General features: G+C 39.2%; 4 protein-coding genes and 1 long non-coding RNA gene across 22 annotated transcripts; 3 read left to right on the forward strand and 2 right to left on the reverse strand.

The window, feature by feature from the left end:
• The first annotated feature begins 63594 nt into the window (after window positions 1–63594).
• Window positions 63595–179751, forward strand: LOC105476058 (ring finger protein 19A, RBR E3 ubiquitin protein ligase). 10 transcript variants are annotated; one of them, XM_071067949.1, is made up of 13 exons: window positions 63595–63767; window positions 86017–86783; window positions 99128–99336; window positions 104251–104395; window positions 105354–105516; window positions 109555–109669; window positions 110178–110339; window positions 112616–112829; window positions 114392–114535; window positions 115152–115291; window positions 143198–143353; window positions 150816–150912; window positions 179612–179732. In XM_071067949.1, exons 2-13 carry the CDS (start codon window positions 86110–86112, stop codon window positions 179616–179618), a joined length of 2226 nt encoding a protein of 741 aa, XP_070924050.1. In that variant the 5' UTR covers window positions 63595–63767; window positions 86017–86109; the 3' UTR covers window positions 179619–179732. The 10 variants fall into 10 exon arrangements, 9 of the variants coding, with proteins under 9 accessions (XP_070924050.1, XP_070924051.1, XP_011729993.1 ...); XM_071067950.1 differs by lacking the exon at window positions 150816–150912 and having other exon boundaries at window positions 63598–63767; window positions 179612–179751; XR_011606853.1 differs by lacking the exons at window positions 143198–143353; window positions 150816–150912; window positions 179612–179732 and adding exons at window positions 136061–136171; window positions 139162–139314 and having other exon boundaries at window positions 63603–63767.
• LOC105476063 (sperm associated antigen 1) lies at window positions 130911–209848 on the reverse strand. 6 transcript variants are annotated; one of them, XM_011731696.2, is made up of 19 exons: window positions 209725–209848; window positions 205470–205611; window positions 200545–200704; window positions 188868–188993; window positions 183752–183813; window positions 183123–183229; window positions 182432–182537; window positions 179597–179727; window positions 175299–175405; window positions 174401–174560; window positions 159506–159862; window positions 159016–159115; window positions 152446–152598; window positions 147458–147624; window positions 141908–142040; window positions 139971–140097; window positions 134089–134253; window positions 132716–133087; window positions 130911–132599 (listed from the first exon to the last, which is right to left on the reverse strand). In XM_011731696.2, exons 2-19 carry the CDS (start codon window positions 205607–205609, stop codon window positions 132468–132470), a joined length of 2805 nt encoding a protein of 934 aa, XP_011729998.2. In that variant the 5' UTR covers window positions 205610–205611; window positions 209725–209848; the 3' UTR covers window positions 130911–132467. The 6 variants fall into 6 exon arrangements, with proteins under 6 accessions (XP_011729998.2, XP_011729995.2, XP_011729997.2 ...); XM_011731693.2 differs by lacking the exon at window positions 209725–209848 and adding an exon at window positions 209227–209357; XM_011731695.2 differs by lacking the exon at window positions 209725–209848 and adding an exon at window positions 209055–209191.
• Window positions 209849–214128: 4280 nt separating this feature from the next.
• LOC105476059 (RNA polymerase II, I and III subunit K) lies at window positions 214129–217895 on the reverse strand. Of its 4 annotated transcripts, none has more exons than XM_024790956.2 (4): window positions 217763–217895; window positions 216568–216637; window positions 216058–216150; window positions 214129–214858 (listed from the first exon to the last, which is right to left on the reverse strand). In XM_024790956.2, exons 2-4 carry the CDS (start codon window positions 216626–216628, stop codon window positions 214836–214838), a joined length of 177 nt encoding a protein of 58 aa, XP_024646724.1. In that variant the 5' UTR covers window positions 216629–216637; window positions 217763–217895; the 3' UTR covers window positions 214129–214835. The 4 variants fall into 4 exon arrangements, with proteins under 4 accessions (XP_024646724.1, XP_024646725.1, XP_024646723.1 ...); XM_024790957.2 differs by lacking the exon at window positions 217763–217895 and adding an exon at window positions 217275–217395; XM_024790955.2 differs by lacking the exon at window positions 217763–217895 and adding an exon at window positions 217271–217345.
• LOC112425588 (uncharacterized) lies at window positions 217394–218593 on the forward strand. Its single transcript, XR_003016704.2, has 2 exons — window positions 217394–217489; window positions 217841–218593. It is a non-coding gene; the product is annotated as an uncharacterized lncRNA (long non-coding RNA).
• A 4328-nt stretch (window positions 218594–222921) lies between these two features.
• LOC139355620 (F-box protein 43) lies at window positions 222922–235400 on the forward strand. The gene is given in 6 exon segments (XM_071067482.1): window positions 222922–223990; window positions 223993–224034; window positions 226914–228399; window positions 231433–231535; window positions 234433–234636; window positions 234743–235400. Coding segments are annotated over 6 exon segments (2124 nt in total). The 5' UTR covers window positions 222922–223950; the 3' UTR covers window positions 234992–235400.
• The last annotated feature ends 8393 nt before the right edge of the window (window positions 235401–243793 follow it).

Below are 243793 nucleotides of genomic sequence, written 5' to 3' on the forward strand. Positions count from 1 at the left end.
GTGCCTGGCACATAGTAGCCACTCGACAGATGCTAATAGCGTGAATGAGAAAACAATGCTGCTTGAAGGGTGTCAGCATTGATTGAGTACCTCCTTTGTGACAAGCACCATGCAGGTGGCTTGCACCCACATTTCATTCACTTCTCACAACACAGCTGGGCAGTTACTCTTATTCTTCATCTTTCAGATGAGGAAACAGGCTCATGGAGTTAAGTGCATCACCCAAGGTCACGGTCACACAGGTGGTGAACAGGAACCAGGAGTCAAGCTCAATTGCTCTTTCCCATTCTATGTCTTTTGCCTCCTGCCTTAAAGTAACACATGAAAGAAGTCAGCAGCTTAGAAGGCTTGCTGATCCTTACACGTACTGGGCAAATTTCAAAAGCTGTTTCCTATTTGGAATGGTAAATCTTACTTTTGGGTGGTCCTGGCAGAATGAGATTATGGAGACAGTAACTGCCTTGATTTTCTGTGATCTGTCCTAGAAATGGCGATATGGAGCAGGGAAAGGAAGGCAACTAGGGGGTATGCTAGGCCAGGGTTCAAATCCTAGTTCTACCACTTACCAGCTGTGTGACTCTGGCAAGGTATTCAATAGCTCTGTATCCCTTATAGATGGACAATAATATTTACTGGATGGGAGAGTGAAGAGTAAATCAGAAATTTCAAGGAAAGTAGCTGGCACACAGTGAATGCTTTATAAAAGGTAGTGTTTTGATTTATTTATTTTTATTTTAGAGACAGAATCTCACTCCATCACTCAGGCTGGAGTGCGATAGCTTGGTCTTGACTCACTGCAACCTCCGCCTCCCAGATTCAAGCGATCCTCCTGCCTCAACCTCCTGAGTAGCTGGGACTATAGGCGTGTGCCACCATACACAGCTCTTTTTTGTATTTTCAGTAGACAGAGGGTTTCATCATGTTGGCCAGACTGGTCTTGAACTCCTGACTTCATGATCTGCACCCCTCGGCCTCCCACAGTGTTGGGATTACAGGCATGAGCCACTGTGCCTGGCCAAAGGTAGTGTTTTTAATAGGAGGGGGCCCATGAGGTGCTGTGTTCCTCTGTCAGTGGCCCCATCTGACCCCCTCTAGCCTTACCAGACCCAGGGCATGTGGCACAGCTCTATCCCTTCATGCCAGGGTTCCCTCTGTCTGGAGAGGGAATCTTTATCTACCCAAGGGACAAAATCCTCCATAAGACACCCTCCCTGAAGTCCTTTAACCACTTTAACCCTGCTGCATGGGTTGTTTGTTGTTAGTTTGGTAGTTGGTTGATTGGTTGGTATAAGAAGGATCTTGAACTCTTGGCACAGACCAGGGGTCCACAAACTAGAACCTACAGGCCACGTTCATCCCTCCCCCGGTTTTGTGTGATTCATGAAGTAAGACTGGCATTTACATTTTTGAAAAAAATCAAAGGAAGAATATTATTTCATGACACACAAAAAACTGTATGAAATTCAAACTTCAGTGTCCATAAATAAAGTTTTACTGGAACACAACTGTGCTCATTTATTTACATAGTGTCTATGGCTGCTTTCCTGTTACAATGGCCATGCTGAGTAGTTGCAACAGAGACCGTATGGCCCGCCAGCCTAAAATAGTTCCCATCTGGCCCTTCACGGAATAAGTTTGCCAGCTCCTGGTATAAGCAAATCAAATCAGAAGCCTCATCACTTAGAAATACTCAACCAGGCCGGGTGTGGTGGCTCATGCCTGTAATCCCAGCACTTTGGGAGGCTGAGACGGGCAGATCACGAGGTCAGGAGATTGAGACAATCCTGGCTAACACAGTGAAACCCCGTCTCTACTAAAAATACAAAAAATTAGTGGGGCGTAGTGGCAGGCGCCTGTAATCCCAGCTACTCAGGAGTCTGAGGCAGCAGAATTGCTTGAACCTGGGAGGAGGAGGTTGCAGTGAGCTGAGATAGCGCCACTGCACTCCAGCCTGGGTGACAGAGTGAGACTCCATCTTAAAAAAAAAAAAAAAGAAATACTCAACCAAACCCCTGCCCTTCCCCTTCTTCACTCTATTCCCAAATGTAGTCCCAGGTTGGAAATTCTTTTAATTAACAAACTGCCAATACTTCCTAGAAAGTTTGCAGGTGCACAGTGGTCTCCACACTTTCATTTTATTTGATGTAATCACACCTTATCCCAGCATGGAAGAGGAAGTAAGGAGAAGGTGGAACCAGGCGAGGAGGGGGAAAGAAAGAGCCAAAGAAGGCTGGGCACAGTGGCTCACGCCTGTGATCCCAACACTTTGGGAGGCTGAGGCAGGAGGATCACTTGAGGTCAGGAGTTCAAGACCAGTCTCGATAACATGGTGAAACCCCATCTCTACTAAAAATACATTAGCTGGGCATGGTGGCGAGTGCTGTAATCCCAGCTATTCAGGAGGCTGAGGCAGGAGAATAGCTTGAACCTGGGAGGCAGAGGTTGCAGTGAGCCAAGATTGTGTCACTGCACTACAGCCTGAGCAACAGAGGAGATTCAGTCTCCAAAAAAAAAAAAAAAAAAAAAAGAGCCAAAGAAGAGAACAAGGGAGGCAGTGAAAAGGCTAAGGCTAAGCAAAGTCATAAAGAAGTTTGTTCCAGACAAGAGAATCCATCAAAAGCCAGAAAGGGAAACATTTAACAGAAATTTATAAATACTCCTGCTTTTTCTGCAACTGACATAAGCACATCATCTCCTCCTCAAGAAAGCTTTAACAGTTTTGACAAGATGGCAGCAAGAGGCAATAACGCCAGCTAGGGAAGAGGATTGATCAAGCAACTATTGTTGAAAAAGTTTAATATTTACTCAGCTTAGGAACTAACCAGTTGACAGGGATGAACTCAAAACCTTGGCAAGATTTGACTGTCCTGGCAAACAACGCTGTGGAGCTAGAATTATCTAAAAGAAGTCATTGAATCCCTTAAAAAAGAAGGAAACAGCAATTCTTTTAGCATTACAATTGTAATGTTGAAAGACTATAAAAATCAACAAGGACAGCCCTGGTAGAAAAAAGACAAGGACATTATTTAAAGATTTTTAAAAGCCTGCATCTTCACTTGATTAACATGTCTTATTTGATTAATAGAAAGACAAGCCCTTGTGATGTTAATACCAGAGAAGAACCGCAAAACCTTGGTACCTAAGGACCTCATAGCAAGATTTCAAAGCTCAGAAATAGGGATTGCTAAAAGACCAGAAGAAGCCTAGCAAAGCATTTCTCCATTTTAAGACAGCAGAGATGAAGACGCCAAGAGCACAAGTGTTTGCCAAAGGCAAGTCCCATTGGGCTTTGATACACAGGGGAGACTGAATCCAAACAGGACTCACGGGGGGAAGAAAAATCTCATTTCCCGAGATAAAAGAGAAAAATCACAGAAGCAAAAAGCAAAGCAGTACAAGCAAAAAGAAGAGTAAAGCCAGGCACAGTGGCTCACACCTGTAATCCCAGCACTTTGGGAGCCTGAGGTGAGCAGATCACTTGAGGCCAGGAGCTCAAGACCAGTCTGGCCAACATGGTGAAACTCTGTCTGTAATAAAAATACAAAAAAAAAAAAAAAAAAAAAAATTAGCTAGGCATGGTGGTACGTGCCTGTAATGCCAGCTACTTGGGAGGCTGAGGCATGAGAATTGCTTGAACCCAGGAGGTGGAGGTTGCAGTGAGCCGAGATCACGCCACTGCACTCTAGCCTGGGCGACAGAGTGAGATCCTGTCTCCAAAAACAAACAAACAAACAAAACAAGCCAACAAACAAAAAGAGTAAAGCACTTGTAACACTGTCTACACTCTGGTCCATTTAGTATTGGCTTATGCTTTTGGCTCTCCCGATTCAGAGGTTCTACATTTCACATTTGCAAGTCTACTCACAATCTGAGAAGGATATCCCAGTGGTTTATTGTCAGTGACTAACTGCCACAAATCAAATAACAAAAGGGGCAAAAGGAAACAATTAAAAGAAATCATTCTAATCAGTACTCCTCAAAACTGTCAAGACCACCAAAAACAAAGCAAGTCTGAGAAACAATCACAGCCAAGAGGAGTCTAAGGAGACATGATGATGAAATGTAATGTGGGATCTTGGATGGGATCCTGGGACAGGAAAAAGGTACTAGGTAAACACTAAGGAGATCCGAATAAAACATTGACCTTGGTTAATAAAAATGTATCAATATTGATTAATTGTGACAAATCTACCATTACTAATTATTACTAATTAGTAATTTAATTATTACTAATATGAGATGCTAATATAGGGGAAACTGGAAGAGCAGAGGGTGGTAATATAAGAGCTGTGTACTAACTTTATAGCTTTTCCGTAAATTTAAAACTATTCCAAAGAGAGAGGGGGAAATGGGGAGATAATTGTCAAAGTTGTAGCTCTGTGGGACAAACAGGTCTACAGCTCTAATGTACAGCATGAAGACTGGAGTTAATAATATTGTATTGCATACTGGAAATTTAGAGTAGATTTCAGGTGCTTTTACCACCACCACCACCAAAAACAAGATAAGTATGTAAGGAGATGGATATGTTAGTCTGTTTGACTGTAGTAATCATTTCACTATGCATATGTATATCAAAATATCATGTCATATACTTTAAATATGTGCAATAAAAATCAAGAATTTTTTTAATTAAAAAACTTAAATGAAAAAATTATTTACTCAGTGAACATTTCACGAGTGCCTACACATCCATCAACCACGGTGCCAGTAGTCTTACTTGAAATCTGGAGTTTCGGTGAGTTTGCCTGTCAAAACTAGCCAGTGTCTCACTACAGATAGGGCTATGGGAACAAAGTGTCCCCTTGACCTTGCAATGGCCTAGGTCAGTGTTTTCCAAAGTGAAACTTAGATTTCACAGTTGTTAATTTAAAAGAAACTGAGATTTCACAGTTGTTAATTTAAAAGAAAACAAAAAGAAACAAAAAAACAGAGGGAGATCTTTGATTTTAAAAAAATTTAGAAAAATTTGATTAAAACAAATTAAACATACATCTTTACTACTGCACCTCTCAGAGCCCTTATTATGCTTTTGCACATTGCAACTACATTGAACTGTACAATGTAGCATTTCCCAAATTTATTTGATTATAAAATTCACTCATTGCAGAATACCCCTTGGGACTAGCTTCCCCCAAAGATCCTTTGGAAACCACTAATTTAAGCAGCCTGAAAAGAGGACTAGGATGCTCAGCGAAAAGCCTGATACAGTAAAGTGAAAAGAAACACAATGAAAACAATCTAATTAGCCATTACTGATTTTTAACTGGTTGCCTCAGAGATCTCAAAAACAAGAAATTTCGTCAAACTAATTTCTGAAAATTTCTCATATGATGCCCACAGCCTGGAACAAGAGCCAAATGGACTGTGTATCTTGTTATATGTAACTGGATGGGGAAGCTATTAACATTAGGTTCAGTTGAAGTCTTCAGTTGCTAGACAAAAGGCATTTGTATCTCAGCCTTTTGAAAAGTTACACAAATTTGGGGGTGGACAACGAATATTTGGTTGAGATTAGTTAATGTGGCGATGAATAAATCCTCCTTATCCTGAAGAACAAAGACAATTCAGTTTGCAAATAACTGCAGACACCCAAATGTATCTTACACAGCTGGAATATTTAGAACCCATATATGATAAATTGTATATTTTCTTCCTTTCCCCATGCAACTTTCTCAAGTCTAAACTGCATTTTAATTTAATCAGTTTGGGCAGTTGTGTCTCTTCAGCTGCAATTACAATAAAAATAGGCTCAGACCAGGCAGGGTTCTTTTGCAAATTTGTTTCAAAATATAGCAGATGATAGGGATAAAATTTGAATCTTGACAACACAGCTTTGTTATGGGACACAGTAATAGCATTTTTATTATCCTGTGACTGCTTTTAGCACAGTCCTTGAAGAATTGAAAAATTATTACTTGGGATGCATTTTAAAGTAGCAGAAAAATAATTGTTGAGGAAACAGAAGAACGAAGACAGCAGAATAGAGTACGGAATCAGAACTTAGCAGAAAAAGCACAGGCTTTTTGGAGTGTGACAGATGTTGGTTTGAATCCAAATCCTTCCCTTCAAAGCTGAGTAATCTTGGGCAAGTCACTTTTGGAAACTCAGCTTTCTCATCAGTAAAACCGGGATAATCTCATCTCCTTTGCAAGGCCATTATAAGTAATAGAGTTAATGTATGCAAAGTGTGCCTTTAACAGTACCAGACACAGATAACATAGTTCTAGTACTAACAGAATACTAGTATATCTCAGTAAATGGTTATTATAATAAGAAAGTACCATCACCCATCTTAAACAGCAGAGTTTGTTTGGCAAGGATACAAGAAAATATTGGAATACAAACACAAAATAACCAAAAGTCAGGTTAAAAAAGAAATGCAGGCCAACTAAAGTGAAGGCTGTATGGAAAGAACAACTTTATTTGTATCAGAAGAGTTTTTTGGAAGGGAGGCAAGACTAGTAAACTTTTGGCTATTTGACAAAATTGAACTCAGTTACAGTGGTTCTGCTTCAGTCAAGTTTGTCAGATGGGCTAACCTGTAATCTCCAGAGCAAAGTCTCCTAAAACTAGTACATTCCTAGACTAAAGCAAGAAAACTATTGAATCTTCAATGATGATACAATGAAAGTGAACCGAGGAAATGTTTCCCAAAGTACATTCTGGGTGTTATTCAGAAAAAAAAATTATGGGATTGTATAATGTAAGAGCTGTTGGGTTAAACAAAGTTAAACCAGTTTCTAGGCTTTTTTCCTAACGTAATGCATATACTTGATAAAAATGTAGGGAAGAACATAGGATAAGATTTCTGTTCACTTCAGCTTCTATCCTCCAGTTCTTCAAAGAATCAGCAATTCTTACTAGTTTCTTGTATATCCTTCCAGGACCATTGCATGTATACATGAAGAGACCTCAAAAAGTTTATGAAAAAAAATGAAATTAAAAGATAAAAATAAAAATGTAAACTTTATTTCACAGAATAAGCTCTATCAAGGTCTAGATACTTTTGTAAGTGATGATTCCAACCATTTAGTTCATCTTTAGAGAACTGAGAGTCCTGGGAATAACCATGTCATGTAGTTTCATATATATATATACACACACAAAACTTTCTATATATATAAAGTTTTATATGCCTTTTATAGTGTTTGTTTTTTTTTTTTTTTTTAGATTAGGAAACAAAAAGAAGTCAGAAGGAGCCAAATCAGGACTGTAAGGTGGATGCTTAATGATTTTCCATGGAAACCCTCACAAAATTGCCCTTGTTTGATCAGGGGAACTAACAGGAGCATTGTCATGATGAAGAAGGACTCTCTGGTGAAGCTTTCCTAGGCATTTTTCTGCTAAAGCTTTGGCTAACTTTCTCAAAACACTCTCATAATAAGCAGATGTTATCATTCTTTGGCCCTCCAGAAAGCTGATCAGCAAAATGCCTTGTGCATCCCCAAAAAGCTGTTCCCATGACCTTTGCTCTTAATCAGTCCCTTTTTGCTTTGACTGGACCACTTACACCTCTTGGTAGCCATTGCTTTGATTATGCTTTCTCTTCAGGATTGTAGTGGTGAAACCATGTTCCATCTCTTGCTACAATTTTTCAAAGAAATGCTTCAGGATATTGATCCCACTTGTTTAAAATTTCCACGGAACCTCTGCTCTTGTCTGCAGTTGATCTGGCTCAATGGTTTTAGCACTCACGAAGGGGAAAATTTGTTCAACTGTAATTTCTCAGTCAGAATTGTGTAAGTGGAACCAGTTGAGATGTGTATGGTGTTGGCTATCATTTCTGCTGTTACTCATCGGTCCTCTTCAATTAGAGCATGGACAAGATGGTTAATTTTTCTCTCAAAAATTGATGTGGATGGTCTGCCATTGTTATATCTAGCACATCATCTTGTCTTTTCTTAAAATGAGTTATCCATTTGTAAACTACAAATTTCTTTGGAACATTGTTCCCATAAACTTTTCATAAAACATCAGTGGTTTCACCATTCTTCCACACAAACTTCACCCTAAATTTCATGTCTGTTCTTGCTTCTATTTTAGCAGAATTCATGTTGCTCTAAAAGGGGTTCTATTCAAACTAATATTGTATCCTTCCTACTGCCTCAAACTAGATTCTGTTCAGACATGTTATAAAGAGTTAGTGCAAGTTAATTTTGGTACAAAATTGTTTTAAATCTATGCACAGTTTTTTTCATAATACACATTTTCCAAGAACTTTTTGAAGATCCTTCATATAAACATTTTAGTTCATCAATGTATAGCTAAATATGGATAAATACATTACAAAAAGGTAGCAAACTATACATACTTCTGCATTTTCCTTTGTTCACTAAATGTATCTTGGGAAAATTTCAGTTCATTTAGATCAGTGATTCTCTCAGTTGGATACATTAAATATAACAAAAAAATATATTAGTGGTTCTCAACCTGGGATAATTAGTCTACAGATTTTTTAATTGTCACAACTGGGAGGGTGACAGAGCAGGTTGCTACTGGTAACTAGTGGGCAGAATTTAGCAGCATCCCAAACTCCCTACCCACTAAATACCCTTTTAAAAATGGGTAGAGTTTAGGGATGCTTCAAAATATCCTACAATGCACAGGACAGCCCCCACAACAAAGATTTATTAGGCCCCAAATGGCACTGTTAAGAAACCCTGATTTCTGTCTAGTCATTTTTAAATGACTATCCAGTCATTTCACTGTTATAGATTAATCACAATTTATACAACCAGTATAATATTGGTGGTCATTTAGGTTACTTCAAGTCCTTTACCAGGAAAAAAAGAAAAGTTGAAATAAATACCCTTGTGCAAATGCAAGATATCTGTAAGTGGAATGGGGAGGGGGTGTCAAACTGTGTGTGCAGTGTGCATTTTTATCTTTTATAAATAGTGTCAGTTGTCCTCCAAAGACAATATAGCAATTTACACTGCCTTCAATAATGCATGCAAATTCCTGTTTCCTGATATCCTACCCCAAACTGTGTAGTAACATATTTTTTGATATTTGCCAATCTGATTGGTGAAAATAGTGTTGTCTAAATTTGCACTTACTTAATTATAAGCAAAGTTGAACTTTTAAAGCTATTTGTTACTTTTATCAACTATCCGATTAATTTTATTTGACACTGGACTTCTCAGAGCCTTTAATATGTTTGTCTATATATGGCACTCCAAGAGATGGCATTCAGCATTTCCCAGTCTTTTATCTTTGTGATCTAATTTTTTTCATAGGTCATTTTAAGTAAATATGGTTCTGTAAAACAGTCTTTGAGAATTACTGAATATAAGACATTAGGATGAGATTGATGTATAGAAAGAATTTATACAATTTCAGTGAATGTGTAACAGTGACTTATCAATTATTTGGTGCACTTTTAGGAGATAGGGACACTGCTAACCCATGGTTGCAAGTAAGAGCAATCAAGCTTGAATATTAGAGACCTCTAACACTCCTTTACCAAATGTATTAATCAAGATTATTTTCCTTGCGGGTGAATTAAATTCATGGGAACAATTAAAACTGATTTATTTTTTAAAAAAGAACTTATTCGCTCATAAAAATAAACTTTGGGAAGGGCTTCTATGCAGCTGTGCCTCAAGTAAAACAGGTGCCAAGAACTCGAACTCTGTGAGTTTTCTCTCTTGACCCTTCAGTTTTATTCTCTCAACTGGGCCACCAATTAGCTGCCTACATCTGGTGTTTCACTGTTTCACCGCCAGAGAGAGACTGAAACACTCGCTCTCATACCCAGGTTCAGAAGTACCGGGAAAGAGCTGGATTATTGCCTATCCCTGTGCCAAACAGCAGTGCCAAGACCAATAGCCATGAGAAGACCGAGTACTCATTAGTGTCACATGATAGGAGTAGAAGGAGTTTCGCCCAGAAAAAAGACAAAGGGAGGTCTCTCTCACCAACACATGACATGACATTCTTTGCTTCCATGTTAACAAGAGACCAAGAAACATCCTTACAGAACATAGTCATCGTGAACCAAGTGGCACTTGGCAAATAAATTTAAAAGAATTTAACATCTAGTGTCCTTGTGCAGTTTACACAGACTTGCCAATGTTTAAAGCCACATTAGACACTGGAGAAAAGCTCTCAATTGACTGGATTTGGATAGGTGAAGAAATAAATATCAGAAGGATTGGCAGCTGTAGTTCTGGGACGGAATATAGATTCATCAGCTTAGTAAGATATTCACATTCAAACAGCTACAATGGTATCGAATGAGGAAACTGGGTTACTCAGTAACATTGTATGAACATTTCAAATCTTATTAGTTTTCTGTTTGCTGCTATAACAAATTACCATAAACATAGCATCTTAAACAATACAAATGTATTATCTTACAGTTCTGGAGGTCCAAAATGGGTCTTACTGGGTGGAAATCAAGGTGTTGGCAGGCCTGCATTCTCTTCTGGAAGCTCTAGGAAAGGATGTATTTCCTTGCCTTTTCCAGCTCCTAGAGGTCGCTCACATTCCTTGGTTCATGGTCCCCTTCTCCAGCTTCAAAACCAACAACAGTAGGTCCAGTCCTCACATCCTATCACTCTGACCTCACTGCTGTTGTCATATCTCTTTCTTTCTGACTTGTCTTCTGCCTCCCCCTTTCACCTTTAAGGACCCTTGTGATTACACTGAGCCCACATGGAGTATCCGGTATAATTTCCCAATCTTAGGGTCAGCCGATTAGCAACCTTTGTTTGATCTTCTATCTTAATATTCCTTTGCCACATACGTACCACATTCACTGATTCTGGGCATTAGGACATGTGCTTTCCTGGGAGAGGCATTATTCTGCCTACCACAAATTAAGAACTTGGGAGACAGGCATGACAGCACACATCTGTAGTCCCAGCTACTTGGGAGGCTGGGGCAGAAGGATTGCTTCAAGTCCAGCCTGGGCAAGACAGTGAGACCCTATCTCTAAAAAAACATTTAGAAGAAGAGGAAGAGGAAGAGGAAGAGGAAGAGGAAGAAGAAGAAGAAGAAGAAGAAGAAGAAGAAGAAGAAGAAGAAGAAGAAGAAGAAGAAGAAGAAGAAGAAGAAGAGGCAGCAGCAGCAACAGCAGCAGCAGGAGAAGGAGAGAAGAAGAAGAAGGGGAGGAGGAGGAGGAGGAAGATTACCACCTGTAATCCTAGCACTTCAGCAGGCCAAGGTGAATGGATCACTTGAAGTCAAGAGTTTGAGACCAGCCTGGCCAACATTGCAAAACCCCATCTCACTAAAAATACAAAAATTAGCTGGGCATGATGGTTCACGCTTGTAATCCCAGCTACTTCAGTGGCTGAGGCATGAGAATGACTTGAATCCGGTGGGGCAGAGGATGCTGTGAGCTGAGATGGCACCATTGCACCCAAGCCTGGGTGACAAAGTGAGACTGTCTCAAAGAAAAAAGGACTTAAAGACAGTATCACTATTTTCTCCTGAACTATCAAAGGACAGCTGGCATTTGAAATACTGATTATCAATTTTACTAAATACTCCAAATGTATAAGGTGAATGTCCAAAATGTAAATGTTTAAAATGTTCAGGGGACCCAGCTTACATGGACGTGGAAAGGTACATCTCTCTGTACACTAACTCCTAAGAGGCAAGGAGTTTGATTTCTTAAAAATTCAGGTTAACATTTTTCAAACTGGTCACTTATTTTTTAATAATTCAGGAAATTTTCACATTGCTGAATTTCCATTATATTCTCTGATCAATAGTAGCAATCATATATACAACATAAATCATAGCATCCAATAGAATGCAGACATTAAAATTTGAAAAATAAAATACCCATAACGTAAAACCAGAGGGCAAAAGTTCTTATAAACTATATTAAAATTATTAAAGAATTGTCCTTTTCTTAGTGGATATGGGAAGTTTCTTCATAATACTGCTGACATTATTCCCTCTTTTTCTGAATGCAGACCTTATGCTTAAAGCTGTCTAGATATGTAAAGACAATATTGATAGAGTTTCCTGCAGATACAACATGAAATGAGAAAAATAAATTAGTTCACCCATGACCCCATTAAAAACTTGTCTATCTAAGAGTATGAGGAAAGATGTATCATCATACCCTGTTAGTGGAAGTATACATTGGTATAATCTTTTTGGAGGGCAATTTGGCATATCTATAAAAATATTTCTAGATACATATCTTTCAACTGTATAGTTATGCTGCCGGAAATCTATCCTATAGAAAAGCACAAACACATGAGAATATATGTACTATAATATTTGTTGTAGCATTATTTATAATCGCAGGAAAAATAGAGATAATCATCCACAGATGAATGGTTAAATTATGTGCACCAATTTCTTGGAATATTATATTTTTAACTAGAGATAGAGTTATAATGGACAAATTATAATGAAACCTGTAAAGAATTACAGTGGAGGCTGGGCGAGGTGGCTTACGCCTGTATCCCAGCACTTTGGGAGGCTGAGGCGGGCAGATCACCTGAGGTCAGGAGTTTGAGACCAGCCTGACCAACATGGTGAAACCCTGTCTCTACTAAAAATACAAAAATTAGCTGTGCGTGGTGGTGTGCACCTGTAGTCCCAGACTTGTGAAGCTGAGGCGAAAGAATAGCTTGAACCTGAGAGGCGGAGGTTTCAGTGAGCCGAGATCACAACACTGTACTTCAACCTTGGCAACAGAGTGAGACTCCATCTCAGAAAGAAAGAAAAAAAAGAAAGAAAAGAAAGAAAGAAAGAAAGAAAGAAAGAAAGAAAGAAAGAAAGAAAGAAAGAAAGAAAGAAAGAAAGAAAGAAAGAAAGAAAGAAAGAAAGAAAGAAAGAAAGAAAGAAAGAAAGAAAGAAAGAAAGAAAGAAAGAAAGAAAGAAAGAAAGAAAGAAAGAAAAGAAAAAGAGAGAGAGAGAGAAGGAAAGAAGGAAGGAAGGAAGGAAGGAAGGAAGGAAGGAAGGAAGGAAGGAAGGAAGGAAGGAAGGAAAGAAAAAAGGAATTATAGTGGAAATTCAGTGGATTAAAAGAAGTTAGACCCAATTTTAAAATGTGCAAAGGATTTAATAGATATTTCTTCAAAGAAGATATTCAAATGGCCAATAAACACATGAAAAAATGCTCAATGTTACTAGTCATTAGAGAAATTTAAATCAAAACCTCAAGGAGATACTACTTCACACCAAGTAGGATGGCTAAAATAAGAAAGACGAATAGTAACAAGTGTTAATCAGCATGTGGAGAGAATGGAATCCTCATTCATTGCTGGTGGGAACGTAAAATAATTCAGCCATTACTAATGAGTCCAGATTTCTAGTTTCTTTGGGGACAATGAAAATGTTTTAAAATTAGATTGTAATGATAGTTGCAGAACTCTGTGAAAACACTAAAAACCACTGAATTGTGCACTTTAAGAAGATGCATTTTGTGGCATGTAAATTGGTTTTTTTGACTGTTGTTGTTTTTTGAGACGGAGTTTCACTCTTGTTGCCCAGGCTGGAGTACAATGACGCGATCTCAGCTCACAGCAACCTCCACCTCCTGGGTTCAAGCGATTCTCCTACCTCAGCCTCCCAAGTAGCTGAGATTACAGGCATGAGCCACCATGCCTGGCTAATTTTGTATTTTTAGTAGACACAGGGTTTTTCCATGTAGGTCAGGCTGGTCTCGAACTCCCAACCTCAGGTGATCCGCCCGCCTCTGCCTCCCAGAGTGCTGAGATTACAGGCATGAGCCACCGCGCCTGGCCCTGTGGCTTGTAAATTGTATCTCAATAAACGTGTTATACCAAGAAAGAGTTCAGAGAATCACGTGGTGGATCTGCCCCAAGGTCATTAAGTAAAACCAAGCCCTTCAATAATAATTTACACTTACTGAGTGCTTATTAAGGACCATACTTTCTCTAAGTATTTTATATGTATTAACTCATTTGATCCTTACAAGACACTATAAGATAAGTATCCTTGTCACCATGTATAAAGAAACTGGTGTGCCCATGATCACATAATAGTAAATGGCAGAATTGTGATCTGAACTCAGGCTATATAACTCCCAGCTTGTATGTTTGAACCACTCACTATTTGTTCTCTTAACCACTACACTATACCATACAGATTCTTTGAACATATGGTGTCCATTACTAGAACACAGCAATCTGGAAACCCAATTAAATACTACAAGGTATTTTAAGCAAAGAATTATGGTGCAAAAGGAACTTGATAGTTTACTTTTAAATAGCTGTATATTTTGGCAGACCTAAACATTATAACCAAGAAGAGTCAGCCTACTGTCAAAGCCTGGTTTGCCAAAATATGAGAAGTGATAAAACAGAACAAGACATCACAGATTAAAGCCCCATCCTACCCAAGTCCAATAAACATTCGTTTGTCTGTTGTATGCCCTTTCAAAATTTTATCCATAAGCAAAACAATGCAACCAGAAAAGACCAGATATTACACATGCCATAACATTGACTTCTGTAGGATAAACAGTGATTTGACATCAAGAAGAAATATAAATATCTTCATCATCTACTTTGATGTGTATGCCATTAGAATTCCTATGTCATTTTCTAAAAATTTACCTTTTTGTTGTTGTTGTTGTTACTAGTGCCATTAAGCTAATCTGGTGGGGAAAATTGAAGTATGTATGACAGGTTAGAGAAGATTTCAAAAGCATTTCTTTCCTTCACAAAATTAAAGGCAACAAGTATCTGTTAAACAGATGGCAGAAGGATAAGGTGGTAACAATTAGTGCCTTATAACAGAAGTGACATTTCTTTGCTCTTTTGTTTTAAAATTAAACTACAGGGTCCTGCTTGACTGACATTCAAAAACCCAATGTTTTGTGATTTATTGGCTACACAAAGTATATATTTTCAAAAAATGATGTTGATGTTGACTCTAAAATTTTCCTACATACAAGGACACATTCTCATCTCTCTCACCCTGTGGCAAGATTTTCATGGGATAAGAGGGCAGGGAATTGGAGTAAAAATTCATCAGGGAGAGCTAGGTTAATTGGCTTGGAGGTGTACCTGAATTAGAATTCCAACTGCAAACAACAGTCATTACAATCTTAGTCCTGAACAAAGTGTGTGTCTGTCAGAGATGTGGAAAAGAAGAAAAGTTGAAACTAGCTGGTCATTGATCTCTCCTCACTGTCATCCATGTCTCACTTACCCCAGCCCCAGGCCTCATTTCTACCACGCTGCCTTCTGATGCCTTCCTACACCTGTTCTATACTCCACTACCTCTGAGTGTTGGTGCATGTTGCCCACATTCCTGGAGACACCTTCCTTTTTCTGCTGAACCCTGCCTCCCTCTCCATCACCACTCCCAACATATATATTCTAGGCCTTTTCTTTAACTCTCCACCAAACCTGCTTAATTCCAGGATATTTCCATTAATTGTCTTTCATTCATTTGATAATCTTATTCAACTAGCATCCACTCATTTAAAGGAAAAACTACATGCCAAAGCAACCTTTAAATGACTGTTGATTTTCTCCAAGCACTTTTGTAATTATAATAGTGATTGTGTATATTTATACCATAACTCTGCCTCCCTCTCTGTTCTGTTACTCAATGGGACTTGCCTGATCTTTGTACTTTAAGCACTCTGAACTCAGGCATACAACTGATACTCAGTAAATTCTTGTTAACCTACTGAGAGACTGAGCTGCTGCCAAGAATGACTATTCTAGCTACAGTCCATGGTAATGTCCTTTTTCTCACATTTCTGAGCCACATGAATCCAACTGACTTTTGGCTCATCCTCCCCTCTCCTTCAACCTCCTCACCAAAACAGATATGGAATATTTATCTCCAAGAAGTAACCACATATCCCATTCAATTTTGGCCAAAAGCAGGAATCCTCAGACCCTAAATTCTAGTGCATTGCCTAAAAGGCTGCTTATTAACTGTGAGCTGAAATGACATTTCAGAATGGTGGACAAGGAGACAGGATTTGAGTCCCAGTGGTGCTACAGATCAGCTATGACATCCTGAACAAGTCATAACTTCTTGGAGGTTTAAGGTCTTCATCTGTAATACGGAAATGCTGGTGCCTTCAGAAGTCTCTTGTGAGGATGAAATAAGGGACTGTATAAGAAAGTGCATTGAGGTGGGCAGATCACCTGAGGTTAGGAGTTCAAGACCAGCCTGGCTAACATGGTGAAACCCCGTCTCTACTAAAAATACAAAAATTAGCTGGGAGTGGTGGTGAGTGCCTGTAATCCCAGCTACTCGGGAGGCTGAGGCAGGAGAATCACTTCAACCTGAGAGGTGGAGGTTGCAGTGAGCCAAGACTGCACCACTGCCCTTCAGCCTGGGCAACAGAGCGAGACTGTCTAGAAGAAGAAAAAAAAAAACCTACAAAAGCTTACAAAAAAGTATTGAGGAGCCTCTTCTGCCTTTCTATGTTTCACTTATCACTTTGCAAAAATTGCCAAAGAGCCTTCCTAAAACTAATTCCACATCAATGACTCAGACCTTTAATCTTTGCCTTTTGACACTACAATTTTAAATCAAACTTTACAAAAGAAAATAATCACTGACTTTCTATGCAATCAGTCACACCTCAATCCCCTGCAATCTGGCTTCTGTTCTCAGAGTTTAATGAAGCTGTATCCTGAAAGATCACCTGTGAACTCCATTTGCCAAGTCCAAGGACTTTTTTCTCAACAGCCTACTGGTCATAGGAGGCATTTTTCTCTCTCCACTTCTGTAATATAATAATAGTGTAATCTTTCTGCCACTTCTCAGGCCCACTTCCTCATCACCCTTTGCCTACACTCCTTCCTCCTTCCACCTTGTAACTGTGGTATTCTCTGATCTTCTCACCTCCATTCTCCTCTTGCATGCCCCACTACCCCTCATGGTCTCACTGACCCTCACAACTTCAGTGACCAGTTTCTAAGCAGAATGACCCTCATGTTTAGCTCAGTCTCCATCTCTCCCCAGGTCTGCTGGGTACTCCCACATATATGGGTTAGCATCAGCTTGACTGTGTCATGCCTAACACAAACCTTATTTTTTTCCCCTAAATGGCTCTTCTTCCTGCTTTCTCCCTCCCTTAACTCCCATATATAGTTAGTTACCCAACTCCAGTAGCTCTCTTTTGCAACATCTTGTCCAAGTCCTTGTGACTTCATGGAGAACTGTAGTAATAGCCCGGCATCTATCTTGCATCCCTAGTGAGCTTTCCTTATTGATAAAAAGGGGAGAATACAAGTTTTGATTTGTTGTTTAGTTACACAATAGCTTTTACAATTATAAAAAAATTTTCTTTCCTTCTTTTTTTTTTTTGGAAACGGAGTCTCACTCTGTCATCCAGGCTGGAGTGCAGTGGCACGATCCCAGGTCACTGCAACCTGCACCTCCCTGATTCAAGTGATTCTCATGCCTCAGCCTCCCAAGTAGCTGGGACTACAAGCACCTACCACCACGCCCGGCTAATACAAATATATATATATATATATATATATATATATATATATATATATATATATATATATATATATATATATTTTTTTTAGATGGAGTTTCACTCTTGTTACCTAGGCTAGAGTACAATGGCATGATCTGCCTCCTAGGTTCAAGTGATTCTCCTGCCTCAGCCTCACAAGTAGCTGGGATTACAGGCATGTGCCACCATGCCCAGCTAATTTTGTATTTTTAGTAGAGAGAGGGTTTCTCCATGTTGGTTAGGCTGGTCTTGAACTCCCAACCTCAGGTAATCCGCCCACCTTGGCCTCCCAAAGTGCTGGGATTACAGACATGACCCACTGTGCCCGGCATGCCTGGCTGATTTTTTTATTTTTGGTAGAGGGGAGGTTTCGCCATGTTGTTCAGGCTGGTCTCAAACTCCTGACCTCAAGTGATCTGACCACCTCACCTCCCAAAGTGCTAGGGTTACAGGCATGAGCCACCACACCAGGTCAAAAATTTTTCTTTATTGTTTTCTTCTTCTTTTCTTTCTTTTCTTTTTTTTTTCTTTCTTTCTTTCTTTCTTTCTTTCTTTCTTTCTTTCTTTCTTTCTTTCTTTCTTTCTTTCTTTCTTTCTCTTTCTTTCTTTCTCTCTCTCTCTCTCTCTCTCTATATATATATATAATTATTATTATTTATTTATTTATTTATTTCTGGAGATAAGGTCTCAATCTCAGCCTGGAGTGCCGCGGCATGACCATAGCTCACTGCAACCTCGAACTCCTGGGCTCAAGCAATCCTCCCACCTCAGTCTCCCAAGTAGCTGGGACCACAGGTGTGCACCACAACACTGGGTTAACTTTTTAATTTTTTGTATAGAGACAGGGTCTCACTCTGTTTCCCAGGCTGGTCTCAAACTTCTGGTCTCAAGCAATCCTCCTGTCTCAACCTCCCAAAGCACTGAAATTACGGGCATGAGCCACCTGGCTTGGCCCTTTATGGAAATTTTTTCGAAGTAACACATTTCTGCTAACCTTTTTGTATATATTGTCTTAGAAGGAAGGTTTGAGTTTATTATTCTTATTTGGTAGTACAAAGACACAGTAAAAGATTATATAATAAATGTTCTTCAGATCAACAAACTGGGAATGATATGGTTTCCCAAAAATATTACTGGCACAGTTTTTCCAACTTTGCAAACTTCTGCCCTATCTGAATTGGTCCTTGCCTCAACATGAGGTTCCAGATGCCCAGGACTTGCAGATGGGATCTACTTTAGTTCTAAGGGCCTAGGAATCCAGTACCTTCCTTGACAACTGATGCGTAGCCTCCCATCCTACCCCTCCTACCCTAATGCCCCTGCCTCATGAATACACCAACCCCAGTGAATCCTTTCTTAATTTTCTGCTGTGCACAACCTGATTTTCTCTGCTGCATTGCTGGAACACTTTTCTGTCACCAATGCCAAGCCCTTGCCTTCTGCCCTGCGAGGTTCATGCCTGTAGTTCCACTCAGGTACTAGAGCCTATGATGCCCCCTAAAAGTACATGATGTTTCCATATGGTCGTTCTGAATCTGTCTTTTGAAGCTATTCATATTTTAACATTTGTCTTTCTTATAACCCTAAAAGACAAATCATAAGACTTTCTTTTTATTACTAAATCATGTGTCCAACAGATGATATAATCCTATCTCTATTCCCCTCAACCCCGATGCCCCACACTGACTTCAGAATGCCATGGCATTCTTCTGGGGAAGTCCAGGCCACAACTTACAGCCCTGCTTGAGCCAAGGAGAGGCTTCCTCTCACAGCTATAGTATTTGGTCCTGTGCACCCTGCCTTTTCTCCTCTCCCTTGGGGGTCAAGGGAGAAGCTTGACCCCCACCTGCACCTCAGAATCAACTCCAAGACTCTACCATCTGCCGCTCCCTTCTCTCCTTACAGCTGCTTCGTCTGTTCCCCCAGAGTGCAGAGAATGTTCCCAAGCTCAGTAAACAGACTCAGCTCTGGTACATTCACTCCCCAGCCTTTTACAGTCTCTAATCACAGTTGCACTTTGCCTAAAGTCACACAACAAAATCTTGGCCAAAAAATGCCAAGATACTCCAATCTCTAATTCACGTGTTGCCAGGAGTTCTTTCTAGCAAGCTGAGTCTGTTGAATTGACTGAGGACGGCTGTCTCTCTGTGATGTTCATTCTTAGATTATTGCTCCCTCACAGTCAACACCCTTGTGCTAGCTTTTTATTTAAAATTGCAGGCATAGTGGCTAAAGACCACCAACAACATTGAGACATAATTTATTACCCAGGACCAAAGGGGGCTCATAGAAAGGGAGTATGAAAAATCAGGAAGAGGCCAGGTGAGGTGGCTCACGCCTGTAATCCCGGTACTTTGGGAGAGCGAGGCAGGTGGATCACCTGAGGTCAGGAGTTCAAGACCAGCTTGGCCAACATGGCGAAACCCTGTCTTTACTAAAACTACAAAATTAGTCAGGTATAGTGGCAGGTGCTTGTAATCCTAGTTACTTGGGAGGCTGAGGCAGGAGAATCACCTGAACCCGGGAGGCAGAGGTTGCAGTGAGCTGAGATTGTGTCACTGAACTCCAGCCTGGGCAACAAGAGTGAAACGCCATCTCAAAAAAAAAAGAAAAGAAAAGAAATCAGGAAGAGGCAAGGCCTGTGGATAGACTTGCCCCCACTTCAAGAACCGTCTGCGTCAGAACAGACAATCACAACAGCTCAAACTAGGACAGCGACAGGATGAATCTCTTTCCATACTAATTCACAAAGATGCTTATGCCCCAGTTACCATTTAAAACATTTTCTTATTTTGGGGGGGCTTTGAGGTCTATGACCTAGTTTTTAGTTTACCTTTTCTACCTAGGCTACCGCCTCCACATTCAAAAGGACAAAGCCGTTCTATTTTATTCCAGGTAGAAGTGGTCTTTCAGGACTACTCCTGAATGAGAATCCGGAGCAGTGGAAAGATTTCTCCTTTCCTGCCCCCCAACTCCCCTCCCTAACCCTCCTCACACAGCCTCTAGCCCCTACTGACTGGCCTGGAATTCTCCTATCAGCTCATCATCCTGAAGCATAATCAAATGGTTTTAGCACTAAGTTAAAATGGAAATATCACAAAAAGAAATACACACTTTCTTTCCTTCCTTCCTTCCTTCCTTCCTTCCTTCCTTCCTTCCTTCCTTCCTTCCTTCCTTCCTTCCTTCTTTCTTCCCTCCCTCCCTTCCTCCCTACCTTCCCTTTTAGAGATAGGGTCTCACTCTGTTGCCCAGGCTGGTATCAAACTCCTGGGCTCAGGCATTCTACCTGCCTTGGCCTCCCAATATGCTGGGATTACAGGCGTGAGCCACCATGGCCCACATTAAGTCTGATTGGTCATTCGTATTTTGATAAAAAGTAGTTGATTGTTTCTCTTTTTCACCTTCCACAAAGCAGTTGTTGAGAAAGAAAAAAATGAGTCTCAGACAATGAGGAGGATATAAAGGTCATGGAAAAATGTAAGAGTCCAGCTGCCTACATCGCAATCTAGCCAAAAGCAGGGTCATAACTCTTCCTATTTCCATTTCTGCCATATTCCCTCTGCCTCATGTGGTATCTAAGGGACAAACAGCTCACCATTCCCATCACTACCTGAGAAATGAGAGAAATAAAAAGTAGATGGATCACAAATCGGGAGCCAAAGCGTGCAAAAAGAGATCAAATCAATGGTTTGGGGAGGTTTCTATTCCTCGAGTGTAGCTATATTTTATTATTAGTCAATGATCAATGCAAGTTTATGACTTCAGTGATCTTTACTGTCAGAGATACAAGAACCCATTGGTGCACAGCAAAAACATCCAATTCCTAGAGCAAGGATAAACTGTTGCCTGCACTTATGGAAACATGAACACTTTTTTCTTCTTCTAATTTTTTTTTTTTTTTTGAGACGGAGTTTCACTTTTGTTGCCCAGGCTGGAGTGCAATGGAGTGATCTCGGCTCACTGCAACCTCCGCCTCCCGGAATTCAGGCGATTCTCCTGCCTCAGCTTTCCTGAGTAGCTGGGATTACAGGCATGCACCACTACGCCCGGCTAATTTTTGTATTTTTAGCAGAGACGGGGTTTCTCTATCTTGGTCAGGCTCGTCTCAAACTTTAGACCTCAGATAATCTGCCCGCCTTGGCCTCCCAAAGTGCTGGGATTACAGGTGTGAGCCACCGCGCCCGGCTCTCTTCTTCTTTTTCTAGAAACAGAGTCTCTGTTGCCCAGGCTGGAGTGCAGTGGTGCAATTATAGCTCACTGCAGCCTTGAACTCCTGGTCTCAAGTGATCCTCCCGCCTCAGCCTCCCAAAGCACTGGGATTACAGACATGAGCCGCTGCACCCAGCCATGAATACCCTTTAGTAAGCATTTACTCGAGAAACCTAAGGAGGTTTTGCACTGAAGATTTTGAGAGAATCTGAGCACAGATGGTTTCCTGGAGTCGAGAGGCCCAAGTGCAGCCTCAAGATGGGAAAAAGCCCTTTTTCTTACATACAAAATAAACCTAGTACCATTTTTTCACCTCATCTGTTGGAAGCATCAGGAGCATATCTTGGAACACTAGCAGTCAGCAGTGTGCTGAAGACCAACAACTCTGACATCGCTACTTTCGTTATGACTTGCTACTTGACCTTGAGCAATGACTCAGCCTCTCTGTGCCTCAGCTTCCTCATCCATAAAACAGAAGGATAATGCAGTATCTACCTCACAGGGCTGTTTGAAGGATCAAATGAGTTCTATGTGGAAAGTCCTTAGAGCAGTGCCTGTGCTCTACAAGTATTTGCTATTTGCTTTAACACTGTTTGGAAGGACATCACTGTCCATGGTGATCTTGAGGGCCCTTGGAGCAGCTTCCCAAACAGTGGATATTGATGAAGGGAATGAGAACAGGAGAGAGAAATAGGCCAGGTGCTGCCAACAGGCAGGTGTGTGAGCACTTCCATCTCCTCATCTGCTCCCTAGAGAATTCCCAGAAATAGCCCAGGAAGAAGTGTTCTTTACTTGGTCAGGGGCAGGAGGTTGATGGAGTGGCAGAACTACAAGCACAGGACCTTCCAGGCACAAATGCTGTTTCGTGATTTGACTTGTATGTTTAGACTAGAGAGGCAGAATTGCACAATGGGAACCAACACACCTTGGTGGTTACGAGCAAGGGCTCTGGAGTCAGACTGTCCGGGGTCAAATTCCACCTCTACCATGGCATCAAAGCTAATCTAATGGTGTAACTAGAATCCGGCTGATATAGTTTGGATATCTGTCCCCCGACATCTCATGTAGAAATGTAATCCCCAGTATTAGAGATGGGGCCTGGTGCGAGGTGATTGGATCATGAGGGCTGATTTCTCACGAATGGTTTAGCGTACAGAACTATAAGCCAATGAAACTTCTTTTCGTTGTAAATTACCCAGTTTCAGATATTCCTTTACAGCACTCCAAGAATGGCCTAACACACCTTCTTGTAAAAGCCCAAAGTTGGACTGGAATTGGTTTTCTAAGTTTTACTGAGTTCCCACAGAAGACCAAACCCATGTTTGGGTAACCTAAAGGACTGCAGCTAGCCCAGTTAGCATCTAAGTGTCACCAGGAAAAGGCTTCCTTTTCTGAGACTGAGAAAGTTCAGGCAGGACTCCACTCCCAATTCGTACCCTTGCCTGGGAGCCCTGTGCTGGGCATAACCTTAACACATATACCCAGAGCACAGTAATTAACATACTTATTATTTTAGTCTTGAAGAAAAAACTTGGAGGAAAAATGTCATTTAATTTAAAAATTACAAAGTCCGTGAGTTTTATAGAAATTTTGCCACTTGGCTGGGCACGGTGGCTCACACCTGTAATCCCAGCACTTTGGGAGGCCAAGGCGGGCAGATCACGAGGTCAGGAGATCAAGACCATCCTGGTTAACATGGTGAAACCCCGTCTCTACTAAAAATACAAAAAATTAGCCAGGCGTGATGGTGGGCACCTGTAGTCCCAGCTACTCGGGAGGCTGAGGCAGGAGAAGGGTGTGAACCCGGGAGGCGGAGCTTGCAGTGAGCTGAGATAGTGCCCTTGCACTCCAGCCTGGGGGACAGAGCAAGACTCCGTCTCAAAAAAAAAAAAAAAAAAGAAAAAAGAAAAAGAAAAAAGAAATTTTTGCCACCACTCAAGACCAGGGAGACTTAATTCTAGAAGCTCTGGCCATTCTTACTCTCTTAAGAGAATTAGGATCCTAGCAGAGAACAAAATGTATTATGGTTCTCAGCAGAAAGTGTTAATGCTTTGCTAAACAGAGACTGGAATTAAAAAATAGTGGTTACTCTCACTAGTCCTATATGAGGCTTAAAAGAATAGTAGTAAAACAAATTTTTCCCATAACTTCTTTAAGCAAAATATCCTAAGAGCAATTTGAGGCAGCCGAACAATAAATTATCTCTTTGGTTTTACAACAGGAAAAATAGATACATCAAAATACCTTCTACATGTAATTTCAATACAGCTGCAAGTTATAATTAAGTCAGTAGTAAAAGATGTGAAAGTCAGACCAGGTGTGGTGGCTCATGCCTGTAATCCCAGCACTTTGGGAGGCTGAGGCAGGTGGATCATGAGGTCAGGAGTTCAAGACCAGCCTGGCCAAAATAGTGAAACCCCGCCTCTACTAAAAATACAAAAATTAGCTGAGTGTGGTGGCACACTCCTGTAGTCCCAGCTACTCGGGAGGCTGAGGCAGGAGAATCATTTGAACCCAAAAGGCAGAGGTTGCAGTGACCCAAGACCGCACCATTGCACTGCAGCCTGTGTGACAGGGAGAGACTCCATCTCAAAAAAAAAAAAAAAAAAAAAAGTCTTAGAATAGAAATTATTTAAAATTTTATGAATAAAAATTTTAAAATAGTTGCCATCAGTTGTGTATATTTTTCTGAAATGTGTTCTCCAGTGATTTGGTATGTTTCTGTCAAGAATGCTTGCTCAGTAGGGATGATGGCTCACACCTGTATTCCCAGGACTTTGGGAGGCTGAGGTGGGAGGAGGATTGCTTGAGCTCGGGAGTTTAAGACCAGCCTGGGCAGCACGGTGAAACCCCATCTGTAAAAAAAAAAATACAAAAATTAGACGGGTGTGGTGGCGTGTGCCTGCAATCCCAGCTGCTTTCCAGGCTGAGGCAGGAGGAGCAGGGGAGGCAGAGGTTGCAAAGAGCAGAGATCACGTCACTGCACTCCAGCCTAGGTGACAGAGTGAGATCCTGTCTCAAAAAACAAACAAACAAAAAACAATTAAGAATGCTTGCCCAAGACACAGGACTACTTTCCTTGGCAGTTATAAAGCGATGACTACTGGCTGAGGCAGGATACAGGGGTTTTAGTTTGTACCCAGCCACCAACCGGCTGTACTGCCTGGAATGATCTTCTTCCATTCTCCGTCTGGCAAACTCCTACTTATCTTTTAAGAATCAGCTCAAATGCTGCCTCCTCTGAGAAACCTTCAAGGACTACCCCCAGGAAAGTCTCTGGGTTCTCATACATTTTGCTCATATCTCTTTTATAGTATTTTTGCTGTTTCATAATTTTGGTTTTCCTATATGCTTTTCTAACCAAAACATAACTTTCTTGAAGACAGGCAATGTCGTCTAGTATGTTTACTTCCTTGGCACCTAGGACACTAGTTGACTTAATGAATGATTAAATAAATGAAGGAGCTTTATGACCCTAGGCAATTCACATAACTTCTCTGGTACTGCACTTTCTTCGTTTGTAAAACGAAGGTATCTGTATTAGTTAGGGTTCTTCAGAGAAACAGGATCAAGAGAGAGTAAGATAGAGATACAGAGAGAGAGATTTATTATGGGAATTGGCTCACATGATTATGGAGGCTGAGAAGTCTCTGAGAAGTCTCATCATCTGCCATCTGCAAGCTGGAGAACCAGGAAAGCCAGTGGCGGTATTCAGTCCTAATCTGAAGGCCTGAGGCCTGGGGGTGAGCAGGTGGGGTTCTGCTAGAGTCCCAAGAGCCAGAAGCTCCAGTGTCTGAGGGTAGGAGAAGACGGATATCCCAGCTCAAGAAAAGAAAGGGATAATTTGCCTTCCCTCTGTTTTTTGTTCTATTCAAGCCCTCAGTGGATTGGATGATGTCCACTCACATCAGTGAGGATGGATCTTCTTTATTCACTCTATCAATTCAAATGCTAATCTCTTCTGAAAACACGATCATGGACACACCCAGAAATAACATTTTTACCAGGTATCTGGGCATCCCTTTGCCCAGTCAAGGTGACACATAAAATTAGCCATCACAGCATCAGTCTAGTTTTTCCAAGTCCTGGCCAGCTCAAATGCTCATGGAATGCATAATATTCAGTTACAAATATTCCATCTAGGCCTCTCCAGGGGTAGGGCAGACAGAATTGCCTTTGGAGTTCTGCCATCTCCCCTTTGTACCCTCTCCACTTACCTGATTCCCCTTCATGTCCTGGTTAGGAGTCTTTTCCATAGACGCTTGCACTCAGTTACTTGACAATAGTGTCAAGGTTATGAGCACAGAGCCTGGAGACAGACTGAGTTCAAATACTGGCTCTAGCACTTATTAGCTATATGACCTTGAGTATGTGACCTTGAGAGTTATTTAATCTCTTAATTTTCTAATTTTAAAATAGAGGTGATATTAATAAAAATACCCACCTCATAGAACTGTTTAACATAGACTCTGATCAAAAAGAATGGATGTCAGCCTTAAACAACTAGCAGTCTCTACTAGACACAGGAGTCCTACCACCTTGCCTCCCTCCAGTGCTGAGTCTGTTGCAGTTGTTGACTCTTATTTTTGAGAATGGGTAAAATAAAGGCTTAGTAGAAATGCATGCACACACACCCTAGATATTTTAAATAAGGCAGAGGGAGTGGGGCAATTCAGGTAATAAGTCTAGGCCCTTAAAGGCTCACCTCAAGGTGGATGCTTAAACTTGGTTGATTTTACTTAGACAATGAATATTAGGATTAGGGCTGTAGAATTCACTCTCCTGGTTCGTGAACAGAATATATGTCTCCTTGTTTTCAGAGAGTAATACTATATGTCTTCCCAAGTTTTATATTTCTTTTATTATACCTATTATTATATATTATTTTTAATAATGCCTAATATTAGAATAACACTTTATTTTCCTGTATTTCATAAGCTTCTTACAAGCTTGTGAAGTGAGTAGAACAGATATTATCTGCCCCATTAAAAGAGCAATTACTAATTTATTTTATTTGGGAGTGTCTAACACATAAATATTTTGACAATTCTTTGGAAACTTACATAGATATTTATGAACCAGGAACATTCTCTGAGAAGGTAAGAGGGTAACTTAGATTTTATTCATCAATGTACTGGAATCTAACTGTAAATCTTGGATAACTTTAGAGTCTAAGTATAATAACATATTAATAGATGTGTAGCTTAGGAAGGGTTGCTGCTGCAAATAATATATTACTTCACTTACTCCAAAAATATAAGGTAAGTGGCTTTTGTGATTGACAGAGTAAAGTAGAAATAGAAACATAGCAAATACATAGATTAGGTATAAATTGACATAGCAACATCCCTGTGAGACGCAAAGCTATGAGGAGCTAAATAGACCATGGCTCCTACATAGAAATGAGTATGGTTATTTGGTCACAGATTCCAATTCCACTTGACTTTGCAGAATATATGGTGCAGAATGAATAATCTTTACTCTGGCAATTCACCATTATATTCCCAAATTATACTCACAATCTTCTCTCGTTGTTCATTGTATTAATGTAGCCGTGACCTTATGAATTTGTGGAATAGATATTAACATATAATAGCTGAATCTTCTGCTTTGAATTCGAGATAAGTATTCATTTGCTGGTAATCTTATTTAATAAGCCCAGAGTAAATGAATTGTATCAATTCATCACTAAATGCAATTCTTGTAAGGCTTTATTTCTGAGAGCAAGTAAGGAAACACTATTTGTTTATTGAAGAGAATGATGGAATCACATTTTGGCAAAATTATGGGGAGTAAGCAGATGGGAAATGGGAGAAAAGCCACATGGGTAATAAAAATCATGAGTTTTCACCACATAACTAAAATATAAAGGAAAATTCTCCTGGGAACCCCATAGGCCACTTGATTCAACAACAGTGATTTATTTTCCATTCAGCAAAGGTTCTACACTTTGGGGGCAGAGGGAGTCTTATGACATATGGTTGTCAGCACCAGCTGTGACAGGGAAAAAGGGCTGTTGATAGAATAATCCTGACCCAGATAATGAGATCCTTAGCTGGCTGCATCTAATAGTTTCACAGGACATCTTAGGATGGAAGTCAGCCAAGAAAGCCATCTTCGTTTGCCCTTTAATTTGGCACACACAGTGGACACTTATTTCTCTAAAAAATAAATTATTTTAAAAAAATTTAGCCGGGCACGGTGGCTCACGCCTGTAATCCCGGCACTTTGGGAGGCTGAGGCGAGTGGATCACAAGGTCAGTAGTTCAAGATCAGCCTGACCAACATGGTGAAATCCTGTCTCTACTAAAAATGCAAAAATTAGCTGGGCGTGGTGGCGCACACCTGTCATCCCAGCTACTCAGGGGGTTGAGGCAGGAGAATTGCTTGAACCCAGGAGGCAGAGGTTGCAGTGAGCCAAGATCGCACCCTGCACTCCTGCAGTCCAGCCTGGGCTACAGAGCGAGACTCTGTATCTATATATCTATATCTATCTCTATCTATCTAGCTAGCTAGCTAGCTATATATTTTAATGGGGTCATTTCACTTAATAAAACAGCCTATATCTCAAACTAGGTACAAAGCTTTAAAAGTACTACCTATCTTCCTGGCTTATTTCATTCCATCTTTCATCTTTCATTCATCCTTGTCCTTGTGATGTCACACTGGGTGTTACGTCACAACTACTGAGGGTGGAAGGACTGATCAATAACTAGAGCAATTTGGGATGTGAATGCAGAAGGGAAATGGCTACTAAAGAACTCTGAGACCCAGTGTGGTGGCTCATGCCTGTAATCCCAGCACTTTGGGAGGCTGAGGTGGGAGGACCTCTTGAGCCCAGGAGTTCAAGACCAACCTGGGAAACACAGTGAGACCTTTATCTCTACAGAAATTTTTTTTTAATTAGCTGGGCACAGTGGTGCATGCCTATGAGCCCAGCTACTTGGGAGGCTGAGGTGGGAGAATTGTTTGAGCCCAGGAAGTTTAGGCTGCAGTGAGTCGTCATCACACCACTGCATTCTAGCCTGGGCAACAGAGCAAGACCCTGTCTCAAAGCAAGCAAACAAACAAACACACAGACAGACAGACAGACAGACAGACAAATAAAATGAATTCTGGAGCTTCATCTGGTTTGCCGGACTAGGACTGAGCAGTAGCAAGCCACAAATGTTTTCTAATTAGGAGTAGGGCATGATCAGATCAAAAAGTCACAGTAGTGATCATATGGAGGACAGACTGGAAGAGAAAGACAATGGACTTCACACTATCACTTGGAAAGTTATAGAAATACATTAAGGAGAGAAGTACAAAAGACTAAGACAGTGGCTTTGGGGATAGAATGAAGAAAACAGTCAACAGTCATCAGGTCTGGTCCATTCTCTCCCTGAAATTTCTTTACCAATTTAGTCAAGTGTCTCAATAATGTCCTTTATGGCATTTTGTTTTCCTCCAGTCCAGGATCTTGTCCAGGGTCACATATTGTGTTTAATTGTTGTGTCTCTTTAGTCTCCTTTAATCTGAAGCAGTTCATCAGCTTTTCATTATCTTTCATGACACTGGCATGTTTGAAAAGTACAGGTCAGTTATTTCATAGGTTGTTTCTTAATTTTTGTTTGTCTGATGTTTTCTCAAGATTTGACTTGGGTTATGCATTTCCAGTGGGAATACCACATAAGCAATGCTATGTCCTTCTGACGGTCACATCTGGAGACCACATGATGTCCACCTGCTCTTCATTTGTTATGTTAATCTTGATTATCTGGTCAGGATATTGTCTGGTTTTCCCACTGTATAGTTACTATTTTCCTTCTTGTTACCAATTTGTGATTAGTGGGAAAATACTTTAAGACTACAGAAATATTCTGCTCTTCAACAAACTTTCTTGCCTAGATTAGCATTCTCTGATGATTCTTGTCCAGATCAATCTTTACCATGATGTTTGCAAAATTGCAATTTTCCAAATCTTCCATACTGTACACCAGAACTTCCATTTTTAACCAGACACATTACTACCTGAAATAAAGGACCACATACCACAGTTTGGTCATGTTTTATTAACTAAATCCTAACAAGTGTTCTGTGGGACTTTCAAGAAGTCTTCTTAAAAGTGCAGGGGTGAGAAGTGTCTTCCTCCTCATTCCTAGGAAGAACATGGTGTAAGAAGAGAAAAGAGCAAAATATTAGGGCCCCGAGTGACACTGAAAGTTGCTGGGTAACTTAAAAAAAAAAAAGAATAACCCATGTAGAAGTCTGGAAAATCAAACATCAGAACTGAGTGGTGCCTCCAGAATCAAGGGAAGGAAGATGTTTAAGGAGAGTAGAATAAACAGTTCAAATATCATAAGGAGGTCAAATGAAATAAGGACTGAAAAGTCTCTATTGAATTCAGCCATTTGGAGGTCTTTGATAGCATAATAAGAGGAATTTTATTAAAGCAGATGGGAAACCTGGACTGCAGCAAATTAAGGATCAAACAAAAAACAAAATATTAGCATTAAGTTTAGGTGATTCTTCCACAAAATTTGCTTCAAAAGAAAAGGAACAGGATCAGGCAAAAACTAACCCTCAGACTTTATATTGAAAGGAAAGACACTATCTTGTTCCATCTTGACTTTCCAATCAAGATGTATGCTTGCATGTAGTAAACAATGAATAAATATTAGCTGAATACAAACTAGACAGAAAAAGGCTCCTCCCTTAGAGAACTCACACTCAAGTAAGTAAATAAATAAATGGGGTAGGATGCATGGTTGAGGGTTTTTTTCAAGATAAAAGATACTAGTTTTTCAAGTTTATGATATTATGCATACAGCTCTCTGAGTTTTGACAAACAAATGCGGTCATAGAGCAGCCATGACAAATTATTGATTATTTATATCACCCTCACCCCCCAAATTCCCTCATGTCCCTCACCCACACCCTCCAGTGGGACTATGGCATGGCAACCACTGATCTAATTTCTGTCCCCATAGTTTTGACTGTTTCAGAATGTCATGCAAATGGCATTCAAACAGGAGTCTATTTGTTTACTAGGTAATCAAACCAGAGCCATTTGCATCTGGTTTATTTCATTTAGTATGATGCTTTTAATATTCATCCATGTTGTTGCTTGTGTAGTTCATTCCTTTTGATTAGTGAGTGCTATCACGATTTGTCTGTTTCTCAGTTGATGGATGTTTGAGTTGCTTCCAGTTTTGGCCAATTATAAATAAAAATGCTATAAACCTTTGCATACAGGTCTTTGTGTGGGCGTACATCTTCATTTCTCTTGGTCCTTGGGAGAGGGCTACTGAGTATAAATTAACTTTTTAAGAAAACTGCCAAACTTTTCCCAAGTGATTATACCATTTTGCATGCCAACAGTGTATGACTTCCTGTTGCTTTGCATCTTCCTTGGAACTTGATATCATCAGTTTTTAAAAGTTTGGCTGTTTTAATGCATGTACAGTGATATCTTACTGTGGTTTTAATTTCCATTTCCTACTGCATTTGCACTCTGTTAATTATGTTGAGTATCTCTTCATGTGTTTGTCATTTGTACCTCTTGGTGAATTCAAATCTGTTGCTCATTTTAATTTTTGGGTTGTCTGTTTTCTTATTATTGAGTTGTGAAAGTCTTTACATACTCTGAATTGAAATCCTTTATCAGATAGGTGTTTTTCAAACATTTTCTCCAAGTCTGTGGCTTGCCTTTCCATTTTCTTAACAACGTTTTTTGAAAAGTAGATGTTTAAATTTTTGATGAAATCCAATTTATCAAGTTTTTGTGGTTCATACTTTTGTGTTCTATCTCAGAAATCTTTGTCTAATTCAAGGTCCTATGTTTTCTTCTAAACAGTTCATAGTTTAGATTTTAGGTCTATAATCCATTTTGAGTTAGGTTTTGTATGTGGAGAGAATAAGAGATTTGAACATACCATTAGAGAAAAAAAGTGATTGAAGATGTATAATATAAAAAATTACAAGAATCAAAAGCAGATTGGAACAGGAGTTCATGAGGGCACAAATGAATCCCTTTTCCCACTAAAACAAAAAGAAAAGAAACTAAAGCAAAATTTGTAAGTGGGTGGGGTTGGGGGTGTTAAATGGGATCACCTCTTGGTCCCCATTTTCTCTGGAAGGAGACAAGATTATCTGATAAAAGAAGGGAGACAAGGCTAGAGAACAGTAGGTTGGAGAAGAGTAACTAAGATCTGGCATAGATACCATGGAGAATGGGGAAGAGAGGTAACCAGTAACAAAAAAAAAGGGAAGCTAAATGATCATAAGGGCCCAGGTGAGCCTGGGAACCTTGAAATTGCAATTGCTTTTGTTAGGCAATTGTCCTTGGTTGTATTGCTAAACATGATCAGCATACGAGCAATGAGGCCAATGCGGGAGAGGCTTGGCAGAGGACAAGGGAGTGAATTCACTGAGACTGATGAGAAGTGACACTCCTGTTTAGACAGAAGAGGAAATTACTCCAGGAGAAACAGATAGGAGGAGACTGTAAGAAGTGGCTGCAGGAATGAGAGGTCTACGTGAGGCTGCAGAGCAAACTCCAAATCCAGTGGTTATTCTGTGCTTTTCTCCTCATGGGATCAAATTACATATTTGATCTATACCTCAGTTAGGATGCATTTGGCTGCAAGTAAAAAAAATTTGGTTTAACCAGATAAAAGTGACGTAAGCAACACAGGTTTGTTTAGGTTTGTTTTTTCTCCATTTTGTTTCTCTTCCATAACAAGAAGCCTGGAAGTAGGAAGCTCTGGGAATGGTGAAATAAGTGGCATGATAGTGTCAGGACTCTGGGGCAATCTCTCTGCTATTGGCCTGGTTTGCTCTCATAATTACAAAATGGCCACCAGAACACCAAGCCTTACATCTTTTCATGGCCATATTCCTTACTCTTTGTTTTTTGTTTTTTGTTTTTTGTTTTTGGCATTTTAAGACATTTTTATTGTGGACAGTTTAAAGCATAAAGAAAAGTGACAAAATAGCAAAGTGAACCCCATGTACTCATCACTCCACTTTAACATTGATCAACTATGAGCAAACGTGCTTATCTTCCACCATCACCCACATCCTTCCTCCTGGGTTATTCTGGCCATTCCATGCTGGAACTCATCCTTGACTTCTTTCCCTGGTCCCACACATCCAATCCATCAGCACGTTCCACTGTTTTTGTTTTGTTTTGTTTATCTCCAAAATATACCCTGACTGTGTTCTTTCCCCACTAGATTTCTCTCTGTTCCCATTGGTTGGTATACAACCTCCCACTAGTAACTTTGACTGGCTTAAAAATTAATTAATTAATTAAATAATTTCAGCCTTAGGCCTTCCATTTACCTGACTTCTTTGATGTTAGTCGACAGTCACATGTTAGATAATGCCACTAAAGTGTCTTCATATGCTGAACTTGGATCTTTTGTGTTTAAGCTAAGAAATGGACATTTGAGGTAGGTAGACAGAGCTACCTGGTAGGCAACAGGTTGATTTCAAATATATTTCCATCTTTCTCTGTCTCAGTGTTTTGACAATTATTTGAATAGTTATTGCATTTTACCTTCATTTTACTAAAAGTATAAAATATAAAATGAAAGTATTAATAATGGGAATTAGAAGCATTGGTCTTATAAACAATTGTGACAGTCAGAAAGATGGGAATCCTCAGCCTCCTCAGATGCTTTTTTAGACATAAACTGGTTAATTTTTGTTCAGTTGTAATGGAAAAACACAAAATTGATAATATGAGTAAAATGCTAGAACCATGTTGCCAAAGGTTATGCCTAAAGTTTCATATAGATATACACAATTGTTTATACTCTGGAATAAAATCCTCCTTGTAACATATAATTCTATTGTTCAGCTTTGACACATCTGATTTAAATCCACATTTTAACAAAGTCGAGTATGAAAAGGGGACCGTCTTCCTTTCTTTATATTCAAAATTCTCCAATCCTGTGATTTTGTTGAATCAACTTATCTCATTCCTTCCCAATACCCACACCAATCCTTTTACTCTTAACAGAAATCTAATATTGCTGTTCCTCTTATGTTTACCTCTGACATTTCCTCTCCTTGCTGAACTGCAGCTCTCCCCTCTCAGCCCTTTTTGTTGTAGTCATACTCTTTTTCCTTATCCCTACATTGTTGGCCATACGTCTCAATTATTTTTCTTCCCAGAGTGATTCTAAATGCCTTTAGGCAAAGGGATTAGAAATATAGTCAACATAAAGGAGAGTTAGAAATTAAAATAACTCATCTGTTGATGACTGCCCTCTGTTTCTTAGTATGTTATTGCATGTAGATTATTTCTTGCTCATCCTCTCTAGGCCATAAGAACTATTCCTCTGCTCATCACAGCTGTGACTGTTCTGTTGTAAGCACTAAATGTAACTCTAGTGAACAGTGCACACAGAAGACCTAAATTCCAACCTAATATTGGTCTTTCACATAATAAACATCGCAAAATCTTACTCATTTACATGTAGTAGCGAGAAAACTCTGAAGTTGTAAAAAGTCTGAATTAGAGACTTTAAAAAACTAAATTATTCAAAAACAAGCAATGGGGAAAGGATTCCCTGTTTAATAAATGGTATTGGGAAAACTGGCTAGCCATATGCAAAAAACTGAAATTGAACTCCTTCCTTACACCTTACACAAAAATTAACTCAAGATGGATTAAAGACTTAAATGTAAGACCTAAAACCATAAAAACCCTAGAAGGAAACCTAGACAATACCATTCAGGACATAGGCATGGGCAAAGACTTCGTGACTAAAACACCGAAAGCATTGACAACAAAAGCCAAAATTGACAAATGAGATCTAATTAAACTAAAGAGCTTCTGCACAGCAAAATAAACTATCATCAGAGGGAACAGGCAAGTCACAGAATGGGAGAAAATTTTTGCAATCTATCCATCTGACAAAGGGCTAATATCCAGAATCTACAAGGAACTTCAACAAATTTACAAGTAAAAAACAAACAACCCCATCAAAAAGTGGGCAAAGGATATGAACAGACACTTCTCAAAAGAAGACATTTATATGGCCAAAAAACATGAAAAAAAGCTCATCATCACTGGTCGTTAGAGAAATGTAAATCAAAACCACAATGAGATACCATCTCACGTCAATTAGAATGGCAATCATTAAAAATGTCAGGAAACAACAGATGTTCAAGAGGATGTGGAGAAATAGGAACACTTTTACACTGTTAGTGGGACTGTAAATTAGTTCAACCATTGTGGAAGACAGTGTGGCGATTCCTCAAGGATCTAGAACCAGAAATACCATTTGACCCAGCAATCCTATTACTGGATATATACCCAAAGGATTATAAATCATTCTACTCTAAAGACACATGCACACATACGTTTATTGCAGCACTACTCAAAATAGAAAAGACTTGGAACCAACCCAAATGCCCATCAATTATATACTGGATAAAGAAAATGTGGCACATATATACCATGTGATACTATGCACCCATAAAAAAAGGATGAGTTCATGTCCTTTGCAGGGGCATGGATGAAGCTGGAAACCATCATTCCCAGCAAACTAACACAGAAAGAGAAAACAAACACCGCATGTTCTCACTTATAAGTGGCAGTTGAACAATGAGAACACATGGACACAGGGAAGGGAACATCACACACTGGGGCCTGTCGGGGGGTTGGGGGTGGGGGGAGGGATAGCATTAGGAAAAATACCTAATGTAGACGACAGGTTGATGGGTGCCACAAACCACTATGGCACGTGTATACCTATGTAACAAACCTGCACGTCTTACATGTGTATCCCAGAACTTAAAGTAAAATAATAATTTTTTTAAAACCCTAAATCATTGTATTCCTTTTGGAAACATATAGTAACATGAACTAGTAAGAAGGGGTTTCTAAGTAGAAGCTCTAGTTGCCTACTTTAGTGATGGAATAACACTTTGGGTAGTTAGTTGTATCTATTTACATATAAATAGCAAATGCATCTATCTCCTCTGCTTTTAAGTAGGCTAACATCCTAACCACCACAACCACACAATCACAGTCTCACTTAGGGGACTAATTTGCCTACTTCAGATAGCAGTAAAAGTTATTCCTTCCAAGAATGGTTTCGTTAGCGATTTACATTTTACATTATTTTAATCTCTATAGAGTTATATGCCTGACAAATTTAGAAAGGGTTAGAAAAGGATACACTGAATTAAAATGGTATATATGATTTCAACTGCAAGGGACAGATTCAAACATTGCCTTAGGCTGTGGTGACCCTCAATTTATCATAAATAATTAGGCAGTCATTTTGTTATATCATAATATGTATGGGTCTTGAGGTTAGAGAAACAAATCAAGATTACACTGAAAGTTTGTACGGAGAATTTGCAGGCTTTGATAACCCTAAGATACAGCACTTAACTAATGCCCTACCTCCACCTCCCAAATTTATTTTAAGGATAGGAAAAAGGGAGAGTAAGTGCCATTCAAACCCCATTAAGATTTAGAGTAAGACCACTTTAGTTTTTACCTGGTGCACATGACACTGTGACCCTGAACAAGTCACATAACCTCTCTAAGCCTGTTTTCTAGCTACAAAATGATATCACCAACCTCAGAACATTATTATTATTAATTGTTATTATTTTGAGACAGGCTCTTGCTCTGTTGCTCAGCCTGGAGGGCAGTGGTGCGATCACAGCTCACTGCAGCCTCAACCTTTTGGGCTTAAGTGATTCTTAGCCTTAGCCTCCTGAGTAGCTAGGACTACAGGCATGTGCCACCACACCAGGTTTTGTTTTGTTTTGTTTTGTTTCTTTTTAAGAGATAGGGTTTCATCACATTGGCCAGGCTGGTCTTGGACTCCTGAGCTCAAGTGATCCTCCTGTCTCGGCCTCCCAAAGTGCTGGAATTACAGGCATGAGTCACCGCACCTGGCCAGAACATTATTTTGATTATTAAGTTTAACCATGCGAAAGAAAATGTTTTGTAAACTGTTTAGTACCATTCAAACGCTAGAATAAAAATGGAGAAACATTTACTTTGTATTTTGTTGTTTTTTAAATAGAACTTTTCTGGTTTTGGCTTAGAGGAAATGTTTTCTCTAATACCTGGCACCTTTTGAAAAACTACTAATAAACTCTTTCACCTGTGGTTGGCTTGTAATTATTTCATACTTCTGTGAAGGGAAGAAAGTATGATAGAAAGTAGTGATTTTAGACAAATTCTCAAATCACCCCTACATTCCTGAAGAATTTTTGATCAGGAAAGCATCCCTGTGTAGATGAAATGTGGAGTTTAAATTGATTTGATTTTACAAAACATCAAAAACGTTTAGTTATGTTGTTAAAAATTAAATCTCCACTATGTTTTGTTTGAACAAGAATTAGTTTTATAGTCGGGTGCGGTGGCTTACGCCTGTAATCCCAGCACTTTGGGAGGCCAAGGTTAGGGGGACCACTTAAGGCCAGGAGTTCAAGACCAGCCTGGCCAAAATGGAGAAGCCTCATCTCTACTTAAAATACAAAAAGTAGCTGCGGTGGTAGTGGGTGCCTGTAGTCCCAGCTACTTGGGAGACCGAGGCAGGAGAATTGCTTGAACCCGGAAGGTGGAGGTTGCAGTGAGCTGAGATCGTGTTACTGCACTCCAACCCCGGGCGACAGAGTGATATTCTGTCTCAAAAAAACAAACCAAACCACAAGACTAGTTTTACAGGGATAATTTAGTAGTAGAGTCTTGAGAAATGACAGAAAAGAGTTGAAGGGAAGAATTGTCTTTAACATTTTTGTAGTTTTACATAAATAAAGACCAAAATAGCAATTATTTACTAGATTAGATAATCTAACTCCAGATACTGATAGGTAATATCACCAATGAACAATTTGTTTATTGTTAGTAGGACTTTAAGTGCTAAATAAAGAGCAAAAAAGAAGAGGAAAAGTAAATATGTAATAACACATTATTATCACAGCTCAGAAATTCAGAAATTCCACTCAGGTCAAAATGCCAGTCATGTCACCCCTGCCAAAATCTCCTTGGAGAGACTATCTGCCTGCAGACTGGAAGGACATTCCTTAAATAATAGGGGCTGTGCTCTGCTCTCTGACCAGCTAATTTGACTAGGGGCAGTCACTTGGCCCAAACTGAGTAAATCATATTCTGAGAGACACAGAAGCTGAAGTGGATGGTGTTGACACTAAAGATGCAAGGTCATAAAGAGTTGTTGTCAAAACTGGCAGCATGGTAGCCCAAAGCCATATGCAAGCCAGTGTTATAAGGGAAAAGAAACTTAAAAAACTTACAGAGATGCAGAATAACTAGTTTGCAAAAAGGAAAATGGAGCAGATGTGAAACAAGGACAAAGAGACTGGAAAACCAAGCAAAAGGAGGAATAGAAAGAGGGAGAGAATCTGTCTGATCACACATGCTTTCTTCAGTTGGGTTCTGTATAATACCTTAAAATAAATCTCCTTCCCTTTACTTGTGCTGGCTCCAGTATGTTTTGATTCCTCAGAACCAGAGGTTACTTTAGTAAGATATGCACCAACTGGACTAGAGCCAAAAGTAAAAAAGTAAACAAGAAATGCATCTGAATAGCCAAATTGCATTTTCAAAATACTATATACGAAAGCTCTTGTGATACTAAAAATCTTTTATTACTTTTTAAATTTGTATAACAACTGTATTGAGATTTAACTTACGTCCTATAAAATTCATCCTTGTTTCATTGTTTGTTTACTTTTAATTTTTTAATTCCATCAAGCTTCCAGATCTAGTGTCCAAGTCTATGAGTAGCTTTATTAACAGAGACAACAGCCAGGAGAAGCAAGCACACTACAGCAATAAAAAAATGACAGTTGACAGCCTAGCAGCAAAGGAGGAAACAGAAAAACTATAAATAGGAGTACAATAATTCCAACGAAGAAAAAAAAAAAAGCAATCTGGGGCCATTTAGAGTGCTTTCGTTAGGCTCTTTTGGTTCCGAGGAATAGCTCAAGTTACATCTAATATTAGGGGAAGGAGTTGTAAGGAATGAAGAAAACAGGGATCTCAGCCCCAAAAGGCCTCGTGGGAACCCAGGAGAGGCCAAATCACCAAGCCTCTGGAAGAACAGGAGCTTCGAGAGCCAGAAGCCTCATGAAGACTGGAGCCAGGACGTCATCAGGAATCCAAGGTTACCCCAGGACTTCAGCATCGGGAGTTCACCTCAGCGATGAGTTATTTTTGTGAATCTGCTCTCCCTTGCCTCTGTGCTTGTCAGTGTCGTTGAGTTTCTGGGCTTGCCCCTAACTGACTTCCTCGTCCTTTCTTTGGAATTTGCAAACTGGCAGCTCCTGACCTATTTCAGCCTGCAGACTCATTGTGTTTGGCCAGCATGACGCCTTTGCATTGTTAAGAATCCCGAAGTCTCTGGGCGTGGCATGTGCTTGGCAGTCCCGGAATCTTTACGTGCGGGATCACCTTCGCCGCGCCCTCTTCTCTCCTTGGCACTGCCTGCCTGACTGCCGAGGGCGTCTGAGTGTGAGACCCATGCCCTGCATTTCTTCTCTACCCCACAGCTTCTGCTCATCGTAATATCCGGTTTCTTATCAGTTTTGCTTGTTCTAGCCCATGGACTCTCTCTGTACGGTATATCCCTTTAGCTCCCATTGCTAACCAGTCATTCAAATTCTCCAAAGGGAGACTCTGGACCATCCCACCCATTTTTGGCTAAACTTGTCCCATTCGTTCATAATATAGAAAGCGTCCAGCCTATAGGATAGCTCTTTGCCCAATCAGCTGTGGCTGAGGGGCAGCCTGGCCCACTAAGACCAGAGCACTGCTGTCTAGGGCTGGCGCCTCCACAGGGACTGTGGGCAGAGCAGTTACCTTTAGAAAGCACCTAGGAACAGGCAGCCACCGTCACTGTCCAGTGCACTGGGTAAGAGTGACCCAACTCTTCAAACCCTAAAAAGCTCCAAAGAATCAGGCTCCATCTAGCCTCCCAAGATAATTAAAGTCTGTGACAGTAACATGAAATATTTAAGAAAAGGTTAAGTTGTGTTCAGTTTCTTCTATTTAAGGAAGCAGTGATGTGTATAGAAGACTTTGGAGTAATTTCCATTAAAAATTATTAAAGTAAAAATAATAAAAGGTATTTAATATGTATTCATATTTGGGACAGCTTGGGTTTCTTTTTTCTCAATTTAATCTCATTTTCCTTTGAAATAGAAACTAGGAAGTTGTTGAGTACATATCTCTGAACATTTTCTAATCTTGGCTCTGCCATTTACCAGCTAGCAAAGCAAATTCTTTTGTAATACAGTGCCTCAATTTCCTCATCGATAAAATGAGGATAATAATAGTACATCTTTCACAGGGTTGGCACTTTAAATTAGAAAAATCCAAATTAAACATTTAGGATGGGTACCTGGTTTACATTAAGTGTTAAAAATTGTTAACTATTATTATTATTGCTGCTGTTGTTGTTTTGTTGTTCTTACATAAATAAATAGGGGAGCTACGTACTAACATATTAGTAGAGTTTTTATAATGGTTGACAATAGTTGAGGTTTTCCTATTTGTACATACATAATTACTTTTCCTTGACACAGTGTTCTAGCTCTGTCATAAAAATTGTGTATTGCATTTCCAATTAAAACAAATTACTTCAATCGGATTGCTTAACTGTATAACAACAGGGTATTGTTTGGGGAGATCTGAGCTTATTTTAACCCTATTGCTGGTCTATCTATCCATTAGCTTATCTTGGTGCCTAGACTGAAAGGCAACCTTCAGAGCAGGCCCCAGTGCAGACAGTTGTCAGTTTGAAGGTAAACACCTTTGAAATACAACAAAGGCTATAGCTGATGTCAAAGGACTTATCTAAAGTCCGTCTCTTTGGAGTCTCTGGCCAGTTCTAGGATGACTTCCTGCCTGGAAACAAGACAGGAAAGTGCTGAATGGGCGCACGCCAATGGGGCTGGGTCTTGAAAGGAGTGGAACCTGATGAAACCATTAGAATCAACAAGGGAGCTTTAGAAAACATACCAATGCTGGTCCCATCTTAGACCAATAAAATTCTGGAGCTCAGAGGTGGGGCACAGAAAAGGGAGAAGGCGAGCAGTCATATTTTTTAAAGCTCCCCAGATGCTTATAATCTGTAGCCAGGGCTCAGAACCCCAGTGTTCTAGGGCTTCAACTAATTTGCCTCTGCTACTGAGCACTACTCAGAAGAGAGGCTAGCAGGTAAGAACAGAGGAAAGGAGAAAAGAAGACATTGCCCAAGAACTTGGTCATCATATCAGCCTTGTCAGCAGTTTACCAAGCCTTACCCTCGCCTCAGCAATGTGTGGAAACTGAGCAGAGGGTGAAAAGAAGATTATGATTAATATTGCCTGCCTTCACAGAGCTTTCAAAACAGTTGAAGAGTCAAAATTAGCACACAAGAAATGGTGGCAGATTGTGTGGCTTTAATCATAGCATTATGTTGTGGCTATGATTAAAAGAACATGCTCTGAGAGTTTGGCGAAGGGCAAGGTGAAAGTCAAGATGGAGGAGGTGGAACCTCCTGAAGATGAGAAGGATTTGGGCACAAAGGGAGCACGAGGAAGTGCATTACAAGCACAGTGAACAGAATGAGCAAAATCAAGAAAAGGCATGATGTGGGCACAAACAGCGACAGACCAGTCCAACTAGGATGGAGGGTGTTTATTGGGCAGTAGTAGTAAATACACTAGGATAATTTAAGTAGAGCGGAACCAAATTTAGAAGACTGGGGTACTAGTACTAGCCTGAATAATTTAAACATCATGCATTAGGGAACAGGGAGTCATTATGGGGTCATAAATAAAGATAGACAATGTGTTTCGGGTTTTTGTTGTTATTGTTTACAGACAGGGTCTCACTCTATTGCCCAGGCTGGAGTGCAGTGGTATAATCATAGCTGGCTACACCATTGAACTCCTGGGCTCAAGTGATCCTCCCACTTCAGCCTCCTAAGTAGCTAGGACTACAGGAGACACCATCATGCCCAGCTATTGTTTTAAAAAAATTTTTAGAGATGGGCTCTTGTTATGTTGCCCAGGCAACACACAGAAAAGTAAAAGGAACCAGAAAAATATGATGCATAATCTCTAAACACAGGTAAATGTGCTTTGACATATTTCTTTCTGATTTTAATATACTTTTATATAGTACTGATCTCACTGTATAAGCAATTTTAAATCTTGCCTCTAATATAATAGTGTGAACATTTTCTTATGTCATTAATAGCTTTAAGCTTTGTTTTTGTAGCTCTGTGACCTTCCTTGGTATAGATGCACTGTGATTTACTTATAAGACAACAGCTGTCTTAGTCCACTTTGTGCTGCTATAATATAATACCTCAGACTGAGTAATTGTTAAAGAGTAGAAGTGTATTTGGCTCATGGTTCTGGATCTGGGAAGTCCAAGGTTGAGTGGGCACATCTGATGAGGGCCATCTTGCTACATCATTACATGGCAGAAAGCATCACATGGGACAAGAGGAAGAGCAAGGCAGGACCAAGCATACTTTTGTGACAAACCCACTCCCATGTTAACCCACTCCACTTATGAGGGAAGAGCCTAGGTTTGTTCTTTTTTTTTTTTTCCCATACCAGAAATAGTAAGAAGGAACAAATTTTAAGAGTTAGCAATATATTGAGGGTGAAAAAGAGAACAGTTAAAGTTGTCATGTTCTTGGCAAATGTAAATAAGACAAAGCAAAAAGAGAACCCATAAACAAAATGAAAGATTAAACAGCAATATAGGAAAAACTTGAAACATGTATGATAGAAAAGAGGCTAATTTCTGTAAAATATAAACAGCAAGTACCAATCAACAATGGTCAACAACCTAATATGAAAATGGGCAAAGGATATGAACAAATGGTTCTAGAAAAGGAAATACAAATGGGTTTTAAAGAAGAAAAAAGATAATCAACTTCACTCACAATTGATAATGAGATAATATTTTAACAGATTTGCAAAGACCAAAATGTTTAATAATACACTTTGTTAAAGAGGATGTTGGAAAATAGGCAATGCATACATTGCTGATAAGACCAGTTGTCTTATCAATGTGATTTATGTGATCACTTGTAGGATAATTGGACAATAGATATTGTATTAGTCTGTTTTCACACTGCTATAAAGAACTTCCCTGAAACTGAGTAATTTATAAAGGAAAAAGGTTTAATTGACTCACAGTTCTGCATGGCTGAGAAGACCTCAGGAAACTTACAATCATGGTGGAAGGAGAAGCAGGCACCTTCTTCACAAGGTGGCAGGAGAGAAAGAAGTGCAAACAGGGGAAATACTAGACACTTATAAAATCATCAGATCATGTGAGAATGAACTCATTATCACGAGAAGAACATGGAGGAAACTTCTCCCATGACCCAATCACTTCCCACCACATCCCTTCCTCGACACTTGGTGGTTATGGGGATTACAATTCGAGATGAGATTTGGATGGGGACACAGAGCCAAACCCAGTCAGATATCAATATGGAAAGTGGACACATCCTTTAACCCAGCAATTCCACTTTTAGGAATTTATCCTACAGATAATTCACAATATGTGTAAAATAATATATAACCCAGATAATTCTTGCAAGTGTGTTTGTAGGAGCATAATATTGGAAACAACATAAGGTATACGAATAGGAAATTATTTAGGTAATATATGGTATATCTGTAAAGTTAAATATCAGGCAGCCATTAAAAAGAACAGTGTGGGTTTGTAGGTACTGATATATTAATAGAAATTCTCCAAGATATATTGTTGAGTAAAAAAGCAGGGTACAAAGGTTAGTACTGTGTAAGAGAGGTAGATAGGGCTGGGGAGGATACATATAGATTTATTTGTATGTGCACAGACTTGCTTTTGGTCAATACATATGAAACTGATAATAGTCATCTGGAGGAGAGGCACTGAAGAGGTAGAAATTAAAGAATAGAATTTAAAAAGAGACTTTCACTCTACCCTTTTATTCCTTTCAAATTTTGCGCCATACATCTGGTTTTTGTTTTGTTTTGTTTATTGAGACAGGGTCTCTCTCTGTGACCCAGGCTGGACTGCACTGGCACAATCATGACTCACTGCAGCTTTGACATCCTGGGCTCAAGCAGTCCTCCTGCCTCAGCCTCCCGAGTAGCTGGGACTACTGGTGCACGCCACCATGCCCAGCTACTTTTTAAAAATATTTTGTAGAGATGGAGTTTCACCACTTTGTCCAGGCTGGTCCCAAACTCCTGGGCTCAAGCAATCCTCCCACCTTGGCCTACCAAAGTACTGGGATTACAGGCATGAGCCACCATACCTGGCCTATATCTGTTTTTCTATTCTAAATAAGATGTCTTGAAAGGAGTTGTACTGGGAAAATCTCAAGAGGATGATAGCTTTTCTACATTATGTGAAATCAAGGTTCAAAAGGACAGCCACTTGGATTCTCTCCAAACTGTGATTCAGATACAGCTGTGTCAAGTGTTCTTCCCTTTAAGCCCAAGATGATTAGGCTGTGAATGTTGTCTTTCTTATTGAATTGCCCAGCACCTGAACCATATGGGATGTGCTTAATAAATATGTTAGATAGTAGATTAGGATTCTAACCTAAAGAGTAGAAAAGTGGAGAAGCCATAGACAGAAATGGACAGATCAATGTGAAAGGAAGATTCAGAGACAAAAAGCATTTAGAAGTGAAAAGAAGATTCCCTGCAAACATGTTACAAGGGAGTCAGATTTCAGAAAGACCAGCTCAGAGCCTTGGAGCCAGTCTGCACTTTTTGCATTAATGCTATATACACAGCAGGAGTCTCAAGAGGGTTATGGAGAGAGATGAAGTTGGAGAGGTGGGCAGGGCCAAGTTTTCATAGGCCTTAGAAGCCATGGGAAGGAGAGAGAAGGAGAGAAGTTAGAAACTGAAAGGACAAACATATTGTTCAGACTTCTTTGGCTTCAAGAGATGGACAGCTAAATAAAATAGGTAATTTATTGCCTTGGGTAACTGGAAAGTCCAGAGACTCAACAATATTATCAGGATATTCTTTCTCTTTCTCCAACCCTCCCTAACACCCACTTTTCTGTGTTGGCTTTATTCTCTTGCAGACTCTTTACACGTGTTGGCTTCTGGTAACTCCAGCTTTGCAATTAACACATAAGTGTCCCCAGCAGTTCCTAATAGGTCCGGTAAAAATCTCATCACTAACTCATATCGGACAACTGTGTCACATGCCCATCCCTAAAATAGTCACTATGCCAAACACTGGTAAGCCAGGCAAAGATCATAACCCTTACAGGGCATGACTTTAATATTATGAACCAAGAGTGAGGGAGGGATGGGTCCCCAAATAAATCAGGATGCTGTTTCCAAACACAAAGATGCTGAACAGTTGAAAATAATAAAAATAATAACAGTCCACTACGGGAAAAAACAAGATCAAATGACAGTTGTTCCCTTCCTTAACAAAAATTGGAAAGAGCCTTTGGAGGGAGAAAAAGTTAAGATGCTAGAGAAGGTTGGGGAGATTGTGGGGGCAAACTGGAAGAAATGGAAGGGATGATGTTTGGATGGAAACGTTGTCGGTAGAGAATAATTATGAACTCTAAGAGCTAAGAAGGATCCTGGCAGCCCTCTAATCCAACTTCCCCCACCTCTCCTATAAGCCTCCTCCCACTGCCTCCCTCACAAAAAAACAAATTAGGATCCCTTACATGACCATTTAAACTCTACTTGAACATATTCAGTAATAGATAGTTCATGATTTTGGAAAGTATTTAATTTTTTTTCATTTGTGCAAACGTATGGGATGCATGAGAAAATATTTAATTTTATTGTCGTATGGGTCTGATTCTTTAAAATGTCTGCTTTTCATTGACTGAAATCTAGTACTCAGTTTGCCCTCTGGATTAACAAACCATGAGGCTACTCCTTCTTTCATCAGACGATCCTTTAAGTGTTGGAAGACACTTCATTTCTGCTCCAGTCTTTTCTCTCTTAGCCAAGTACAACCAGTTCTTTTGACCACATATCAGGTGACATGGTTTCCAGACTTCTCTTAACCTAGTTGTCTGTCTTTGGATTCATGCTAGTTTGCATGTGTCTCTCTTTAAAATGTGCTTAAATATAAGCCTCCAGATGAGGCCTGGCAATTGCTGAGTTCAGTGGGGCCACTGACTTCCTTTATCTGGATACTATACATACTTTGCTAATGCAACCTAATATTCACTGTTCTTTTTTTGTTTTGTTTTGTTTTGTTTTTTATCAGCACTGTATCACAACTCACTCATTTTGAGCTTATGACCATTAAAATCCCCAAGTCTTTCTTTTTCTTCACGAATGGCTGGCAAGTCAGGCCTTTTGTAATTATGTAGGTGGTATTTTTTGAGCCAAAAGAAGAGAACGTCCTAATGTGTGTGTTTGTGTACGTGTAGGTGTGCATATGTGCATGTGTGAGATGAACTTTGACCTGTGGTTTCAAATCAGCCACTGCCAACCTTTGCACCCACTTTTGCTTTGTGCCAGCAGTTCTGGATGAATGAACGCTTTGGTGTCTGTAAGCTGCACCACCCCTCTCCCTCTCCTATATTAAATTAAAGGGTAGTAGCCAGGACAGCTCTGGAGGCACCTGGAATTAGTCATATCTGGCCTATGCTTTGGAGAAGAGTCATCACCGTATAGCCAAACTGATAAACCTTCTGCCCAAGTCCCAGATTCCTAGATCCACCCCCATATCCTTAGTGAAACTGAAACCCTTCGTACTCTAACTGTGTCGTCTGGGGGTCCTGATTCCCTTATGACCTCTTCACCTGGTTTATAGAAGACCCTTTGCACAAGGCTATAACCTGCTTCCTCTCTTCTTGATCTAAGATTTGCACAACCACTTGCTGTCTTAAAACGTTAAAGCAGGCCAGGCACAGTGTCTCACTCCTGTAATGTCAGCACTTTGGGAGGCCAAGAGGGGTTGGATCACGAGGTCAGGAGTTCGAGACCAGCCTGACCAACATGGTGAAACCCTGTATCTACTAAAAATGCAAAAATTAGCTGGGTGTGGTGGCACGTGCCTGTAATCCCAGCTACACAGGGAGCTGAGGCAGGAGAATCGCTTGAACCCAGGAGGTAGAGGTTGCAGTGAGCCAAGATTGTGCCACTGCACTCCAGCCTGGGCAACAGAGTGAGACTCTGTCTCAAAAACAAACAAAAAACAAAAACATTAATGCCTGGAAGTCCTCTCCTGCTTTCTGTCCCAGGCCCCTTAGACTAGATCCTGTGCATGTAGACAGACCACACAATGAACTAAAGTTCACCTTGTCTCTTGGATTTGATAATTTCCACTACTGACCTCTCCCTGGCAGAAGCTAGATCTTTTCACTCAATGAGTCTCAGCCCCAACACTGCCACGAGGTCCTAAGTACCTTGAGGCTCTGGGAAAGTGCCAATTATGATAATTAAGGAGAACGGGCAACTGGGACACTGAGGGTGTGGCAGAAGGTAGAGTCTTCCCTGACTCAAAGAAAGGGAGGTGCATTGTGCGAGGAGTGGGTGGAGAGTGGGGGGATGTAGATACCACCTGCCCTTTCATCTCGCCTCCCATAATGCATGCATGCAAGAGCAAAGACAGCTACTCTTATAAAAGAACTGAGTTCTCAGACTCATCATAATGCGAGACTCTTAACTCAAACACTTGAAGAGCCTACCTGTTTGCTAGGATTTATTTCTCAGTTTTCTCACAAATCTCTGCAATAGCTGTCAGATTGTGTCAAGAGCAATAAAGAAATTATATATTTGTGCTTCTTGCTCACATATTCTGAGTCCCTGGAGAAGAAATGGTGCCTCGAAGAACAATGGTGAAGCAGAACCATCCATGATGCTCTCATCACCTTTCCAAACTTGTTTTGTGTGATGCCCTTTTTGTGTTATTTTCAAAAGAGGAACCAGATGTTTTCCTAAAGGGAAATTTCTAACACCCTCTTTCTGAAAAATAAGACACTGGAACTGAGGGACCATACACTCAGGATTTCCCAGGTTATGACCACAATAAAATCATAGATGACATCACCTATAGGAGAGAGTTTTTCAAGAACTGATGCAGTAAGTAGCATATAAGAAGTAATTGTGGCCGGCCACAGTGGCTCACGCCTGTAATCCCAGCACTTTGGGAGGCCGAGGTGGGCACATCACTTGAATCAAGAGTTTGAGATCAGCCTGGCCAACATGGTGAAACCCTATCTCTACTAAAAATACAAAAATTAGCTGGGCATGGTGGCACACGCCTGTAATCCCAGCTACTCAGGAGGCTGAGGCATGAGAATCACTTGAACCCAGGAGGCAGAGGTTGCAGTGAGCCAAGATTATGCCTGTGCACTCCAGCCTGGGTGACAGAGTGAGAATCTGTCTAAAAAAAAAAAAAAAAAAAAAAGAAGAAGAAGAAGTAATTGCTAAATTTTATGAGAATTCCTAGATATTCAAACACTCTTCCTTACCAATCCAAAATTAGTAAGCCAGAAAATGAGAATAATTTTTCTTTACATTTGTTAGCACGGCTAAGATTAAAAACTGAAAAACCAAATCAGAGATGTGTGGGACTTTTTTCATAGCAAAATAAAAAGTACCTGGAAGACAATCCACATAAAATCATTTCAAGAGAAGTAATGCTGACACATCTGCTGAGGAACTGTTAATCAGAATGTTTAGACCAGATCCAAGGATGTCAACCCATTGGCTCCTCTGCTGATTATTTTGGGACAGAACCAAATTTCAAAAGGAAAAGAAATATAAGATAACACTCAAAGAAACCATGCCAATTCTGAGTTTGAAAATATTAGCAAATATGCTCAGCACTTCTTTCATCAAAGACAGTCGAAATACAGTTTTGTGTTTGATACAGACTGTTTAAAGGGTTTAAGATAAGTATCACTTACTTCAGAATAAAAAAATATTTAGGCCTATAAGGAGTAAGGTCTTGGAAGCAGGAAGAAGGGAATGAATTCGAGAGCTCATGGGAAGGAAATAAGAGAAACTTGAAGGGAAGACAGGGAGAGATGGCATGGGACAAAGGTGGTAAGGGGGTCAAGAGCTTTCCCCTTTATTGAATGTTATCAGTAAAGCAGGAAAAGGGGAGGGGCTACCTCAGTTTCCCTCGCTAAACTGCAAGATCTGTTAGGGCAGGGACCGGCTCTGTTCTGCCCCTACTGTAATGCCCTCTGCCCAGCACAGTATATAGCATATTTTTGATTCTCAATTAGAATTTGCTAAATAAAAGGAATGAAAGAATGTGAGCATGAGGGACTTAGAAGAATGGAAAATGCTGGGAATCGCTGTGTTAGGAACTGTGCTCTGGAATCAACAAGAGATGAATAATGAGGTTACTAAACTGAGGTTAGGTGGTATGCATTTAAAGAGAATTGAATCAGCACTTTTCTGAAGTTCAGAAGAAAGAACAGAAAGAGCAGGCAGATGGGAATTGGCATGACCAGCAGAGTGGAATGGAAACAGGGTAAGAGAGTTTTGTATGCATGTGAGGGTGATGAAAGCCAGGCTGGAAATGAGGTCAAGGGTGGAGACAGACTGAAAACAGCAATAGACTGACAAGGTCGTGAGATTATAGGCACTTCTGAAGGCTTTAGGCAAAGAGCATAAAACACCAAAATAGCAGATAGCATAAAGCTTTGTAGCACATAGATTTGTAATAGGATAAGTGTCCAACTCAAATATATACCCTGAATTCTGTGAGTGTTCAGACATGGACTGTGTCTGATGTCTTTTCTCTAGTAGCTCAGTTTGTTAATTAAGTAAATTTTAAAAAGAGGAGAGAAGGAAGAAAATGAGTTAAAGTCTTGCTTGACATGTGTTTTATCTATTGAAATGAGCTTAGATTTTATGGATATAAATGTGTGTGTGTATGTGTGTGTAATACATATTCACACACAAATACATATACCATCCATAAACATCCACAAATATTTTCTGCAATATTGGGGTTGATAACAATGACTAGAAAATCGGTCCGTTAAGTTGTGTTCAATCTTCCGTACTGTAGGATGGGGCCAAGATATGGTAAATATAGGCTGGGCTTGAGGACTCAGGGGTAGACTAGAGGTGTGGTGCTACAGAGGGCAGAGAACTAGATCCAAATTCCTGGGTATACATAAAGTTGAAATGTCTTGTTCAGAGGTCACTTACTGAAAAGGGAGGACCTAGAGGTGACAAGGTATGGTCTCAACAGCATCAGAGACCATGAAACTGGCCAGGTTAAACAGAGGGGCAAATTAGCAAAACACCATATAGGCAGATCCAGAATTACTTTGTAATTTTATAATTTATAAATTTGCACAGTTACATTGTAACTACTTTTTGGAAGACTCAGAAACAAAACCCTCTGCAAAAACCCTTCAGGCTCTTAAGTTCTCTGCCTTCAGTATCAAACACGTTTCTTCTTCTAGGATTTTCTATTAAAAATCGATGCTTTTAAGCTGGGCGCAGTGGCTCATGCCTATAATCCCAGCACTTTGAGAGGCCAGGGCAGGTGGATCACCCAAGGTCAGGAGTTCAAGACCAGCCTGACCAACATGGTGAAACCCCATCTCTACTAAAAATACAAAAAATTAGCCAGGTGTGGTGGTAGGCACCTGTAATTCCAGCTACTCGAGAGGCTGAGGCAGGAGAATGGGTTGAACCTGGGAGGCGGAGGTTGCAGTAAGCCGAGGTCGTGCCATTGCACTCCAGCCTGGGTGACAGAGTCAGACTCTGTTAAGAGAAAAAAAAGAGAGAAAGAGAGACAGAGACAGAGAGAGAGAGAGAGAGAGAGAAAGAAAGGAGGGAGGGAGGGAGGGAGGAAAAATGAGGAAGGAAAGAAGGAAGGAAGGAAGGAAGGAAGGAAGGAAGGAAGGAAGGAAGGAAGGAAGGAAGGAAGGAAGGAAAAAGAGAAAGAGAAAGAAAGATCAATGCTTTTAATCAATTTTCCTATCATCTCTTGTCAAAATGTCTTGTCATGAGGTTCTGTTTATTTGTTTTGAATTTTCTTGAAGCAAACATGTAGATTCATATTTAGGTTTCTCAGGTTGGAAATTCTTCGTTTGTGAAAAATCAATGCAAAGATATGTTAGAAGCCTAGTTAAAAGAAAACAGTGATTCATTACTAGATGCTGGTAAAGTGGGAATAGGGTTTGGACAGAGGAGAGAATGAAAGGAACTTCCACTCTCCTCCAGATTTCCTTAGCTTTTAAAATGTAGTATTTCAAGGGAATCTATTGTTTGTTTTAAAGGAAAACAAAAATTCCACATTTGTTTTCCTGTTGGTTCTATAAATCAGTAAATATTAAGGTGGAAACAAAAGAAATAGTTCTTTGTGATTAATCATCTACTTTAGTCATCCAAACTCTTGAACTTGATTGTGTTGCAGATTGTACTTCTGAAAATAGTCTCAAGTATTGTTTCTATACCCCAAAATGCTTGCCACTAAATTATTCCTCTTCTATTCAACACTGAAATACACAGAAGATCATTTGAAAGAGCTCATGTGATCTATGGAACTAACTTTATAAATCTAGATTGGGCTTCCTCCTCTAAAAAATAAATTATGGTAGCAACTTCAGTGTGTGGGAATTTTATTTGACCAAAGTCATCTCAAAATCACAGCTCTGTAGTAACTGTTCAGTTTTTCCCTCATGTCCTTGGGATACATTGTACAAAGTTTTGCTTTTATCACAGGATACTAAACCCTTAGAAACAATTTGAAATTGAATACAGATCTCTGGCCCCAAGACCTCAGATAAATTTTTCTCCCTTGCTGAGTTATCCAACCATTTAAAAATCTTACTTTCTTTGATCGTTGATAGGAATGTCGGCTAGGCACAGTCATTTTACAAACAACTTGTGATGTTTGTTGAAAACTCCCAAGTATGAATTTCAACAAGTTAACACAGGGCCCTAAATTTTCCCTTCCAGCCATAAATATCAGCTGATATGTTCAAGTTATTATATGTCATCTCTTGCCTATCTTTTTATGTCACACAAACTTTCAATTAGCCATTTTGGGTTCTGACCACATTTGCTAGGAAATTACTATTTAAATATGTCTTCCCCTAACACATTTTAATGGGATTCCCCTGGCAAAGGTAGATGGGATTTTAAAAACTGGAGCTGTACTAGAAACAGAACTGTTTTTGGTAATTGCTGATGAGTTTCTTGGCTAGCATACGTGCAGTTAATGTGACAATTCTAAGAACGGATGGCAGAAAAGAAGGGTGAAAGGTGGTCATCCTGCAAAAACAGGCTGTCCAGCTTCAGCAGGAGTTATTTTCTACTTAGTCGCCTTTCTCTACCGTTTTCTTCTTACTGTTTCAGTGCTGAGATTCTGCCAAGAATATGAATTAAATACAATATGGAAGGAAAAGGAAAATATTCAGATAAAACTTCCAAAAATGATATTACAGGGAAGAATAAAGTTTTTTTTCTTCCTTAAAAACTTTCTATGAAATACTATCTTCAAATAAAAGCCTTTGAGTCCTATATCCCATCATCTTAACACTCTGGGTAACAGTTAGTATTTGTGGGCTTACCTCATTTTATTGTGCTTCACTTTATTGCACTTCACAGATTTTTTTTGTTTTTTGTTTTTGTTTACAAATGGAAGGTTTGTGGCAACCCTGCATCCAGCAAGTATATTGGCAACATTTTTCAGCAGCCTGTGCTCATTTTGTGCCTCTGTGTCATATTTTGATAATTCTCACAATATTTCAAACTTTTAAGTTATTATTATATCTGTTATGGTGACCTGTTAATCAGTGATCTTTGATGTTAATATTGTAATTGTTTTGAAGTGCCATGAACCACTCCCACCTAATGTGAACCTAATCAATAAATGTGTGTGTGTGTGTTCTGACTACCCCACTGAGCAGCCATTCCCCCATCTCTCTTCCTCTTCTTGGGCCTCCCTATTTTTGGAAACACAATCTTGAAATTAGGCCTATTAGTAACCCTACAATGACATATAAGTGTTCAGGTGAAAGGAAGAGTCGCATGCCTCTCACTTTAAATCAAAAACAAGAAATGATTAAGCTTAACGAGGAAGGCAGGCCAAAAGCTGAGATAGGCTGAAAGCTAGGCCTCTTATGCCAGTTAGCTCAGTTGTAAATGCAAAGGAAAAGTTCTTGAGGGAGGTTAAAAGTGCCACTCCAGTGAACTCATAAATGAAACAGCCTTATTGCTAATATGGAGAAAGTTTAAGTGGTCTGAATAGAAGATTAAACCAGCCACAACATTCCCTTAAGCCAAAGCCTAATCCAGGGCAAGGCGCTAACTCCCTTCAATTTTATGAAAGCTGAGAGAGGTAAGGAAGCTTCAGAAGAAAAGTTTGAAGCTAGCAGAGGTTGGATCATGAGGTATAGGGAAGAGTTTCTTTTGTACCATAAAAGTACAAGGTGAAGCAGCAAGTACTGATGTAGAAGCGGCAGCAAGTTATCCAGAAGATCTAGCTAAGATCATTAGTAAAAGGGACTATACTAAACAACAGATTTTCAATATAGACAAAACAGACTCATATAGGAAGAAGATGCCATTTGGACTTCATAGATAGCGAGGAGAAGTCAATCCTTGGCTTCAAAGCTTCAAAGGAGAGGGTGACTCTCTCGTTAAGGGCTAATGCAGGGGTGACTTTACGTTGAAGCCAGTGTTCATTTACTGTTCCACAAATGCTAGGGCTTTTCAGAATTAAGCTGAATTATGTCAGAGTATTGATAAAGAAAAAAAAAGAATTTTTCTAAACCTACTTTACATGTGCTCTAGAAACGGAGCAACAAAGCCTGAATGATCGCATATCTGTTCACAGCATGGTTTACTGAATATTTTAAGCCACTGTTAAGAACTACTGCTCAGAAAAGAGATGCCGTTCAAAATATTATGTCTCACTGACAATTCACCTAGTCACCCAAGAATTCTGATGTATAAGGAGATTAATATTGTTTTCATACCTGTTAACCCAACATCCATCTGCAGCCCATGGATGAAAGAGTAATTTCAACTTTCAAGTCTTATTATTTAAGAAATACATTTTGTAAGGCTATAGCTGCCATAGATAGTGATTCCTCTGATGGATCTGGGCGAATTGAAAACTTTCTGTAAAAATTCACCAATCTGGAAGCTATTTGTCATTCATGGGAAGCGTTCAAAATGTCAACATTAACAGCAGCTTGAAAGAAGTTGACTCCAACTCTCATGCACGACTTTGAGGGGTTCAAGACTTCAGGGGAGGAAGTAACCACAGATGTGGTAGAAATAGCAAGAGAACTAGAATTGGAAGTGGAGTCTAAGATGTGACTGAATTGCTATCGTCTCATGATAAAACTTGAACAGGTGAGTAGTTGATCCCTTATGGAAGAGCAAAGAAAGTAGTTTCTTTAGATGGAATCTACTCTTGGAGAAGATGCTGGAAACATTGTTGAATGGCAACAAAGGATTTAGAAGATTTCATAAACTTAGTTGATAAAGCAGCAGCAGAGTTTGAGAGGATTGATTCCAATTTTGAAAGAACTTCTACTGTGGGTAAAATGCTGTCAAGCAGCAGTGCATGCTACAGAGAAATCTTTTGTGGAAAGAAGAGTCAATTGATGTGGCAAACTTCATTGTTGTCTTATTTTAAGAAACTGCCACAGCTACCCTAACTCTCAGCAACCACCACCCTGATCATTCAGCCACCATCAATATCGAGGCAAGACTCTCCACCAGCAAAAAGATTATGTCTTTGACTTGCTGAAGGCTCAGATGATCATTAGTATTTTTAGCAATAAAGTATTTTTAAATTAAGATATATACCTTTTTATACACAATGATATCGCACACTTAATAGCCCACAGTATAATGTAAATATAACTTTTATATACTAGGAAACCATAAATTTGTGACTCGTTTTATTGCAATATTTGTTTTATTTTGGTGGTCTAGAACTGAACCCACAATGTCTTCAAGGTATGTCTGTATTGAGCTATTACTAAGTGCCAGACACTGTGCTAAATGTTTTATGTGTATTATTTTATCTAATCCACATAGAAACCCTATGAAGAAGGTATTTTTATTACCTTCATTATAAAGATGAGAAAACAGGCCTAAAGGACCTTGATGTATGGGCATTCATCACCCTGATTTAGTCATTTCAGACCTTTTACTGGAAGGGCTCTGAGAATCCAAATGCACCTGTTATTTTTCCACCCAGTGAATATTAGCACCTACAAGTATAACCAGTATGGGGAGAGAAGTTGGTTATAGTATTTTTCAACTTTTAAAGGGTTTTCTTCAGTAATTCTGCTTCTAAGCATATACCCTAGAGAAACTCTCCTGCATGAGCAAGAAGATACATGTATGAAAATGTGTATTTACATTGCAGTCAAAATGAATAAACTAAATTTCCATATATCAACATGGGTATATCTTGAAAACAGTGTTTTGTTGTTGTTGTTGTTTAAAAAAGAAAGGCTATAAAATGATACATTCAGTATAAAATCATTTATGTAAAATTTTGCTTAGTAAAAACTGTTTAAAATATAAAACACTAGAATATGTTATTTGTGAATTTGTGCTTATGTTGTAAAAGTATAAAATTGTGAACCAGATAACACTAGGCATGGTGGCTCACGCCTGGCATCCCAGCACTTTGGGAGGCCGAGGTGGGCGGATCACCTGAGGTCAGGAGTTTGAGAAGTCTGGCCAACATGGTGAAACCCCGTCTCTACTAAAAAGACAAAAATTAGTCGGGCATGGTGGCGCGTGCCTGTAATCCCAGCTACTCAGGAGGCTGAGGCAGGAGAATCACTTGAACCTGGGAGGGGGAGGTTGCAATGAGCCGAGATTGTGCCACTAAACTCCGTCCTGGATGACAGAGTGAGACTCTGTCTCAAAAAAAAAAAAAAAAAAAAAAAGTGAATCAGATAGGTAAAACTTCAGGATAGCAGTTACTTGAGGGAAGAAAGGAATGGTGCACTAGGGGAAGGTGCAAAGTAGGCCTCAACTCAATTTCTATGTTTAATTTATCTTGTTTTAAATAATAATACAAATATGAGAAAAGTTAACATTTATTCTTACAGGGTCTACATGGATTTATTACCTTATTTTCTGAAAGCTTTTGTATTAAAAAAAAACTTCCATCCTAAGAAAAATTTATATTATTGCTGGAAAAGAGCAGGAATTACCATATAAAACATAATCTCACTAAAATTTTAGCTGAAATTTAGCATTAAATCTGAAGCAGATTTAACTACAAGCTCAATTTATCCATAAAATAACTTAGTAAACCATCCATAGAATGTCTATCTTTGAGTCTTGGAAACTCAATGTATCCTCCAAAATAAGCTAGTTGTAAAATATATTCCTTAGTAATTTGATTATGGTGAATTTCTTTATTCAGGTTTACATTAGCTGCAAACCACAGGGTACCAGCCTCTACAGCCTCTCACAACATTATCCAGGGCAACAGGAAGAACAGTTGCCTGGGGATTGCTCTGGGCCATGTGCTTCTGGCCATAATTCCTTCTTGTGGGTCACTGTTATCATCTGGACTGTGCATTCCCAAATATGATTCCCTCAACCATTATTCTTCCTCTCCCTTTCTTCATTTCCAACAGCACAGGATTTCACTCTGAGGGTAAACAATCATGCATGCTATCAAATTAGGCTACGTAAATCCGGCAGTGAGTGTTCTTTGTTACATTATTTGGTATCAAGGTTCTGGGTCATACCTAAAAGTGTTCCAGCTTGAAAATTAATTTAATCTCTTGTTTGTTTGCTTTTGTTTGGAATCATTTCACTCTCTAGATAATAATGTAGCTGAGGAATGCTAAAGCCAGCATTATTTGAAGTGCTACTCATGCTTACAATTATATTTCATAAGTGTGGAAGTTATTCTGTGTATACATTTAAATATAATCCTTTTCAGTTATATAACAATCAGTATCCGTTTTTGTGTGTGCATGTATTCATACACTTTTTTTATATTTGCCTTGTTTCAAAATTGATAAAAGGGCTAGAAATATACATAAAATATAGCACCAGAAAAATTCAGTCTGAAGGCAGTGAAGAAATGGGAACAGAGAATTTAAGCCAAGAGTGAGTTAAGTATATAAAATACATCCTGTTAAATCTTATACACAGACCGGAAGGAGACCACATATAAGGCTTTAAGCTTTCTCACAGCCAAGGGAAATACTGTCAGTTCCACAATTAGGTTTCCAGAAGGCAAAAACAAATGGGGATAATAAACAAGGGAAACACAACTATACCAGGTGCTAAAACCAAAGAAAAATATTTTCCAGATATTGTCAGAGAGAGTAAATATAGCAACAAGTTTCATGGCTCCTATAAATCCCTTAATGTAGGCCCAAAGTATTGTACCACAGGGGATTCTTTAAGGAAATCTGAGGGGAGGAAGGAGCCATGGCACTGGGTCAGGGGCTGGAGAGGGTGGGGAGGGGGTGGTCTAGGCCCTATCCAGGGGCTAAAATGTCACAACAGTTGGCCTTGACATGAGGCTTATTACCAGGGTGACCATGTAATTTATTGTCTAACCCAGGACTTCTTGAGAATGAAAGAGGGTACTATTAACAATCAGGCCCCCATAATAGGTGGAAACCATGACCGTCCTGGGCAAGCTAACTCTAAGTCATTGCTCATCACCTGCTGACATCCTGCCGCAGTGCATACTGCCACTCTAGACACAGTGAGCCAACCTCATCCTGTCAAACGTGGAGTGAGTCTAACCAGCTCAATTTGCAGGAGCCTCTGGGGGATTCTGGTCCAGGTCACCAGCACAGTGTGGGCTTGCCTGTGAGTCAAACAGGGAAGGGAACCAAGAAAGACTGGAGTAGGCAAATGGGAACAGTCGCATGAGAATTCATCAAGAAGAGCTTTGGGAATATGTCAGGAGAATGGGTGGGAGGGGAAATAAAGAAGATTCTAAGTAATTGCATGGGTCCCATGAAGAGGAAAGAAACAACTTCCTTTCCCCTGGCACTCTCTAAAGGGCCCAGTGAGAGGTCTAGTGGAAGAAAACTTCCTGAAGTTGGGATATTATCATAATGACTGAAACACTTATGCTGTGGTTCACAAACATGTGATATGAATTACCTGGAGAGCTTGTGGAAAACTAGTTTCTAGCACCCCAACCCCACAGCTAATGATTCTGTTAGTCTGAGATAAAACTCAGAAATCTATTTTAACAAGCAAGATTAGCCAGGCATGGTGGCACACACCTGTAGTCCCAGCTACTCAAGAGGCTGAGGTGGGAGGATCGCTTGAGTTCAGGAGGTCAAGGTGTGATCGCACTGCACCACTGCACTCCTACCTAGGCAACAGAGTGAGACTTTGTCTCCAAAAAAAAAAAAAAGAAAGAAAGAAAGAAAGAACAAGAAGAAGAAGAAAAATTTCTATGACCCTGCTGGGAAAGAAACTGAATCAATTTGGAAATCAGTATATTTAGTCACATAAGGACAGGTAAGGAGGAGAGTCAAGAAGTAGCACATTCCAATGATCAGTTGTACCAAATGAGAATCTCTTTCTCCCTAGACAAGGCCCAAGACTGCCTCCCTAAGCCAGGTGAAAGGACGGTGGAGAATAAAGCCCCCAAGCTCCCATTCGTTCCTGGTTGCATTTTATTTTCCCCAGTGAAACAAACATAAGGCCAAACTTCTTGCCTTTGATATCTTGAAGCAGAATTAATGGTACCTTGTCCTGTGTTTATATCATATGTACTTTATTGGCTCTTATGTTAGAGTGATTATATATATTTGGACACAGAGTCTTGCTCTGTCATCCAGGCTGGAGTGCAGTGGTGTGATTTTGGCTCACTGCAACCTACACCTCCCAGGCTCAAGTGATCCTTTCACCTTAGCCTCCTGAGTAGCTGGGACTACAAGCGTGTGCTGCTATGCTTGGGCACATGACAAAACTCCTAGAGATGGCTTTTGTCATGTTGCCTAGGCTCAAATGATCTGCCTGCCTCAGCCTCCCAAAGTGCTGGGATTACAGGCGTGTGCCACCACACTGGCCTAGAGTGATTTTCTCTATGTCAGTTTCCCTGGGAAGTTTACAAGCTGCTCAAGGCGAGGGACAATACTTTACCATATTGGTGTCTCACAACACCTAGGGAAGGCATGTCATGTGCATAGCTAAGCTTCTTTGCCTGCTTCCTTCTTCTCTCACTAGGTATCAGGCATTAAGCTCTCTGCCTTCAAAGTTTAGTGGGAAAGGCCTACAAATAATGACAGTGAAGTGCTTTATACAGAAAAATTATAGAGCTAAGCATGGTTGCTGTGGAGCTAGGGAACGTGAGCTTGATTTAGCCTGTCAGGACCAGTGAGAGTTGATAGAAATGAGCCAGGCAGAGGAGAGGGGAGGGGGCATTTTAGGCATAGCAGCATCTGCAAAGCTAGGTAGTACCTACAAAGAGAAAGAAAGTTAGCAGGGTGTGTAAGAGAGAGAAGAGAAGGAAGAGAAGAAAGGATGGGGGGATTTGTGGTAGTGCTAGTAGCTTACTGTGGCTAAAGAAATGTTCACTTGGACTGTGACACCAGCGAAGGGGCCAGAGGTAGGGTTAAGAGAAGAGCATGAGCTCTGGAACCAGCCTGCTGGATGGTTCAAATCCCAGCTCTGCCACTTGGCTATGTAACTTTCAGCAAATTACTTAAACTCTTGTGCCTCAGATCCTAATATGGGAGCTTTAGGGACTCTTTATGATAAACTAAGTGGCTTAATACTTACAAAGCAATCAAAATAGTGCCTGTCATACAGTATATGTACTCAATAAAGAGTATATATAGTATATGTACTCAATAAATATACGTACTCTTTAAATAAAGAGTACATATAGTGTACTATATATAGTATATATAGTATGTACTCACTAAAGAGTAGTTCTTGGCTGGGCACGTGGCTCATGCCTGCAATCCCAGCACTCTGGAAAGCTGAGGTGGGCAGATCACTTAAGCCCAGGAGTTCAAAACCCACCTGAGCAACATGGCAAAACCTCATCTCTACAAAAAATACAAAAATTAGCCAGGCATGGTAGCATGTGCCTGAAGTCCCAGCTACTCGGGAGGCAGAGGTGGGAAGATTGCTTGAGCCCAGGAGGTGGAGGTTGCAATGAGCCAAGATTGAGCACTGGGTGACAGAGTAAGACACTGTCTCAAAAAAAAAAAAAAAAAAAAAAAAAAAAAAAAAAAGAATAGTAGTTCTCTTTCTCTTTACTTGCCACTTTTATTCCATTCCATGCAAGTTTGACTGATTATACCTCTAAAACCAAAACCAAAACCATCCACTTCTGTCTCCACAGTCTCCACCTTGGTTCAAAGAACTATGACATCTTTATTAGATTCCTGGAATAGTCTCTTAACTGGTCTCCCTGCTTCCACTCTTGCTCTGCCTTAATCTGATCCACAGAACAGCCTGAGTGAACTTTTTCAAAGACAGATCAGATGTCATGCTGCTTAAACATCTATTGTCTCATCACACTTCATATCAATCATTTGGAATTCTCCTTACCATGCCTAAAAAGGTATTAAATAATCTGGCTGCCTCCTACTTTTCTGACCACCCACCTGCCCCCCGGCCCATGTCATACTCCCCTCCCTTTTACTATGTTCAGCCTCTAGCTGCCTTGGATTTGACAAGTGTTTCTGGCTAAGACCTTTGCATCTGCTGTTCCTCTGTCTTCCCCACCTCCTAACTAGTTTGCCTTCTTCTTGTCTTATAGAATCCAGCTCAAATGTCAGAAGAATTGACGTTAGTTTGAGAGACCAAACTAAGTTACAGCCTCTCTGGTTTCTGTTACTCTGGTAGGTGTATTTCTTTTTCATTATTTTTCCTTCTTTACTCCTCATCCCCCAATGTAAGCACCATGCAAACAGATATGTAGGCTTTTTCAATGCTATAGTCTCAGTGCCTGTAACGGCAAACACCCCATCCCCAACATAGTAAGCATTCAAATGTTTATCGAATTGATGTTAAATGAATTAGAAGAGAGGAGGGAAATAAAAGAGAATATGGCCAAAAAATAAGGCACCTGGGGCCAATTAGGCTTTTGCAGTATTCCAGTGAGAAATAATGAGGCCCCAGCAGTGGTTTCCAACCTTGGTTATGCATTGGAATTACCTGGGAAGAGGTTATTTATTTATTTTTTATTTTTGTTGTTGTTGTTTTGTTTTGTTTGAGATGGAGTCTTGCTCTATTGCCCAGGCTGGAGTGCAGTAGCACAATCTCGGCTTGCTGCAATCTCTGCCTCCCAGGTTCAAGCAACTCATGCCTCAGCCTCCCGAGGAGCTGGGATTACAGGAGTGTGCCACCATGACCCGCCAATTTTTATATTTTTTTTGTAGAGATGAGGTTTCATCATGTTGTCCAAGCTGGTATCAAACTCCTGGACTTAAGTGATCCATTCACCTAAGCCTCCCAAATTGCTGAGATTACAGGCATGAGCCACTGTGCCCAGTTTCTTTCTCTCCCTCCCTCCTTCCCTTCTTTCATTCTTTCTTGAGACAGGGTCTCACTCTGTCGCCCAGGCTGGAGGGCAGTGGTGTGACCAGGTCTCACTGCTTCCTTGACCTCCTAATGCTATGGAGATGATCTTCCTGCCTCAGCCCCCTGGAGTAGCTGGGACTACAGACGTGGGCCACCATGCCAGGCTAATTTTTGTATTTTCGCCATCTTGCTCAGGCTGGTCTTGAACTCCTGGACTTAAGTGATCCAACCACTTCTGCTTCTCAAAGTGCTAGGACTACAGGTGTGAGCCACCGTGCCCAGCACACTTGGGGAGTTTTAAAAACTACTGATGCCTGAGCACCACCCTCAGTGATTCTGATTTAATTGGTGGGTGCAACGTGGACATAAGAATATGCAGCCAAAGTTGAAAACACTGCTCTAAAAGCAGAGGGAGATATAGAAGAGAGAGCACAGGGATATTTCTGGGGTATAATAAACAGGACTTGGTGGTTAGTTATTAATTGGAAGGGACAAAAAGAATGGGGCCTGTGAAGAATCCTAAGTTTCTGGCTTGTGTCTGGGTGAATGAAAGAAGCACGCTTTGAGGAAAGGACAAACTACATCTTGGACGGCCTGAGTCTAAGGTGCCTCTAGGAATTCAAGTCAGGGATGTTCAACAAGTATTTGTTTTTTAATACATTTATTTGGCCTAGTGAAGAATAGAAAGTCCTTCTAATTTTTAGGAAGACAAGAAAGCCAGAAGCAGCATCTGTACTTAAATGTTGTTTAACATGTTGATATATTTTCTTTTTTTTTTTTTGAGACAGAGACTTGCTCTATCACCCAGGCTGGAGTGCAGTGGCACAATCTCGGCTCACTGCAAGCTCCGCCGCCCCTGTTCACGCCATTCTCCTGCCTCAGCCTCCCTAGTAGCTGGGACTACAGGCGCCTGCTTTACCAAGCCCAGATAATTTTTTTGCGTTTTTAGTAGAGACGGGGTTTCACCGTATTAGCCAGGATGGTCTCGATCTCCTGACCTTGTGATCCGCCCACCTCGGCCTCCCAAAGTGCTGGGATTACAGGCGTGAGCCACCGCGCCCGGCCAACAAGTTGATGTATTTTCAAGAAAGATATTATGTACGGGTACTTAACTTACTATTCTTGTGCTATCTGTAGGCTTAAAGTATCCCATATGCAAAGTCGCTGGCAGCCTTCAAGTAGCATTTAAAGGTATAACAGCTTTAAAACTTTCCATAAATGAAAATAAACATACCCATAATTAATTCCTTTAAGATTCGAGGTCAAAGACACTTAAACCTAAACTGCCTAGCTTGTTCAATTTTCTAATTGGTAAACATTTACTGGGTTACCAAAGATACCAAGTACATTCGGAAAGACCATGGCTCCTTGGTTTGTTCCTAATTTAAATTACACAGACACACTAAACAAGGACTGAGAGAGTGATATATTTAGTTAAGTAACAGATGGCAAATGGACATTCTGTCCAGGCTCTGTAACATTCGTTTCTCAGTATTCCACGGAAGAGTGATCTAAATCTTGAAGAGAAATAAACCAGGAGGAAATGCACCAGGCCCAGAATGAATTTGTTTATTCAATTAAGAATACCAAGACCAGTGTAGATTGAAACATTCAAAGGGGATATAACTGGCTGAAAAGATATGAGAGGAAGGAACAAATAAAGCTGGATTAAAGTAATTAGGAATGTATTAGAGATGAAACAGGAATTCTGATTACGTGACTGCAAAATAGCAAAAAAAAGAAATAAAACAGATGAGTGGAAGATACTCTCCTCACGAAGGCTTGCTATCGTGGCTAAATACTGCTCCTAACAGCCTCTGCAAAGACAGGTCCACTAAGACTAAGATAGGGCGGCTGCAGACGCACGGGGTGCTGCCGCCCTCTGGGAAAGGACATTTCCTCGCCAAGAGCTGCAACATTCCGGCACTTCTCTCCCTGGGCCGGCCGATCTAGCAGGTGAACCCTGAGAACACAAAGGAATGAACATTGCCCGGCAAACTGCCAAGAGCCAGGGTCGCCAAGTCTGGCAACTCCCTTCAACCGGGCGCAGCTCCAGTCACCCCGACCTGTCCTTGCAGGAGACGCTCTCGGGGCCACGGAGAACCGGGCAGGGAGACACCGGTACCAACGCCCGGCGCGCTCGAGGCGAAGTCGCCTCCGACAGTGACAGGCGTCGGGGCCGCAGTCGGGGCCACCCGGGTGCAACGGGGCGGCTCCTGCGCGGGCGCGGAACAAACCTGCGCAAGTGAACAACCGCGTCCAGACCCGCCTGCTGCGGGCGCGGTGGGCGTGACGCCATGACGCACAGCACGCGGGCGGCGCGCCGGGGCGGGGCGGGGCGGGGCGGGGCTGCCGCGGGCGGGAGGAAGAAGTGGGAGGAGGAGGCGGGGAAAGCGGGGGCTGCGGGAGGGGGAGGTGGTAGTTGCGGCGCAGGTTCCCGGGAACAGCCGTCGAGCCGCAACTGCGGAGGAGGAGTTCGGGAAAGCGGCCGTCGGGACCCCTCCCCTCAGTCGTCTCCGCCCCGGTTGAGAGGCGCCTCAGCGGGACCCTCCCCCGCGCTTCCTCAGGCCACTGTCGCCGCTGCTGGGAGATGGGCCTACTAGCCCGCCGCTCTGCGCTGCAGCCGCTCTGAGGAGTTAAAGGTACGGGCGGGCACCCGGAGGAGCTTGCGCCCCGGAGCGGGAGAGCAGGGGCGGCTCTCGCCTACGACCCAGGGAGCTCTGGCCGGGCCGCAGCCCTCGCGCCCCTCCCCGAGACAGAAATGGATTCGGAAGTCCAGTGGGAAAGGCGCCCCCCTCCAGTGTCCAGCGTGGGCCCGGGGCCGTGGCTGGCTTAGGGGGTCAGGCCTCGGGCAGCTCTGGATCCCCTACCCGGCCCTGGCGCGGGCGCCTTCTGGGCCGCGGGGGCCGAGGCGGAGCGTGGGATCCGCCCCAAGCCCTGTCCTCCTGGCCCGAGTGCCTGTGCGGCCGGCGGCCGGCGGCCGGCCCGGCGATATTGTGACGGGCCGAGGCGGCGCTCCCCTCGAGCTGTCTCCAGCCCCTGAAGCAGGGGAGACCCAAGGGCGACTGCCGCGGGGAGGCGGCGGGGGCGGAACGCATTCCTGACGGGTGAAATCGGCTCTAACGGGATCGATTTCCGGGCCTCGCTGCAAATTCGGAGCCGGGACATCGCCCCGCAAGCCGTGCTGCCTGGGGCCCTAGGGAGGGGAGCTGTGTTCCGGGGAAGGTTCGTCCGGGACTGCTACCACCTCCTTTAAAAGCAAAAATTACGCAACACACCAAAACGGTGTAGCCTTGGGGTGAAGTATGTGTTAACGGGGGTCTTCCGGGATTGTCTCCTCTTGCTAAGCCTTTAGGGTGTTCCCAGCCCTCGCCCAGCAAGTAATGCTACTACTTTGAATTTTCAGTTTTTTCTATCTGGGTTCCACTCTGCAGTTGCTCTTTTTTTCCCATTTCCATTAATGGGAAGAAGAAAAAGAAGTTTAGGGTTCATTAACCCCGCGACAAGGGCAGTAAATAAAAAGAGGGAAGAGAGTGGTTAAGGCTATATATGGGAGAGAGAAAGGTTTAATTTTTTCCCATTGGCCCTTGGAGAGATAAATACATGAACGATGCTTTACTCTGCTTAATGTTTACTGTCCACAGTGTTGCAGAATGTTCTGTTGGGGTGACGTTAGAAAAGACAGCGTTTAAGTGCCGCTGCAATTTTCAAACCTAGGTGTTGGCTGGAAATGCTAATTTTAAGTGTTAGCAAACAGTGGAGGCTTAAAGCAGTCCTTTCCTTTGATCGGTTGCCTTAAATTGTGATCTTTACATTCCGCTTTTTTTTTTTTTTTAAGAACATGGCTTTTTATTGTTTTTTTATCTTTTCTTATTTTAACATAGATTCATTGATACTTTTGGTTGTTTGAAGTCTGACGGTTTACCTAAATTTTATTTTCAGTTTTGCCATTACCCGTCTTAATACACATTTTACCACTTCTGTTTATAATGCAAGCCATTACGTGTTTACCTGTTTATGCTTATTTAACACTGACTGAACTATCTGAATTGAGTTAAAATGTAAATACTTCTCTATTTAGAAAATGGCGATGATCGTATTTTCAAATGTTCTTTCCTTGCTACAGTTCCATGGTAAAGATTTAGAATTAAGGCTTGGGACTTGATAAACCAAATTGTGCTAAAAAACACTTTTAAAATTTGTTAGTTTAAGGCCCTGGTTAATGTTCTCTTTTTAAAAATTACTGTATGGAATTTAACTGAAGTTCAAATTTTACGTGTCCCTGGAAAAATATTTTAATGGCATCGCAAGGTGTCTTTTTGAGGAAAAAATTGCAGTTGGCAACTAATGTTAGTGTATTTTTTTCACTATCTCAGCTTCCAGGAGATTCCAGTAAGATTAATTTTTAAAACTGCAACATTATTTTAGGAGTTGAAGCACAACCCAATTCTTAGTATCCAAATAGTGGCCACTGGAAATTTTGTTTTCTCATTTAGGGGATCCCTCAGTTGATCAGTAGACTTAATGTAAAGAACTGGCTATACTGTCAACCAGTGTTGGGATTTTTTTTAAAAATTGGTGATTTCTTGAGTTTTTGAAGTATTTTGCTTGACTAAAACTATTATTTTCTACTTAACATATGAGAGGCGCTAAGATTCGTATTTTTAAAGCTACTTCATTCAAGAACATGGATGAATAAATAAAATACTTAGCATCTTGGTGGAAAGTAAATGCACTTCCCAAATTTGAATATAAGTGAAGTCGTAAAGCAGTATGTTTGCAGTTGAGGATGTAAGACACTTGGGTCACTTCTATTTTAATGGGGTTGGATTGAAGGATACTATTTATTATGGGGTTGTTTAGTATTAAATATGGGTAATTAAAAGCAAACTTTTTGTTTTAACTATTTGAAATAATCACTTGTATATTATGGAAGGTTCTGACACTCCCTGCCCCCTACGGTTTTTTTTGTTGTTGTTGTTGTTACAGCAGTTTATATCTTGAACACTTATTTAGATTTATATAGAAATTTTTTGGTTTCAAATTACTTCTCCCCCTTCTCCAACACACATAGTTTGTTGTTGTTGTTGTCGTTTTTAATCTACAGGGCACAGATGGTTGAGATACGTAGTTTTCTGAAATTTCCAAGTAGGGAAAAGAAGGCAAAATATTTGTGATAACATGTAAAAGTTCCTAGTCAAGTGCTGGGCACAGAGTAAGCTGGAGATAAATTTTGTTATATTAATATTTACATCTGAATTGCTCACTTATATCATCTGTACTCAGGTTATATAGGAAATCTTAGGGAATTGTTATTCGTTTCTCTAATGTCATTAACAAGTGAAAACTGACTGTCAAATGCAGGCTGGTTTTGTACTGAACTAATGAGCTTATGCTCTTTTAACATTCTTCGCCAAGATAAAAATTAGGCCACCTTGGGCAAAAGCCCGAAGTAAAGTTGAATTTCTAAATTTATATTTGATTGCATAATGCATTGTATTTGGCAAACTAGCATATCATAGCAAAATGGTAGTTTAATTTACATTGTCTGAAAGGACCCATATATATGGAGTAGTACTTCAGCTTAAAAGCTGTTTATCAAAATGTTCATCTTACTGCTTACGGAGAATAGCTAAATTTTTCTTCCGAAATGTTTTTCTCCAACTAGGAGTAATTATGAATTTTCTAAGTCATGCCAGTTCTTTGTTAGCAGACAGAAGATGCCTAACGTTGAAACAATTCATTTACTTAACCATACCTGCACATCTTAAGACTAAGGGATAATATTTCCTTGCTAAACATACCTGTATTTCAGATGGTGGTAGGCCTCAACCAAATAGGCATGAAATCACTTTGGGTGTTTAAAACTTGTGTATTTCATTTGTTTCTCAAAAGCTATCATATGTCAGTGATATTTTATGTATCAAAGTGGAAAAAAGTAACACTTTTTGATAAAGTAGGTTTTGCTTGTGTTGCTCTCTTTATCACTGTCATTAACTCCTGAAGAATTATTTTTATTGGTAACATTTTTTTGAAAGTTATGCCATTAGCCTTAAAACCATTATATAGTCTTATCCTATTGATATTATCTAGTATTTTATTTTATAAATCATTTACTAAAGAATTAGTGTTAATTTGTTTTAGAAGTCCTATTTGAGAAGGTGTTGTTATATGAAACTCTCAATATGACAGAAGTGATCCGTTGTTTTAAGTCTCAAATAAGTTTGTGCAGTGAATTCTGAAGCAAAACCCTGCTCAGAAATCATGTTAGCTTGTTTATGCCCAAAAGAAACTTATAAACTGAGTCTTTGGTCCAAAAAACTGGAGTTGGCCCCATAAAATTATGTATACTTAGCATTTTTAACTTCTGTCCTGTTGGGGAGACCCCTGAGGGTAAAAATAGTCCTTATGATTTGAATAGCAGGCAGGTTGCCAATTGAAGAGACTGGTAGAAGTGAGCCATAAGGAGGGAGCCAGAGTTGTTAAAGGGAAGGAGCAAGAAACCAGGAGAAACTTTTGGGAATGTGATGATATTAGGCTTCCAGATAAATATTATATAGCATATTAATATAAATATTATATCAGAAAAATAAACTCATTAGCATGAATCTATTGACTTATATTTTGTGATTTCTAAGTTAAGTATGGCATTTGCCCCTGAAAATGGTAAGGTATCCTAAATTAAGTTATTCTAATGCATAATCACAAATGGGACTATGTGAAATGTCCAGAAGTATAGGAGATAATGCAAGCTCTGTGATGACAGGGACCATTTTCTTTGTTCACTCTTCAAATCTCAGCACTTAGCATAAGCCTGACAGTAAAAGATGTAGAATAAGTATTTGCTAATAGAATTAAAGTATCTACAATCTAAGGTATTTATTTTATAACTATCTCTTCAGCAGTGTTGTCCAATAGAAATACAATGTGAGCCACAAATATAATTTAAAATTTTCTAGTGCCACATTAAAGAAGTAAAAGGAAACAGGCAAAATTAGTTTTCATAATGCATTTAAGCCAATAGATCCAAAAGATTATCATAAGTGACTTTACATACTTTTATTCATATTGGATAGCGTAGCTGTAGGGGCATTTTGTATGACATGTTTCTTTCTGCAGAACTTCTTTGTCTTTTTGTAGTCTTTTTCTAACTGATTGATGTGTCTTTTGAGGCCAAATACAGAATTGCATACACCTTCAAATTGGAGTTATTGAGTTGGATTGAAAGTCAGGCTACCTGTCTTCTCTCAGTTTTACATCTCCCCCAAAAATGACTTTGTGTGTTACTGTCTTTCCCCATATATAATCCTGTAATCCCAGCAGTTTGGGAAGCTGAGGCAGGCAGATCATTTGAGGGCGGGCAAGACTAGCCTGACCAAAGTGGTGAAACTCTGCCTCTACTAAAAAGTACAAAAATTAGCCGGGCTTGGTGGCAGGCACCTGTCATCCCAGCTACTAGGGAGGCTGAGGCAGGAGAATCACTTGAACTTGGGATGCAGAGGTTGCAGTGAGCTGAGATTGTGCCATTGTACTCCAGCCTGGGTGACAGAGCGAGACACCATCTCTAAAATAAGATAAAATAAGGAAGGATGTTCATCATCTATTTCATTGGATTGTATAAATTAATTATGCCTTTGAAACACTCTAGGCTACTCAGACAATACTGTTATAAAAGAGATCCTCTAATTATTAGTAACTAGTCAGAGCAAGGCTCATTGTAAAAAACAGGATAGAAGTTCCCATGAGACTAGTGCATATAGAATGTACTGTTACCTCCCACACTGGAGTCAGTAACAGTAAATCAATACAAGATGCTCTTAAATAGAATCAGGAGAGACGACTAGGTTGGTTTGAGCACCAGATTTTAAACCTCTCATCTATATAATATTGCCTGAACAAATCTGTTTTTCAGTTTTTGTGTGGAATAAACGGGACTTTTTATATAGGCATCCTTAAATCAAAATCATGAAATAAGGTCCTTTGGAAAGTGGGGATGGGAACTAGTAAGTAGTGTGAGTGCGTAAGTGGGGAAAATAACCATTTAGAAAAGCCTATTATCTCAGGGTATATGATGTATATAGCACAATGACTGTAATTCTTTTATCCAAACCAAGGGTGGCAGTGGTTACCTGGTAAGCAGTTGAGACTTCTGGTTGTATACATAGCCATATCAAGTAGATTTCTCCTTATAGCCATACCCTTTAATATAAAACCAACTTTTGCCAGGCATGGTGACTCATGCTTGTAATCCCAGCACTTTGGGAGGCCAAGGTGGGTGGATCATCTGAGGTTAGGAGTTGGAGACCAGCCTGGCCAACATGGTGAAACTCTGTCTCTACTAAAAACACACAAAAAAATTTACCTGGGTGTGGTGGTGGGCACCTGCAATTCCAGCTATTTGGGAGGCTGAGGCAGGAGAATCGCTTGAACCTGAGAGGTGGAGGTTATAGTGAGCCGAGATCGTGACATTGGACTCCAGGCAGGGTGATGAGCAAAAGTCTGTCTTAAAAATAAAAATAAATAAATAAATAAATAAAAACTTTTCTTTTGGAGACAGAGTTTCGCTCTGTCACCCAGGCTGGAGTGCAGTGACACAACCTTGGCTTACTGCACCCTCCGCCTCCCAGGTTGAAGCCATTCTCATTCCTCAGCCTGCCAGTAGCTGGGATTACAGGCACCTGCCACCACACCCAGCTAATCGTTTTGTATTTTTTTTTACAAGAGACAAGATTTTGCCATGTTGGCAAGGCTGATTTCGAACTCCTGGACTCAAGTGATCTGCCCCCGTCAGCCTTCCAAAGTGCTGGGATTACAGGTGTGAGCCACTGCACCTGACCCATTTTTTAAATTATGCACATAAGTTAAATATCCTTTAGATTTTTGCATAAATACAGCATACCTTACTGATATCCTTAGCAAAAATTTCCAGAACCATATTGTAGTGCGTTGCATGGTAGTCCCCCAAAAGATATGTTCACATCCTAATCCCCAGAATCTACAAATGTTATTTGGAAAAGGGTTTTGCAGATGTAATTAAGAATCTTGAGATAAGATCATCCTGGATTATCCAGGTAGCCTCAAAATCAAGTGACAAGTGTCTTTGTAAGGGAAAAGTAGACAAATTACAGAGAAGACACACAGAAAAGGAGGAAGCAGTGTGCTCATGGAGGCAGAGATTGGAGTGATGTAACCGCAAACCAAGGAATGCGTATAGTAACCAGAAGCTGGAAGAGTCAAAGAACATATTCTCCCCTCGAGCCCCAGTAGGAGCACGGCCCTGCTGGGTTTTGGACTTCTGGCCTCCAGAACTGTAGGAGAAATATCCATTGTCTTAAGCCAGCCAGTTTGTGGTAGTTTGTTACAGCAGCCACAGGAAACTAATATACAGTCAAAGTCTTCAGTAAACCAAAAATCTCTAGTTATTGTTGTTTTATATCATGTTCTGTGATGGTCAGAGACTAAACAGCCCTTTCGTTAGAATTCTAATTCTGAGAAATATCAGAGGAAGTGTTTTAATACCCTCCAGTCTCAACAGGAATCGATTATATCTTGTAAGATGCGTTTTGTTATTTTTGTTTGTATCATTTCTTTCTTCTCTCTCCTAACTTGCTCCTTCTTTGCTCTTTGTATGCTTTTTAAGATGTAGTTGACGTGGGGGAGGGGAATGAGTAAAACACTGGTAGGATAGACCAACAGGTTTTGTCTTCTTTAAGGTGTAATTCCTCCATGATCCCCCTTCCACCTTTTCTGTCTCCTTTACTGAATTTGCCTCTTCTCCCCTACATCTTAATGTTGAAATGCTACAGGCCTCATTCCCTACTCTTTAGTATTTACTTTTTGGTGATTTCGTCTGTGTTTGTGATTTTACATACCATCCAAATAACAGCAACTCCAAAATTTACATCTCTAGGCTTTACTTTTTTCCTAAACTCTGGGCTTGTCAAACGGGTGTTTGGATATACATCTCCACCTGGGTATAAGAGATATCTCAAATATAAATGTCTAAAAATGAACTTCTGGTCTTGACTCCCTCTTGAAACTTGTGTTTCATAGCCTTCCCCATTTCAGTTGATAGCAGTTTCAGCCTTCTGGTTAATCAGGCCAAATCCTCTTGTAATCCATCAGGAAGTCCTTACAGTTCCATCTTCAAAACATGTATCAAAACATGTCCTCAACACCTTCACTGATGTGCCGTCGTCATCTTTCTCATAGATTACTTCCATAGTCTTTAAACTGTTCTCCATGCTCCATCCTTGATACCTCTATCTGTTCACAACACCAGAATGATCCTCTTAAACTCTTAGATTGTAAACTATCTCTGTCACTTTAGAAACCCCATAAGTTTCCCTGTCTCACTTAAAAGCCAAAGTCCTTACAGTGGCCTTAACCCCACACAACCTGGCATTCTCATGTATCTCAGATAGTCTTTGCCTTGCTCATTTATTTTCAGTCATATTAGGGCCTCCTGGCTGTTCCTTGAGCATACCAGACCCATTCCTCCCTTAGGGCCTTTGCAGTGGCTGTTCTGTGTTTTGGATGCTCTTTCCCTAGATTTCCACATAGCTAACACCTCCTTTACCTCCTTTAGGTCTCTGCTAAATGCCACCCTTTTGATGAGACTCTGATCACCCTGTTTAAAATAGTAATCAACACCACACAGACACTGATCTCCTTTCCTCTGCCAAACTTTTTCCCCACCTTTTAGTAGAGAAGGATATTAAAATATTTAGACGATATTTAGAAAATTGTAAACTTGTATATAAGAGCATGGAGTAACTTTTAGTAATGCTTATTTATAGTTACTGACCTAGAATGATAGTGGAGATAAGATAGGAGTTGGGCCTTGAAAGAGGAGTAGGACTAGCACAGAAGATGGAAAATAATACTCTAGGCAGAGACAAAGGCTTAGGAAAATTCATAGAGGTGAAACTATGTATGTTTTGTTAAGATATTTAACAAATAGGTCAGTTGGCTAAAGTGGGTTTTTATGTAGAACAGTGAGAAACAGGTTGGACTGTGGAGGGCTTTTAATGCCACAGGAAGCTTGAAATTTATTCTTCATCTCAGGGAAACCAGTGGAAATTTGTAAGCAGACTTTAACAAAGAAGGTGATGTGGTAATTTGGATACCAGGTGATTAATGAAGGCCTAGTCTAGGCAGTAAGATTGTAGGAAGAACACTGAGCCTTTAGCTCTGCCACTTTAGCTGTGTGGGTAAGTCACATCTCTAGACCAGTGCTGTGTGATAGAACTTTCTGTGGTCAAGGAAATGTTCTAGACCTGTTCAGTCCAGTATGGTAGCCAATAGCCTATGGTTGTAGAGCATTTGAAATGTGACTAGCACAACTGAGGAACTAAAATTTAATTTTAATTTAAATAGCATCATGTGACTAGTGGTGATACATCGAACCTAGTAGCTCTAAACTTCAGTTTTCTCACTTACAAAATAGGTTAGATTAGAATGCTAGTGTCACTAGAAAGATAGGTTTCACAGCCACATAAAGTTGGTGCAGCCTCTTGAGAAGAGCAACTAAGTACATGAGCGCATGGACTTTTACATGGCTAGTTTTTTCGTGTGTGTGAAATAGGTCCAGAATTTGTAGCCTTTTCACTCTTTGTATCTTCTTGACTTACTTAAAGACCCACTCTGTCTTTTGATGGCTACTTTTTCAAATTAGTCTTTGGATTACTGTCTCCCAGGAGTTGACTAGTTAAATATCTGATACATCTAATTTAATAGTCTGTTTTGGAATTGTAGTTAAACTGATTATGATGCTTTTGTTTTTTTATTTTTTAATTCTTTTCTATTTCATTTTTTCAGAGACAGGGTCTCACTGTGTCACCCAGGGTGGAATGCAGTGGTGTGATCATAGCTCACTGCAGCCTGGAATTCCTGGGCTCAAGCAACCCTGCCACCTCAACCTCCCAAGTAGCTGGGACTACAGGTGTGCACCGCCACACCCAGCTAATTTGTGTAGTTTTTGTAGAAAGGGGTTTCACTGTGATGCCCAGGCTGCTCTTGAACTCCTAAGCTCAAGTAATATGCCTGCCTTGTCCTCCCAAAGGGCTGGGATTACAAGCATGAGCCACCATGCCCAGCTGATTTTGTTGCTTTTGAATTCTCAATAAGAAAACTGTAACAGATAAACCTTTATAATTGTTTGCCTGCTGTGTAATTATTACCTAGATTTTTCTGTCTTTAGAAAATACTCCCTTTTCTTTCCTTATACAGTTAATAATATTTCCTTTGTACATGAGTTTTTAATCTCATTTTGAGGAGACTTGTGTAAAGAGAAGCTAATTTGAATACTACATACCCAAAGGGAAACAGATACATTTTGCTTATTGTGCCTCTTGGTTCCCAGGAGATAGTGTTCCATCTGAGAATTACTTTTAGTTTGAAGAAAATAGATCTCTCCCAAACACCTCTTACAGATTACACTCTATCTCTTATGTACATATATCATACAATTACATGCACACACAATGATTTCGCTAACCAGAGGTCTTCCCTCCCCCTTACTCATGGTGTCCTTTAGGAGAAAGAGACAAATGAGCTTCCAGAATTGGAGAGGTGGGATGCTACTATTAATCAATAATTTGTATGGAGTTGAGGGATATCCAGAGAAAGTGGTTAGGATAAGATTAGTCCAAACACTTAATACTTTTTTTTTCTTTTTGAGACAGTTTTGCTCTTGTCACCCAGGCTGGAGTGCAATGGCACAGTCTTGGCTTACTTCACCTCCGCCTCCCGGGTTCAAGCAATTCTGCTACCTCAGCCTCCCAAGTAGCTGGGATTACAGGCATGTACCACCACACCCAGCTAATTTTGTATTTCTAGTAGAGACAGTGTTTCACCATGTTGGCCAGGCTGGTGTCGAACTACTTACCTCAGGTGATCTGCCCACCTTGGTCTCCCAAACTGCTGGGATTATAGGCATGAGCCACTGCACCCAGTCCAAACACTTGATACTTCTAATTGTCTGAATAGTAGAATCAGATTAATCATGAGACTTGGTAAAATTCACTTTGACACTGAATTTACTAAGAAGGGTGTACTAATACTTGGGAGAATTTGGAGACATTTTGTAAAGAACAGAAACAACAATTATTTGTTTATCCTAGAAGATTATAATCATCTACTTAACCTAGAGTATTCTGTGTATTAAAACTGCCTATATATTTGTATATTATCATCATAGTCTTTTGGAACTAAGGGACCCTAGACATTATCTGGTCTTAATCACCTTAGTTTTTGAATATGGAAGTTAAAATTCAAAAACGTAGACAAACTTGGTTAAGATCTAATACTAGGTCAGTGTTTCCCTTCTGTTGAGAACCAAGAGACACAGTAAGCAAAATGTGTCTGTTTTCCTTTGGATATGCAGCATTCAAATTAGTCTCTCTTCAGCAATGTCTATTTTAACCAATTGAAGGACATTTTTGACAGCTAGGTATCTTTTTAAAACCTATTTAAAAACTTACATGTCTCTGGGCACTTGATCATACCTGGCATTTTGCACTCTGCTTTTCCTGTGGTTTCCCTAATGCTGTATTGTTTGCTCTTCTTGTCAAAGAGGGCCTGGAATAAGCTAACCAAAATGTTTTTTACCGGGGAAATTGAATGAGTAATGCTTTATTCCTTTCTGCAGCAGCTTACTTTCTGTAATGACTTGAGTAATGAATATTACTTGTAGTGAGTATTATTAAAACCACAAAGCACCATTTTGTTCTTCTCCCAATCAGATATAGGCTTAAACAGGTAAATGTGGCAGGTGCGTGACTGTGAAGCTGTTTAAAAAATACCTCTTTTGGGAGGCTTTGTGGCTTATGGGAATAGCTTATTCTGAACTTTGAGTTTCTGTTTCTGAGAGATTATAGAAACTGTCTTAAGGCTAGAACCCAAGAGAGTATATCTGGGTCTTGATAAGTGTTTACTTTCTAAAGAACTTGTTGGAAACTGATACTTGACTACGCTGATTATAAGTTGTATTAGCCCCATCTCCTTATTTATAAGTAGTTGAATTAAAAATATTTATTCCATTTTTAATATTAGACCACTTGAGGTAAGTTTGTACTAGCTATACATTTATATTTACCTTTGAGAAATTCGTGTACTTTAATAATGTATTCCAAACTTCCAAGTGGCTATTCTGATTATATTAGGGAAGCCATTTCAGAGGCAAGCGTTTGTTTTTATTTGTAACCTAATGTGTGATAAGTTTTTTTTAACCCAATACATGGTAAATTTAGATATATTTGTGCTATCTTCTCAGATGAGTGTACTTACAGGTAATATTTAAGTGATTTATATGTACCATACCCTTTACTGAATTCTTGATGTGTTATTTTATTTAATCTTTATGGACTATAGGTACTGTAATTCCCATTTTACAATTGAAGAAACTGAGTCTTAGTAATCTAACTCAATGTCACATACTTAATGTAAGTTTCAGAGGCTGAACTTGAACTCAGGATATACTGACTCCAAAGTGCATGCTTTACTCACTCAATAAAATGTACTCTATCATTACCCCATATTTGTATAGCATTTGAAAAACCTTTCCCCCCAAGTTAATCTAAATTTTGTTACCTCATTATATTTTCCAACTTTAAGGTGGGTAAGATAGGTAATTGTATCTGTAACAGAAAACCCAAAATCTTATGGTGGAACACAATAACAATTTATTTCTCATTCACACAAAAAACCATGTGGAGTACTCAGGTATCCAGATTCTTTCCATCTTGTGACTTCTCTGTCCTCTAAGTTCTGCGTATAGTCACCCACTAGAATCACTCCATTCAGCCAGCCATTGTGTGAAGAGAAAGAGAGCTTGAGGGTTGTTTTCAGGGATGATGTAGAGGTCAGTCCTTGAAAGGGCATACATTATTATACTCAGATTGCATTGGCCAGGACTAATAACATGGCCACACCTAGCCATAAGTGGAATGGGAAAATGTAGCCCTACTTTGTGCTCAGGAGGAAAATGAAGCAGATAAGCATATAACAGCATCTCTTCACAATATTATTTTCCCCATTTTACAGATGATACAGAGAGGGCCTTTCTGAACAACAGGCATAAAACCACTTGGTAGAGATCATAGAACCTAGGTTTCCTTAGATCTGTATATTATGTGCTCATGCTTCTAAGGACACATTGAAATAATTGAAAGATATTTAGATTGTATGTCTAGTACCATTACTTTCTTTCGCATTGGGCATTAAATGTCTTAACCTCTTCGTGTCTGTTACTAATACATTTTAAATAGATTATTAATTGACTTACCTCATAGGGAATAATCAGCTTGAAAATTTTTTTGGTGGTAATTGCCATTTTAAGTAAAGATGACACAATAGCATTATAATATCTTTATGGACATATTTATGGTCACCTGTCCTTTGAATATACAATATTGATTAACCTTTATTTATATGATTTTTGTTTTCAATACATGTGATGGGTTAGTCTAGGCCATCTATCCACGTAATGTTTATTCTTGTGTGATGAATCGGAGACTTTGTTTAGGGATGAAAGTTGTTTTTTAACCTTCCCGAAAACTTAACTCTTGTGCAAAGAGTTGCAACTTCAACTGGAATGCTTCTAATGGAATAGAAGTATTTTCTAACTGAGCTTATAATTGGTACAGCTGTGAATGTTGTACTAATAATATAAATTAGCAAGAGTAGGAAGGATTTACAGAAACTGTTAACATTTACTGGCAAGTTAAATCTGACATCTTAGTGTTAACAGTTAACCTTTCATTGTACTTTAGACTCCTTGGAGAATGTGTTGAAAGCTGTGGATGTATCCTGTGACTAGGATATACATATATTCACAGTTTAACATACACTTTGAGATTTCATGGATTTCTCTGAAGCCAGTCCATGCATTAACTGTTATTTTTAAGCATTTTAATTTTTTTCTAAAAATGTATTGTGCTTGTTATATTTTTAGTTTAATAGGCTGTAGAAAGAGCTGTTTAATAAATACTATTACCTGGGCAGTAAGAATAATGCCCAGAGGCTGGGTGCAGTGGCTTATGCCTGTAATTCCAGCACTTGGGGAGGCTGAGGTGGGAAAATCACTTGAGGCCAGGAGTTGGAGACCAGCCTGGCTAACATGGTGAAACCCCGTCTCTACTAAAAATACAAGAATTAGCCAGGCATGGTGGCACGTGCCTGTAGTCCCAGCTACTAGGGGGACTGAGGCGCGAGAATGGCTTGAAATTGGGAGGCGGAGGTTGCAGTGAGCTGAGATCGCACCACTGCACTCTAGCCCAGGCGACAGAGTGAGACTGTGTCTCAAAAAAGAAAAAGAAAAAAAATAAAAAAGAATAATGCCCAGAGAATGCATTGCTGCTTGGTATCTGAATTTGGTAGTTATATTGGGGAATCAATTTATTAGAGGAAAATAATGACATTTCTAAATTTGAGGTTCTTAAGCAAGTCTCATAAGTAAGCATAGATCATGAATGACATAACTTAAAAATAACATTTAAATGAGACTTTTGAGTAATAGCAAACTTTATTATAATGAACTTCAGTGATTTATCTCTTAAGAGAAAGCGATATATGAGAATCTAGTTTAATGTCTCATACTTCTCTTAATGATATGATTCAGATTTATAAAAACTATTTAGTTTGGGCCAAAATTAGCTTGGGTAGAAATACATCATTTCTAGTAGATCACTTAAAGTTGTGGTCTGATCAAAGGGTGGCTTATGATAATTATCTTTTTTTGGTAGTCAGCTACTACATTAAATTGTACATAGCTGTATTTAAATTTGATGAGGTGGTGTTTGCAACACTACATATAGTAAATGCTACACAAAGACAGATACTTCCTTTTTTCATTGCCTTAGGAACCTTTATGTAGCACCAGAGGCTGAGCAGATCCAAAATAGTGAGTCTAGGGTTGAGGATTTCCCCACCTTTTATCTGCTAATATTGGTTCCTAAAGTTATGCCCAGTGAGCAAAATGAATATTCTCTATACTAGATCATTTGGTTAGATAAATAGTGGTTTCTTTTGTGCAACTTAAATTGTCTACTGGAATGTTCGGGTATTAGAAAACCATTGTAACTATGAAAAATAGAGTGCTGTCAAAAGTATCTAAACTCTATTAGGAAGAAAGCTTTAAAATGGATTTTAATAAATACTGGTTTCAATTATGGGACTACTATATATGCCCAAATAAAAATCATTTTTTTTTCTTTAAAATTATGCTTAGAAAAGAGGGAGTTACTTCATTAAAATTTAGATCCTTACAAAGTTATTCATGTTACTCTTTGGAGAAGATATCATCTGAAGTATCTGTTCAATGCTTAAATGTACTAGAATGAAAGTTCCACAGAACAAATAGACTCTTGTCTATTTTGTTCACTATCCAGCACTTACAAGAGTATCTGGCACGTGATAGGCACTGAACATATTTGTTGAAAGAGTAAATGAATTAATACTTACACAGGTTACTTGGAGCAAATAAGGCAAAAAGTTTAACAGATTTAGTCACTCGTAGAAGACCTTACAGTTCCAGGTATTGAATAATGAAAGAAAATCTTTTAAAGGATCATTTTTAAAAAGCAGCCTGGTAAGCAGTTATATTGTGGAGATCATGGATGCATAAGTAGGCTAAAATTCCTTGTGACAGCATTCTGTACAAATTCAAGAATACTGTATCTCAAAGCCTAGATGAAGATATCCTTTGGAAAACTGCCAGATGTTTTCCTTAAAAAATTTATACATCTTTCCCCCTAAAGAATAGTCTGTGTATTGTAGGGCAGCTGAAAGTCAAGCAGAAAGTCGGAGTCTTACTGGCTTGAAGTATCAGGGGAAGGAGTTAAGTGGCCAAAAATAGGATAAATCCCAGAAAGGAGGGAGTTATGGTAAGTAGCCCAAAAATCTATGGGTAAACTCCCTTCAGATGCCTAGATGTCCCCTAGAACTGTGCTTGGGAGATTCCAAGGAGTTCAGTGGAAAACAACAGCTGGCAGGCAGAAAAAACTAAATAGAGATTTTAGCTGATGGCATTTGCAGGGGTGACGGAATTTGGTGTTTGATTCCCACCAAGATAGAAGGGATTGGTAAACATGGGTGCTTTCCACAGATCTACTCTAAAAGAGCATAAAACCAAGCTTTCAGAAGTTCATGTTGACTAGCCAGTGACTTAACTGCCCAGTATAGTAAAAGTCCTCACTCTTCAGGAGAAGATAAGAGACTACAGAGCCTCTATAACATATCTACAATATCCAGTTTATAATAAGCAATTACTAGACATGTAAGGAGGAAAATATGGTTCATTCCATGTCAAGACCCCCTCAAAAATAGGTAACAGACCCCACAAGTAGCAGACAGACTATAGCAACTGTAATATTTTAAGGACTTAAAGGGGGAAATATCATAGTGACTGGGTAATCTCATCAGAGAAATGGAAACTATAAAAAAAGAACAATGAGATATTATAGAACCCAAAAGTACAGTATCTAAGATGAAAATTTCACTGGATGGATTTAACAGCAGATTGGAGACAGCAGAAGAAAAAGTTGATGAAGTGGAAGATAAATCAATAAAAATTTGCCAGTCTACCGAACAAAGAAAAAAAGATTACAAAAAAGAATAGTGCCTCAGTTGCTCCAGGGACAGAAATCAAACTAACATACAAATAATTAGAATTCCAGGAGTGGGGGCGGGGGGGGGAGAGAGAGAGACAGACAGAGACAGTATAGTAAAAAATACTTAAATAATTTCCCCCGAATTCCTTTATTTGGTTTAAATCAACTTCAAATTCAACAAGTTCAGTGAACGCCAAGCAGGATAGATATAAGGAAAACCACATCTAGGCACATCTTTATCAAACTGCTGAACATCCAAGATGGAAAACAATGTTGAATGCAAGCAAAGGAAAAAAAGACACATTCTATACAGGGGAATTAAAATATCAGGAAAGATGACTTGTCAGAAACAATGGAGGCCAGAAGACAATGTAATAACCTATTTAAAGTCCTGAAAGGATAAAGATATCAACCTGGAGTTCTGTATTCAGCAAAAATATCCATAAAAAGTGAAGGTGAAATAACTTTTTTTTTTTCCCAGATGAAAGTTGAAGGAATTCATTGCTAGGAGACCTGCGTAGCAAAAAATGCTAATGGAAGTTCTTGAGGCTGAAGATACATGACACCAGATGAAAAGTGGATCCACAAGAACAGGGCTCCCCAACCCTTGGGCCACGGTGTGTGGCCTGTTAGGAACTGGGCCACGCAGCAGGAGGCGAGCAGCTGTGAGCATTATTGTCTGAGCTCCGCTTCCTGTCAGATCAGTGGCAGCGTTCATTTCTCATAGCAGTATTGTGAACTGCACTCGAGGGATCTAGATCACACACTCCTTATGAGAATATAATGCCTGATGAAACCATCCCCGCTCCCACTCCCCACCTCCATCTGTGGAAAAATTGTCTTCTGTGAAATTGGTCCTGGTGCCAAAAAGTTTGGGCACCGCTGCACAAGAAAGAATGAAAAATACCAGAAAGTAAATATGTAACAATTAGGTTTCATCCTCCAAAAGAAGACTTTGTAAGCCTATAGAGCAATGGAAAAATTTATAAAGGACCTTGTTAGATGTTACTAAATTAAAAACTTAGACAACTGTACTTCAAAACATCACAAAATTGAAGGACAAGTGTTTAGAGAAAGTAAATATTGTTTAAAATCAAAGAGGAGCATTAATATTCCAGTGTAAAAATGGGCATAAAATGTGAACAAATAAAACATAGAAGTAGTGAAGAGGACAGTGCATGTGAACAAATGTTTAAATTGTTTGGCAATCAAAGAAATAGAAATTAAAGTGTGTATTTTTTGCTACTCAAAGAAAGAAAAAACTCTTATAAAGGATGCTGGTGAGAATTCAGGGAAATAACCTTTCTGGCGAGTTGTAGTACAAATTGGAACAAAACATTTTGGTATTCCATTTCAAGGGATTATTTTAGAAGTCCATACCACCTAGATAGTAGAAGATTCTTACACCAGGAAGTGACTTGTTGAATCAGTGTATTGGCCAGGCGCGGTGGCTCACATCTATGATTCCAGCACTTTGGGAGGCTGAGCTGGGCAGATTACTTGAGGACAGGAGTTCGAGACCAGCCTGGCCAGTATGTCAACACTGCATTGTTACTTAAAAAATACAGAAATTAGCTGGGGATGGTGGCGCATGCCTGTAGTCCCAGCTACTCTTGAGGCTGAGGCACAAAAATCACTTGAACCTGGGAGGTGAAGGTTGTAGTGATCTCGTGCCACTACACTCCAGCCTGGGCAACAGAGTGAGACCCTGTCTCAAAAATAAAAAATAAGAAATTAGAAAATTAAATCAGTGTGTATGTAGGGGGTGGGGCATGGAGGAAAGATCATTATTCAGTAACTAGTGTTGAGGTAACTGGCTTGCCATTTAGAAAACAAATTTTGATCTCTACTTATTCATAAACTATCAAATTACCAGTAGAAAACATGTGAAGGAATTTTAAAAATACAATCTTAGAGTGGGCAAGGCTTTTTCTAAGGCTGATGTAGAAGTCAAAAGTCATAAAGATATGTGAATCTGAGCACGTTAAAAACATTTGAAATTTCTGCATTGGAAAACTGCCATGTAGTCAAATACAATTTATACATACACACACACACATACCCACATGATAGCAAGGCTCTTTATTAAATAGAACTATGTCTTACACATCAATAAGGAAAAGTGCTGCAGCAGGATATGAACATGTGCCTAGTTCACAGAAAGTGAAATGTAAATGAGTTGTAGTGAGAAAATACTAAAAATATATTTCCCATCAAAGCAAATGTTCCTCGTGGATTCCCAATCTCACATACAAATACATAGCCATTAAAGTTAAATTTGTTTTCTTTATTCTTCATCTTCTTTCATCTTCTCAGCATAAGCATGTGCTGAAGTTTAATAGCCTGTTATTATTTTGTAATACAGAATGCAGCATTTAAAATAGTCTTTTTTATTTGTTGTGTTTATTGACACTTTCACTTGAGTATGGAATAGCTTCAAGCTTCTGTAGTCACCAAGTTAGTGATCAGTAGAAACTCTGCTGGGAATTCTCTGTACCTATTCCGTCTTTACTTAAAAAAAAAAAAAGACTTTGTCTTCTTTTGGTTCTCTTCAACACTGCTAGTAAATATTGTCACATGCTGCTTTTATTGCATGCTTATTTTAGAAGTACCATACATCTGGATGTCAGACATCTAAAAAACAAATTAAAATTAGAAGACATAGGTACACTGCTCTTAGATTTAGTATTTTGACCATCAGCACAAAATTACTGGATTTTCTGCATATTTTAAGCTGTTTGAGAAGTGACAGAAGAAACCTAATTTTCACTGAATAACAGAAGCAAAAACTGTTATTTGACCATGTAGTAGATTTTCCTCTTGGGAAGTAAGTGTTTTCTATGTATGCAAACTTTTTGCCCTACCTTCATTTCCAGAATACCTGTCTAATGATGCGTAAATCATTTAGGCACATAGGTGGCTGTTAGATCCTGCTGAAGTGTTTGTGGTTAGAAGATGTTTATTGGTGGGATATTATAAATGTATAATTCTTGAAGTTGTAGTATCAGGATACTTAACATGTTTTACGAATCCTGAAGCACTTCTGAAGGTAAAAGGTCCTTGTCTTTCCACAGTTAAAAAACTGGATGTAGTAAGGCTGTATGGCTTAAGGATCACAGAGTAATAGCAACTGAAAAGCATCATTCATTCATTTAATATTAAGCACTTGCTGTAAGGTACACATTTTGTAAAGCACTAAGTTACGTTACATTCCATTTCAGCTAACATTTAGTACGGTGCCAGGTTTGTTAGGCATGTTTAACACATGTCAATTTCACATTATTCTTAGAACATCTATTTGAGGTGAGTGGTATCCATATTTTGTGGTCCTGATCGCTGATTGAGGAATGTATCTTATCTAGGATATGATGACAAAAAATAGCTGAGCCAGGTCTTTTGACTCCCAAGTTCTCTTCTTTAAACATACAACACTGGATGTTTTTTGTTTGCATGTCCAGATCTACTCTCATTCACCCTTCTCTACCCTGCTCTGTGCCCCCCTCAGGAGGTTGACTAGAAGGACTGACTTAGAGGCAGTTGGCTTCTGGTTGGATTTACTCAATGTGAGGCACTGGCAGGATATTGGAGAGCCAAAGGAATGAAACATTCCTTTTCTATGTTTAGGTACACAGATATCATTGTGTTGCAGATGCCTCCATTATTCACTACAGTAACATACTGTACAGGTTTGTAGCCTAAGAGCAGTAATCTATACAGTATACCCTAGGTGTGTAATAGGCTATAACATCTACGTTCGTGTAATTGCACTCTGATCACACAACAAAATCAATGACACCTTTCTCAGAATGTATCGCCATCATTAAGTGATGCATAACTATATTTGTATAGATTGAGCTCTCTGTTCCTTATCTATCCTGTGTTTGTGAGGGAAAATATAAACTGAGGAACATGAGTGAAGTTTGTTTGAGTGAAATGTTTTTCCAGAAAACATATGTTAATTATGAGGTAAGCCATAGGAGGAAAAAACACATAGAAAAAGGCACATTAATCATGAGTTTCTGGGTCATATATGTATCACAAAGTGAACATACCTTTGTAGACACTATGCATACTGCACATATTAAGAAAGTTTGGCTGGGCATTGTGTCTGACGTCTGTAATCCCAGCACTTTTGGGAGGCCAAGGAGGGCGGATCACTTGAGGTCAGGAGTTCGAGGCCAGCCTGACCAACATGGTGAAACCTTGTCTCTACTAAAAATACAAAAATTAGCAAGTCATGGTGGCGCATGCCTGTAATCCCAGCTGAGGCAGGAGAATTGCTTGAACCCGGAAGGTGGAGGTTGCAGTGAGCTGGGATTTTGCCATTGCACTCTAGCCTGGGCAACAGAGCCAGACTCTGTCTCAAAAAAAAAAAAAAAAAAAAATTCCCTTTGTGCCTCACCATAAAATGTAGCCACAATCCTGACTCCTAACATTGTACATTAATTCTCTCTGTTTGGAACTTTATATAAATAGAATTATACCACATACTCTTTTGTATGAGAGTCCTGTCTTGTGTGTAGCAGTATTTTGTTCCTTTTCATTGTTTCATTGCTTTAGAGTGTGAATATACCACAATTTATGTATTCATTCTACTGCTGATAAAAATATGGTTGTTTACAATATTTTGAATATTATTACCAATGCTATTGTGAGCATTGTTAAGTATGTCATTTTTCTTATTCGTTCCTTTCTAGGAATAAAATTGTTGGGTAATAGGTTATCGCTGTATGCCAATTTTATAGATATTGTTAAACAGTTTTCCAAAGTAGTTGTGCCATTTTACACTCCCACCAGTAGTCTAAGAGAGTTCCTATTCCTCCACATCCTTGCTAACACTTAGAAATGACAGTCTTTTAATTTTAGCCATCCTATTAGGTGTGTTGTAGTCTCTGAATGGGGCATTAATGTGTTTTTTCCTGATGACTGATGATGTTGAGCACTTTTCATATGCTTTTGTGAAATGCCCCTGCCTATTTTTCTATTGGATTGTATATGTTTTCTTATTGATTTGTAAGCATTTTTTACATAGTCTGGGCACTGTGCCTTTATTAGTTATATGTGGCAAAAGTCTCCTCCCATACCCTTAATACTGTCTGTTGATTTTATTCTAGTCCAATTTAACAGTCTTTTATTTTATGGTTGGTATTCTTGTATGTTCTGTTTAAGAATTTTTCCATTGAAATAGTCTCCTCTCTTGTCTCCTAGAAGCTTTACATTCAGATCTGTAAACCATTTGTAATTGATTTTCATATATGGGCAAGCCATCCATCCATCAAGTTTCCTTTCTTTTCTCAGGTGGATAACCGGTAGACATAGTACTTTTCTTTTTTTAAAGGCCATTTATTCTCAGTCCTCAGCAACATCACGTTTGTCATAAATCAAGTCTCGTGTGTGTGTGTGTGTGTGTGTGTGTGTGTGTGTGTATGTAGGACTTTTATTTTATTTTATTTTATTTATTTATTTTTGAGATGGACTCTCACGCTGTCGCCCAGGCTAGAGTGCAGTGGCGCAATCTCGGCTCACTGCAAGCTGCGCCTCCCGGGTTCACGCCATTCTCCTGCCTCAGAAGAATACTCTGGAGTAGCTGGGGCTACAGGGACCCGCCACCATGCCCGGCTAATTTTTTATATTTTTAATAGAGATGGAGTTTCACTGTGTTAGCCAGGATGATCTCAATCTCCTGACCTCATGATCTGCCCGTCTTGGCCTCCCAAAGTGCTGGGATTACAGGCGTCAGCCACCACGCCCGGCCTATATGGGACTTTTTCTGGACTACTTTCTGTTCCACTGGTCTTTGTATTCATCCTTGTGGCATAGCACATTATCTGATTACTGTAACTTTATAATATTATATCTAGCGGCGTTAGAGGCCTTTCCCCACTTTGTTCTGCAAGATTATGTAAGCTATTCTTAGCCCTTTGTATTTGCATGTATACTTGATTGTCAGTTATAAACAACAACAGAAAGACCTGCTAAAGGCAGTGAGAAATCATTGAAGTCAGAGTGATAATGACCAGAAGTTTTTTTCTAAGATTTTAAGAATAATTAGGTCAGCTCAAATCTAGAATCTTTTATTAAGATTAAAGAATGCCCTTTTTGTTATTTCAGCATTAGTCTTGTAGTTTCTTACAGACTATTTAATAAATTGGCCTTATTTAAAAAAACAACAGCTACTAATGGTTAAGGAACATACTTGTTTGAAATTTGATATTTATGAAAATATACAAACTAAGAACATAATTAAATGATCTTGATTTTTTTATTTTTTATTTTTCAGAACATCCGTGATAACAGTCTTCTGTAAATCGAACTTTTGAAGAATTCTCTGAAAGAACCAAGTAGAATATTCTTACATCATGACTTACTCTGAATGCAAGAACAAGAAATAGGTTTTATCTCTAAATATAATGAAGGGCTGTGTGTAAACACTGACCCTGACTCAATTCTAACAAACATTTTAGACATGAGTTTACATCGGCAAATGGGTTCAGATCGAGATCTTCAGTCCTCTGCTTCATCTGTGAGCTTGCCTTCAGTCAAAAAGGCACCCAAAAAAAGAAGAATTTCAATAGGCTCCCTGTTTCGGAGGAAAAAAGATAGCAAACGTAAATCAAGGGAGCTAAATGGCGGGGTGGATGGAATTGCAAGTATTGAAAGTATACATTCTGAAATGTGTACTGATAAGAACTCCATTTTCTCTACAAATACCTCTTCTGACAATGGATTAACTTCCATCAGCAAACAAATTGGAGACTTCATAGAGTGCCCTTTGTGCCTTTTGCGGCATTCTAAAGACAGATTTCCTGATATAATGACTTGTCATCATAGATCTTGTGTGGATTGCTTACGACAATATTTAAGGATAGAAATCTCTGAAAGTAGAGTTAATATTAGTTGCCCAGAATGTACTGAACGGTTTAATCCCCATGATATTCGCTTGATATTAAGTGATGATGTCTTGATGGAAAAATACGAAGAGTTTATGCTTAGACGGTGGCTTGTTGCAGATCCTGATTGCAGGTGGTGTCCAGCTCCAGATTGTGGGTAAGAAGATATTGTTTGATTTTTCTTGAGTTAATTTTTTTCTCTGTGGATAAAATAATTTGCTGTTACTCAAAAATTTTTACGTGCTGGAGAATTCATTCAGCAGGCCTGTTGAGTGCACACCATATATCAGGCACTATGCTAGCTGTTAAAGGCAGTGGTCCTGTCTTACTCATTTCTGTATTGTCTCTGCATTACATATTCACGGAGCACATTTAGAAGAAAAGGGTAAGGTGGTAGAGTTCAGGATCTACCTGAAATTGGTTTTCTCATCCATTTGGAGAATTTTGATTTTGGAATAACAGACGAAATGATGAGCATTGTTTGTGAAGAGGAGGTTATTTGTGGTCATAAACTCAAATGACCCTCTTCTTTATTTTTTTCTCTTTGTTGACATGTTTCTCATGAGAGATAAATGGCCCTTTTGAAAGGTACCTACCTTAGCATGTGCCACAGTATGATGTGTTCATGTTGATATACATAAACATTTGCTAGTCTCAAGTTCTAGGGGTTATGTAATATTTGATTTGCCTCAAGTTTTTGAATTAACACATACTGTATTCTCAACATTTAAAATAAAATAATTTTGCATATATATTTGATTATTATGTTGGTGAGCAGCTCCTGTTTATAGAGCATTTATTGTGTACAGTTGTCAGAATTAGGGAAACAGTAGTCATATACTATTCAAGAATAGTAAAAGCCACAAACAATTAATGTGATATGTAGCACACTGTTAGTAAACCAGAGATTATAAGTAACGTTTGGGGAAACCCAGAACTTCCGAGATTATCTGGGTATAATCTCAGAGGCAAGACTGGAATGTGAGTTTCATTTATCAAATTACAATTTCAGGACTCGTTACCTGAATCAAATCCACGATTTAAAAGTTTCTTGAGTAGTGAATTTTCAGATCGCATCTAACCTACATTCCATAATTTTAAATGAGAAAGGTAGTGTTTCCTGCCTGTGCAAATCCCAGTTTTCCCAGGTATCACTAGCACTTTATCATCCACCAAGGATTTCTGTGTAGTATACAACATTTTAAAATTACCTTATTAATATTTTATGAATTAATTAGTTGTATGTAGGGTTCAGATATTATTCATTATCAGATTTGAATTATGCTGTCCTATACTGCGGGGAGCTTATACTGTAATATAGATAAACAACAAAATATGTTATGGATGCTATCTAAACTGGGCCAAGGTTAGCTGTGTTTCCAGGTGTAATGGCAGAAGCAAACTCTGGGATGCAGGGCTAAATTTTCAAGAAAAAGATGGGAAGAAAATAATGAACAGTAGCTTTAAATAACTTGAGCAGAAGACAGTATTCTGACGGAAAAACAGCTTAGATATGATTGAATCGCTCTTGATGCTGTGGACCGACCCCTGCATAACGTTTTCACAGGTGCAAGTGTGCGTTTCCACTGGTGCACAAGTGCAAGTTATACTCTTGAAATTAGAGTAGATTTCAAGTAGGATAGCAAATTTTAGTTTTAAAAAAACTTTTTGTGAGTCGTTATAACAAATACTCCCATAGCAAGAGTTCAAATGCTGAGGAATATGTCTGTTATGTTTCATCTACGGAAAGAGTGTGGTTTTTCTGTCTATTCTTCATAGAACCCCAGGGTACAAGAGGTGCTTAATACATTCCTCTAAATTTTTAATAGCTTAAAAAAAATCTGCGACTGCACGTGGTGGCTCATGCCTGTAATCCCAGCACTTTGGGAGGCCAGGGTGGGAAGATAACTTGAACCCAGGAGGTCAAGGCTGCAGTGAGCCATGATTGCGCCACTACACTCCAGCCTGGGCAACAGAATAAAGCCCTGTCTTAAAAAAAAAAAATCTGACAATGATAAAACAAAGGAAAAGGAGACTTAAGTTGTCACAGCCTTTGGCCAGGAGTTATTAAGACAATAAATCCAGGGGCACAAACCTTCTGGTCACTTAATTGCTGTATATTATCTTGTCCTGGGTTGATTGGTAATGTCATCATAATATATAGTTAACATTAGCAACCTAATTGAACATAGTAGGTAGGGCTAAAGCAAATTATAATTTGTATAAGAACTTGATTTTAGGGGAAGCATGCCGAACCAACTGGAAAAAGGATTGATTATTCAACATATAGAATTAGTTATTTGAGGGGGAAAACATTAGATTGTCACCACATATGTTAAAATCAAAACAGATTACAGAGGTGTAAGTTATATAAATAAATGGAAAAAATCAAAAGAAAATATAGGTGAATGATTAGCTAACCTACTGCCACATTGTGTATTAAAATTGAACACATATTTATTATATAACTGAGAATTTCGACTCCTAGATCAGTACTGTAGAGAAAATCTTTACTTGTATACTAGGAGATTTGTGTAAGGATGTTCCACAATAACAAAACAAAACAAACAAAAAAATGTTCATTAACAGTAGAGTAAATATATTTAGTTTATTGGTTACCTCTTGAGAGTAGGAAGAGGGGATGTGAACTTCAGGGGGTAACCAGGTTACTTCTAAAGCCACTGATAATAAAGGTTCTGATTTCCAGTTCATGCTTAGTATACTGGCATAATTTTTGATAGCACTACGTTTCTTTCTCAAAGTGTTCCAATTTAGATTGTGAGTTAATGATCATCCTACTGATAATGTTCTTAACTTGTGTGGTACATACAGGAGTATTTCTTTTACTATTCTTTTTAAACCCTTTTATATATATTTCTTAATAAAGATTTTTTTCAGAAACTCATACTTTGGGATATTTTGGCACATTTTCTTCTCATTGAGACTTCGTTGTTAAAAAGTAAAATGGCTCAGTATTAATATTTTAGAGATGATAATTCAAATGTTAACTCAAGTATAAAATATCATAAAATAATAGAAACATTTGCTTTACTAGACTCCGTTACTATGAAAACAACCACATGATTGTTATGTAAGTTTAACAAATAATTGTCCTTGATTAATTTGGCTATACATTAATTTTTGGTGTTATTGGTTGTCAGTAGTCTTACCCACAAAGGACAGAGGAAAAAACGTCACAGATTACTTTTGTGTATTCTCTTTTATACTTGGCTTATACTGCTCTGTAAGTTGTTATGGTCGTATTTCACATACTTGATGATGTAGGTTTTATGGTTGTGTTTTGAAGAAAATGTCACCCAGTAATATAAAATTTGTGTGTATACTTTGAAAACGTAGGATACTATACAAACCCTCATTAAAAGTTAGCTTTACTTATTATGAGCTGTAAATACCTGATTTTGAGTCCCTATTCTATCATGTTATAAGGATTAAGTGAGATCTTTAATGCTATTACTAGCAAAATTCCTAGTACACAGTAAACTTGTCATTGCTCTTACTTACTATTCTTCATCTCTATTTCCAAAGTTTTGCTTTTTTAAAAAATCAGATAATCATTCAAATATTTAATGCACCTATGTGCCAGGTACTGGAGATTTATTAATGAACACAAGACAAAAATCTCTGACCTATTGGAGCTTACTGAAGCCTTTGAAACACACAGAGGACCCCCCCTTTTTTTTAAATTAAAACCTCATTTTTTATTTAAATCTGGCATAGGGAATATTGGTAAATTTCTGAATATTTGGTTTTTATAAAAATGTTTAGCCACGGTGCCAGGACCATAGGCATATATGTAGTATTTAGCCCCTTTTATTATATAACACACTTGAAATGTTCTTTTCCAGAAATGCTAGATGTGAAATTATGAATTTTTTCTTTTGCATTTGTTATGTATAAACATGGCCATTTTCTGTATCTGACATTAATTTTACTTAAACATACAGTTTAACACACCTTGAGAAATACTGTACTTACCACAGAGTAGAAAAGAGTTCTACCTGACCTGATTTCCATTTAAGATCTCTTGGGGTTTCTGACCTAATATTCTTTCCACTCTTGAGGGCTAGGACTGATCACACTTGTTTAAAGGACGGTATTTCTAAAAATCCCACTTGAGGAGGGGCCCAGACGGCCAAATTTGAGTGCTGTGATTTAACCAGAGTGAGTCTCACTAGACAGCTTCTAGAACATGCCAGTCCTCACAGGTTCAGAGAAAAATACAGCCATAGTTAAGGAGAAAAATTGGGGGAGGGATCCCAGTGTGCAAGGAGAAGCAGCATAGAAGTTGCCTTGAATAAAAATACCTGATTACCTTCTGCCTTGGAGTCCTAGTTTGTACATTGTCTAGGCAGATAGCAAAAAGTCGTTGTTTTGGTTTCTATCACCTGTTTTCAGTTGGCTGAGGCCACCCTGCTACCAGCACACATTATCCCTGTCATCCCATGTGAGTGCTTCTGACTTTGCTGGGGAGCTTTGAATATACAAGAACATTTATTATACTGGGACGTAATTAGTGATTTATTGTCTGTGAGCCTCCCAAGGATCCTCCAGAAAAGTTCGTTTTTGCTTTTGGAACCACAGGCTAACCTCATGCTCAATAAAAAAATTGTTCAATGAACCAGCCTGACTGTATGCCACTAGCATAACTCATATACTTTTGGGTAATGTAATCAACTATAATTGGCTTTGTAAGCTTCAAGCTGGTTTGCTATGACATTTAAATGGCTTTCAATGATATCTTACTCTGGTGGAGAATATTGTTCTTAATAGATTAAAAAAAATAGGGCCATAGGCTTAGGGACTAAATAACATGTATTTTTAGAATTTTAATTAATGTCTGTGTAACTCTCATTCTCATCCAACAAAGATGTGTTTTAGCTATACCTTGACCATCTTTTAACATGCTGGAAATGCTTTTGTAGACTGGCCTTTTACAAATTTTGCAGAGACCACAGATCCTACTTAGATTTTATCCAGAGAAAATAAGTACATGGGACTTAGAAAACAGATTTGGGGTATAAAGAGCCATAATGAATAAACTACATTTCAGGGGAAGCTGTAATTCATGACTAGTGATAAATTATATGTGTTAGAACACACATACATAAGCATATTCTAAGAGTTAATAGCTTGAACTGAGAGTGCTATTTTTAATTTATTCTTCCTAACCATAAAATTAATCCAGGTATATTTTAACACTAAATAATTCAGTATACTATGTGGGTAGTTCTTTGAAGTTTAAAAATCACATTTCCTGTGTCTTCTGACAATGTAATAAACTTTAAGCATTTCAGATTTTGAATTTTTTGACTAGGGATGCTCAACCTGTATATTACTCCTGTACCAAACATTGTTAATTGATACTAAGATCTTTGGTGGTGTTTTTATGAGTCAATAAAAATAACATGCTTTCCCTCCACCCTCATTCAAGACCATGTTAACATATGACCCAGGAGACATGTCAGCTTTCTCTAGTTAGTTGACTAAAGAATGTGGCTTTGGATATGCAGCCAAAATGGCTTGCTAACACTTCATCCCTAAATTGGGGACAGACTTCCCCAATTAGTCTTAGGCATGTAGGCCTGAGAACAACCGAAGGCCTCTCCTGCAGCATGTAGTGGAAAACAGAACAGAACGCATCCTGTCTGCAGGATGCAAATCCTAGAAAAGGGAACCAGGAGATGAGCCTCACTTTGTCTAGACCTTCTCTCAAGTATCTTAAGTAAGTTATTCCTTTTTCACTGGAATAATCAAAACGTTAAAGTAGAATCATGAGCCTCTTGATTCTGATATAAAACTTGACTGTTCCCCTTAACTGGATCAAATAATTTTGTTATTTCTGATTATATTTTCTTTCTGTTCTTACTTTAAAGATAAAGTTATTTAAAGATATGTTAAAAGCTTTATGCTTTAAAAAATTATTTTGGACTTACAGATACTTCTTCATTCTCTTTTAATTGACAGAAGTGACATGAGAGACAGTGTCATTTTTTAATCAAAATATTTATTGAGACTGTCATGTCTTTCTTAGGATTACATTTCGTGTTAGGTATTTTTTTTTCTTCTTTCTTTTTCCTTACAAGGAATTTGCTCCAGGTAGAATATATCACCCTAGCTGGTATCCCTACTTGCTTGATGTTATCAATAGTATAATTTGTAAAACATTAGTACTATGAAATTCTCCCAGGAGATATTATAAATGACTTAATTTAAATAAATTAAAATACTGCATACTATGTACTGAACATTGGTATGTTAAAAATTCTTTTAGCAAATCCTATAATAGAAAACAAAAACTTCTTTAATTTTACTTGGCATTTTCCTAACTTGACCACTGAGTTCTTAGTGTGGATCACCTGTTAACAGTGCAGTGAACAGAAGATACTTCTGGAGAAACTGCTGTTTCAGCCCCTTCCTGTCTTCCCCACTTTCTTCCTGTCCATCCACTCCTAGGTTAAGCATTTCAAGTACAGTAGCTAGAGACCTTCAGCTGAAGGATAGAGAAGGAAAGTAAGGCTTGAATTAAATAATGGACCATAGAAAGAAATGGAACTAACCACCAAACTAATGTTTGGGTGTTGTTTGAGCCAGAGGGGTTCAGTTATTTCTGAGACCTTCTATTGAGCCTGTTCTTTTTCCAAATAACACATTATAGCAGAGCAGAGAGACTCATGGAATTTTCTGTAAAGCAAGGGTTTTGTATTTAATTTAGTTTTACCATTTGCTTCCATTATAATTTGAGAGTTATTTTTCAATGGAAAATAAATTTAACTCCCACAAAAGGAAAGTCATCTTCGAGAGGCCTGACAAGCTGTTTTCAAAATGTGTGAATGCTAGGTACATTTAATTTCTTGATATATTACAGAACTTGCCTAATACTGTTATGGTTAGGATTGAATACATATGAATGTGAAACACCTCCATAGGAAGTACTCAGTGAGTGTTAGTGTAAGAAAAAACTACTAGACAAACTGCTCTAACTTTTGTCATCAGATTATACATTTATGAAAACATTTGGTCAGTATTATTAAAGTAATCCTGTTTTTCTTTGGAATTTGTGTAAATTCAGTAGACTTGAATGTTTAGTTCTAGGGGAAGGACATCTTAGCTTTTCCATTTAAAAAATACTGAGACGTAGCATAAAATGTTGGTACTTTAACATTTGAGTACACATAATGTGCCGTGAACTAAACTCTCCTTTTCGCTGTACCCCTGTAACCCTGCCTCTCCTGTCTTCCTCTCTTCTCTCCCCATCTCTCTTCACAGACACACAAACACTACATATGTATAATCTTATTTTAATCTCACAACTCTTATTTGTTATTTCCTAGTTTTGGGGATATATTTTGACCAAATGTCAGGTGGTCAAAGTCAGATATCTCCATCATAGTATGATGAACTTCTGGGATACAAGAATAAATGGAAATTTTTATTTAATTTTTAAAAACTAGCAATCAAGGGCAGGGCACTGAATGGATGTTTGTTCAAATCCAGCCCTGCCCCTCAGTGACTGGCCAATTCACTTTATTTCTTTTAACTTCAGCTTCATTATCAAAGTGGAGGAATTACGATTATAAGTAATCAGAGAGAGTATAGAGATAAAGTGCTTTAAGATAGCTATCTTAAGAGATTGGAGTTACGAAAAATTCAAAAATGAAATCAGAAAGGAAGCCAGGAGTGGTGGTTCACACCTGTAATCTCAGCACTTTGGGAGGCCAAGGCCGGCAGATGAGGCCAGGGAGTTGGAGACCAGCTGGCCAACATGGCAAAACCCCATCCCTACTAAAAATACAGAAAATTGAGGCTGGGTGTGGTGGCTCACACTTGTAATTCCAGCACCTTGGGAGGCCGAGGCGGACGGATCACTTGAGGTCAGGAGTTCGAGATCAGCCTAGCCAACGTCAAAACCCCGTGTCTACTAAAGATACAAAAAAAATTAGCCAAGCGTGGTGATGCGTGCCTGTAATCCCAGCTACTTGGGAGCTTGAACCTGGGAGGCAGATGTTGCAGTGAGCCGAGATTGTGCCACTGCACTCCAGCCTGGGCAACAGCGAGACTCCATCTCAAAGTAAATAAAAAATGAAATAAAAATACAAAAATTGGCCAGATCTGGTGGCTCACGCTTGTAATCCCAGTTACTTGGGAGGCTGAGGCATGAGAATCACTTGAACCTGAGAGGTGGAGATTGCAGCAAGCCAAGATTGCGCCACTGTGCTCCAGCCTGGGTGGCAGAGTGAGACTCTTGTCTTAAAAAAAAAAAAGAAAGAAAAAAAAAAACTGGCAATCAAATATTAAATGTTTGACATGATAATGCAGGATTGGTAATTTCCCCTACACTACCAGCTATTAGTTTGCTCCTGATAAATATACCGTGTGTGTGTATATATATATATTTTATACTATCTATTTAAAAAATTCTAAATAGATGTTCACTTTAACATCAACACTATTCATATAATTCAAGAGAAAGTTTTATAGTAATATATTTTATAGGAGGAACACTGTATTTGGTATGAAGTTTGGATAAATCTCAAAAATCTTGTTCTCTATAAGCAGCCAGTTTCAATGAGCTTAAGTCTCTAGACTCAGAACTGTAAGGAATTATCATCTGAAAGCAATTTATGAAGCTGTTTTGAAGTTTAATTATCGAGAAGATCTGAACAGAGTTAGAAATAAAAGGAAAAAATTGAGAAGAAAATATGCTTTAGTTTCACAGTTTTCTCGCCAAACCCCTTCATGTTTTTATGGAAATTGTACCAGATTTTGGAACTTGTCATGAAATTTTTAAGGGGCAATATTGATTGTTCTCCTTTTAATTCTTCTTGTCAAGAAGAAGCACTTTTTTTAAAAACTTAATTCATTAATTTTTTTTTTACTTAAATCATTAAAAATTAGGTCAGTTCTTAAAAGTTTGTGTAGTGCTGTGAATACTAGTATATTGAGCAGCCTTCTACAAAGGTTGGAATTATATGTAACCGAATTTCTATTAATCTGCCTTGTATATTTTTATAAATATTATTTGCTCAGAAACGATATGTTCTTCCTAAATTTATATAGGCAAAGCACTCTTAGTGTTCATATTAGCTGTAAATTGTTTTCCTATTTAATTATTTGAAAGTTAAGCATGTAACTAAATTTGGCTTTTACAGTCATCACAAAGATTATAGCATTTTACTCTTGCAACATACTGGACATTTAAGTTATCCAGTAAAATTTCACCATATAAAGTATTTCTATTGTTAAGTTATGTCTAAAGTGCCAACCAATATTTATTTTAAGATGAGTATTCAGATATTAATATTCAATCCTAATAACATAATTTATATTATTTATGTAGAAATGATTGTCACTTGTATGATCACGTGGTCAGTAGTCAAGCACAAGTGCAGGGCTATGAGAAATGTCATCAAAGCAGCCATTTGCTTATTTGGCATTCTAAAGGCCAAGGCCAAAGCTGAAGATTATTTTGGCTGAATACTGAGGCTAAGCCAAACTAAAGTGAATGCCTGTTTTATGTATGAGAAAACTTAGTTGTAGGGAGATTATGTAATTTACTTAAAATTACACAAATAATAAGTGGTGGAAGTAGAATTTGAACTGGCCATGCTAAAACCTCCTTGCTGCCTTTGTAAATTGTAACCAACTTCAGAAAATAGTTTTGGCATTGTCTCCTGCATACACAGATTTCTCCATTCTGCCCCTCCTCTTTCCTTCTTCCTTCGATAAAAGGTAGGTAGAGAAAAAGTTTGGAAGAGAATGCCATTTCCTTTTCACTGACATTATTGTTTTAAAACAAAGACTACACTTTAGTGTATAGATCCTTTAGATTATAACTTTGATTTTAAAAAATGAGGTCTTTTTTCTTTATCTGGGACTGCAATGAATAAGCTGTCTTGGGAATTTTAAAGCTCAGGGAAATGAAGCTTTGTTAAATGACCCATTGCTGATTATACATTGCCTTTAATTCAATCCTGTTTGAACATGTGTGTGATAGAGAATGGTAATTAGATAATTGGTCTTTCAGAAATAAGATGGAATTTAAGATGTATTTAAAGAGTACATGGTACTTGGGAGGCCGAGGCGGGCAGATCATGAGGTCAGGAAATCGAGACCATCCTGGCTAACATGGTGAAATCCCGTCTCTACTGAAAATGCAAAAAATTAGCCGGGCGTGGTGGTGGGTGCCTGTAGTCCCAGCTACTCAGGAGGCTGAGGCAGGAGAATAGCTTGAACTTGGGAGGTGGAGATTGCAGTGAGCCAAGATCACACCAGTGCTCTCTAGCCTGGGCAACAAAGCGAGACTGTCTCAAAAAAAATAAATAAATAAATAAAGAGTATGGTACTAAGGGACCAACAAGTCCAAAAATGGAGGGAACTCCTTGACTCTTAAAATCCTGCACAATTTTATAGAGTATCTTGAAACTTAATTGCAATCTCAGTTACAGTTATTACTTAAATTTTATTGCCAGCTCTGAAAACTCCCCTAAATTTCCAGGCAAAAGGAAATATTTAGTATTTATAAAAGACATGCATTGATAAAACTTGATTGTTGCTGCTTTCAAAGGGAACTAGAAACTTCTAGAAATTTTTTAAATGAAAGTTTTATAGAGGTAATGGTAGATTCACATACAGTTGTAAGAAATAATTCAGAGATCCTATTACCCTTCTCACTGTATGTCTCAGTGGTGCCATTTTGCACAAGTTATAGAACAATATCAGAACCAGGATATTGGCATAGATACAATCTACCAATCTCACTCAAATTTCCTGATTTACTTCTAGTTATTTCTGTGCAGTGTATTTAGTTACATGTATTTTATCACGTTTAAGTTTGTGTATCCACCACCACAGTCAAGATACTGAACAGTTCCATCACAACAAAGATCCCTCATTTTACTCCTTTTTTTTTCTTTTTCTTTTTTTTTCCGGTACAGTGGCACAATCTTGGCTCACTGCAACCTCTATCTGCCTCCCAAGTTCAAGCAGTTCTGCCTCAGCCACCCAGGTAGCTGGGATTACAGGTGTGTGCCACCACGCCTGGCTAGTTTTTTAAATATTTTTTCGTAGAGATGGGGTTTTGCCATGTTGGCCAGGCTGGTCTTGAACTCCTGACCTCAAGTGATCTGCCCGCCTTGGCCCCACAAAGTGCTGGGATTACAGGTGTGAGCCACCATGCCTGGCCTGTGTTGCTCTCTTATAATCACATGTACTTCCCCCGACTCTTTCCCTGACCCAATCCCCATTCCTAATCCTTGGCAACCACTAATCTGCTTGAATTTCAAAAATATTATATAAATGGAATCATACAGTATGTAACATTTTGAGATTGACTTTTTTCACTCGGTGTAATTCTCTGAAGATTCACCTAAGGTGTTACTTGTGTAAGTACTTTTTTTCTTGATGGTAGTGTGTATGCACTATAGCTTATTTAACCATTTACCTTTTGAGGGTCATCTGGGCTCATTCCAGTTTTGGTTATTATGAATAAAGCTGCTGTGAACATTACATGTTTTTGTGTGAGCACAAATATTCATTTGTTTGGGATAAATGCCAAAGAATGCCCAGAATTTAAGTCATAAGTTTTTAAAGTGTCAAAAATATTAAGTCAGATAAAGGTGTTCATGCTAGTCATGAATCTACCGTTCTCAGTCTTTAATCTGAAGCAAAAAAAAAGAAACCAGTTTTTTTTTTTTTTTTTTTGGCAGGAGATTGGCACCAAAGACCACTTTTGCCATGTATCTTACAAAGAAAAATGTGTGACTTCTGCATACCTACAAGATTATCACAAAATTTATAAATTGGCACAGTATGCCATTACCTGACAGTTAAAACTTACCTTTAGTCATTACATTTTTAAACAGGCATTCTTTTTTTCTTTTAACTTTTTCCACTTTAACAAGTAATTGTAGAAAATCAGAAATGTATAAACATATAAACAAGAGAATTAAAACCCAATACCAAGAAAACCATTATTAAGATTTTTGGTGTTTTTCCTTCTAGTCTTTTTTTGTGTGCATACAATACTGTATTAATTTAATATGTTTTTTTATAAAATTGGGATTAGGCTAAATGCAGTTTGGTGTCCTACTTAAAAGTCAAAAGTTGAGGGAGAGGGGCAAGAGTTGGAAAACTACCTGTCAGATACTATGTTCACTATTTGGGCAGCAGAATCATTAGAAGCCCAAACCTCAGCGTCATGCAATAGACCATGTAACAAATGTGCACATGTACCCCCTGAATCTAAAAAAAAAACCCTGAAAGTTAAAAATTGAACTTTTAAAATATTTTATGCCATTTATATATCTTCATTCGTAAACTTCATTTTCCCCCATTTTTATATTGGTGAGATTGTGCTTATAACTGTTTGCTAATGTATAAATAGAAAATGTTTTTCAGGAATAATCTTTAGTTGGATACTTATTGAAATGAGTATCTCTTGTTTTATGTCACATTTTAAATCATTTTTCTTGTTCTTTCAAGATATGCTGTGATAGCATTTGGATGTGCCAGCTGTCCAAAATTAACTTGTGGGCGAGAGGGCTGTGGAACAGAGTTTTGCTACCACTGTAAACAGATTTGGCACCCCAACCAGACCTGTGATGCTGCTCGACAAGAGAGAGCCCAGAGCTTACGTTTGAGAACTATACGTTCTTCATCCATTAGTTATAGTCAAGAGTCTGGAGCAGCAGGTATTTATGTCTAATTTTTTTCTAATGAAATATTTGACACAAAACACTAGTTATTTTAACTTTTTAAAGTTAAGTATTCCTGTTTTCCTTTCACTTGCCAAAAGTGTTTTTAAGTGCATTTCTATCCCAGAAGCACTCATTCTTTCCTGTGGAAGAAAGTGGTTCTGAAATTAGAAAGATTTTATTGTTCAAGAAAAAAGGAAAAAAGGAAGTGTCATGATAATTTATGTAACTGGTAGCCAAAGAGGGTCTGAAACTGTTGATTATAAAGGTATCTGTCCAGGTGTGGTAGTCACGCCTGTAATCCCAGCACTTTGGGAGGCTGAGGCGGGCCAACCACTTAAGGCCAGGAGTTTGAGAACGGCCTGGTCAATGTGGTGAAACCCCATCTCTACTAAAAATAATTTATATTCCTGCCAGCAGTGTATTGAGATAATCATGTACTTTATGCTACTAGAAAAAAAGTCTCATGAAGCTTTAACACAGAATATTCGACATTTAATACTTTTGTTACGTAAGTGTATTTTTATACTTGCTTGCTGATTTGTTTCTCTTTCCTAAAGATTTCTGGAACTCAGTAGTATTAGTATTAATTTGTAGGTATGGGTCCAGAAGCAATTCAGAGAGGACCTGAATGTACCTAAACTGTTCCCTAAAGAGTCAGCAGTAGCCACTGGGTAGTTCACTTGGAAATGATATTCCTCTCCTCCAAGTAGGGGGTGTGTATTTATTGGTCACAGAATACACAGACATATAGAGCAAGAGAGAATGACTCTGGAATCAGACTGCCTGAATTCAAATCCCACATTCTCTGCTTATTCCTTGTGCAATCCTGAGCAAGTTACTTGTCTCATCTTTAAGATAAAGATACTGGCCAGTCATGGTGGCTCATGCCTGTAATCCCAGCACTCTGGGAGTCTGAGGCAGGCAAATCACTTGAGATCAGGAGTTCAAGACCAGCCTGGGCAACTTGGTGAAACCCTGTCTCCACTAAAAATATACAAAAATTAGCCGGGTGTGGTGGCGGGTGCCTGTAATCCCCAGCTACTCGGGAGGCTGAGGCAGGAGAATCATTTGAACCCAGGAGGCAGAGGTTGCAGTGAGCCGAGATTGTGCCACTGCCCTCCAGCCTGGATGACAGAGTGAGACTCCGTCTCAAAAAATAATAATAATAATAAAAAATAAAGATGCTAGTAATGCTTATATCCATATGGTTGAAATATTTCCTGGCTCATAATAAGTGCTTTTGCTATATGAGGTAGGGGACCTTAGAGAAACCACAGTCACTTTCTAGAGATTTAAGTATGTCTGGGCTATTATTAAATTAAAAAATGACAGAAATGGCTTTTATTATTTTTTAAAATAAAGATCATGATTTAGTTATCCAAATGAATATTGGTCTTCCTCAACGTAGCCACCATGGGAGTTTTTGTGTTTATTTCAGCAGTGCTTCCCTGGAATGCCTCATTGGCATAACCTTTAGGTTACGTCAGTTTAATATCAGTTTGATTTCTGAGAATGACTAGAAGTTCCTTTAGAGCTAAGTCTAACAGCTAGAGTATCATACCAGGTTGGATTATTGGTTTCAGATAGATGCAGAGTGAGATGTGACTATATGATCATGAGTGATTTTTCTTTTATATAAAGGAGATTTGAAGGTAATTATGAAAGAAAACCTTACCAAATGCTTTGAGCCAAACAATAACATTGTTGGAATAAATAGTCTCAAGGTGATTGTTTTAAAAAAAACTTTATTTGGAATTTGTTCCATGTTTGTTTAAAAATCTTGGTGCAATGGCTCACACCTGTAATCCCAACACTTTGGGAGGCCAAGGCAGGAGGATCGCTTGAGCCCAGGAGTTCAAGACCAGCCTAGGCAACGTGGCAGGACTCCTTCTCTACAAAAAATTTAAAAAATTAGCCAGGCATAGTGATGGGCACCTCTGGTCCCAGTAAGCCAGAAGGCTGAGGTGGGAGGATCGTTTGAGCCTAGGAAGTCAAGGCTGCAATGAAATGTGATTGTGCCACTGCACTGCAGCCTGGGTGACAGAGTGAGACCCTGTTTCCAAAAACAAGAGGAAGAATTAAAAGTGCAGTGAGGGCCGGGCGCCTTGGCTCGTGCTTATAATCCCAGCACTTTGGGAGGCCGAAGTGGGCAGATTGCTTGAGCTCAGAAGTTCTCAAACTTCAGCAGCCTAGGCAACATGGTGAAATCCCGTCTCTACTAAAAATACAAAAATTAGCCATGTGAGGTGGTGTGCGCCTGTAGTCGCAGCTACTTGGGAGGTTGAAGTGGAGGATTGCTTGACCCCAGAAGGTGGAGGTTGCAGTAAGCTGAGATCGTGCCACTGCACACTAGCCTGAGCGATAGAACAAGACCCTATTTAAAAAAAAATAAAAAAAGTGTAGTGAACTTGGCTTATCACAGACTTGTAGAAAGTTAAAAAGGAAGCTCCCATCTAAATGGTTTTATTACTCTTATTCTAGATATTTTGGTATTGTTTGTTTTCTGTATCATGATATGCTGAAAAACTAGTTTTACTTTTATTATTAATTAGTATAATAATTAGGTTTTTTTTTCCCTAATTGGTTACAGAAGATAAATGTGTGCTTAGTTACATAAGGTACATTAATATTTGTGTTTATAAAATAATACAATATTTATAGTATAATGTTTACATTTGTCTTTAAATTGTGACAGTAGTGCATCCACTTGAGGCTCTTTCTTATAGCTACTAGGTTTATGCACTTGGAGTTAAATTTTAAATGAACCACATATGTTTCATTTTTGTTACTGTAGTTTTCCCGTTTTATAAAAATAAACTATTTAATTGGCTCCCCACTCCTGCCTGTGTCCCCTTACCACTACCACCCTAAGAGATAATCTTTGTTAACATTTGAGGACATGGTGACTTGTAACCTGTTGTTTTTTCTTAATATGACAGTGGCCCATATTTTAACAGTAAACAAACAGATAAAGAAGACAAAAGCTTAGCCAAACACTGTAAATAGAAATGGGAAGCTTTTTCATATGAGGGAACTGTGGCTTAACTGATTCTTGGGGAATGGGGGATCAACTGACCCTAAACAATTTCATTTAGGATTTTTGCATTATGAGAGTATTTGGAGAGAAATATGTCATCCTATAATGTGCACAGTAAATTTTTCCTAATTTGTTGCTTTGAGGAAAGACAAAGCAAACTAAACAGCCTTTCATAGGTAAATAAGTATAGAGAGTGAAAGATGTGGGTATAAGTATATAGAGACCTATCAAAAATACATTGCTTGTGGTATTAATTCTCTAACGTGTAATTTTAGCATATTAAAAGGCTTTTTTATGTTTTTAGAACCGTAGGAATAAATGGGGATGTTACCTTAGTTTGTTCCAAAGATTGCATGCATCAGTACCAAAGCTTGAGTCTTTTTACTCTTCCGTCTTATTGAGATACCTACTACTTGAGCATACTTGGGTATGAGAAAGTTTATCGATTAACATGCTGCTTAAGCGGATAGGATTAGCATTTCTTTAATTTGGTATACTATGTGCTGTATCAGGCGTAAAAGCCAGCTTTTTTTAGTCATACCCCAATGTTTAAAATTGTTAAATGCAGACTTTATGTTCTTTTAATCATTTAAGTCATGACATGAATATTTCTAGTTTGTATATTCTAGTAATTATCAATTGTCCTGGTCTGGCTGCTTAGGGTATCAGTTTGCTCAAAATTGCTTGAATCATTAAAATAAATACTAATTGTGAGCATTGACCAGATCTTAAGTTTAAAAAAAAAAAAAAAAAGCATCTTTGGTCCTAGAAGAAGCACTAAGGAAACCTGAATTAACTGATAAAGCACAGGTAAAGTTTGACCATAAAACTTGTAGAAAGAATGGAATATAGCTTAATGCTTATAATGTAAGACATTGGAGCAAATACTTAGATTCAGTGATTAGCACTATAAATATCTTTACTAGACTGTGAGTAGTTGAAAAATATAGCTGGCTAATAGTAATTACAAGTTACTATTTAAACAGATGCCAACATGCAAAATAGTTATAATTTTCCTAAAGTTATGTTATACTTGATTTTAACTTGACACCATTGTGCATTGTAACCATATTATTATACAAGGAGCATATACCAACAACAGTTGAGTAAATGGGTGAATAAATGAATAAAAAGGATAAACACAACTAATTTAAAAGTCATGAGCATAACTAACAATGATTGCTTTTATTCTGAAACTGTTTTCCATGGTATAACGTTTATAGCCATATGACTCTTCCTTAATTTCTTCCTTCCTTCCTTGTATTTTGGGTACTGATTCTTTGCAAGGTCCATCTCTCTTTCGTGTGAAGTAAAATACTGGGAAAAGGCTGCTTTTCTAAAGATACCTGTTTTGCTATTTTTATAGTGCTTATAATTGATGTGATTAGAATAAATACACCTCAGATTAATATCAAATTGTCACCTCCTGTTAGTGTTCATTCACTAAAGGAATAGTATACAGAACGTGTACATTTGAATTAAGGGAAGATGGTTAGAAAAGTTCTAGAACCAGGAACTACCACTCAGAAGACTTCTATGGGACCAGGACAAAGACAAACTTTACATAATTCACAATTTGCTAGAGCTGTCCTTGATTCTCCTTTCTCTTTTTATTCTTTTGTTATTCTTTGTTCTCATTGTTTCACTACTGTGTTTAAAAAATGTTTATAACTTGATATTTTAATGTAAAATATGTTCTCTTAGAAGGGAAGAAAAAATGCTTTATATGCTAAAAACAGCAGGCTGAGGCTATGAGTTCACAAACTATCTACATCTTAAGATTTTTTGGCAGTGCTACAATTGGTAAACTGCCAGAAGTTATTTTTAGACCAGTTTTATATGCTTAATAGATTTCTCTATGTTCCCAATAGCTGATGATATAAAGCCATGTCCACGATGTGCTGCTTATATAATAAAGATGAATGATGGGAGCTGCAATCACATGACATGTGCTGTTTGTGGTTGTGAGTTTTGTTGGTTGTGTATGAAGGAAATCTCAGATTTACATTATCTAAGGTAAGCTTATAGGAGGAACTATTTATATGTAAATATAATTTTATATTGTAAGACAAAATAACTTAAGTTTGAGTTTTATAAGATACTTAAAGGGATTGGTTTTATTCTAGTTAAATAAATTTAAAAGAAACCAAGTTATTATGCTAGTCATTTGGAATTAATAACTAGTCAAAATAGGAAATGGATATTTCCTTTTTTTGTTTTTGTTAAACTAGAATGCTGTTAAGTATGTAATACCCTGTGTGATTATGCTAGACTATAAATACTTTAATTTAATTTTCCCATACATAAATTTTATCATTTAGGCTACAGAGTGAATTTATGATATAATCAGATAATTAATGCCTAAAAATACAAGTTTTGCACTAATTTACTGTTAAAAAATTAACGTAAGGGTTTGAGGGTAATGGAGGACTAGGGATAAATTTTTAACCTGAATCTCAGTTATCAGTATCTTGTTAATATAATTTATAGTGGTTCTTACCTTATACTTCCATTGAATTTTCCCATACATAAATTTTATCATTTAGTTTATGATATAATCAGATAATTGATGCCTAAAAATATGTATGTTTTGCATTAATTTACTATTAAAAAACTGACTTAAGGGTTTGAGGGTAATGGAGGACTAGGGATAAATTTTTAATCTGAATCTCAGTTATCAGTATCTTTTTAATAAAATATATAAAGTATAATATAAATTATATAATATCTAAATTATATAAAAATTATAATATAATAAATATAATAAATAATAAAATATAACAAAATAAGATACATCAATATCTTGTTAATATAATTTATAGTGGTTCTTAGTTTAATGAACTCAGAATTTAAAGGGGAAAAAAACTCCTAACTATGAGAAGTTTTTAAAAATAGTCATTGCTTTAATATATTGCACTAATTTGTTGTTGTGGTGTTTTGCAGCAGTTATTTACATTATAATTTTTTCGATTAGTCCATCAGGATGTACTTTTTGGGGGAAGAAACCCTGGAGCCGAAAGAAGAAAATATTGTGGCAGCTGGGAACACTGGTTGGTGCTCCTGTCGGAATCGCTTTAATAGCTGGCATTGCTATTCCTGCAATGATTATTGGCATTCCTGTGTATGTGGGCCGCAAGGTAAAATGAATACTTCTTGTTAGTCCATTATCTTATTCTAAATCTTTAGGTGTATTCTTGTAGTATTGATGATTTTTGGGTTTTTTTTTTTTTTTTTTTTTTAGACAAAGGGTATCTTTAGTTTCCTCAGTGTAAAACAGTTACTCTTTTTTCATGAATGTTTAGTGTTTGGCAAGCATATATAAATATGTATAAAGCAGACTTGCTTTAAAATGTTGCGAAGCTGAAAATTTTAGTGTGTTTATATTGTAAAACTTTGAGTATAAAATATTGAAGGATACACACCTGAGATTTTTCTATAGGTATATCCTTGTAAGGTCAGGTCTATCAGATCTTTTTAATGAAAGTTAATAGCTAAATAACACATGCCCTCAGGGAAAGAATGATTAGCCAGTTCTTGAATTATTTCTGCTGCAGTTCAAAGCTTGTTTTTTGGATTACTGCTATTAATAAATACACTATTTTGCAAATTATTAGAATCTTGTGAAAGTCCAAACACCAGTGACTACCACTGGTCTCTAATTGATGAATTATATTTCATTAACTAAGCAAATAGTTCTTTTGTTAAGGATTAATGGGATAATTTATGAGGTCCTAAGAAGTCTGTTGTTGCCTAAATTAATAGAATCTCTGTATTGAGAAGAAACTTTCAGTAGGAGATAGCTAAAAGAAAAAAAAAAGAAATTTTCTTTGGTATCCAAGAAGATCAAAAAAGTTAAAACTTTTTTTAAAAAATAAAAAGAAATTATCTAATCCCAACCTTGTACCCAAGCAGAACAAAGGGATAGCAACTTTTAAAAAGGGAATTAACAGGCCGGGTGCTGTGCCTCACCCCTGTAATCTTAGCACTTTGGGAAGCTGAGGCTGGTGGATCACCTGAGGTCAGGAGTTCAAGACCAGCCTGGCCAACATGGTGAAACCCCATCTCTACAAAAAATACAAAAAAAGACTAGCCAGGCATAGTGGCAGGTGCCTCTAATCCCAGACTCGGGAGGCTGAAGCAGGAGTATCACTTGAACCCGGGAGGTGGAGGTTGCAGTGAGCTGAGATTGCACCATTGCACTCCAGCCTAGGCAACAAGAGCAAAACTCCATCTCAAAAAAAAAAAAAAAAAAAAAGGAACTAACAAGCAGGGCATGGTGGCTCACTCCTGTCATCATAGCACTTTGGGAGGCTGAGGCAGAAGGATCACTTGAGGCTGGGAGTTTAAGACCAGCCTGGACAACATAGTGAGACCCCAATCTCTCTGAAAAATTTAAAAATTATCTGGGCATGGTAGTATGCACCTGTAGTCCCAGCTACTTGGAAGGCTGAGGTGGGAGGATTGCTTGAGATGGGAAGGTGGAGGCTGCAGTGAACTGTGATCATGCCACTTCACTCCAGCCTGGGTGATAGAGCAAGATCCTATCTCTAAAATAAGAAAAGGCTCTAAAGGTTTTCATACCGTGTGATAGGTGTTGTATGTACTTTTACTCATTTTAACCCTGCAGCAACCTTGATATTTTTGTCTCTGTGTGTTAAAATATTGAGGTTTAGGAAAGTTTATGTAATATATCTTCAGTTACACAGAAAGAAGCAGAGCAGAGATTTGAACTCAGAGGCATGAATTCTTAATATGAGTTCCCTGATTAAGTTTCATTAGCTATTTGGGAACTTCAGTCATGGGGAAACCACCAACTCATGAAGCAACCCATTCTGTTGTAAAATGGCTACTAATTGTTACAAAATTCTTATGTTGAGTCAGATCTGTTTCCTTTTGTTTCATTTGTTTCTGTTTCTAACTTCTGGGACCACACTGGGAATAAGGTTGATCCTCTTCTGTAAAACAGCTGAATTTTTTATATTCACCTTACATTTTATAATCAGAAAAATAACATATACTATTTCTTAAAAATTAGTTTTGGGACTGATGACAAACATATTTATAAGCCACATATTTATTTCTGAAGGTTTTAAGTGAGTAAACTTGAACTTTAAAAAATGTTGGGCTGTGTGTGGTGGCTCCCTCGTCTGTAATCCTAACACTTGGGGAGGTTGAGGAGGGAGGATTGCGTTAATTCAGGAGTTTGAGACCAGCCTGGGCAACACAGTGTGACACCTTGTCTCTACAAAAAATTAAATAATTAGCTGGGAGTGGTGGTGCGTGCCTGTAGCCCCAGTTATTGAGTAAGTTGGGTGGGAGGATTGATTGAGCCTGTGTGGTTGAGGCTGCAGTGAGCTGTGATTGTGCCACTGCACTCTAGTCTGAGCGACACAGAGAGAGACCCTATTTCCAAAAAAGAGAGAGAAAATTAAAAAATTCAAAATATAGTAGCTGATTATAATTTTTCATGTAGTTATTCAAATCAAGGTTTTGCTGAAAGCAAAACTATTTATTCAGGTACTTAGAAATAGAAGGGGAAGAGAGACTGTTGTACCACATGTACCTACAAATAATTTATAGAGGACAGATTATTTACCTCATTGTTTAGGTCATAGGGTACAGTTACAGGTCTTCTTTTTTTAAACATGTATCCAAAGGTTTGTAAATGAATGAATTAGTTTTCCATTGAAATAATGTTCTGTGGTGCTTTGGGATCCCAATCAGCCCAGGAAAACCTACTAAGTCAATAAAGTACCCAAAAGCTGAGCCTTCACTTAACAATAAAAAGTACAGAATGTGGCAAAAAATAGTAAACAGAAAATTTAAGTTGAAACAGAAATAGTGGAATGATATGATCACTGTAGTCAAACATTGGTGCTTGAGGCTGAAAAATTTTCTAGAAGACTCCTTTCTTTTGGCAGCCTACCTTTGAAGTCTGCTCCATCCGTTGTGCCTTTTCTCTTCTTCAGTGCTAAGTTTCCCAGGAATGGGAGTGGGGAGGAGCAGGAATTAGCTGCAGTGCTGAAGGATAATGAAAGGTACCTTGGGAAGGTCTGCCATCTCTGCCTGCATGGACTGTGTAGGGAAATGAGGAGGCTCATTGACAAGGAACCTCTAGTCAATGCTGGGAAATGGGATTCTGACTAGGAAATAGAAAAGTTTCTTGTCCCATACATGCATCACCCACCTCCCACCGCAACTTTTCCACTGTTTTCCACAGCACTTATCATACTTTACAGCCTTCCAAAGGCCAAAGGTATTATTATACCATGTAATAGTAGATTATTTTATAAGTCCCACCTGTAATATTGTTTATAAGTCTTTTTATTTTAGAGAGTCCACATACTTTTGAGGCTGTTTTGAATTTGTCTTGGAACAGAGGGGGAAAATGTACTTTATTAGCCCTTGCAAACCATGAAAATAAAGATCTCAAAGTTCATGTAATTTCACAAGCCACTTTTTAATCACTGCTTCTATAATGATACCAAATTCTACTTATTAACACCTGTCCTGTACAGAGATTGCTGAGTGAATTCAATCCTGTCCTCTGGTAGCCATTATTTATCATCTTTTTTCTTTCTCTGCCGTTTACTTTGAGCTATAAATGAGAGCCCTGGAATTTGAGTCATTTGTCAATATTTGTCTTCATAAAAAGGATCTGAGAAAAAATAATACTGTTTACTCATACTTGTTTATTAGAACTGCTTTTTAAGGTCAATTTTTTAAAAAGAAACCTTCCCTAGAAGCCAATTTTTACCATTTAGAGAATCTTCTTTAGAAAGAAACCTTTAGAATGCTAGAGTTATCCTGTTAGTGAACCATGTAACTCGTAACTGTGTTCAAAATAATAATCTTAATTTCTTCCTCTTTACTCAATACATAATTACACTACTCTTGATTAAAATTATAGAGACTACTTTTACTCAAGACTTTTAAAATTAAGCACAAAGTAAAATCCATTAAATCACTGTCTTAAGCAACTAATTAAAAAGGAGCAAATTATTTGTGAGAATATACTAATAGTTTAAGGACACTAGTAGGTTTACCTTGAACTAAGATACTCAGCTACGAACTTTTATGAAAAATCACTTTAGCAAGTATAGGTCTTTTTCAACTAAGTTAAATTGTAATGTATTTTCTCTTTAATCCCCCACCCCTGTTTTTATTAATTCAAGATTCACAATCGCTATGAAGGCAAGGATGTTTCAAAGCACAAACGGAATTTGGCCATAGCAGGTGGTGTAACGTTGTCTGTAATCGTGTCTCCAGTAGTAGCTGCAGTGACTGTAGGTAAGAAAATGCTGGAAAGTACTAATTACCTAAAATTTTATGGAGTTAAAGTTTTATGGAAGGATTTTTTAAAAGCAAAGTGTTTGAAGATAAGACTTACCTTTTTTTTTTTTAATTTGAGGACAATTTAAATTGAGCCTACAGTAAGTCTTTCCTTGGTTAAAAGTATTAGAGATTGAAGAGCCTAGCCTTAAAGTAGTTGGTAAATTGTTAGTGGCTGATACCCTTCCACTCTAGCTCCACCCCAAGTACAGTTCAGAGGCCGGGCACTTCAAAAGAGAAAAGTTTACATCTCTGTCTTTTTCTCCTCATGTGCATTACCTGAAAGGCTGGGAACCTTGAATTTGCTTAACAACTGGGTAACTCTACTTTTGGCAAATGTTCCAGCCAATTCTTCAGAACCCTGGCACTTTTCTCTGTATGCCTCTGTTGAAAGGACTTTCTAAAACTCATGTTTCTGTAAGTTATTTTGTTGTTGTTTGTAATGATTGATTTAATTTCTCTTTAGGTATTGGTGTTCCTATTATGTTAGCTTATGTCTATGGCGTTGTTCCAATTTCTCTTTGTCGAAGTGGAGGTTGTGGAGTCTCAGCAGGCAATGGAAAAGGAGTCAGGATTGAATTTGATGATGAAAATGATATAAATGTTGGTGGAACTAACACAGCTGTAGGTAAGTCCTTTAAGCAAAGGAGGAAAATGTGCTTATTAACAGTGTAAGTAGTGGGAAGGCCAGAGATAGCATGCAAGTCAGAATTTCCATTGCCTTCCTTTTACTAGGCCTAATAGCATTAATTCAGAAGTACATCAGTGAATAAACTGCTAAGGAGGAGTATGGATGAAAGAGGTGGGGGTAATTCTGGGTACCTGACTTCTAATTGGAATGTAATGTCTTAGATATCATAAACTTTTCATCTTAAATTTTGCCTGAAACATTACAAATAACTAAGTAAGGGATATGAAGAGGAATACAGTTCATAAAAGAAATATGGATGACTAATAAGTCAAAAATATCTTCAACTCAATATTATTCAAAGAAATGTGAATTAGGACAGTAACAAGCAAAGATTAAGAAGAATAAAAAAGCCTTCATAGACTGTCCGTAGGAGTATGTCAATAAACCTTTTTTAAAAAGTGCATGTTCTGTATTCTAGCAATTATTATTTTAAAAATTTGTCATAGGGAAATAATTAGGCAGATGTGTAAAGATAATGCCTACTTTCTTACCTCTCATTTTCTCTTGAACTGACCTCAATCAGATTTTTGTCCCTACCACTCCAGAATTTTGTTTCTACTATTCACTAAAGCAGAGTCACCAGTGGCCTCCATGTAACTTAATACAGTGGTCAGTTCTTGGTCCTCATCTTAATATAGCAGTATATCTGACATGGTAGAGACTCTGCCCTTGTTGAAATACTTCACTTTCCTTCTGGGAAACCACTTCTTACCATATTTCCTGGCCACTCCGTCTCATTAATCTTTGCTGGCTCATTTTCCTCTTCTGACCTCTAAATGTTTGTTACCCGGAGCCCAGTTCTCAGAATTCTTCTCTTATGTATCTACACTTTTGCCCTAGATAATCTCATCTATTAAATAATATATAGACTGACCTCTCCCCTGAACTTCAAGCTTGCATGTCTGACTTTCCTCTTTAATCTGCACTTGAATGTCTGACAAGAATTTCAAGCTTAACTTGTCTACAGCCAAATTCCTTGCTCTAAAATCTCTTCTTCCCTCCATCCTCCTTAACTCAATAAGTAGCTTCTCCATTCCTCCTGTTGCTTGGACCAAAAACCTTCACTTACAATGCCTCCCTCTTTTCCTTCTTACCCTACATCTGATTGATCTGTCAGCACATTCTGCTGCTTCCTTCAATATTTAGCCATAATCCAACTACTTCTTATTCTCTTCACTACCCTTCCCTTAGACCAAGCTACTATCCTCTTTCCTGGGCTATTGTAATAGCCTCTTAACTGCTGTATCAACTTGTCAGCTTCTATTCACTGTTCCGTAGTGCAGCCGTAGTCACATGTCTAAACCCTGTCAGATTATGACTTTCTTACACTCAAAACTTCCCCAGTGGCTTCTAACTGTACTGGGGAAGAAAATCCCAAGTCCTTATCATAGCCCAAAAGGTCCCACATGATCTGCCCCAACTATGTGTCTGTGCTCATCTCTTGTCACCCTCCTATTTTATACCATTCTTGCTTGATTTTTGAGGGTGCCAAGCATGCTCCTACTTCTAGGCTTTTAAACTTGCAGTTCTCTGCCTGGAATACTCTTTCCCTAGAAAATTTCATGACTCACTTTTTTACTTCATTTGTCTCTACAAGTATTACCTTATTAAAGAGACCTGTCATATAAAATGGCTCACAGACATGTACGTACATGCACTTCTCATCAGTCTCCTCCCCTTTACTCTCTTGTATTTTTCCTCGTAGCATTTATCACCATGTGATTGGGTATATAATAGGAACTCAAATATTGGTGCAAATAAATGACTCCTTCAATACAAAATGTGTGAGAGGTACTGTAAAATTGGCACATAGTGTTATCACATCTTAATAGTAGCTTGTAGACAGAACTGTGGGATATATCTAGAAATCAACTTTTAGCCTATTGTTATTGACTTAGAGAATAATAAGCTCTTTAAATGACACCCTTAATGAAAATTGTCACATAATTTTCCTCTAAAGTCAGCTATATTTTGTAACAGATTCTTTATAGAATTCCTAAATCTGGGTTTTCGAAAAAAGAAATTAGTGACCATTTAAAATTGTTGGCTCTTTTCCCACTGCTTCTAGTGGACTAGCCTGAAAAAAAATAATTTTCCGTGTCTGTGTATATTTTATACCTTATAAAACGCCCTCTCTGAAATCATGGAGGAATTTAAGAAGGAGAAAATTGATAATCATACTTACTTAGTTTCTTTGGAATATTTGCATTTAGACACAACATCAGTAGCAGAAGCAAGACACAACCCGAGCATAGGGGAGGGAAGTGTTGGTGGGCTGACTGGCAGTTTGAGTGCAAGTGGAAGCCACATGGATCGAATAGGAGCCATCCGAGACAACCTGAGTGAAACGGCCAGCACCATGGCACTAGCTGGAGCCAGTATAACGGGGAGTCTGTCAGGAAGTGCCATGGTAAACTGTTTTAACAGGTGTGTGTTTTGGTTTGGTTTGGTTCTGCCTTCTGGTAACTACAAATTACTGATTAGGTGAGAATTTTGAACATAAAGCATGATGATTATATATAACCCTACTATGTCAAGGTTCAAAATAGTACTGTTAAAAATGAAATTTGGGGCCAGGTGCAGTGGCTCACGCCTGTAATCCCAGCACATTGGGAAGCCAAGGCAGGTGGATTGCCTGAGCTCAGGAGTTCGAGACCAGCCTGGGCAACACGATGAAACCCCATCTGTACTAAAGAAATATAAAAAATTAGCCGGACTTGGTGGCATGCACCTGTAGTCCCAGCTGGTCGGGAGGCTGAGGTAGGAGGATCACTTCAGCCTGGGAGGTGGAGGTTGCAGTCAGCCAAGATCACACCATTGAACTCCAACCTAAGTGACAGTGAGACCCTGTCTCAAAAAAAAAAAGAAAAGAAAAAAGAAATTTGGTGGTAGATTTCTAAATCTAAGCAATAACATTCTGCCAATTTTTTCACTGTCCTTGTCAGATTTTGTATTATAAATCATTGCTGCAGCTGCTTCAATAGACATTGAAGCAAAGGCAATACTTAAGCCTAGATCTTACCTCTGTGGGTAACAACAGCCGGATGTTAGGAGATGGGACTTCGGCTGAGTCCTGGGGAACAGGTGGAGTCAGGACATCCAGGAATGTGTGAACTGGGACCGGGATCATCGGCTAGGGTCCTTTTATGTATTAATGCTTGCTTACTTTGTTCTCACCAAGTGTTTTATCAATAGCCATACAGATAAGTAGGAAAAATTATCTTCCCCTGTTTCTCTTTAATTCACTACTTTTCACTTAGGCTTAATAGCCTTGCCTTTTTTAAATGTAGGGGAGAATACATGAATTAAAAGATAAATTAGACATATTTATCTTATTTTTCGGTAGTTTGCATTTTAAATAAAAACTCTTTGTTATAGTGGTATATATTACCTCTTTTTAAAAAGGCAAATGTTGGCTGGGTTCAGTGGCTCACACCTATAATTCCAGCACTTTGGGAGGCCAAGATGAGAGGATAGCTTGAGGCCAGGAGTTTGAGACCAGCCTGGGCAACATAACGAGACCCTGTCTCTAAAAATATATATAAATAAATAAAATATCAAAAGGCAAGTGTTATTTATAGAGCCATTTTTTAATATAGATGCCCAGGATTTTTGGATTCATTGGTCTGTCATGTTTAATGATTAATACTGTATTCTAACTTTGTGTTTTGCATTGAAACATTACAAAGTGCTGTATCCTGAGTTGAGAATAATGGAGTACATTTAAGTGAAAATCCTTTGTGTCTTTTTTGTGTTATTTTATTACTACTTTACTTGGCAGACAGCTAATTTTTCCCATTTTATTTGGATGACTGGTACTATGCAGTGTGCTGCAGTAGAATTTAAATTAAATAAAAGGAAAATTTTAAAAAATGGTTCCTAAAATAGCTTCTGGTTACTGGGGTTCTTAACTGAATTATTTAAAGATACATATTCCAATAGTGCTGATATTAAATATAATTTTGGTGATTTCATACCCCCCCTTTAAGGTTGGAAGTACAAGCAGATGTACAGAAAGAACGGTACAGTCTAAGTGGAGAATCTGGCACAGTCAGCTTGGGAACAGTTAGTGATAATGCCAGCACCAAAGCAATGGCAGGATCCATTCTGAATTCCTACATCCCATTGGACAAGTAAGGAAAAAACTGTTATAAAATCGAAAGTATTTTTAAAATTAATTTAAAAGGAATAATTCCTATCATTAGACAGATTACCAGTGAAAAGTGATTACCAACTGTTAAATTCTCTGAGAAAAGGAAACAGTGAGCTGTCCAGAGTAGGCACATCTATATAGATCATAAAGTGGATTTGTGGTTACCAAGGGCTGGGAGAGGGAAGAATGGGAACTAACTGCTAATGGGTTCAAGATCTCTTTTTGGGATCATGAACATGTTCTGAAGTTAGGTAGTGGTGATAGTTCCACAGCTCTGATCACAACTAAAAATCACTGAATTGTACACTTTAAACAGGGGAATTATATCTGAATAAAGCTGTTCTTTAAAAAAAAAAAAGTAGCATAGTGTCTAGAACAGCATAAGCAATAAATGTATTTACTACTATTTTAAAAAATTGAAGCATTAGAAAGAGTTCTCTTATATCGAGTACATTCTTTAAGTAGACATGTCCTGTGTTAAGATGTTCTCATAGCTTATGTATAGTCTGAATTTTCCACACAGAAACCCTGCCCCCAGTCATCTGAACAAAAAGAAGTCAGCAATTATGTTTGTATTTGTTACTCTTATATTTCAGAGAAGGCAACAGTATGGAGGTGCAAGTAGATATTGAGTCAAAGCCATCCAAATTCAGGCACAACAGTGGAAGCAGTAGTGTGGATGATGGCAGTGCCACCCGGAGTCATGCTGGTGGTTCATCCAGTGGCTTGCCTGAAGGTAAATCTAGTGCCACCAAGTGGTCCAAAGAAGCAACAGCAGGGAAAAAATCAAAAAGTGGTAAATTGAGGAAAAAGGGTAACATGAAGATAAATGAGACAAGAGAGGACATGGATGCACAGTTGTTAGAACAACAAAGCACGAACTCAAGTGAATTTGAGGCTCCATCCCTCAGTGACAGTATGCCTTCTGTAGCAGATTCCCACTCTAGTCATTTTTCTGAATTTAGTTGTTCTGACCTAGAAAGCATGAAAACTTCTTGTAGTCATGGTTCCAGTGATTATCACACCCGCTTTGCTACTGTTAACATTCTTCCTGAGGTAGAAAATGACCGTCTGGAAAATTCCCCACATCAGTGTAGCATTTCTGTGGTTACCCAAACTGCTTCCTGTTCAGAAGTTCCACAGTTGAATCATATTGCTGAAGAACATAGTAAAAATGGAATAAAATCTAATGTTGATTTATATTTTGGTGATACACTAAAAGAAACAAATAACAACCACTCACATCAGACAATGGAATTAAAAGTTGCAATTCAGACTGAAATTTAGGCCCATAAATGCTGCAAAATAATTACCACTGTACAACCGTGTTTGGAGCTGGTTGAACTACATGTGACTTCTTAAGTTTCAGGTTACCAGCAAAAGCCAGGTTTCATTATCATAATGCAGATACATTTTCTGTGTTCAGCAAGGCATTGTGTGTCATGTGGATCTTAGTTACCAAACTATGAAATGAAGGCTTTAAAAGTGCATTATTTTAAGGATAATAAATTTGAAGAGCAAAGCACGTTTTGTGTGTTTGCCACAAAACATTGCTTGAAGCACATACTTAGATAGAAATTGATCTTAATTTATAATCAATATAAAATACTAATGCAATTCTACAGCATTCAAATGAAAACTTGAGGCTTTAGGGATAAGTGGTTAGTGATATTTTATTGAAACCACTAAGAGATAAGTTTAAAGGAACTGCATAGGTTACTCTCAGTATATGATACTCTTTGTAACATTTCTATTTATATCTGGGTATAAATTTCATTTTTTTTCTTCATATGCAATGTGGTTATATAAAGCTTAAAGCAGCTCATTTGCTACCATTTGGATACTTAGACACTTTGAGCAAGATTGTGGCAGTTTTTGCACAACTTTGAAATAGAAATACGTGGTACTCTATCTTGTATATTGTTGATGCCATCTTAGAGGAAAAATGTAAAGGTAAGTAATTAAGCATATGACAGCAACAAATAAGATATATAAAACTACAAAATAAAGTCCCATTAGGTTATAAGTATTACAAAAAAACCACCTTTCTCTAAGGGGAAATTTGTACCCCATTGATTCTTGGTGCCTTTGGGTTTGACTGGGTTTTAATGGCCTAGTTATTTGAGGATTTTGCTGTGTTGTTTTCCATGTCTTCTCTGGTCACCTTGGATTATATAGAAAAATACAGGAAATAGATAAACATGAATGTGATTAATAATAATGCTGAAAAAGTATTAGCCTACCAAAGACACACTCAGGCTTTAGTGAATAACTTTACATAACCTCAATTTTTAACACGTGTATCTTCTCCAACCATGAAATCAAAGCACGGTGCAGAGCTTGTACCAAGTACAAAAAGTCCATGTATGATTAGCATTATTTTCTTTTGCTTTTGTTTATGGACAATGTTCAGCTGACATAAGCAGAAGTTGGCCAAAATACTGCCTGTACTGTTAATTTCCTGTATAATTCACTTAAATAAAAGCAGGTTAACCTCAATGATAGCAGTTAAAATGTTCTATCTTATGTATTTCTTTTAAGTATTACCATTATGGTGCTACTGAGCGTTTTCTTTTGGTAAAAAGAAAAATGCCATGGGCTGCAGTCTTCTTCCATCACTTTTCCCTACCAGGTCCATTAATATGCTTATAACACTAGTGCCAGTTATTTTATTTGATAATGCTTATGGTATTTGTATATTTGTTTGCATTCCAATTTTGTTTAATGAGTGTGTAAACTGCATACGTTAAATAAATGTAAATACTAATGTATTGCTGCCTTCTGGTGTGTGCACAAGTGTTTTATTATAAGAATGGGAATATTCATTAGCCCTGTGGTAGTGTTCATAAATATTGCAAGCCTTTGTGATTATTCTGCCTTTTGGTCTCAGCCCAAAGGAAAGCATTTGCTGAACTTTTCAACAGTGTTAGAAACTACCCTTTTTTCCTGTCTAATTCCTGCTTTTCCACCAGAAGAAAAGATGCCATATACATAAACATAATTTTTTTGAGTAAATTGGTTGAATTTAACTTGAGTAAATGTATGTATCATTAAATTGTGAAGAGAAATCAGTATTATAAATCCTCATCTTTGAAAAATGGAAAGGTCAGCTAACTTGGGAAAAGGGGAAAAAAGTAAAAAGATCTTAAAAGACTGTTTTAAGAGATTCTATTCTAGCAACATTAGATTATGAAACTGGAGCCATTTAAATTCAAGCTAATTGTAATCAGATGCTTTCTATTCTTGTAGCCTCTGTAAAATGCGTAGATGGTTTTTCTGTTTCTCTGGTATATAGTTAATACTTGATGAAAATAATTTTTTTTTTGTTCTTTTTTTTTTTTTTTGAGATGGAGTCTCACTTTGTAGCCCAAGCCTGGAGCGCAGTGGTGCGATCTTGGCTCACTGCCCCCTGGGCTCAAGCAATTCTCGCGCCTCAGCCTCCCAAGTAGCTGGGATTACAGGCGAACATCACCATGCCCGGCTAATTTTTTTGTGTGTTTTAGTAAAGACAGGTTTCACCATGTTGCCCAGGGTGGTCACAAACTCCTGAGCTCAAGTGATCCGCCCACCTTGGCCTCCCAAAGTCCTGGGATTACTGGCGTGAACCACCATGCTCGACCAAAATAATCTTCTGAATATGTTGACTGCCTTCTTGACATTTCTTTAAAAGGCTGAAGATGAAATGGAAAGCTAAATGATCTTTAGAGGAACACAGCAAAAATAGTGCCCTATAGGAGGCTGGTGCATTCATTCACCCTACACCTTCTGGTGATACTCCCAACCAGTATCACTTCAGTCTCACCTTAAAACTAGCTTCAGAAATTCCTTGTCTCCTGGATCCTTCAAAGTTGGATTAATTTAGGACCAAGCCCGTTTTCCCTGGAGCTCAACTCTGGGCTAGCCTCGAACAAGAGATACCTCCAGGGTATTCAAAATAAACCTTAACTCACTGAAATCTTGTTAAAACTCTTTGTACCTTAAAGCCTGTTGGAAAAATCATCTGGTAATGAGAGAAAAGAAATACAAAGATTATAATAGTATATCCTACTGTTGATCATGTAGACCACCAATTTAACTGGTAGATTCACCTCAGTGTACAAATGCCCAGCTTCAGAGCACTGAATTAGTTAGCTTTTTATATTAAATGCACATAATCCACCACTCCTAACTTATTTTGCTGGAAATTGTGTTAATTTGTAAACATGTAAGGCTTTCCCTAGCCTGTTGTCTAGGTAAACGTATAGACCATTCACCAAAGGATAAAGTATATGTTGAAAACCGTCAGAGCTATTAATTGCTACATGACATGAGCAAAAGAAACTCCTGCTCCACAGATTGTTTTGCCTTTCCATTCAGAGTCAGCACGCTTCTTACAGATTCTAGTCTGTACTTGGATCTGAGGAAAAAAAATTCTTTTCTCAAGGCTACATTTCATATGGTTCCTTTTAATGGATTTGTTGTTTCATTTATTTCCTTCACTAGAGTATGAGATATCATTGCTAACAGCCAGTGTTTACATACTGGTTGATTTTTGAATGCCAAAAATAGTATTTTACACTTGGGGAGAGTTATGTTATTTAGGGTGGCTATCATTTAATAGATGGATATGAAAAAGTTGGCAGTTTTAAAATTTAGTTCAAATTGAATCACTGTACATCATATGCTAGTCAGAATTTTTGTGACTTCTACCAATTTATTCATTCAACAAAGTAGATGCTGGAAATAACAACATAGTACCAAATAAACACCCTGGCTTCAGAAGGCTTATATTAGAATTTGGAGGATACAAAAATAATAAACATGTACATGTAGCTTAAAATAATGGAACCAGATGTAAAATAACCAGATGATGGTTGCTATGAAAAATTTGAGGTGGGCACAATAAGAGTGACTGGGGTTTGGGGGAAGCAGTACTGTTTTATACAGGGCAAAACGGGAAAAGTCTCTGTTAGAAGACATTTGTGCCAAGATCTAAAGGAAATGAAGGAACCATGTAAACATACCTGGTGGATGAACATCTCAGAAGCATCTCCAAGGTGAGTTAGTGGACAATGTGGACATCAGTCTTGAAATCTGAGTTTGCTATCTAATAGTTCAAGTCTGCCACTGTTTTTTCCTTGGTGTCTTGACTGTCCTTGGCACTTTACATTTCCATGAACAGAATAACCTTGTTGTGTTTCACCAATTTTGATTGGGAATACATTGAATCTATAATTATCCCTATAGAAGTCTTTTACATCTTTTGTTAAAGTACATTCCCAGGTACTTGATATTTTTTATCCTATAATAATGATATATTTTTAAAATGTCGTTTCTTTCTTTTTGAGACACCCGAGTTTCACTCTTGTTGCGCAGACTGGAGTGCAGTGGTGTGATCTCACTTCACTGCAACCTCTGCCTCCTGGGTTCAGGCGTTTCTCCTGCCTCAGCCTCCCGAGTAGCTGGGATTACAGGCGTCCCACCACCACACCCAGCTAATTTCTTGTATTTTTAGTAGAGAAGGGGTTTCATTATGTTAGCCAGGCTGGTCTCAAACTCCTGACCTCTGGTGATTCACCTGCTTCGGCCTCCCAAAGTGCTGGGATTACAGGCGTTAAGCCACCACGCCCGTCCTCATTTTCTGTTCGTAACTAATAGTATACAGAAATACCATTGATTTTGTATAACAATTTTGTATCGGTGAATCTTACTCTTTTAATTCCAATGGTTTATCCCCAGATTCTTTGGGATATCACTGTACAGTAATTTTGAATATTTGTATTAAACACTTTTACAGTGCTTTGAAGTGTCAAATACTTTCTGAGCACTTTTAAAATAGTAACTTATAGAAAAGCAAACATAAAAAATAATAAAAGAAAAATACAACTTATCCAGTTTACTTATATAACAAACTTGCAAATGTATCCCTGAACTTAAAAGTTAAATTAAAAACTAATATTAGGTTGACCTTGAACAGTGAATAGGGGTCATATAATTTAGAAAGGTGCAAAAGATAATTGTATATCAAATTATATATTAAAGTCTTAATTATCATTAGAGTTGGTTCAAAATAAAATACTTATTCCTCAGAACAACTCTGAAGGAGGTATTATCTTCATTACAGATGGAGGTAACTGAGGCACAGAGATATTAAGTAATTTGCCTGGGTTGCACAGCTGCTAAGTGGTAGAGGTGGTATTCCCATTGTTTTGGTTTTTTTTTCTCTTAGATCATTGCATCATTTATTTATTTTTCTGGCCTTTTGCACTGGCCAGGACTTCTAGTGTATACTTCTGAATAGCAGTGGTTATAGGGGGCATTGTTGATTTGTTAACCTCAAAGGGAAACCTTTCATCATTTCAGCTATTATTTGTCGCACATATATTTATAGGATATCGTTTATTGAATTTAGTAAATTATCTTCTAACTCCTAGTTTGCCAAGAGTTTTTACCTTGGAAAATATGTTGAATTTTATTGGCTGTTTATTTGGTGGGGGGAGCATCTGCTATATAATTGTGATTACTTTGATATGTTAATGTGGTGAATTTGATTCTTCAAATGTTAACCTAGGGGCAGACTTCAGTGATCAGAGTATGTGAGATTGGAATGATGTCTTCCTCGAATGTTTGGTAGAAATTGCTATTAAGACTGTCTGCATTTGAATTGTTTGTTTTTTAGTACAAGAGAGAGCCAGGTTTTCAGGGTTAGTAAGCAGCTCATTTTCATCTATATGAGCAGTAAGATAAGGCAGTCTCTGCTCTGTAAGAGTTGATTAATTCTAGAATGTGTGGGCTGGCTGGTGACAAGATAGTCTTGCTTTCGCTTTTTTTTTTTCTTTCTAGCCTTTTGCCTAAATAGCACTGGAGCACATACTTCTGCCACTTTTTGTCCTGCATGGAGGTAAAATATAGACATTCATAAACTGTGTGTTCCAGGTATTAATACCTCCAGATTCTTAATTCTGTATTCAAGATATTAGGAGAACAAATCTTAAACTCTAGTCTCATGAGGGCAGGGACCTTGTCTTTCCTTTTATTTTTTCTATACTTATAGTATTTATATAGTATATATAAAGGTATTTATATAGGAAATTCTGATGGGACAGAACAACAACTGAGCAAAGGGAATGAGAATGTTTGTGGACTCAGGGTTGATAACCAGTCACTTCGTAATATTGTACAGTAAAATAAGTTGTTTGAAACAATACAGTGGCTGAAAAGACAGTTAACTTTTAACAAGGTTTTATACCAAATACGTTAAGTTTACAAATACTCTATCATGTATGACAGCCATTGGAACCTAATTTCCAGGGTTAATATAGCCAAGACATTGTAACTTTGCTTTTGGGGGCTTTTTGTTGCTTTTTTGCTTGTTTAAAGAAAATGTAATACTTTTAACTAGATAAAGAAATCACAGTTACTTTAGAGGTATCATGAACTGATGTTTTAGAGACTTTCTATTTTGAAAGCTTAAATAAAATGCGCACAAACAAATTATTTCCCCATCCTTTTTTCCTTACCTTTCTGTGTTTTGTTCTCCCCTTCTCTTCTCTGCCTCTTTCCCTCATTATCTTCCCCCATAACCAGTGCAAATGACAAAATGTGTGTGATGCCAGTTTTCTCCATGTTCATAGTCACATACAATGTATATGTACGTTAATTTTCTTCATTTTTTTCTCAGTAATATCTTTGGGAAATCTGTCCAAGTCAACTGTATGACTCCAATTCATTCTTTTTAATGGCTGCCTAAGAATTCTGTAGTATAAATGTGCTGCAGTTATTCAGACATTCTCATATTGATGAGCATTCACTTTGTTATTTGTTGTTTGTTTCTTCAATATAAAACACTGCAGAAAACATTGTAATACTTACATCCTTATATTCTGGTACTTCTAAGTATGGGAGATAGATTCAAGGAACTCAAATGACTAGGTTAAAGTCCATGTATATTGAATTTTTAAAAGGTTACCAGATTGTCTCCCAAAAAAGGCTGTCACAATTTACAATTTGCCAACAATACAGGAGTTCCCTTTTCCCTGCATTCTACTAACGATAGGTATTAGAGCTTTACAAATTTTTAAACTGTTTGGTGTAAAGTAATATCTATTATCTAATGTTACATTTTCCTGACTAGTAAATGTGTATATCATCTTGTGTTTTCTTTTTTTTTTTTTGGCCTAGGAGGTGGAAGATGGTATTTGAATTTGCTCTTCTTTAAATTGGCTCTTACATCCTTTGTCTATTTTTATTTATTTTTATTGTTTTCTTGTCAGTTTGAAAGGTATTTTGGCCAGGTGCAGTGGCTCACTTTGGGAGGCTGAGGCAGGAGGATTACTTGAGGCCAGGAGTTCAAGACTAGCCTGGGCAACATAGTAAGACCCCATCTCTGTTAATAAATAAAAATGAAAATAGGGCCGGATGCAGTGGTTCACACCTATAATTCCAGCTACTTGAGAGGCTGAGGCAGGAGAATAGCTTGAACCCGGGAGGCAGAGGTTGCAGTGAGCTGAGATCATGCCACTGCACTCCAGCCTGGGCAACAGAGCAAGACTCTATCTCAGAAAAATAAATTAAAAAAAAAAAGAAACATATCTTTATACCGTAGCTGTTAATAGTTTGACTCTTGTATTTTTCTCCACATACGTCATTTGACTATTTATTAGCATTGTGTGTGCATTCTATTTTATCCTTAAATAAACTTTTAATTTTTGAATATTTTTAGATTTACAGAAAAGATGCAGATAGTTCAGGGTTTCCACATACTCTTTACATTTTTTTTTCTGCAATATGAAACCTGTTGTGTGTCTTTAATTGTAATATTTTAGACCTTCTGGTCATGATTAAGCTCTCCTCTCTTTCTAAATTATACTTGTAGTCTCTTTGGGTAGTTTGTAGTGAGATTTTGAATTTTTCATTTTTAAAAATCTATCTTCAGTTTATCTTAGCATTTAGTGTAATATAAAGGTCCAGTTTTACTTTCTTCCAGATGGAAAGCCATTTGTGATGGCACTATTTTTAAAGTAATCTTTCTTTTTCCCAGTAATTTGAATACCGTGTTTACACTAGAATCCATTTCTAGATTTCTACCAAAAAGTCTGCTGGGATTTTGACTGAAATACCATTGATACCTATTTATCAATATGAGGAAAACTGGCATCTTAACAATATCAAGTCTTCCTATCCATGAATACAGTATATCTGTCCTTTCAGTTTTTAAATTTCTCTCAACAGTGCTTTATAGTTTTCAGTGTACAGATCTCTTAAAAATACCAATTTATGATTACATTCATTACTAGTATACAGAAATAAAATAATCTTTGTATATTGATCTTGAATCCTACGACCTTGTAAATCAAATTAGTTTTAGTAGTTTTTTTGTAGATTCTATGGACTTTTTTTTTTTTTTTAAGTAGAAGCCTTGCTCTGTCGCCCAGGCTGGAATGCAGTGGCTTGATCTCAGATCACTGCAACTTCCGCCTCCCGGGTTCAAGCAGTTCTCCTGCCTCAGCCTCCAGAGTAGCTAGGATTACAGGCGTGTACCACCACGCCTAGTTAATGTGTGTGTGTGTGTGTGTGTGTGTGTGTGTGTGTGTGTGTGTTTTAATACAGAGTTTCGCCATGTTGGCCAGGCTGATCTTGAATTTCTGACCTCAGATGATCCGCCTGCCTCGGCCTCCCAAAGTGCCAGGATTACAGGCATGAGCCACCCTGCCAGGCCTCTGTAGGGTTTTCTTCATAGATAATTGTGTCTGCAAGTAAAGAAAGGTTACTTCTTTTCCAATCTGGATGCCTTTTATAACGTTAACCCCTTCTGGCTTCAACCTCTAGTACAGTGTTAAATAGAAAGGGTAAGAGGACATCTTTACCTTGTTTCCACTCATGGGGTGGAGGTAGTCTTTCGGCCTTCCTCAGTTTTTATCCCTCCTGGCAAGTTCTTGAAAAACTCAAGTAGGTGGCCTTATCAGGATTGATTGGAAAACCGCAGAGTTTGCCTCTTAAGTTGTTCACTACTTTGGGTGATTTGCTTTTCCCCACCCCACTTCGTTCATTTTTCACAATTGAGATACAGTTTGCATACTATAAAATTCACGTTTTAAAGTGTACAATTCAGTGTTTTTACAAGGTTGTACAACTGTTACTAATATCTGACTCCAGAACATTTTCATCACCCCAGAAAGAACCCTTTACCCATTAGTAGTCAGTTCCCACTTCCCCTTCCTCTCAGTCCCTGGCAACTACTAATTTACTATCTCTATGGGTTTGTCCATTCCGGACATCTCACATAAATGGAATAATAAAATGTGGCCTTTTGTGTCCCGCTTCTTTCACTTATTACTTTCAAAGTTCATCCAAGGGACAGCATGTATCACTACCTCATTCTTTTTTATGGCTGAATAATATTCAGTTGTATGGATATGCCACATTTTTGTTTATCCATTCATTAGTTGATGGACATTTGGGTTGTTTCCACTTTTTGGCTATTATGAGTAGAACTGCTATGAACATTTGTGTACAAGCTTTTGTGTGAACATATGTTTTCTACTTTCAGTAATAGGGGTTGCAGAATTATTGGATCAAAATGGCAACTCTCTGTTTAAGTTTTTGAGGAGCTGCCAAACTTCCAAAGCAGCTGCACCATTTTACATTCCCATCAGCAATGTATGTGGTTTTTAATTTCTACACATCCTCACCAGTACTTACTATTGCCCACCTTTTTTATCGTAGCCACCCTAACAAAATCTTTGCCCTTGTTTTAGAACAAGTATGAATTAGGATGAAAATTATGTTTATTGAAGTAGTCGTCCCAATCCACTGCTTAATTACAGAAAATAATTGGTCCTGTTTTGCCAGGCACTGTGTAATTCCAGCACAGCAGTTGGGGAGGCTGAGACAGATGGATCACTTGAGGTCCGGAGTTCAAGACTAGCCTGTCCAACATGATGAAACTCCATCTCTACTAAAAATACAAAAATTAGCCAGGCGAAGTGGTGCACACCTGTAATTCCAGATTCTTGGGAGGCTGAGGCAGGAGAATTACTTGAACCTGGGAGGCAGAGGTTGCAGTGAGCCGAGATTGTGCCACTGCACTCCAGCCTGGGTGATAGAGCAGGACTGAATCTCAAACAAAACAAAGAACAAAAAAACAGCTGATACAAAAGGGACACCCTGGCCTTTTTAAAAATAAAAACAAATTGGTCCTATTTTACAGATGGGAAACTGATATAAAAGAGATCTAATGGCAGGTAGTAAGATTAAATTTTAGGCTATTTTTGAACTTGGGTTACTATTAAAAATAGAATATTAATTCAGGTTGCTTTGTAAGTCTCCTGTCTGGTTTGTGTTTCCTGTAGTGTGAAGCATACCTGCAGTGGCAGAATTTTTCTTACCAAGTTCCTTCCTTGTGCAATGTGGTACTGGAAATTCTACAGTAAAGTAATCCAGTCACACTGAGCTCTTCCTTCTCATTGACCTGAGTCTATTTCAAAACATGGCCTAGGTTTTACCTCTTCCTGAAATGTTTTCGAGTAACCCTATTTGGCCCTTTTAGTACCTTTAACACTTGAACGTTTCATTGATGCTGTTTTCTCCTAGGAGAGTCTCTTGCACTTGGTGTTACTGCCAGTTTTTTTTCCAAATGAAGTATGAGCTCATTAAAAGCAGGGGCTATCTTTTTAAAAGTGTATCCCCCACAATACTTATTCAGAGCGTCATAAATAGTGTCATTCACTGGCAGTGCTTATGCAATTCAGATGTTAATTATTGCATCCTCAGCTTCTATGCCAGTGGATCATAAATTCTAACTTCCCTAAGCATCATAAGAGAGATTTTTAGATTTCCAACCCCCTAGATTGTTAAGATTCTCAAGTGACTCTGTGCAAACATTTCAAGAACTACTGTTTGAGAAATATTTAGAGTGTCACTGTAAACATTTCTGTAATAGGAACTTCCTAATCTGAACTGTGGCGACAAGAACACCAATGGGGCAGTGTCCTCTGGATTCATTTATTCAGCAAACTTTACTAAGCATCCATTAGCCTATACCAGACTCTGGACTTAGTGTATTGGTTCATCCTCAAAACAATGACAGATTGGAAAATAAAGATGCTATTGCAAACATTCTCTGTAGCCCAAGTTGTGGGGTAACCTCTTGGCTGTTGTACCATGACTGACTAATTTCCAGGAGATGGCACCAGAGGTCCAAGACTAACTGCTTCTCTCCATATTAATATTGCTATTGGAGGGATCTTAATATGTGCCTCTTCTCCAGTAAATAACTATTAAGGTGTCCATACTATTTGAAAAGAGGTTTCTTATGTTTTTCTAACACATAGAGGAGATCATTATACTTAAGAAAGCAGTTAGACACATGGAAGGAAAGATAAGGTGCTTATCAAATAACAGAAGGCATTTTACATTAACCACATAAACCAGTAACCCCAAATGGTAGGAAGATACCCCATTTTGCAGACGAGGAACCTGAAGACTGCAAGGTCATACAGCTCCTAAGTAGAGCTGGGATTTGATACCAGGTGTATCTGATGCCAAAGTCTGTGCTCTTAAGCAGTTTCCCAGAGGAAAAGGAGAGCTGCTGAAAGTTAGTCTCTTGCTTTTCATTGATTCTTCTGATATCAATTGACTTTCAGCCACTTCTTTGATTTTTGGCAAAAGGCATCAAAATCTATAAACTCGGCTGGGTGCAGTGACTCATGCCTGTAATCCCAGCACTTGAGGAGGCTGAAGCAGGAGGATCGCTTGAGGCCAAGAGTTTGAGACCAACCTGGGTAACATAATGAGACCCTGTCTCTACTTTTAAAAAAAAAAAAAAAAAAAAAGGCCGAGCATGGTGGTGTACGCCCGTAGACTCAGCTATTCAGGAGGATGAGGCAGAAGGACTGCTTGAGCCCAGGAGGTTGAGGCTGCAGTGAGCCATGATTATGCCACTGCGCTCCAACCTGGGCAACACAGCTGAGACCCTGTCTCTAAAAACAAGCAAAAAACCTATAAACATGACAAAATTCATAGTACTCTAGAGATAGATTTCTCCTTACAGACATCCCTTGATAGAGCTCAGGCAGGAGAATTCTGTGACTTGCACATCAGTTTTTAGGGAGTCCTTTTGGTCTGAGTGGTACCTACAGGCTAATAGGAAAGTAAAACAAATTCCAACTACACACTTTGCTCCATCCTCTTCCTAGAGAGCAAAACCCATGTGTTAGGAAAGAAACTATAAGAAAATACGTTTGAAATCACTTTAACAACATGCTGTGCCATAACTCATGCTTAATCTCTGCACATAACATAGAATCAAGCCTTCTGAACTACTTCCTGGGAGGCCTCTAGTGAATAGTATACTACCAATAGGCATCACCACTTGGTAGGATAAAGGGAGTTTTCACGAAGATGCCTAAGTGGAAATGAAAAGGTTAAGCTTAAAAGCTCCATGTCTTTGAAGCTTTCCTGACAAATAACAAATTCTCAATATATCTATCACTTTGCAGTCCCAACTTGTAGAGGCCTTTTCATTTTAAGATCTTGCTCATGAAGGAGGCACTCTCTGAATTTGCCTAGATTATGGCTCACTCTGAGCAGTTAAGAAATATAATAGCCTGTCTAGACTCAGTATCATAGCTGTCCTTAAGGTTTGCTTTCTTTGCCTTCCAAATTTCACCTTTTCCCTCAAATCCCAGATAGCAAAAGGGCCAAACCAGTCACAGTTTGTCAGCATTTCACAATACACAATATCCTTATGTGTGTTCTTACTTGGAGTTCAATATAAGTGAAACGATTTAGATGAGATGAGCTGTAACAATTCTCTCCAGGCTACAATGTAATACAATTCTATGACTAAGAAAAGGCTGCTGGGGGCTGGGCGCGGTGGCTCACGCCTGTAATGCCAGCACTTTGGGAGGCCAAGGTGGGCGGATCACGAGGTCAGGAGATCGAGACCATCCTGGCTAACACGGTGAAATCTGGTCTCTACTAAAAAATACAAAAAATTATCCGGGCGTGGTGGCGGGTGCCTGTAGTCCCAGCTACTTGGGAGGCTGAGGCAAAAAGGCTGCTGGGTTTGATCAAGGATGTTGAGAGGAGTTTTAATTCAATAGTGATGGGAGGCAGAAGCCAAAATTCCTTCAAAAAAGGATTCAATGAGAGGTGGGGAAAATGGAGAATCATTTTATTTTTCATTTTGTCTTGTAAACAAAGTTATCCAGTTTTGAAAGCAATGGTATATGGAAAGATGGAAGGTTGAGAAGGACTTTTCTTTAGGTGAGGAATAGCTACATAGGTTTATAGGCTGACAGGATGGCAGCAATGAAAAGGGAGATATGAAAGAGAAGGTATTATTCTCAGAGGAGAGACCTAGAAGAAAAGGGAGGGATAAGATCAGGGGTCAGCATTAGAGAGGGGTAAGACTACTTTCAGAGAGGAACAGTTGGAGGCAGAGGATCTGGTGATGAGTCAAGAGGAGGGGAAGCTGATTGGAGCAGTCCTATGGGATGGTCCATTACTTCAGTTAAGATCAGGAGGCTGAGGGTGACCATGGAAGCATGTGTTAACAATTCCAGAGGCCAGACATTAAGAGGCTGGACATAGGAGGTGTGGAATCCAGCATTCAAGATCTGCACACAGGGAACTTTCACATTGCCCACGAGCCAGAAATAGTAATGATATTAGTCTCTTAAAAGTGTGCAATTTAGGAAGTATTTTCATGTTATTTTGCAACAAACCTGTCATCCCAGATGATAACATTTAAAAATAAGCAAACTTAAGCCCAGAGTGATTGTGATTTGCTCAGATGTTTTACACCTAGTAAATAATTGTCACACAGTTTTAATTCAAGGGCTTTTAGTTTCTTTCCTTTCCTTTTCTAACATTTTGTCTTTCACCCTTTTTGTCTAGAAACTTTGTTCATAAAGTCCCTAAGGTATGAGTTAAGCTCTGATGATTAAATAACCCACACTCTGTATGGAATTACTTTTGAGACTTTTCTCCTTCCAGATACACAATTTACAGCAAACCAATTAGATATAACAAGTGCTGACATTCCACTAAAATACTTTAGGTAATATATGTACCCACAAATATAATTATAAAATTACTAAGCATCATTCATTCAGTGAATAACTTACTGAATCTATTATGCCAGGCATTTTGCTGAGCACTGTGGGAAACAGAACTGAACCAGATATTTTATGTCAGACAAGTAAACTCAAAAACACCAAAACAATGTGGGTAAGACATCCTGTGCAAATGCAGTTAATCTTGGGTGAGTGTTCCATGTTTGTGTAATGAAATCTCTGCCAGGATGAAATATTAGATATGGGGACTGAGAGCAAGGAAAGTTTAGAAGCCCAGGTTTCTTAGGCCAGTGTGTGAATGCTGGTACCTTTTTTGGAACTATGGGATAAGTGAAGTCTGAGTTTCAGGGAACAGAGTTCCATTTAGGGCATGTATAGTTACAGTATCTGAGACATCTGTGTAGAGATGAACAGTTTGAAGTTGGCTTTACAAGTCGAAGCTCAGGAAAGATTTAAAGGCTGAAAAAAGAAGAGATACAGAAACAGACTGAGAGGTTAAGTGTTTGGGTATAGTACAAACAATAAAAATCTCAGTGGCTTAACAAAAAAAGCATAAGCTTGTTCATTCTGTGTGTCCAATATGGACTGGCAGAACCCTATTTCAAACCAGTATTCAAAGAACCAGGCTGACCAAGCCAGTCATCTTGTAACTGCACTGACTGCAACAGGAGGCCTTGTCACTGTAGCAAGGGAAAAGATCAGGGAGGGTTTGGGGCCAGATCTTGCATACTTTGGCTCAGAAGTGACAACATCACTTTTACCTAAACCCTACTGGCAGAAGTGGTCATGTGGCCCCAACCAATTACAAAGAGGCTGAAAAGTACAATCTTGTGTATGCCCAGAAGGGGAAGAAAACCAGGTCTTAGTTAAGAGTAGAATGCCAGAGTATAATTAAAATTGTGATATTTTCTGCCATTTTATATGCAGCATGCAATTTTCTGTTCTATCCAGCTATCACACAAGCCACATGTTCCAGTAATATTAAGATTCATGCAGTTCTCTGAACATGCCAAGTAACTTCACACTTTCATTCAACCTGCACCTTCAATATGCACTTTGATACCCTTGCATCTTGTTTCCTCTGCCTGGCACATCCTTTTCTCTTATCCATATGACATACTCAAGCTGTGGAAGAACTGTGCCCCATAAGAAACCTTTCCTAACCCTCTCTCAGGCAGGCCTGGGCATTCCTCTTGCTCTGTGTTACCACTATAAATACCAAAATTGCCACTTTACATTCACTGATCTGCTTTTACTCATCTGTAGCTGTTAAGGAATAAGGACCTGAACCATTAGTCCATTCACATATTTAATATTTTCCATTACACAGCACAGAGTATATGAACTCAAAAGATAGACTGCCCAGGTTTGGATCTTGGAGAGCACTTGCAACATTTGTAAATCCTCATTAATTTATACAACCTTCTGTTCTATTGTTTCCTCATCTGTAGCAGAGTTATGAAGATTAAATTAGACAATGTGTGATAAGTGACACACAGTGCCTAGCACAAAGCTCAACAAAATCACCTACAGTTATTAATGTCACTGTGTCAGGCACCAAAAGAGAAAGTTCCCTTATGTCTCTAAAGTTAATTTCAAGTTGCTATGTATAGGAAAAGAGTGGTCCCATTTCTGTAAGTAAACTCCATACATAGGATACGTTTCTAACAATCCACCATTTACTTTTATAAAAATTCAGTCACATTAAAAAGGAGAAATTTTGTTTGAAGACTAAAGTCCTATTACAGATTTTTCACTTATGAACCAAGAAAGCAGTTTCAAAGAAAAATGGCACAGTTTGAAAGATACTGTTTACCCAAGATGAGTTAAAATATTCTGTAACTATAAAAGATTAGATAAAATAATAATGAATATGGAAATAGTAAACATGATACTAACTTTTATCTTCACTTCTAAGTGAATAAGAAAATGCTCCAGAAAGGGGGAACGCACTATAAACCGCAGCAATAAATGACAGTACACTGATGGAGATTGAAATTCCTTCACTTTGACCCAGTCAACAAAGGAGCTTTCAACATATATGAGTTCTTCATGTTCTTTTACAGTAAAGGAATAAATATAGTCATAAAAGCAGAAAAAGAAAGGGGGGAAAGGGGGACATTCAAATATTTGGTAAAATATGGAGGTAATAATTCAGATATAAATGCAGGCTTAGTTTGCTTTAATACAGTGGTTGATTTTTTGCTTATATAAGCAATATATAAAGGAAAGTAGCTTTTTAAAATCTAGTAAACAGTGGTAGAAATTTTTGGCAATTTTTGTTCTTACCTATTAGGCAATGTTTCCATATTAGAAAAAATAAATTCCTCTTATAGCTCTAAATATTTCATTTCTTGTTATAGACTTCAGTGTTGCATTTCATTTTAACTGACTGTAATCCACGAGTACTAGTACAAAATGGGATTTATGTGTATCTTAGCAGGATATGTGATATAATAATCACTGTTAATGACTTCCACTTTTAAAAAAGAATGTTAAAGAAATTCATTTCTATCAAACTTAAGAGGACTCCTTCATAGCCCAAAGAAATGCAGCTTAACTCAAAATTTTAACAAGTAATTAAAATAATATGTATATTATAAATTAAAATGCATTTTTAACAAGTTTCAAATATACTTATTTGGCTCTGGTACATAAGAAAATATTTACAACTAATAAAAAGCAGATTGTAGAATATACATGTTCTATGTAGGAAAATAAGTAAAATGTTTTATAGTGCAGACCAAAAGATCTTTTCTAGGCCAGGTTTTATCCATGCAACTCTGTTACAATACCATCTCATTAACATGCCTGGAACACGTACATGCATGGAAGAAATCTAATTATCTTGATTTAAAGCTCATACTGCCTTTTTAGGGCTTGTATATCTTCTAAAGTAAAATGGTTGTTTGGTGTGTCTGAAAGGTCCTTAAACAGCTGTTCAATTAGCTCCTCTTGGCCCTTGCTAATTAGTGTCAACATCATCTAAAAGCAGCAAAAAAAGAAAAAGAAAAAAAAACTATGTTAGCATAAGTAACATTTTTAAGTTACAGAAACCCTAATAAGACCAATCTCTATTAATAAAATACTTAGCCACTTACCTTAAACCTTTCTGCTTTACTCAGATATAAAAGATGCTGATACACCAGTGAGGGATCTTTTTCAATAAGATTATTTTTCAGAGACTGAATGAGGAGGAGGAATGTATCCCCTTCAAGTTTGTTACTTAACAACATCGGCAAATCTGTTGGTGCAGTGATGGCTAAAAGATGTGCACAGGCTTCTTTATCCTTCCTGGTACTGAGAGCATTTATAATCTGACCAAATTCATAGGCATTATTAGGCTTGGCTATCGGAAGTTTCTCAGGGTCTTCTGGTGACCCACTGCTTTTGTCTCCCTTCTCAGAAGCAAGGCATCCCGTGGAGACCTCCCCTGCGGGTCTTCCAGGCTCCTCCTCATTGCCTTCATTCACCTTCATGAGGTAAAAAAAACGCATTGTGACACTGAACCACAATCACCACACATACCCTAAGTACGTCTGTCAGAATGAGAATTGAAAACTACAAGTAGACTGTATTGTAGTCCAGTTCCAAGTGAAAAATTTGTAATAATTTTTTTAGGAAGAGAAGTTTTAGGGTATAAGATCCAATTCATAAAAGTTTTAAAAAATTATTTGACATTGAAACTATGACAACAAAATTTAATTTTTAGACCTTCCCATAAATACAATTGTTGTATAAATGCCCATATCAGTTTTATCTCCTTTTCACAATAAATTTTAACAGAGAAATTAGCTTACATTGCTTGATTATCCTAAAACAGTTTTTTCTTCCTTCCTTAAAGAGAGAGAAAAAAAAAACTTTCCTAGCTTCTCTTACATATTAGCCTCTTACTCTTAGTGGAAATGTGAGACTATAAATGGGGTATTAGCATTCATGAATGTACAGGGATTCACAGCCTAACATTCTTCCCTAATATTAAGAGAAAAACATTTTAGTTATCTGAATCACAAAGGCAGTTTGATCCTGAGGTAGTTTGAGATCTCTGATGAGGTAGTCATATTTCAGAGTGCTAAAAAGGTCTGAATCAATCTGGAAAACCTCTATGAGGTGAGGTTTTCAGGGCCCCTGTAACAAAATCAGTCCCGTCAGGATTCTCCAGGTGTACCCTGAAGCAAAGTCAGTGGCCGTTGGTTCCCAGTGTACTTTGGAGTGGGAGCAGTACAGATGGAGGCCAAAGAAAGGAAGAACTGCAGTAACACAGAGATTCCCAGTACCATCCATGGACCCACGTTGGGAAATACAATGGCTATCATTGCAAAGTAGACGTTTTGTTGCTGGTTAAAATTTTGTCACTGATCATCAGAATAAAAATAAAAAATTAAAAATGTTTTAGAACTCATAGGAATATGACCTTAGAATCCAGTCTGAGGTCCCCAAAAGAGTACTTTAAAAGATAATCAAATACAAATACCTCTTGAATCTCAATTTTCCTTCTCTCCTTTTCTTTGTTGAATGATGCTGTCTTATCCTTAAGATTAAGGAGTCTAGTTACCTCTTCCAGTTCCATCTTTGCCTCAATAATACTTGAGTCTAGTAGGAGAACTTTATTGAGATCAATTAAGCTTTTCTGATAATTCTGTAAGTAGGAAGACAAGAGAAAATAACTTTCATAAATAGAAGGAGCCTAGAGTAACCTGAGTGGGAGTGGGGTTGACGAAGTGAGTTGTGCAGTATGTGTGCAGGGTCCACTTTAATACCACTCTTATAAAGTGAGCCTAAGGGGTGAGTATGCAGCTGAAATATTATAACCCATAATACAGTGAACATCTACTATAGAAGAAAAAGCACAGGATCTGGAGTTAGAAAACGCAAGTTAAATTCTGTATCACCACAACCTTCCCAGTCCCTGACACATTAAGCACTTGTTGCTTGCTGAATGAATAAATGAAAGAATGAACTCATCCTTGTATTAGCACCTACTAGCAATGAAACTTAAACAAGATCCTACTTAACCTTTCTGGGCTTCAGTCTTCTCATCTTTAACATAAAGGGAACAAAAGCTCTATTCAAAGTTTCACAAGGCTGTACCAAGAAATAAATAAATGAATAAAAAGTGGCTTAAACCTATAAAGGACTATGCAAATGGTAGTTATTATAATACTTTTGTTCCATAAAATCCTTCCAGGTTGTTTATTCTTTGAAATTGGCTAGAGTCAACATTTAATCTTCCATGAGTCACACAATACATTGAAGAAGTTGAGGGGAAAGAAAGGGCATTTAACAAGACATGACCACTGAATCTAGTAGCAGAGACAGATGCCCCAAAGTCAGTCTGTTGTGACAAGCTATGTTCTAAACTACAGACTAGACCCATGTTTTGAATAAACCAAACTGTGAAGAGGCAAAGAACTGCAAGGATGTGTAACCTCTTTAAGTATTCATGACACATCACTAACAGCATGCACAAGAGGCTGAGCACAGATAAGCTGAGCTAGTGATTATGTGACATTCCTGGGGGCCTAGCTGTAATCCCACATGCCTTTCCCCTCCCCCACAGCAACACACCAGAGCAAGAGGGATATATTTAAAGGGATAACCTTAAATCTGCTCTAATTTATAAAAGTAAATTATTTACAAAGTATAACAAATCTCCAGATACCACTGTCCTACACCAGCACTGCAACCTACTAGGGGGGAAAATGACACTGTATGTATATCCTAAGTGTTCTAGGCAGGGAGCCATACCTGAAAGGCAAGGGAGTGGAGCAGGAGGGCAAGCTGAGGAAGTAATACAAGCTAATTCTTACCATTTTAAGCATTTTACAAGTATTTACTCTCACAACAGCCCTATAAATATTACCTTTTATTGTTCCCATTTTAAAAATGAAGAATGGGATGATCACGACAGCAATGACCAGAAAGTGGATGATTACACAGTGTGGAGCTCAAGGGAAAGGACTGGAAATAGAGACCTGTGAGCCACAGCCTTGGAAATGGAAGCTCAACACCCTAGGAGTCAATGGGATCATTTTCATGAATCCAGAAAGTCTCTGCCTAAAGAGCAGCCTGACTGGTTGGAAGAGACATAAGAAAACAAAAAGTGCACATTGACAAGTGTTAGCACTGCAGACAAGCATGAAGAGAGGGTAGAATGGCAGCAAGGGCGTAGACAGAATTGGGCAAGGAGGCAGCTAAGAGGGGGCCAGGCTCATTCACTCACAGATGGTCTCTGAGCATGTCCATGTGCCAGGAGCTAAGAGGACCACGGACAAGACGAGGAAGGACAGACTTAGGCCTTGCATTTATGGAAGCTTACGTCCTATGAGGGGAAACAATTAAAAACATGTTAACAAATGAATAAATAATTACAGACTGTCATTGATGCCATGAAGAAAACTAAAGGTTGAGATGGATACTAACAAGAGAGCCTCCTTTTTCTACAGTTACAGGTGTCAGAGAAGTCAAGACCTGAAGAGAACCCAGCCATGCAGTGTAGAGGGAAGAGCAGAGCTCATACAAACAGAAAGTGTGTCCCAGCACATTGGGAGGCTGAGGTGGGTGGATCACCTGAGGCCAAGAGTTTGAGACCAGCCTGACCAACACAGCTAAACCTTGTCTCTACTAAACATACAAAAATTAGCCAGGCGTGGTGGTGTATGTCTGTAGTCCCAGCTACTCGGGAGGCTGAGACAGGAGAATCACTTGAACTCGGGAGGTAGAGGTTGCAGTGAGCCAAGATCATGCCACTGCATTCCAGCCTGAGTGACAGAGCAAGACTCTGTCTCAAAAATAAACAACAAACAATAACAACAAAAAACCAGAAAATGTGGCTTTGACAAGAAAGGCAATAAAAGTTGCTAACAACCTCATTAGGCCTTTAAAAAGGGATGTATTACGATCACATGTTTGTGATAATATTTACCATTAATAGTTTTGCTGAAACCATAAAAGTAAAGTTATTTTATGATATTCTTTTTGATATTTGTATTGATACATAACAATTGTATGTATCATCCTCTATGGCATCCTCTTTTGGGTGGATCTTGCAGCATCCTCTATTGGGTGTAAATTCCCTAAGTAGGCACCATGTCTTTATTCACCTCTATACTCCTAACACGTAGCACATAATTGGCACTCAATAAGAGAAATAAATTGTAAATAAAAGCAAAATGTTCAGTGATCTTTTCTTACAAAGAATAGCTGTACATTAAAGAAAGCTCATATTTTTCAAAGCTAGCACCATTAAAAATAACTATTAAAGTCAGAAAACAAACAGAAGATCTGAGAAAAGCATAGTGTTGAGCTGGGAGCTAAAAAGGCAGGGCACCTACCATGGTGAGCCCCTGTGCCACTTCCTCATTGCAGTCACACTGGGCAAACAGGCCTGGGCGTGAGTTCTGACACATTCTATAAGCAGTTGTGGCCTTTGAAGATCCTGAAATTAGGCCAAGCATGGTGACTCACATCTGTAATCCTAGCATTTTGAGAGGCCAAAGTGGGAGGATTGCTTGAGGCCAGGAGTTTAACACCAACCCTGGCCAACATAGTGAGACCCTGTCTCTCTCAAACATTTTTTTGAATTCTGAAATTAAATTCACCTGGCACATACCTCAAATTACTGGACAACAAATCAAGCTATAAGCTACCAGCCTCATAATCTGGTGGGATAGGATTACTCAAATTTGGGATTATTTTTGTGCATCATAATACAATTTCTAGAATTCATTCCAAGGAAATAGAAAAGTCCAATGAAGTATTAATGATGATACCCACACAAATTAAAGTCCAGTCTTTCATTAGGGTGCAGCTTCTGACCTTTAGTCAGCTCACCAGGTTCAGAAAGTCAGGCAGCCACTAAGAGGTAAACATGCTCCAAGAGTTTGGCCATCTGTAAACTCGTAAGCCATACAGATCCTCATTTACCAAATCTACTAAGCTCAAAGAGGTGAGTACATTTCAAGGAGTCTCTTTTAATTTGTGGTGCCATACACCATCTAGGAAATTTTTTAAGAAGTGAGTGTGTTGCTAACCAAAAAAAAGAGGGCCAGCGGGGAGGCATGTGTTAGGGTCACATGGACACTGTGTGGCTCTGTCAGCATGGGGCGGGGGTCACAGGGCAGCACGGGGGTCCTGGCAGGACGTGCAGGCATGACTGCACTGCAACCAGAGTGGATCTATGATCTGGAAAAGCTGGCCATGCGGTGCACCTGGGTGGTCCTCATTTGCTATCCTATGCAACATGACTGCTCTTCTCTCTGCAGAACCTAGATAGTTTCCTTTTCAGTGATGGGCACGGAATTAAAACAACTATCTCAGACTAAATCAGTCAAAACAATCCTCTCCCCACTCCCAAGCTGCCCTGCTCCTGAATGCTCCCCACTATCACACCACTGCCCTCAGCCACCCAGCCAGAACCTGGGAGGCATCCCCTTCATCACTTCCCCTAGACATTTGACTGCTATGTCCTGTCAACTTTACCATCAACCCATGAATTGGCCCCTTCCCTTCTGTTATGGGCTGAACTATGTCCCCACAGAAATTCCTGTGTTGAAGTTCTAACCTCCAGTACCTCAAAATGTAACCACATTTGGAGACGGGGCCTTTAAAGAGGTAATCGAATTAAAATCAGTAGGCCCCACCTAGTCCAAGATTACTGTGTCTTTATAAAAAGAGAAGATGTGGGCGCGCGCACACACACACACAGGGAAGGCCACATGGAGACCCAGGGAGAGGACAGCATCTGTAAGCCAGAGACATAGGCCTCTGAAGAGACCACCCCTATTAACACCTTACGCTGAGACTTCCCACCTCCAGAATAGATTTCTGTGGTTCAGGCCACCCAGTCTGTGGTGCTTTGTTATAGCAGCCACAGCAGCTAACATACTTCTCCCTTTCCTTGGACATTACTTTCCTTCAGGTACCTGCTTCTCACCTTGGTGATCTCTCACTTGCCTTCCTCCTCATCCTGGGCCCCTCTGATCAACCTTCCATGAGGTCCCCAAATCTGATTCATTACACCACCATTTACCCTGCTCTGGAGCCTCCGCCACCTTCAGAATTAAGTCCAGCCTCCTCAGCATGGCTTACCAAGCCCCTCAGGATCTGACCATCTCCCTCTATCCCCACTCCTAGTCGCATCTGGCCTCCAGCTGTACAGTTTGTAAACAAGTCCATCCATTAAAAATGTGCACAAGAATGTCACAGCAGCTTTATTCCTAACAGCCCCAAACTGGAAACAACCTAAGTGTTATCAACTGGTGAATATATACACAAATTGTGATATATTCATACAACACAGTGATAAAAAGGAACAGTTCCTGATACCCACAGAGTATAAACAAATACCAGGTTATGCTGAAAGAGGCCAAACAGCAGAGTCCATTCTATATGATTTATGGTAATGTCCAAAAGAATCAAAACTAATCTATAGTGGTAGAAATCAGATGAATGGCTGCCTGAGGGTAGGGGCGGAGGGAGGGAGATTTATTGTACAGGGGCACAGAGAACTTTCTAGAAAGATGAAAATGTTATTTTTAATTTTTAGCACACAGCACCTTCGGAAGAAAATGTTCTTTATCTTGATTGGGATATTGGCTACAAGAGGATATGCACATACCAAAAGTCAATGACCCGCATACTTACAATGTATGACCTTCATCGTATTACACCTTAATAAAATTGAATTTTAAGAAAATTATTTCAGGAAATACTATTTTCCAGTATGTTCTGGTTTTTCTTTGTGATGTTATTTTCTATAAATATGAACACTCATTCATTAGGATTTCCATGCAGAAGAATCTGCCTGAAGAAAAGTGACAATGTCCCCTTTCTTCTAAACTAATGGTATGGTTTTCTTAGAGAAGAATGGCATTCTACAGACTTACACTGACCATCAGCTGGTTTAAGGCCCAGATCACTATAAGCTTTCAAGTCACTGACGTGTCTCTCTCAACTTCCGCTGGGTCACCCATCTTCCATTCTAATGCCTTCCCCACCCAACCTCCAACACCAATCCTTGCTGGAGGAACCAGTAGCATTACCACTAGCTTTTGGTAATACAGTACCAAACCTTCCTGTGTCTTAAAATGAACCTACTAACAATATTCCTCAGAAAACTAGAGAACAAATCATCATTTTGGAGCTGGAAGGAATCTTAGAAGCAATCTAGTTTCGCATTATGGTTAGGGGTGAAATCTGAGGCCTCTATCAAGGTTTTAGAACTGGTTAGTACAGTTCTAGGATTAAATCCAAGAATAATCTCAATCCCATCCCAAGATCTGGAGATTTATCCTTTGAAAACCACTTGATTTGTTCAGAACTGAAGTTTATGCATTAAAATGAAGATTTCCTCACCTTGAGTCCTTTATGAGCCAGAGCTCGTCTATAGCAGGCTTTCACGTTCCCATCATCTAGCTGAAGTGCCTGATCACAGTCCTGCTTTGCCTCTTCAAACTGGCACAGCTTCAAGTAACAGAGAGCTCTGGCATAATGCAACGGAACTCAGTATTATGAAAGGTAAAGATTGGATATCTATAAGTTTAGATAGCTAAGAAAAATCAGAAAATAGCTCAATATGTCTGTTTCTATACCACTGCGGTTTCCATTGAAACTTAACATTTGATTCAATTATATGGCACTGGGGATACAACTGCAAACAAAATACAGTCACAGCCCTCAAGGAGGATGCAATCAAGTGGAAGAGACAGACCATTAAAACAAGTGAACACAATAAAATCTGTGCAAAGTACTCTGGGAGCACACGGCTGAGAACTACATCAGATTCAGTGGGGCTGAGACAAGGCGCAGAGCAGGCAGGCAAGACTTCCTGGAATAAGTGACATCTAAGTCAAAATCTAGAGTATGAAGTTAAGAATTATCCAATGTAAATGCACTGGGTTGGAAGAGTTCAGACAGAGGCAGTGGGGAGTGGAGGCCAAGGACACAGCGAGTACACAGACCTATGGTGGGAGAGAATATGGTGTTCTTGAAGAATTAAGAAGAGTTCCATATGGCTGGAATGCAGGGATTAGGCTGGATGAGCAGGCAGGCCAGATCACGAAGGGCACTGGAAGTCATGGCAAGGAGGCTGAGCTTTATAAACTGAGCTTACTGGAAGTCCGATGAAGGGTTTTTAATAGGGGCTGACACGTTTGCCATGTTTGAGACAGTCCCTCTGGCTACAGCTTGGAGAATGAGATGATGGAACAAAGCTGTGCAAGGACACCAAGACGGTGCTGTGGACATTTAGGAGAGGAAAATGGCCCAGAGCAAGGGAATGACAGGAGGGTGGTGGCAAGGAGACAGGGTCACGCTGAAGATGGATTTGGGATTTAGAAGGTAGGAGCATCTGAGCTTGCTGACTGGAAGAGGGAGGTCGGGGATGATATCCAGCCCTGAGTGCAGAAGAGATGGGGGGCGCTTCGGTCTGGAGCTCAGAAGACAGAGATTTGGGAGACATCATTGTAAGGCAGTAAGTGGACCTGGGGAGAGGATGCAATGGCCTCGAGAGTATGTAGAAAGGAAAAAGGATCTAGACCCTCAGAACTATAAGAATTCTAGAGAAAGAAAAGCCTACAGAAGGAGAGGGAGAGGAAGAGAAGCAGGCAATGAGCTGCCTGCCGCCTCTGCAGCCGAGAGGAGGAGTCTTCACAGAAAACGGAGTGGCCAATAATGCCCAATCCTACAGAGGCTGAACAGGAGAAGGGCAGAAAAACATCTGTTGGATTCAGTGACATCTTTTGGATTTAGTGACATCTTTTGTCCAATATTCTATCACCATATTCTATATAGGTATCTTTTACCACGAGGTAAAGATGGTACCTGAGCAACAGTCTGCCCATTCCTGCTGCACACTATCAATGACGCTGGTGCCTTCCCGCAGCACTTCAGAAGGAAAAGGGCGTTCTCCGTAAGACACTATTTTGAAAGGTCATTGATTCCTGCTCCTCCCACACTGGACAATGCCCAGGCCCAGCTAGCTGCAACGAGGCCGGCAAGCCAGGAAATGCTGAATCAGAGTTGCACAAGCCAAAGCAGCCACGGTCGCTTTTGGGAACCTGGTGGCACATACTATGTCAGACCTCCCATCCTGCCCACACCTCAGGCTTCCAGTCTCTGTAGAACTCCCACAGTCTCATTTCTTTCAGAAACCCTTGGTTAGGACAGCTTGCTATAGAAATTCCTAGAACCATCACAAAAACTTTGGCAATTATTTGTGTTAATAAGTTACTTAAAATATTTTTAATCAAAACTATTAACATAAGAAATATATAAAGTTACAAAGAACTTGCCTGTTTGTATATATGGCACATTCCTTATTGTTAATCTTTAAGCATTCGCTATATTTCCTGAGGGCGTCTTTATAGTTTTTGTCATTTACACATTGATTTCCTTCTTCCTTAAGGGCTTTAAATGTTTTTTCATCTATAGAACAAAAAAACAAAAAAGAGGAAGTATTTGTACACGGACCTCTATGAAACCTTAAGTAGAGCTGTAAGTAAATCCTCTATTGCAAATTAACTTGACCACACAGCATGCAGAGCAAAAATCTAAATGGAACAAAACTTTGTAGACAAATTAAAATGACAAATAGGCTATAAGTAAAAGTAATTACAGAATTATGATACTATTATTTTCTAATTAGAAAATAAGATACAAATGCCGTGTGCGGTGGTTCACGCCTGTAATCTCAGCACTTTGGGAGGCTGAGGCGGGCAGATCACCTGAGGTCAGGAGTTCAAGACCACCCTGACCAACATGGAGAAGCCCCATCTTAACTAAAAATATAAAATTAGCCAGCGTAGTGGCGCATGCCTGTAATCCCAGCTACTCAGGAGGCTGAGGCAGGAGAAGCGCTTGAACCTGGGAGGCGGAGGTTGCGGTGAGCCAAGATCATGCCATTGCACTCTAGCCTGGGCAACAAGAGCGAAACCCCATCTCAAAAAAAAAAAAAGACACAAGTAATAATTTCATCATGTTATCCATCTTGATGTGCCATCTTTTCTCTACTAGGATTCTAAAGACAGTGACAGAGGCCAGAACCACCTTAGAGATGGAGAGAATCGAGCAAACAATGCTAACAGGGCTCAGGTGACTATATGACAAGAGGCAGAATCTCCAGTAAGGCTGCACATGTGAACTAGCAACCCTCAGTGTTTTCTGTCATCTCCATCTATGCTGCCTCACACAGCACTTTTACAGTGGTACAGGAGCACTTCAGACCTCTGGTTAAGCTTGGATACGACAGAACCAGTCAATGAAATGGGATACAAATATCCACAGTGTTCTGTTTGGCAACTATTTTGTGAACAGTGAACACTCTTCTTAAAGCCTGAAGTGAACATCTATCTGGCACCCCAAATTTCCTTGGGAAATCGTATATCTTTCATTCTCTGCTCCTTTGGTTTAAGTGAAGCAAACCTCACCCCAGCCCTAACCTTTGGGATAATCATTTTATTAATCAGCACATCAGTCCTATGGCCATAGTAATCCAATTGTTCAGGGATGGGTCTATAAGAGCTGATAAAATGTTTTGAAAGATTCTTGTAAAATAATTCTTGTTCTTTCCTGTGGAATTTAAGGCTCAAAAGAGGAGCTATTTTGCCATCTTGTGATAAAAAGGGATGGTGTGAGAATGGGGCCATCAGAGCAAGTAAGAGGCCAAGATGGAGAACTGGAATCTCTGAGTCCTGAATCCAGCCATCCCTGCAACCACTCCACCTGGGGACTTGTCCATAGTAAGTGCCCATAAACAGTTTTTTGCTTACTTGAGGCATTATAAGTTGGGCTTTCTTTCATCTGTAATCAGAGTCTGAACTGCTCATTACCAGAATTATAGACTATCCCTATTAACTTGCCGTGAACATCGCTGACAACCTGCTCAGAATCTGTTTCCGGGACCTCAGTATTCATTCAGCTATCACCCCTCTCCTATTCAGACCACGTGTTCAGGGAAGGCTGACCTCACTGATCAAAACCCCAGGTCTAAGCCAGTCAGTGCATGGGGCGTTTCCTCATCAAAGAGATTGGCTCAGGGATGGGCACATGGTCCAATTCAGATGAATAGAATAACAGATTAAAAAGCCTGGGCTTTGAGGAAATGTACTTCCTCATTCTTTTGGTGTTTTTTTTTTTTTTTTGAGATGGAGTCTCGCTCTGTCGCCCAGGCTGGAGTGCAGTGGCGCAATCTTGGCTCACTGCAAGCTCCACCTCCCGGGTTCACGCCATTCTCCTGCCTCAGCCTCCCGAGTAGCTGGGAGTACAGGTGCCCACCACCACGCCCGGCTAATTTTTGTATTTTTAGTAGAGATAGGGTTTCACCGTGTTAGCCAGGATGGTCTCGATCTCCTGACCTCAGTGATCCTCCTGCCTTGGCCTCCCAAAATGCTGGCATTACAGTCGTGAGCCACCAAGCCTGGGCTACTTCCTCATTCTTAATGCCATCAAAAGCAATGGTTTCCCTCTCTCTTTGGACATTGATATGTGCAGATGTAAAGCCTAAAACTGCTACAGTTCTATTGTTTTCCTGCTACAGCCTAAGCCTCGATGAGCTGAGCCTGATTTACAGCCTGTCTGGGCCCTTTCAGTGACATGAGCCAAGACCGTCTCTTACACTTTAAGTCAACAGATTTTCTGTTACTTACAACCAAGTTTTCAAACATACACAAAATATTAAAATTTGAAGTTTTAAACCTAGGTAATAAGTTTATCCTATGGAATAATCTGATATATAATAAAAATCCATAAATTAAACTTTTGGATTTTGCAATCTTAAAATCTTCTGATAGATAAATTTATTATTTTTTTATTATTTGTTTTTGAGATGGGGTCTGGCTCTGTCGCCCAGGCTAGAGTGCAGTGGTGCAGTGGTGCAATCTCAGCTCACCGCAACCTCTGCCTCCTGGACTCAAGCCATCCTCTCACCTCAGCCTCCCAAGTAACTGGGACTACAGGCACGTGCCACCATGTCCAGCTAATGTTTGTATTTTTAGTAGAGACAGGGTTTTGCCATGTTGCCTAGGCTGGTCTCAAACTCCTGAGCTCCGGCAATCTGCCTGCCTCAGCCTCCCAAAGTGCTGGGATTACAGGCATGAGCCACCGTACCCAGCCAATTTTTTTTTTTTTTGGTAGAAATGGGGGTCTTGCTTTGTTTCACAGGCTGGTCTTGAACTCTTGGCCTCAAGCGATCCTCCGGCTATGGCCTCCCAAACTACTGGGATTACTGCCAAGAGCCACCATGCCCAGCCCCTTAAATTTATAATGTAAACTCAGAATGTAAACAATAATCTTATTTGTCCCTCTGCACAAATTGTATAAAATACTAGTTTACTTTTCATCTTTTATTTCAAATCACAGAATATTTCTGCCCATGTTTCATGTTTCAAAAGATCTCACACAGTCTAGGCTACTCACACCTGTTACCCCAGCACTTTCAGAGGTTGAGGCAGAAGGATTGCTTGAGCCCAGGAATTTGAGACCAGCCTGGGCAACATAATGAGATCCTGTCTCTATAAAAAATACAAAATTAGCCAGACATGGTTGCACACACCTGTAGTCCCAGTGACTCAGAAGGCTGAGGTGGAAAGACTGCCTGAACCCAGGAGGTTGAGGCTGCAGTGAGCCAAAATTGCACCACTGCACCACAGCCTGGGCAACAGAGCAAGATCCTGTCTCAAAAAAAAAAAAAAAAAAAAAAAAAATTCCTGACATAATAGGGTCAAATAGTACTTTCCCAATCCTGGTATAGAAACCCTGAAATAGAATATTAGGGAAGATTTTGCTGAAAAATTTTTCTCAAGCTTTTATCCTCCAGTGTCTTTAAACCTTTGGTATCCATTCTCACTATCAATCAGTAAACAAATACGGACAGAAAAATTCAAACACAGTTGATTATACCTGTGCTATGGTGTGCTAGCTCACAGCTATAGATGCATTTTGTTAGTAAGAAGTAGCTCTTATTTACTGAGCAAATGCTTTGTGTCAGGCCCTATTAATAACAGGCTCTAGAAAACTACAGATCTCCATGATTTTCCTGGGACTGCTAGATCATCTACTTGGCAGACGTCCCCTGTCTGCTCTTTCTTGGCAGTAAAGAAAATGAGGGTCCAACACTAGCTATCTGGACATCATGGCTCAGGAACCTCAGGGCATCTATAAAATGAAGCACAGCCTGGGGACACAAATGGAGTTTCTAAGCTTTGTGGGAGAAATGGGGCCTTAGCTGGCTTTAAAGCAGAAAGCAAGGGTGAAGTCACATTTATTAAATGCTTACTTACTATGCTCAAAGTAATAATGTAGGCACTAAGGAATACAAATTTTTTAACAACTACGATAAAGGCAGAAGGAAGTACCTGCATTACACAGTCATTCATCACTCAACAATGGATACGTTCTGCAAAATTTGTCGTTAGGCAATTTTGCTGTTGTGCAAACATCATAGAATGTGGCTACACAAACCTAGATGGTATATTCTACTACACATCCAGGCTGTATGGTGCAAGCTAATGCTCCTAGGCTACAAACCTGTAACAGCATGTTACTGTACTGAATACGGTGGGCAATTGTAACACAATGGTATTTGTGTATCTAAACACAGAAAAGGTATGGTAAGGGTATAGTACAGTAAAAACAGAGTAAAGTTACAGTATTATAATCTTATGGGATCACTGTCATAGATGTGCTCCACTGTTGACTGAAATACCATTATGAGCACATGACTATATTTATGTTGTGGGGCTTTATTTTATTATTTTAAACATATCAGTCTTACTCTTTAGCCTCATCACATATAGGGTCTACTGTAGAGCTACATGTTATTTAACTTTTTTTTTTTTTTTGAGACAGCATCTCATTCTGTCACCCAGGCTGGAGTGCAGTGACACCATCACAGCTCACTGCAGCCTCAACCTTCCTGGGCTCAGGGGATCCTCCCACCTCAGCCTCCCAAGTAGCTGGGACTATACGCATACACCACCACGGTTGGCTAATTCTTATATTTTTTATAAAGATAGGGTTTTGCCATGTTGCCCCGGCTGGTCTTGAACTCCTGGGCTCAAGTGATCCACCTGCCTCCCAAAGTGCTGGGATTACAGGAATGACCAACTGCACCTGGCCTTCTTTTTCTTATTAGTTATGTTAACAATGTTTAAGAGGTTACTACAGGTTTACACAGTCAGAATATAGTATTTTATATAGACATCTCCATTTATTTCTGAGAACCTCCTTGTGAGACATTTATTAATACATTCCCCTGCCTCAAACCACACATGGTGGCTCATGCCTATAATCCCAGCACTTTGGGAGGCTGAGCCAGGAGAATCACTTTAGCCCTGGAGTTTGAGACCAGCCTGGGCAACATAGGGAGACTCCGTCTCTACAAAAAATTTAAAAATTAGCCAGGCACGGTGGTATGCACCTGTGGTTCCAGCTACTCAGTAGGCTGAGGCAGGAGTATTGCTTGAGCTTGGGAGGTCGACACTGCAGTGAACCGTGATTGCGCCACTGGACTCCACCCTGAGTGACAGAGCAAGACCCTGTGTCAAAACACAACAAAACAAAAAACGCTTTTACATGTATACTAGTAGGACACAGGAGGTATACAGCAACTTCTTAAGACCATGTAGTTTTAAAGAGGGAGAACATAATTCCAGCACTTTGGGAGGCCAAGGCAGGTAGATCATTTGAGGTCAGGAGTTTGAGACCAGCCAAAGAGGGAGAACAGGGACTTCACTTAAACCTAGGTCTGATTCTAGAATTAATGCTCTTATCTCTCTGCTTTACTGTGAAAGTACACACACAGCTCAAGATAACCTTGAGAAGAAATGAGTGTAGGCGTCCCCCACCTGTGATGTCCTGCTGGTGATGACTGCTGGAGTCTCCTGCTTGTTTTGAGATCATCTCTGTTGCCGGATGCCAAGCTTGCAGTGGCACAGAAGCAGGCACAGCAGGAATAGGTGACAGCTTCTCCCGCCAATTTGGTCCCTCCAGCTCCACTAAAATTCTTGATAGCCTAAAGAGAAAATGAATTTTCTCTGTTGATCATTTAGTTTGCTTTTTATATTACTGAAGGTCAGATTAAGAGTAAAATTTACAAGTGCTATGCAAATGTGTACTTCCTTGTAGAAAACATGCAATCCTGAGCATTTTCTGTCCACATAAACTAAAATGTTTTCAAAAATATTTTTACAAGTTATCATAAATGATGCAACTTAGACTATTTTTTAATCAAAACAAAAAATTAAGACATTTTTAATTTGTTAAAAAATTTAATGTATACATAATAAAATTTTATTTTTTGAGAAAGTTAAATATGTTAATAAAACTAAAATTTAAGAGGCCTAGAAGAAATGTCTCCTGTAATATTTAAAATCATTACTAAATTGATAATGTATTACTCTTGAGAATGATCAGAAGTATTTTAGAATTTCTATGCCCAAACTGTACATTATGATAACCACATTACCAACTACTGTGGTTGACAACAGGTGTACAAGACTGGCTGCCAACACTGGTAAGGGCTCGCTGTCATGTGAATAATGCTTTTTCTCAAAACATTTACATGTGGTTAAGATACTCTTTCTTGCTCTGTATTTTTTTCATTTCTATAATTATCAGTTTATTCTTTTGTTTGTTTGTCTGTCGCCCAGGCTGGAGTGCAGTGATACAATCTCGGCTCACTGCAACCTCTGCCTCCCAGGTTCAGGCAATTCTCCTACCTCAGCCCCCCGAGTAGCTGGGATTACAGGCATGTGCCACCAGACCCAGTTAATTTTTGTATTTTTAGTAGAGACAGGGTTTTGCCATGTTGGCCAGTCTGGTCTCAAACTCCTGACCTCAGGTGATCTCAGCCTACCAAAGTGCTGAGATTACAGGCATGAGCCACCGCACCCAGCCCCATTTATTCTCTTTTCATATGAATGAGGATGAAAAAATAAGATACTAGATGCTACTACAAGGGCTTTTTTATTAATGGCATTTACTGATGGCCATCATAAAATTTAGATTAATGTCCTCGGTGATCACTTATTCATTATTTTAAACATACAGAATGTCATAATTAGATTTAAAAACAAAATTAAAAATTATGTCTTTTGAACACATCTGGTTAAAAAGAACTGCTTCATAAGACTGAACTGGTTTACTGGCAATTAGTAGAATAAAGTCAAGTTAGTTAAATCTAGTCGCACATACTTTTTGTGTGAAAAACTTTTATATTTATATGTAGACAAATGTAATGCACATACTTTCCCTGTAGTTTCTTAAACTTAAATTTCCATAGTGATCTTTGGTTATAATAATTGAATCTTATGCTTTAAGATAAAAAAATTTTTTTAATTAATGTATAACCACCCAGAATTGCAGAAGAAAAAGAAGTTTGAGAAAAAAGAATTTTCAAGCAAAACTTGTATTACCAGCAGAGAGGAAGGAAGAAGCAGCTGAAAAGAGATGATGTGTTGCCAGGGAATAAATAAGTATATGCAGGGAAATTTAACATATAAGATTCCTGGAGAGGAAGAGAGGAATATGGTTAATGGAAGACAGAAACAAAATAAATACAGATGTTTAAATTTAAAAACAAAAAAAGCTGCTGCTGCTTAATTTTCCATAATGAACTGGAATAGATGGAAAAGCAAGCATAAATATGGGATTCACAAATAAGAAATAGTGAAAAATTTTAAATAGATATTGTATATAAAAATATACATGGCAAAACCAAAGCCTCCTCATCAACAAAATATCAACAAGAACCATTCAATTAAAAAAAGTGTCTTAAAAGTCAATTACTTTAAATGAACCTTCTTAAGTACATATAACAAATATAATACAGTCTTCAAAAAGTTAAACATAGTATTACCCAGCAATTCTACTCCTAGGCATATACGAAAAGGAACTGAAAGTAAGTATGCAAACAAAAATTTGTCCATCAATGTTCACAGCAGCACTGTTCACAAGAGCCAAAAGGTGGAAATGACCCAAATGTTCATCAACCAGTGAATGGATAAACAAGATGTGATATGATATATACATGCATAAAATGGAATGTTAGCCATAAAAAGCAATGAAGTACTGATCCATGCTATGCCGTGGATGAACCCTGAAGACATGCTAAGTGAAAGAAGCCCGACACAAAAGGCCATATATGATTCCATTTAGATGAAACATCAGAACAGATAAACCCATAGAGACAGAACACAGATTGTGGTTGCCAGGGGCTAGGGGGAAAGGAAAATGGGGTGTGGCTGCTTACTGGGTACAGGGCTTCCTTTTGGGGTGGTGGAAATGTTTTGGAACTAGAAAGAAGTGATGACTGCCCAAGATGGTGTGTGTACAAAATGCCACTGCATGGTACACCTTAGTTAATTTTATGTATGTGTATTCTACCTCAATTTTTTAGAAAAACCATAATGCAAAAAGGTCAGAAATGTCAGTAATCATGGTCTCTCAGACCCATTTCTCCCTTCAACCATTCAGCCTACTATTAATTAGACTTCTTAAAATACCTTTTCTTCAGGCCCTCCTCTCTGCCAGATACTTCCGGTGTCTCCCCATTTTCCATTTCATGATAACTTCTAACACTGTGAGAAGATCTTACTTTCTCCACCTCTACCTTGAAAACTACCAAGCCGAGGATGGGGCGAATTAAAAGCAACAAGCAATGCCCCAAAGCAAAGGAGTGAACCCTATCTTCTCTGTTTGAAAACGCACTCATTTTTATTGAGGATGTCTACCGGACGCAGACATAGGGGCAGTGCAGCAACAAAGATGAAAAAACACAATTTCTGACCTCAGGGAACACCTGCTAGAGCCACAGGAAAAGAATTTTAGACAGAGAGACAGCAAACTTAAAAACAATATGGAAGCTGGGTAATAAAAGAGGGCCCAGTGTTATGGGGGCACTGAGAAAGGGAACCTAAGGCGCACCTCTGGGGTAGGGAGACAGTAGATCAGGGAAAGTAGTTTTCTAGAGGAGGCAAGTCCTCTCCTGATAGATGAGAAGGAATTCAAAGACGAAAAGGAGAAAGGGCCTGCAGGCACATAAAAGGAGGCAGCAGATGGTGCCCTGTGGGGTGGCTGTGCAGGGCCAGGTGAGACTGCCTGATCAAGGCCAAGGAGGCTCAAGGTCAAGGAGACTGTGGGTGCCAGAGGTTCAGTGTCATCTCACCCCATCACAGATAATGGATGTATGTCCCTTTCTTCTAGGCAGGCTGGGATCAGACAGGTTCCCTGTGACTACCAAGAGAGTGGTTGTCAGCTCTGCCTATGTATCTTTCCAGCAGGGCTGGGACCACATGGGAAGGTAAGGTCTGATTTTAAAACTTACCTTGAATTACCATTCTCATTTTCGACAATTTTGTTTAAGGTCTCTTCACGTTCTCTCGGCATCCTTCAAAGCCCCCTCAAGTGCTCTCTCCACAAGTTCCGCCCATTCAGACACAGGTGGCGTGGTCGCTCTGTGATCCCTTCCCCCAGCCTGGGGATGAACTGCTGTACACTGTTTCTACCCAGCTATATTCTAGTGTGCTTAAAGACGGACATCATGTCGTTTTTTCCCCTTTTTTCTTTTTTGAGGGAAGCAGGCCGTGGTCCAGGACAGGGTACAGTATAACATATAAATATTTCAGAAGTTATACTTTAAGCAAATGGGATCAGAAAATATCATACATAACTAGAAATGTTTTTCCCCTTTTTTCTTTTTTGAGGGGAGCAGGCCATGGTCCAGCACAGGGTACAGTGTAACATATAAATATTTCAGAAGTTATACTTTAAGCAAATGGGATCAGAAAATATCATGCATAACTAGAAATGTTATCCAACTAGTAATTTTTCAAATTTCACCGGAAAGCAATTGATGAAGTCTGGAAGTTTTTACCTTCCCATTCTCATGCTGGGAGTAAATAGGTCATAATATAAATTAAATCCAAATTATTTGCTATTTCACCATTATAAATTACTACTCATCCTAGATAAGTGTCTATTTACAAGGGCATATGACAGAAATATCTGGCGGGCTCATGAAGATTGCTGTTTTCCTCAGGAGAAACAACAGATATGTTTCCACTGTCAGATACGGTGCCAGTGAACACCTGCAAATCCCGTGGGAGGAGAGGATTCAACACAGCAGTTTTCACCACATTTTTGGATCTTATTCTACAGCTAGTACTGATTGATTTACTTATTTAATTTTAATTTTTTTTTTGAGATGGAATCTTGCTCTGTTGTCCAGGCTGGAGTGCAGTGGTGTGATCTCAGCTTACTGCAGTCTCCACAGCCTGGGTTCAAGCAATTCTCCTACCTCCTGAGTAGCTGGGATTACAGGCGCCTGCCACCACACCCAGCTAATTTTTGTATTTGTAGTTGAGATGAGGTTTCGCCATGTTGGCCAGGCTGGTCTCAAACTCCTGACCTCAAGTGATCTGCCTGCCTTGGCCTCCCAAAGTGCTAGGATTACAGGCATCAGCCACCGTACCCAGCTACTAGTACTGATTTTATGATAGCAATGTAAATACCTTCTTATCACCACCTATATTTAAGCAGCACATATGAGTTATATCCTGTGTTACTAAGATCAAAAAATATATATATAGATTGAGCAGTAATAAATAGATCAGAAAACAAATACAAAGGCATTATAGAACAACTCAGAGTGTATTAAGAGAGAGTCAGAAATTAAGGAAGAGAACCATTTGATGTAATGGAGTAAAAGGCGGCAATCATTGAGGCGATAAAAGTAACTGAGAACACAGCTATACTTTGACATGTTCTTGAAGGAGGGGAAGGGAAAAACAGTACAAAACAACTAGATTTTAGGTAGCTGCCTCAGATTAATTACCTGTTAACACTGTCATTTGCAAGCTGGAGACCGCAGTCTATCTGCAACACTGTTTTATAATCCACATAAGCTTTCCCATACTGCTCTAGGGTTTCATAGGCCATTGCCCGCCGCAGAAGAGGTTTCATTGAGAATGGATGAAGTTCCAGAGCCCTAAAGAAGACAAAAATATTATATACCATTTGTTTTGAAAAATGGTCTTTCGTATATACTTCAGTGAGTAGATACTGCGTACTAAACTCTCAAATATGTACACATCCGAGACTTCGTCTTGGGAACCAGGCAACATGCCAGAAAGGCAAATCCAGAGTAAGAGAGCAATCACATTTGTGTTCCTTTCTTTTAAACCAATAGCAAAGCACTCTGCATTTACTCTCTCCCACTGAGGCGAGAGCTCCCTGGCAGCATGCCCTGGCATCCCCAGTCCCCTAACAGAGCAGCATGGCACAAGGCACAGAGCAGGGTTTCAACAGATTCTTGTCGTTGACAGATTAAAAAGAAAATTCTTATTTGCATCTATGTATTTAATAATAAAGTACAGAACCATAAAAGTTGCATCACATTTTGAAAATCGGCACTCTAAAACTTATTAGTTTATTATGATTCACTTGCTGCAAAAGGGCTTCAAAAACAGACCAGAAGGGAATCAAGGAACTAAACATACAATGATTTCTTCTAAGTCATGAATTTTCATCTTGCATGTTTTATTCTTATGAAGTGTTTCCAATATCACTAAAGATGTATCTCATGGTTGTGTTTTTTGGTTTTGTTTGAAGTGTTTAAAGCTACTTCAGCACTTAATATACTTCATTATATTCTGAAGTAGAACAATAAAAAAACTGTACATATAATCCTCGATTTACAATATGGTTATGTCCCAATAATCCCATGGTAAACTGAAAATATGTTAAGTCAAAAGGCAGCACAGAGTCTTTGGTTAAAGAATCACCAATGCTTAAAGACTGAAACCTTGTGGTTGTGTATCCCTTTCACACCATGGTAAAGTTAAAAAATTGTAAATTCGGCCGGGCGCGGTGGCTCAAGCCTGTAATCCCAGCACTTTGGGAGGCCGAGACGGGCGGATCACGAGGTCAGGAGATCGAGACCATCCTGGCTAATACGGTGAAACCCCGTCTCTACTAAAAATACAAAAAACTAGCCGGGCGAGCTGGCGGGCGCCTGTGGTCCCAGCTACTCGGGAGGCTGAGGCAGGAGAATGGCGGGAACCCGGGAGGCGGAGCTTGCAGTGAGCTGAGGTCCGGCCACTGCACTCTAGCCCGGGCGACAGAGCGAGACTCCGTCTTAAAAAAAAAAAAAAAAATTGTAAATTGAACCACTGTAAGTTAAGGACCATCTGTATTTATGAATGAAAACTATACTACTCTTGGCTTTAACAAAATCAACAGAAGCTGCAAAGAAGTCCTCCATGCAGAGATCCTATGAAGAGCCTCCTTTCTATATAACCTACTAACTAGCATCTGCACCAGACTGTCCACATTGAAGATTGTGGATTTATTCTTTCAGCTCATGCTATAAGCAGTTAACATATCAAGTAGTTAACTTTCCAGGAAAGCATGAGCAAGGGCTGCTTTCTTTAACTTGTTTTTTTTCCAACAGTCTTAGAAATCTGCTGTGTATTCCTGTCTATAATGATTCAGCAATGAGGAAACATTGACAGAGTATCTGCTATGTGCTAATCACTGTAGACTTCCCCATCTAATCTCACAACAAACCTGTCAGATAAATATTAATATGTTCATTATGTGGGTGAAGAAACAGAAACATGAGGAGTGATGTGCCCACAGGTCAGTTCTTTCTAAGGTGAGCTTCGTGAACGCAAGGGCATTGCCTGTCCTGAGCACCGCTATATTCCTAGTCCTAGATCAACACCTGGGTCATGAGAGGCACTTGGCAAACTTCTCTGTGAGCCCTCAAGAGCCTACACTCTGCCTAACGCAGTACACACAGAACCACTGCAAATGAAGGAACTCTGAGTCATCTGCCACTCAGACCACTCCCCACATCATACAGATACTCAGCTGCACTTGTGGGAGCCCTTCTAGCGTATCATTGAAGTTATTCTAGAAATGCTGTTAAACTTAATCTGCTTCACTTCTCTGAAAAAATAACCAATTTCACTCTGCCTAGGTGTTAGGATTGTGATTGATTTTAATGATCATCTTTGTGCTGTGCTAGTTTTTTCTTAAGTTTTCTATAATAGGTAACTGGTTTTTTTTAAACAGTAAATGTTATTTAAAATATAAAATTAAAATCAAGTAAACATATTTCAACACTAGACAATAGATCCGTGAGTATTAGGATCTGTCACCTGTACCACTGCCTTAAATTTAGTTCAGTTTATTGTTTAGGTAATATTAACTCTATGAGCAGAGTCACAACCATGTGACTACCTTCACTTCACAGAAGACTTCCAATGACCAAGGTGCCATTTATCTATTCAAGATGGCCTTAAGCCAAGCTTGGGATCTAAAATTGATGAGATGATGTATTTAATTTTTAGCACTTTCTGCCCAGTAAATGCAAGATTTTTTTCTGTAACCGCAATCCTGCAAATGAATATGAACTTATTAATGGAAATTCCATTAAGGAAAAAAACCACCCATACATAAAAGTAAGCACAGAGAACTTTTGAAGCAGAGCTCACAAAAGAGGCTATCTATTCAAGGTAACACAGTTAAGACCCTAAAGAATCTTCTAATTTCAAGACTGTTAGAGTAGCAAAGATAAGAAAAAGCAGAGAACTGGCCAGGCATGGTGGCTCAAGCCTGTATGTAATCCCAGAACTTTGGGAGGCTGAGGCTGGTAGACCACTTGAGGCCAGGAGTTCAAGACCAGCCTGGCCAAGACCTGTTTCTACTAAAAAAAGAAAAAAAGTACAAAAATTAGCTGGGTGAGGTGGTGCACACCTGTAATCCCAGCTACTTGGGAGGCTGAGGTACAAGAACCACTTGAACCCAGGAGGTTCAGAGGCTGCAGTGAGCCAAGATCATGCCATCGCACTCCAACCTGGGTGATAGAGACTCTGTCTCAAAAAAAAAAAAAAAAAAAAAGAAGAAAGAAAAAGAGAAAGAAAGAAAAGAAAAAAGAAAAAGCAGAGAATTACTAGGCAACATTCATTTGTATTTAGCCTGTTGAAATGTCCTCAATGGAAAGTCACCAAAAGACTTTTGGTGTGGTTTAGATAAACCAAAAACGTTCTGATAGATAAGAAAAGTGAAGTTTTTTCTTTCTCAGTGTTTGACTCCTGATACCACTTATCTGGTAATAAGAAGTTTTGGGCCAGGAGCAGTGGCTCATCCCTGTAATCCCAGCACTTTGGGAGGCCAAGCCAGGTGGATCACTTGAGGTCAGGAGTTCAAGACCAGCCTGGCCTGCAGCATGGTGAAACCCCTTCTCTACAAAAAATATGAAAAATTAGCCAGGCGTGGTGGCAAGTGCCTGTAATCCCAGCTACTCGGGAGGCTGAGGAAGGAGAATCACTTGAACCCGGGAGGCAGAGGTTGCAATGAGCCGAGGTTCACGCCACTGCACTACAGCCTGGGGGACAGAGCAAGACTCAGTCTCAAAAAAAAACAAAAAACAAAAAACAAAAAAAAAAACCTCATGGAACTCTCCAAAGAGCAAAAGATAATTAACTGAAAAACTAAAAAAACAAAACAAAACAAAAAAACACAAAAACTCCCTTTAACATGTATGCAATCTATTTGAATATAATCACTTGAGCTAAAAAGATGTTCACAAAAGCAGAGTGGCTTCTCTAGCCTTAAACAAGATTGAGAATCACTGCTTTAGTGTAAAATCACTCCCTGCTGGGCCTCATCTCCATTTCTCTTACACTGGAATTGGTAGGCCAGCTATCAAAGAAAACATCTGAGTAGATCGGTCTCTACAGAGGTCAGCACCAACAGCAAGGCCAGGTTCCTTGCCTAGAAAACAGCTCTTAAGTTAGTTAGCACAACCTACCTAAACCGACGTCCACTTCCCTCTCAGGCAAGCCATCTCCTGCCCTCCCCTAGGACAAGCCCCCACTCTAGCTTCCCTGGACACTATGGCTGGAGTCCCATCCTTGACTTCCTCCTGTGTCTACACTGAAACGCAGCCAATTTTAGCCAGTAAATGTTCATCGCTTTAGAGGATCTCAGGTAAGGACAACACAAATCCACTCTTCTGCAGCAGCTCTAATGTTAGGGGTCTCAAGTTTTAACTAAAATGTCCTGACCTCCCTCACTGTGGAAAGGCCTAAAACAAGTCTGAAGGGTTATGTATTAGAAACAGACACTTGAGCTGAAAGGATGTTGGCTGCAAATCACCACGGGCTTGGTATCCAACAAATTCACATGGTCTGTTCTGTTAAGAGCACTAGTAAAAGCCCTTAACAACTGGCTCTCTGGGTAAAGAAAAAAGGAGGGGTGGGAAGCCCAGATTTGTGGCATTTGCTCATTTCATAGTATTAAATGGTATCCCACCATGGCAGATTTCAAAATATCAACTTGACATCAACCAGCTCACAAAATCCTGAAAAATGTGATAATTAGCGAGTATGAGCCAACACAACTGAGGATGCGGTCTGATGTCAGGTCAAAGAGAATATAAGTATTATTCACTTCAAATTTAGATATGTAAAACTGGCAAAAAAATCCAAGTGCCTCCAGGCCTTCTTTTTAAACTTAGGCACAGATACTAGCAAGCTTTACCCGTATCAATAAACTGATACAGTCAATGAAAACAATACTAAATTACTGACCTTGTAAACAGTGTCCACATAATCTACTGTTCAAACTAGAGGTTCTGAGAGTATTATATGAGACAACATGGGTAAGCCAGAGCTGTGTTAGTCAAACTAGGACATGACTTCTTCTTTTGGGCTTCTTATTACTTAATGGTGGAAAACAATGTTTTATTATGTAGATATTTACCATCCAGGCAGGTAACTTATTGAGTACCATGGGTGACTAATATGCTTCGAGGGGTACAAAGCTGTGTAAGACATGGTTCCTCAGAGGCTACCAGAGGCTGGGAAGGGTAGGGGGAAGTGGGGGACAGGCAGAGATTTGTTAAAGGATACAAAATTACAGCTAGATAGGAGGCACAAGTTCTAGTATTCTATAGCACTGTAGGATGACTATAGTTAACAACGATACATAGTTTCATATATATGTATATGTATATATGTGTATATATACATGTATACATATATACACATATACATATACTTCATATATATGGATATATATGGATAACTTCATATATATATGGAGAAGTTATCAGGCTTCTCCAGTAGTCTAGGAGTGATATGAAAAGAGCACGAATTAGGGCGGTAGCAGTGGAAATGAGAAATGAAAAAAGTTTGCACAATCTTCTATAACTCTCTTCATATATATACACACACATATATACATATATACATAAATATACATATATACACATGTATGTGTATATACATATATACATATATATACATATGTGTATATATAAATATGTGTGTGTGTATATATGTAAAGTTTACAGTAGAGTCTCTTGTCTGTTGCCCAGGCTGGAGTGCAGTCGTGGGATCTCGGCTCACTGCAACAACGTCTGCCTCCCAGGTTCAAGCGATTCTCCTGCTTCAGCCTCCCGAATAGCTGGGACTACAAGGGTGTGCCACCACACCCAGCTAATTTTTGTATTTTTAGTAGAGACCAGGCTTCATCATGTTGGCTAGGACGGTCTCAAACTGACCTGAAGCAATCTGCCCACCTCGGCCTTCCAAAATGCTGGGATTATAGGCATGAGCCACCGCGCCTGGCCACATCATATATATTGAAGCATCACTCGGTACCCCATAAATATGTACAGTGATTAGTTGTCTATTAAAAAAAGAAAAGACATGGTTCCTAACCTCAATGTGTTTAAACCCCCTTCAGTGGATAACAGGACTTAGAGGTGTGACCAAGTGTCAGTGTAGGTGTTATAGGCCTGCAGATGACCAGGAAGTCTGGGGCACCCAAGAAGGTAGAGAGAAGGGGTAGCTGAGCAAGAACTTCAGAAGCTAAGATATGCAAAGGGCATTACCACCATTAGGGGCAACCTGGGCAAGGGCTCAGAGAACAGGGTGGGCGAGAGTAAGCAAGTGGTCCAGTAGACCAAATGGAAGCAGAAACTTGCTTGGAGGCAGTGTGGTGACAGAGAAGTTTACAGTTATTTCGAAGCCAATACTGAGCCATTAAAGGCCTGTTGGAAACAATCTGAACAAAATAATGTTTCAGGAGAGTTATTCTGATGCCGCAGTGGATTGGAATTAGTTATCAGGCTTCTCCAGTAGTCTAGGAGTGATATGAAAAGAGCACGAATTAGGCAGTAGCAGTGGAAATGAAAAAAGTTTGCACAGTCTTCTATGACTCTCTTCATATACATGAGATAATTTCTGATTTTTATGCATCAATCAATTAACATACCATAAAGCTCTTAAGAAATTAGATCCTTAGGCAGAAAATTTAGGATCTTGGATATTGCATTCACCACAATGAAATTATAACAATCTCTTGACAAACCTGAAAACGTGCAGTTTACCTGTTACAATCTTGAATGCAGCCACTGCAGTTTCCTCCTTTTAGGTAACATGCTGCTCTATTTGAATATAAGATACTTAGATCATCTGCAATTTCACTTCCTAAAAATCACATTTAATTAAATACAGTTAAAATCCATTAGCAAGATCACAGTTCACCAGAATTACAAGACAGCCGAGGTCTCCGGTGGGGTGGCACTGCAGTCCTACAGACTGATCATGCAGAACTCGGCGGAGCTGCTACCCGCAATAGCCACCAAGGGAAAGCCCGGCGGGGACGGAGGCAAATGTGCCTGGCCGGGAACATGCCCGCATTCCAAGGTGCTGCTCACTGAGGTCAGGTGGCACGGCGCTCTTAGTCACCTGGGAGGAATGCAGCGATGCCGGCGCCTGTCATTCAGGAGGCGGCGGCGCCTCTCCCACGGGGCCCCTGGGGGTCGGGTGAACCGCAGAGCAAGGGGCCCGGGAAGCGGCGGGGCGCGGCGCACCTACCTGCCGGCTCCAGAAGCGCGATTGCCGCCGAGTACTTGCTGGCCGCCTCGGCGAACTGCCCGCTTCGGAACAGCTCGTTGCCCTGGCTCTTCAGGCCGGCGGGGCTAAGTGGGGCGGCGGGGGTCTCCGCGCCCGGTCCGCCGCCCGGATGCCCGGTGGCGCCGCCGCCCGCCGCCGCCGCCGCAGAGGCCCGCCGCGGGCTCCGCTTGTCCGCGCCCGCCTCCGGGGTCTGGCCCCGCCGCGGCGCGCCCCTTGCCGGCCGCTTGCCACCCTCGGCTTTGCCAGTCAGCTTCTTCTGGATGTTGCCCATGGCACACGGCTGGGCGGCGCGCGCGGCTCCCGCCGGCTCCGCGGGCTCTGTGGGGAAGTGGATGCGGGAAGTGAGGGTTTGCATCACTGGGAAAGCTGCCGGGGAGGCCGCGGGGGCGCCCGGCGCGGAGGGCGGGCTCTGGGGAAGCCGGGTCGGGCTCCGCCCCTGCGGGCGGAGCTGGTGTTGGACGACCTCTGCCGCCCGTCGGCCCAGTCCGCGCCCTCGGGGCCTCTGCGGCTTCCTGAGGACTCGGCTCCCGAGCTCCGGCCAGAAACCTACCCTGCCTGTAACTGTTTAAGCGCTGAAGGGCCTGTGGCTGAAAACCGGCACCTCAGAGCCATTCCCTTCATCAAGCCCACCTGTCCAGTTAGAGCTTACAAAATACGTACTTTTTTGAATGGAGTTGCAAAAACTTGAATACAATTATAGTATCCAACACGGAGGCACCTTTCCTTATTTTAAAATATTAGGAGAAAAAGATTTGAAAGAAAAATAAAGCGTAAGTGATTTTTAAGTCATTTTAAAAGTGAATTTAGCAAAAAAACTCACAAATTAGGCACCTAGTTTTTAAGCTTAAAGGGAGCCTTAAAAACAGTAAATTTTCCATCCCATTGCCTTATTCAAACTAAAAATTTATTTGATTTTGATTAGGAGTTCGGGTATTAATAGCTTTAATAGTTGTTGAATCTATTTTTAAATATGAAAAGGATGTATAAATATTTAATTTATGGTGTCTTATCAATATTTAAAACAAAGCAATTAATCATTTCAAAACACTGTTAAAACGTACTTAAATATGGAGATTTCCAAGCTTTCTCTAACTAATTCTTATCTGATTCTTAATGGATATATTTTCCATTCTCTTTCATGAATGGTAAAGCCAAGATTTTAAGCATAGAGACAGAAGGAACAGAAAAGCACAATTATTTAAGTGAAAATCAGTAGGTGATCACCTTAAGACAAGCATCAAGTATAAAAACACATTAATAAATACTGTTTCCTATATAGCAGAATAACATTCAATTTGGATCACCAGCCAAAGGGATCTTAATTAAAACAATAAAAAATATTTTGCTATAAAGATAAATCTGCAGATTAAACCCAGCAGGGTTATTAGAGTAAGGCTCCAGTTTTCATGTGGTTTCTGTCAGTCAGGTTCTCCACCAGAAACTGGGTGAAAGCACAAAAGTCAGGGTTGGCAGAAACAATGGTCAGCTTGGTATTACTTTCACCCCTTTGTACAGTATCCCCTCAGGTCTGACCAATACTATCACGGCAGTTCATTTAGAACTAATATGGGTCACATTCATCCTAATACCAAGTATTATCATTCCCACTTTACAAATGAGGCAACAGAGAAACAAGGAAGAAGCCAAGGAATGCGCTTTAGTACACAGAGCTAGAAGCCAGCATAACTCGGATTTGTTTTTATTTTTATTATTTTTATGTATTTATTTTGACACAGGGTCTTGCTCTGCTGCCCAGGGTGGAGTGCAATGGGGCCATCATAGCTCACTGCGGCCTCGACCTCTGTGGCAGGCAATCCTCCCCTTAGCTTCCAGAGTAGCTGGGACGACAGGCGAGAGCCAGCCACGATGCCTGGCTAATTTTTAAAATTTTTTATACAGATGAGGTCTTGCTGTGTTGTCCAGGATGGTCTCAAAGTCCTGGTCTCAAACAATCCTCTCTCCTTGGCCTCCCAAAGTGCTGGGATTGCAGGCATAAGCCACTGTGCCCAGCCATAACCCAGATTTGAACTGAATGCAAAGCATTCTTTCCTTAAGACTGAAATGGCCCTAAACAACTCTGATAGTCTCTGGACAGGTAAAGAGAGGCCCAAATATGAAAGACTTGTGAGTTCTGTTGGGTGTTGGGATACCCATGGGACAATGTAGTGGAGCTGTTCAGGGGGTGGCTCCACATGTAGATCAGAGAAGTGGCCTTATCCAGAGACAGTGACTTGGGAGTTACTAATATATAAAAGTTTGGGGCCGGGCACGGTGGCTCATGCCTGTAATCCCAGCACTTTAGGAAGCTGAGGCAAGCAGATCATGAGGTCAGCAGTTCGAGACCACCCTGGCCAACATGGTGAAACCCTGTTTCTACTAAAAATACAAAAATTAGCTGGGCATGGTATTGGATGCCTGTAATCCCAGCTACTCAAGAGGCTGAGGCAGGAGAATCATTTGGACCCAGGATGTGGAGGTTGCAGTGAGCCAAGATTACACCATTGCACTCCACCCTGGGCGACAAGGCAAAACTCCATCTCAAAAAAAAAAAAAGTTTGGGTGTGGAACTGGCAAGGTGGCTTACTCCTGTAATCCCAGCATTCTGGCAGGCTGAGGCAGGAGGACTGCTTGAGGCCACTAGTTTGAAGCAAACCTGGGCAACATAGCAAGACTCCATCTCTACAAAAAATAAAAATAAAAGTTTGGATGTAGATGGGATCACTCAAAGGCTCACAAGGATCCCTGAGATATACTAACACTTAAAAGGATGAACAGAGGAAAAATCTACAGTGTAGGCACAGAAATGCCTAGAAATGAAAGAAAAAAAAACAGGAGCGCATACTGCCTCAGAAACACCAAGAATAGTTTGGGAAGAAAGGAGTCAACAATAACAACTATCAAAGGAATGAATGGCCAACAGTGTAGCCTCAAGTAGGGTAGTGTGAGCGGTTGATAAACCAAAAATCCTCAGCAAAATACTAGCAAACAGATTCAACAGCATACTGAATGGATTATACCCCATGGCCAAGTGGGATTTATCCCAGGAATACAAAGATAGTTCAGCATTAGAAAATCAATCAATGCCAACACACCTCATTAACAGAAAAAGTAAAGAATTGCATACATGATCCCACAATTGATGCTGAAAAGGCATGACAAAATCCAACATGCTTTCATGATTAAAAAAAAAAAATAAAAACTCAGAAAACTAGGAATAGAAGTGAAATTCCTCAACATAATAAGGCATATTTATGAAAAACCCAGAGCCAACATCACATTCAAAGATAAAAGTAATGAAAGCTTTCCCCTAAACATCATCAACAAGACAAGGATGCCCATTTTCACCACGGCTATTCAACACTGCACTAAAAGTTGTAGACTGATCAATTAGGCACTAAAATGAAATAAAAGGCATCCAAATTGGAAAGAAAATAAAACTATCGGCCGGGCGCGGTGGCTCAAGCCTGTAATCCCAGCACTTTGGGAGGCCGAGACGGGCGGATCATGAGGTCAGGAGATCGAGACCATCCTGGCTAACACAGTGAAACCCTGTCTCTACTAAAAAATACAAAAAATTAGCCGGGCGAGGTGGCGGGCGCCTGTAGTCCCAGCTACTCAGGAGGCTGAGGCAGGAGAATGGTGTAAATCCGGGAGGCGGAGCTTGCAGTGAGCTGAGATCTGGCCACTGCACTCCGGCCTGGGCAACAGAGCGAGACTCCGCCTCAAAAAAAAAAAAAAAGAAAAAAGAAAAGAAAACTATCTCTATTCATAATTATATGATCCTATTTATATTTAAAAAAAGAATCCACCCCTCTTCACCACCCCCACCAAAAAAAAAAAACCTAGAGCAATAAACAAATTCAGCTAAGTTGTAGGGTATAAGTTGTAGGGTACAAGATCAACAAGCCAAAATCAGTGTTTCTATACACTAGCAGTCAACAGAGCAAAAAGGAAATCAAGGAAACAATTATATTTATAATAGCATCCAAAAGAATAAAATATCTAGGAATAAATTTAACCAAGGAGATAAAAGTATTACTTTAAGAAATTTTTTAAATGACTTGAATAAATGGAAATATATCCTGTAATCATGGATAGGAAGACTTATTGTTATTAAGGTTAAAATGTCAATACTACTCAAAGCAATCTACAGATGCAACACAATCCTATCAAAACTTTTTGCAGAAATGGAAAAGACAATTCTTAAATTCATACAAAATTGAAAGGAATTCAGAATAGCCAAAAAGATCCTGAAAAAATAAAATCAAAGGGCTCTCTTTTCTCTCTCTTTTTTTTTAGACAGGGTCTCACTTTAATGATATATTAGTCAGGGTTCTCTCTAGAGGGACAGAATTAATAGGATATATATATGTAAAGAGGAGTTTATTCAGTATTAACTTACACAATCACAAGGTCCCACAATAGGCTGTCTGCAAGCTTGGGGAGCGTGGAGAGCCAGACCAAGTCTCAAAACAGAAGAACTCAGAGTGTGATGTGATGTTCGAGGGCAGGAAGCACCCAGCACGGGAGAAAGATGTAGGCTGGGAGGCCAGTCTCTCCTTTTCATGTTTTTCTGCCTGCTTTATATTCGCTGGCAGCTGATTAGATTGTGCCCACCAGATTAAGGGTGGATCTGCCTTCCCCAGCCCACTGACTTAAATGTTAATCTCTTTTGGCAACACCCTCAGACACACCCAGGATCAATACTTTGTATCCTTCAATTCAATCAAGTTGACAGTATTAACCATAACAACCACCCCTTGTCAACCTGAACCCATATACATTTCCCAAGATTATACATAATCTTCAAATAAAGACAATAATAAGGTCATAATTATACCTAACATAATACAACTGTCCTTTGTACAACCAGAAATGCACCAATCCCCAACCCAAATACTATAACATAAAGTGAATAATACTTAAATGCTGATATGAAGTCAATCTTATGTCACATGATAAAGGAAAAAGGAAATAAAATGAAGACATTTTCTTAGTACAAATGTATACCTGCACAAACATGTTTTTAACAAAAGGAGAGAATACTCATGACAATTACAGTCCCCATTTCTGCAGCTGGTCACGTGGGCATAGCTGGTATTGACTACCTTCTTCTACTACCCATTCTGTATTCCCTTTGCCTTCAGTAAGCACCTCAGCAGGTCTTGGGTTTTTTTCTGATGGAGTGCCCCAAACCTTCATTCCGGAAGGGTCTGGGACATTTGTAGTCCTGGCTGGATTGGGTTGTTGCAGTTTCCCATTGACCTTAATCAGAGGACATAGTAATACTAAGAGACGCCCTCATGGATCTCCTGCATTCCATGCATACTCTTCCTTACCTCCACTGTGGAGTAGACTGATTTCATTTTGAGAGTCCAGGTCAATCACCCCATTACATATCTGTAATCCCAGCACTTTTGGAGGCTGAGATGGGAGAATGTCTTGAGCCCAGGGGTTCAAGACCACCCTAAGCAACATAATGAGACCCCTGTCTCTACAAAAAATAAAAATGAAAAAATTAAGCAGGGATGGTGCCATGTGTCTGTAGTCCAGGCTACTCAGGATGAGGTAGGAGGATCACTTGAGCCCAGGAGTTAGAGGCTGCAGTGAGCTATGATTGTGCCACTCTGCACTTCAGTCTGGGCAACAGAGAGAGACCTTTTCTAAAAAAAGGAAGGAAGGAAGGAAGGAAGGAAGGAAGGAAGGAAGGAAGGAAGGAAGGAAGGAAGGAAGGAAGGAAGGAAGGAAGGAAGGGGAAAACACAGGAGTAAATATTTAAACCTTGGATTTGACAATGGATTCTTATATATGATATCAAAAGTACAAGCAACAAAAGAAAAAATACCTGAAAAAAATCTTTCTTAAGGGGGGCTCTGAAAAAAATTAGATAAATTGGACTTCATATAAAAATTAAAAACTTGTACATCAAAGGAAATTATCAAAAAACTTAAAAGATAGCCCACAGAATGGGAAAAGTATTTGCAAATCATATTTAATAAGGGTCTAGTATCTAGAATGTATAAAAAATGCTTACAACTCAACAATAAAAAGATAAATAACCCAATTAAAAATGGGCAAAGAGGCCAGGCGCGGTGGCTCACGTCTGTAATCCCAGCACTTTGGGAGGTCAAGGCAGGTAGATCACCTGAGATCAGGGGTTCGAGACCAGCCTGGCCAACATGGTGAAACTCCATCTCTACTAAAAATGCAAAAAATTAGCCGGGCGTGATGGTGGGAGCCTGTAATCCCAGCTACTCGGGAGGCTGCAGCAGGAGAATTGCTTGAATCTGGGAGGCGGAGGTTGCAGTGAGCCGAGATCATGCCATTGTACTACAGCCTGGGCAACAAGAGCGAAACTCCATCTCAAAAAAAAAAAGCAAAGAACTTGAATAGACATTTCTCCAAAGAGGATATACAAATAGCCAATAGGGATTGAAGAGACAGTCAACATAATTAGTTCTTAGGAAAATGCAAATCAAAGCCATAAGGAGCTACCACTACATACCCATTAGGATGGCTTTTAAACAAAAAGGCAGACAATAACAAGTGCTGGCAAATATGTAAAGAAATTGGAACGCTTATTGCAGGTGGGAATGTAAAATGGGATAGCCACTTTGGAAAATAGTCTGCATTTCCTCAAAGTTAAACACAGTATATCACCCAGCAATTCCACTCCCAAATAATGCACAAGAAAATCTAAAACATCTGTTCAAACAAAAATCTGTACATGAGCGTTCACGACAGCATTATTCATAACAGCCAAAAAGTGGAAACGACCCAAAGGTCCAGCAACTGGTGAATAAAGAAAATCTGGTATTATCTACACAATGGAATATTATTTCTACAGAAAAAGGAATGAAGTACTAATGCAAGATGCAACACACATGAACCTTGAAAACATTATGTTAAGTGAAAGACAGATACAAAAGGCTATATACTATGATCCCATTGGTATGAAATACTCAGGATAAGCAAATCCATACAAATAAAAGTAGACTAGTGGTTGCCAGGGGCCCTGGGAAGGGTAAAATGGGCAGTAACTGCCAATAGGTATGAAATTTCTTTATAAAAATGTTCTGAAATTAGATCGTGGTGATAGTTGTACAACTTTGTGAATATTACTAAAATTCACTGAATTTGAAAAGGATGGATTTTACTATATATGAATTATATTAAAATATTTTTAATGCTTATTTTACCTCACTTTTGACAACAAAGGGTACTATTTTTTTTCTATCTCAGCCAATTTGATAGGAAAGAAAAAGAATCTATTTAATTTTCATTTTTATGAGTAATACAAAGTTTATTGATCGTTTCTATTTCTTCATTAGTGATTTGTCTGTTTGTATGCTTTGCCCAGTTTTGTACTAGCACGTCATCTTTTTCTTATTTTGTAGAAACTTTTCATATTATAAGGTTATCAACCCTTTGCCATCTTTCCTAGTTTGTCATTTGTCTTTTAGTTTTTTTACGGCACCTAACATATACATGTTTTTCATTTTCACTAATCAAAATTATTCACCTTTCTCTTTATGATTTTGTTGATGGTTTGAACTCCTGGAAATCTCCAACTTCCACCCTCCTGATCCTGCCGGTTCTAGGACGAGAGAAATACTGATCTATGTTTTATTCTTCTGTTTGTGAGTGACTGTTTAATTTTCTTAGCTTTCATTTTTAAGTAGGAATACCAAGAACACTGCAAGGGAGGGTAGATGCTCACTTTCCTCTGATTGCGTCTCTGTAAGGAGATAGATGGAATAAATACCAAACTCTCTGACAGCTACAGCTGTATGGTGATGGCCACTTCTTCCTTCTAAATGATCTCTACTAGTGAAGGCAAACAGATAGGGAGCTTCCAGGAAAAAGTCCATGAACTCAAATCCCCAGGTGTAATCATCCTGGCCAATAGGCAATTTGTTAATACTGGCCCTTAGAAGGAGAGGCAAAGAAAGCCTATCAATTGTCTTATCTCAGTACCTGACACAGAGCAGGTGCTCAGTAATTGTCAGTTGTTAAATTAAATCCATCAGTTATGTAATACCCCAGTCGGGATGAACTGGGCCTGGCCAACCTGAGTGGAGTTCATAAAGGGACAGCATTACCAGCCAAGGTTACAAAACACAAATTGCTGCCTTTTTCCACGGTCATGGAACATACCCCATAATGACTGAGAATTCTTTCCTGGAATGTGATGAGATGGAGAACCACATGTAAAGATTCCAACCTGATAACTTTCCTCTGGGCTTTAACATGATTTTCCTAAAAGTGACTCAGGTTGCTTCTCTTGTGTCCAAGGCTCTAGCACCTCTTTTCACACTGTATCAAACAATGTAACTTGTCTGAATGTAACTAGTTCAATGTAACTAGAGGTGAATGTAAACTAGTTCGATTGATTTCATTTCATTTTAGGATGAAAAGATTATGTCTGAGTTTCTGGCTATTTATTCTACTTAATCTCAATTTACTTTTCTGATAAAAGGGAACTTACTGGTCTTAAAATTTATATTATATTATTTTTCTAAAAAAAAAAAAAAAAGATGGGGTCTGGCTATGTTGCCCAGGCTGGGATTGAACTTCTGGCCTTAAGCAATCCTCAGCCTCCTGAGCTTCCTGGGACTATGAGTGCATGCCACTGTGCCTAGCTTAAAAATTATATTCTTTGTATCAGAAAGAAACTTACAGCATCCAATGCTCATAGTCGGAGGAGAAATTCTCAAATAAATATTCCAGGCTTCTGTCTTGAGAAACTATCTTATAAAAAGAGGAGCAAGCTGAGTGTGGTGGCATGCCTATAGTCCCAGTTACTCTGGAGCCTGAGGTGGGAGAATCTTTGGCCCAGGAGCTCGAATCCAGCCTGGGTGATATGGCGAGACTCCATCTCAAAACGAAAAAAAGAAAAAGAGAGGCAAATGAACATAAAAACAAGCAGAAGGAAGAATATAATAAAGAGTAAAAATCAATGAAATTGAAAAAAAGAATTTTAAAGCAGAGAAAAATCCATGAAACAAAAGCTGTTACCTTGAAAACATCAATATACATAGCTAAACCTCTAGCCAGTTTGAAAAAGGAATAAAATACAAATTACTAATATCAAAAAGGGGGAGATCACTACAGACCTACCAGACATTAAAATACCAAGGGAGTACTATGAACAGCTCTTATGTAGATAAACTCAACGACTGGAATGAAATGGACTAATTCCTTGAAACTACCAAACTACCAGGATTCAGCTAAGAAAAAACAGATAACCTGAATAGTTGCATATCTATGAAAAAAGTCAAGTTCTTCCTTCCATCCTTCCTTCCTTCCTTCTTCCTTTTTTTCTTTTTTTTTTCTTTTAAGAGATGCGATCTCATTATGTTGACCAGGCTGGTCTCAAACTTCTGGCCTCAAGCTCCTGCCTCAGCCTCCCAAAGTGGTGGGATTTCAGGCATGAGCCACCGGCATCCATTTAGAAATAAAATTCTTAATTCAGAATATTTCACAAAACAAACTTCAGTCCTGCATGGCTTCGCTGGCAAATTCTACCAAACATTTAAAACATATATATATCAATTCTATGCAATCTCTTGCACAAATAGAAGTAGAGGAAGCACATTCCAACTCATCTTATGAGGTTGGCATTGTCCTGATACCAAAACCAGGTTTTTAAAATGAAAAAGTAAAGAAAAAAGGAATAAAAACTATAGTTCAATATATCTCATATCGAATATATTAACAGACAACAGAAGAAAACTATATGACCAAATCAACTGATGCCAAAAAAAAAAAAAAGCATTTAAAAAATCAACATCAATTCAAGATAAAAACTCCCAACCATCTAGAAACAGAAGGCCACTTCATTAAGTTGATACAGGGCATCTATCAAAACCCAACACTTATCATCAAACTTACTGGTAAGACTAAATGCTTGCCCTCTAAGACTGAAAACAAGACACATATGTTCACTTCAGTGCAATAAAGCAAGAGAGAGCAAGAGAGAGAAGAAATGAAAAAATAAAACTCACCTTATTTGCAAACAACATAATTGTCTATGAAGAAAATTCCAAAGAATCTACAAAAAGGATCCTAGAACTTATAAGTGAATTAGCCAGATTGTGCTAGATCAACCTAGAAAATAATCAATTATATTTCTATATTCTAGTAATGAACAACTGAATTTTCAATTTTATAAAATTTTTAAAAATATGATTTACGATAACTTCAGAAAGCTAAAATACTGAAGTATAAATCTGTCAAAGCCTGTGTAGTATCTGTATGCTGCAAAACAAAAAACACTAATGGAAGCAATCAAAGAGGACCTAAATAAATGGAGAGACATACCATGTTCATAGATTAGAAAATGCAATATAGTCACAATGTCATTACTCCTCCAAAGTGATCTATAAATTCAGTTCCATTTCAATCAAATTCCCAGCATGACTTTTTCCCCCTGAGAATGGGAGTCTTGCTGTCACCCATATGGAAGTGCAGTAGCATGATCATGGCTAACTGCAGCCTCAAACTCCTGGGTTCAAGCAATCCTCTTGCCTCAGCCTCCAAGTAGCTAGGACTACAAGCATGCACCACCATGCCTGGCTAATTTTTTTGGATGACTTTTTTTAAATAGAGAAAGACCAATTTTACTCCTTTATATCTGCCATACTATTATTATATTCTATCGTAGATCTTTATATAATGATATATAGAGGAAAATCTCTTGTATTTTACAATGACTAAAAATACAAGACTTTTTTTTTTTTTTTTTTTACAGTGGCGTGATTTCAGGTCACTGCAACCTCTACCTTCTGGGCTCAAGCAATTCTTCTGCCTCAGCCTCCTGAGTGGCTGGGACTACAGGAGTGTGCTACACACCCAGCTAGTTTTTGTATTTTTTGTAGAGACAGGGTTTTGCCATGTTGAACTCCTGCACTCAAGCCATCCACCCACCTTGGCCTCCCAAAGTGCTGGGATTACAGGCATGAGCCACAGTGCCTGGCCCACACAAAGACTTGTGGTAAAATAGTCACCAAATATAAGTCATTGTTAAGTAATTTCATATGATAAATAAATATAATTGAATTAAGAGAAATGGGAGGAATGCAGACCATAAAAAGTAAAATATTCAGAATCTATATCCTAGGGGAAAAAAAGGAAAATATAACAGAAAAAAACTGATTTTAAAACTATGTGTGGCCATGCACGATGGCTTACACCTATAATCCCAGCAATTTGGGGGGCTAAGGCGGGAGGATGGCTTGAACCCAGGAGTTTGAGAACAGTCTGGGCAACACAGGGAGACTTCATCTCTACAAATAATTTTAAAAATTAGCCAGGTGTGGTGGCACACACATGCAGTCTCAGTCAGGAGACTGAGGCAGGAGGATTGCCTGAGCCCAGGAGGTCAAGGCTACAGTGAGCCGTGATCTCATCACTGCATTCTAGCCTGAGCAGCAGAGCAAAACCCTGTCTCAGAAAAATTAAAATGAAAACGATGTGTGAAGGCAAAGGAACTAGAACAGCCAAACAATTCTGAAAAAGAAAAATAAAGCTGAAAAAAAAAATCACACAACCTGATTTTAGACTTAACTGCAAATCTGTGTTAATCAAGACAGTGTGGTATTGATGAAGTGATAGACACATAGGTCAATGGAACAGAATGGAGTGATTCTACTAACTGGTTATACAAATGTAATCTTTTACAAAGGTGCATAGGCAATTCAAAGGAGCAAAGATAGCTTTCAACAAATGGTTTCAGAAAACAGACCAGGTACAGTGGCTTACTTCTCTAATCCCAGTGCTTTGGGAGGTTGAGGTAGGAGGATCGCTTGAGCCCAGGAGGTTGAGGCCAGCCTAGGCAACATGGCAAGACCTTGTCTTTACAACAAATAATTTTTGTTCATTTGTTTGCTTTGTTTTGTTTTTGTTTTTGTTTGAGATAGAGTCTCTCTATCACCCAGGCTGGAGTGCAGTGGTGCAATCTTGGCTCACTGCAACCTCCGCCTCCCGGGTTCAAACGATTCTCCTGCCTCTGCCTCCCAAGTAGCTAGGACTACAGGCACACACTACCATGCCTGGCTAACTTTTGTATTTTTGGTAGAGATGGGGTTTCACCATGTTGGCCAGGCTAGTCTTGAACTTCTGACTTCAGGGGACCCACCCCTCTCAGCCTCCTAGAGCGCTGGGATTGCAGGCGTGAGCCACTGCGCCTGGCCTAAATAATTTTTAAAAATTAGCCAGATATGATGGCACTCAGCTATAGTCCTAGCTGCTTGAGAGCCTGAGGCAGGATCACTTGAGCCCTGGCGGTTGAGGCTGCAGTGAGCTATGATCACACCTCTGCACTCCAGCCTGAACAACAGAGCAAGACCCTATCTCTGAAAAAGAAAAACTTCTAAGAAAATCTTCATGACTTTGATTTAGGCAAAGTGTTCATAGATATAACATCAAAAGCACAGTCCATTTAAAACATTGGATAAATTGTACTTCTACAAAATGAAAAAACCTTTGCTCTGTAAAAGACTGTTAAAAGAATGAAAAAAGCTACAGACAAAAAAATTTTTCAAATCTCATACATAAGAAAGACCTTTCATCAAGATTATAAAAAGAATTCTCGGGACTTAACAGTAGAAAACAACAACCCAATTTTTGAAAAGTGGTGGAATAATTTCAAGAGACACTTCACTAAAAGCAATATAGAGATGGTAAGTGAACACATACAAAGATTCTCATCAGGAAAATGCAAATTAAAACTGATGAGAAACCACTGTACACCTAATAGAATGGGTAAAAAGGGGAAAAAATGCCAATACCAAATGATGGCAAGGATGAGAAGCATCTAGAACTCTCATATGTTACTAATGGCAACGCAAAATGGTATAGCCACTCTGGAAAAGAGTCAGGCAATTTCCAATAAAGTTAAACATATACTTGCCGTATGGACCAGCAGTCCCACTCTTAGGTATTTACTCAGGGGAAATGAAAACATATGTTTACACAAAAACCTGCACATGAGTGTTTATAGCAGTGTTTACTCATAATTACCGAATACTGGAAATAACCCGAATGTCCTTGAATAAATGAATGTATAAACTTTGGTATAACTATTAATGGAATGCTACTCAGCAATAAAAAGGAATGAGCCAGTGGTACATGCAGCTACATGAATGAATCTCAGTGACATGCTAAGTGAAGGAAGCTAGACTAAAAACGTGACATACTTTCCAGTTCCATTTATATGACATTCTAGAAAAGGTAAAGCTATAGGAACAGAGAAGAGCTGGGGTGAGGGAAGGGTTTCACTGAAAGGACAGCAAGAAGGCCTTTTTGGATGGTAGAATTGTTCTGTATCCTGACTATGGTGATGGTTACATGAAACCATACATGTATTAGAACTGTATATTCAAAAGGTCCATTTTTACTATATATAAAATTTTTTAATAATTTTAAAATAACAGGAATTAATATAGCTTATACTTCATCTCACTTCAGATAAGATTTAAAATTATTTCCTTTAACTGTAAGACATATGGTTAATCATGCAAAGCTAAATATAAACCCTAAGAAGATTTGCTGCCAGATCGTATTTACAATCTGGCTAAAAGGCAAGCCTGAATCCTTGAAAAACTGGTTACCTTAATTTCTCCCTTTTGAATCCTTTTTATGTTCTCTCTTCCTTCTCACCTCTCTGATTGTCTTCCTCTTTCTCCCTCCCTCCCTTTCTGTTCCTTTGTCTTTATCCTATCTTAACTGATTGTATTTTAATCTGAAGTGTATACATTACATTATTTTTTGTCATGTAAAAAAATTAAAACTTGTTCTTTATTTTTCAAATGGACTGAACTGAACATTTTGTATCTCTCTCAAAATTAGAATATTCTGTCAAATTACTTACAAGTTGATTTTTACTTGTGAATGATTTTCAAAATTGATACTATCTCCCCCCTCCACTGCCCTGCCCCTGCCGGTTGCTCAGGTGTTCTCAAGAAAGAGGGAAAAGTTTTTTTTGTTTTTTTTTCTTGAGATGGAGTCTCACTCTATTGCTCAGGCTGGAGTACAGTGGCACCATCTTGGCTCACCACAACCTCCACCTCCCTGGTTTAAGCCACTGTCCTGCCTCAGCCTCCTGAGTAGCTGGGATTACAGGTGCATGCCACCACACCCAGATAATTTTTGTATTTTGAGTAGAGACAGGGTTTCACCATGTTGGCCAGGCTGGTCTTGAACTCCTGACGTCATGATGCACCCGCCTCGGCCTCCCAAAATGCTGGGATTACAGGTGTAAACCACCACACCCAGCTGACGGAGGGAAAAGTTTTTATGTCCCTTGTCAAGTGACGAGGCAAATCTTTCCCCTCAAAGTTGACATAACTTTTGATGTTTTATATTATGAAGATAACGCTTTATCTAGTCTAGATTCTCTTAAAATATTGTTTCAAGTGTTAAATTATACTTATTTCTTTTGCATATTTAAAATATTTTTGAGCATATAAATGGGGCTACCCATACCTGTTTTGAAACCAACACATTTGTTTGCAGTCAAGAAGATACATACAAAACAATTATCAGAGAGAGATATTTAAGGTTAACTTGCAAATGGTTTGTGTCATATGAACACAGTCATTTACATTTAAAGGTGGTGACCAGGAATTAAACTGAGCACTAGAAAAAGGTGACAGGTTAAGAAGGAAAATGGGTTTGAGAGATTCTGTCAAGCTGTATTAAGAAAAAGATGAGCGAAGCTGGCTTGTGAATTTACAAGGCAAAGCTAGAAAAACTTTGGTAGATTACGAATTTCTGTACAAATAGAAAAACTGAGCCAGCTCATCATATAAAAAGGCAGTTTTTTACATAACCTAAATAGAAAAGATATTTTACTCTTATCTCCACTGCCATCTTCATGTTTTCTTCCGCTGTCTTTTCCTTCTTCATCTTCAGAGTTTTCTATTTCCTGAATAACCATCCTTTTGCCTTTGGTTTGAGTCTTAGATACAGCTTCAGAATTTTTCAGATCTCTTTCAACCTCTGACAAGGTTTTCTGCAACATAATCACCATATTAAACAAAATATTTTCCTTTAATAATAAATATAACCATTCTTTCAGGTAAAAACATAAAGATGTTGAAAAAAGAATACAACTAAGACACGGCTTTTTTTGGGGTGGCCTTTGTCTGATTGTAATCATACATGTCCACTGTAAAAAAACAAAAACAAAACAAATAAACAAAAAAACCAGTGTAACAAGTATAAAAAATAAAGAAAAAAACACCTAAAATCTTGCTACTCAGATACTACTATTAACATTTTGATAATCATCTTTCTAGATGTTTCTATGCATATATACCCACAGAGATGTATAGTTTTACACAAATGAAATCATGCTACATATGCTGTTTGTTTATTTAAAATATAGAGACGAGGTCTCACTAGGTTGCCCAGTCTAGTCTTAAACCTGTGGGATCAAGCAATCCTCTCACCTCAGCCTCCTGAAGTTCTGGGATTATAGGTGTGAGCTACCACACCCAGCATATATGAAAAAGAAAAATTGATATTTGTCTTTCAGAGGAAGGTTTATAGTTTTGAAAAAAAAGTTAAGATTCTGCTTTCTTCCACTTCAAATAGATGTTAACGTTTTGGGGTGTCTAGAACATACCTACCTTTTAAAGCTGTGACCTAATCTTCAACATAATTTGTTTGGCAAGATTGATACCACTTTAAAATAAATACAGAAACAGCCAACTACAGAATTAGGTGAGAAATCACTTTCTGCACTTACCTTGGCCAACTCATTATCAGGCTCAACATCCAGTACTTTACTCAAATCTTCTATAGCTTCCTGGAGCTTGTTTTGATGTTTATATGTAGTAGCACGACGCAGAAGAGCTGAAAATTTACCAGAATAAAAGGTGTGTTTTTTAATATTTGGCATTATGGTTGCAACATATTTTGCAAGTGGAAGAATATGAGCAGCACAGAATACTTTATGATGTAATTACCCAAAGCTCAACTACACCCATTTTCATGTTGATACACACATAGGAGATGACACTGAGGTACATAAGAGAGGCTGCATCAGGCAACTGTCCCCTCTATAACAACCCTCTGGCCCTCTGGCAGCCCCAGGCCCTGCCAGTGTTTCCAAGGACTAAGAGATTTCATACCTCAACCCTTCACAGGCAACACATTGTATTGCAATATCGGAATGATTTTCACTGATAATAATCCTTTCCTTCTTATAATTATGGTGAGTATTATTTTGCCACTTTTTGAAAACATAGAATCCCTTATCAAAATTTAGTATATTGGCTAGGCACAGTGGCTCACGCCTGTAATCCCAACAATGTGGGAGCCTGAGGTGGGCGGATCACTTGAGGCCAGGAGTTCAAGACCAGCCTGGCCAACACGGCAAAATCCCATCTCTACTAAAGATACAAAAAAATTTTAGCTGGGTGTGGGGGCACACATCTGTAATCCCAGCTACTTGGGAAACTGAGGCAGGAGAATTGTTTGAGCCTGGGAGGTGGAGGTTGCAGTGAGGCAAGATTGTGCTACTGCACTCCAGCCTGGGTGACAGAGCAAGACTCTGTCTCCAAAACAAAACAACAAAAAAAAATAGTGTGTTACTGACCAGCATCTAGCTCAGAATATGGCTCATTAGTGACATCTGTATAGCAATCCTTAAAATGATTAGAAGGAGTTACTTAGCACAGGGAACTGAGAGAATCCTGATGATTAAGTCAGTTAGGTCCAGAAATTAAGCACTTTGATAATTCGTATTTGATTTTTTTGGTACATTTCAATGTATAATTTGATTATTATTTAATACTGACAATGAATGCCTCTCTAGACTCATCATTAACTATTATATAAGGAGAACTTGGTGTAATACGTCATTACTTTGAAAAAGAATCAAGTTTGGTAATTCTGAAAAGTGGGAATTTTTTTTTTTTTTTTTTTTTTTTGAGACAGAGTCTTGCTCTGTTGCCCATGCTGGAGTGCAGTGGCACAATCTCGGCTCACTGCCTCCGCCTCCGGGGTTCAAGCGATTCTCCTGCCTCAGCCTCCCAAGTAGCTGGGACTACAGGCTCATGCCACCACATCCAGCTAATTTTTTTTGGTATTTTTAGTAGAGACGGGGTTTCACCATGTTAGCCAGGATGGTCTCAATCTCCTGACCTCATGATCCACCTGCGCCAGCCTCCCAAAGTGCTGGGATTACAGGCATGAGCCACCTACCTGGCCGAAAGGTGTGAAATTTTATCTGGCATATTTTAATATGCTATTTTAAAACATAATTATAAATTTGACCAATTTGAATTTTAGTCTTAGAATGAGCTATGAAAATCTAAATGATAAATCATTTTGTTTTAAATTTAATTAAAGTTGTAGCACTGCACTTTAAATATAATTTAGCTATGCTATTGCTACGCAGATTCCTGAAGGGAATTTCCATGAAGAAATATTCATGACATAATGATTGTCCTTTTCTAAAACTTTTTATCTTGGAATAATTGGAGATTTACAGAAAAGTTGCAGAGATAGTACAGAGAGTTCCTGTGTCCCTTAACTCAGCTTTACCTAATGCTAACATCTTCTTTCCTTCTTTCTTTCTTTATTTTTGAAACAGTCTTGCTCTGTTGCCTAGGCTGAAGTGCAGTGGCATGATCTTAGTTCACTACAATCTCTGCCTCCCAGGTTCAAGCAATTCTCCTGCCTCAGCCTCCCAAGAAGCTGGGACTACAAGTGCCCACCACCACGTCTAGCTAATTTTTTTAAAAATGTATTATAGGTTTTTTTGAGACGTATTCTCATTCTGTCGCCCAGGCTGGAGTGCTAGTGGCATGATCTCGGCTCACTGCAACCTCTGCCTCCTGGGTTCCAGTGATTCTCCTGCCTCAGCCTTCCAAGTTGCTGGGATTACAGGTGCCTACCACCATGCCCAGCTAATTTTTTGTGTTTTTAGTAGAGATGGGGTTTCGCCACATTGGCCAGGCTGGTCTTGTACTCCTGGCCTCAAGTGATCCACCCACCTCAGCCTCCCAAAGTGCTGCGATTACAAGCATGAGCCACTACACCCCTCCTTTTTTTTTTTTTTTTTTTTTTTTTTTTTTTTTAATTTTTAGTAGAGATGGAGTTTTGCCATGTTGGCCAGGCTGGTCTCGAATGCCTAACCTCAGGTGATCTGCACACCTCAGCCTCCCAAAGTGCTGGGATTACAGACATGAGCCACTGCACTCGGCCGAGACTTGTTAAAATTAACAGAGTTAATACACGTAAAGTGCTTGGCACAGGGCCTGACAGAGCAGTGGTATGGGATTGGCAAAACCTTCAGTGGGCTGCTGCCTAAAGCTGGGAGCCCAGTCATACTCTGTGACAGAGACCAGCTTGCATAAAACACAGGCCCAACAGGACTTTATTGGTAAATGGAGGGCAATCCATGACAATGACAGTGGCAGGTGATGCACCAGGCTTCCCCTTAGCACTCCCATGGCTTCTGCCACCTCCACCATGTTTATAGGCAAAAAGGGATACATTCCATGTGAAAAAGTGTTTATATTTATTTTGAATCCATAAAAATTTAAAGAAATATAATGTGTCAATTATAATGTATGTCACTCCCTCTTGGAATGACTCCTTCTTGATAACAGAAAAGGAGAATAGAGTCTGATTTGCATACTTCAGGTCTGAACCATGACAAGGTGGTCAGTCACAGGGACAGGGAATCAAAATAGAGTGCAGGTTTCTGGCAGAAAGAGTCATTTTTGGACAAATTTAATTTATAATTAAGTTATTCAAATTATTAATTTAAAGTGAAAATTAAATTATTTATAGCAAGCCAGGCTTAGTGGCTCATGCCTGTAATCCCAGCACTTTGGGAGGTCGAGGTGGGCAGATCACTTGAGCTCAGGAGTTTGAGACCAGCCTGAGCGACATAGTGAAACCCCATCTTTAAGAAATACAAAAAAAATTAGCCGGGTGTGGTAGCACATGCTTGTAGTCCCAGCTACTTGGGAGGCTGAGGTGGGAGGATTGCTTGAGACTGGGAAGCGGAGGTTGCAGTAAGCCAAGATGGCACCAGTGCACAGCAGGCTGGGTGACACAGTGAGGCCCTATCTCAAAAACAAAACAAAACAAAACAAAACAAAACAAAAACAGGCCAGGAGCGGTAGCTCACGCTTGTAATCCCAGCACTTTGGGAGGCTGAGGCAGGTGGATCACCTGAGGTCAGGAGTTCGAGACCAGCCTGGCCAACATGGTGAAACCCCATCTCTCTACTAAAAATACAACAATTAGCCAGGCGTGGTGGTGCATGCCTGTAGTCCCAGCTACTTGGGAAGCTGAGGCAGGAGAACCACTTGAACCCAGGAGGCAGAGGTTGCAGTGAGCCAAGATCATGCCACTGCACTCCAGGCTCGGTGACAGAATGAGACTCTGTCTCAAACAAACAAACAAACAAACAAACAAAATTATATACAGCCACCTAGGTGAAAATATCCACAAAGAAGCTGGGAGAAGGTTCTAGAGGTCCAGTGTGGGCTTATAATTTTATTATATTTATAAATAACAGAAAATCTACATTAAGTTATACTTATTATTATTTTTTTTTTTTGATAAAGAGAATGTTCAAATGCAAGCTTGAGTTTTTTTTTTTTTTTTTTTTTTTTTTGAGACACAGGGTTCTGCTGTGTTGCCCAGGCTGGTCTCAAACTCCTAGACTCAAGCAATCATTTCACCTCGGCCTCCCAAAATTCTGGGATTATAGGTGTGAGCCACTGTGCCTGGCCGAGATACTTCTCTTTTATTTTTGTTGTTGGTTTTTTGCTTACTGAGATACTTCTTAAAAATATATATGTATTTTATTAAATCCTCTGGGATTATTAGCTACTTCCTTACAAATAATCAGGGACTTAACTTACAAGTTAAACTTAAAGGCAACTTTGTGAAGTTGGTGATTCACATACAGAAATTTGAGTTTATCTGAAATATTTTTAATGTAAACATTGCAAGTATCTATGAATGGTCTTTATTAATGGGTCCTGCTGTAAATGTAAAAGAATTCTATAATTTTTTTACCCTTTATGTTTCCAGGTTCTAACTCCAAGACCTTTTCACAATCCTGAAAAGCACTATTCCAGTTCTGTAATTTGATTTCTGCTTGAGCTCGATTGTTATAGGCAACTACAGTGGGAAGCGCCGATATGCTCCTAGAAAAGAAACCGTTACTGGCAACAAGCAAGCCTAAGGTAAACACAAGAACGTAGAGAAATTCAGCTTAAGTTACACATAAAACAATTATAACCTGTGTATAATTGTTGAATGGCTGAATTGTATCCACCAACATTCATATGTTGAAGCACTAACCCCACAGTATCTCAGAACATGACTGTATTTGGAGATAGGGTCTTTAAAAAGCCAATTAAGGTGAAATGAAGTCATGAGAGGGGGCCCTGATCCCATAAAAGTGGTTTCCTTATAATAAGAAGATATTCGGACATACATGTATGGACAGACTGTAAAGTCACCGGGAGAAGACAGCCACCTAGAAGCCAAGGAGAGAGGCCTTGAAAAAAACCAACCCTACTAGCATCTTGATCTCAAACTTCCAGCCTCCAGAAGTGTGAGAAAAGAAATTTCTCTCGTTTAAGCCGCTCAGTCTGTGGTACTTTGTTACAGCAACCTTTGCAAACAAATATAGCCTATATTATCAAAAATAATAAAATACAATTCTATAAGCATACTAAATCAATATTTAAACAGATGCTTAAACATCCAGTTAATAGCCTTAAGGTTAACTCAGGCTTTAGAGGCATTATGAGAATTTAAATACTCATATATCTGGAATCTGAGCTTTAGTTACTAGAATTAAAATGAAGGTAGAAAAAGATAAATACCTATAGATCACCTTAAAAAAAACCATTGATGTCAGTTAACATCAAATATCAAATACCAAACACATTTTTTGGAGCCAGGCATGGTGGCTCACCCCTGTAATCTCAGCACTTTGGGAGACCAAGGTGGGAGCATGGCTTGAGGCTAGGGGTTCCAGACTAGCCTGGGCAACATAGTGAGAGCCTGTCTCTACAAAAAAATACAAGAGAAAATTATCCACGTGTGGTGGCTCACACCTGTAGTCCCAGCTATTCTCCGGAGGCTGAGGTGGGAGGATCCCTTGAGCCCAGGAGTTTGAGGCTGCAGTGAGCTATGATCATACCACTGAACTCTTGCCTGGATAACAGAGTGAGACCCTGTCTCAAAAAAAAAAAAAAAAAAAAAAAGAATCTGCCCAAGGTCAGAAAGTGGTAGTCTGAATTCCCTTAACCATTAACCATTATACTATGCTGCTTTAATTCTTCAACTACATGATTCCTCATAAAAGAAGAAAAGAGTTTTGCAACCTGTAATAGACAAGAGACTCTGTGGTATAAATCTACAAGAAAAGAAAGAACAGTTATCAAGACTGACATCCACCTGCCTGAACAGGGGAGGCTGTACTGAATGAATGATCCATCGTATATCCTCTTTACCTCATGTCTTCATTTAAACAGTCTGAGAAAACTTCTTTAGAGACATCAACAACATTGAAAAAAATCTATCTTATTTCCAAAGGTGGAAAAAAGATTGTACAGAGTTTAGGGCTAAGGTGGCATTGGTGATTCTATAAGAACAGTTTATCTGTAACAACATTTTAAAAACTTAGTCTACTTTTCATAGGCTGTTAAGAACTTCAGAAGTTCATATACATACTTATTGAACAGCTACTATGAACCAGGTACTTTGTTGGGCCTTGGGGATACGATGATGTAAAAATCCTTGACAATTGGGTTCTGCTCTTACAAATCTTACATTCTAGTTATTATCAAATCACACAAGCTTAAATTATACTTCTGACAAGTGCTACAAAGGAGAGGTAAGACTGCTATAAGAGCCTATAAATTGGGAGGTGAAGTGGGTGGGGTGGGATGGAGATTTAACCTAGTTTGGAAGGTCAAGTAAGACTTCTCCAAAGAAGTAAGGTGAAGACTAAGATCTGAAGGATAAATCAGAATTAACTAGATAATGGGAGGAGGGAAGAGCATTTTTTTCTTCTTAATTTTCTTTTCTCTTTCAAAGGCTAGTCAAGTGAAACGGTGGGAGTGGAGAAGGGACAAGGAAATCTGTATCTGGTTGTGATCAATTAGTTGTAAACACCACTGTACTCAGATCAGCCATGGGAAAAGCATTTTTGATGTAGGACCCAGCATGTGCAAAGGCCCTGTGGTAGGAAGGAGCACCACAAATACTGGAATTAAATCCAGGCAGTCTACAGTAGAACCTAAGTTATTCACTTCTATATCATATGGGCCTTCTGTTGAATTCCTGTCAGATGGCTTCTATTTTCTCTGCAAGATAGGAAGTTACGTCCTCTGTCAAAAGTAGGAGTGGAGTGGGAGCTTAAAGGTTTGAGAAAAGTATTGAAAAAATAGGAGAAACGGCCGGGCGTGGTGGCTCACGCCTGTAATCCCAGCACTTTGGGAGGCCGAGGTGGGCGGATCACAAGGTCAGGAGATCGAGACCATGGTGAAACCCCGTCTCTACTAAAAATAGAAAAAATTAGCCGGGCGCAGGGGCGGGCGCCTGTAGTCCCAGCTACTCGGGAGGCTGAGGCAGGAGAATGGCGTGAACCCGGGAGGCGGAGCTTGCAGTGAGCCGAGATTGCGCCACTGCACTCCAGCCTGGGCGACAGAGCGAGACTCCGTCTCAAAAAAAAAAAAAAGAAAAAATAGGAGAAACATAAGTGAATATATGATAAATCACAAGTACAATACATTGAGAGATTCTGACATAGACTTTCGCTTATTTATGTTTCAACAATTAAGACATTATCATTTTTTAAAAGGCAAGTTTAAACCACAACAAACGTCTGCTCACCTGGTATAATACATCACTGCTTCTTCATAATCTCCTGAGTTGAAAGCTTCATTTCCTTTCTCCTTTTCACGAATGGCAAGAAAATCCTTTTCTTTCTCAGTTAGACCTAGAAATAAATGTTATCTGCTATATGTAAACATATAATTTAACAGAATTTTTAAAGTTTAAATCTAAGAATGCTTATTTTAACAGAAGCAGAAGAGAGCAGAAAGATCATAAAATAAACAAAAGAAAATAAAAGGTTCCTTAAGCTTAGTGATGTTTTCTTTTTAAATCATTCACAAGTTTTGAGGATTCAGAATTTTTTTAATGATTGATTTTGTTTTACTTTATAGGTGCCATTCATCTGTTGACTACAAACAAAAACAAATAAACTGCCCCATCTTTTTGTTTTGAAGCAAATAGAAAACAATTTGAGGAATTTGGAGGGAAAAGAGGATTGGAAAAAAAGGAATTACAAACGAATTACAGTAAGAAAAATAAGTTTATATTTTAAAGTCTTACTACATTTAAAAATTAAGTGGGTAAAAGAGAGAAGCAAATTTGTTGAATGGTCAACTGTCGGAGAAAATCCATAAGCTTTTCATGGTAATCTGTGCAGTACTCAAAGACAATGTCTTCTAGATTGACAGTTTTTATTATAATTCAAAAACTTTACAGACTACTAAATTATTATTTTTTCTCCAATTACCTGCTGTATCTATTCTTGTCTCAATTTTAGACAAGTGTGACTTGTCTATTACCGTCTTTTCTTTGTAATCTTCATCAATTTTCAAACATTCCTTTTCCACGTCAAATCTTAAATGAAAGAACAATAAAAACCAAACGAAATACAATACAGGCAAGAAAACAAATGTATTATTGATATTCTTATATTTGTACAAGTATGCCTTTGGATCCATATTCAAAGATATGCAGTAACTTTATAGTTCAAGTCATCTGAGTTCCTTCTTAAGAAAACACACAATTTAGTGAGAGCTTAAACGTTAATCAAATCTAAACTGGTCAGAACTTTGAAATTAAAATGTGACTAACTTATCTCAATTTTACATTTTTGTTCTTTTATAGTTTGGATGGGTATAAAAATTACATTAGTTTTTTTTTGGTTGGTTTTATATTAAAAAAAAGGATATAGTAGTTTTTTATGTACTGAAAAAACATCAAAAGGGCTGAGGCCAGATATTCTCAGTACTCTATTAAAGTAATTTGGTATTCTTGACATGTTCAGGTTTATAATAATTATTTAAGAAATTACTGCAGTATTTTGTGGTAGATAACTTTTTTAGTGATACATTTTATATAAAGACATGTAAAACATACTTATCCCATTCTGCATAATCCCTTGGAGTTTTCTTTTTAGTTGGTCTTTTAGAACATTTTTCCTAAAAGAATAAAATCATATTTTATGAGGTATATTTAATATAAGATTATCAGGTTTTACTGTAAATGCAATGTAAAGTATTGGGTTAAGATATACAAATGGAGGCCAGATGCAGGGGCTCACGCCTGTAATCCCAGCACTTTGGGAGGTTGAGGTGGACAGATCACTTGAGGCCAGAAGTTCCAGACCAGTCTGGCCAACATGGAGAAATGCTGTCTCTACTGAAAATACAAAAATTAGCTGGGCATGGTGGCACATGCCTGCAATCCCAGGTACTTGGAGGTTGAGGCATGAGAATTGCTTGAACCTGGGAGGCGGAGGTTGCAGTGAGCAGAGATTGAGCCACTATACTCCAGCCTGGGTGACAAAGCGAGACTTTCTCAAAAAAATAAAATAAAGATATACAAATGGAATGGATAAGAAAAATAGGTACCCTGGAAGTTACTATAACTTCAGCATTAAAGTTATTAAGAATTTTAAATTTGTAGTTATTCTGGGGACAATCTATAGGTTTTTAAGTATATATATGTATAATTTTAAAACTTATGTGTGAATATGATTATTACTGATTTTCTTATAATAAAAAAGTACTAAATTCTGATTCATTCTTTTCAAACCTAGGCATTGGAGAAACAAGAATAACTGCTATGTTAGTCAGAAGTTTGCAATGACAGTAATCTGATTTGGAATAATTACATTAAGAAAGAAGAAATTATCAGCTTATATAACTAAACTGATGGAAGGGCAGGGTATTGCTGGATGAGGGGATTCCTATGCCCTTTCTCCAGCTCTCCATGTCCCTCCCAGTCTCTGCTCCTCTCTACCTACTGATTTCACTTTCCCTGATGGGTACTTGCTTTCTTTATGTGGCAGGAAACATCGCCATAAGCATTCTGGAATTATAACCTCACAGCTCTCTCCACCAGAGGAAAAGGAGAGTGACTTTTCTCTCTGTCTTCAGTTAGAGAAATTCCAAGGAAGAACTGATTGGCTAGCTCGGGTCATGGGCCCATCTTGACCAAGCACTAACAGTGGCCCAAAGTAGCCACATTCCCACTGCCGAAGACAGAGGGCAGGTTCTGCACCGGAACAGAATGAGAGAAAGGCAAACAATAGCCATAATGCTCACCAATAATCAGTCTCCGAGACAGGGTACAATTTTTTGCTAGGTAAGTACTAAGGAATTATTAACTTTAAAATATTTATCTATATAGTCTGAAGAAAGGGAAGTATAGTAGAATTTATAATAATAAAGTAGGTGCTGATTTGTTTTTAAACTGTTACATATCTTCATTCTCATTAGGCTCAGGTTTGCTAATAGCAATACTAGGAACTATATAAACCACATAAATGAGTACTATGCAGTCCTTACAGGCTCAAAAAGTCTCATTTGATGCTTACACTTGATTTCCTGCTCATCAAGACAATGTTCTCAATGCTAAGATGATGTTATGGGTTGAATTGTGTCTCCCAAAACAGTATGATGAAGTCCTAACCCTGGTACCTGTGAATGAGACCTTATTTGGAAATAGAGTCTTTGCAATATAATCAAGTGAAGATGAAGTCATTAGGGTGGGCCCTAATCCAGTATGACTGTGTCCCTATAAAAAGAGGAGACGAAGTTCCAAGAGAAGGAAGCTGGCGGTGTGAAAATGAAAACAGAGCTTAGAGTTGTACCGCTACAAGGCAAGGAAGGCCAGGGCTTCCAAAAGCTGGAAGAGCCAAAGAAGGATCTTCCCTTACAGGTTTTGGAGGCCCTGCCAATACCTTGATTTTGTACTTCTAACCCCTAGAACTGTGGAAGAAAACATTTCTGTTGTTTTATGCCAACCACTTCCTGTGGTGTTACAGCAGCCCTAGGAAACTAATACGAGTTGTATCACTTAGTTTCAAAAGGCATTGATGCGAAATCAGGGGTATTTAATATTCATACGTGGCTCTCAAATACCACCTGTGACAAAAAATATCCCCCTTTAGGGATCAAGAAATGGACATGAATTGGCTTGACATTTCAAACTGTGTAGATATATCAAAACATCACATTGTTTTATCACACCATAAATATATGCAAGTGTTATCAATTATAACTGAATAAAGAAGAAAAAAAATTTCAATAAATAAAAAAATGAACGGGGAGCAATAAAAGTCTCAAGACATGGACTTAGTATATGGGATAAAATCTAATGTGTAATATTATATTTGGATATTTTAAGAAGGCAATGCTCTCTGACTGAAAGATTGGGACATGTGCCTTCTATGTATTCTTATAACACTGCATATTTACTGTCATAATCCATGGGGCGGCTCAAATTTTTCAGTATCATGACACGCTCACACTCCTCAAAACTATCGGTCATTGGAGTTATACAGATTTTCCAAATATTCACAGATTTCATTATACAATTTTATAAATCACAATTTGTTAATATCCGCATGGAGCTCATCAAAAAAGACTTTCAGGTATGTTAAATAAAATTTATAGGAGGTCAGTGATTTGGACTAAGCTCCTGCACTAGGCCCCAACAGACTAAAATGTAGTCACTGGTGCTAAAGTTCCATATCACCAACCCAAAATTAACTTGCTTATCTGACTAGAGAAATCAAAAGACATAGATAATAACCAAATTTCTGCTTTAACCCTTATAAGGAAAATAACCTGTTGTTAAATAGTCTACTTTTTGTATTCCTTGTCCCTGTTCAAGCTACCTTATAAAAACCAGCTGTTCTGCCATGGCCATTGGAGCACATTTTCTAAATTTTTAGAGGAGATGTCATCCTGATTCACAAATTGTTAATATAAGCCAATTAAATCTTGAAATTTGTTATAATGTTGTCCTTTGACAAGTATCCCCCTTAAGGGCTATTTTCTGTCACAAGCAGAAATTTGAGAAACACATAATATCTAAATTATTAGATATTATTATATTATACTAAATATTTAATACCTAAAGTCCTAATTTGCACTTTGTTTTTAGAGACAGGGTCTTGCTCTGTTGCCCAGACTGGAGTACAGTGGTGTCATCATGGCTCACTGCAGCCTTGACCTCCAGGGCTCAAGCAATCCTCTTACCTCAGTCTCCTGAGTAGCTAGAACTACAACTACAGGCATGTGCCACCGCACCACACTAATGAAAAAAAAAAGTTTTGTAGAGATGGGGTCTCACTCTGTTACCCAGGCCTCGAACTCCTGGGCTCAAGTGATCCACCCGCCTTGGCCTCCCAAAGTGCTGGGATTACAGGCCTGAGCCACTGCCCCACTTGCCTGGACCTAATTTGCACTTGAAAGCTCAGATTTGCTTACTAGCAACAAATACTGTGAGTTGTTTTCCTTAAAGTGACAGGCCTCCTTCATTCACTTTCAACAAAATTGTTGCTGAAATCCCAATTCTGAATAATGACAGTTTGTCAACCATTAGTTCAAGTAGAAACAGTGTTCCAGGAAAACGTGGCTATGCATCATATCATAACCATCATATTTCACTATGCAGGGAAGTGCTTTCTGCATACTTCTCACTTTGTCACACAAAATACTAAAAGGACATGTCCTAGAAGTTCAAGATCTAACAAAGTAAATATTCTATTATTTTATTAAAGGTATTTTTAAGTAATATTGGAATTTGTTTTTACTGTATGTACAGTGTGGTGCCTGCCTTGCTTCATGTTAAAGCAACAGCAGCTTTATCCTCAGGGCAAATGCCAACACAGTGACAAGGACAAAGCACTAGTATTATTTTCAAAATAGCACTGACTTTCTGGATCCCCTGGAAGAATCTCTGGGACTTTAAGGGCTTCCTAGACCATACTTTGAGAACTACTGTACCACTAGTCCATCCACCCCATTGCTCCTTCAGCAATGCTTATTCATTGTTATATTTTCAGGGCACAGTCTTAGTGCACAAGGACTATTCTTTTTTTTTTTTTTTTTTTGAGACAGAGGAGATGATCTCAGCTCGCTGCAACCTCCATCTCCTGGGTTCAAACAATTCTCGTGCCTCAGCCTCCCAGGAAGCTGGGATTACAGGCACATGCCACCACGCTTGGCTAATGTTTTTGCATTTTTAGTAGAGATGGGGTTTCACCATGTTGGCCAGGCTGGTCTTAAACTCCTGGCCTCAAGTAATCCATCCATCTCAGCCTCCCAAAGTGCTGGGATTACAGGCGTGAGCCACCGTGCCCGACTGACTATTCAATAAATACAATTTCATGGATTGCAGACAGTGGCATCCTCACCAGATTACTGTACACCTCAGTTACGTACGTAATTCCTAATGAGGAGTAAAAAGATCCAGGAAGGTAAATTATCAGAGAGCAGAGTGATGAAGAGCCATGGATATTTTTAAAATAAAATTGATTCAAAGAAAAGATGAGAATCACAAGAATGAGTTAACCTAGAAACGAAAAGACTTGAGGAGTCATCTGAGAAATTACAAGGTCAGATGGATGCCAGGAAACCCAGTTTCAATCTAAAGTTAAATAGAATGGGCCTGGAACTTCAACAGGCCCGTTCTGTATGGAGCCCACGGATTAAAAAGGAGAGGTCTATGTGACAAAATAGGGACCACACAGAGAAATGGGAATAAGGGGAAGAACACATGCACTAAATAGAGGAATGACATTTATAAGTACTGAAAGTATCTGTTTACTGTTTTAAATCCATAATTAAATTATGTAATATGATATATCCTCTGTAGCCCTACTAGATATATATATATAATTGTTCCCTGAAATTTTCACACACTGAATCAGACCTTTTGCTCTCATCAAAATTGGACAGAAGAGACAGGGCGTATTAAAAAAAAAAAAAAAAAAAAGACTAAAGGCAGTAAATAAGCCCAAGATGCAAGACTTCAAAGGAAAAAACTGTTTCATTTTGATCTCCAAGTAATGAGATACAGCCTAGTGAAGAAGGTGATAGTTCCCAGCCAGCTGAACAAACTCCCCAACTCTCCTAGAGGACATCACACATAGGCTGCTCCGATTCAACTGAGATTGCCCCTTAATAAACAGCAACAGTCCTCTCCCACTACCACCCACAAAGATATCAAAAAGGCCTACCTTGCCAACATGAAGACAGCTGTTTGAACCACGAACTGGAGGCAAATTATCTTTCATTGCTGGAAATGTCTCGGTTTCATGAAAGTGCATTTTATCTTCTTCTTTTTTAATTTCCGATACCCAACTCTGAGAATAGAGAAAAAGGTAAATATATAGTTTGAAATAATTATAACCAAGCATAAGAAAGAACTATAGCTGACCCTTGAACAATGCAAGTTTGAACTGCATGGGTCTACTTATATGTGGATTTTTTTCAGTAAAAATATTGGAAAAATATTTGGAGATTTGTGACAGTTTGAAAAAACTCACAGATGAATTAGAAATATCAAAAAATTAAGCTAAGTTAGGTATTTCATGAATGCATAAAATATATGTAGATACTAGCCTAGTTTATAATTTACTACAATAAAGTATACATAAGTTATAAAAAGTTAAAATTTATCAAAACTTACCCACACAAACACTTACAGACCATAAATAGCACCATTCACAGTAAAGAGAAATGTAAAAAAAAAAGACATAAGGATGCAATATTAAATCATAACTGCATAAAACTGACTGTATCACACACTACAATACATAATAATTTCACAGCCACCTCCTGTTGCTGTTGTTGTAAGCTTTAAGTTACAAGTATCTGCTTAAAATGCCTTGTGACACTAGTCATCTCTGCAGAAGCAGTTTGTCTCTAGTAAACTGCATCTTGTCATAAAAAGTGATCTCTCACAGTTCTCACATATTTTTATGATGTCTAGTGCAACACTGTAAACCTTAAATAACACCATGGGACCCATACGAAGTATCACTAGTGATGCTGGAAGTGCTCCCAAGAAACAGAGAAAACACATGATATTACAAAAGAAAAAGTTGAATTGCTTGATATGTGCCAGAGATTAAGATCTGGCATAAGCTACAGTTGCAGTTGTCCACCATTTCAAAATAAATGAATCCAGAATAGGGACCACTGAAAAAAAAAAGAAAGAAAAGAAAAAAGAGGGAGAGGAGAGGGAGAGGAAAGGGGGAGGGAAAGGGAGAGAGGAAGAGAGAGGGGGAGGGGGAGGGGGAAAGGAAGAGGGAGAAGAGGAGAGGAGAGGAGAGGAGAGGGAAATTTGTAAGGCCATCATTGCATCACTGCGGATACACCATCAGGTGCAAAGACTTTGCACTTCTTGTGAAATGCCTTTTTATCTTGTATTGAAAATGCAGCCTTCATGTGGGTGCAAGATTGATGTAAAGAAGACATTCCTGGCTGGGCGTGGTGGCTCACTCCTGTAATGCCAGCACTTTGGAAGGCCGAAGCGGGCAGATCACTTGATGTCAGGAGTTCCAGACCAGCCTGGCCAACGTCTCTACTAAAAACACAAAATTAGCCAGGCGTGGTGGCGGGCGCCTGTAATCCTAGCTACTGGGGAGTCTGAGGCAGAAGAATTGCTTGAACCCAGGAGGCGGAGGTTGCAGTGAGCCGAGATGGCACCACTGCACCCCAGCCTGGGAGACAGAGCAAGACTCAGTCTCAAAAAAAAAAAAGAGAGAAAAAGAAAGACATTCCTATAGATTCTAATATGATTCCAGAAAAAGCAAAGTCACTATATGACAACTTAAAGCAAAAGAAGATGATGAACCTATAAAGCTGAAGAACTGAATGCCAGCAAAGGATGGTTTGAATTTTAGAAAAAGGTTTGGCTTTTAAAATGTCAAGAGAACAGGAGAAGCAGCTTCTCCCAACCAAAAAGCAGCAGACAAGTTTCCAGGTGCCATTGAGAAAATCACTAAAGAGAAAGAATATCTGTCTGAGCAGGTTTTTAATGCAGACAAAAGTGCTGTATTCTAGGGGAAAAAAAGTGCCACAAAGGATATTTATTAGTAAGGAACAGAAGCAAGCACCAGGATTTAAGGCAGGAAGGGAAAGGGAAACTCAACTATTTTGTGCAAACGCAGTTGGGTTTATGATCAGGACTGACTTTATCTGTAAAGCTGCTAACCCTCAAGCCTTGAGGAGAAAAGATAGATATCAGCTGCCAGTCTTTTGACTGTACAGCAAGAAGGCCTATTCAAGAACCCTTTTTCTGTATTGGTTCCATCAATGCTTTGTTCCTGAAGTCAGGATGTACCTTGCCACTAAGGGACTGTCTTTTGATGTTGAACAATGTCCCAGACCACCCAGAACCCCATGAGTTCAAGACCAAAGGGGTCAAGTGGTCTACTTACCCCAAAACAACGTCTCTAATTCAACCTCTAGATCAGGGGGTCACAAAGATCTTTAAGAACTTTACTGCATGCCAGCCGGGCGCGGTGGCTCACGCCTGTAATCCCAACACTTTGGGAAGCCAAGGCGGGTGGATCACGAGGTCAGGAAATTGAGACCATCCTGGCTAACATGGTGAAACCCCATCCCTACTAAAAACACAAAAAAAAAATTAGCCGGGCGTGGTGGGGGGACTTATAGTCCCAGCTACTCGGGAGGCTGAGGCAGAAGAATGGAGTGAACCCAGGTGGCGGAGCTTGCAGTGAGCCACTGCACTCCAGGCTGGGTGACAGAGCAAGACTCCGTCTCAAAAAAAAAAAAAAAAAAAAGAACTTCACTGCATGCCCTACTCTATGGAAAGGACTGTCAATACTACCGAAGAGAACCCTGATAGAACATCATGAACGTCTAGAAGGGTTACACCATTGAAAATGCCATCATTATTATAGAAAAAGCCATTAAGCCAGGAGTGGTGGCACATGCACCTGTAGCCCCAGTTACTCTGGAGGCTGAGGCAGGAGGATCACTTGAGCCCAAGAGTTGTAGGCTGTACTGTGTGCTATGACCCTGCCTGTGAATAGCCATTGCATTCCAGCCCTGGCAACATGGCAAGATCCCATCTCTAAGAAAAAAAAAAAAAAAAAGCCATGAAATAATAAATCCATGCTAGAAAAAAACTGTCCAGATATTGTCCAGGATTTCATAGGATTTACAATAGAGCAAATCAAGGAAATCATAAAAGAGATTATGAATATGCCAAAAAAAAGTTGAGGGTGAAGTGTCTCAAGATATGGATGTTGGAGAAATTCAAGTGCTAACGCCACACCACAGTAATTAACAGAAGATGGCTTCATGAAGGTAAGTGCTTCTGAACCAGTGCCAGACAATGAGAAGACACAGAAGAAGCAATGCCAGAAAATAAACTAACATAAGACAATCTGGCAGAAGGGCTCTGATTACTCAAGACTGTTTTTGACTTCTTTTACAACATCTATCCTCTGTGATATGGGGACTAAAACTAAAGCAAACGGTAGAAGAAGGATTGGTACCATATCGTAACATTTTTAGAGAAATGAAAAAGCAAAAGACAGAAATTATGATTGATTTCTATAAAGTTACACCAAGTACACCTCTCATGCCTCTCCTGCCTCTCCTTTCATCTCCTCCACCTCTTCCATCTCTGCTACCCTTGAGACAGCAAAACCAACCCCTCCTGTGCCTCCTCCTCCTCAACCTACTTAATTTGATGATGATGGGGATGAAGACCTTTATGATGATCCACTTCCACTTAATGCATAGAAAATGTATCTTCTCTTCCTCAGGATTTTCCTAATAATATTTTCTTTTCTCTAGCTTACTTTATTGTAAGAATACAGTATATAATCTATATAACATACAAAATATATGTTAATCAACTGTTTATGTTATTGGTAAGGCTTTCAGTCAACAAAAGACTATCAGTAGTTAAATTCTGGGGGAGTCAAAAGTTGTAAGTAGATTTTTGATTGTAAAGGGAGCCAGTGCCCCTAACTCCTTGTGTTGTTCAAGAGTCAACTATATTTATCATAGTTTCCTATGAGTCAATTTTTTAGACAATGTGATCTTGCCATCCTCACTATCTGGAACATACTTCGTACCTTTTATTTTAAATTGTTGTAAATATGCATAACATAATAAGATTGGCCATCTTAACAGTTTTTAAGTCTACAGTTCAGTCTTGTTAAGTATATATACATTGTTGTTGCCCTTCCTACTTTTATTTATCTTGCAAGACCTTATTCATCATTCTTTTCAGCAAGATTTCCCAGAACTTCCTAGTTGGGCTAAAAGTGCTTCTCCTCCATAATACATTAGCATAAATATTTAAAAATCATCTATTGTTAGTCTCTCTTCTTACACTGTAAATTCCTTGAGGGCAGGGCCTATGTCTTAATTTCATCTTTGTGATTCAGTGTCTGACATATAGTAGGTTCTTAATGTTTATTAAATTGTCACAGGTGCCAGAAAAAAAAATTGAGTAAGATATTTATTATCCGTGAAATAGTATTACTTATTATTCAGAAAAGATGTATTGAGAGTTCTAATATTTGTTAGACACTCTTAAAAGCACTGGGATACAGCAAAAAAAAAAAAAAAAAACAACCAAAAAAAAACTATATTATCTGTCCTATCTGTATATAGAAGGCAGGGAGGGTGAAAAAGGGCAAAGAGGAGAAATATGAGAAGAAAAAGAAAAGCAATAAGGTTAGAGTGGTAAAAGATAAGAGGAAGATTTATAGAGGAGGAAGGGAGCAAGAAAGAATGGAGAAAAGGGGACAAGTGACAAAGTATGAAAGAAAGGCAAGTGAAAAGGAGACTAACTTGCGAAGTGACCAACAGGAGTTCTAGACCAGCCTGGGCAACATAGCAAGACCCATGTCTCTACAAAAAAAATTAGCTGAGTGTGGTGGCAAATGCCTATAATCCCAGCTACTTGGGAGAATAAGGAGGATCACTTGAGCCCAAGAGTTCAAGGCTGCAGCGAGCTATTATTGTGCCACTGCACTCCAGCCTGGGTGACAGAGCAAGACCCCATCTCCAAAAAAAAAAAAAAAAAAAGTGGTCAAGAAGAGCAAAGACACACAACGGGGAAAAACATAGGCTCTTCAACTGAAATCAAGCTGTCTAAATCCTGAAAACAAGGCCAAAAAGTCTGGACATAAAGTGCTATTTTTGACTGGTAGATTAATTACCATATTTTTGAGCTCAAGCCAATAAAATGAGAAGGCTGAAAGTTTAAAAAGCAGCATTATAAGTTACAGAATGCATATACCTCAACATTGTTTTTAGATGTTTTAAAATTGTTTTTAACCCCAGAAAAATATAAATAAAGTAAACAAAAAAACTGGTTCTCCAGAATCTGTGAGATACATATATTTTATATATATATGCACACACACACATATATATACACATACACACACATATATATATATACACACACACACACACACATATATATATATATATATATATATTTTTTTTTTTTTTTTTTTTTTTCTTTATTTTAGGCAGAGTCTAGCTCTGACTCCCAGGCTGGAATACAATGGTGCCATCTTTGCTCACTACAACCTCCGCCTCCTGGGTTCAACTGACTCTCATGCCTCAGCCTCCTGAGTAGCTGGGATTACAGGCATGCACCACCACACCTGGCTGATTGTATTTTTAGTAGAGACAGGGTTTCACCATGTTGGCCAGGGTGGTCTCGAACTCCTGACCTTAGGTGATCTGCCCTCCTCGGCCTCCCAAACTGCTGGGATTACAGGCATGAGCCACTCATGCCCAGCCAAAAAATAATTTCTTAAGCAAAATGAAACTGAAGAAACTCTGAGAAAATATAAGTAAATATGTATCTGGTGGAGAGAAAACCTTCCTAACTATAAAAGCTGATGAAAAGATCTTAAAGAATAAAATTAAGAGGATAGCATAAAATTTTTAAAAAATAAAAAACACCACACACAACATTTAAAAGGTAAACAACAAGCTAGAGGAAAATTTACAATATACAGTACAGAACTCTTACAAAACAATGAGAAATACATTAATAGAAAAAATGCAAAAATTAGCTGGGCGCGGTGGCATGTGCCTGTAATCCCAACTACTCGGGAGGCTGAGGTAGGAGAATCACCTGAACCAGGGAGGCACAGGACAGTGATTATTGAAAGAAAGGGGAACAAATGAGGTAAGCCCTACATTTGCTCCAACTCACTGTCTGCAGTTTCCAGGCTGCAGCACAGTTAAAGTACCCAAACAGAACCCTGTGGTCTTGCTGAATTCAGCAGACAAAGTTTGGACGTTAGGGAGACCAAGACTATGAGGTTTCAGGGGAAAAAATATCAGAGAGGAGGAAGCTGTACAGAAAGAGAGCTCTAAAGATAACCTGAACAGCCTTGTATCTATTTGAAAAATTGAATTCACAGTTAAAATCTTTCCTACAAAGAAAACCCCAGGCCTATACAGTGTCAACAGTGAATTGAAAAAATTTAAGAAAGAAATAATACCAATTACATACCAACTTTTTTAGAAAACAGAAGAGGAGACAATACTTCTCAACTCCTTCTATGAGGCCAGCATTACCCTGCTACCAAAACCAGGCAATGGCATTACAGGAAAATAAAACTATTGACCAATATCTCTCATGATCATAGACACAAAAACCCTTCACAGAATTTTAGCAAATCAAATCCAGGAATATATTTGTAAAAGATATATCATGACCAAGTAGAGTTTATCCTGGAATGTAAGGTTGGTATAATATTTGAAAACAATCTACATAATTTACCTTATTAACAGACTACAAAGAAAATCATCTGTTCATCTCAATAAATGCAGAAAAAGCATTTCACAAAATTTAAAACCCATTCATGATAAAAATTCTCATCAAACAAGGAACAGAAGAAAACTTCAACTTGATAAAGGGCATCTACACAAAATTTAAAGCTCACATTATATTTCATAGTGCAAGTCAAAATGATTTCCCTGTAAGACTGGGAAATAGGCAAGGATATCTGCTCTTACCGCTTCTACTAAACTGGAGGTTCTAGCCAGTTCGATAAGGCAAGTAAAAAAAATAAATAAATAAATGGCAGACTGGAAAAGAAGCAAATCTCTCATTTTTCACAGATGGCATGACCCTGCAGGTAGAAAATCCAATGAATCTACAAAAACATTCCTAGAACTAATCCATGAATTTAACAAAATTGCAGGATATGAAGTCAATATGAAAAAGCAATTAGATAAATATAAACTTGTACAATTAAAAATTGAAATTAAAATTAGGTATCTGGAGTAGTCAAACTTACAGGAACAGCAATAGAATGGTGGTTGCTAGAGGATAGGGGAGTGGGGAAAATGGGGAGTTGTTTAATGAGTATAGCGTTTGTTTTGCAGGATGAAAAAGTTCTGAAGAGTGGTTGCACAACCATGTGAACATGCTTAACACTACTGAACTGTACACTTAAAACTGGTAAAGATAATACATTTCATGTAATATGTATTTCACTATAATGAAAAAAACAAACTTTCATAACTGAGGTGACAGGATGAGCAAAACATTGAAATTACAAAAATATTAACATTTATAATAGCATGAGCTACATGTAATGCTTAGGAATAAGTTTAGCAAAACTATGCAAGAACTATATACTGAAAACTATAAGACATTGCTGTAAAAAAAAAATTGAAGACTTAAATGAATGGAGAAATATACAATGTTCATGGATCCGAAACCTCAGTATTAAGATGTCAGTTCTTCCAAAATTGATCCATAAATTCAACACAATCCCAATTCAAACACAAGCAAGTTATTTTATAATAAGCAAAAGACCTAAAATAGCCAAAACAACTTTTAAAAAGAACAAAGGTGGAAGACTTGCACTAACTCCAGCCTCTTTTTTTTTCAGCCTTTTATTACAGTAAAATTTCAAGAGTTACTGTAAAACTATTGCAATCAAGACAAGAAGGTAATAAAGATGGACATTTAATATAATGAAACATGCTACTGTGGACAGACTGCCTGTGGGGTAGCCTTGCTTATCAAGGAGTATAAAATAAATAAATAAATATAAAAATTAAAATAATGAAACAGAATTGAGGGAGTCAGAAATAGACGTGCACATAAGATCAATTGATTCTTTTTTTTTTGAGACAGTCTTGCTCTGTCATCTAGACTGGAGTTCAGTGGCACCATCTCAGCTCACTGCAACCTCTGCCTCCTGGGTTCAAGCAATTCTTGTGCCTCAGCCTCCTGAGTAGCTGGGACTACAGGCACATGCCACCATGCTCAGCTAATTTTTGGTATTTAGTAGAGATGGGGTTTTGCCACGTTGGCCAGGCTGGTCTTGAACTCCTGACCTCAGGTGATCCACCCACCTCAGCCTCCCAAAGTGCTGGATTACAGGCGTGAGCCACTGTGCTCAACCCAGTTGATTTTTTTTAAAAAGATTTTTTAGAGATGAGGTCTTGCTGTGTTGTCCAGCCTAGAGTTAAACAGCTATTCACAGGCTTGGTAATAGTGCACCATAGCCTAAAACTCCTGGGCTCAAGTGATCTCCTTGTCTCAGCCTCCACAGAAACTGGGACTACAGGCATGCACCACCACACCCAGCTTTGGTCAACTGAGTTTTGACAATGGTACCAAGAAATTTAAAGATAATATTTTATTAAACGGTGCTTGAATACTTTTTGTTCAAACACCAATACGAAAATTAAAACTGATTATAGACCTAGATATAAGAATTAAAACTATAAACTTTCTAGGAGAAAAATTAGAGGTCCTGGATTAAACAAAGATTTCTTAGATAAAACACAAAAGCCCAAACAATAAAGAAAAGATTTCATCAAAAGTTAAAACTTGTACTCTTCCAAAGATACTGTTAAAAAAAAATGAAAAGAGGCTGGGTGTGGCGGCTCACACCTGTAATCCCAGCACTTTGGGAGGCCAAGACGGGCAGATCACCTGAGGTTGGGAGTTTGAGACCAGTCTGACCAACATGGAAAAACCCCATCTCTACTAAAAATACAAAATTAGCTGGGCGTGGTGGCTCATGCCTGTAATTCCAGCTACTCAGGAAGCTGAGGCAGGAGAATTGCTTGAACCTGGGAGGCAGAGGTTGCGATGATCTGAGATTGCGCCATTGCACTCCAGCCTGGGCAACAAGAGCAAAACTCTGTCTCAAAATAAATAAATAAATAAATAAAATAAAAGATGGCTGGGCATGGTGGCTCATGCCAGTAATCCCAGCACTTTGAGGGGCCAAAGCAGCCCAGGTATTCAAGACTAGCCTGGACAACATAGTGAAGCCCTGTCTCTACAAACAATTAAAAAAAAAAAAAAAAAAAAAAAGCCAAGCATGGTGGTGCACACCTGTGGTCCCAGCTACTCTGTAGGTAGAAGTGGGAGAATTGCTTGAGTCTGGGAGATCAAGGCTGCAGTGAGTCATGATGGTATCACTGCACTCCAGCCTGGGCAACAGAGCAATGTATCTGATAAAGAACAAGTACTTCATAACTCAATAAGAACACAATGCAATTTTGTTTTTTAATGGGCAAAGGATGTAAAGACACTTCACAATAGAAGTTACATGAAAAGACACTCAATGTCATTAGTCATTAGAGATACGCAAATTAAAACCACAATGAGATACCTGGTAGAGTGGCTAAAACTAATAAAACTGACAATACTATGTGCTGACCAGGATATAAAGCAGGTGGAAATTTTATATATTGCTGTCAGGATTGCACAATGGTACAGCCACTTTGGAAAACATTTTGGCAGTTGAAACATAGTATATTTAGGGCTCAGTATTATCTAGGTTTTAGGCATCCACTGGGGGTCTTATCAAAGGTAAGTGGGTAAACAAACTGTAGGATATTCATACAATTCAATACTACTCAGCAACTCAGAGGAATGAACTATAGACACAAGCAACCACATAGATGAATCTCAGAAGCATTATGTAAGTGAAAGAAGACACACAGGAACGACAACATACTGTATGATTACATTTATACACAAGTCTAGAAAAGGCAAAACTATGCTGACAGTTCCGTGGTTGCCAAAGCCCAGGCAGTGGGGTCTGCACTGACCACAAATGGGCAAGAGAAAAGTTTTAGTGGTGATGGAAATGTTCGGTATCATATACATTTGTCAAAACTCAGTGAAATGTACACTATAAAGGTGGTAATTTTTATGGAATATAAATTTTACCTCAATAAAGCTGATTAAAAGAAATCTGTAAATATTTAAGAAATTTAAGTGACAGATCCATGAAAGATAACTCAACTTTACTAGTAATCAAAAAATATACTACAATAGTCCTCCCCTTATCTGTAATTTTGCCTTCTGTGGTTTCAGTTACCCACAGTCAACTGCAGTCCAAAAATAGGTGAGTACAATACAGTAAGATATTTTGAGAGAAAGAGAGCTCATATACACATAACTCTTACAACAGTATGTTGTTATAATTGTTCTGTTTTTTTAGTTATTGTTCATCTTTTACTGTGCCTAATTTATAAGTTAAATTTTATCATAGACATGCATATAGAGGAAAAAACATGGTATATTTAGGCTTCAGTACTATCTGCAGTTTTAGGCATCTACTGGGGGTCTTGGAAAGTATGCCCCAAAGATAAGAAGGGACTATGGTACTACCATTTTTTCAACTATTTAATTGACTAAAAATGATTACAGTATCCAATAAAGAGTACCTAAAAATGGGCATTTTTTTTTTTAAATAAAGAAACCAGGTCTCTCTGTATTGTCTAGGCTGGCCCCAAACTCTTGGGTTCAAGCAATCCTCCCTGAGTAACTGGGACTATAGGCACACACCACTGCACCTGGCTTGGGCATTCTTATACACTGTTGGGGTTGATGTATGAAGGTACAACTTTTCTGAGAACATACGTTTGAAAAGCCTTAAAAACATTCAAACCCTTTGATCAAACAATTTAAATTTTTTCTCTCTCTCTTGCTTTTCGTTGTTAGACAGGGTCTCACTCTGTCACCCAGGCCAGAGTGCAATGACACCATCACAGCTCACGGCAGCCTCAATCTCTCAGGATAAAGCGATCCTCCTGTCTCAGCCTCCTGAATGGCTGGGACTACAGGCACATGTCACCATGTCCAGCTAAGTTTTGTATTTTTGTAGAGACAGCTCTGACTATGTTGCCCAGGCTGGTCTCCTGGCCTGAAGTGATCCTTCTGACTCAGCCGCCCAAAGTACTGGGATTACAGGTGGTGTGAGCAACCACACCTGACCAAGCAATTTGAATTCTAATAATTTATCCTGAGGAAATAATCAGGGAGGTGCAAAAAATAGGCCAGGCATGGTGGCTCATGCCTGTAATCCCAGCACTTTGGGAGGCCGAGGTGGGCGGATCACCTGAGATCAGGAGTTCGAGAAGTCTGGCCAACATGGTGAAACCCCATCTCTACTAAAAATACAAAAATTAGCCAGGCATGGTGGCATGTGCCTGTAATCCCAGCTACTGGGGAGGCTGAGGCAGGAGAATCATTTGAACCTGGGAGGCAGAGGTTGCAGTGAGCCGAGGTCACACCACTGCACTCCAGCCTAGGCGACAAAGCGAGACTCCATCTCAAAAAAAAAAAAAAAAAAATTACAAATAAACATGTTTATTCAGCACTATTTATTGAAGATGATTAAAGGTTTTTTAATAGGATGGAATATTATTCAGCTAATTTAAATGCACACATGTATGGACGTGCACACACACACAAATTTGCAATGTTCCCCTGGGTGTAAAAAGCGACCAATCCTGCCTAATTGACACTAGAAGCCCTTTACGGACAAACAAGAAGCCTAGGATTTCAGATAAGTAAACACATATACAATGTCTCAACAATATCTGTGGAAAATTGGTATTACTCTATACCTTTATATCATCATCAATTTTTTCCCATTCTTCAGCTGTAAAACTGGCTGCTGTTGCTGCTGGTTTCTCTTTCCTCAAAGCTCTACTTTCAGGGGCCAAGGCTTCAAGGTGCTTTTCACAAAATTCTGTAAGTTCAGGATAATATCCTTCCTCGCCAGACCTTAAAAAGAAATAAATAAGTTTTAGAGTTAGCACCTTATTTAGGATCATCTAGACCAGTGGTTTGCAGGCTGGGTTCCATGGAGCCCTAACGTTCTGTGGAGATCTCAAGGGCTGCTTCCCAGTCTCTTTCCTCAACCCGCACAGTCTCAATTTTTACCCATTAATCTACGGAACGATACAATGAAGAAAAAAAAGGAACTCCAAAGGAACCAATTTTCATCATACACTTTAAAAACTGGATAAGGGTGACTGGGGCGGGGTGGTCCCCAGCACCGTGGAGGCAGTGGGGCTGCTCCGCGGAGTTGGCGTGGGTTCTGGGTTCATCCCGGCACCACCACGTGAATGGGTTCCTTTAAATCACTCTGAGGTCTGACCCGCGGCTGGCATAAAAAGTACTCTGTTCCTGAAAGTACACCTTTCACAGCAGTCTTATAGTTTGCAACAGAAGAATTTCAGAATTTCAAGTTCCTGCTCCAAGAAGTGCAATTATTATCAATGATGGAATATTAATATATCCCGTACAGACTGCTGGAAATGTTTTTCTAAAACATGGTTCAGAACTGCGAATTATTCCTAGAGTCGTGATGGAAGTTGTTAATATTGCCTGCTTGGAACATACAATTACCTTTCAGAATAAATATTGGTATTTTTTGTTGCCGTAAAATTGAAATCAGGCATTTAACGCACGATGAAAACACCAAGAGTCAATGAATAATAAGACTCATCTGTCCCTTTTTGTTGTCTGTACTCTTCATGTGAAGAGGGAATGCATATGAATTAAGCGTAATAGTGTCACAGAACATTGCTACCTCACACACAAACAGGTAGTTCATTTGGGGTAAATGGATTATCCAACTATTTTATAACTGGGCATTTCTGATAATTTTTTGGAAAACATTTGAAACATTAAAATTTACTGAATCTTACATATTTGTCTGAGTTAAAAATATAAAAAGAATTATGGATCATGGATGGCAATTTGTTTGATAGCATCTGGTTTGCAGACTCATAGTTTGATTTTTAATTAAATATATAGCTTATGATGAAGTCAATAAACATATCAATGAATAGTTAACTATATTAAATTTTCATCAGGCTGGGCGCTGTAGCTCAGGCCTGTATTCCCAGCACTTTGGGAGGCCGAGGCAGGCGGATCACTCGAGGTCAGGAGTTCGAGAACAGCCTGGCCAACATGGCGAAACGGACTCTCTACTAAAAGTACAAAAATTAGCCAGGCAAGGCAGCGAGCGCCTGTAATCCTAGCTACGTGGGAGGCTGAGGCAGGAGAATCGCTTGACCCAGAAGGCAGAGGTTGCAGTGAGCCAAGATCACGCCACTGTACTCCAGTCTGGGTGACAGGGAGAGACTCTGTCCCAAAAAAAAAAAAAAAAAAAAAAAATTGTCATTTACTTTTTTTAAGTTTCAAATCTCATGTATCATATAAATTTCAGTTTAATATCAACCAAAGAAACAAAACTTTAGCAAAAATGGAATGATATTTTCTCTTCAACATATGTATGTTCATATGTTCATTTTGTACATGATATTAAACTCATAAAGTCAGTATTAGAGACTGGCAGAAAGATAATTTGGACTTCCTTTTCAACAAAGATTTTCTGTTCATAGTTAAATTTTTTTTTTCAAAGAGGTAGGAAGAAAATGGCAGATAAACAGCTTAAACAAAACACCCTGAAATTCAACCACTCAAGGAACAGAATTCTTTCCTTAGAGAGTTAAATGGAGACATCTGTTCCTTTTATTTTAAGGAAAATCAGTCTTTTCCCATTCTTTTGTAGGTCTGTTCATTCTTACATTTCTAGAAAAATATAAATAAATTTCATTTCCCACTTTGGGAGGCCGAGGCGGGCGGATCACAAGGTCAGGAGATCGAGACCACGGTGAAACCCCGTCTCTACTAAAAATACAAAAAATTAGCCGGGCGAGGTTGTGGGCGCCTGTAGTCCCAGCTACTCGGGAGGCTGAGCCGGGAGAATGGCTGGAACCCGGGAGGCAGAGCTTGCAGTGAACCGAGATCGGGCCACTGCACTCCAGCCTGGGCGACAGAGCGAGACTCCGTCTCAAAAAAAAAAAAAAAAAAAAAAAAAAAAAATTTCATTTCCAAATTAAATTTTAAAAAACAATTCCAAGTTCAATATATTATCACTGAATTAGGCTATTCATAGAATTTCTTGGAACCAACATTATTATAACTGTAGCTTTCCAACTGTTTCATCCAATAAACTTTTCATTTTTATTTATCCGTCCTTGACCAAGTATACATGATAATATTCTGCTAAAAAAGGGAAAACAATTGATATTACTGATTTTTCACTTTCCATCAGTGTCTGGCTGGGGACCAACAGGGAAGACAGGAAGCTAAAGGTGATGAAAGAGAAAAAGGAAAGAACCCAGCGATAAGGAATAGGGATAGAGGAAATAAAGAACCACCACAGAGCAAAAGGAATTCTAGATTCCTGGAAAGTAGCTCATGCTCCACAAGTGTCTTCTGCAATAGAACTCTGGTCTCTAAATGAAAATAGCTCAAGAGATCCAAAGAGGCCCCGGCACTTTGGGAGGCCAAAGCAGGAGGATTGCTCAAGTCCAGGAGTTTGACATCAGCCTCGACAACATAGTGAGATCCAGTCTTAAAAAAAAACACACACAAAAAAAAAAAGAAGAAAGAAAGAAAGAAAGAGAGAGAGAGAGAGAGAAAGAGAGAGGGAGGAAGGAAGGAAGGAAGGAAGGAAGGAAGGAAGGAAGGAAGGAAGGAAGGAAGGAAGGAAGGATAAAAGAAAAGAAATCCAAAAGAGGTGTCACAGGTTGGTACTCCTCAGGACAGAACACCTGCATATCAATCAGCCAGCTCCACTGGTAAATCATATGTTCCCTGGCCCTACCCCAGATTTTTTGAAGCAGAATTGCTGGGAATAGGGTCCTCAAATATGCATTTTTAACAATCACATTTGATGTATATTCAGTGGGACAGTCACTAGGATGGGGCTCTACCCTGAAAAGGTCCTGATTCCCTGCCTTCTGGTATTACCTTCAGGCCTCCCCGCCACCCTCCATGTGATCAGCGTGTGGTGGGTCACCCTCCTTTGTTGTCAGGTGATATGAAGTGGGAAAGTGCCACCAGCCTAGGTTGGTGAGATAAGCTTATCTCCTAATAGCTTTTTTTTTTTTTTTTAATTTTTTGAGACTGTCACCCAGGCTGGAGTGCAGTGGCACAACCAGGGATCACTATAGCCTCCAAGGCCAAAGCAATCCTCCCACCTCAGCCTTCTGAGTAGCTGGGATTACAGGTCGAGATAATTTTTGTATTTTTTGTAGAGACAGGATTTTACCCTGTTGCTCAGGCTGGTCTTGAACTCCTGAGCTCAAATGATCCACCTGCTTCGGCCTCCCAAAATGCTAGTGTTGCAGGCATGAGCCATCACACCCCACCCTAATGGCTGCTTTCACAACTACTTTACCTTCTCCTAGAAAATGTAGAGAAGCCAAGAAAAATGCCCTCCTGGATACTAATTAGCCTAAGTCTCATGCTGGCAGTAGACCTAGGTGAAACTCTCCAAACTAACCATAGGATCAAAACCACTATTTTGGGACCTACCATGCATGGGCAAAAACAACAATCTCAATATTTGAGAATTTTCTTCAGTATTTCTTGTGGGCGGCAAGCCACCCAGGTGCTGAGGCAAGAGACTGACGGCACGAGCTGTTCCAGTGTAATAAAATATATAAAATAAAAATAGTTATACTAGATATAGATCATAGATATGATTATATATGAATATCATTAATCATTAGTTTGTAGCAATTACTCTTTATTCCAATATTATAATACTCCTCATTTTACAATCATAACCTAGGAAAAACCAGGCCATACAGAGATTGGAGCTGAGGGGACATAGTGAGAAGTGACCAGAAGACAAGAGTGCGAGCCTTCTGTTATGCCCTGGCAGGGCCGCCAGAGGGCTCCTTGCTCTAGCGGTAATGCCAGCGTCTGGGAAGATGCCTGTTGCCAAGCGGACTGGGGTTTAGCGGTAGCGTCAGTGTCAAGGAAGAACACCCGATACTTAGCAGACCGGGAAAGGGAGTCTCCCTTTCCCCAGGGGAGTTTATAGAGAAGACTCTACTCCTCCACCTCTTGTGGAGGGCACCTCTTGTGGAGGGCCTGACATCAGTTATCCGGAGGCCTAACCATCTCCCTGTGATGCTGTGCTTCAGTGGTCACGCTCCTAGTCCGCCTTCATGTTCCATCCTGTACACCTGGCTCTGCCTTTTAGATAGCAGTAGCAAATTAGTGAAAGTACTAAAAGTCTCTGATAGCAGAAATAAAGACGTAAGCTGTCTCTCTCTCTCCCCTCCCTTTCTCTCTGTCTCGGCTGCCAGGCAGGGAAAGGCCCCCTGTCCAGTGGACATGTGACCCACGTGACCTTACCTATCATTGGAGATGGCTCACACTCCTTACCCTGCCCCTTTGTCTTGTATCTAATAAATATCAGTGCAGCCTGGCATTCGGGGCCACTACTGGTCTCTGCGTCTTGGTGGTAGTGGTCCCCGGGGCCCAGCTGCCTTTTCTTTTATCTCTTTGTCTTGTGTCTTTATTTCTACAATCTCTCGTCTCCGCACACGGGGAGAAAAACCCACTGACCCTGTGGGGCTGGACCCTACAATTTCTAACGTAGCTTTTACCTTTAGAAGGCAACAACAGGATAATTAAAACGGTCATACTAAAACATGAAATGATTTTAAATGCTTACCTGAGCACGCAAAGAATTTTTTCCAGATGTTTAACATCTGAACATTTTTCAATGTATTTGAAATCCAGATGTTCAATGGGAATTTTAAATGTTTTTGTTGTTCCAAAGCCCCACAATGATGGATAATCTTTGGTGGTCATAGCTGAAATACAATATTTAAAAGTTATTAATCTAATGTATAAATAATACTCAATTTGGATAGTAGTAACCATGTAGGTACTTGTTTGTATTTTTTGAAGTTTTTAAATTTTTTTGTGGAGACAGGGTCTCCCTATGTTGCCCAGGCTGGTCTCTAACTTCTGGCCTCAAGCAATCCTCCTGCTTCAGGCTCCCAAAGTGCTGGCATTACCAGCATGAGCCATTGTACCTGTCCCACCTAGGTGTTCCTGGACCAAACTGAAGGTTGGCCTGCTAGTTTTTGTGGCCCAATAATGAGACGCAGATGAATTGAGGAGGAAGAGAGTATTTATTTCTGCAACTGGTTACAGGGAGAAGGCCTGGAAATTATCGCCAGACCAACTCAAAATTACAAAGTTTTCCAGAGCTTATATACCTTCTAAGCTATATGTCCATGTGTAAGTGTGCATTCATCTAAAGACATAAGTGATTAACTTCTTTTAATGTATAACTAAGGTCTGAGTCCTGAAGACCTTCCTCTGGGGTCTCAGTAAATTTACTTAATTTAAATGGGTCCAGGTGCTGGGGCGATTACCCTTATCTTGTCTCCTGCTAAATTACGGAGGTTTGGGGAGTTCCTTCAGACCCCCCATAAACTTATTTGTGGAGGTCTGGGGAGTTTCTTCAGACCCACAATAAAACTTGTTTAATCCTAAATGGGTCCTGTTAAAAATTCCTTTGCTATTTTGTCATGCTTTAAGGCCCAGGGAAGGCCTAGGCAAAACTCTTGGTGAGCTTTTGTTACATCCCAGCCTTTGTCTAAGGGCACTGGCTTCTAATATTTAACTTAACCCCTCAGTCAGTACTGAAACCGTTGTTATGGAGGCCTGTGTTAGTGAGACCTGGCCTGCCACATAGGTACTTCTGTATAAAAGGAGGTGGAGTGTTTTGTTTGTTTTTGTTTTTGAGATGGTGTCACTCTGTCACCCAGGCTGAAATGCAGTGGTGCAATCGTGGGCCACTGCAGCCTGACCTTCTGGACTCGGTGATCCTTCCACCTCAGACTCCTGAGTAGCTGGGACTACAGGCACGTGCCACCACTCCCAGCTAATTTCTCTTAGTTTTTTTGTAGAGATGGGGTTTCACCATGTTCCCCAGGCTGGTCTCGAACTCCTGGGCTCAAGTGATCCTCCTGCCTTGGCCTCCCAAAGTGCTGGGATTACAGGTGTCAGCCATCACACCCAGCCCTTCTAGGTACTTCTGTAGAAAAAGAAGGTAGAGGGTTTTTTCCATGGAGGAAGTCTACTAATTTTGAATTCTCTGTCCCTGATAACAACAGTTTACATTTATGGAGTTAAATTACTATGGGCCATACATGGATTACCTCACTTAATCTTTACTTAAGCGAAGCTGGAATACAATGACAGAGGAGGTTGTGGTGCCAAAACTGCTTTTTAAGATTTTTTTAATGTTAATTTTGAATGACCTTCTGTTAGTTTAGCTGTCTGTTAACATCCCATTCTTTGTGATTCACTACAAACATAAATAATAACCTCCTTTCTGTAACTTGCCTTAACACAATCCTTTTTCCCACCCCCTGCCTCCTTCTTCTCCCCGCCACACAATGAACTATGTTCTAAGGGCACTAAGGGCACTCTGTACATACCTCTCTCTCTCTCTTTTTTTTTTTTTTTTTTTTTTTTTGAGATAGAGTCTTGCTCTGTTACCCAGGCTGGAGTGCAGTGACACAATCCCGGCTTACTGCCACCTCCTCCTCCTGGGTTCAAGCGATTCTCCTGCTTCAGCCTCTCGAGTAGCTGGCATTACAGGTGTGGGCCACCACGCCCAACTAATTTTTGTATTTTTAGTAGAGATAGGTGGTCTTGAATTCTTGACCTCAAGTGATCTGCCTGCCTTGGCCTCCCAAAGTGCTGGGATCACAGGCGTGAGCCACCGTGCCGGGCTCTGTACTTACCTCTCTCAGCGCACATATTTGAATTATGTTTATTTGCCTTCCCTTCTAGATTGTGAAAGAGCTTACTTTATTTATCCTCATAGCTGCAGGGCTAACATAATAAGTAGTGCCTATACCCCTTCAGAAACATTCACTAAATTTAATTGAATTGGGAATAAGGAGGCCTTAGAGAAGTTCACTTTAAAGATACTGCTGCTAATGATAATGATAATAATAATAGCAACAAATATATAGTTATTAATGTATGCTAGGCACCATTCTCAGTACTTTACATATATTACTTCATTTAATCCCTCAATTACTGTATCGGGTAGATTTTATTTTAAGTGATGTTAGTAATAACAGTTAACATTTATGGAGCTAAATTACCATGTGCCATAGATGACCTCACCTAATCTTCAAAACCTCTCTCATAAAGGATATTAATAATTATTCCTATTTTATAAATGAGCAAGTCGACAAGTGAACTAAGGATAAGAGTCTCAGTAGGCTAACTACAGAGCCTACATACTTAACCACTGTACCAGTGATTTTCAAACGGCAGGTAGCAACCCATAAATAAATTTAGTGAGTTGCAATTAACATTGTTTTATAATGAGATGGAATACAATAAAAAATGGACTACCTGACATATAATATTAAAGTAAATATTGCTTTATAAAAACTTTTACTTCATGTCTACATAAATGGAAATTATGTGTTTATATAAATGCACGAGGTTATCAAGTAAACTATATTTCTTATTGTGGGTCACTGTCAAAGGTTTTTAAAAAACCCACTGTACTTGGGCAATAATTTTAAAAACAAGAAGTAGCAACGGGTCTAATTCATAGAAATATTTCTTTCAACCCTCTGGGAGTCTGTTTATATATCAGACCTCTGCAGAAAAGGATGACACTGTCCACTTCTCCAAATTCCTGCCGGCTTTGACTTAGGTATAAGATATAGACGACAGTTCTTAGTCTTCAGGATGAGACCTAGCTGATAAATCAGATGTGGCTTTCACCTCATACTTGCAGGGCCTATTGATGAATGGCTCCCATGACAAGGATAACCTTAAGGGTAGAAGTTACAGGAAAGCAAGATGAAGAACTTGTAAATTATTAATGCTGCCCAGAACAGAATGGGTTGCCTTAGGAGGATTTTTCCAAAGAATGGGGGATCTATGGTGGGAGAGATGTAAGCATCTAATGGGATTAAAATAGATTACCTTGAATTGAAGGTATTTTGCAACCCCTGAGATTTTATTATTTCAATAAAATGTGATTAAAAACACATGAAATGATAGAGCCATCTCTTACCTAATCAAATGAATTTCATTCTGAACACCGTTTTAACATTTCTGAGAATTTTTTTTTTAAAGACTAATCAAGTGCAGTAGTGAGAAGGGGAGAAAGAGTACAACAAGGAGTTGGATCTATAACTGAACAATTAAGTGAGAGAATTCACTACCTTTGGACCAAGTCTCTCTGAGAATCCTTTTTGAAAATTACCATTTTTTTTCCTTTTCTTTCTGTAGGATACACCTCAAGACTACTGAATATCCATCTCAAGTTCCAAAAACCAAGTTATACAATACTTTAGAACTCTTCCACCTCTGTTTGCAAAGTCTGTCTCTGATTGGGAAAACCTTCGGTCCTAGCTGGATTTACAGCTTAGTAATACCTCCAGTTCAAACTGCTGGGGCGTGCTAACGCGAAAAGCTGGGTCTCTCCCACCGAGGCACCCTCTTTCCTGCATCCACAGGGCCGAGCGCCCCCTGCAGTCGGGGACCGAAAAGAAACGGCATCCTGCCGCCGTGGCAACGGTTTCTATGTACAGCGGCGCCAGGACCCGCCGGGAGCGGGGAGCCCCACGGCCCAGCCGCAACGGTCTCAGTTGGCTCCCCAGTCCCTGGCTTGGGTCACCAGGGCTGACTGCGATAGTGGACCCGGGAACTCCAGCGTTGCCACCGCGCCCCGACACCCGCCACCGTCCCCCGCGGCCTGGAAAGCCCCGTGTGTTCCCCGGCCCTGAAGGACGTCCACCCCATGGCTCCCCTTCCCTCGCGGCCCACCGCCCCTTCGCCTCCCCGCCTCGACCTCTCACCCCTGCTCCGGGAAGTAAGGACTGAGATGCGACAGGTCTTCTATTCCCGGCCGGCAGGTACACACAGGCACTCACCTGGTTTTCAGCGCGCCGCCTCGGAGAGGTCGCGGCCGCCGCACCGACTCTAGCTGCGCTACAGGTGCTAAGGGAGGGGCTGGTCGCCCGGCCCGAGCCAAAGGCGACAGGCTGACGGCCGGGGCGGGGACTAGGCCTCTGCCACGCCCCGACCTGCTGTCCGGCAGATCTGCCCACCGGCCCCATGTTCACCTTCCCCGCCTTCACTGGCAGAGGGCCATTTGGGCATAAGACTTGGTGTGAGATGTCCCCTTACTCTCGTTTGAGTTTCAATTTGTTGTAGAGAGTTAAAACGCTGGAATCGGCTGGGCCCAGAGGGCTCAGGCCTGTAATCCTAGCACTTTGGGAGGCCGAGGCAGGAGGATGGCTTGAGGCCAGGAGTTCGAGACCAGCCGGGGCAACACAGTGAGAGCCTGCCTCTACAATATATATATGAATATATATAAAATATATAAATATTTTATTTATATATAAATAATTTTTAAATTTTTTTATTGTATTCATGTATTTAATTTTTTGGAGACAGAGTCTCGCTCTGTTGCCCAGGCTGGAGTGCAGTGTCGTGATCTTGGCTCACTGCAACCTCTGCCTCCCGGGTTCAAGCGATTCTCATGCCTCAGCCCCCCAAGTAGCTAGGATTACAGGTGCCCGCCACCACGCCCGGCTAATTTTTTTGCATTTTTAGTAGAGATGGAGTTCACCATGTTGGCCAGGCTGGTCTTGAACTCCTGACCTCAAGTGATCTGCCAGCCTTGGCCTCCCAAAGTGCTAGGATTACAGGCGTAAGCCACCACACCTGGCCCATAAATAAAATATATTTTTAAATGCTGTTAGTGGTCTGTTATCCTGGACTGCTATATTCCCTGCTAAGTAAATTGATTACTCCTATTTAACTATAAAAATGTAATTAAAATTTTAGAGTGCACTGCAACCAAGATTTACTTACTTCTTCCTCTTTAAACAAAAGAGTAAATGAAAGACAAGATTCCCTCTTCCTTTTCATGCATTCCACATTTTCTGAGTGCTGGTTATGAGTCAGGCACCATACTCAGCACGGGGATGAAAAGGTGAATAAGACAAAATACTAATACAACTCAGATGAGTAAAACAATAGAGGTTACTTGTCAGGAAATTTACTTCAGTTTTATAATTTCAAATAGTTAAAATAGATCATGAAGATCAAATTTCATTTACAGTGCCTGGCAGTTCTGTAAATTTATTTCTCTTTCCCTTTTGCACTTAAATTAGAGATCTGCAGTCTGCTACCAAGCACTGTTAGTGGCAAAAATTCTAATGCTTGGCAGGACATGGTGGCTTATGCCTGTAATTCCAGCACTTTGGGAGGCCAAGGCAGGCAGATTGCTTGAGCCCAGGAGTTCAGACCAGCCTGTGCAATATAGTGAGAGGCTTGCTCTATAAAATAAATTTTAAAATTTTTAAAAAAAGATCACTTTAGTCTTCATAGAGATAAAAGAAGGTATCATCCAAGAAACAAGGAGATAAGGCGAGGCCTGGTAAGGTCACTTAGCCAAGTAACAAGGGGTGGCGCAGGTGTTTGGACCCAAAGCCTTACACCAAAGCCCATATTGTTTACTAAGCTCTTAATTACTAACCAATCCATCAGTAAGTCCCATTGGCTCAATCTCAAAATGTAACCCACAGCCAGATACTTCTCACCACCTCCACAACTACAGCCCTGGCCCAACCACCATTACCACTAACTTTTAACTATTACAGATGGTCTGTTGTTTCTTTGTTGCCACCTGTCCTATATAGTCTATTCTCACACAACAGCCTAGTGATTCTTCACATCAGACCAGGTCACCCTCCTGCTTACTGTCCCAATGGCTTCACATCACAACACCCTAAGTGAGCTGGCCTCTGCCCATCTCTGGAACTTCATCTCCTTCCATTATCCCTCCTGTCATGAAGTTGGAGTCACATGGGCCTCATTCTGAAGTGGGAACAAGATTAAGCTCACTTTCCACCCCAGGGCTTTTACATGGAGTGTTTTCCCTGTTTCAATAATGTTCTTTCTCATTCTTCAGTCCACTTTGTTCAAATAACCACTCCACCTAAACTTATTACACAGAACTTATTCTAAGGAAGGGTGAGGACATGTGTGTATTATGTATGATGAGGCAACTTGTCGCCCAAGCTGGAGTGCAGTGGTGCAATCTTGACTCACTGCAACCTCCACTTCCTGGGTTCAAGCGATTTTCATGCCTCAGCCTCCCAATTAGCTGGAATTACAGGCATGTACCACCACACTCAGGTAATTTCTGTATTTTTAGTATAGACAGGGTTTCACCATGTTGGCCAGACTGGTCTTGAACTCCTGAGCTCAAGCGATCTTCCCGCCTTGGCCTCCCAAAGTGCTAGGATTACAAGTGTGAACCACTGGCCGGGCGCGGTGGCTCACGCCTGTAATTCCAGCACTTAGGAAGGCCGAGATGGGCGGATCACGAGGTCAGGAGATTGAGACCAGCCTGACTAACACGGTGAAACCCCGTCTCTACCAAAAAAAATACAAAAAACTAGCCGGGCGAGGTGGCGGGCGCCTGTAGTCCCAGTTACTCGGGAGGTGGAGGCAGGAGAATGGCGTGAACCCGGGAGGCGGAGCTTGCAGTGAGCTGAGATCCGGCCACTGCACTCCAGCCTGGGTGACAGAGCGAGACTCTGTCTCAAAAAAAAAAAAAAAAAAAGTGTGAACCACCACTCCTGGCTTCATTTCTGATTTCATTTTTGAATTTTTCGTAACTCCAATTTCTTAAGATAGCTATCTTAAAGCACTTTATCTCTATACTCCCTAAGATTATTTATAATCATAATTCTTTCAGTTTGATAATAAAGCTGAAGTTAAAAGAAATAAAGTGAATTGGCCAGTCATTGAGGGGCAGGGCTGAATTTGAACAAATTTCCATTCAGTACTTTTCCCATGGACAAAGATGTGCTTTTCAGTGTGTCCAGTCAGCAAGCAGTTTATAGGGTACCAAGTGATGTGCTAACATCAAGCTCAAGCTTACTAATTTTCATATTGACAGAGCACTATTCAAAAGAATATTTTTAAAGCAATTGTATATCAGTTTTTTCCTTGAAACTGTCTAGGTAGGTAAGAGGTAAAATTTCTTCTAGTTAATAGATGAAGGGAGCACAAAAAGGTAAGTGGCTGACCGAAAGCAGTCTGAAATACTTTTTGCATTAAGTTCTTCTGTCCAGTTAACCAGATTGACAATATTTAATTAAACTACTGATATGCAAAGGACTTAGTCTAAAATTAGAAGAGTTAAGAGAAGTGTATTATCCCATAAGTTGGGGTTTATCTGCTTAGGGAACTGTCATAAAGAAATAACATGTATTGGGACTCCCATATCTAAAAAGTTCAGGAAGTAATATATTAGAATTATAAAATTATGAAACCTCAATTTCATTACCAGCCTGGGCAATGTAGTGAGACCTCATCTCTACTAAAAATCAAAAGAATCAGCCAGCATGGTGGTACGTGCTTGCTGGCTATTCAGGAAGCTGAAGTGAGAGGATTATGTAAGCCTGGGAGATGGAGGCTGTAGTAAGCTATGATCATGCCACTGCACTCCAGTCTGGACAACAGAGGGAGACACTGTCTTAAAAAAAAAAAAAAAAAAAAATCTGAGCATGGCAGTATTTCATATAGCATGTAATAAATTTATAGAATTTAATATATGAAGATGGTAGTAAAAATACAGGTTTTTTTTTTTTTTTTTTTTTTTACAAAATATCATGGACAATATTTTGAATGTCAAAGACAGACATAGCTATTAATAAAGTTGGAATACATCTAATCTTTAAAATGCACATCAGGCTGGCCAACATGACATTCCACAACCATGGAATCCTTGAACAGAATAGCATGTAGGTGTGACCATTAATTCTACATCCCAAAGATCAGGTTAAAGACTTAAACATTTATCCAATAATTCAGTGTAAACCAATGCTCCCCTCCCCAGCCCTTGACTCAGGGTGTTGCTCTGTCCATCAGGCTGGAGTGCAGCAGCACGATTATGGCTCACTGTAGCCTCAAACTCTTGGGCTCAAGTGATCCTCCCATCTCAGCCTCCCGAGTCACTGCCTGTTCTTTTTATATCCTAAAAGTAGAACTGTTGACCTTAATGCGTGATTACACCTGGGAAACTACACTTGGCTTAATAGCCTGCTTATTCACTTTGCTTGGGGTTGATTTTGCCTTACAGAAAACAAAGTTTCCCTTCATGATTCTGAGATTTAAAAGAGAGTCAAACATTATATGAAAATACAGAAAGGCCTATACCTAGTAATAAATGAAAAACTGAACTCAAGATGATGTATGCGTATTGACAACAAGCAAAATGGTATACTCCATATCAAATGACACAGTGACACGGACAGTGGTTTCCAATAAATTTATTTAATCAGAACTTCAGAGGGTTCTAGAAACCTGCATTTTTAACAAGGACTGCAGATGATTCTAGATTTTGATTAAAAGTATGGTTTGGGGAAGCAACTTTACCCTTTATTGTATGTCAGATTACATATACAATAAAACAAAAAGTAATGTAATGGAACAAAAAATTGCTTTATACAGAATATTAGTAGATACCCAAATACAATATGGTCTTAAAAATAAAATCATATGTATATATAGTTGTATTCCTAAGTACAGTAGTGCCCCCCTCATCCAAAGTTTCCCTTTCTGTGGTTTCAGTTACCTGTAGTCAGCCACATTCTAAAATAGGTGAGTACTGTAAAAGAAGATATTTTGAGAGCAAGAGAGACCAACCACATTCACATAACTTTTATTACAGTATGTTAGCATTGTCCTATTATATTGTTATTAATCTCTTGCTATGCTTAATTTATACATTATACTTTATCATATATATATCTCTCTCACACATATATCATAGTATATATAGAAAAAACAGTGTATAAAGGTTTGGTACTATCTGAGGTTTCAGGAGTTCACTGGGGGCCTTGGAATGTATCCCCCAAAGATAAGAGAGAACTACTGTATGCAAAATCGAAATACAACAATCAGAAACGTTAAGACAGCAAATCCAAGTATAAGTGAAGACACTCCTCTGAATTCCCAGGTTTCATCGAGCATCAAAAACAACCACTGTATTAATTTTAGTTAAGGACAAAAATGGTACTTAAACATTATTAAAATTGAAGATTTCAGTCACTTTCTCTTTGCAATAAGCTGGTTATTTAACTTAAAATACAAAAAAGAATGGAATTCACTATTTACTATGATAACTGGTTTTTAAATAAACTAAAAACACTTTCAATTTTTATCACCACCTTTTCCATAAAATGTATCGAAAAACACTAAAGCAGGCCAGGCCCGGTGGCTCACGCCTGTAATCCCAGCACTTTGGGAGGCTGAGGCGGGCAGATCATGAGGTCTGGAGATGGAGACCATCATGGCTAACACGGTGAAACCCCGTCTTTACTAAAAAATACAAAAAATCAGCCAGGCATGGTGGCGGGCACCTGTAGTCCCAGCAACTCGGGAGGCTGAGGCAGAAGAATGGCGTGAACCCGGGAGGCAGAGCTTGCAGTGAGCCGAGATCACACCACTGTACTCCAAGCCTGGGCGACAGAGTGAGACTCCGTCTCAAAAAAAAAAAAAACACTAAAGCAATGTTAAAGGTGATAATCTGTCGATTTAAAAAAAAATGTGTTAGTTATAGCATAACAATTTACTCAGTATTTTCTTTTTCCACATAGGATCACACTATGTTGCCCAGGCTGGTCTTGAACTTCTGTAGCCTCCCAAAGTGCTAGGATTACAGGTGTGAGCCACCATGCTGGGCCTACTCTCAATGGTTGAACAATTTGTATGCTCAACTTTTTCCATTAGGTAGTATATGCAATATTTGTATTTCTTCTTGTGAACTTTAGCTTGTCCATAAAATCAAGCTCAAGAATGAATACTTATACAAATGTAGTCATGCATCCATAATGACGTTTTGGTCAAAGATGGATCACATATAAACAGTGGTCGCATAAGCTGATGCTACATTTTTGCTGTACCTTTTCTATGCTCAGATATACAAAAACATTGTATTACAACTATCTATAGTATTCAGTACAATAACACGCTGTACATGTGTGTAGCCTAGCAGCAATAAGCTATACCATATAGACTAGATGTGTATGTATAGTAGGATATACGGTCTAGGTTTCTGTAGGAATGATGAAATTGCTTAAGGACACAATTCTCAGAATGTATCCCTATCATTCATCTTTATCAACCCCAGCATTATTCATTTCCTCCTACCTTATATTTAGAAAGCACAGTTAAAAGGATACATCTTTTAGTCCTTTTCTTGTACATTATTCTGTATCCACATTCTCTGCATCTGATTGGATCCCTAGATTTTATTTCATTTTCTGTGTGACATTCTAGAATTAAAAAAAAAAAAAAAAATTTACTCAATGCCTAAAAGGAAAATATTACAGACAAATTATCTTAACTACATTTTTCACCTAAGGCAATTCAAAACACTAAAATATACTCAATCTCAAGGATGTGCTGCTATTATTAAATGTATTAGTTAGGAAAGAAAAGGGTTGTAGGCCATGCATATTTCCAGGAGAGAGAATGAAATCTCAATGAGTTTTGTTTTTTTCTGTTAGTAAACGGAAGACCAAGGACGAACCCAGGTCTACTGACCTCAAGGAGGTTTTTTTTTTATGGTTGCTAAAGTGTTCTACTTTATAACTTTGAAGACCAGTAACTCATTTAAGCAAAGAATAAATGTAACAATTTCAAAAAAACTTAAATAAAATATTCTTACTTTATGTAAGTGTTACTCTTACCTCCACAGATATATATCATTGGTTGCTGCTTTGGAGGTTGAACGTCCTTCTGGGTGTCCATTGTTAGCCCCTGAAATCACAGACTCAAATACTGAATATCTCAAAAGGGCTTCTCACAAGTCCATCTGGGCCCATTTTTCTCAGGAAAAGCTAAAAAGATCCCAATTCCTAATCTGCTCCTTTCCCCAAATCCTTGGTCTCAAGCACGAAATGCATACACACAAGTATTGAGCGTTTACCCGAAACTGGACATAATAACTACTCCATACATGATAGGCCATTATAATCTTCGTAACAATGCTCGGAGACATCACTCTTATTTTATAGATGAAGCGACCGATATTTAGACACGTTAATTTCCGCAGGATCACTCAGCTACTAAAAGTCAAAGGGATACAGATCTGACTGTAAAGCTCGCGTCTTCGTTTAACACAAGTTCTATTTTTCCCAAACTCTAGTAGAAGTTAGCCCAAAAAAAATTATATCCCTCAACAGGGGAACAGGCTAACCGAAGGAAAGAACAATGAAATAACTCCTATTGGCTAAACATCTAAACTAAAAGAAAACAGGGAAAAGAACGATAGCATGGACTGTATCCCCAGGCACTCTCAACTCTACCCCCATACCGGACCTTTTTACTCCAGGTGTCTTTCCAGTTTTGGCCCAGATATCCACCACAAACCCCAATCCGCCAATTCGCTACCTACACAGCACCGAAAAACTTCCCACTCCGCGTTTCCAAATACAACCCTCTCGTCTAGGCGTCAAGACCAACTTCCGGCGCTGGTACATGACGCACAGTGGAGTCTCTCTCTCTCTCTCTCTCTTTCTTTCTCCCCGCCTCTTCCGCCCCAGGGGTGGCCCGAGAGTCCGGATTGCGCAAAGGCGGTAAAGCAGGGGCTTTCTGTTAGATTTTACGGGTGTAAGTGCCTGTTTGTTCCCCAGCTATTTTAATTTTGCAGGAAAGCACAGCATTGTAACAGTTATGCAAGTACAAGGCGGTGTGTATTTCTGACTAATGTAGTGGTACAAAGTAACACTTTTCCAGAAGCGTAGAGGGTTAGGAGAAAAACCGAGATGACACTTTTCATGAAGTACTAGGCTAGCCGTTATTCGGACGAACGTAATAGAATCGACTACACCAATGATTTTCACGTGGAAAACACTTTTCCACATTGGTTTTAAAAATGGATACCTGTAGTGTGGCAGTGGGGCAGCTGCCGCTTATCCTTCTCTTGATTTTGTTTTTGCTTTCTGGCCCTTTCTCTTATAGGCTACTGAGAGGTGACAACGTGCCAGCAGACCTCGCTCGCTCTCCGCGCCTCCTTGGCCTCTGCGTTCGCTCTGGCCACGCTGGAAGTGCCCTTCAGCACGCGGCTGCGCTGTGGGGGCCCCTCTCTGGGGCTGGCCGAGGCCGGAGCCGGCTCCGTCTGCTCGCTGGGAGGTGAGGGAGAGGCGCGGGCGGGAGCCGGGGCTGCGCGGGGCGCTCGCGGTCCGGCACAGTTTCCGGGCGGGCGCGGCCTGCCGGCGCCTGTTGGGCTTGATCTGGGGAAGTGCCCCCTCTAGGCTGCCGGAGTGCCCGGGACTAGGTGCTGCAAAGTCCCGCGGCCAGTGCCAGTGAGAAGTGAAGCCGCCTGGGCTTCTGGGACGAGTGGGGACTTGGAGAACTTTTCTGTATGGCTAAAGGATTGTAAACACACCAATCAGCACTCTGTGTCTAGCTAAAGGTTTGTAAATGCACCAATCAGCGCTCTATGTCTAGCTAATCCGGTGGGGACTTTGAGAACTTTTCTGTCTAGCTAAAGGACTGTAAACGCATCAATCAGTGTTCTGTGTCTAGCTAAAGGTTTGTAAATGCACCAATCAGCACTCTAAAATGGACCAATCAGCGGGATGTGGGTGGGGCCAGATAAGGGAATAAAAGGCCGGCGGAGCCAGCAGAGGCAACAGGGTTGGGGACCCTTAGCATGGTGGAGAAGCTTTGTTCTTTTGCTCTTGGCAATAAACGTTAATGCTGCTCACTGGGTCCCAGCTGCCTTTATGAGCTGTAACACTCACTGCAAAGGTCTGCAGCTTCACTCCTGAAGCCAGTGAGACCACAAACCCACCAGAAGGGATGAGTAACTCCAGACAGGAGGAACAAACAACTCCAGATGGGCCACCTTTGTGAACTGTAACACCACAAAGGTCTGCAGCTTCACTCCTGAGGCCAGTGAGATCATGAAGGAACCAACGACTGGAAGGAACGAACAACTCGAGACACGCTGTCTTTAAGAACTGTAACACTCACTGCCCGGGTCCAAGGCTTCATTCTGAAAGTCAGCGAGACCAAGAACCGACCAATTCTGGACACACTACTGTTACATCCTTTGCCGAATCCGTTTACTTGTTTTAAAGCAAAGGCTAGCGTGATGGTAGCTACATGAACAACTCCCACTTAAATCTGAGAGATTTTGGTAGCTTTTGTTGTCTACTCTCCCTCCCTCCGTTCTATGTATTCCACCATAGAACAACAAAACACTCTGCTCAGTGGAGGTGTGTTCTTTCACATACCAAAATTTCAATATGATGGATCAGTTGGGTTCAGAACGTTTACGTTGGTTCCCCTTTTTTGCAGAAGATATTTTACTTAGTAGGGTGAAGAAAATGAAGCTAAAAAAATTAAAAAACAACTTGTTAATAACTATTTTAAAGTTAATGAAAGAAGTAGGCACTCTTTCCCCCAACACGCAATATGTCTGATATTTTATTAAGCAGGTTATACTCCTTTCGGGCTCTCCATCCAGAAATCTGAGAGCTTTGAGCTTCAGCTTTCACTTCCAGAAGTTAAAACTCCTTCTGTTGCATCTCCCCAGACCAGCTTGAGGGATTTAAGTTGATCTTTCCCAGGAAGATGCCATTTAAAAACCTTTCAGGGGAACAAGTAGTTCCTGGCTTCTTTCTTCACAGACAGGCTTACAGAGCATAAATATTTTAACCATTAGTACTGTCACAAAGTACCTTTCCTCTTAACCAAAGAGGTGATCTAACAGAAGAGGCACAATAGGCTTCCCTTTAAGAACTATTAGATGGAACCATTGTTAACCTAAGAGAGATGACAGAGTGTTCCCAAAAGTCATACTTTCATATTTACAAGCTATCTTGTATTCTAACTCTCCAGTTGAAATATCAAGATAATTCTGGTGCAGAACAATTATGGAGATCAAAATGGATCAACATAGGTAGAATACAAATGGGTCCTGGGGCCCTACAAAAGGGCAAGGTAATGACAAGTCATAGCAAGAAGATTCAGAATTTCAACAAGAATTTATGTTGGTGCTAGTTCCCAATCCAACATGCTCTTTCCTATCAGCAGAGACTGGTAGTTTTAGGATCACTTGGGAGTATGGTCAGTGTAAGCTACCCTATTATCAATGATAGCATTAACTAACTTTTTCTGAGCATGTACTACATGCCAGACGTCATTGTATTGCTTTGTTCTAATGGGGGTAGTTGTCTTGCCATCCTGGACAAGAGTGCTTTTTAACTCTTTATTCAGAAGGTTATGGAGATGCAAGTTGCTGTTTTTTTTTTCCCTGAATCTCTGTGTTTCCTTTTTCCTTGATTATATTCACTTAAATATGTCCAGAGAGCTTGAATATCATGGTAATTTGGGAAATCTCCCATTACGTTTTATTGGATGGTCCCAAAAAGAAGCATCAGATTTTGTGGTAAGCAGACGGCTTTTAGAGTTCTAAAGTCAATGATAGTGTGACACCCAATGCAAGAAAGAAAAGCAAAGGGCTGGGCACGGTGGCTCATGCCTGTAATCTCAGCACTTTGGGAAGCCAAGGTGGGCACATTGCTTCAGGTCAGGAGTTCAAAACCAGCCTGGCCAACATGGTGAAACCCTGTCCCTACTAAAAATACAAAAAATTAGCCAGACATGGTGGCATACACGTGTAATCTCAGCTACTCGGAAGGCTGAGTTGCAAGAATCGCTTGAACCTGGGAGGCGGAGGTTGCAGTGAGCTGAGATTGTCCCACTGCACTCCAGTTTGGGTGACAACGCGAGACTCTGTCAAAAAAAAAAAAAAAAAAAAAAAGGAAGCAAAAAGGCAAAAACTGTGGTGAGCAAAGAATATGAAATTACAGCTCAGTGGCTTAAATCCGGAGTATGTAAGTAAAGCTCAGGCAAACTACATGTAACTAGGTGCCCTTTTGTCTGTTTTTAAAGGTGGGGAGAGGTGACAGTGATTCTTCCTTGAACAATATAAAGGAGATATGATATGGTGTTTTAATCCTCAGTCATAATAAAATATCTCAAGAAAAATTAATTAACTGGAGAAAAAAGAAAAGGGCAAAGTTTAAATGGTTTTGGAGTTATGTGGATTTTATTTAACCATAGGCAAAATTCCCTGCCCTGTTTACATTGGGGTGGAGATGGGGAGCAGACATTAAACAAAAATGAGTAGATAATATGGGATTTTAGAAGATAATAAACTACACAGAGAAAATTCAGTAGAATTCTGCAGAATTGCAAATGTGGGGCAGGAAAGGGTAAAATGGCTGTAGTAGAGATTTGTTTGAAGAGCTAGAGAGGGTACTATTCACTCTACCAGTGAGTGTGAGGGTAGGCTTCAGAGAGGTGCTGTCTTGAAGAATGTGTAATTCATTAATTCTTTACAGTCCTACAAGTACCTCAAACTTAACCTCACACTAAATGCATCTTATTTTCTCTCAAGCCTATACTCTTCATTCCCTCACTCCTTGCCCCATGCAGTTGATTCTGCCAACTGAATATGTCACATCTTGGTTCTGCTCCACCCCTACTGCCTTCTGGAGAAATGCAGTAGCTTCCTACTGGTCTCCTGGCAGCCACCCTTGCCTCTCTTCATTCTGTCCTCCATTCTGCCACCGGAGTGGACTTTCTAAAAATGCTCTTCAAACTCTTAACGTGCATCCAGAACTTTCCAAGACTTAGCTTCTTCACTTCTCAGGAATTTTCTCTAATCCTTTCCTCCAACAACTCTTAGTTTCTGCATATAACAAATTATTTGCAGTTTCTCCATGTGCCTAATTGCTCTTGCACATTTTGTTTTGAGTTTGAAATTTTCCTGCCCTTGCACATTTTAAGTTAGGAATTTCCTGTTGTCTGCCTTTTAAATTGCCACTTGAAAATCAAAATCTATCTCATGCACTCTGTTCTCCAGTAGGGTTAGCTGGTTCTTCTTTGTGCTGCTACTGTTCCTCTGTTGCAGCACTTGCTCTATACCAATGAGCTCCTCAACAGCAGTAACTGTGGCTGTGTCAGCTTTGTATTCCCAGTACCTAGCCCAGTAATTGGCACATAGTTGGAAATTAACCGTTAGTGGACGGGCACAGTGGCTCACGCCTGTAATCTCAGCACTTTTGGAGGCTGAGGCGGTGGATCAACTGAGGTCAGGAGTTCGAGACCAGACTGGCCAACCTGGCAAAACTCTGTCTCTACTAAAAATACAAAAATTAGCTAGGCTTGGTGGTGGGCGCCTGTAATCCCAGCTGCTCGGGAGGCTGAGGCAGGAGAATCGTTTGAACCTGGGAGGTGGAGGTTGCAGTGAGCCAAGATCGCGCCACTGCACTCCAGCCTGGGTGACAGAGCAAGACCCTGTCTCATAATAATAATAATAATATTAGTTTGATTTTGGATGACTAAGGAACATCCAGATGGAGAAATGTCCAGTCAGAGAAGAGTGGTGGCAGTGCCTGTTACTGGCTTGAAAGTGATGGTTGAAGTTCTGAATAAGAATTACATAAGCATGGGATGATAAACTAATAAAAATGCTGAGGTAGGACCTCTCATTTAGGGAGTAGGCCAAGAAAAGAAGCCAGAAAAAGGAGACTAGGAAGAAGCAGCCAAGAGCAGCAGGAGTGTCCCTGGCATATAATAGATGCCCAGTAAATATTTATTGAATGAAAAAATTAGGGTTTAAAAAATTTATTTGGCATCGAGGGTACTTGGGAGTTCATGATGCCCAAAAAGGGATGTTTGTAAATAACGAACACATTTCAGTCTGGTTTTTATTAATAGATTTTTTTTAAATCTTTTTTTTTTTGAGACGGGGGTCTCACTATGTTTCCCAGGCTGGTCTCGAATTCCTTGGTTCAAGTGATCCTCTCATGTGTGCCTCTCAAAGTGCTGGGATTACAGACGTGAGCCACCAGGCCCGGCTTAGCTTTTTTATCACAAAATATGTATATATTCATTGTTGAAACACGAGAAGAAAACACAGATAAAAAGACACAACTAAAAAGCAAGCATAATCCTGTACAAAGGTACCGTATCCAAGTTATTCATACCTTTCAGACCTCATCCCGTGTATATCCATATTTTTAACCTAAAAGGGGTCAGTTTGTAACTTGCTTTTTACATTTGACAGTTTGGAGAAACATTTCCAGGCGAACATTCTCATACATGATTTCTAATGGCATCCCACTGTAGGCCACGTTAGCCTTCCTAAATACGGTAATGCTTCCCAATGTGGGAATGGGGAGAGGCAGAGCCTTTCTGACTCGCCTTAGGGCGGGTGCAGGGGTGAGCAAGAGAGGGGGCGCGCCTTCCGCTCAGGCGAGGACCGAGGCCTGCGGGCGGCCGGGCGGGGGCGCTGCGGAGCCGGAGGAAGGGGCGGGGCGACGCGGGGCGGGGCTGCGTGTAGCGGTTACTCCGGGCGGGCCGTTCAAACCCGAGGAGTGAAAGGCGGCGGCCCCAAGCGAAGCTGGCGTGGGGGTTGCCATAGTCTGCATCCCAGGGGGCGAGGCCGGGGCTCCTCCCCGGCGCATCCAGCGGCGGCTGCCCGGCTCCCCTCCCACCTGTCCGCTTCGGCGCTTCGCCGGACCCCGCGGCCTCCAGGCGGGCGGCGGGGGGACCCCAGGCGAGTGCCCGTTAGCGGGTCTCCCGGCGGCCCCGGCCCCGCGCCCCTCTGTGTCTTCCAGGTGGTAGGCCTACGGAAGCGCGCGGCAGTCCTCACTCCTCCGCTCCTGGTGACGCCAGCCCATCCGCTGCCGCCCTTGGCTTTCTGGGCCTAGCGGATCTTTGACGCCCTGCTGAGACCGTTACCCACCCGCCCGCCATAGCTCCTCGGGGGAGTCAGTGCCAGGCTGCAGCACACACTGCCTTTTCAGGAACCCGAATTTGGGGAGTTTACTCATGTCTAAGTGCAGCTGGAGAAAACAAGGATATTACGATAACTATTTTCTGGAGGGCTGAGAGAAATTCAAAATGATTTAGACCTTCTCAAATGTTAGGAATAATCCCTGCGGCGTGCACACTGTGTACCCTTCGACTTTGAGCAGTCATGGTGCTGCCGCACCTTTCAATTAATTGTGCAAACGAAAGTTTTCCTGTTTGAGTGGCATTATTTTGGCATGAATTTTAAAGACAAAGATGAGAGAATTTCTTGTTTGGAAGCTACGTAACTTTGTCATCTAAGAGCTCAAGATTTACTGATGGTAAGAGTTTCCACTTTAACAAATGAAGGACATTTGGGTTTAATGTAAGTATTTCATTCTCTGATTTGATAGGTGCTTTTATTTTTTTTTATTTATTTATTTTTAAGACGGATTCTGTCTGTTGCCCAGGCTGGAGTGCAGTGGCCGGATCTCAGCTCACTGCAAGCTCCGCCTCCCGGGTTCACGCCATTCTCCTGCCTCAGCCTCCCGAGCAGCTGGGACTACAGGCGCCCGCCACCTCGCCCGGCTAGTTTTTTGTATTTTTAGTAGAGACGGGGTTTCACCATGTTAGCCAGGATGGTCTGGATCTCCTGACCTCGTGATCCGCCTGCCTCCGGCTCCTAGAGTGCTGGAATTACAGGCGTGAGCCACCGCGTCCGGCCGCTGCTTTTTTCTTTCTTTTTTTCTTGAAGAACTCTTTAGGGATAAATTTTCTCAGCCTTTTATCAGAAGCCTAGTTTTTTGAAATGAATATGGAAGAGGCTTGATTGAATTTATCCGTGAACTGTTGAGTCCGTAAAATACAACACACAGTCCATGATTTTACATGAATAATTTTAAAATTCAGTTGGGAAGAACCACGTTTGAGACCAACGTCTTGGGGTAGTAGAAAGATGAAAATGATAGCAGAGAAAGGACTTTGGAGGCAACTTTAAGTGTGTAGACGAACAGAAACAAATTGTGTTTTTGTTTGTTTGAAGAGATGGAGTCTCACTATGTTACCCAGGCTGGTCTCAAACTCCTGGACTCAAGCATTTCTCCCGCCGCGGCCTCCTAAAGTTCTGGGATTACAGGCGTGAGCGACCGGCCAGATTAGATTTTTGGATAACATTTTAGGGGAAGAGATGATATCTGCATTCCCCACTTTGTTTTTAACAGTTTGCCTCTTGAGTTTCCCAAATTCTAGCATTGTGAGACACCTAGTGGTGAAGTAGCAGTACAATTGCCATAACCTTCTAAAAGGACCGTGACCGGCCGGGTGCGGTGGCTCAAGCCTGTAATCCCAGTACTTTGGGAGGCCAAGGTGGGTGGATCACCTGACGTCAAGAGTGCGAGACCAACCTGGCCAACATGGCGAAAGCCCGTCTCTACTAAAAATACACAAATTAGCCGGGCGTGGTGGTGGGCACCTGTAATCCCAGCCAGTGGGGAGGCTGAGGCAGGAGAATTGGTTGAACCCGGGAGGCAGAGGCTGCAGTGAGGCGAAATCGCGCCATTGTACTCCAGCCTGGGCAACAAGAGACTCCCATCTCAATAAATAAATAAATAAATAAATAGAAAATATAAAAATAAAAACAAAAGGACTGTGATCCAAATTGAGTGAAAAGTGTTATTTAGCAGAATTACTTTCAGAGAGGGAGAAAACAGTTCATGGGTGGAGGTGTAATTTGAATATGCATTCTAGTTTATTATTTGTAAAACAAAATTGTTTAAAAATAGAACAAAATTATAAAAAGCAGTTTGATAAATCTTGGCTTGTGACCATATGCAGAAGTTAGCAGTGATCTGAGAGGATGTAGATCAGAAGGGGACATATATGACATTTATCAAAAATGAGTATAGACTTAAAAGGTTAAAAAATACTTAGACTTTGTTTAGTAAAAATAATCTTTTAATGATCATCAAACCATAAAGAAATAATTTGTGTTTAGAGTAGCAATTTGCTTTTGTAACAAAGATCATTCACTCATATATTTGATTAAATTTAAGCATAAATAAATTACTGTCACATTACAGCCAACTAAATAGATCTTCCCAGGATCTTTTAATGGAGAAAAATTGTGCATTTGTCCTGGAGAAAACTTTGAAGGAATGACAGTCTTCTTCGTGTCCTTTGAATCATCTGAAAAAATATCGAAAACTATAATAAATTTTTTTTCTTAACACTATTTTTATCAAAACAAATTTGTTAGCTTTCTTTAAGATTTATTTCAGGTTTCTAAAAAGAAGGAATATGATGATACTGTTGAAAAGGTTAAAGAGTAAAATATTTCTTAGTGTCATTCCTTGCTCATGTAACTACTGAGTAACTGTTCTTTAAGTAATTGAGTTGCATTCTTTATTTGCAACTTCAAGAATATTTTAAATGGTGGTTTTCCCATAAATAGTTGCCTGTTAACTGTGAATTCAAGGCTGAAACTGGACCTTGCATCACAAAATATTTAGAAAGTGAGATATGAATAAGTACAACATGCCAAGTTTGAAATGGCCCTGTCTGTGGTGCAGTGGTGCATTATGGTTAGCTCAAGAAGAATGTATTAGTAGTTTATTGATGAGCCAGAGTCTTTGTAAAGGCTTAAGTCTGGGAATTCACACCTTGTGAATGGTTATGGGGACTAGATTTCTACAATAGGTCTGTGTTACATGTTTGAACATTACTCGAGTTGTTCAGCCTGATTGCAGGTGGATGTAGTGGCAGCACTCATTATTTGACACATTTCCCAAAGATGTTTAAAAAGTAGCATATAGTGTTTTCTGACTAGACTAATATAGGCTGGCACAAATAAGCTGGAATATTAAAATGGAAATTGTTTAGTTCTGTGAAAATCATAAGGTAATAATATCAAAATAATGCTTCTAGGTTTTTTCTCTTTAGGGTAGTTCAATAAAATATGTGTACATGGTGCTTAGCCTATAGTTAATCAAGTGATCTTTGAATATTTATAAACTGAACATTTTGGCTTTTTGATGTCAACAACTCATTTTAAGTAGGATATACAACAGTTTTTTATGGAGTAGAATTTTTTTTTAAAGTAACTTTTCAAAAATTGTCTTACAATTTTCCATTATTATCTGTACTCATAACAAATAATGTATTTTGGTATAAGCTGCCTGGATTCTCATTTCAAAGGCAGAATAACTTTGTTGTCACTTTGCAGAAACAGAGATTTTGAAGATGTCTCAAAAACACTCAGGTCAAGCTGGCACTGAAGCAGGAAATGGGGTGGACTCTCCTCCAATTGTCAACTCCAAGTACTCCACCTTCAGAGATTTTTGTTCCACATCTTCATTTCAAGATAGTGGCTACAATGAGTTAAAATCTTGTAGCTTTGATAATACAGATAAAGAATATCTTGGAAAGAAAGTAAAAGGCCCAACATTACTCCATGAGCACCCTGAAACTTCAGGCCTGGGCTTAACACATTCTTTAGAGTCTCCCACTCAAAAAAAGAAATTTATCTTGCCTAGGAAGGAAAATGATAAAACCCCAGAACTTTGTGAAACACCTAAAATTAGTGGGAAAAAATGTTTACCTCGCAGAAGGTTGCATGTATCTTTCTCTCTTCTAAAGGGGGACTTTGAATCACAAAATAGTGCTCTAGAAAGTAGTATAAGCCAAGTTCTCAACTTAGAAAAAAATATTCCAAGCAGTGCTTCAGGTTTTTCCAGGGCAAATAATTTTAGCCCTTTAGTTACTAGCACTTTAAAAACAGAAGAAGTGACTTCATGCAGTCAAAAATTGAGGCTTAATTTTTCTCAGCAAAAGACTTCCACAATTGATGATTCCAAAGATGATTGTAGCCTATTTGAAGTTGAATGTATATCTCCAATTCAGGGCAATGATTTTAAAGACTCTATCACGCATGACTTTAGTGATAGCAGTTTATGCATTAATGATGAGAATGCATGTCCAGAGCTCCTGGGCTCCTCTGTTAGTGGAACAACTTGTGGAACAGATGAGGACATATTTGTGACTCCGATAAGTAATCTTGTGGCAAACATTAGATTTAATGCAAGTCAAATACTTTCTCCTTCACCTGAAGTGAGAGGCAATATTTCAACGCCTGAAGACAGTGGTTTTAACTCACTTAGCTTGGAGAAATCAGAAGATTCCCTCTCTGACCAGGAGGGTTCTTTTCAAGAACTACTTCAGAAACATAAGGGGACTCCCAAAGTGGGGGACACCATAAGAAAGATAAGACATCTTGGAAGGTCGAGAAGACTGTCCACCCTTCGGGAGCAAAGTTCGCAGTCAGAGACAGAAGAGGAAAAGCAGATTGTCCACCCTGACTCTGAAAAAAGAGCAGCAGCTGCTTCTGCCATCTCAGAGGGTCAGCTGAGCAGTGATGAGAGTGGGGATTTGACCTTTAGCTTAAAGAATTTATCAAAGACCCCAGCCTTGCAATTGGTGCATGAGCTGTTCATGAAAAGCAAAAGAAAAAGATTACAGGAAAATAGTGGACATGAATTCTTAGAGCAAGGGAATGGGGAGAAAATAGCTGTGCTACAGTGTATACTTGCAGGACTGATTGGCAAGAAAATGGGTATAGAAAAACTGGACATCTTAACAGAATTAAAATACAGAAATTTAAAGCATATTCTTGCTATGGTTTTAGATTCCTTGACTGCAGAGAGCCTATGCAGGTAAGAAGTAAGAGTTATTTATGAAATAAAACTTACCTTTTTTTAAGTTGGAAAGTTTTTCTGTGACTTGAGTGGTTATCCTTTATTTTGTTTATTATCTCTATCTTTTGTTATCTTATATCAAAGGTAGTTTAAGTGAACTTCCCAGCAAAGCTAACTAGTACAGATCCTTCTGTTTTTTTGTTTTTTGTTTTTTGTTTTTTGTTTTTTGAGATGGAGTCTTGCTCTGTCGCCCAGGCTCGAGTGCAGTGGTGTGATCTCGGCTCACTGCAAGCTCCGCCTCCCGGGTTCACGCCATTCTCCTGCCTCAGCCTCCCGAGCAGCTGGGACTACAGGTGCCCGCCACCATGCCCGGCTAATTTTTTGTATTTTTAGGAGGGATGGGATTTCACCATGTTAGCCAGGATGATCTCGATCTCCTGACCTTGTGATCCACCTGCCTTGGACTCCCAAAGTGCTGGGATTACAGGCATAAGCCACCGCGCCCGGCCAATCCTTCTGTTTAAAAGCCTGCTTAAGTAGCAATAATATTGTCTTTTTTTCTGAATAAAGTTCTTATCACTGTCACTTGGAAAGAGAGTTGCTAAATGTTGAATTTAAAATTTTCAAGATGGCAAGCTCTATTCCATGTAAGTTGTTTAATGATTTAATAGTTCAGATCATATTGTCAGATTGCAAGTAGTATTAAAGTTATGACACTTTGTCAGAAATATTGTAATGCACTGTGGTGACTGAGAAATGACAGTGTACAAAGAATACCACTTAATTATTTAAGTTCTAGAATTTAAAAACAGTGGCTAGCTTTCATTTTAGGTTTTGATCTTTCCAGAGATCAGGGTAATATGGATTACTTCATTTTTATTGTTAACACAGCAGTGAAAGTTAATTACTTTGGGGAATTTCAAGAAATTAGAAACTGAAGAATTTGTTTTCACAGATGTTGCAGTAGATTGAATGCTGCTGCATAATAAAGAGAAAGACATTTCAGAATATTGAGGGTGGGAACTAGGGTTACAAAGACTAAAATGAGCCTCTGTTCATGCCAATTTGGGGGAGTTACAGGACAATCAGAAGACAAGACCCATGGGAATGCCATGGCAATGAAGGAGAGAAGTCATGTGGAACAGAATTTCTGCAAAGTGATGGTTATGGAGGAACATGCAGGAAGTTAGCGAACCTCTTTCTTGACAGGTATATGTCAAGAGTTTTTTATAGGGTCCTTGGTTTTTTTGTTTTGTTTTGTTTTTAGTTTTTGTAGAGATGGGGTCTCACTGTGTTACCCAGGCTGGTCTGGAACTCCTGAGCTCAAGTGATCCTCCCACCTCGGCCTCCCAAAGTGCTGGGATTACAGGTGTGAGCCACTGCTTGTTCTGTCCTTGTTGTTTTTATGGCCACTACTTCTATCAAAGCCCTTCTTTATCTTTCCTCCACACATTAATTGTATGTTTATTGTAGAGAACTGTAGGATTTCTTAGCTGGAAGTCTTCTAAGGTATCTAGTTCAATCACATGTTTCGCAGAGGAGGAAATAAGCCCCAGAGAAGTAAGCTTCTGACAGCCACTCAAGGAGATAGAAATAGATCTAGGTCTATAATGAGCTCTCTGATTTCTAATCTAGTATTTTTCATAAACTTTTATTAAGGTTTAAGGCTTTCTGAAATAGATTTGATCAAGAATGTATTTGATATATCTTAAGTAGGATAATAAACAGATTAGTGCACCCATGTTGTATGCCTTTTAAAAATGTTCAAATGATAAACTTTTTAAAAAATTAAGGAGATGGCTGAGATACAGGATTTAAAAAATATTTTTGGTATGGATGGGGTCTTACCACATTGCCCAGGCTAGTCTCAAACTCCTGGGCTCTAGCAATCCTCCTGCCTTGGCCTCCCAAAGTGCTGGGGTCACAGGTGTGAGCAACTGTGACCGGCCAGGAATGCTATTTTTATATGCTGGAGTATTTGCATCAATTAAAATTAAAATTGGGTGACACTTTTGGGTGCTTGCTTATGTGAGCAGTTGATTTTCAGTCATATTTCAACAATTGTCTCTCCTTCCCATCTCTCCAAAAGTACAGTATTGGTACTACAAAGTATGTAACTATGTTGGCAGTACTGTTCTTCCTGGTAACTTGTGAGTTGATGATCAGTTGCAGTATCTGTGGCAAATACCCAATTATGTAGTTCGTTTCTTCCCCATTATTGGGTGACTTTATGTCTGTTCCTTTCCTTCCCTCTGATATAGGGCACATATATCAGCTTAGAGAGAGTCAATGGCAATTGAAGTGGCCATGGTAGCTGGAAGAATAGTAGTTTTGACAACTGGGACCCTCTGTAAGAAGTGACTTTTTTATTTCAATCTTTTCTGACCTTACTCCTTTTGATTTGTTAGAATAACAAAAAAAAAAAGACCAGATTAACAGTCAAAGTGTTACTTTTTAATAATAATATTATCAAAGTTATTGATAAATCAGCAATCACTGGACAAAAATTGTGTTTTTAGCTGCTTCATTCTCATAAACTTTGGTTAATGAAGTAGGAACTCTGGTACGACCCATAATAGTATTTATAGTTGGCACTTAGTAATGCCAGTGACGGATTAATTGTGCTTGTGTTTATGTAATCAAAATGACAGAGATAAACACAGGAATAGGAGAAATTGATGAAACCTCTTGTGTTATAGATGACAATCATTTCCTGTATCTCTTGTTCCAAATTTTTAATGTTACATTTGAAGTTAAATCCTCTTAATCAGTCTCCCAGTGGATTCATACTGGCTTTATATTACCATTTATAAAAGAGTAATCTATCTATATAATGCTGGCATATATTTTACATTTTAATAGGAATTCTTTTATATGATGAATCAGTATGAAATAACAGTGTTGACTAAGTCATATTTTTAATCTAAATTTTTAGGTTTAGATTTACTGCCCGAAATCTTGAAGACAAATTTTTCTCATTAGTTAGCATACACAACAAAATGTTAATCCTATAGAATGTATGCAATATAAGGATGGATCTTTTTGTTATAGTGTTTGGAAAGTAAGCAGAAATTGGCGTGAAATTGTTGTTCAAGATAAAAATGCAAATCGGAGGAGAAAATTTTATATCACACAACTGAAAACAGATTCCGAGGTAATGTATATAATACTTCTCTAAAATGGATTTGTATAAATACATAATAATCTCCTGTTGCTAGACAACCTAATTTGGTTTTCCTGCTATCTTTTAATCTTTTCCATTTAACAAACATTTACTCATAAATTCTTTAGCTTTCCCAAACTCAATTTTCACCCAGTCTGTAAATGGAATAAACAACATAGCATCAAGAACATCTTTTTGGGCTTTGTTGCTGCTTACGTGTATGTGCTCTTAGCAACATTTGAATACCAATTATATGCTGGATCCTAATCATAATGAGATATGCTTATAGCATTTTTAATCCAGTCTTTCGAGTGGACATTACATGCTAGTGACTGTACCAGTACTCAGATTACAATGGTGAACATTTCTGATATGGTTCCTGCTCTCTTGGAGCACACACCCAAATAGGTGACTACAATCCAGGTATGTTAAAGGAAGCCCAGAGTTATTTAAAGGAGTTTTTGACTGATACTTGGGAATCAGGAGAAGTACGTCTCTACTGATACCTGAATGATGAGTTAGCAGTTAGCCAGGTGAACACAGAGAAGAGGGTTTTAGCAGAGAAAACAACCTATGTACAAGCCTGGAGGTAAGTGAGCAAAGCAAATTAGTACCTGTGAAGCATCATAAACTTGCAATCCCTTGAGGATTTGAATTCTGGCTTTAAAATTACAAGAAAAGTCCTACAGAAGCTGATGGATTCCTGTCAGTCATGCTGTTTTGTGTAATAGGTATCTGATGACTCTAGCACCCATGTTTGATTATAGATTTAACTTTAGGCCAAAAAAAATTCTGAGAGTTCAATAATTCATTCCTGTTCTAGTGAAAAATATTTAATAACATACTATAAGTAAATTTCTAATTTGACTAAATATAATAATTGGAATGAAGCATGGCATAAACAAATATGAACATCTACATATAGATTGGCAGGTTTTTCATTACAGCGAACTATTAGGGACTGCTATTAACTAAAACTTTGACTTTCTTTTTTATTTTGAAGAAAAGCTTTACCTTTTCACCCTTTCAGAGCTCCTGGCTACTTTTGTAGCTACTGGCTCTGGGAGTTTATAATAGGGAAGATATTAATTGCCTTCTTAACATCTCTTTTTTGAATGCTGCCCTGTATACTAAGGACAGACTTAAAAAACAGTTGTTTAAGCATGCACTTATTAATATTTAAACATTTGGCTCCATATACTCCTTAACTCCTCTAAGGAAGAAGCATATGGTTGTGCTGGCAACCCTCCATGTAACTCCAGATAATGAAATATTCAATTCTCAAAAAAAAAAAAAAAAAAGAGAAATATTCTCATATTTGGCCAGGCACAGTGGCTCATGCCTATAATCTCAGCACTTTGGGAAGCCGAGGTTGGTGGATCACTTGACATCAGGAGTTCGAGACCAGCCTGACCAACATGGTGGAACCCCTGTCTCTACTAAAAATACAAAAATTAGCTGGGTGTGGTGGTGCAGGCTTGTAATCCCAGCTACTTGGGAGGCTGAGGCAGGAGGATCGCTTGAACCTGGGAGGTGGAGGTTGCAGTGAGCTGAGATCATGCCACTGCACTCCAGCCTGGGTGGCAGAGTTAAACTTTGTCTCAAAAAAAAAAAAAAAAAAAGAAAAAGAAAAAGAAAAAATTCTATCCTCATACTCTGCAATCACTTTTTTAAAAACTCAGTTTCTTAAAGAACTATAGTTTTCCTCCTTTCTTATGCTCTTTTTCTTATTTTGACTTGCTTTTTAAAATCTTTTTCAAAGTAATACATGGTTTAAAAAGTCAAATTGGACTATCGTAACAAAATATACCATTATGCCTTCATACTCTTGATTCTTGTTCCACTAAGACAATCATTTTCAACACTTTCTTCTAGTATTTAGCTCCATACTTCTAAATGATTTTATTTCCTTGTCATTTCTTTACTATTTTCTATAGAAGGATTAGGTTCTCTAACCTCTCACTACTACTACCACTACCAACATAACCCCTCTCTCTCTCTGAATTCCTTTCTCTCTTTTCCTATCTTATGACTATAGTTACACCACCATTTGGGAATGAATCAGAATTAGGTGCTGATATTATAAAGATTGTATTGAGATTATTATAACTTTTTTCACAGCTTTAGTATGTCGTACACTATGATTACACTTTCGTTCTTGTGTAACTTTTTCCCTCCAGAGTTAATAATTGCCTAGTTTTCTGTCTCTCTCTTTTATTTATTTATTTTTGCTTAGTGTTTCTCTATACAGATCCCTGATTCATCTCCCATTATCCACCAGAACTGAAAGTCTCCTCTGTGTAAGTCCAAACAAATCAGGTATTCTACCTGTTCCTTCTTTTCCTCAGAGACATCCTTCCTGGGGCCCTTTGCTGTCCTATTCCAACATAGACTGGTTGCTTCCTACTTGAACTATTCCAATGTATTATTAACCAAAACAAAAAAAATTATACAAGAAAGTTATTTGATGGTTTTCTCCACTCTTTTGTTTACTTCTTGCCTACAGCTGCTTTTTCTACAACCGCAGAGTTGAGTAGCTGGAACTACATGGCCCACAAAGTCTAGACTATATATTATCTGGTCCTTTACAGGAAAGGTTTGCTGAACCAAACTTTAAAAAATGGAAAAGTAACCAGACATACAAACTTAGATGTAGAATTTAATTTAAAATTTTTTCTTTTTATATTTATTTAACTTTTATATGTTAGGTGAGAAAAGGTCCTTTTTTTTTTTTTTTCTAAAAAGGAATGGCCTAGGGAGAGAATTCTGATGGCAAAAAAAAAAAAAAAAAAAAAACTCTTCAAAGCTTGTAAATCCGTGTGCAACAGAAAGCTATCCTGGAACTGTTTTGGTATTGCAATATTGATGCCTCTTGTCCTTTACCACAGGGGGCTGTATTAAATGTTGAGGATGCTGCCACTCGGCTCCAGCTTTTAAATCGCTCAGCTTTAAGATCTGTGCAGGCACAGGCTAGGATACCTGGTTCTCAGAGAGAGCAAGGGTCAACATTATCTCCCTGGGGAGAAGTTTTGACACCTCTAGCAAGCTCTTCTGTTACTCACTTAAGTAGTAAACAGGAAGAATATGTTAAGGTGAGTATTTATTATATAATAAGGTATTAGAAATATTTACAGAGTTTGAAATAAAGTGCTCCTCTATATGAAACCAGAAGATTTAGTGTGTGTGCTTTCACTGCAGGTTGCCAAAACACTTTTTATTGATGAAGCATTAAAACCTTGCCCAAGGTGCCAGTCCCCTGCTAAATACCAGCCATATAAGAAAAGGGGACTGTGTAGCCGCACAGCCTGTGGTTTTGACTTTTGTGTGTTATGTTTGTGTGCTTATCATGGGTCTGAAGAATGTAGTAGAGGAGCAGCAAAGCCAAGAAATAGAAAAGATGCTCTCCCAGGAAGTGCCCAGAGTAAGCGGAATTTAAAACGCCTCTGAAGAGACTAAATATAGAAGCACTCCCCCATGCAGTGTTCTATTTATCTGACTTAAAATTATGAATATTTTGAATACATGCAAATCTTCCCATTAATGACAGGTGATGATTTATTTCCTATTTTGTATATATTATAATCCATGGCATTGTATGTTTTCTTTAAAGTTCGTTTTGAAAAAACTTTATTTTACTATGTCATTTTACCCATTTTAATAACTTGGTGTTTTAAATAAAGAATTTTCATTGTTGTTATATGTATGTATTTTATTGTTTTATATAACATTTTAAATTTGTGCATTTCATCACTCTGTGTTGAAATGTTCTTCAATAATTTTTTTAAAAATAGTTTTTCAAATAGTATTAAAGATTTTGAACTCGAGACAGATGGCCTTATAGATTTGGAAAATGAGTACTTGATTGAAATGAAATATAAATAAAATATTTTCAGAAGTTCTATCGAATTTATTCTATAATTTCAGTCTCTGGTTAAGTAAAATTTACTGAATATTAATAACTAGGAAGACATAAAGAGTAACTTATTAGAAGTATGTAGTTATTCATAATGGGAGTCTTAGTTAATATACCCTTATAAGTAACACATTTCAAATAAGAACTTTAAAAAATTCTAGAACTATAGGCACAGATTTCATTTATTTAATCTAATCTGGATATTCTGACAAATTTGGGCTGGTTGGAAAAGACAGATTTAAGTAAGAAGGTTTACTAAGTTATTTATAAAGTACTTTAAAAAGTACTTAAATGATTTATAAATCATTTCCAAAAATGATTTGAGTTTGCATGTTCTGTTTATAGAACAGCAAGAAAGAGATAAGTTTTTGTTTTATTTTGTTTTGAGGCATGGTCTAGCTCTGTCTTCTCAGGCTGGAGTGCAGTGGCATGATCTCATGGGATCTCGGCTCACTGCACACTCCGCCTCCCAGATTCAAGTGATTCTCCTGCCTCAGCCTCCAGAGTAGCTGGGATTATAGGCGCGCACCATCATGCCCGTCTAATTTTTGTGTTTTTAGTGGAGATGGGATTTCACCATGTTGACCAGACTGGTCTTGAACTCTTGACCACAAGTGATCCACCCGCGTCGGCCTCCCAAAGTGCTGGGAGGACAGGCATGAGCTACCGCGCTGGGCTAAGAAACAGATAAGTTCTACTGTTGAACAAATTACTAATACCAGGGGAAAATTTGAAGATAGTTTCATAATTTTTATGTTTGTGTATGGGTAACTGATATATATACATATCTGTGTTCACAATCTATGCATAGACTTAAATGTAGCTCTTACGTGTTTTTTTAACAAAGCAGTTTGAAGTATGAGTTAGATATAGGCATATGTGGGGGAAATCTGCCTGAAATTTTAACTTGTTACTTAACTTGCTATAAAATTTAGATTAGCTGCTAAATATTAAATTTTCATCTATATCCTTTCTAATTCCACAAAGGGTTTTTGGAGGCTAAATTATATTTATGTAAATTATATTTATTCATAAATTTTCTGAGACATCTTTCACATCAGGATCAACTTACTAATTAATGTTCTTCACTTAGTCTTAACTTTTTTCTCTATAAGAGAAGTTTCTTTGTTTTTAGGAAATTTATTTCAGTCTTGATTCTCTTAATTTATGAAGTTGATTCTTTAATTAATTTAATTATTTAATTTATTTAAGCCCTCTCTTTCTTTTTTTTTGAGATGGAGCCTCACTGTGTCACCCAGGCTGGAGTGCAGTGATATGATCTCAGCTCACTGCAACCTCCGCCTCCTGGGTTCAAGCAATTCTCCTGCCTCAGACTCCTGAGTAGCTAGGATTACAGGTGCCTGCCACCATGCCTGGCTAATTTTTGTATTTTTAGTAGAGATGGGGTTTCACCATGTTGGGCAGTCTGGTCACAAACTCCTGACCTCAAGTGATCTGCCCGCATTGGCCTCCCAAAATGCTGGGATTACAAGTGTGAGCCACTGCGCCTGACCTAAGCCCTCTCTTTCTGTGGCTCAGATCAAACCATATCTTCATTTGTCATATGAACAGTATTGCTATTTTATACTCTTGATTTCTGCCTGGCCTAAATGATATTCCTTCAGTGACTTTTTAGATCTTAAAAATCACAGATCCAGTTCCTTGACATATTTTTAAAAAATGAAAAGCAATATTTATTCAATTTAATGGGTCATTTTAAATACTCACATTTCCTAATATCTTATGAATTTTTATTATTTTATTACAGAATAATGCAAAAGGAAATAGAAACATTTCTTTTACTTAACATGTGAAAAATGTCAGTAGTACAATGAAGGAATCTAGAATCCTATTTCTAGTCCATCATGACACACTTTGTTATTGTCTTTTATATATTGCAGTCATACTGACCTCTTGGTTTGATCACCTTTGTCATTTTGTGGTTACCCAGCTGATATGGTTTGGCAGTGTCCCCACCCAAATCTCAGCTTGAATTGTATCTCTCAGAATTCCCACGTGTTGCATGAGGGACTCAGGAGGAGGTAATTGAATCACGGTGACAGGTCTTTCCCGTGCTAGTCTTGGGATAGCGAATAAGTCTCAGGAGATCTGATGAGTTTAACAGGGGTTTCCACTTTTGCTTCTTCCTCATTTTCTCTTCCACCACCATGTAAGAAGTGCCTTTTGCCTCCCACCATGATTCTGAGGCCTCCCCAGCCATGTGGAACTGTATGTCCAATGAAATCTCTTTTTCTTCCCAGTCTCGGGTATGTCTTTATCAGCAGTGTGAAAACAGACTAATACAGTAAATTGGTACCGGTAAAGTGGGGTGTTGCTGAAAAGATACCCGAAAATGTGGAAGCGATTTTGGAACAGGGTAACAGGCAAAGGTTGGGACACTTTGGAGGGCTCAGAAGACAGGAAATTGTGGGAAATTTTGGAACTTCCTAGAGACTTGTTGAATGGCTTTGCCCCAATGCTTACAGCAGTCTGGACAATAAAGTCCAGGCTGAGGTGGTCTCAGATGGAGATGAGGAACTGGTTGGGAAACTGGAGTAAAGGTGACTCTTGTTATGTTTTAGCAAAGAGACTCGTGCCATTTTGCCCCTGCCCTAGAGATTTGTGGAACTTTAAACTTGAGAAAGATGATTTAGGGTATCTGGCAGAAGAAATTCCTAAGCAGCAAAGCATTCAATAGGTAACTTGGGTGTCATTAAAGGAACTCAGTTTTATAAGGGAAACAGAACATAAAAGTTGGGAAAATTTGCAGCCTGACTATGCAATAGAAAAGAAAAACCCATTTTCTGGGGAGAAATTCAAGCCAGCTGCAGAAATTTGCATAAGTAGCAAGGAGCCAAATGTTAATCCCCAAGACCATGGGGAAAATGTCTCCAGGCCATGTCAGAGACCTTTACAGCAGCCCCTCCCATCACAAGCCCAGAGGCCTACAAGGAAAAAGTGGTTTCATGGGCCTGGCCCATGGTCCCCATACTGTGTGCAGCCTAAGGACTTGGTGCCCTGTGTCCCAGCCACTCCAGCCATGGCTGAAAGGGGCCAGTGTACAGCTTGGGCTGTGGCTTCAAGCCTTGGCAGCTTCCACGTGGTGTTGAGCCTGTGAGTGCACAGAAGTCAAGAACTGAGGTTTGGGAACCTCTGCCTAGATTTCAGAAGATGTATGGAGATGCCTGGATGCCCAGGCAAAAGTTTGCTGCAGGGGTGGGGCCCTCATGGAGAACCTCTGCTAGTGCAGTGCAGAAGGGAAATGTGGGATTGGAGCCCCCACACAGAGTCCCTACTGGGGCACTGCCTAGTGGAGTTGTGAGAGTTGTGAGAAGAGGGCCACCATCCTTCAGACCCCAGAATGGTAGATCCACCGACAGCTTGCACCATGTGCCTGGAAAAGCTGCAGACATTCAACGCCAGACCATGAAAGCAGCCAGGAGGGAGGCTATACCCTGCAAAGCCACAGGGGCAGAGCTGCCCAAGACCATGGAAACCTACCTTTTACATCAGCCTGACCTGGATGTGAGACCTGGAATCAAAGGAGATCATTTTGGAGCTTTAAAATTTGGCTGCCCTACTGGTTTTCGGACTTCCATGGGCCCTGTAACCTCTTTGTTTTGGATAACTTTTCCCATTCGGAACAGCTGTATTTCCCCAATACCTGTACCCCCATTGTATCTAGGAAGTCACTAGCTTTCTTTTGTATTACAGGCTCATAGGCAGAAGGGACTTGCCTTAATCTCACATGAGACTTTGGGCTGGACTTTTGAGTTAATGTTGAAATGAGTTAAGACTTCGGGGCACTTTTGGGAAGGTGTAATTGATTTTGAAATGTGAGGACATGAGATTTGGAGGGACCAGGGGCAGAATGATATGGTTTGGTGATGTGTCCACCCAAATCTCAACTTGAATTCCCACATATTGTGGGAGGGACCCAGGAGAAGGTAATTGAGTCATGAGAGCAGGTCTTTCCTGTGCTATTCTCAGGACAGTGAATAAGTCTCAGGAGATCTAATGGGTTTATCAGGGGTTTCCACTTCTGCTTCTTCCTCATTTTCTGTTTCACCTCTATGTAAGAAGTGCCTTTTGCCTCCCACCATGATTCTGAGGCCTCCTCAGCCATGTGGAACTGTAAGTCCAATTAAACCTCTTTTTCTTCCCAGTCGTGGGTATGTCTTTATCAGCAGCATGAAAACGGACTAATGCACCAGCCCATTAGAATGTAATCTTTTATTTCACTTTGGTGGTGAAAAAGATTTTATCACATTTAATTTTAGAAATTAACAGTAAGTGGTTCTCTTTACTATAAGTACTGTGAAACAATGGAAGTTGATGTTTTTTATATTTCTGATTTTATTTGGGGTTTAAATATTACAATCAAGTATATGTGAATGAAATAGTATAAAGACTGAATACCCATATTGTAGTGATTTTGTAATAAAACTCTGAAGAAAAAGGATCAAAGTAGGAATTCAAAAGGCGTTTCTTTTTGGTGGATTTTATATTTGTGATGGGGTCAAGAGATAGGTTAACTAGAAGAAAGTCATACAGTATTGTGTACAACTTTATAGAACAGAGGATCCAGCTACCCAGAAAAAAGTGACACTATCGTTATTGTGTATTGTCATAACTGACTTGGACCAGTTATCCCAACTGTGTACTTCCATAGCAGCTTGTACACCCTCTGTCGTGGCACTTAGTTCACTTTATTTAAATCAGTTGTTAACTTTATTTCCCTGTAAGCTCTGTGAAGTCCTAGACTATCTTATGTTTGATGTAAATACCATTGCATCCCTAGCACCTAGCGTAGTAGCCAGCCAAGTAAAAGGTGCTTGGTAAATAGTTATTGAACGAGTTGGTGCTATTGGTACTTTCATCCAAGTAAACCACTATAAAATAGTAACTAAACAATTTTATCCTAATAATTTATTAATTAATGTTTGATTTTCAGTGATTAATGCTTTAATATACAAAAAGTGGGATCTAAATGATTTCTTAAATTCCATGTAAACATATAGTCATGAATATATTTGGTCTACTCATTCTTTTAGCTGATCTTTCTTAGAACCATTTATGGTATAATGGAAGGAACCTTAGGCTAGAAGTAAAAAAGCTTGGGTTGGTCTCCTGAACTACTTACTAGTTGTTCCCTTATGCAAGTTACTTATTGCATCTGAGCCTATTTCCTTTATAAATGAAAAGTTAAAAGGCTTGATGTATTGTGAACTCACTCTGGAAACTCTTACACCAATTTGTGTTACTACACATTTGGCTGCATGTGAATAGAATAAAATGAAATAGCATTTGTGGGGATAGAACATATAACCTTGATATCATCATCATGCCAAATGAAACTATAAAATCATCTTCTAAACAGCTTGCAAAAAAATGTCTGGCTTAGGCCGAGCATGGTGGCTTACACCTGTAATCTCAGCATTTTGGGAGACTGAGGCAGAAGGATTGCTTGAGCCCAAGAGTATGAGACCAGCCTGGGGAGCATAGTGAGACCCTGTCTTTACAAAAATTTAAAAAATACTAGCTGGGCATGGTGGTGCATGCCTGTAGTCCCAGCTACTCAGGAAGCTGAGGTGGGAGGATCACTTGAGCCCAGAAGGCCAAGGCTGCAGTGAGCCATGATCATAGCACTGCACTCCAGCCTAGGAGACAGAGCAAGACTCTGTCTCAAAAAAAAAAAAATCACACAGAAAATTGGGGTGAGTATTCTAACAAGCAGTCTGCCATTAGTACAAAACAAAACTCTTTGTAGAGCTATTGATAAACTCAGTACACGTGTAATTACAGTGTCATAAATGGAAAAAATTTTTCCCATTTTTAAAAATAAGTTGTTCTACCCAGGGAAAAAACAATTCTAAATGAGAATAATTTTGCTTGAATAAAGTAGTTCCTTAGCTCATGGGTAGCTTAAACAACTTCATTACTTGAAAATTTAAATGAGTGAAATGAGCATACTGTTATCCAAGAACTCAGCTCAAAAGAGAGAACTGCTCCAGTTCCAAAGTCTTTATAATTTAAAGGCACAGGGCATGAAAACAAGAGTAAGTATGACAGCATTCCAGTTATTGCTACATTCTTACCAGTTTTTTATTATTAATGAGGGAAAGCAATAAGAAAAATTCACCAAACATTTATTGATGGATGTACTGTGGGTTCCCAAGGAGGTACCAAAACAAGAGGAAGGATTAAATTTAGCACTTTATTTTTGTGGTTTGTTTCACTTCTTAATAAGGATAGAAGAAAAGAATGAGAATTAAGAGGAAAGCCAATAAATGTTTTACCTTTTATTGATTTGGGGTAATAACCTCTCAATCTTTTCTCCCTGTGGTCTGTTGCCTTGACAATCTTGCTAACTGATGGGTAAGATTATTCGTCCTATTTGACTTCTACTTAGTTTCAGGAAGGGCTGGTATTCTCTGACACCATAGTTTAGAAAAAATTGCCAGAAACTTGTGGCAAATAATGTAAAGAGAAACAACCCTTTAAGAGCTATCTGATAATTTTATACTAGCATTTCGATGGACACAAATATAGATTTACATTTATCCTAGCTATTGAAAGACTTAAGTCTTATTATGGATTTCCTAGCAATAATTTAAGGATTGAATTGCTCTTGAGAAAATATTTTGATACTTAGCACTGTGTAAAGCTAAGTTTTTTCACTACCTTTGCTTAGTTTACGACACAAAGCAAAATTATCATAAATGTGTGACACAAAAATGTACTGAACTTAAAAAAAATTTATCTGTTATGTTCCTGGTTTGTACTAAGTTATTTATTATGGCTTTATTTTCAATTATTTCCATTAAAAAATAGTGTATCATAAATAGAAAATGCTTTAAGCGTTTTTAAAAATTGAAATACCCATTATTTCTGTATGGAGAGTATTTCAAGGATTACATTGAACATTTCACAAGGGGGCACCAAAGACTCATTTATGATGATTTTGGCTTTTCTTCAAAAAAGTAAATGTAGCTTTTATATATTTGAGGTTGATGTGCTGTGACATTGCCAAATAGGGGAAATGTTCCTTGAGTTAATTTTTAAAGTGTATATAGAATAAATTTTGGTAATAGTTACTACTTAGAGTTGGTAATTAAAATATTTTAGTTGGCTTGCGAGAATGTACTGTTTTCCTGGAACACCTTGTTGGTTTCCCCAGAACACCTATTGGCGGGCCCTGGTTTGTGCTTTGGCCATCTGTGTTTACTTGCCCAACAGCTCTACACTCCTGGCTCCCTCAGCATGGACTGTGGAGCCAGAGGAGTAGAAGGAGCAGTGGAAACCTGGCAGGTGAGTGCTGTTATGAATGGTGGTGGCATGCTACCAATGGTTTCCCTCTGGCATTCTCATTCCTGAAGAAAGGTAGTGTTCAGTTTAGGTCCTAATCTCATCCTGCCTAGATTACTGTAAATGCCTCCTAACACGTTTCTTTCTTTCTTCTCATGTTTCAAACATGAGAATTTGAATTTGGGGAGATTCAAATTCTCCCCATTTGAGTCTCTCCCAAACGTACACTGCCTGGTTATTTGTACCAAAATATGGCCCCAGTCATGTTGCTTCCTACTAAAAATGTAGCAGAATTTAGAATCTCCTAATGGTCCTAACTTTCTAGCAATCTCCCCCATCATTCTACTCTGTACACTTTGTTCTAGCCAAACTAGACTCCTTGTTGTTTTCTAAACTTCCCATGTGATTTCTCTACTTCCTTCCTCCTTGCCATATTAAATCACATTAAAATCCTGCTAATCCTTAGTTTATTTCCATGAATCATTTTCTGATCTTTCCAACAAGATGAGATATTTGCCTTCGTTGGATCTGGTGTGTATTTATACTTTTCTGATGGTATTTCTGGCATGTTTTGTTTGTGTTAAATTCTTTACTTGTCTTCTACCATTAGCAAGTTCCTGAAGGGCCAAACTGTTTTCTCTCTCTACCTCCTTTAGCATGGTATCTTGTGCATGACAAAATGTGCAGCAAGTGTTAATTGAATTGCTGAAATAATGATGACTGGTTGTCATATGATATGATAAATTTCATCCAAATCTCATTTTTCTTTACATTTTCAGCTGGTATCATGGGGAACTTGAAATACAGTTGTTTTTGAGAGAGCTAAAATAGAGACACCACCCTCTTCACACTACCTTTGCTCTAACCCTCCAACTACTTGGAGTTTGGACAGCATTCCATTTTTGTATTCCTCCTTGCCTTTGCCAATGCTGTTTTCCCTCTTGGATTGTTGTTTTCTCCCTACCCGATGTGTCTCACTCAAACTTGCCTTTGAAGACTACTCAGGGGTCATTCAACTGATCACCTCC

Source organism: Macaca nemestrina, chromosome 8 (assembly GCF_043159975.1).
Source record: "Macaca nemestrina isolate mMacNem1 chromosome 8, mMacNem.hap1, whole genome shotgun sequence".
NCBI lineage: Eukaryota > Metazoa > Chordata > Mammalia > Primates > Cercopithecidae > Macaca > Macaca nemestrina.

Excerpts from the sequence above, each read along its gene's own strand:
- LOC105476058 (XM_011731691.3), top strand. The coding sequence starts at position 86,110 with ATGCAAGAACAAGAAATAGGTTTTATCTCTAAATATAATGAAGGGCTG. Across the intron at positions 104,396-105,353 it reads TCAGATTTACATTATCTAAG|TCCATCAGGATGTACTTTTT; the intron begins GTAAGCTTATAG and ends TTTTTCGATTAG. Across the intron at positions 112,830-114,391 it reads ATGGTAAACTGTTTTAACAG|GTTGGAAGTACAAGCAGATG; the intron begins GTGTGTGTTTTG and ends CCCCCCTTTAAG.
- LOC105476063 (XM_011731696.2), bottom strand. The coding sequence starts at position 205,609 with ATGACCACCAAAGATTATCCATCATTGTGGGGCTTTGGAACAACAAAA. Across the intron at positions 183,230-183,751 it reads GATTATGCAGAATGGGATAA|ATTTGACGTGGAAAAGGAAT; the intron begins GTATGTTTTACA and ends CTTTCATTTAAG. Across the intron at positions 133,088-134,088 it reads GGAAAATTGAGATTCAAGAG|GTGAATGAAGGCAATGAGGA; the intron begins GTATTTGTATTT and ends TACCTCATGAAG.
- LOC105476059 (XM_024790956.2), bottom strand. The coding sequence starts at position 216,628 with ATGGACACCCAGAAGGACGTTCAACCTCCAAAGCAGCAACCAATGATA. Across the intron at positions 216,151-216,567 it reads AATGATATATATCTGTGGAG|AATGTCACACAGAAAATGAA; the intron begins GTAAGAGTAACA and ends TTTTAATTCTAG. Across the intron at positions 214,859-216,057 it reads CAAGAAAAGGACTAAAAGAT|TGGTTGTTTTTGATGCTCGA; the intron begins GTATCCTTTTAA and ends AAATTAATACAG.